Raw genomic sequence first — 288,358 nt, forward strand, 5'->3', positions numbered from 1 at the left:
CTCCTTTCTAGGGTGTTTTTTTTTTAAACAAAATAGACTACTGATTATCATAAGAAAAGGAACAGAATTGTGCATATTTGCCATCAAGTTGAATTCTTAAGGTCTCAACACTGAGATTCCCACTATTTATTATTCTTCTCAATGATATTTGCTGACATTTTGGGTAATTGTAACTTACATAGATGATATTAAAATTTATAAATAAATTTTATTTATTTAAAAATTTAATACTGAGAACTTAGTATTACATAGCAGTTTACACTGCTGTACAATTCTTTCTCTCTAAATCTTGAAAAATATTCCATGATTTATTTATTCTTTTAACAGTCATAAAAGAATGATAATATTTTCAATATTTTTAATACAATAACATAGTGCTTAATAATTAAAAACAATGCTATTTTACACAAGGAACTGAAATTATATTTCCATTTTATTGTAAATACTCCCTATATGCCTGCAATTATAATCAGTGCTTGAAGTGTAGATTGATGCACGTGGATGACATCCTAGTGTTTTCATAATGCCCCAAAAACCATCATGCTACTTCCAAATAACTCTACTTCCAAACAACTAATTTGAGCCAAGAAAGAACCACAGATGAAGTGGAAGTTCAACACTTGTGGACAAACCCATTCCATTAAATTTCCTATTCATCGGCTTTGCCTTTCAGAGCCTCCCTCCTCCACTTAACTTTTCAAACTCAAGAAATTTGCAAACCATTTTGTGTATTCTCCCCTTCACTCAACTTAACCTGAAAAAAAAACTGCAGGCATTCTGCTTATTTCTGCATCTTACAAGCATAAGCTACAAGGTACATAATTTATATACATCAGAATAGAATCTTTAATTGCAGTATAAGTATGAATTCAGCCATTTGAACTCATAAAGTATAAAAATGAACAAATAAATAAAGAATATCAAGCTTAATATTTATGAAAATTAAAAATTTATAAAAAAAATTTAAGATTAAACGTAAACTTTCACTTATTTGCAATTTCTGGAGAACAAATACTCTATGGATACATGGATATCACTTTCCAACAATGAGAGAAACAACAAGCTTCCTTTCATAAAAATTAAATTCATCTTCTGAAGATCATTCACAATGATTACTGAAACTCTAAACCTCATCTTTCATATTGATTCGATAATCCTGTTTAAAAAGTTTTAAATTTCTTTCTAACTTCTTCAAACATACAATAATCCAACAATGAAGTTTTAAAAACCTACAAAATGTAAATATAAAAACAGTGAAATAGCAATAATATTTTTATTTTATAATTGTAAAATGATAAAAAAACACACACAAAAAAATGCAACACAGTTAAAACTGATGGACAGATACTCAGTCATCAGTTGCAAAGAAGAAAAAGTAAAATCAAGAAGTGTACAACATTAACCCAGCAGTAGTGGCAAATAACTAGACATAATTTCAGCATTTCAGATGATTAAAAATTACAATTTTTTTCTACCTTCCTAAATACAGTCAAACTTTTCAGGAGAGCAGAGTCTGTGTGGTTCTAAATACTTAATGGTAAAAGAAAGTTGACAGTGGAAAGTGTGCTACACACACTGCATGATAGTGATAAGTGTGATAAGAATTTCTATATGCAAATTGAATGGGCAAGTTAGCTGAGTGCTCTGTTACTGGGGGTTTCAACTTAACATATTCATTGACTGACAAATTGACCTGAGGAGTAAATTAAATTTTCTAAATCAACTCGATGACTGCTATATGTGTCAATATGTTATAGAGAGTAAAAGGGGTAGGAATATTCTTGATCTGAATATTCTTGATCATCACCAGTGAACAGAACCATATCACATATGATAGTACTAGAACTGTTAGCAGCAAGTGACTATAGTGTCCTAAAGTGGATAACTTCAGTTGCCAAGGGTAAGAGCAAGAGCTTCAATTTTAAGAAAGAGAATTACTGTGGACTGAGAAAGTCCTTGGACTCAATCAAATCAGGATGAAATATATAAGATAAAAAATACAGTATAACTATGTGGTACTTTCAAGACATTCATCATAGAAGCTACTAGAGCATACGTTCCATTAATCTCCTTAATGGAATTAACCTCCTACTACAGCAGTTTCCAAACTGTGCACCACGGCACCCCAGAGCGGCACAGCAAACTCACAGGGACACCACAGGATATTTTAAATTTTGTCTGTCAACATCTGTCGGACAACCCACGAACTGCTAGCTTGAGGTAGTTCACAGTTTCAACATTACTTATTAAATTGTTTTGACCTAACTACTTAATAAACAGAACTGTTAGGTATTTCTTTTGGCCTAGGGGTGCCATGAACCAAGAAAGACTGGGAACCTGTGTCCTACTATATAAGGAGGATGCCAAGATCGACAAAAAATGATTTGCAAGTTTAATACAGCAAAAGCAGAAGACAAAAAGAGAGCTATTGGCAAAGAATGGTGACAAGGAATTTTATTCAAACTTAAATATGAAGAGGAAAAGATTAAACTGCACAGGTTGTTGTTGTTTGGTTTTTAGGAGCATCAGCAACTAAGGCCATATTGCTCCGGGATATGCGGTGGTCATTCCCTAACCTTTCCACATACTCCGTGTTTGGTGGCGACGGGCTCGAACCCCAGTCTAATCAAGAAGCGTGTGCTACGCACTGCTGCTCCTTCCCACCTGGCTACAGAGGCACCTAACTGCACAGGAGTGTGGCTCAACAGATACTTTGTACTGATCTTCACAGCAGAAAGCTCCTTCTTGGGTGGATGCTAACATACATGCCTACCTTAGCAGTACAATATATGATATTGACATTCAGTGGCAGTACAGCAAATTGCAAGAAGGATCAGATCATAATTGCAGGTAAGAAATTTTAAGCAATTTTAAGGGCACAAGCCAATTGTGTGTGTGTGGATTCAAATTTTAATCCCCCATTTGGCAAAGTCGAGCTAATCTGACTCTACCATTACTTGCAAAACCCCCTGAGATTAACCAACCAATTCTGCTTAGTGGCCAATTTAAATTTTCAAACAACTGCAAGTTTAATACAAATGAAATTTTTCCTATCCATATTTCATTTAAAATTTATAGACCAGAAAGTTGAAAATGGGATGTTGATTTCATTTGGCCTAATTATGGTATTAGCATTGGCAAATGATGAGAGGAAGCAAACGTATACAGCAGCAAACAGGAAAAAATAAAATAATAAAATAAACCCTACCTATCTCATCTGACCACATCACCACTAGCAATCTGTCTAATTCTTCCTTAAATTTATTCAAACTATTAACTTCCACATCAGATGGAAGCTTGTTCCAACAATCTATCTACCCTGCAGACATCCTTTTTCAATTTAAATTTGTCCTCTTATGTGTGTTGTTGTTGTCAGAGAAAAGAATAAGGTTGTCATCAGCATTTACTCTTTTTCAATTACTCTTTGTGTTCTATTTAGCAGCAGAACACAAAGATCAAGATTTGGAAATCTGTAAATGTCTTCACATTATTTTTGGGATGATGTTTTTAGAAACAGAAGAGGTGGATAACATTTTTTTTGTGTTTGAACTTAGGCAAGATTCAACTTAGTGATCTTTGAAGAAAGCTCTTCCAAATTCTTGAATCAGAAGGCTTGCTGATGGAATGAAGATAAAAAGATTACCAGTAATGTCCATAATGAAGAAACTGATCAATTTATGAGACATTTAAAACATTGTGTAAAGAACAAAAGAAGCTTAGAAAGTTTTTTTGAAGTCATTAGTCATTATAAACTTTGTAGAAATGCTGTGAATTTTCAAATTTTAACAACTAATTTGAACTCATGCATTTGCAATTTAATTTTGGACAAAATAAAATAGACTGCCCATTTGGTTTTTTCTATGGAGGAACTATACCAGAGTGTTTTTGTATTTTTTCAGGGATATTTTATCCTAATACCAGAATAGCCCACCCAAAGATCACTCCAAAATATCCCCCAAAGAAAATAATAAATAAAATTGGAGGTAATCAATGCAAATTTAAATTACAAACATTTCAAAGTTCAAAGTAGCCTTAAATATTAAAAAATTATTTAGATACTACAAATATAAATGAAGATTCCAACTATCATGTGGGGAAAAATGTCATCATTAAGTCCAAACTAGTGTGGTTGAATATCTTTCCATATCCATTTTTAATAAGTTCATATTAATGAAAAAAGCTGGTTCAAAAGGAATAAAAAATTACATTATTTATAAACAAAAAATATCACAATTTAATTATACTAAATTTAATCAACACAGTTATATAAAAAGTAAAAAGAAAATTTCAAAATTTGTATTTTTACATTTAAATTTGTACATTTAAAAAAAATTTATTTACAGTATCGTGTACAGGTAGTTCTCGACTTTACGAGTTAATTTGTTCCTAGTGCGCACTCGTAAAGCGAAAACTTGCAAAGCAAATTTTCGCTTTGCGAAAATTACAAATGTTAAAGAATGTTTATTCTTCGTCATCATCGACTAAATGCACACTCGTTGATCACTCATTATTGGCTCGGCACTCGTTGGTTTTTTGCACAAAGAGTCGTCTTCTTCAGAAATGTTTCAAGAGGCGTTTGTTTCCAAGATAATCTTCTCTATTAATTATAAATTTCACGATTGCATGCATAAGCATTTTTTAACAGCACACACACAAATTGCAACTAACACGATTCGCGTGGAGTAACAAGTTTACGAAGCTTAAAAAAAAAAGGAATGAAGAGAAGATTCTGAAAATTTATTTGTTTTTTATACCATTGAAGATTTCAGTAAAGGGGAAATACATTTCACCATAATAACATAAAAAACCACACAATTCCAGCTATCGGTATTTTCGCAAATGCAAGAAGATCGAGTTTACTATCATGTGTTCTGTTTATAATTGCTTGCAATAACAGAAAAACCCAATAAACTGGAAAGTGCAAATTGTTTTTATTGTTTCATGGTTGTGACCTCCAGAAATGTGCTTCAGAAAATTATCACAAAGGCATTTAAAATTGATTCTTATAACGGAACATATGATAACAATGATTGACAATGTAGTGCATTTTAATGATTTGAATTGGTAACTAATACAATTTACAAACCACGCTCGCAATCTTTTATATGGCTTTAAGGTCACGCTCGTGACCTTAAAAATGACATTTTAGAGACAAAAATAAATTAGTTATACAGCAAAAATTTCAACTTCTGAGATCTTGAAACGAATTACCAAAAAACAATGTGTTATTGGGTTCACGTTACGATATTTTAACAATACGATGGTGTCTCTGGAACTGATTAATATCGTAAAGTGGGGTACACTGTACAAAGGGTACTAGGAAAGTTTTGCAATATGACACAACAATGAATCACAGGAAGCTGCTTGTTGCTGCATGTTGAGACATGTTCATAGGTGCATAGTAGCCGCCGCGCCAAGTCGATGGGCTCAGTTATTCATTAGTAGTGAGAGTGTAAAGTGCTTGCGATGGCATCGTGGTCACGAAATGAGATAAGGACAGTTTTGCGGTATAATTTCGTGCGTGGGTTAACCATAGACCAGTGCTTAGAAGAAATGACTCTTGCACTAGATGATGATTGTCCACATCCTACAACGATATTCAGGTGGTATAGAGAATTCCAAAGGGGAAATTTCACTCTGGAGGATTCTGAGAGGCCGGGAAGGCCACGAATGTCAGTTACGGAGGAAAACGTTACTGCTGTGAGGAAAATGCTTGACGAAAACAGGCGAGTGACCTACCAACAGATAGAGGATACTTTGGGCCTAAATGCACCAGCAATTCATTCGATTCTGCAAGATCATTTGCACGTGAAGAAACTTTGTTCTCTCTGGGTGCCCCATCAACTGACTGAAGAGCAGATGACACGACGTGTGACTTGGTGCCGGGAGATGTTAAAAAAGTTTGATAAGGGACAATCTCGGTATGTGAACAACATCGTGACAGGTGACGAGACTTGGCTGTATTATTACGATCTGCCGACCAAGGCTCAAAACAAAGTTTGGGTCTTTGATGATGACGATACACCCGTAATTGTCAGAAAATCCCGATCTGTAAAGAAGAAAATGATAGCTGTATTTTTCAAATCGAGTGGAATTGTGGAACGTGTCGTTTTGGACACGCAGAAGACAGTCACAGCTAAGTGGTATACTGAACAATGCCTGCCTAAAGTCATTGGATCTATGAAGAACCTGCGGCCAAAGTCAAGAATGGACACCTGGTACGTCCAATAACGATAATGCTCCAGCTCACCGCGCCAAAGCCTGCACCGAATATTTGACCACGGCAGGACTGAAACTTCTCGAGCACCCTCCCTACAGTCCAGACCTTGCTCCCTGCGACTTTGCACTGTTCCCGCATGTGAAAATGAAGCTAAAAGGGAGGCGGTTTTCCAGTGATGAGGACCTTCTACGGGCTTGGGACAACGAGTGTGCTTTACTCCCTAGTGAAACTTGGCAGAACTGGTTTAAAGATTGGTTTCGGAGGATCGATAGGTGTATTGAATGTAGAGGAAATTACTTTGAAAAAATTAAATAAACAAAGCTGTATTGCAAAACTTTCCTAGTACCCTTTATATTGTATAGCTATGCATGTGGTTTGGAATGCGGTATTTATGAATGTTTAACATTAATTTTTTGTAATTAATATTCATATTTTCGATTTTGTTGATACTTGATACTTGGGAAAAAAAACTCGGAAACCCGGGAACTCGTAAAGCAAAAACTCATAAAGCGAGAACTGCCTGTATTCATATTGGTCAGAGGTTCCCAAGGGTAGAGTGCACTGCCCTGGGAGAGAGATATTATTTGCATGAAGTACTTTCTTAATGAAATATGGACTTTTTTTAATCCTTTACTTGTTTGGCACAGTGCAGTTATCACACAGTATGAAGAGTGGCCAATTCAAAACTCCAACCTTAGTATGACAGTTTCTAATCATGACTTTAATTTCATACCAATTGAGGCAAGAAAGCAAGTTATACGGTATCAGCCAAAAAAAAAAAAAAAAATACCTTCCCTTTTCACCCATCCATTTCCTTCACTCCAAAAGTTTGTCCAGTTCTTCCTTGAATTTATCTAAGCTATCAGCTTCCACAATGACTGATGGAAGTTTGTTCCAGCAATCAACCATCCGCTGGTTAAAGGCCAATTTGAGCAAATCTATTCTACAACTGTCTTTCCTCAATTTGAATTTATGACCCCTCAAGTGCACAATCTGAGCAAGAGAAAGAATCTCATCAGCATTGAGCTTGCTCAAACCATTCAAGACGTTATACACCTCAATCAGATCACCTCACAGGTGCCTAGTCTCCAGACATTGCAATTTGCAGAACTTAAGTCGTTCTTGGTAAGAGCAAGCCTCTGTTCCACCACCAATCTTGTAGCCCTTCTCTGTACTCATTCCAGCAGCTCTACATCCTTCCTAAAATGAGGCCTCCAGACCTGCATGCAGCACTCCAGGTGTGGCCTGACCATTGCCTTGTACAATGGGATAATCACCTCCCTGTTCCTGCTAGCAAAGTGCCTGTATATCACTGACAAGACCCCATGAGCTGCTCTGGCAACCTATCTGCATTGCTCAGAAAACTTCATACCTGACTGAGTAAGCACCCTCAGATCTTTTCATTCTCCACTACCCTGAGTATAGTACCACACAGCTGGTAGGTTACTGTGGGGTTACTGCTACCCATATGCAATACTTTGCATTTGTCAATGTTAAATTTCAGTTGCCACCTCTAAGCCCATCTGCTCAACTTTTCTGGATCCTGTTGCAGTAGTGTGTTGTCATTACTATCATTAAAAACCTTGCCAAACTTCGTATAATCTGCAAACTTGGACATTAAGTTTGACATACCTTCATTAATATCACTGATAAATATAGAAAACAATAATGGGCCCAACACCGAACCCTGGGGGACTCTACTAATAACATTACTTTGTCATACCAATTATATTGATATGACAAGTTATGTTTCAAGAGGCAACTGCATCCATCACACTAAACCACACATGAAACATTTTATTTAAGTCTTTGAGATTATTATTATTATTTTATTTTTTTAAATAAAAACTACAAATATGAAAGATATTAGAACCTATAATACTTAGTACAGAGCACATGCTGAGAGGACAGAAGATACCTACCTACTGACAGTACCTTGAACTGATTTGAATTTCTGTAGATTTAATTTTTTTGGAAATACATGTGAAGGAAGGTTGCTCCGGAAAAGCCAAAGTAAAAGGATTAAATCAAGAAAAGAAAAAGATAGTTCGGTGAGTTTGGATTTGGACAGTGAATGTATGTTGGCTGGTTGCAGCACATGTTCAGACTGGTTTGGAAGATCAGTGGGGGAATTACAAATACCAATTCAAGTATTGAAACATATGTTAATTTATAAAAATATGTATGTATAACCATAGTTGTATTTTATCAAATCAAATATAAAAAATTTCATTGGTTACAGGAGGAAGGAAATAAAATTTATGAACTATGTTAAGGGGGCACAAGGTATAAAAGTTTGGAAACCTGTGATATAGGTATTCCAGATGCATATAAATATGTTCATTCTTTGGATTTAACATCCTGTTATAAAAATTACATATATATAATCTTTACTGCAGCAGCTGTGACAAAACCTTGCAATAAACCCCATGCCACTGCTGTGGGCTTAACAACAGGAACAAATTAATTCAAAAATTAAACAAAACAGATAATGGAATAGATTCAGTCTACCAATTTAGGAAACAGTTAAAGTATATTAAAATACACCAATAGGATCATTTACCAGTACAGAATGCTTTAAACATTAGCAAATCTAACATTTTTCTGTTTGTGCATTTCTGTTCAGATATTTTATTAGATTTCAACTGATTTTGATTGCTTCAAGAAAGATACTATTGCATACTTTGCCTTCTTCAGAAATGTTGAATCAAACTTTTGTTCATAACAATGGCCTAACATCTCAAGACTTGGTTGTCAGGAGCACTAACAAAGCTTCACGCAAAAGAGACAATTTAAACTCACTTTTTTAACCTGGCTAAATATCCTTTCACAACTCAGCACTGTACATGAAGAATTGTTAAAATGCCAAAAGACAGCCAATGTTTATGTGCATGATCAAAACTCTCTCTCTCTTTTCCTTTTTTTCTTTTTTTCCAGTGGCAAAAATCAGTTGAAATTGTTTAAATCTATCTTTCTTTTTTGGCACTTCTTTCTAGATAATAGTAATTTCCACCAGGTATTCATTAAGATCCATTTTCAGCACACAAATTAATTCGATGATAAGAAGGGCCTTGTTTAATACCACAAGGCACTCAATCTCCTCTTTTAATATCCTTGCTACTCTAGTTTTTATGCCTACCATTACAGGTGGATTATGAACACCAAGTGCTAGACAGTTCTTTGAAGGAATTATACATGCTTTTAGGTTTTTCAAGTTGTCCAATGTTGTACCCTGTACAAGAGTTACCAACCAATTCTGGCATTGAGAGCAAGATGCTTTCAACTCAGACTTAACTGTAAGCAGTCAAAGAGAGTACACATTTCAAATGGCTCCACTATGCTAACTGATGGGGATTAACATCAGGTGTCTGATACACAAATTTTTGTTTTAAATTTCTTTAAATTTTATTTCAGTTAGTTTTAAATCTTATTTCAGTAGTTTTGTGAAATTAATTTCTATAAAAGTTTGTAAATTTAATCTTTAACATATCTAAAGTATTTCTGCTAATTTAAATTCCTTCCAGTAACTTCAGTAGCTTAATTTTTAATTTTACTAGTGGATAAAATTTTGGTATATAGTTTAATTTTTGTAATAGTTTGTTAATTTTCATTCGGTAATATATTGTAAATTTAAATTTTGTAATCTTTCTTAAGTTAAAATTTTATATAAATAATGGTTTACAAGTTTAAAGAAGTATTAATAAAAATTTGGCACTTTAATGAAAAAAATTTCTTCAGCTTTCAGACAATATTTTAACTAAGAACAGAGACATCTGTATGCATACCTCACTGCTTAGCTTTTTTAGATATTGTTCCAAATGCAGATATGACTGTTGGCTTTGTTCCTGTAGATGAAGGAACAGGAAATACACTTGGAGGATTTGCAATTAGTGTTGCTGGCTTTAGTGGCAAAAGGGACTGACCAGCTCCAACATCCCATTTACTTTTACGTTTCCCATTATCTGCAAAAAAATTATATTAATAATATTAACTGAAGAGTATTTACAGTTGCATATAGGCATATTAAATGAATAAAAATAGCTTTTTTGTAATAACTTAATTTATTGGTTACACTGGTGTTAATAAGCATTAACATTCATTTGTGCAATTCAATCACCTATTCTATTGTTTAACTCATAACAAGACTAAACAGTACATCTCATTTTATTTATTTATTTATTTTTTTAAGTAAACCCCAAACACGAGAGGTATAGAACCTATAGTACTTAGTACCATGCTTGGGTTGGAGGTTGAGAAGACGAAAGAAGATATTTGTTGACATTGGACTTGAAATTCTGCAGACTGTAATTTTCAGGAAATACGTATGAAGGAAGGTTGTTCCAGAAAACAGAAGTTGAATGGATAAACAAGGAAGATGAAAAGTTGGTTCTGTGAGTTTGAAGTTGGCTGGTGGCGGCACGTGTTCGGACTGTTTTGAAAGAGAGAGCGGGAATTATAGAAGCCAATTCAGAAGAACAGTGCCCATGGAAGTATCTGTAGAAGAGGCATACAGCAGAAACAGTAAGTCAATAAGACAGCGAGTGGAGAGACTCTGTTAGAGATCAATCATTAATTAACATAACTGCCCTCTTCTGAATGGATTCAAGAAGCTCAGAGAGGTTTTGGAGGCACCACCCCAGATGTGGAAACAATATTCCATGGCAGGGAAGATTTGCGATTTATACAGAGTGAGCAGCTGTTTAGAAGAAAAGTAACGCCAAGAGCGAAAGAGAAAACCAAGTTTTTTAGATGCAGAGGAAGCAATATTTGTAATGTGCTTGTGCCAAGAGAGATTAGAAGTCAGGGTAACCCCCAAAAGAGAGATATCATTTTACCTAGAAATTGAAGTGGCAAAAGGGACTGACCACAAATTTCAACAATTTCTCCTCCACTTTGCTCTCAGTTATTACAAAATCCTGCTACAATTTTATAACCTTCTGCCATTTTGAAACCTTAATAATTCCTCATGTGTGAATGTAGATGCAAAATACTCATTCAGTTTGTTTGCTATATGAGCAGGATTATCAATCGGATTCATCCCCTTCCTTTTAGAGTTTATATAAGTAAAGAAATCCTTGCTGTTTTTCTTAGCATCTTTTGCCAAAGATTTCTCGTAATCTGCCTTAGGCTTCTGAGTCGCATGATAATTTATATGCATCCCATGCATTTTTCTTCTCTGTTACGAATCTCATTAGTTCATTTGATAACCATTTAGGCCTAAATCTTGAAGAATATTTCTTAATAGGTATGAAACTTCTAGTAGCATCCACAATTAATTCCTTGAATGCTTCCCACTTAGAATTTACTGCTGGTAACATCGTCAGTTGATCCCACTGTACAGAATTTAAAAACTTTCTGAGACCACTTGCTTTCTTGCATCACATGCCACTACTACTACTAAAGATGAGCAGAGGAGCAAAAGAATTCTTTTTGCGAGATATAAGACAAACTGAGTTTTAGAAGGTTGAAATCAACTAAGTTGTCTTAGCCCCACTAGAGAATTACCTGAAGATCGGCATTTAAGGAATTGGTAGCAGATTTTCGAGAAGTTGAAGCTGATTGAACAGGGCAAGGTTTCTGAAAATGGAAAGTGGAATGCAATGTGCTATCATCGGCAAAACTATGGATAGGATTTTCAGTCAATGGAAGGTCATTAATAAATAAGAGGAAAAGAGTGGGGGAAAGAACTGAACCTTGGGGGACACCGGCATTAGTGGAGAAGTTAGAAGACAGAGAGCCATCTACCATCACCCTCAGTGAGTGATCAGAGAGAAAACTGGATAACCAATTACTAAAAACAGTTGGCAAACCATAAGATGGAAGCTTGTTTAGAAGAACGTTGTGCCAAACACGATCGAAAGCCTTTGAGATATCAAGAGCAACTACTTGTGTTTCACCGAACCTTTCCATTGAATTAGTCCATAAATGGGTAACATAAGCCAGAACATCACCAGTGGATCGACACTGACGGAATCCATACTGGCAATCGTTGATCAGATGGAAGGTTTCTAGGTAGTTTAAGAGTTGGTGGTTAATTGATTTCTCCATTACTTTAGAAAGAGTAGAAGTAATTGCAATGGGACGATAATTGGATGGGAGGGATTTGTCACCCTTTTTAGGAACTGGCTGGATATGAGCAAATTTCAAAGCAGAAGGAAAAACACCTTTGAAATAAGAAAGTGAAAAAAGGCGGCAAAGAATAGGAGTAAGTACAGGAGCACAGGTTTTGAGAACAAGTGGAGAAATACCATCGGGACTTGGAGCTTTCTTAGCATCAAGATTGTCAAAGTCAGAAGTAGAAAGGAATCACCAAGAAAGAGAAGAATGAGCTGGATATCATCATTCTTCTCTTTCTTGGTGATTCCTTTGTACTTCTGACACTATCTCTCTCTCAGGGTAACTCGGGGAATTTTTTGTTTTGGCTTGTGCAGCATAAGCCTCGGGCTTCCTTGCACCATATGGCTAATATTAATAATAATAATCCTTCTGACATCCTTTTGACAGAAGACCACAAGAGGCACTGAATGGAACGTGTTGCGAATGGTGGGAGGTGTTTTACCAAGATCATTAATATATGAGTTGAAAGAAAATGGGATGCTGGCAGGTCAGCTTTATCCTTGGCTAAGGTGACATCAGAACCATCTGGTTTGGACAGAGGTGGGAGCAAAGATGGGCAAAAGTTGCGGCCAATAGCTTTGGCAAGGGACCAGAATGCTTGGCTACCATTAGGGCAAGAAGCAAGTTTTCTACTCATAGCCTGTTCAAACTCTAGTTTGGACTGATTAATAACTGCTTTACAATTGTTGCAAGCTTTGGTGTAGGCAGAAAATGAAACTGAAGAATTAAAAACAAGCCAATTACAATATGCAACATTCTTCTCTTGAACAGCCTCAGCACATTTATTGTAAAACCAAGGTTTAGATAAAGAACGAGATTTTAAAGTGGAGCGTGGGATAAAGGATTCCATTCCTGCTAGAATAATTTCACTGATATGATCTGAGCAAACGCTGATATCAGAAGTTTTGAAACAGTAATCCGACCAAGGAAAAGAAGAAAAGAAATCTCGCAGGTCATCCCATTTTGCATTCTTGTAATGCCAAACAACATGAGGTTGGGAATAGCCATGAGATAAGGGCTCCATTGGAGAAGAGACAATCACCAAGTTGTGATCTGAAGTGCCTAAAGGACCTCTCACTTCAACCATGTACTTAGAAGGGTTGTTTGTGAGAAAAAAATCAAGCGTGTTGGCTGTATGATTAGGATTATCCAGTATTCTTGTAGGTAAATGAACAATCTGTGCAAGGTCATTAGTAAATGCAAAAGCCTCAGCATCTCAACCAGCTGGGTTGGTGTGACTAGAAAACGGAAGCCAGCTGAAGCTGTGACATTAAAATCAACAAGGAAAATTACCTCACTTTTAGGAAAGTTGGACTGGAGAAAGTCAAGTTTCAAGGAGAGGAAGTCAAAAAGCTCCAAGTGATTAGTGGAGTTGGGAGAACGGGAGAAACAACAGATGAATGAATTTTACACAATGGGGTAGAGAGATTTTAAGTCAGAGAAGATCAAAGAGAGAGGAGATTCTAAATTGCCAAGTCTCTGACAGGGAATATCAGAACGGACATATGCACAAGTACCACCTTTGAGGCGAAAGGAATCATACAGCGAATAATCTGGGCATCTGAGATGAGCAGTAGTTGAATCAACCGATAACTGAGATTCTGTCAGAAAAAGTACATGGGGTTTGGCAGACTGCAAGTGGAAATGGACATCATTAAGATTAGAATTGGGACCACATATATTTGTGAAATGAATTAGGAAGTGCTTGGGAGGGTTAGATCTTTTCGCAGATAAGCTTACTCTATTAGTTTTACAATTCATGATGTATTCATTAGTAAGAAAAAGTGGGTGGGACATGCCTGATGAAGTAATTAAATTTTTGGATATGGCATACACATGGTAAGAATATACCCAGATCCTTGACATAACGTGGCCTCGACAATGCTCCCCGCATACACACTACTCGGACTCCCTCCAGTCACTATCTGGCAGAGTAGAGGTAGCAAGATTATACACTAGCTGATCCGGAAACCTCCTAGAGAGTTACCAATAGGTTCAGACCGGTGTACTAACTAGTGGCCAGCCTGCGAACACCGTTTTAGAGCTGTATCCTCGAAATGTAAGGAATATTGGATCTCACCGCAATGTTCATCATAACCTCAAAAGTCGTCAATCATACTACATGATGGAAGAGATAGGGGAGGGTTGACCGGAACTTAGTTCTAGAGACTAAACATGGGTTGCACCACTTCAAGCCTCCAATAAGCAAAGTGGTGGTATTGCACCGGTTGATGAGAGTCATCTACCACCTAGTACTGCCTGGTGACATAGAGGGGAGGCATTCCTCCATGTGGTGTGGGCGCCACACCTCGACCCCTGCTTACGTTGATTCACACCTGGGTGGTCACCCACCATGTATTTGTGCATGGAGGTTATACCCAGGATTACTAACAATCCAACCATGGTGAAGGTGCAAGCAGAGGATATGGCTGTCACAGACCGTCCGGACTTTTCTGAAATTGGGTCCACTTGACTTGAGTGTCACCCGAATATCAGTTCCATCAGCGTTTTAGGCTCCCAGGTAGCAAGTGCAGCTTGTCTAGCATATCTGAGAGAATGTCTGTGACAACCTCAAGGACCCTTTATGAAAGAAGCTTGGAAATACTGAAATGTTCAACAAAACTATATCCCCCTCTATAAACAAAATTTTTGCTATATTTATTTATTTTGAATAAAATTATACCTGTGTATCACTGTGGGTTTTTAGTGACAAAAGGATCTCAAGACAAAGCCTCTCCCCACCCTGTCTCAAAGACGTTCCATTTCTGCTGCATGCCTTTTCTACAGTATGGGCACTCGTCTTCTGAATTGGCTTCTATAATTTCACCCCCTCTCTCTCTTCCAAATTAGTGTTTCCTGAAAATTATAATCCATAGAAATTCAAGTCTAATGTCAACAAGCATCTTCTTTCGTGTTGTCAACCTTCTAATACCATTTGTGTTTGGTTTTTGTTAAAAAAAAAACAAAAAACATTAGAAATCAGGCCAAAACACTGCCCAAAGGCAAATTTATAATAGGTAATCATCTGTTGCTTCTCAAATTTATATATACAAATCCCATTACCTACAGTTCATATATCCAGGGATTCAAGCTAATTCTCAACATCCCTGCTTTGATATAAAGGTTTCGTGTTTATCATAGTAATTAACAGTCATTAGCATTACATTAGCAGCAGGAAATGATGCAAGCTTCTTAAGTATCCACAAAAAAAAAAAAAAAACAGGACACCACATTCATTTCACCTATTCATTCCATCCACTAGTTTCTCTAGTTGTTCCTTGAATTTATTTAAACTATCAACTTCCAAAACAACAGATGGAAGTTTGTTCCAACAATCAACCACCCAGTGGCTAAAGGCACATCTATTTTGCAACTTCCCTTCCTCAATTTGAATTTTGCCCCCCTCATGTGCGTGGTCTGAGCAAGATGTAGAATCCAATCAGCACTGAGCTTGCTCAATCCATTTAAAACCTTAAACACCTCAATCAGATCACCTCACAGGTGCCTAGTCTCCAGACGCTGCAATTTTCAAAACTGAAGAATTTCTTGGTAAGAACATCCTGTTATTCTGCTTACCAATCTCGTTGCCCATCTCTGTACTTGTTCCAGCAGTTCCACATCCTTCCTAAAATGAGGCCTCCGGACCTGTATGCAGTACTCAAGATGTGGCCTGACTATTGCCTTATACAAGGGGATAATCACCTCTTTATCCCTGCAAAATTCATTGAAAAACCCCATGAGCTGTCCAGGCAGCCTCTCTCTTTCTGCATTGCTCAGAAAACTTCATATCTGACTGCACAATTATCCTCAGGTTTTTTTCATTTTACATTACCCTGAGTGTAGTATCACACAGTTGTTTGTTTGTTATTTGGTTTTTAGGAGCATTAGCAACTAAGGCCATATTGCTCCAGGGATATGCGGTGGTCATTCCCTGACCTTTCTGCATCCTGCGTATTTGGTGGTCAAGGGCTCGAACCCCAGTCTAATCAAGAAGCATGTGCTATGCACTGCTGCTCCTGCCCACCTGGCTACAGATGTACCCACACAGTTGGTATGTAACTCTGGGGTTACTGCTAGCATATGCATTACTTTGCATTTATCAATGTTACACTTCAACAGCCATTTTTCAGTTCATTTGCCTAACTTTTCAAGATCCTGTTGCAGTAGCATACTGTCATTACTACAATTAACCACCCTGCCAACCTTTGTATCATCTGCAAAATTGGACAATAAGCCTGATAAGCTTTCATAAATATCATTGATAAATACAGTAAACAACACTGGGTCCAACACCGAACCCTGGAGAACTTCACTAATAACATTAGTCCATGAAGAGCAAGGTTCATTGATTACCAGAGCATTGCTGCTATTGATTACCAAGTTGAGTGGGAGAAGACTCTTTGTCTTCTCCTTCTCAACTTTATCGATAACAGCAACATGCCCTTAATGCCACACTGCTCCAATTTGCACAGCAGAATTCCAAGTGCAACAGTATCAAAGTTTTCCTGAAATACAAGTATATAATATTAAAATTATTTTTTGCACCCAGTTCCTATCTGACTAGTCAAACAAGATTTCCCTTGAACAATCCTCATGAAGTATAATTGTGGCATTGTCTAGATCAGTGGTCATCAACCTGGTCCTTACTACCCACCAGTGGGCGATTCAAGCTTTCATGGTGGGTGGTGGGGGTTTTTGTCCATTGTTATAAATTTTGTTCCTCCGCCATTTATCGAATACATTGCTAACAACTTCGCGAGTTTGACTTTTTAAAATATGCTTTTTCAATTTACTTTTGAATTCCATCTCTAAACTTTGAATATAGATAATAATTCACCGGACACTTCTTGAAGTATACTCGTGGACGAGGGAGCAATAAATGAGCTCCGTAGCCAAAGGCACAAGTTTAGTGTGCATAATAAGGGCAGGGCTTACCACCAGTCATCACTCAGTCTTCGAACTTACCTCTTTCATGGTGGGGGGCAGTACATGGCTAGATCTGTGAGAGTAAACATGCATCCATGGCTTGAAACGAGTTGATAAATTGTGCAACAAATTGTGAACCCACATCTCAAAAAAAGAAATACGCTAATGGCTATTTACCAGAGTATCTGAAGATGGGTTTCATCGAATTTGTTACAAATAAACAGCTTCCAATGTGTTTACTATACCACAAGACATTATCCAATGAAGCAATGAAGCCAAGTCGATTGCGAGAACATCTTGCTACAAAGCATTCAAAAGATAAAGATAAGCCCACTGAATATTTTCAAGAAATGTATAAAATATTTCAAAATCGTTCAACAATAACTGCATTATTTAAGTCTAAGAAACAATATGCAAAGAACAAAGATGGATTAACTGCAGCTTATGGTATTCACAATTAATTGCAAAAAGTGGTAAAAGCCATAATATTGGAGAAACTTTGATAATACCCTCTATCAAAGAATTTATCTCAACAGTAATGCATCAGGATATACCTGAAGTTTTAAAAACATTGTCCCTTAGCGATAGCAAAGTAAAGTGACGCATTGACGAAATGGCAGTTAATGTTGAAAATAAACTTATAGTTATTCTCCAAAACTCTTCATTTTCCATACAGTTGGACGAGTCTACCATTGCAGATAATAATGCTCTATTGATGACATATGTATGGTACCTTGATGTAAACAATACACTGCAAGAAATGATACACCCTTGAACAACATTGTTGCATGCGCTACTGATGGAGCACCATCAATGGTAGGTTGCTATTCTGGATTTGTTGCTTATTTGAAGGAAGAAGTGCCAAATGTTTTGTGTATTCATTGTTTGGTGCACAGACAACATCTTGTAGGAAAACATTTAAGTACAAGTCTCCATTCATCATTAAGTATAATAATTAGAGCTGTAAATAAGATCAAATCTAATGCCAAAGATGATAGATTGTTTCAACAGCTGTGCCAAGACAATAATGAGCAATTTATTAGGTTACTTTTATACAGAAGTTCGATGGCTCTTAAAGGGTACATACTTGAAGCAAAGGGTACATCGTTTTGAAGCAGTATATGATAGTGTCATAGTTTTTTGAAAGTAATAATGCAGCTGGTCTCTGTCAACAATTAAAAACAGTAAAGAATGATGCCTTTTATTTGGCAGACATTTTCAAGAGATTTAATGAAATTAATTTGTAGCTTCAAGGAGCTAATATAACTCTTATCATTTGCAAAAATACTGTCATTATTTATCGATAAACTTGATCTTCTCCGTCATAATCTTTTGAAGAGAGAATTTCATCAGTTTCCCGAATTGTCATCTATAAAAGATGATGTAACTCCAGAGGAGATTGAAAGGTTCAGTAGCTACCTCAACGAACTTAAATTAGATATGGAAAAATGATTTACAGATATTTTGAACCTGAAAGTGTATGACTGGATGATAAAGCCTTTTACTGCAAATTTTGCTGAGGTTGATATAACTTGCAAGAAGAACTATTAGAACTTAAATATGATGAAGAGAGCAAACATAATTTCAATAGTGGTGGATACCAAAAACTCTGGCAAGATAAAAAAATGCCTGCGTTATATCCAAATATGTGGAAAATGATATTTAATTTATTGATACCTTTCCCTATCTCATATCTTGAAGAATCAGGCTTTAGTGCTGTTAATTATATTATCACCAAACAGAGAAACTGTCTGAATATCACCGAAACAGGAGACCTTCGTTTGTTCCTTATGAAAATCAAACCAGATATCAAATATTTAGTCTCACAGCATCAGCCTCAAGGATCTCATTAATTACGGGTAATTTCAATCAACTTTATTGTTTTCACATTTAACTTCCTTTTTCTTCAATTTAAGCAGTTCCCACACTAGTAGGCGCTGTATTGATGGAGATGCAGAAATTCATTAAATTTAAATTTTCTATGCATACATAAAGTATAAATAAAAAGATAAATTTAAGTACATATTTTTTACAAACCCTCCCCTCTAAAAATTACTTCGCACTTGCGCTAAATTGAGGTACTGTGGCACCAGTGGGCGGTAAGGAAATTTTACCATCAACAAAGATACAAAAGTGGGCGGTAGGTATTAAAAGGTTGATGACCCCTGGTCTAGATGATCCTGCATTACTTCTTTTACCAGTGACACCGTTATTTTCCCTGGAACAGAAATTAAACTAACAGGTCTGTAATTACTTGTGCCACCCTTTGATCCCCCTTTGTGATTGGGAATACATTTGCATATCTCCAGTCTGTAGGGACCTCTCCTGATTACAAGGATGCTCTCATAATTATGGCTAATGGTTTGCTTACTCCTTTGCTGTCTTCCTTAATATAACTGGATAGATCCCATCAACCCCATGTGCCTTTCTTGGGTTTAACTTTAACAATTTCTTTTCCACTTTCCCCTTAGTTATTATAAAATCATTTAGCTCCCCGTTAGGGTTAGATAAACTTCTGGCTTCTCCCTTCCCCAAAGAATTCCTCATGTGTGAATGTAGATGTAAAATACTCATTCAGTTTATCAACAACCTGAGCATGATTATCAACAGTCAAACAATCAATATCGAGATGATCAATTTGATTCATCCCCTTCCTTCTAGTGTTTACATAAGTAAAGAAGTCTCTGCTCTTTTTCTTTCCATCCTTTGCCAAAGATTTCTTGTAATTTGCCTTCACTTGCCAAACCTCCTTTGTGACTTGATTACAGACTAGTTTATATCAATCATAGGTGTCAACCAATAATTTATAAGCATCTCATGCACTTTCTTCTCTGCCACAAGTTTCATAAGTTCATCTGACATCCATTTAGGCCTATGCCTCGAAGAGTATTTCTTAGTTGGTATGAAAAGCCTAGCAGCGTCTATGATTAATTCCTTGAATGCTTCTAATTTAGAATTTGCTGATAGTAACATCATCAGTTGGTCCCACTCTATAGAATTCAAACACTGTCTGAGACCACTGTACTCACCTTTACGAAAGCAAAAACCTCCTCTTTTATCCTTGATGGTACTTACATCTTTAAGAAATCCCAAATCAATACACTGTGCCAAAAATCCCAAATCATTACTGCTGCCTAGTGGCTCTTTTATCTGCATATACTTAATGCATGAATAATTGCTGCTGATAACCAGATCAAGAGTTTGACTCCCTCTTATTGCCTCTCTAAAATGCTGCTGTAAAAAAAGTTATCCAATAAATCCACAATGTCTTGCTAGTTTTTGAGTGACCAACCCACAATTTCCAGTCAATATTTGGAAAGTTAAAATCCCCATTATAAGATATTCTGATTTACTGCCCCGCTCTATTTATTTCTCTGTACAGCTGTGCATTGTACTCATCAGAGTCATTAGGCCTATAACATACACCTACTTTCATTTTTTGCTTTCCCAGTGTTAGGTCACACAAACTGACTCAACATTGCACTGACTATCCATGTCAACTAGATTCACTGCCTTAAATTTTATGTGCTTCTTAACTAAGAGCATAACCTTTCCCACCCCTGCCATCCTGTCTGTCCTTTCTGTATACACTGTATTCCCCATATTCAAATTATGCATCCTTATATCTGAGTGACACCACGCCTATGAAATCGCAACAATGTCTGCATCTGATATCATGACCAATGCTTCAAATTAATCAAATTTATTTAATATACTCCTGGCTTTGGTTGTAAATGCAAGTATATGTGTATCTGTTCTTAATCTTAGTAACTGCCAACTAAAACAGCTGATATATTTACTTATTTCATGATGACTCCCAGCGGTTCTAGAAACACCCAGCACCTTGCTTTCAAGACTGCTGCTCATTCCAATGGAAGTAATGTAAGAATCACATTCACCTTTGCCTGCAGCTACTGTTAACCTATTAGTCTGTGTATCTCTCCAAGCTAGCAGTTTTCCGACCTACTTAACATTGCTTTGATAGAATCAGCAAATATTCTTTGCCCCTTTCTATTTAAGTGTATCCCATCTCTGTAGAAGCAGTCTCTACTGTTAACAAGCACAGACCATGCTGAAAAAATTCTACTCCATGAGCCTTGCACAATCTCTCCAGGGCCGAATTGATTGACAAGAATCTCATCATATACTCCCTCCTATCGTGTCTGGGCAGAATTGCAGACACTGTCAAATTTAACCCTAACTCACAACTTTTTTTCAACATTGCCCTCTAATATCCTTTTTTTAAGTAAGTCTGCAGATCACTTACTTAATGTCATTAGTGCCAACGTGTACAACAATATCACCTTTTGTGCCCTTAAAAGATGATATCTGCTCTAAAGAGTCACCAACTTTTGCCCCCTATCCTTTATGCATAATATATTTCTTGTTTCCCAGACAATAGAGTCACTGACAACAACTAGCTCCTGTGGAACAAGTGAAATCTGCCTTGGGGTTACTGCTGTATTCCCTGATGATCATGTGCAAGCTCTAGCATTGAGTTGGGAAGCTGAGAGCTTGATGGGGCCCTCCAATTTAATTCCTTTGAGAATATTCACCCTGTTCTTCATAATGGCTGTCATAATGGTCCACAACAATGCTGAGTTGGCACCTAATATCCTCACACTCTTTACATCAGGCACACACAAAAAAGACATTCCCCTTGGCAATGTCATGTACCATTCCTGATAACTTTGCAAACATCAAATAATCTGTACACCTTATAAGGCCACGATTTGTAAAGGACAACTGACCCCCACCTCAGTTCTCCCCAGAGCCACCGCACTCTGACTAGATATTGTTCCCTTTGCTTTGCTGCTCCAGTCTGAGGCATGATTTTGTTCAAATTCAATATAATTAAAAATACTACAGTAAAGTATTTTTTACTACATAAAAATAAAATAAACAACAAAAAAATAATAAAATAAATAAATAAATACACTAAATTATTTTAAAAAACTAAATACTACACTACATTAAAAATACTGCATTAACAAATATTTCTAATGCAGTAATAACACTATACACCGGTTATGCTATGAAGTTTACATTATTAGTTATATTAGTAAAAATTTCATTTAATTTGAGTATTCATCCAAATCGTAACTTTTAATCCTTTTAATTTTAATCGAGTTTTTAATCTTTTTAATTGTGATTTTAATAGTGATTTTAATTATTTATTATTGGAAGCAGTTTTAACTATTTATTCTGACACAATGTCTTCTCGCACTCATGGTCTTGCTGCGGTAGTTTTACATGTTTCAGGGTTAGGCTCTCGACTTTCGATTCTGTTGCGCATCGGATTTGGTCGTATCTCTATGAGCAAGGGAATTCATTAATTTGTTTTTTTCTTCTTTTTTAATCTTATTTTATTCATCACTGGGAGAGAATTGACTGGAAGCATTCCACGAAAAATATTGAGGTAATCTCTTACTTTTTTAATTATTAGATATATATAATTAAAATATGAATGTTCTTATTGATACACAAGTTACTCAGCAATAATACCACCATGCTACCAAGTTTGCATTATATGTATTTGGCTATACTGTTATGCTTGAAAGTTATAACTTAATTATAATATATAACAAAATTATCTAACTAACACCAACCTAAGTGATTCAAATTTTAGAACTACCTATTTACCACAATTAAAAAATTTCAATTCTCCTACCACTCACTCTATAACTATAACAATGGCAGCAAGATTCGAATAATACAAAGGTTCTACATATATTAAGTGTAACCACAAAAATAAAATAATGAGCATGACTAGGACTATAAAGCATTAAAGAATTTTCGTCTCCAAGAAATGATAATTTTTTGAAGAATTTTCCATTTTATTGACTAAATTGTCATATTAAAATATACTCTACTTATAGAGTATATTTTAATATGACAATTTAGTCAATAAAATGGAAAATTCTTCAAAAATTTATCATTTCTTGGAGCCGAAAATTCTTTAATGCCAGGCAAGACTTTCCTTTCACAAAACCCATGCTGTGATTCCTGTAGAATTTCATTCTTAAGATTTTCCTGAATTGTATCATTAATCACCAACTCCATTATCAAATTCTGTAGTCTGCAAATTCTTTAATTATTCATTTCACCCTTACCCTCTCTGTTATGAACGGGTGAGAGTTTCCACTTCTCCAGTTCAAAGGAATCAGAATTTAGTGATTATTGTAGTGGCATTCCCAATGACATGATGCAATTCGTCCACTCAAGGAGCCTTACTTTCCCAAAGCTTTGGTAATTTTTTTAATAAGTGTTTTCTCATAGATCATTATATCATTAATCCTACAGTGATATGACTCCTCTTTTCTGTTTCATCCTGGTTCAAGCATGTACCTGTTTCACCCTGGTTCAACTGTACAAATAGATGCAAAATCATCTCATCTAAAATAGCTGGATTGCCCATGATTTCACCAATATGTACCTATTCAGCTGTTAACTTCATATAGAAGGTATCAAAGACACTACTTTGGGTTTATAGAGATCAAAACGTCATATACTTGTGTCCACTTGGAGTACCAAAAGAATTTTTAATTTTCTCAGGTTTATATAATTTCCAAATATCTGAGTTAATGTTATGGGTTCCTGTATATTTGAAGAGGATTGAAGTGTGGTTTTTCTCTGTTTTAATAATATTTACATTTTACTATGACAGGGGTGGCCAACAAGTCGATTGCGATCTACCAGTCAATCATGGCTTTAATTTCGGTTGATAACGACGAATTTTAAATATATATAAAAACAGATTAGTCAAAATCTAAAACTTATTATTATGCGCCCCACTATATACGCTTATTACAAATCCACTGAACCACATAACTACTCTTGTCGCTGCGCAGTCCTAGGCTTGTCTAGTGAAAATGCACGCAATTACGTTGTGGAGAGCATAGTGTGTGTCGAATGCTTATTTAGCTTACTTAATATTAATAATTGGACAGTACTTATATGTTAATTTAATAACCTTTGATTTAAAATTAATACTATGAAAAAGAGCAAAAAGTATCATTTTCATCAAGAGTGGGAACTAGAATAGTTTTCTGTAATGATAAAAGAAAATGTTAGATTTGCAATGTTTCTGTGGCTCTACCCAAAAAAGGAAATTTAGAAAGGCACTTCAACACACTGATTAGTAGTATTTCTGCACATAAATATAAAATTTTTGGCAATGGCTAAAGATCTCAAAGAAAAAAAAATCCGATCATTTTGCAAATATGCAAGATCATTTGCAAAAATATCCTGTTTTTGAATTTAATAGTGAGAAATATGTTTCTGAAATTGAAAAAGTTGTGGATGATTTTGAAACCAGATTCAGTGATTTTAAAACAATTAAACACATTATTCAATATATTTCTTATCCATTTAATGTCGACTTAGATACAAAACAAATTGCAGAAAAAAATCGCTGAGATTTTTCAAATGGAGAAAATATTACTTGAAAATGAAATTATTACATTTTGAAACAATATGTTCCTAAAAAGCCAGATCATCAAAGACGACTTTTGGAAATATGTCTGCCGAGAAAAGTACCCAAATGTAAAAAAAAAAAAAAAATGCAGTGAACTTTTTAATTCCTGTTTTTGTTCCACATATCTATGTGAATCGGCCTTTTTGTATTTGAAACAAACGAAGATGAAGAATCGCTCTACTCTTACGGACTTGCATACAGAAGATTCTTTACGGTTGGCCTTATCACGGTATATCCCCGATTTTGAAAGCTTTTCAGATGACATGAAGACACAAACTTCACATAAATTAAAATTTTAAATACTTATGAATTTAAAATAAGAATTCTGAATTGTATTTAATTTTAAAATTTATAAACAATATTTTTCAATATGTGTTGATTAATTTTTTTAACCATGTGCAATGAAATTCCTGAGATGGTAGATCGTGGCACATTTTGAAGAAAAGAGTAGATCGCATCACAAATTAAGTTGGATGCCCCTGTAATATGATATGCTTGACTGTAAGTTAGCTACTATGATGATTGCAGCATGCAAGGATTATAAGAAAACCCTTTGGGAGAAAACTGAGTTGTGTCTGTGTGTGTGTGTGTGGGCCCAATCCATGCAATAGCTATTATTACTTTTTCATTCTTTCCTTTCTTTAGAAAAGATGAAATATTGCAATGGAATATCATTTTTTCAGTTCTTTTTATAATCTGCCTTTCTAATTTGCAACTGTACAAATTTTTTCCACTGCTAGAAATTGTGAAGATAGAAGTTTTGTAGACTATAAGTTGCAATAATGCATATATAGACACCTCAACATACACATATGTGTATGGTTCAGTATCATCAGTTATTGCATCATGTGGCTTGGGTGAAAAAAACAAACAAAAAAGTCAGTGGTTTTGCTAGTTTGTATGAGGACTGCAATGGAAAAGTATGAAAAATGAGTGTGGCTGTTGAATTGAGTGAAGTATTTTCTACAAGTGAAATAACTATTCATCTGTACTGCAATCAGCCTAATTGGTAAGAGAATTTAAGTGGAAGTGAGACATCTTTATCATCTCAGCACACAGATGAACTGCATCTGGGAGGTGTAGCACAAAACAGAATGTTTGCATGGCAATTTTTGTCAAAGGAAAATGACTGCAACTTTCTCTACCTTTCTAGATATAAGCATATTTTACTAGAACAGTTTTTGCAGAGTAATTTTTCCAAAAAGACCAGTAAGGTGCATCCGATCATCGCAATAATTTGTGTTATGGTTAGTGGTCACAATGCATCTCAGGTGTCACTCCAAAAAAAAAACATAAATAAATAACATACGTACAGTATACACAGTTATTGTAGGTGACTATGTATATTGCACATTCAAAAAAAGTTCCCAGAAATGCAAGCTGGTATTTAAATGGTTTGCACTACAGCTGTAAAGTTTATGGAGTATTGATGTTGACCTTAGTGCAAACACATGCCAACTGGAAACTGGCTCGACCATTTCACTTGTGTGTCATGGCTCACTGGTTGCGGAAAACGGCAGTTTACGAGTTCATAGCTCATTGATTGAAGAAAACAGCAGTTAATGAGTGGTTTAATTGGTTTAAAAATGGATAGGAAACACTGAGAGACGACCCTTACAGTGGACAGCCCTCAATGTCATGAAACAATGAAAATGTCACAAAAGTGAAGGAATTACACACAATCCTGAAGCAAGATTTAGGGATGCGACACATGTGCAGTTTGTTCCACTCTTCAGACGATCTCAAATGGACTGCAGGAAAACCATCGCAGATGATCCATTTTAAAAATCTATGCAGGATCTGAGCTTCCTAAGAATAGTAGTTACTGGAGATGAGAGTTGAGCATTCACCTACAAACTTGAGACCAAGTTGGAGTCATCTGAATGACCAACAAAAATGTCCTCATGGTCCAAGAAGTCTCACGTAATAAAATCTAATGTCAAAGTCAAGCTGATCTTTTTTTTGATGATGTGGGCATAGTATACTACGAATTTGTGAGGGAGAAGCATTGTTTAAGCTTAATATGTTGAGGTACTGAGACCTTAGCATGAGAATATAAGGGGAAGATGACCTCAAAAATGGAAGGATGGGTGGATCTTGCACCATGACAATGTGCCAAGTCACACGGCAATGGAAGTTCAGAAGTAAATTAGTCATGCAGCATCCTCCCTATTCCCCAAACTTGCAGCGACTGACTTCTGGCTGTTCCCCAAACTGAAAATGGGGCTTTGGGGTTGTTGCTTCGCTACAGTACATTATTTAAGGGATGGCCAACAAGTCATTAGCTGCTTTAATTTCGGTTGATCACAATGAATTTTAAATATATAGAAAAAATAGATTAGTCAAAATCTAAATATTATTATTATTATTATGTGCCCCACTGCATATGCACGCCTCCATAGCCAGGTGGGCAGGAGCAGCAGTGTGTATCACATGCTTCTTGATTAGACCGGGGTTAGAAACCGTGAGCCACCAAATACGGAGGATGCGGAAAGGTAAGGGAATGACCACCGCATATCCCCGGAGCAATATGGCCTTAGTTGCTAATGTTCCTAAAAACCAAATAACAGCAACTGCATATGCTTATTACATACACTCATATACTGCATATACTCTTGTTGCCACACAGCTGCTAGGTTTGTCTAATGAAAATTCGCATGTTACGTTATGGAGAGCATAATTTTTTGTGTTGAATTCTTATTTAGCTTGGTTAATATTAATAACTGAACAGTGCTTATACATTAATTTAATACCCTTTGATTTAAAATGAATATTACAAAAAAGGGTAAAAAAAATCATTTTCATCAAGAACTAAAATACTTTTTTTGTAATAATAAAAGAAATGTTTGATTTGCAATGCTTCTCTGGCTATACCCAAAAAAGGAAATTTAGAAAGGCACTTCAATGCACCCCATGGTAAATACCAATTGAATTTTCCACCTAATAGTGACTTTAGAAAAAAATAAATTAAAAGAACCAGATTATTTGCACAACAAAATTTCTTCATGACACCTACAATCTTCTTGCACTTACAATCTACAGCAGTAACTGTAGCATCATTTAAAGTGAGTCATCTTTCTTGCAAAAAAATGCAAACCATTTTCTGATGGTTAATTCAGCAAAGGTGCATTTTTAGAAATAACAGATTCTCTTTTTAAAAATTTTAAGAACAAAAATGAAATGAAAAGTGCAAATCAAGATCTGCAATTATCTCGAAATACTGTGATGCGACGCATCAAAAATATTAGTAAAAATGTACGCGAACAATTGCGTGCTCATATTGCTAATTGTGCGTCCATTTCTTTACAACTGGATGAATCTACAGACATCAGTGATACAGCTCAATTGCTTGTTTTTGTTCATATGGTTTTTGATGATTCTGCCACTAGAGAAGAACTGCTGTGTATGGTTTCGTTAAAAGAAAGATCTAGAGGTCTTGATATATTTAACGCATTCAAAAATTTTATTGAAAAAATTAAATTACCACCATTTAAGTTCATATCAATAACAACAGATGCAGCTAAAGCAATGACAGGGCATCTTAATGGATTCATCGCATTGTGTAAAAGGATGATGAATTCCCAGATTTTTTGAGTTACCACTGTACTATCCACCAACAAGTGTTAGCGAGAAAAAGATTAAATACTAAAAGTGTTATGGACATATTTGCATGATTGTCCTCTGATGGAATCATGAATTCCATCAGAGGACAATCTCTTCAACGGAGACTTTTCAAAATGCACTTCGATGAAAATGAACCAGATATGGTTCATTTTCAGAACTTACTCCAACTCAGCCACCTTACACACACGTGTGAGGTCGTTGAGTCGGAGTAAGTTTCTACAAGGATTTCGAAATTTGCTGAATAAAATTAAAAAATTTGTTGATCAAAGGGGAGATGATTATTAGTAGCTACAAGATATGGAGTGGTTGTGTGATTTGGCTTTTTTTTTGGCAGATTTTACCAGTAAATTAAGTGATCTGAATTTGGAATTACAAGGAAAAAATAAAAATGTGAGTGACATGATAACTAGTATTTCTGCATATAAATTTCAATTTTTGGCAATGGCTAAGGATCTCAAAGAAAAAAAATTCTATCATTTTGCAAATATGCAAGATCTTTGCAAAAATACCGTTTTTGAATTTAATAGTGAGAAATATGTTTCTGAAATTGAGAAAGTTGTGGATGATATTAGCATTAGAATTAGCAAAGGCATATGATGCAAGAAAGCAAGCTTATATAGCATCAGCAAAAAAAAAAAAAAAAAACATACCCTTCTCATTTCACCCAACCACTTGCTACAAACGTTTGTCAAGTTCTGCCTTGAATCTATTTAAGCTATCAACTTCTACAACAGATGGAAGTTCGTTCCAGCAGTCAACCACCCGCTGGCAAAAGGCAAACTTCCGGACATCTATCCTACAACCGTCTTTCCTCAATTTGAATTTATGCCCTCTCAGGCAATTATTCTGAGCAGGAGGAAGAATTCCATCAGCATTGAGCATGCTCAAACCATTCAAGACTTTATACACCTCAATCAGATCACCTCGCAAGTGCCTAGTCTGAAGACACTGTAATTTGCAAAACTTAAGCCTTTCTTCGTAAGAGCAACCCTTTGTTCCATTCACTAATCTTGTTGCCCTTCTCTGTACTCGTTCCAGCAGCTCTACATCCTTCTTGAAATGAGACCTCCAGACCTGTATACAATACTCAAGGTGCAGCCTGACCACTGCCTTATACAAGGGAATAATCACCTCCTTATCCCTGCTAGAAAAATTCCTGTTTATCATTGACAAGACACCATGAGCTACTCTTGCAGCCCGTTGGCACTGCTCAGAAAACTTCATATCTGCCTGCACAATTACCCCAGGTCCTTTTCATTCTCTACCACTATCAGTGATAGAGAATGAAAAGACCACAGAGTTGATACGTTACTTTGAGGTTATTGTTTCCCATATGTAGTACTTTACATTTGCCAATGTTCAACTTCATTTGCCACCTCTCAGCCCATCTGCTCAACCTTTCCAGATCCTGTTGCAGCAGCAGCATACTGTCAGTAGTGTCCTTAACAACCCTGGCAACCTTTGTATTGTCTGCAAACTTGGACATTAAGCTTGATATACCATCATCAATATCATTTGTAAATACAGAAAACAACAATTTACCCAACACTGAACCCTGAGGGACTCCATTAATAACATTAGTCCATGATGAGCAGTGTCCATTGATTACCACTCTCTGTCTTCTCCCCCTCAACCATCCCTTTATCCATAGCAGCAATTTGCCTCCAATGCCACACTGCTCCAATTTGTGCAGCAGTCTTCCATGTGCAACAGTATCAAAGGCTTTTCTAAGATCCAAATATATGATATCAAAGTTATTCTTTGCATCCAGTTCTTTTGTGACTACATCATAGTACCCAATCAAATTAGTTACACAAGACTTCCCCTTAACAAACCCATGCTGTGTCCGAGATGTAACTGAAGTCTTGTCTAGATGATCTTGCAATGCTTCTTTAACCAGTGCCTCCATTATTTTTCCTGGAACAGAAGTTAAACTAACAGGTCTGTAATTACCTGTCTCCCTTTGATCCTCCTTTGTGGACGGGAGTCACATTTGCACATCTCCAGTCCATGGGTACCTCCCCTGAGTCCAGTGAAGCTCTCATAATTATGGCTAAGGGTTTGCTTACTTCCTTTCCCACCTCCTTTAATATAACTGGATATATTATATCCACCCCAGGTGCCTTTCTTGTGTTTATCTTCAACAATTTCTCCTCCACTTTACTCTCAGTTATTAAAGATTATCAAGCTTACTGCTAGAGTTGAATACACCTCTGGCATTCCCCCTCCCTGAATAACTTCTCACGTGTGAATGTCGATGCAAAATATTCATTTAGTTTGTTAGTTTGAACCTGAGCAGGATCATCAACACTTGAACCATCGATATCAAGTGGACCAATCTGATTCATCCCCTTCCTTCTACAGTTTACATAAGTAAAGAACTCTTTGCTGTTTTTCTTTGCATCCTTTGCCAAAGATTTCTCATAATCTGCCTTTGCCTGCCTAACCTCCTTTGTAACTTGATTACAGACCAGCTTTTATCTATCATAGGCTTCCGTGTCACATGTTAATTTATATGTATCCCATGTATTTTTCTTCTCTGTCACATGTCTAATTAGTTTATCTGACATCCTAGGCCTAAATCTTGAACAATATTTCTTTGTTGGTATGAAAAGCTGGATGATATTAGCATAGCCTAGTAGCTTCCAAGATTAATTCTTTGAATGCTTTCCATTTTGAATTTGCTCTTGGTAACATATCATTTAGTTCCACTGTTTTTTTTTTTTGGTAGTTGTTGGCGCATCGGCTTCTTTGGCCATAGTGCACCTCCCAAAGTTTTTGCAGTACTTTGATCCAAGCCCGAGGCGGGATACGAACCCGCGACCTTTGGGTTGCCAGGCAGGCACTTTACCCACCTGGCTAGCCCGGTCGGCAAGTTCCACTGTACAGAATTTAAATACTGTCCCAGACAACTGTAGTCACCTTTACGTAAGCAAAAACCCTTCCCTTTACCTTTGATGGTAGTTATCTCTTTGAGTAAATCCCACTTCAGCACACTGTGATCACTGCCACCTAGTGGTTCCTTTATCTGCAGGTTCTTGATGCATGAAGAATCACTACTGATAATCAGATGAAAAGTATTACTCCCTCTAATTGCTTCCCGAACATGCTAATGTAGAAAACAATCATCCAATAAATCCACAAAAGTCTTGCTAGTGTGTGAGTGACCAAACCACAAATTCCAGTCAATATCCAGGAAATTAAAATCCTCCATTATAAGACACTCTAATTTAATAGCCCACTCTATTTCTCTGCACAATTGCTCATTATACTCATCAGATTGGTTAGGCCTATAACACACACCTACTCTCATTTTTGGTTTCCCAGTGCTTATGTTACACCAAACTGACTTGACACTGCACTGTCCAGCAATGTCATCTGGCTGTACTTCCTTGGATTTTATGTGTTTCTTAACCAATAGCATAACCCCTCCTCCCTTCCTATCCTGTCTATCCTTCCTGTACACATTGTACTCCCCAAATTCCAGTTCTGCACTGCTTATGTTTGTGTGACACCATGCCTCCGATATCCCAACAATATCTGCCTTTGATGTCTTGACTAGCACTTCAAGCTTATCAAATTTATTTAATTATGAGAGCTTCTTTGGACTCAGGGGAGGTACCCATAGACTGGAGATGTGCAAATGTAACCCCAATTCACAAAGGAGGATCAAAGGCTGACACAAGTAATTATAGACCTGTTAGTTTAACTTCTGTTCCAGGTAAATTAATGGAGGCACTGGTTAAAGAAGCACTGCAGGATCATCTAGACAAGAATTCAGTTATAGCTCAGATGCAGCATGGTTTTGTTAAGGGCAGGTCTTGCCTGACCAATTTGATTGGATACTATGATGTAGTCACAAAAGAACTGGATGCAGGGAATAACTCTGATATTATATATTTGGATCTTAGAAAGGCTTTTGATACTGTTGCACATGGAAGACTGCTGCACAAATTGGAGCAGCGTGGCATTGGAGGCAAATTGCTGCTATGGATAAGGGGATGGTTGAGTGGCAGAAGACAGAGAGTGGTAATCAATGGACACTGCTCAACGTGGACTAATGTTATTAGTGGAGTTCCTCAAGGTTCAGTGTTGGGTCCATTGTTGTTTTCGGTGTTTATGAATGATATTGATGATGGGATATCAAGTTTAATGTCTAAGTTTGCAGATGATACAAAGGTTGGCAGGGTCGTTAAGGACACTACTGACGCTATGCTGCTGCAACAGGATCTGGAAAGGTTGAACAGATGGGCTGAGAGGTGGCAAATGAAGTTTAACATTGACAAATGTAAAGTACTACATATGGGTAACAGTAACCCCAGAGCAATATATCAACTCTGCGGTACTACACTGACAGTGGTGGAGAATGAAAAGGACCTGGGGGTAATTGTGCAGGCAGATATGAAGTTCTCTGAGCAGTGCAGACGAGCTGCAAGAGTAGCTCATGGTGTCTTGTCAATGATATACAGGAATTTTTCTAGCAGGGATAAGGAGGTGATTATTCCCTTGTATAAGGCAATGGTTAGGCCACATCTTGAGTACTGTATACAGGTCTGGAGGCCTCATTTCAAGAAGGATGTAGAGCTGCTGGAACGGGTACAGAGAAGGGCAACAAGATTAGTAAATGGAACAAAGGGTTGCTCTTACGAAGAAAGGCTTAAGTTTTGCAAATTACAGAGTCTGGAGACTAGGCACCAGCGAGGTGATCTGATAGAGGTGTATAAGGCTTTGAATGGTTTGAGCATGCTCAATGCCAATGGGATTCTTCATCTTTCTCAGAATAATCACCTCAGAGGGCATAAATTCAAATTGAGGAAGGACGGATGTCGGATAGATGTGCGGAAATTTGCCTTTGGCCAGCGGGTGGTTGGTTGGTGGAACCGACTTCCATCACTTGTTGTTGAAGTTGATAGCCTAAACAAATTTAAAGCTCAACTGGACAGGTATTTCGAACGAACGGAGGGGTGAAATGGGAGAGGGTGTTTTTTTTTTTTTTTTTTGGCTGATGCTGAATAAGCTTGCTTTCTTGCATCATATGCCTCTACTAATGCTAATGCTACTCCTAGCATTGGTGTACATGCAAGTATACATGCACCTGTTTCTACTCTTAGTTACCCTAACACAGCCCATGTATTTACTTGTTCCACTATGACTCCCAGCAGTCCTGGTAATTCCTCATTGCCTTGCTTTCCAGGCTGCTGCTCAAATGCATTTCAATAGAAGTAGTGCAAGAATCACTTTTACCTCTGCCAGCGGCTACTGTTATTCCCACCAAGCTAGCAGTTTTCCGACCCACCTAACTCTGCCTCGATAGCATCAGCAAATATTCTTGCACCCTTTCTATTTAAGTGTATCCCATCCCTGTAGAAGCCGTCTCTCCTGTTAACAAGCCAGACCACATTAAAAAAAATTCCACCCCTTGAGCCTTCCCTCCAGGGCCCGAATTGATTGACAAGGCTCTTATCATGTGTTCCCTCCTATCCTGTCTGGGCAATCTCTACAGGAGAGATTGTAGAAGCAATCTCTCCTGTTAACAAGCACAGACCAGGCTGAGAAAAATTATATCCCTTGAGCCTTGCACAATCTCTCCAGAGCCGAATTGATAGATTCGGCTCTGGAGGCTCTCATCATATACTCCTCCTATCATGTCTGGGCAGAATTGCAGACACTTTCAAATTCAACTCTAACTCACGGCTTTTTTCAGCATTGTCTTTTACTTGTTAAGTAATTCTGCCGGTCTCCTACACTTAATATCATTAGTGTCAACGTGTACAACAATATCACCCATTGTGCCCTTAAAGGATGATATCTGCCCTACAACGTCATCCACCTTTGTCCCTTGCAGACATACCCTGGTCTTGTTCCATCTATCCTTTTTGCACAATATGTATATTTTGAAACCAGATTCAGTGATTTTAAAACAATTGAAGACATTGTTCAATATATTTCTTATCCATTTAATGTTGACTTAGATACAAAACAAATTGCAGAAAAAATCACTGAGATTTTTCCCATGGAGAAAATATTACTTGAAAATGAAATTATTACATTGCAAAATGATATTTTCCTAAAAGCCAGACCATCAGAAAAAGACTTTTGGAAATATGTTTGGCGAGAAAAGTAGCCAAATGTTAAAAAATGCAGTGAACCTTTAAATTCCTGTTTTGGTTCCAGATATCTATGTGAATCGGCCTTTTCGTATTTGAAACAAACAAAGATGAAGAATTGCTTTACTCTTACGGACTTGCATACAGAAGATTCTTTAAAGTTGCCCTTATCACAGTATATCCCTGATTTTGAAAGCTTGGCAAATGACATGAAGACACAAACTTCACATAAATTAAAAATTTAAATACGTATGAATTTAAAATAAGAATTCTGAATTGTATTTAATTTTAAAATTTATAAACAACATTTTTCACTACGTGTTCATTAACATTTTTAACCAAGTTCAATGAAATTCTTGAGATGGTAAATTGCAGCACATTTGAAGAAAAAAGTAGATCACATCACAAATTAAATTGGCCACCCCTGGTATATGACATCAAAGAAAAAGATGAAGTGGTCCTATGTAAGGTTAAAAAACACAATTTCAAAGAATGTTTTGAACCTTGGGAAGACTGATGGAGTAGGTAATTAGGTTAGTAAGCCGAACTGTTCACTCAATAAACTTTTATAGTAAAATTCGGGGAACTTTTTGAATGTACTGCATTTTTTTTTTTTTTTTTTTTTAAAGGTTTTGAAATAATTTTGAAAATTTGCACTTTTAAATGGTTTTAAACTTGGAAAATGAAAATCACTAATATACACATATACATATATTTATATTCTACTACTACTTCAATTTATCTAGAAAACTTTACCATGTGGCCACAAGTCACATATGTCTTGCAATTTTGTGAATGGAAGCAATATTTAGTAAAGATTTTAGGATAGAAATAAACAGCTCCCAATCTTGGTATCCTGATATCTCAGAGTGTTGAAATAAATAAGACGTTAAAAGTATACGAATGAAGAATACAAAGGTTGTACTCAGGTTTCCAGAGCACACCTTTCCATTGGTGCCAGTGAGAGCCACTTGGAAGCAATAGCTATATTGATAAGGAAAAGGTGGTACAGTAAACCCCCGCTATTCGCGGGGGTTACGTTTCTGAGAAATGCCGCGAATACCGAAAACGCGAATACTGAGTTATGGCTCCCATAGTAATAAAGGGGTTCCGTTCCAAAGTATGAAATATATAAGAAAAACTAGTCTAAAATTTTGTCTATTTATGTATTATATGTACCTTCATAATATGACTATGTACATAGACAGTACATAGTGAAATGCAAGCATATGGCATCGAAATGAAAATAAGAAACAATTAAATATTAAATGTAATATTTATTAGAAATTTCAAACAAATCTTTCAAACCAGCGTCTTTGCTAGCTAAAAACCTTATCCCGCCAGTGCTATCACCAGTTTCGCTAAAGCGTTGATAAGGAGTTTTGCGTTTTCACGAATGATGAGTGAATTTAACGGAATTTTATTTTGAGTTCGGTAAAGCTTTTTCCATTTTTTCTAATTTAACATCACGAGTTACAGAGCAAATTTTTGAAGCAATTAGCGCGTTTTCACGGACACTACGGCAGATTTTTTCTTCCGATTTCTTGATTGATCGTACCGTTGACTCATTGATTTTATAATGTTTTGCCACTGAGGAGACACTTTCATCATTAGAAATTTTATCTAATAACTCAATTTTATTCGCTAATGTCATCACCTTCTTTGATATTTTCACATTTCTCTTGTTTTTCGTAGTCATATTTTTGTAGGGGTTAGAAAGAACTTGTCCACAATAAAGTCACTTTCTTCCGTTAACACACTCGAAAAAGTCTGTTTTACACTACAAAACGGTAGATTTATCACTTTTTTAAGCATATCAATTTATAAATTGATAAATTTATTCAATTTATAAGCATATAAATTAAAAGCAAACGACGAAACCTTCCATAACAAGCGCATAACACATATTGAACAAGGATTAGCGAGAAACATTCACGCTCGCGATTTTGTCACGCCTCTCCCCCCACCCACCCACCCACTGAGCGCTGTTTTGACCGGGAAAGATAATTTTAGCCACGCCAATGTTTTTTTATGGCGGAAAATATTCACGGCGCTTTAAAATTCCCATTTTTTAGGTTTCATTTTATATTAAATCGGCGATCGTGAATACGCGAAACCGCGAATACAGATACCGCGAATAGCGGGGGTTTACTGTATAGGGATAAAGAATACCTTTATCTATATCTCAATAATTTGATAGGAAGTAAAGGCTAATTGTTAAGTAAACAGTTAGAGTGCAAGCCAAAGCTATGTAAGGCAAAAATTATCAAGAATAACATTTGTAGAAGTAATGCATATAAAAGCAAAAATAACCACTCCTGTGCAAAATCTTTCTCAAATTTTTAGGACTGTTAAAACATATACAAAGTAATAGGAAGTAAACAGCATAAGAAAAAAGAAGCAATAGTGGCAGCATTATGTGCAGCTTTCGCATAATAATAAGATGTGTAAATCAGAAAACATCCTGGAAACTGTCCATGAGGAGAGAGATAACTTACACATGCACACACGTATGTATATATATATAAATTATGATCCCTTAATTATGAGGATTATTTACATAAATGTCCACTACTCATGAAATTAGAACTGAACCAATATTTGTGCACAGCTGAGAATCCATCGTCTGATTCAACATAGGTACTCTCTATAGGTTCAACCACACACTCTTTGAGTAGACCAGGGTTCTAGCCTCATGAATGTTAAATGCGATCGATCTGTAAACCCACAGATTATGGTCTATTTCCCATGGCAGATTATGGTCTATTTCCCTCACCGTGAACAATTGAAGAAGCTTCCATCCTGCAGTAGACTGAAAATGGCTACAGTTTACCTTTTTTGGTAGTACTGTTTTACAAACAGCCTTTAGGGACCCCTTTGGCGAATTCAGGAAATTCTAAGAACAAGTTCATGCGAATGGTGAGAACTGGCTGTATCCTACCACTGGGTAAAGGGAAGGGTTTTTGCTTTTGTAAAGGTGACTACAGTGGTCTCAGACAGTTTTTAAATTCTATACAGTGCAATCAACTGTTGATGTTAAAAATTGCAAATTCAAAATGGCCTTCAAGGAATTAATCTTGGAAGCTACTAGGCATTTCATTCCAAAAAAGAAATACCGTTCAAGATTTAGACCTAAATGGAAGTCAGATGAACTAATGAGGCTCATGGCAGAGAAGAAAAATGCGTGGGATCCATATAAATTATCAGGTGACAGAGAAAGCTATGGCAGATATAAGCTAGTCTGTAAACAAGTCACAAAGGAGGTTAGGCAAGCGAAGGCTGATTACAAGAAATCCTTGGCAAAGAATGCAAAGAAAAACAACAAAGATGTCTTTACTTATGTAAACTCTAGAAGGAAGAGGATGAATCAGATTTGTCCACTTGATGTTGGCAGTTCGAATGTTGATGATTGTGCTCAGATAGCTGACAAACTGAATGAGTGTTTTGCATGCGTCTACATTCACACACGAGGAATTCTGTAAGGAAGAGGAGGACAGAGGTTTACTATACTCTAGGTTTACTATACAGGGAGTAAATGATTTTGAATAGTGGAGGAGAAATTGTTGAAGTTAAACATAAAAAAGGTGGCTGGGGAAGATAGAATCTACCCAGTTATACTGAAAAAGGCAGCGAGGGAAGTAAGCAAACCCTTAGCCATAATTATGAGAGCATCCTTAGATTCAGGGAAGGTTCCCGTGGACTGGGAAGTGCAAATGTATCCCCAATTCGCAAAGGGGGTCCAAAGGGTGACGCAAATAATTATAGACCTGTTAATTTAACTTCTGTTGTGGGGAAAATAATGGAGTCACTGGTTAAAGAATTGATAGAGGATCACCTAGAGAAGACTGCAGTAATAGTTCAGACACGGCAAGGGTTTGTTAAGGGAAATTTGTCTGACTAATTTCATTGGATGCTACGATGTGGTCACAAAGGAACTGGATACAAAAAATTATTTTGATATTTTCAAAAAATATATAATGAATATAAAATTAATAATTTTATGAAAAATAAAATTTTTCATATTAAAAAATATGAAAGTATAAAATGAATAATTTCAAAAATAAGTTCAGTTTGTTTTAGTGCATTGCATGGATTGTATTTGTTCTACTGCACAGCAAAAAGACAAATTTTGTTTTGTTATTTATTGTCAGGTGTGTCAAAATTTTTTTATAGTAAATATTTTTTTTTTTGTTTATAAATTGCGAAAATGATGGGTAACACAAAAGAGTTGTGCTTTCAATTGAACAAAAACTTCAACTTATTCAAAAGTTTAAAAACAGTGCATCGGTTAAATCTGTAATGAACCATTATAATGATGGTGACTAAACCATATGCAACATCGCAAAAAAAAATAAAATAAAGGGAAGCTATTAGATTTTGCAGGCACATCTGATAGCATTAAACGCATGGCTATCAGAAAAATGATGAAACAGTCTACAAACGAGAACCTCGACAAGGCAACGGTGTTGTGGTTCTAGTCTCCGGAGCAGTTTACTCAGCCAAGGCAAAATATATTTTCAACGGATTAAAATTGCAGGGCGATTTTAATGCATCTTCTGGGCAATTGAAATGGTTTAAAACAGAAGCATGACATTCGCCAGATTGCCATTCAAGGTGAAAAACTAAGTGTGATGCACTGGCCGCCCAAGAATTTACCGGTCAGTTTTAAAAATTTATTGAAACCAATGAACTTGTGGCGGAGCAAATTTACAATGCCGATGAAACAGGACTGTGATGGAAATATCTTCTGTCAAAAATTTTGGCTTACGAAACCAAGGTGTGAGTCCAGGTCCAGGACATAAAATGCAAAAGCAGATTAACAATTCTTTGCTGTGCTAATGCTGCCGGGGTCTCATTCTTTGAAACTCTGCGGAATTGGAAGGGCAAAAAAAAGCATGCTTTCTCAAGTATTTTAATATCAAATTTACCTGTTGATCACTACAATAATAAGTCAGCCTGGATAGACATAGAGCTATTTTCCTGTTGGTTTATAACTAAATTTGTGCCTTCAGTACGGCATCACTGGGGTTGCCACAGAAAGCTTTCCTGCTATTAGGCAACACAACACAACAAGTCATCCTAATGAGAAAATTCTAAAATCAGATGATGGAAATATTTTCCTCAAATATTTAACCCCCAATGTGACAGCTTTAATACAATCTATGGATCAAGGTGTCATCCAACAAATGAAAGCAATTTCTTCCGCAGAAATTTCTCTCAAGTTAGTAGAAGAAATTATTGTGATCTATTGATATTTTGAAAAAACCTGACTGTATTGGATGCAATTTGCAAAGTTTCAGCAGCATGGAAATCAATAAAAATCACAAACTGGAGTAAAATTTTACTGGGAAATGGTTGGTTGGTTGGTTGATAGGGTTTTATTGGCGCATCAGCAACTAAGGCTATAATGCGCCAAAAACTTGTTTTAAAAGTAAAATTTTCAGTGACCTAAAGAATTAGGTCGCTAGGTCCGGGTAAAAAGCAAGTATAGATTTTAAAATACAAATTTCAGTAAATAAAAATAAGATTTTTTTTTTTTTTTAAATATTAGTAAAAAGGTTTACTGATTTTAGAAAATTAAAAGTAGCAGACACATGGTCATTGTCAGATAAAATCTGACTGAGTGTATGGGGCTCAGTCAGATGATTAAAAGCGGTAAAACGAGCATTTCTAAAATTGGGACAATCACATAAAATATGTTCAATGGATAAAATGGTGTCGCATTGTTCGCACATAGGACAGTCACCTGCCCTCAGCAGAAAAGAATGTGTAAGATGACTGTGTCCTATGCGGAGACGAGCTAGAACAACTTCCTCCGTACGATTCCTGCGCAGACTAGACTGCCACGGTTCAATTACAGGCTTTATACGATTTAATTTATTCGCAGTCTGTCTATTCCACGAATCCTGCCATTGGGAATGCATCTTTTGATGTACTATTTGCCTGTAGTCTGTATAGGGGACTAACAGGCAGCGGGTATTATTGGGAATTGCTGATTTGGCTGCGGCGTCAGCCAAATCATTTCCCCTAATCCCAATGTGGCTGGGAATCCAGCAGAAGCGGATGTCATATTCGCGTTCATGGAGAACGTGAATCTTCTGCTGGATGCTAGACAGAACTGGATGAGGATTATACCTCACAGATATTAAAGCCTGTAACATGCTAAGAGAGTCGGAATATAAGATGAACCGTTGGTATTGGCATTTACTAATTTGATCCAAGGCTAACTCAATTGCGTGCAGCTCTGCAGTAAATATACTGCATTCAGAGGGAATCTGCTCTGATACAGTGCTGTCGGTAAAGACAGCAGCAGATCCCACATATAATTCCGACTTCAAACCGTCTGTGTAGACTGGCGCGAAGTCGGAATATTCAGTTCGGTGTGCTGAATGAAGCTGCAGGTAGACCGACGATGGAGTGTCCGACTTTCCCCAATTTCTAAGGGACAAGTCGCATGCCGGGACACGAGCATGCCAGGGTGGAAAGGGTTGCTTTGATGTTTGGGCAACCTTGTCTACCGTGATATTGAGTTCATTGAGTAGCTCTTGGACGCGAATACCAAAAGGACGATTGGCAGTCTTACGGGTTTTGTACAAGTTTTCCCATCGTGGCTCAAAAACGAAGGGCCACGTGGGATGGTCTGGCAGGGATTTCAGTTTTAAAGCGTACTTTAAAGACAACTGCTTACGTCGAAACGATAACGGTGGTTCGTTTGCTTCGACGTATAGACTCTGGACAGGAGATGTTCGAAAAGCTCCAGTAGCGATACGGATAGCCTGATGGTGGACAGGGTCCAGCCATCGGAGGACACTATCTCTAGCTGAGGAGTATACCTGGGACCCGTAGTCTAATTTGGGTCGTACAAGTGCACGGTAAACCCGTAGTAGGGTGCATCGATCTGCTCCCCAACGCGTTGAGGAGAGAGAGCGGAGAATATTGAGTCCCCTCGTGCATTTTGTACGAAGTTGACGAATATGTTCGAGAAAGGTCAACTTTTTATCGAACACAAGTCCCAAGAATTTTGTATCTGACACTACTGGAATAACATTTGGTCCGAGCCTTAATTCAGGTTCAGGATGAAGATTACGCTTGCGACAAAAGTGTACGCAAACGGTCTTCTCCGGCGAGAACCTGAAGCCATTAGCAAGTGCCCAGACATTCAGATTATCAATGGCTTTCTGCAGTTGTCTTTCAATAACCCTCATGTTGCACGACTGGCAAAAAATGCTAAAGTCATCAACATAGAGGGCACTGTTTACAGTTGGAGGAAGTTGTTCTGTGATGGAATTTATTTTGATGGCAAAAAGCGTGACACTTAATACTGATCCTTGTGGTACTCCCTCCTCTTGGCTAAAGGAGCGAGAGAGTGAGGATCCCACACGAACTTGGAAAGATCGATTGGCTAAAAACATTTGAATAAAAAGGGGGAGATGCCCTCTAAGGCCAAGGTTATGTAAATCTTTTAAAATGCCAAATCTCCAAGTTGTGTCATACGCTTTTTCCATGTCGAAGAACACCGACACCAAGTGTTCGCGTTTTAGGAAAGCATCCCGAATGGATGCTTCCAATCTAATAATATGGTCCAAAGTGGACCGGTTCCGTCGGAAGCCGCACTGGATGTTGGAGAGAAGGTCATTTGATTCTAAATACCATATTAAACGAGAATTGACCATTCTCTCCAGGATTTTGCACAAACAGCTAGTCAGAGCAATAGGACGATAATTGGTGGTGACCTTTGGATCCTTTCCTGGCTTAGGAAAGGCAACAACGATTGCCTTTCGCCAGGAGTCCGGAAACTGCCCTTCAGTAAAGATTCTGTTATACAGAAGGAGCAGACAATCCATAGATTTTGGTGGAAGATTTTTAATCATTTCATAATGGATGCCATCTGGTCCAACGGCACTTGCTTTGGAAAGAGCGAGGGCTCTTTCCAGTTCTTGAGTAGTGAAATCCCCGTTGTAGGGATAAATACTCTTAGATTTAAAGTTAAGTGCCTGTTTTTCGATTTTATATTTCAGGACCAGGAACTCTGGGGAGTACGAGGATGTTGTGGAGATGTTAGAGAATGTTTCCCCAAGAGCATTGGCTATTGCAGTTGGATCTGCAATAGCGCATCCATTATAATCTAGGATTGAAGAAGGGTGGGATGTATATTTTCCCTTCATTTTCCGGATTTTATCCCAGACTACCTTAGAGTTGGTAGACTGGTTAATGGATGATGTAAAACGGATCCACGATTCCTTTTGACTCTGACGACGGGTGTAGCGTGCTTTGGCTCGTGCACGTTTGAAGGCTATAAGGTTGTTCGTGGTAGGATATCGGCGAAATATCCCCCACGCTTTGTTTTGAGCCTTTTTTGCTGCTGTGCATTGTGAATTCCACCAAGGTTTGGGAAATGGTGGAAACCGGGCTGATGTTTTTGGAACTGTATTCGCAGCTGCTTGGACAATATTTTCTGTGATGTACTTAACTGCATCATTGATAGGCTCTTGACTGACTGTGCTAAGATCGAAATTTGCCTGTTGTTGGAAGGCAGTCCAGTCAGCCTGATCAATCTTCCACCGTGGTAACCTAAAAGGAAGACATGGTCTCCCACTGTGTAACAAGGTTATCACAGGGAAGTGATCGCTTCCGTATGGATTCTCCTCCACTTCCGAAGAGAGTGAAGGGAGTAGAGAAGGGGAGCAGATAGAGAGATCAATGGCAGAAAAAGTACGGGTAGGCATGTGGAAGAAGGTGTTTTTTCCAGTATTTAGAAGGGAAAGGTCATTGTCATTGAGCATACGCTCAATGACTCGTCCCCTTCCGTTGATGTTAGCACTACCCCACAGGGTGTTATGTCCGTTAAAATCCCCGAGAAGTAAGAAAGGGGGAGGCAGCTGCGTTAGAAGATCATCAAGGTCTGCCTGGGAGATGTCAGTTCCAGGCGGCAAATAAATGGAGCACACAGTTAATAAAAATCCCACTGAAAGGCGAATTGCGACAGCCTCTATGCTAGTTGTAATTAGCAAGGGCTTCACTGGGGTCTGGTTACCCACAAGGATAGCCACTCCCCCGTGTACAGAGCCATCCGCAATTCTATCCTTACGAAAAATTGTGGTGTTATGCATCGTGGGATCGTCATTTGCCTTTAGGTATGTCTCCTGCAAGCAAAAGCAAACCGGCTCGTGCTTTTGCAGGAGGGCCTTGATGTCATCAATGTTTCGCCGGAATCCACGACAATTCCATTGTAGAAATTTAGCCATTATTTTGGCTTGGTGGGTCCATCAGGCGGCTTCCGAGGTGCTGAGGGCTTACTTTTATCAGTCTTGGATTTGTCCTTTTTGGGGAAGAATGGACGCTGTCCCGTGTCCATTTCCTCCTCCGCGAAGAGTTCCAAGACTGACTCTTCGGGTACCTCCTTCTGCTCCACATCCATCTTTTCTTGGGTACTAGGGGGGACTTCCCCTTTCTTATTCTTTTCTTTCATAATTGTCTTTGATACTTGTGGAGCATTAGGAGGTACCGATATAGGAGTGGCAGCTGATTGGTCCTTCTGTGTAGGTTTTTGCGAACTTAAAAGATACCGCGCGATGGGAGTGAAAGACTCCTTTGGAGGAATGGTCATGTCCGTCTGAGTTCCGACGGAACATCTCCCTGCTACCTTCTGGGCATAGGTAGGTCTGTTGGTATTCAGGGGTTTGACCGATTTCCTTGCCTCCTGGTATGATATGTTAAGCTCTGCCTTCAGCCGTTGAATCTCTTTTTCTTCTTTCCACCTTTGGCATGCTCGTGAATAGGCCGGGTGTTCGCCTTCACAGTTAATACAGGTGGGTTTTGCGGCTGAACATGCTGTTGTTTCGTGGTCCTTTGCACCGCATCGAGCGCATGCAAGGACTCCACGGCAGGCCATTTGAGAATGTCCATACTTCTGGCATTTGAAACACCGTAAAGGGTTCGGAATGTATGGACGCACTGAACAGTTGATGTATCCAGCTTTAATCTCATCAGGAGGTTTAGGAGTGTTGAAAGTCAGGATAACGCTCCTGGTTTTAACTATTTTTCCATCCCTTCGCGCAGTGATTCTCTTTACGGCAATGACTCCCTGTGGTTTTAATTCGGAGCAGATTTCCTCCTCGTATACGTCGAGAAGGTCCCACTCCGAAATGACACCTCTAGATGAATTGAGTGTTCTGTGTGGTGTCACTGTTATAGGGATTCCTCCGATTGATGTTGTTCGGAGTAGGTGTTCAGATTGCCTCTCATTTGTAGTTTCAATTAAGAGGTCTCCAGAGCGGAGCCTCTTAACTGATTTGGGTGAACCTACTAACCCATCTAACCCTTTCTGTATAAAGAAAGGTGAATTTTTCCAATCGGTTTTTCATTGGTGGAGTGCATGATTAAAAACCGCGGGATAGGACCTGATGGTAATTCAGTCCGCTGCCTCTTTGAAGCAATATTGCTGTCAGTGTCTGTGTTTTCAGATAGGGACCGGGTTGGGGCCCCTGAAGAAGTAAGTTTATCAGGATTCATAGAGTTTTTTAAATTTTTCAGTGCCCGGGCTCCCCACCCACCACGGAGCCCAAAGGGACGCCCACTACCCGGCATGCAATAAATGCGCTCGGGAGTGGGACGCCAGGGCTACCCAGACACTATACCCGCACCGCCGCCAGCCTGAATCCTGTCCCTCGGACCATGAGGGTAGGGGCGTGGCATTGACACGGTTGACCCTCGCAGGCGAGCCTACTAGCCGATTGATCCTAGCCGGGCCTTCCAGGACCACCCGTCTTGTCGAAGCAGGGGCCAAAGTGGTGTATTGAAGCTGGGCCCCTCAACCACCAGGATCCCCCTTTCCGAATTTCCACGGGTCGCAGCGCACGGCAAACACGCCGGATTCCATTGATGTAAGCCCGGAACCTAGGCTGTGGGCGTTGGATCCCAGTGATGCTAGTCTGGAAGTCCAGCAGCGTCACTGGGAGGTCCCCTCACCACGTAACTGGGAAATGATAAAGGATTCCTAGGATTTGAAGAAAACTGCAAAGATCTGGTACCAGAAATGTTATGAAATTTGCCTCAAATTGAGGGGTGTGGGGAAGTCGATGAGCAATCAATTCACGATTGGCTTAATTCTGACAAAGATTTAGCTGGCCATGAAGTACTAAATGATGAAGAAATTTATGTAATGATAACACTACCACTAAATAATGATGGTGAACCTGAAGAAGAGGAAGAAGAGTTGATAGTCACAGAAAATTAGCCACAGTGCTGCTCTGAACCATGCAGAAGCACTTCTTGACTACCTGGAGAAGCAAGACAATAATGTTCTGTCGGAAAAAATGGTTTTAAGAAATATTCAAACTAGCATTCGTTAAAAAGCTGCAAAAGGAAAAAAACAATCTATACTTTCGTATTTTTCTATGTGAATTGATTTTCGCTTATCTCTCCAATTTTTTGTAAAATTAAAATATAAAATATTATGTTAAAAACAAAACATGTTTTAAAGATATCAATACACATTCTAAGTTAAAACAAAACTTGTAAAAAATTATTGTGAAAATTATTGTGCACCTCCGTTGGCAGCCTTTGGCGACCTACTCCAGCTTACATACAGGTGTGTGTTACCTATAGGTATGTTTTTATATTAAGGTTATTATTACATTAATATTATTATTTTATAATGTTATTATGACATTATAATAGTGTTATTATATAATAACTACGTTTTTATATAATAACATAGGTATAAAAACGTAGTTATATAATAATATCATACCTATGCAAGCACCATATTGGGCATGTGAGTGTCCAATATGATGCGTGGTAAGTTTTTTCATTTTTTAACTATCACCATATTTTTTAGGTACGTTGCTGAACATTGTTCAATATTTTTGGATTAACCAGGAAATCGATTATCAGGATTTTATTTTTACCATCTAGCCCGGAAAATCAAGAGACTACCGTATGTGTATATATATATGCTATATTTAAATGGCAAAATATCATAAATGACATTAAATGATTATTTTATCTTATCATGCAAAATTCAAAATATTATATTTATAAATGAAATTTATTGCTAAAAAGCACCTGTGCAAAAATCCAATTGACATCATGTCATACACTGTGAACCAATTGAAGTTGTATAGCTTATTTTTATAAATATATTATGAAAACGAATTTAAGTCATTTTAGCTATAATATCAAAAAAATGTGCATACTAAAAAAAAAATAATGTAGAGTCTACTGAAAGGATTAATCTCTCAAATTATATGTCTACCACCACAAGTTGCCCCATATTGTTGTGCTACTAATAAGTTACACATCTCTAAAATGAAAAGTATAATCACTTATTAGTAATTGTGTCCCCCCCCCCACACCAGACAGCCATTTTTGGTGCTTGTTGGGAGGCTAGGCACTTATTATTATTATTATTATTATTAGCCATATGGTGCAAGGAAGCCTGAGGCTTATGCTGCACCAGCCAAAAAATAAAAATAAAATTCCCAAGTTACCCTGAGAGAGAGAGAGAGAGAGAGAGAGAAATAGAAAGGAAATAGAATTATGACATTATAATAGTGTTATTATATAATAACTACGTTTTTATATAATAACATAGGTATAAAAACGTAGTTATATAATAATATCATACCTATGCAAGCACCATATTGGGCATGTGAGTGTCCAATATGATGCGTGGTAAGTTTTTTCATTTTTTAACTATCACCATATTTTTTAGGTACGTTGCTGAACATTGTTCAATATTTTTGGATTAACCAGGAAATCGATTATCAGGATTTTATTTTTACCATCTAGCCCAGAAAATCAAGAGACTACCGTATGTGTATATATATATATGCTATATTTAAATGGCAAAATATCATAAATGACATTAAATGATTATTTTATCTTATCATGCAAAATTCAAAATATTATATTTATAAATGAAATTTATTGCTAAAAAGCACCTGTGCAAAAATCCAATTGACATCATGTCATACACTGTGAACCAATTGAAGTTGTATAGCTTATTTTTATAAATATATTATGAAAACGAATTTAAGTCATTTTAGCTATAATATCAAAAAAATGTGCATACTAAAAAAAAAATAATGTAGAGTCTACTGAAAGGATTAATCTCTCAAATTATATGTCTACCACCACAAGTTGCCCCATATTGTTGTGCTACTAATAAGTTACACATCTCTAAAATGAAAAGTATAATCACTTATTAGTAATTGTGTCCCCCCCCACACCAGACAGCCATTTTTGGTGCTTGTTGGGAGGCTAGGCACTTATTATTATTATTATTATTATTAGCCATATGGTGCAAGGAAGCCTGAGGCTTATGCTGCACCAGCCAAAAAATAAAAATAAAATTCCCAAGTTACCCTGAGAGAGAGAGAGAGAAATAGAAAGGAATCAACAAGAAAGAGAAGAATGATGATATCCAGCTCAGGACCCTGGGTTTGCCAAGCCCATACTCACCAGATGTGAGCCCCTGACAACAATCTAGTGATGATTTAATTCACAATATGAAAGACAACAAAAAGTGTGAAATTGAAAGTTATTAAAGGAGCTAAATAATTTTCTGAGCTTGTCTATGAAGTTCACATTTTAGTAATAACAAAATTTACATCCATTTTTTAAAGGCACAGAGAAAAAAAATCAAAATCTAATGCTAGTGTAAATATTTCTACATGTAAATTAATATTTAATTATTGTATCCAATAGTATTGAATTTAATTATTCAATGGTTTTAAATTTAATTATTTTATTCAATATGTAATTTCTATTAATATTGAAATAATCATATTCAATGCTAAAGTGTAGAAGATATATATATTCAAATTGAACATATACAAGGGGGGGTATCAAAAAGTTCATACCCTCACCTAGATATCAGCAGAAAGATGTTATTTTTAATATAAGTTGCCTACATATTCAATAACTAACATGTGAAATTTCTTTCCTATAGGCGATCTTACACCAGAGGTGGAGCCCGGAATTTGAGGAAGGATGCTATGGTTGACAAAGTGGAGTATCGGGCATGATCAAGTTCCTGCATTTGCAGGGCAAGAAAGCTCAGGAAATTGATGAAGAAATGAAAGCTGTGTATGGGCTGTATGTGTGCTGAGTGACAGACGTGTGTCGATTCATTTCATTGCAAATGCAGTGGGAATAGCCGTGGGTCTGCTCACAGCATTTTACATGACCATCTGCACATGTCTAAGGCCTCCACATGACAGGTTCCATTCAGAACGGTAATTTTTTGGTTAATTTATATATTATTAAAAAAGTATTCAGCAATAGTATTGGCTTGAGTAAATACTTACAAACCATTAATATTGATGTAAAGAAAGAAATTGATCAAGCAAATTTGTTAAAAATAGTACAAGAAATGAGATCAGATGCTGACAAACAATTTCATCATCTTTTTTTTTTTTTTTTTTAGAAGTTCAAGGTTTATGTAAAAATTACCAAATAAGCTTGAAGGTACCACGAATTACAGGTCATCACACCAACCACTGTAATATACCGTTTGATAATGCAGATTTGTTTTACGCAGATGACCTTTTAAATAGCGATAACTTTGTTAATGAAAATATGTTAATTTCTGAATATAACCACTGGCAGAAGGAATGTGCTGAAATACTATGAGATACTGTGACTGCCATAGGATCCTTAGCAATATCTAATAAAGATATATATCCAAATATATATCAGTTACTGAAAATATTTGACACTTTACCGGCATTCACTGCAACAGTTGAAAGATCTAATTCAAACTTAAATCATTTAAAAAGTTATTTAAGAAACCATATAGGGGAGGAAAGGCTGGAAGGATTAGTTCTTTTGAATTTATATTATGACGTAATCATTAATCGCGAAAAGGTCATAGATCTTCTTAGAGAAAAAAAAAAAGGCATTTAAATATGAATATATAACTAGTTTACATTTCTAATACCTACTTAGATTTTGTTGAGCATAAAAGGCTTTTTTTTTATGTGTTTGAATATAAATGTATAGTTTTACATTGGTTTTGCCTATTTTCGTGAAGAGTATAAAATGTTTATTTATTTTTTATTGTTGATCCTTGAAATAAAGTTTGTGAAGACGTTTATTTTGTTGTTTTATTTATCTATGTTCAATTTGTTTTTAAAGCTAAATAAAAAGATATCTGTAAATTTAAAGACTATTAAATTTAAGGACTATTAAAAACCTATGTACAATTTTTCTCAGGATGTGGCCCCCGAGTGTATTTTCTGGTTATGCCACTGCCTCTACTAATGCTAATGTGGTAAATCTTATTTCTTATGAAAGGGATTTTATTAAAGCATGTCTGGTGAAAAGGTATGCTGGTAAAAATAATAGCTATTCCAAGAGAGAGTTTAAAGGGAAGATAAGTTAAGTTCGGTGAGTGAAAAATCTCAAAGGTTTGATTAACTGGAAATCATAAGTCAGTAAAAACTAATATAATTAGAGAAATTTAAAGAAACAAATAAAGTTGGTAATTTGTTATTTTGATAAAAGGTGTTACATTTTTCTATATATAAAGAAAGGGTTATAATTCCTAGACATACATAAAAATAACCTGATAAAGTTTTTATATTTGAATTCCATGGGGTCAGAAAATCTGTGGTGATAGCAAAACCTCAATGTGGTTGACACGTGACAAGGATTGTTGGATAAAACAAATAAACAGCACAAAAGGCACTGATATTTCAGTACCTAGCAGTAATACTAGTATGCAACTTATGATGGTAATTTACAATCTGAGAGATCTCTGCACCTTGTTTTTTTCACTGTGCAAATAAAAATTTTCACATTCTATAAAATGTAAAATTTAATAGGATTTAATAATCAGAGCATTTAGCTCACTGCAACATTTACAGATTCATATTTTTTGGCATCTCTCATCATGTGATGCTAAATTATCAATGAGTTATCATATGTCATACTAATGAGATGCACTTTCTCACACCAGTGCCAGTAAGCACCAAAACGTGTGTAACATTATACTTTCCTTTTAGAGAAGTATTTCTTACGAGTAGTGCAAAATGGGATAACTCATGGCAGTATCTTTACAGTTTGAAAAAATTACGCCCTTCATTAAATATTGCATCCTTTTTCTGCCTGTATTACTTAAATAACAGGTGTAAGATCCTATATAGCTAAAAAGCATAAATGTATTAAAAATTCATGACTTAATAGATTTATTAATTTTGTACAAATTTAAAGATCAGTCCTGCATGGATGTAATAATGTAATGAACCTGCATGGTTGTTGTTGTTTTTGGTTTTTAGGAACTAAGGACATATTGCTCCGGGAATATGCGGTGGTCATTCCCTGACCTTTCTGCATCCTCCGTATTTGGCGGTGACGGGCTCGAACCCCAGTCTAATCAAGAAGCGTGTGCTACGCACTGCTGCTCCTTCCCACCTAGCTACGGAGGCGCCGAACCTGCATGGATGTAATAATGTAATGAACCTGCATGGATGTAATAATGTAATGAACCTGCATGGATGTAATAATGTAATGAACAAAGGTTGCAATGAAAGTAAAGTAAAGCTTTTCATAAAATATACTGTACATTTCACAAATAAATAAATTTTGTACAAAAACTAAGCTAACATTTACCTACAGTACTTGTATCAGTTACTGTTTTCTTTGCTGTTCCTGATATAAATTCAACCTATAATAATAACAAAATAACACACTTAAAGAATAAAAACCAATGGACTTTTAATTTTCCTAAAAGCTTCGTGTAAACTGATTACAGATATTGATTTAAAATCAGGATACCTTACGTAACTTGGACAAAGTGTCTAAATATAATTAAAATCATAAAAATCTCCCTATGCAGCATTATGCAAAACTCATATTTAATAACAGCTTTAAATAAAGCTCTTATAAAGCATAAATATAATGCTACCCAACTAAACTGTTCGTTGGAGGGAAAAATCACATGTGATCTATCATTTTAGAAGTTCTATTTTGAAACTTTTTTTTTTAGTTTCTCTCAATTGTTCATACCCAAAGTATAAATATGATTAATGAAAAAATGCCTATCCATTAACCCATCAGTGATTAATAGATCACCATGACAAGTGAATTAGAAAATAATAGTCCTGCATTAATCAATATTTAGTGATTAAATACCTAATTTTATTTTTACCTTTCTAAATATATACATATTGTTACTGCAGTCACGTTTTTGCAGAGTAACTGAGCACAACAACCCCTCAGGTAACCATCCACCAAGTTTTGAATTATGTGTTTTTACTCTCCCACTAGTTCAATAAACATCTACAATGTTTATTCAATAAACATATACAACTTCAAAGGCAGATATTGTTGGGATAACAGAGATGTGGCATCACACAGATATAAAGAATGCAGAACTGGAATTTGGGGAGTACAGTGTGAACAGGAAGGATAGACAGGATAGGAAGGGAGGAGAGGTTATGTTATTGGATAAGAAACACAAAATCTAAGGAAGTACAGCCAGTCGACATTGCTGGACAGTGCAGTGTCAAGTCAGTTTTGGTGTGACATAAGCACTGAGAAACCAAAATTGAGAGTGGGAGTGTGTTATAGGCCTAATGACTCTGATGAGTATAATAAACAACTGTACAGAGAAATAGAGTGAGCCAGTAAATCAGAGTGTCTTAGTAAATTGATAAGAGGAGTTTACCTCAATATAGTACGTGGAACACTTCCGTATGATACCCTCCAGAAATTAAAACGGAAAAAACGAAAAAATCGACAACTTACCGGTACATTAAAGTAAAATATAAATAATTAAAGTGAAATATAAATAATTAAATAATCAATTTAACACAATTCAAAATCAATTCAAAACAATTAAAATTCAAATTAACGCAATTAAAAGAATCTAACGAAAATATTCAAAACGATTTTCCTTCCTATTAGGAAGGAAAATCGTTTTGAATATTTTCGTTAGATTCTTTTAATTGCGTTAATTTGAATTTTAATTGTTTTGAATTGATTTTGAATTGTGTTAAATTGATTATTTAATTATTTATATTTCACTTTAATTATTTATATTTTACTTTAATGTACCGGTAAGTTGTCGATTTTTTCGTTTTTTCCGTTTTAATTTCTGGAGGGTATCATACGGAAGTGTTCCACGTACTATATTGAGGTAAACTCCTCTTATCAATTTACTAATATTATTACCAACGTAGAACATATTGAGTAATACAGCTCTGATTTATACTATCAGAGTGTCTTATAATGGGGGATTTTAATTTCCCAGATAATGACTGGAATTTGTGGGTTGGTCACTCACACACTAGCAAGGCTTTTGTGGATTTATTGGATGACTGTTTTCTACAGCAGAATGTTCGGGAGGCAACTAGAGGGAGTAATACACTTGATCTGATTATCAGTAGTGATTCTTCATGCATTAAGAATCTGCAGATAAAGGAACCACTAGGTGGCAGTGATCACAGTGTGCTGAAGTGGAATTTACTCAAAGAGGCAACTCCCATAAGCAGTAAAGGGAGGGGTTTTTGCTTTCATAAAGGTGACTAAGGTGGTCTGAGACAGTATTTAAATTCTATACGGTGGCACCAACTGACATTTTGAATTTTCTGTTAATAACAGAAAATTCAAAATGGGAAGCATTCAAAGAATTAATCTTGGAAGCTGCTAGGCTTTTCATACCAACTAAGAAATACTCTTCAAGATTTAGGCCAAATGGATGTCAAATGAACTAATTAGACATGTGGCAGAGAAGAAAAATGCATGGGATACATATAAGTTAACAGGTGACATGGAAGCCTATGATAGATATAAGCTGGTCTGTAACCAAGTCACAAATGAGGTTAGGCAGGCAAAGGCAGATTACGAGAAATCTTTGGCAAAGAATGCAAAGAAAAACAGTACTTTACTTATGTAAACTCTAGAAGGAAGGGGATGAATCAGATTGGACCACTTGATATCGATGGTTCAACTATTGATGATTCTGGTCAGGTAGCTAACAGACTAAATTAATATTTTGCATCTACATTCACACATGAGGAGTTATTCAGGAAGGGGAATGCAAGAGGTGTATTAAACTATCAGTAAGCTAGATTGTTGTTGTTGTTATTATTTGGTTTTTAGGAGCATTAGCAACTAAGGTAGCTAGCTCATGGTGTCTTGTCAAAGATATACAGGAATTTTTTCTAGCAGGGATAAGGAGGTGATTATCCCCTTATATAAGGCAATGGTCAGGCCACACCTTGAGTACTGTATACAGGTCTGGAGGCCTCATTTTAAGAAGGCTGTAGAGATGTTGGAACAAGTACAGAGAAGGGAAATAAGATTAGTGAATGGAACAATGGGATGCTCTTATGAAGAAAGGCTTAGGTTTTTCAAATTAAAGTGTCTGGAGACTAGGCACCTGCGAGGTGATATGACTGAGGTGTACAAAGCCTTGAATGGTTTGAGCATGCTTAATGCTGATGGGATTGTTCCTCTTGCTCAGAATAATCTCCTGAGAGGGCATAAATTCAAATTGAGGAAAGACAGTTGTAGGATAGATGTGCGGAAGTTTGCCTTTAGTCAGCAGGTGATTGATTGCTGGAACAAACTTCCATCTGTCTTTGTAGAAGTTGATAGCTTAAATAGATTCAAGGAAGAACTAGACAAACATTTGGAGCGAGTGGATGGATGAAATGAGAAGGGTGTGTTTTTTTTGGCTGATGCTATATAAGCTTGCTTTCTTGTATCATGTGCCTTTGCTAATGCTAATGTATGTTATCTGACTCATTTTCAAAAGATTTATTACTGTTTTCACAAGAACACAAAACCTGATATTTGCTCTATAGGATGCAACGTGTATGCCAAATTTGAAATAAATTTTTGAAAAAATATATAGAAGTGAATAATAGTATCTAAGACTTATGCATACATACAGGAATTTAATTTTTTTAAAAGTATTTGTACACAAAATAAGCAAAATTACATGTGCACATTTAAAATTGAGAGTTTAACAGTCTTTTAAACTGGAAAATGGAAGTTAATAGATTCACATTTATATTTTAAAGCTTTTTTAAATTTTATCATAATTATTTTTTTTTAAATAATTAATTATTTTAAAAATTTTATTTTTTGCATTACAAAACATTTAACAGGTGACCCACTACCCTCTTTTTTTTTTTTCTCTAATTTTTGGATTCTGCCACCAACACCACTGGGTTAATTGTACATCACATGGACCATATATTTAATAACATTTTGTGAACATGTATCATTAGAAATGTTACTGCCATAAATCTGATATTTTACCAAAAAGTTTGCAACTCACTCAGAATTTTCTAAAGCTAGAAGTATCAGTTACACAAGCTAATACTTCAAAATTCAATTGGTCTACTATTTGATTTCTGACAGCAGTGAATAAATACAGTGGAACCTTGATCAACTGATCAGACATATTTAATTATCTAGTGTCCCCCCCCCCCGCCACCAAGCATTATTTCATCATTATTTCATTATTATTTTTTAGAAGCTAGCAGATAGCCAAATGTCAGCTTGCTGTAACAGATTTACTATAGTATTTATTTGCATTTATAAAATAAACATGGAATACCATGGAACCATGAATTGTGGGATTGATTTTGTTGAAACCGTGGCAAAGACAGACTGCTTTTCTACTCTGTATGGATCTTTTGATTATAAAATGCAAAATAAGCATGAGCATGTCATTTTATATTTATAGAAATTAGAACCAATATATGCAAAAGCAGTTTCAATATTAAAAAACAAAAACTAAAATCAGATTACTTCCTATAATTTAATTTTCTTATGTTCTTGTTTTAAAACATGTAAAATTAAGGCTAAGTCACCACATACATTTTTAAGTAACAGACATGGTGGGCAAACTGACAAAAAAGCTTACAAACAAAATTACAGATGTGAAACTACAAATTCTGAGACTTCCTTTGAGATACTTAAACGAGCCCATCCTAAGTTCTTTAACAACCATCACAAATCAACTGTCGAGCACTTGAATTTTTGGGCACCTCCATGGTGGCAGACCTGGTGGTATTACAGTTTTACCACTGCAAAACTGCTACAGGATTATGTAAAGCCATCGCAATATTTTGATGCACACGCCAAATTCCACTGCCAAATATACAAAAGAGCAAAGTAAAACTACTCATTGCATCCCTCAGAGCTAATTCCCAGATGCAGTGTCCTCCATTTAACACAGGTTAGATGGCCATCAGTTCAGGTCCTTCAAAACCAATAGATTATTTTTTGTTTACTGAACAAAAACTGCTACCAGGTTTCTCTCTGCTGAGAAGAATGGATGCCATTCTTTAAAAAAGCATGATCAAATAACACAGTATACTGTGGTGGTTGGGAGGGGACTCCTCACTTAGGTTGCGTGGAGTTACCACATTATCATTATTATTATATTGTCTCTTATCAGAATGTATTCTTTGGCCAGTTTGTTGTTTGTTCCATGAAAAACTTTTTTCAGTTTGAAAACTTTTTTTCCAGGCTGAAAAAATGTTTCAAACCATGAAACATTTTTTCAGCCTGGTCTGTACTTGTTAACAGGAGAGACTGCTTCTACAGGGATGGGATACACTTAAATAGAAAGGGTGCAAGAATGTTTGCTGATGCTATCGAGGCAATGTTAGGTGGGTCGGAAAACTGCTAGATTGGGGGGATACAAGGACTAATAGATTAACAGTAGCCACTGGCAGAGGTGAAAGTGATTCTTGCACTGCTTCTATTGGAATGAGCCGCAGCCTGGAAAATAAGATGCAGGATATTTCAGAGACTGCTGGGAATCATTGGGGTACAAGTAAACACATGGGTTGTGTTAGGGTAGCTAAGAAAAAGAACAGGTGCATGTATACTTGTGTGTACACCAATGCTAGGAGTTTAGTAAATAAATTTGATGAATTTGAGGTATTGCTCAAAACATCAAAGGCAGATATTGTGGGGATTTCAGAGACGTGGTGTCACACAGATATAAGAAATGCAGAACTGGAATTTGGGGAGTACAATGTCTACAGAAAGGATAGACAGGATAGGAAGGGAGGAGGGGTTATGCTATTAGTTAAAAAACACATAAAATCCAAGGGAGTGAAGCCAGTCGACATCGCTGGACAGTGCAGTGTCGAGTCAGTTTGGTGTGACATAAGCATTGGGAGATCAAAATTGAGAGTAGGAGTGTGCTATAGGCCTAATGACTCTGATGAGTATAATAAGAAACTGTTCGGAGAAATAGAGTGGGCCAGTAAATCAGAGAGTCTTATAATGGGGGATTTTAATTTCCCAGATATTGACTGGAATTCGGGGGCTGGTCACTCACACAGTAGCAAGGCTTTTGTGGATTTATTGGATGATTGTTTTCTACATCAGCATGTTCGGGAGGCAACTAGAGGGAGTAATACTCTTGATTTGATTATCAGTAGTGATTCTTCATGCATTAAGAATCTGCAGATAAATGAACCACTTGGTGGCAGTGATCACAGTGTGCTGAAGTGGGAGTTACTCAAAGAGGTAACTACCATTAGGGGTAAAGGGAAGGGGTATTGCTTTCGTAAAGGCGACTACAATGGACTGAGACAGTATTTAAATTCTATACAGTGGGATCAACTGATGATATTGCCAACAGCAAATTCAAAATGGGAAGCATTCAAAGAACTTATCGTGGAAGCTACTAGGCTTTACATACCAACTAAGAAATATTGTTCAAGGTTTAGGCCTAAATGGTTGTCAGATGAACTAATGAGGCATATGGCAGAGAAGAAAAATGCATGGGATACATACAAACTAACACGTGACACGGACGCCTATGATAGATACAAGTTGATCTGTAACCAAGTTACAAAGGAGGTTAGGCAGGCGAAGGCAGATTACGAGAGATCCTTGGCAAGGGATGCGAAGAAAAACAGCAAAGAGTTCTTTACTTATGTAAACTCTAGAAGGAAGGGGATGAATCAGATTGGTCCACTTGAGATCGATGGGTCAACTGTTGATGACCCTGCTCGGGTAGCTAACAAACTAAATGAATATTTTGCATCGACATTCACACATGAGGAGTTATTCAGCGAGGGGAATGCCAGAGGTGTATTCAATTCTAGCAGTAAGCTAGAGAATCTTGTAATAACTGAGAGCAAAGTGGAGGAGAAATTGTTGAAGATAAACACAAGAAAGGCACCTGGGGTGGATGGGATCTATCCAGTTATATTAAAGGAGGCAGCAAAGGAGGTAAGCAAACCCTTAGCCATAATTATGAGAGCTTCCTTGGACTCAGGGGAGGTACCCATTGACTGGAGATGTGCAAATGTGACCCCAATTCACAAAGGGGGATCAAAGGCTGACACAAGTAATTATAGACCTGTGAGTTTAACTTCTGTTCCCGGAAAATTAATGGAGGCACTGGTGAAAGAAGCACTGCAGGATCATCTAGACAAGACTTCAGTTATAGCTAGGACACAGCATGGTTTTGTTAAGGGGAAGTCTTGCCTGACCAATTTGATTGGATACTATGATGCAGTCACAAAAGAACTGGATGCAGGGAATAATTTTGATATTATATACTTGGATCTTAGAAAGGCTTTTGATACTGTTGCACATGGAAGACTGCTGCACAAATTGGAGCAGTGTGGCATTGGAGGCAAGTTGCTGCTATGGATAAAGGGGTGGTTGAGGGGGAGAAGACAGAGAGTGGTAATCAATGGACACTGCTCATCGTGGACTAATGTTATTAGTGGAGTCCCTCAGGGTTCAGTATTGGGGCCTTTATTGTTTTCTGTATTTATAAATGATATTGATGATGGTATATCAGGCTTAATGTCCAAGTTTGCAGACGATACGAAGGTTGGCAGGGTTGTCAAGGACACTACTGACACTATGCTGCTGCAACAGGATTTGGAAAGGTTGAGCAGATGGGCTTCGAGGTGGCAAATGAAGTTTAACATTGACAAATGTAAAGTACTACATATGGGAAACAGCAACCCCAGAGCAGCGTATCAACTCTGTGGTACTACACTGACAGTGGTAGAGAATGAAAGGGACCTGGGGGTGGTGGTGCAGGCAGATATGAAGTTCTCTGAGCAGTGCAGACGAGCTGCAAGAGTAGCTCATGGTGTATTGTCAATGATATATAGGAATTTTTCTAGCAGGGATAAGGAGGTGATTATTCCCTTGTATAAGGCAATGGTCAGGCCACACCTAGAGTACTGTATACAGGCCTGGAGGCCTCATTTCAGGAAGGATGTAGAGCTGCTGGAAAGAGTACAGAGAAGGGCAACTAGATTGGTGAATGGGACAAAGGGGTTCTCTTACGAAGAAAGGCTTGAGTTTTGCAAATTACAGTGTCTGGAAACTAGGCACCAGCGGGGTGATCTGATAGAGGTGTACAAAGCCTTGAATGGTTTGAGCATGCTCAATGCTGATGGGATTCTTCCTCTAGCTCAGAAAAATCACCTGAGAGGGCATAAATTCAAATTGAGGAAAGACAGATGTAGGATAGATGTGCGGAAATTTGCCTTTAGCCAGCGGGTGGTTGGTGGGTGGAACAGACTTCCATCCCTTGTCGTGGAAGTTGATAGCCTAAATAAGTTTAAGGCTCAGCTGGACAGGTATTTCGAACGAACAGAGGGGTGAAGTGGAAGTGGTTATTTTTATTTATTTATGTTACTTTTTTTTTTTTTTTTTTTTTTTTTTTTGGCTGATGCTGCATAAGCTTGCTTTCTTGCATCAAATGCCTCTACTAATGCTAATGCTAATGCTAATGCTAAAACCCAAGTCTCTGGGAGATAGTCACCCCCCCCAATCAGCAAGAGATATTCAAATTAATGTTGTCCTACCAGAAAAAAGGACATCAAATAGAAGTTCTCTTGCAAGTATCACACTGGATGTTAGCATTAGCATTAGTAGAAGCATATGATGCAAGAAGCAAGCTTATGCAGCATCAGCCAAAAAAAAAAAAAAAAACTTGCTCCCATTTCACCTCTCCGTTCGTTCCAAGTACCTGTCCAGCTCAGCCTTAAATTTATTTAGGCTATCAACTTCCACGACAAAGGATGGAAGTCTGTTCAACCAACCACCCACTGGCTAAAGGCAAACTTCCACACATCTATCCTACATCTGTCTTTCCTCAATTTGAATTTATGCCCTCTCAAATGATTATTCTGAGCAAGAGGAAGAATTCCATCAGCACTGAGCATGCTCAAACCATTCAAGGCTTTATACACCTCAATCAGATCACCTCACAGGTGCCTAGTCTCCAGACACTGTAATTTGCAAAATTTAAGCCTTTCTTCGTAAGAGTAACTCTTTGTTCCATTCACTAATCTTGTTGCCCTTCTCTGTACTCATTCCAACAGCTCTACATCCTTCTTAAAATGAGGCCTCCAGACCTGTATACAGTACTCAAGGTGTGGCCTGACCATTGCCTTATATAAGGCGATAATCACCTCCTTATCCCTGCTAGAAAAATTCTTGTATATCATTGACAAGACACTATGAGCTACTCTTGCAGACTGTCTGCACTGCTCAGAAAACTTCATATCTGCTGCACAATTACCCCCAGGTCCTTTTCATTCTCTACCACTGTCAGTGTAGTACTACAGAGTTGATACGTCACTCTGGGGTTGCTGCTTCCCATATGTAGTACTTTACATTTGTCAATGTTAAACTTCATTTGCCACCTCTCAGGCCATCTGCTCAACTTTTCTAGATCCTGTTGCAGCAGTGTACTGTCATTAGTGTCCTTAATAACCCTGCCAACCTTCGTATCGTCTGCAAACTTGATATACTTGGCAAACTTGGCATTAAGCTTGATATACCATCATCAATATCATTTATAAATACAGAAAACAACAACAATGGACCAAATACTGAACCCTGAGGGATTCCACTAATAATATTAGTCCACGATGAGCAGTGTCCATTGATTACCATTCTCTGTCTTCTCCCACTCTACCATCTATATTTATCCATAGCAGCAATTTGCCTCCAATGCCACACTACTCGAATTTGTGCAGCAGTCTTCCATGTGCAACAGTATGAAAAGCCTTTCTAAGATCCAAGTATATATAATATCAAAGTTATTCCCTGCATCCAGTTCTTTTGTGACTGCATCATAGTATCCAATCAAATTGGTCAGGCAAGACTTTCCCCTTAACAAAACGATGCTGTGTCCAAGCTATAACTGAAGTCTTGTCTAGATGATCCTGCAGTGCTTCTTTAACCAGTGCCTCCATTAATTTTCCTGGAACAGAAGTTAAACTAACAGATCTATAATTACTTGTGTTGCCCTTTGATCCTCCTTCGTGAATTGGGGTCACATTTGCACATCTCCAGTCCATGGGTACCTCCCCTGAGTCCAAAGGAGCTCTCATAATTATGGCTAAGTGTTTGTTTACCTACTTTGCTGCCTCCTTTAATATAACTCGATAGATCCTGTCCATCCCGGATGCCTTTTTTATGTTTATCTTCAACAATTTCTCCTCCACTTTCCTCTCAGTTATTACAAAATCATCCAGTTCACTGCCAGAGTTTAACTCACCTCTGGTATTCCCCTCCCCGAATAACTCCTCATGGGTGAATGTAGATGCAAAATACTCATTTAGTTTTGTTAGCCACCTGAGCAGGATCATCAACAGTTGAACCATGAATATCCAGTGGACCAATCTGTTTCATCCCTTTCCTTCTAGAGTTTACACAGGTAAAGAACTCTTTGTTGTGTTTCTTTACACCCTTTGCCAAGGATTTCTCATAATCTGCTTTTGCCTGCCTAATCTCCTTTGTGACTTGGTTACAGACCAGCTTGTATCTATCATAGGCTTCCATGTCACCCATTAATTTATATGTATCCCATGCATTTTTCTTCTCTGCCATATGTGTCATTAGTTCATCTGACATCCATTTAGGCCTAAACTTTGAACAATATTTCATCAGTTATTGGTATGTAAAGCCTAGTAGCTTCCAAGATAAATTCTTTGAATGCTTCCCATTTTGAATTTGCTGTTGGTAACATCATCAGTTGGTCCCACCATATGGAATTTAAATACTGTCTCAGAGCACCGTAGTCACCTTTACGAAAGCATAAACCCTTTCCTTTACCCCTGATGGTAGTTACCTCTCTGAGTAAATACCACTTCAGCACATTATGATCAGTGCCACCTAGTCACTAATGTAATGTCTCCCATATGACATCAAATGGAAGTTGCTTTTGCAAGTATTACACTGGATGTAATTACTGGTCTCCCATACTAGGAGAAAAAAAGGCCTAAATTCAAATCCCATCAAAGCGTATGGGCTTTTTTCACCATGTGACTGAGTTGGTATTAGCCACATGGTGCAATGAAGTCTGAGGCTTTTGCTGCACTAGCTAAAGCTAAAAAAAAAAAAAAAATACAAAAATAATAATAATAATGATAAAATGAAACAAACCACCTATTTGACTACCTCCTCAAGTAGATACCTATCCAATCAATCCAACTGATCTTTCAACAACTTCCTGGCTAATAGAAAACGTCCTACAATCTGTCTAACCTTCTTCCCTTGTAATGTGAATTTCTAGCCATTAGTAACAGAATCATTAATAACAGTGAAAATTTCATCTTCATTCATTCATGGTACCACATGAGAGGTTACTGTATAAGCTGGAACATATGGAAATCCCAGTAAAATTCCTTGTATGGGTTGCAGGGTGGCTCCAGAGCAAGTGACAGAGGGTTATGATTAATCGTTACTCCTTGGATTGGGTCAACCTAAGAAGTGATGTCGTTCAAATGCTTTGCTAAAATATAAGTAAACAATGGAGAAATTATTTACCCATATCCAGCTAATGAGTGACTCTATCAAAATAGCTTACCAAATAGGTTTAAAATGATTTTCCCTTTACAAAACCATGCTGTGTTTTCTTCAGAATTCCATTTCTATCCAATGTTCCTGCACTGCACTCTTGATCACTGAGTCCATGATTTTCCCTACCAGTGAAATCAGACTGGCTGGTCACTAGTCATCCAGTGGCAACTGATGACAAATCAACTTGTTTGGAATTTTTAACTTTTTATAAAACCAAAAATCTGAACAATGCAGGATCTAGTGAAGAATACAATCAATAATTATGAAATTAATTATGTCTTATATATACATAAAACACATTTTGACTTTTATACAGTTAACGTTTTCTTATATAAAAGATGATAATTATATCGGAACTAGAATGTTTTTCCCTGCAGCTTAATTTTTATTGATTTTTGCTTTAACCAAAAATAAAATTACAGGTTTTTTTTTTTGTGCATTGTTATATGGTATAAATTAGCATTTTTAATATTAGGAAGCCCTATAAAAGTCAGGACAGTAAAAATTACATAACCATGGTCTTAATGGGTCCCAGAAATGTCCGTATTTTTTTTTAAATTCATTTTGTCTGAATTTTCAGGGATGAAAATTCCCAAAAATCTGGTCATCCTAGTTATTACAATAAATGTGTTTATCCCAGCCTCTTGATTTCTTAAAAATATACGGACTTAAGACAAATTAACTCGTGACATTACCCAGTTCATTTGTCACAGATCAACACTGGGTTATGTATAAGCATGAGGGTTTTCAAATGCTCAGATACAGATAATGAGATAATCTTCTGAGTATTGACAGCATCATCTAATGAAAGGTATCATGTCAGACAGAACGTACCGAAGACCCAGTTATCATCATCAAACACTATCACTGATGATAAAAATCCCCTGATACCATTTATGAAAATCAGAAATAGCAGGGGGGGGTCTAACACATTACAATAGCACACCCCGAACATTGACCATTTATGATAACCCTCTACCCCTATCTTTTAGCCAGCCTGCAATCCAGAGTAGTATCTTACCAGTGAGATCCAACTTCTTCCACTTTATACATATGGAACAGTATCAAAAGCTTTACTCAAGTCTGGATATATAATTTAAAACTGTTATCTGCATTCAACTGTTTAATGACTACATCATAGTATTATACCAGAACGATCAGACATGATCATCCCTTGATAAACTCATTCCGGGATCTATTTAAGATAACAATCTTGCTAAGATGGTCCTGAATTGTATCCTAACCGATGGTGCTAAAGTGGAATTACCCAACTCCTTTTTAGTACCATCTTTGTGGACTAGGGAGTATTAGCACTTCTCCAGTGCAAAAGGATCTTCCAGGAGTTTAAGAATGCTTTTATTAGCATTCTAATGGTTTATTATACTCACATGCAGACTTTTAAATATAACTATGCGTGCATGCGTGCGTGCGTGGATAAGTAGAATGTAGTAAAGAGAGAGGGGAAACAAGCTGATGTAACCAGAAGTTGAAACTATGGAAAAAATTTGTATATACCTGAAAAATAATAATACATTAAAAGAAGTACTTAATGTTGTAAATCTGATGATTTTAACATCTTCTTCTTCTTCAAGGATCAACTGTCAAAGTCAAAGGAAAGACAACAAGAAGAAAGGCACCTGTTTCTGATGTGAAATATACATAACATATGGTTAAAACAATGAAACCATGTAGAAAATAGAATTAAGCACGTAGGGAAGCCAGGTTAAAAGTAGCATTAAGTAGGTGAAATGCTGACGTATATTTCATGGCTGACCTGACAGAGACAGAAAAAAGGAAAAGAAACCCAAGAAAGAGGAAAATAAAATGAAACAAAAACAAGAAAGGAAGGACAAAAAAAAAAAAACTTACTACAGTACCAAGCAGGAGTTGGAGTGTGGACGGTGGGGAGAGACCCAACACGTGCTGTGGAATGGTCTAAAAGGATTACCTGACACGATCTATGGATATTTATAGTACTAAGCAACCCCAAGTGGAGACAGTAAGTCAGTCAAGATTAAGATTACTAGTTGTGCTGGGAAGATTGGAATTAAACAAATGAAGTAGTATATCCCAGGACAGAGGAGAAATGATAAACTGCCAAAGTAGTGTAACGTAGTTGCCGAACTTTGCGAAAGGTGAAAAAAGTGAATTATAGCAGAAAAATAGCATCTCGATATTGCATTGGGTAAACTAATGGCTCACGAGAAATAAAAATATAGGGTGCTAGGACAGAGAAAAGAGATCGGAAGTAGAGGAAATATAGGTGTGCTAGGGCAGTCTGGGGTTGCGACTCCCGCTCTTATAGTAGGATCCTGAACATAGATCTGGGAGTATACTTCATGTGTTTACCATGTGCCACCAGGTGGGGAGGAATGGCTGACTGCTCAAACACTGGGAAGTCAATGTTTTCACTGGAAAGTGTATGTGACTATGCCACATAGCTCACAGTATAAAAAGCCAAATGGCTTCCTACGCTGGAGCGGTGTTAATTTGAATCTTGTCATGTTAGTCAAAGTGATAAAGTAGTTTTTTTTTTTTTTTTTTTTTGATAGTTGTTGGCGCATCGGCTTCTGTGGCCAAAGTGCACCTCCCAAGGTTTTTGCAGTACTTTGATCCAAACCAGAGGCGGGATTCGAACCCGTGACCTTTGGGTTGCCAGGCAGGCACCTTACCCACCTGGCTAGCCCGGTCGGCAATAAAGTAGCAGTTATGCACAATGTAGTAAAGATATCATGGGGTTTCAAAAGGAAATGATTGTGGGAGCTCGTGCATTGGGTGCTTCAATACTGGAAATGATATATCGTGTTGCAACCTCCTCCGGCCGAAATAACTGTAAAGGATTGCGCAAGATGGATGTTCATGGTGAGCGAAGGATGCAGCATGTTATATGGGCTCAATGGTAGGTCACATGCAACAGTTGACATCACAATACAATATGGGGAATGTAAAAACAATGCACCACACACTCAGATGGAGTTCCATAGCAGATGACTCAAGAGGCACCCACTCCTCACTGCTGATCATCATCGACAGCAAATGCTGTGGTGTTAGCAACATGTTGGTTGGACACTGGAGGACTGGAAATGAGTGTGCTGGTTAGATGATTCCAAATACCTGGTGCAACACGGTGACTTCCTTGTATGGCACAAGTAACACGAGCCCATGGACACACTGTATGGTGTCCACTATCCAGGAAGGTAGCGGTGGTTGCTTAATATTGGTTGTTTTGAGCATGTTTTGGTGGCAAGAACTAAGACCCCCTGTGCATATGGACCAACGTTTCACTGGTGAGGTCTACAGGTAGTTCTGACTAGACCAGGTGCATCCTGCCATGTTGCATTTTTTCCAGACAGAAATGGGATCTTCCAAGATGCATTGTGTCCAAACTGTGCATGAGTGGTTCAAGGAACACACTGAAAATATCACCCATCTTGATTGCCCTCCTTATTCCCCTGACCTCAAACCAAATGAACACCTGTGGAATGTTTTGAAATGAGAAGTGAGGCATGCAGATATGCAACTGTCATCTATTCTGACATTGTGGAAGGCCTTGCAGGCAGCTATGCTGGCTGCAAGACCTTCAGATATCTAGTGGAGTCAATGTCTAAGCGAATAGCAGCTTTTATCTGTGCAAATGGCAGCCCAACACAGTATTAAGCAAGTGGTCACAATTCAGTGATCACTCAGTGTACATATATATGAAGTTTATAAACAGAATGAATTGCAGGAAGAATTGAATAAGAATCAATTTACATTTTTAATGAAAATACAGAATCTTCAACAGAAAAAAAAAAAAAAAAACTGCGTGTGTACCCTGTGTGCAGCAAAGATGTTTTATGTGAAAACATCCTTGTCAAAAATCAGAACCGCTTTAAAAATCAAACAAATCTAGACCCGAAGACATGAACAGAGTCACGAAGCCAATGCTCAGCCCGTTGGCGATATACAGGGTGATTCACAACCAGTGCGACAAACTTGCAGGAGGTGTAGGGGACACAAAGACAAATCGGAATCACATAGCATCGCAGGGTCCGAAATGCCTTTGTCAACATTTTAAAAAATGATCAAGTATATTGCTTGTGATATTTGCGTTATATGCATTTATCCAGAGTCTAGTCATCAATCAGTAGAGTATTAGACATCGTGCATAATGGACAGTTTACTCGAACATTGTATCATAATTAATGTCTTGCAGTTACATTTTCGAAGAGTTAATAATGGCGGATAAAAATGAAAAAGCAACAACATCTGGACGCAGTGAAGACTATAAATGTAAGAAAAAGACTGAATTTGAAAATTAAATTAGATGTTTTGAAGTGAATCGATTCCGGTCAACGACAAGCGGATGTGTGCCATAATTTAGGACTGACAAGTTTAACTGCAAGAACAATTATAAAAAATTATAAAAAAATTATAATTGATTTTAGCAGCGCAAAAGACAGCTGTTCCACTGCAAGCAACTAGGGCTAGGCCGGCTATTAGGATTGAAATGGAGAGACTTCTAAATAATTTTATTGAAGATAATATCCATGCAGAATTCAGTTAAGTTAAATATTATAAAAAAATAAAAAAAGAGGGGGAGAGAGAGAGATTAGCCTATATTATGATCTGAAGAAAACTCACCTTAAAAAAAAAAAAAAAAATGTGGAACCATTTAAAACTAGTAAGGGTTGGTTGAATAGATTGAACAGGGAGAAGCCACAAGTGCAGATCAAGAGTCGAAACTTTCAAAAAAGAACTTGTTAAAATTAATGCAGAGGGTATTATGTGTTATACTTCTCAACAAGTTTTTAACATAGATGAAGCAGGACTTTTTTGGAAACGAATGCCTAAAAGAAGTTTCATATTGAAAGAAAAAAAAACACGCCAGGTTTCAAAGCGGCGAAGGATCGGTTGACTTTATAGTTGGGTGGTAACACTGCAGAGGATTTTAAATTAAAACCCCTTTTAGTTTACCAGGAAGAGGGCCAAAGTACAACCCAAAATCGACACATTTTTCATGATTAAATTAATTAAAATCAATTTAGATCAGTTAAATGCATGATTTTAATTGGAATTTTAAGTTTAATTTTGATACATAAGTAATTACCACATAATTATATACGTATGTAATGCAGAATATTTTATATCTATAAATACTGAATACTAAATATTTTGACCAACATTTGGGCATCTTTTCACTACCATTTACTATTGATCAGGAAATATCCTGTGGCACTGACTCAACTCACAAATACCTTATGGGAATGCGGCGCTCGCTTACCATGGATTCACTTAGCACACTGTTTTTCCATAACGAATTATTAGCATTAAGCAGGGGTCACCTATATCTAAAAAAAATTAATGATCCAAAACACCCCGGTCTCAATTTTTTCATATAACTGGGATTTTTGCTTTCATAATGGTGACTATGGAGATCTGAGACAGTATTTAAATCTCTACCTCATTGTGACAAATTCATCTGTTGTCTCTACCGTTCTCCCAACTCCACTAATCACTGGGAGCTCTTTGACTTCCTCTCTTTGCAACTTGAATTTCTCCAGTCCAACTTTCCTAACTGTGAGGTAATTTTCCTTGGTGATTTTAATGTTCACAACTCCAGCTGGCTTCCAGTTTCTAGTCACACCGATCCAGCTGGTCGAGATGCTGAAGTTTTACAATTACTAATGACCTTGCACAGATTGTTCATTTACCTACAAGAATACCGGACAATCCTAATCATAGCCAACACGCTTGATCTTTTTCTCACAAACAACCCTTCTAAGTACATGGTCGAAGTGAGAGGTCCTTTAGGCACTTCAGATCACAACTTGGTGATTGCCTCTTCTCCAATGGAGCCTTTATCTCATGACTATTCCCAACCTCGTGTTGGTTGGCATTACAAGAACGCAAAATGGGATGACCTGCGAGATTTCTTTTTTCTTTTCCTTGGTCGGATTACTGTTTCAAAATTTCTGATGTCAAAGTTTGCTCAGATCATGTCAGTGAAATTATTCTTGCAGGAATGGAATCCTTTATCCCACGCTCCACTTTAAAATCTCGTCCTTTATCTAAACCTTGGTTTTCCAATAAATGTGCTAAGGCTGTTCAAGAGAAGAATGTTGCATATCGTAATTGGCTTGTTTCTAATTCTTCAGTTTCATTTTCTGCCTACACCAAAGCTCGCAACAATTGCAAGGCGGTTATTAATCAGTCCAAACTAGAGTTTCAACAGGCTATGAGTAGAAAACTTGCTTCTTGCCCTAATGGTAGCCGAGCATTCTGGTCTCTTGCCAAAGCTACTGGCTGCAACTTTTGCCCATCTCTGCTCCTGCCTCTGTCCAAGCCAGATGGTTCTGTTGTCACTTCAGCCAAGGATAAAGCTGACCTGCTAGCATCCCATTTTTATTTCAACTCATGTATTAATGATCTTGGTAAAACACCTCCCACCATTCCCAAAAAGCTCCATTCAATGCCTCCTGTGGTCTTCCGTCAAAAGAATGTCAGAAGGATTTTTATGGATCTTGATGCCAAGAAAGCTCCAGGTCCCGATGGTATTTCTCCACTTGTTCTCAAAACCTACTCCCGATGGTATTTCTCCACTTGTTCTCAAAACTTACTCCTATTCTTTGCCGCCTTTTTTTGCTTTCTTATTCCAAAGGTGTTTTTCCTTCTGCTTGGAAATTTGCTCATATCCAGCCAGTTCCTAAAAAGGGTGACAAATCCCTGCCATCCAATTATCATCCCATTGCAATTACTTCTACTCTTTCTAAAGTAATGGAGAAATCAATTAACCGCCAACTCCTAAACTACCTAGAAACCTTCCGTCTGATCAATGATCACCAGTATGGATTCCGTCGGTGTCGATCCACTGGTGATATTCTGGCTTATGTTACCCATTTATAGACTAACTAAATGGAAAGGCTTTCGATCATGTTTGGCATAAAGGTCTTCTAAACGACCTTCCATCTTATGGTTTGCCAACTGTTTTTTGTAATTGTTATCCAGTTTTCTCTCTGATCACTCACTGAGGGTGATGGTAGATGTCTCTCTCTCTTTTATAACTTCTCCACCCTAGGTTCAGTTCTTTTGCCCACTCTTTTCCTCTTGTATATTATATTAATGACCTTCTTCCATTGACTGGAAATCCTATCCATAGTTTTGCCAATGATAGCACATTGCATTATACTTTCCATTTTGAGAAACCTTGCCCTGCTCAATCAGCTTTAACTTCCCGAAAATCTGCTGCCAATTCCTTAAATGCAGATCTTCAGATAATTCTCCAGCGGGGCAAAGACAACTTAGTTGATTTCAATTCTTCTAAAACTCAGTCTTGTCTTATATCTCAAAAAAAGGATTCTTCTGCTCCTATACTTATCTTTGGTGACACTCTGATTTTTAGGCAAAATGATATATCTCTTTTGAGGATTACCCTGACTTCTAATCTCTGGCACAAGCACATTACAAATATTGCTTCCTCTAAATCTAAAAAACTTGGTTTTCGCTTTTGCGCTTGGCGTTATTTTTCTTCTAAACAGCTGCTCACTCTGTATAAATTGCAAATCTGCCCTACCATGGAATATTGTTCACATATCTAGGATGGTGCCCCCAAAAGCTCTCTCAGGTTTCTTGATTCCATTCAGAAGAGGGCAGTTAGGTTAATTAATGATTCATCTATAACAGAGTCTCTCCACTCACTGTCTCATAGACATACTGTTTCTGCTGCATGCCTCTTCTAGCGAAATTTCCATGGGCACTGTTCTTCTGAATTGGCTTCTATAATTCCCGCTCTCTTTTTAAAAACAGTCCGAACACATGCAGCCACCAGCCAACATCCATTTAGAGTCCAACTTCGAAATCACAGAACCAACTTTTCATCTTCTTTGTTTATTCATTCAACTGCCGTTTTCTGGAACCAATTTCCTTCATACGTATTTCCTGAAAATTACAGTCTACAGAAGTTCAAGTCCAATATCAACAAATATCTTCTTTCATCTTCTCAACCTCCAACCCAAGCACAGTACTAAGTTAGGTTCTAATACCTCCGTGTTTGGAGTTTCCATAAAATAAAAAAAATACGGTGGGACCAACTGATTGATGTTACCAACAGCAAATTCAAAATGGGAAGCATTCAAAGAATTAATCTTGGAAGCTAATAGACTTCATACCAACAAAGAAATATTGTACAAGATTTAGGCCTAAATGGATGTCAGATGAACTAATTATACAGGTGACAGAAGAAAAACGCATGCGATACATATTAACAGGTGACATGAAGCCTATGATAGATATAAGCTTGTCTGTAACTAAGTCACAAAGGAGGTTAGGCAGGCAAAGGCAGATTACGAGAAATCGTTGGCAAAGGATGCAAAGAAAAACTGCAAAAGACTTCTTTACCTATGTTATGTGAACTCTAGAAGGAAGAGGATCAATCAGATTGGTCCCCTTGATATTGATGGTTCAAATGTTGATGATCCTTCTGAGGTAGCTAACAAACTAAATCAATATTTTGCATCTACATTCACACATGAGGAGTTATCCAGGGAGGGAATGACAGAGGTGTGTTAAACTCTGGCAGTAAGCTATATGATCTTGTCTTGTAATAACTGAGAGTAAAGTGGAGAATAAATTGTTGAAGATACACATAAGGCACCTGAGGTGGATGGAATCTATCCACTTATATTAAAGGAAGAGCAAAGAAAGTAAAGCAAACCCATACCCATAGTTATGAGAGCTTCCTTGGAATCAGGGGAGCTGCCCATGGACTGTAGATGTGCAAATGTAACCCCAATCCACAAAGGAGAATCAAAGGGCAATACAAAGATTCTAGGCACCTGTTAGTTTAACTTCTGTTCCAGAAAAATTAATGGAGGCACTGGTTAAGAAGCATTGCAGGATCATCTAGACAAGACTTCAGTCATAGCTCGGACACAGCACGGGTTTGTTAAGTGGAAGTCTTGCCTGACCAATCTGAATGGATACTATGATGTGGTTACAAAGGAACTGGATGCACAGAATAATTTCGATATCATATATTTGGATGTTAGAAAGGCTTGGAACACATGGAAGACTGCTGCACAAATTGGAGCAGTGTGGCATTGGAGACAAATTGCTGTTATGGATAAAGGAGAAGACAGTTGAGTGGTAATCAATGGACACTGCTCTTCGTGGACTAATGCTATTAGTGGAGTCCCCAGGGTTCAGTGTTGGGTCCATTGTTGTTTATCTATATTTATTAATGATACTAATGATGGTATATCAGGCTTAATGCCCAAGTTTGCAGACAATACGAAGGTTGGCAGAGTTGTTAATGACACTATGCTGCTGCAACAGGATCTAGAAAAGTTGAGCAGGTGAGCTGAGAGGTGGCAACTGAAGTTTAACATTGAAAAATGTAAAGTACTGCACATAGGAAGCAGTAACCCGAGAGTAAGGTATCAACCGTGTGGTACTATACTGACAGTGGCATAGAATGAAAAGGACCTGGGGGTAATTGTGCAGTCAGATATGAAGTTTTCTGAGCAGTGCAGACAGTCTGCAAGAGCAGCTCGTGGTATCATGTGAATGATATTCATGTATTTATCTAACATGGAAAAGGATGCGATTATTCCCTTATATAAGGCAATGGACAAATACTACCTTGAGTATTGTATACAGGTCTGGAGGCCACATATTAGGAAGGATGTAGAGTTTCTGAAACGAGTACAGAGATGGGCAACAAGATTAGTGAATGGAACAAAGAGTTGCTCTTAGGAAGAAAAGTTTAAGGTTTGCAAATTACAGTGTCTGGGAGACTAGGCACCTGCGAGGTGATCTGATTGTGTATAAGGCATTAAATGGTTTGAGAATGCTCAATGCCATTCAATTCCTCTTGCCAAAATTAATCACTTGAGAGGACATAAATTCAAATTGAGGAAAGACAGTTGCAGGATAGATGTGCTGAAGTTTGCCTTTAGTCAGTTTGCCTTTAGCCAGTTGATTGCTGGGACAAGCTTCCATCTGTCGTAGAAGTTGATAGCTTAAATAGATGCAAGGCAGAACTAGACATACATTTGGAAGGAGTGGATGGGTGAAATGAGAAGCGTGCTTTTTTCCTTCTGGCTGATTCTATATAAGCTTGCTTTCTTGCATCATGTGCCTTTAATGCTAATTCTACCATATATGACACTCATCACTGCTTAATGATCTCAGAATACAGTTTATGCTTGAGTAGTGACATTCTTCAGTCAAAAAGAGCATGTATGGAACCACTCTGAACTTGCACATTTGCTTTCTGATGTGTAACAGTGAATCCAGGATTCATCACTGGTCACAGTGTTCCGGTAAAGCAGCGATTTCCAAAGTGGGAGGTGCAGACTAGTGCAAAGGGAGGCGCGAAAAGTTTAACAGAAATGTAATTTTCATAACATAACATATATAAATAAAAAAATATATACATATAAATAAATTTTCATAACATAACATAACATTAAATTTTATAATCTAATTTTTAAAGAATTTACCGCCACCTATCTCACTCTAACTTCGATATAAACATGAAATAAACATTTGGAAAAAAATATATTATATTTTGCTGAAATGGATTGATGAATTATAATTGATATGATGTAATGTAATATATATAATTTAGTGCGTACTATGCATGACGTATATAGGTAGATTGCGTAGTATAGCATCAGCTGCATGGTTGAAAATATGGTTTCAGCGGTGTGCGATTGTGTTTTTTATTGTTTTTGGCGTGATTAGTTACTGATAATAATCATTAGTAATTTAGAAGTTATAGTTCTAAATTACTAACGTAATTCTGTAGTTCTAAATTACGTTAGTAATTTAGAACTACAGATGCTTATTATTTAATGTAGTATTAATAATTATTATATTAACATATTAAAAATAAAGAATTGCACAATTATAGATGCTTTACTTCAAGGGGAGGCACCAGGAAAATTTTACAGGTCAAGAGAGGCGTGGGCTCAGAAAGTTTGAGAACCGCTGCAGTAAGGCAACCCTTTGCACTCATACATTCTAAGCAGCATAGAACATACATAAATCGTCGTTCCTACAGTTCTTGTGTTAAGCTCTAAGGAACCTATAAAGTACATACTTTTTGAAAGTACAACATCTCTCTCTAACTCACTCGGTATTTACTGAACCAAAACTAGTCTTGAATGCTGTAATGAATCTTTAAATAGTAATACAACTGTTTCCTTATATGTTCTCCCACTGCTGCCGTGACTTCTAGTGCTTGTTACATGGGTAACAAGTCATGACACAATATGCTTGTCCTAGTCAAGGAGAATCCTCAACACTTTCAATACCATTTTTAAACTTATTCACCCACTTGTAGACTTGTTGGTGACTTGTGCACAATTAAACATATTGAGCCAATATTCTATGATAAATCTCGGGACATTTTAATCCTTCTGCATTCAAAAATTGGATTACAGATCAAATATACTTGGCACATGAATAGAGGAGCATATCAATAATACGACAGACGATTATCATCAGTTTTCGCATAATATGCAAAAACTGAGGATAAGCATTTTATGCTAGCTTTCATTTGAATGACATTTGTGCCACAACCTGACCTGTGTCTTTTTACTTTTTAGGGGAAGAACCAATTTTACTACTATTTTTATTCAATACTGATCATTCTTTGAAACAATAAAAATGAAAACTGAACTTGCTAAGGACCAAGCATCAGCATGGCTAATAATAATAAATAGTCCTTTTGAAAGTGTGCAGTACATAAAGGAGTGATAAGGTGAGAACCAACTTGATAATGGCATAGCTAACCCAATCGCAATGCTCATTCTTTAAAACTTGTAACATGTTTTAAAGTTATTTAAAAATTTACTATTAAAATATTTTGAATAAAAAGAGGCCTACAAATGCATTTCGAAGTAGGCTTCATGAGTTTCTGAGCTAGCTATATCTACATGAAGAGAATTTACAAAAAAATCCATTGTTTATACAGGATATATGTAAAATATGACTTAATGACTTCAAAGTGTTTACATTTCATAACTGCCACCAAAAAATTAACCATTACCATTTAATGATATGCAAAAGTTATTACTGAACAGTTATTAATTTTGTGTTATTATAGTATTTAATAAAAATAGAAGGTTATACAGTAGACTGTCGAAATAAAGATACCCCAAATAACAGTGTATTTAAGCTAATGGCACATTGAGATCGGATGTTTCATACAGTACTGATGCCTTGCAGTGCCGAAAAAAGAAAATGGCAAGTCACATGATTACTATGTTTGTTTACGTTCACCAATTTGAAAGTGAATTCTGTACTGATATCATGGATTATATCACAGTTTTATATTTATTTTAAATTAACCCCCCCCCCCCATGGTTCCTAAAGTTAATAAACCTCATACAAAGAAGAAAAGGAGAACAACATTAAAGCTTAGTGACAAACTTGATATAATCCAAACTATTGCATTAGGGTGACCTGGAAAGTTAATTCACATACCCATGTGTATTGTGTCTGTAAATTGTGTGTGTTCTCTGGTTGATTTGCCTGTTTTTCTGGATAAAAACTCCAGTTTCTGGGGGAAAAATTTTGCTATCTACACCTGAGACTGACTAACTAAGCCACGGAATGAAAAAAGCGAATGAAAGTTCCTTACGTCATCAACAGGATTCAAACTCAGGCCTTTTCCACCCAGTGTAGAGAGGATGGTGACGATATCACTGTGCTACCAGTGTAGACTAAACTTGATATAATAAAGAAAATAGAATGGAGCATATGCAGAAGTGTACTAATGGCAGAATATTTGAAATATTGGATCATCAACATGCTTATGTTTTTTATGTGCAGTTAATAAAATTGCATTCTTAATCTCTCTATTTCTCATTTAGTCTCATTATTTCTGCATTAAATATATTAAAAATAAAACTTTCTAGATTATGGAAAAATTGAAATAACAGCACATTGAATCCCTGAAGGTGCATTATTCTGAAAGTCTACTGTATTTAAGAGTTATACTGAAATTTTTGAAACAATTTAAATATTTCTTTATACACAAAGTCACTGCATTCCCCTGTAAATACATATAAATAAGAAAAAAAGTGAGGGGGAATGGAAACTGCTTTCATTAAAAGTCATCATCAGTGAGGGGTACCTTTACCTAGACAGCGAGAGTTTCAAACACAAGTAGGTACTAGAATTAAAGTAGGCCAACTTTAATTCTAGTACCTGTTACATCACAAGAAAAGTTTATCATATACTGTCAAGAATCCAGAGATGGGAAGTCAATTAGGATAATCTCTGTTATGATCAGATGACAGCTGTGCTTATCTGTGATTATCAGATTATAATATCAGACTATTACAAGACCATAGCTGTGCTCTGACTACATATTAAAAAAAAAACTGTTGCAGTACCTTTGTCCTCTCTTTCTTTTCCTTTTCTCTTTTGTCCATTTCTTCTTTTTGTCTCTTTGCTAAGCAAAAGACAATTAAGAATTAAATTTCTTTATTAACTGAAAATTCACATTTTAAATCTTGTTCTAAAAAATAATTACTGCAAAAATAATCCATGTTCTTTTGAATTTCAACTAGTTAAGTAGTTTCATTGTGATTTGCTTTGGCAAACCTTTCAAAAACAGATTGGTCCACTTGATATTGATGATTCAATTGTTGATGATCCTGTTCAGGTAGCTGACAAACTCAATGAGTATTTTGCATCTACATTCAAACATGAAAAGTTATTAAGGAAGCAAAATGCCAGAAGTTTATCAAACTGTAAAAGGGAACTAAGGGATTTTGTAATAACTGATAGCAAAGTGGAGGAGAAATTGTTGAGGTTAAACATAAAGGCAGCTGAAGTGGATGGGATCTATCCAGTTATATTAAAGGAAGCAGCAAAGGAAGTAAGCAATCTCTTAGCCATTATTATGAGAACATCCTTGGATGTCCCCCACAGACTGGAGATGTGCAAATGTATCCCCAATTAATATAACTGAATAGATCCCATCCATCTCGGCTGCCTTTATGTTTAACCTCAACAATTTCTCCTCCACTTTGCTATCGGCATGTTCGGCAGACAACTAGAGGGAGTAATACTCTTGATCTGATTATCAGTAGTGATTCTTCATGCATCAAGAATCTGCAGATAAAGGAACCACTAGGTGACAGTGATCAGTGTACTGATGTGGGATTTACTTAAAGATGTAACTACCATCAACGGTAAAGGGAATAGTTTTTATTTTTGCAAAGGTGACTACAGTGGTCTCAGACAGTTTTTAAATTCTATATAGTGGGATCAACTGATGATGTTTAAAACAAAAAATTCTAAATGGGGTTTTTTCATATCAACTAAGAAATATGGTACAAGATTTAGACCGAAATGGAGGTCAAATGAACTAATGAGGCTCATGGCAAAGAACAAAAATGTGTGGGATGCATATAAATTATCAGGTGACACAGAAGCCTATGGCAGATATAAGCTAGTTGGCAATCAAGTAACAAAGGAGGTTAGGCAAGTGAAGGCTGATTATGAGAAATCCCTCGCAAAGGATGCAAAGAAAAACAACAAAGACTTTTTTACTTATGTAAACTCTAGAAGGGATGAATCAGATTGGTCAACTTGATGTTCGTGGTTCGACTGTTGATGATCCTGCTCAGATAGCTGAAAAACTGAATGAGTATTCTGCATCTATATTCACACGAGGAATACTGTAAAGAAGAGGAGGGCAGAGGTTTACTAAACTCTAACAGGGAGCTAAATGATTTTGTAATAATGGAGAGCAAAGTGGAGGAGAAACTGTTGAAGTTAAAGATAAAAAAGACACTGGGGTGATAGAATATATCCAGTTATATTGAAGGAAACAGTGCGGGATGTTGCATCCTTGGCAAAAGATGCAAAGAAAAACAACAAAAACTTCATTACTTATGTAAACTCTAGAACAGGCCCGGGCAGCATGCGGTCCGCCGCATATTTTTGTGCGGCCCGCGAGCTTTAATTGTATTTTCGAAAAAAGTTTACTTATTTTATGCCTTTTGCGATGCCTTTTTGAAAAATAAATTTGTATATGTAATACATCATAGAATTTGTCGACTTGTAAATTGTTTTATCATCTCTGTATTGTTCAAATTGAGATAGAATTTGAAATTGTGCGCAAGCCAACATGCGCTTTTATAACGGCATAATTTGCGATTATAAACTAACCGTGCGAAACTACGGTAACAGACAACTGGTGATGATGACAACAGCTTTGCTGCAGTGGCAGAGTAATAGGACAGGACTGCTGACCGGCCGCAGTTCCAATCTGTTTTCTCTGACGGTCATCCCACAGTTAGTTTTTTTTCGTTATCTTCGGTTATCATCTTGGTGCCAGTAGCGATAAAAATAATATTTACGCCCTTTTAAAAATGAATAAAAAACGAAAAATTCAACAAGAGCATCGTGTCTTCAATGAAGAGTGGAACACAAAATATTTTTTTGCTAACAAAAATAACGAGACTGTCTTCATCTGCTGGGAGTGTCTCAGTGTTGAAAGAGTACAATATTAAAAGACACTTCACTACTAAACATTCCGAATATGGTGCCAATTTAACTCCGGAAGCGAGAAAGAAAGAATACTGTGCAGTTATTAATTTTCATACTTGGATGTACCTCTAATTTTGAAATTATTGAAGAGCTTCTTTCAATGGAATCTCTTAAAGATCAAACAATGGGAGCTGATATATTTGAAAAATGCTTAACAAGATATAATTTACAATGGAACAAAATGGTAAGTGTAACAACTGACGGAGCACCAAGTTTAACAGGTAAAAATGTTGGAGCGTTAAAGAAAATTCAGGATAAAATTTGTGAAAATTATCCTGATTATAATTTAATTACAATTCATTGTATTATACATCAACAAGTATTATGTAAAAATGTGTTAAAAGTTGAACATGTCACATCTTGTATTATTAATTAGTAAATTTAATACGATCGAGGGGGGCCTGAAACACAGACAATTCGTTAATTTTCTTCAAGGTATTGAATCTGAGTACACAGATATTCCTTATCATAGCCAAATTCGATGGCTTAGCTTAGGAAAAGTTCTTTGGCGAGTATGGGATCTTAAAGATGACATCGTTCTATTTTTAAAACTGAAAAATATTATGGACTTTCCCGAATTAACTGATAACTGGATTTGTGATTTTGCATTTACCCTGGACATCGTGACACACTTAAATTCTTTCAACACCGTGTTACAAAGAAAAAATGTATACGCCCATGATATGGTAAAAAGTTTGAATGGATTTCAATTAAAACTCCAGTTGTTCTTTCGACATTTATTGATTAACAAGGTAGACCACTTTCCAACCATGAAGTTGTTGAAGATTCCAGAAAATAAATTTGAAAATTATTGTGAAATTATCAACACTTTGAATGACGACTTTTCACAAAGATTTGGCGACTTCTGAAAAATTGAGACAAGTTTGGAAATAGTGCGCAACCCATTTTCAATAGAAATTGATAGTGCACCGAGTGAACTACAGCTTCAGATTATAGATCTGCAGTGTGATACCGATTTAAGGGAATTTCACCGTCGTGAGGAAATCTGTAAATTTTGCAATACTCTTAATTCAGACAAATTCGACAAACTTAAAGATTTTTCCCGAAAAATGTCGGTTATTTTTGGATCAATATGTGAACAAACATTTTCCATCATGAATCTAAATAAAAATTATTTACGATCAAGCATCACCGATGAACATTTACAAGCAGTTTTAAGAATCTCAACTACAAAATTAACACCCGAAATTAAAAAAATGTTAAAAGATGTAAAACAGTTCCATTCATCTCATTAAATTCTTGGTTGCTAGAGAATAATTTTTTATGTTTCTTCTTCATGATAACAAATAACATATATCTAAAAATAGTATTTTACGTGAGGCTGGCCTTCTTTTTGAATTCCTATTGTGGCCCTTCAGCCCAAAAGTTTGCCCAGGTCTGCTCTACAAGGAAGTGGATGAATCAGATCGGTCCACTTAACATAGATGGTTCGACTATTGATGTTCATGCTCAAGTAGCTGATAAACTGAATGAGTATTTTGCTTCTACATTCACACATAAGGAGTTATTCAATGAGGAGAATGACAGAAGTTTATCAAACTCTAACAGGGAGCTAAGTGATTTTGTAATAACCGAGAGCAAAGTGAAGGAGAAATTGTTGAAGTTAAACATAATAAAAGGCACCTGGGGTGGATGGAATCTATCCAGTTATACTGAAGGAGACAGCGAGGGAAGTTAGCAAAACCTTAACCATAACTATGAGCATCCTTAGATTCAGGGGAGGTCCCCATGGACTGCAGATATGCCAAATTCACAAAAGGGGCTCAAAGGGTGAAACAAATAATTATAGATCCGTTAGTTTAACTTCTGTTCTGGAGAAAATAATGGGATTACTGGTTACAGAATCATCCAAAGAAGACTGCAGTTATAGATCAGACACAGCATGAGTTTATTAAGAAGAAATCTCATCTGACCAATTTGATTGGATACTATGATGTGTCACAAAGGATGTGGATGCCAAAAATAATTTCAATATCATATACTTGGATTTCAGGAAAGCTTTTGCACATGGAAGACTGCTTTACGAATTGGAGCAGTATGGCATTAAGGGAAGTTGCTGCAATGGAAAAAGGGATGGTTAAGTGGGAGACAGCAGAGAATGGTAATAAATGGACACTACTCTATGTGGACTAATGTTATTGTGTGGAGTCCCCAGGGTTCGGTGCTGGGCCATTGTTGTTTGATGTATTTATCAATGATATCGATGAAGGTATATCAGGCTTAATGTCCAAGTATGCATCTGACACAAAGATTGGCAGGGTTGTTAATGACAGTATGCTACTGCAAGAAAGGTTAGACAGATGGACTGAGAAGTGACAACAGAAGTTTAACACTGACAAATGCAAAGTACTGCATATGGGTAGCAGTAACCCAAGAGAAACATACAAACTGGATGGTACTACACTTGGGGAGGTGGAGAATGAAAAAGACCTGGGGTTAATTGTGCAGTCAGATATGAAGTTCTCTGAGCAGTGCAGATTGGCTGCCAGAGCAGGTCACGGAGTTTTGTCAATGATATATACGAATTTCGCTAGTAGAGACAAGGAGGTGATTATCCCTTTCTATACGGCAATGGTCAGGCCACGCCTTGAGTACTGTCTACAGGTCTGGAGGTTTCATTTTAGGAAGGATGTAGAGTTGCTAGAATGAGTACAGAGAAGGGCAACAAGATTGGTGAGAGGGACAAAGGGGTGCTCTCCAAGAGAGGCTCAAGAGAGGCTTAAGTTCTGCAAGTTTCAGCATCTGGAGACTAGGCACTTGCGAGGTGATATGATTGAGGTGTATAAGGCCTTGAATGGTTTAAGCAGGCTAGATGCTGATGGGATACTTCTGCTTGCTCAGATTAAGAACCTGAAGGTGCATAGATTCAAATTGAGGAAAGATAGTTATAGAATAGATGTGTGGAAGTTTGCTTTAGCCAGCGAGTAGTTGATTGCTCGAACAGACTTCCATCTGTTGTTGTGGAAGTTTATAGCTTAAATAAATTTAAGGCTGAATTAGACAAACATTTGGAGCTGGGTGTAATGGGAATGTGGACATGTGTATATGTAAGGGCGGCACCTAGAATGTTTGTTCAACTCGTATCTCTGTGAAGAACAGTATCACTACAATTGGTGATAGTGTGTGTGACGTCGGTTTGTGTGTATTATGTGTGTGTTCTGTTCTGGCCGCTTGGCTACCCAGAAGCATCAGTCACCTGGACAAATGATTCTGGGTACTCGTCCACACCACAGGGAGGTGGGCCCAATAAAACACGTCCCGTCTCTAAAGAGACTCTGACTCACCTGGTGTTGTCAGCAGGTGGGCCAGGAACCTCTGGGGGCCCATTCCAGAGGCAAGAAAGAAGAAAGGGAAAAAAAAAAAAAAACCTACCCGTGGTGCAGGTTATAAAAAAAAATAATAATAATAATAAAAAAGCTAGTGGTGCGTGCAGGTAATATATTATAATAAAGGTAATACATTGTAATATATTATAATAATAAAGTGATATATTTATGAGAAATAAAAATAAAATAAAAATTGATAGTGTGGCAAATTGGGCAAAAAAAATGATAATAATAATATTAATAATAAAATAAAAATAATAAATAAAAATAAAAATAATAAAAATAAAAATAATAAAAATTAAAATAAATAAAATATATAGAGAAAAATAAATAAATAAAATAAAAAAAATAAATAAAAAAAAACTGATAATAATAAACAAAAATAAATAAAAATTTGAATTTAGCCTTCCCCTTCACAAGTGTGAAATCTAGGCTGTAGAACTGTTTGTCTGGTTTTGGTTGGCATTGGCATACATGGTCTTTCGCCTGGTAAAATTGCCAGATGCAAAGGCCTGCAGGGAGGAAAGATTGTCTGGAGTCTGGATTAGTTGATCCACATTGGTTGGGGAGAAGTTCAGAATGTCTCTCCGAAGTTGATCTCTGAGATCCTCATACAAGTCACAGTCAAAAAGAAGGTGGTACCAGTTTTCTTTACCTCCACAAAAGCATAGGTCGGTAGCGAGAAGCCCCAGTTGGTACAGCTTTTCATTCGGGGAGCCGTGGCTGGTCACCAAGAAGGACGTCTCAAGGCTGAGAGAGAACCAGGATCTTGCAGTTTTGGTCATCGCAAACTTTACCTCAGGGAGGAATCTTTTGGTTACTGTGCCTTGTGGCGACGTATTCCTCCTGGTTTGCCAGATTCACCAGTTGGCTGTAACATCTTGTTATTTCCCACTTATCATCTGCAGTGAGATTAAGCTCAATACCCAGAAGACAGGTTGGTATTTTCTTTCTGATTCTGAAGCAGAGCCCACGGAAGATCATAAACAAATCAATGGGAATGGTTTTTTTTTTGGCTGATGATATATAAGCTTGCTTTCTTGCATAATATTCCTCAACTAATGCTAATACTAAAAAATTAACAGTAGCCGCAGACAGAAGCGAAAGAGCGAAAATGATTGTTGCACCACTTCTACTGTAACGAGTAGCAGCCTAGTGAGCAAGCTGCTGGGGATTTCAAGAGCTGCTGGGAGTCATCATGGAACAAGTAAATACATGGGCTGTGCAGGTGCACGTATACTTGCATCTACACCAATGCTAGAAGTATAGTAAATAAATTTGATGAATTTGAAGTGCTGATCAAGACATCCAAGGCAGATATTCTTGGGATATCAGGGACATGGTGTCACACAGATATAAGCAGTGCAGAATTGGAATTTGGGGAGTACAATGTGTACAGAAAGGATAGACAGGGTAGGAGGGGAGGGAGGAGGAGTTATGCTGTTAGTTAAGAAACACAAAATCTAAGGAATTGCATCCAGTTGACATGGATGGACAGTGTAATGTTGAGTCTGTCTGATGTGACAAACACTGGGAAAGGGAAAATGAGAGTAGGAGTGTGTTATAGGCCTAATGACTCTGATGAGTACAACGAACAGTTGTGCAGAGAAATAGAGTGGGCCAGTAAATCAGAATGTCTTGTAATGGGGGATTTTAACTTTCCAAATATTGACTGGAACTTGTGGGTTGGTCACTCACACAGTAGCAAGACTTTTGTGGATTTATTGGAGGGTTGCTTTCTACAGCAACATGTTCGAGGGGCAACCAGAGGGAGTAATACTCTTGATCTGATTATCAGCGGCGATTAGCATTAGCATTAGTAGAGGCATATGATGCAAGAAAGCAAGCTTATTCAGCATCAGCCAAAAAAAAAAAAAAAACAAAAAAAAAACTGTCCAGTTGAGCTTTAAATTTGTTTAGGCTATCAACTTCAACAACAAGTGATGGAAGTCGGTTCCACCAACCAACCACCCGCTGGCCAAAGGCAAATTTCCGCACATCTATCCGACATCCGTCCTTCCTCAATTTGAATTTATGCCTTCTGAGGTGATTATTCTGAGCAAGATGAAGAATCCCAATGCATGAATAATCCCATTGGATTATTCATGCATTAAGAATTTGCAGATAAAGGAACCACTAGGTGACAGAGATCACAGCGTATCGATGTGGGATTTACTTAAAGATGTAACTACCATCAAGGGTAAAGGGAATGGTTTTTGTTTTCGTAAAAGTGACTACGGTGGTCTCAGACCGTTTTTCAATTCTATACAGTGGGATCAACTGATGATGTTACCAATGTCCAGGTCACACTTTGAGTACTGCATACAGGTCTGGAGGCCTCATTTTTGGAAGGATGTAGAGTTGCTAGAAGGAGTACAGAGAAGTGCAACAAGATTGGTGAGAAGAACAAAGGGGTGCTCTTACAAAGAAAGGCTTAAGTTCTGCAAGTTGCAGCATCTGGAGAGTAGGCACCTGTGAGGTGACCTGACTGAGGTGTATAGCCAGGCCTCTCATAACATGAGTTTGATTAACGCGTTTTTCAGTTACCACAATTTGAAAATATTATACCACTTTTTACTTTAGGTGATGCAAATTTCCAGTTCATGCAATCTTTTTTATGTGATAGTTGAAAAAGGCTTGAATCGTGTGCTAAGCATCTGATGGCCAATAAACAAGTGTTTGCTTGCTGCCCACATCAGTGTGTTCCATCAACCATTGGAAGTAGGTGTTACTTGTTTGTCTTCTGCCAATAATGCCATGTGCAGAAGTATTTAAAAATTCTAATTTTCTACCCCTGTTAATTATGGATAAAAGAAAGAGTGAAAAACAATGCGATTGCAATAAAAAAAAAACCGAAGTTATTACTTTAGCTGAAAATCTTGAACTTATTTACAGTGAGTCTACCAACTATCTTGAACCGTAAGGATAAATATAAAGCGAAAGGTAAAGTTTCATCAACTTCTTTTGTTTTACAAAATACCAGAAATGGAACTCCAATAATGATTGAAATGGAAAGTCTTCTATCAATTTGGATAGAAGATTGCAATCAAAAAAGAATTCCATTATCTAAGGACTATATTTAGAGCAAAGCAATTAACATTTTTACTAAGCTTAAAGAGAGAGAGACTGCAACGTTTGTTGCTAGTTCAGGGTGATTTTAACGTTTAAAAAATCAAGCGGGACTGCATAATATTAAAGTAACAGGGGAAGCTGCTAGTGCTGATGAAGATGTTGCAGCCAAATTTTCTGCAGAATTGCAAAAAATCATTCAGGATGGTGAATACAACAATCGGCAAATATTTAATATAGATGAAATGGGTCGATTTTGGAAATGGATGACAACTTAGAAAGGCTTTTGATACTGTTGCACATGGAAGACTGCTGCACAAATTGGAGCAGTGTGGCATTGGAGGTAAATTGCTGCTATGGATAAAGGGATGGTTGAGTGGGGGAAGACAGAGAGTGATAATCAATGGACACTGTTCTTTGTGGACTAATGTTATTAGTGGAGTCCCTCAGGGTTCAGTGTTTGGTCCATTGTTGTTTTCTGTATTTATTAATGATATTGATGATGGTATATCAGGCTCCACATGCTACAATTTGCAAAACTGAAGCCTTTGTTGGTAAGAGTACTCTTTTTTGTTCTCTTCATGAATCTCATTATTATTATCATTAGCCATATGGTGCAAGGAAGCCAGAGGCTTATGCTGCACCAGCCAAAAAAAAAAATTTCTGAGTTACCCAGAGAGAGAGAGAGAGAGAGAGAGAGAGAGAGAGAGAGAGAGAGAGAGAGAGAGAGAGAGAGAGAGAGAGAGAGAGAGAGAAAGATAAATAGAGAGAACAAGAGTCAGAAGTAGAAGGGAATCACTAAGAAAGAGAAGAATGATGATATCCAGCTCAGGACCCTGGGTGTGCCAAGCTCATATTCACCAAATGTGAGTCCCTGGTCACTGTTCTTCTCTGCTCCATTCCAAAAGATCCACATCCTTCCTAAAATGAGGCTTTATGACCTGAATGAATACCAAACAGTTGGTACTTTAATCTGGGATTACTGCTAACCATATGCAGTACCTTGCATTTGCAAATGCTAAACTTCACTTCCACTGCTGCTTCTCAGCTTATCTGCCTAATTTTTCTAGATATTATTACAGTAGCAGACCATGATTATTGTCATTAACCATGCTGCCACACTTACTATCATCTGTATATGCCTCTATCAATATAATTAATAAACAGAGAAAATAACAATGGGCTCAGCACTGAACCCCGGAGGAATCCATTAACAACATTTGTCCAAGAAGAGCAGTGGTCACTGATAACCACTCCATCTTCTCAAACTCAATCATCCCTTTATCCATATTTCTGTCTAGTTGGTCCACAATTACTTCTTTAACTAGTAACTCTATTATTTTCCCTGGAAGATAATTCAAGCTAACAGGTCTGTAAATACTCATGTCACCTTTTGAACCCCCTTTGTGAAATGGGGATACATTTGTCCATCACAAGTCCATAGGGCCCTCCCCTGAATCCAAGGATGCTCTAATAATTATGGCTAAAGGTTTGCTTACCTCTGTTTCTTTCTCCCTTAATGTAACTGGATGGATATTATCCACTCCAGATGCCTTTTTATGTTTAGCTTCAATTTTTCTTCCACTTACCTCTCAACAAAATCATTTAGCTCCCTGTTACAATTTGACACACTTCTGGCCAACAACAAATTCTAAATGGGAAGCATTCAGGGTAGAAATCTTAGAAGCTACACGGTTTTTTGTACAAACCAAGAAATACCATTCAAGGCTTAGACCCGCATGGATGTCAAATGAACTAATGAGACTAGTGACAGAGAAGAAAAATACATGGAATGCATATAAATTATCAGTGATTGAGAAACCTACAATAGAAAAAGCTATTACCTACATGTCTGAAAGATATGTTCAGGAACTACATCCTTCCAGATAGCAGTAATTTTCTTTGGACATATAAGTTTTCTTTTCTTTGAGTAAACAGTACTGTTAATGTGTCTTATAGTGCAACACCAGCAACAGGAAGAAGAAAATGTATAAGGTAGTGGGATTGTTTTCCCCGTCCCATTCTTTATTAGGACCAGAGCTGCTCTGGTCCTAATAAAATCTTGTTCTCTTTTGACTAGGGCTGCTAGTCAAGAGAGAACAAGAAAATTCTATATTTTAATAACTTTAAAGAATAAAATTTTTAATATTCATTTATATAAAGCTCCTTTCCAAACATCATACTGATATTTGGAAAGTGGCTTCTTATAAAAGTTGGAACTTACCAAGTTCTTCATAAAATGATTCTGGCCCCCAGCTATGCGGGTCATATGTTTCCTATAAAAAAAATAAATAAATAAATAAATTGATAGTTATCAGAATTTAAACTACATTATATTAGAGTGCAGCCTGATATATATCAATGGTAAATTTTTGTAAATAAATTTATCAATACAAGTGCGACTAAATATGTAATCACAGAATCTAAATGGTAATAAAAGAGGCAAAACTGGAAGTTTTATCATAAAGTTATCCAACTGTGAAACTTAAGTAAAAAAATTGATAGCTATTGCCTGGGTTTAATAATGTTTGGTTGCTCCTGATTTTGTAGATAATAATACTTTATTATTATATAATATATAATAATACTATAATAATACTTTCTACTTTCTATACTAATCACTCTCATAAAAAAAAAAAAAAAAAGAGAGATGAAGTTTTGCTCTTATAATATCATTTAGGTGCTATTCTAACTGAACTGTAATAGCCTTTGAACACATAACTGAACTGTAATAGCATATCTCACCCCTTGGATTGGGGTGAGGGGATGTTTGGGTGAGATAGACTAAATAAAAAAATATATATACATGCTGCATATATTGTATATAGACTAAATAAAAAATATATATACAACATGCTGTATATTTTTTATTTAATTAACAACCCATAAATGGTATTTTGCACGTGTTTTCAGTTTAACTGGCCATTTATTTATCAGGCCTGAGGTCCAGTCTCATAGGGGCCGGTTAATCGGGAGTGCACTGTATTTTAAATTTGATGAATAAGAAAGTTTGTCCATGATTCAAAGTTTGACTGGGTGGTTAAGGACAGTAGCCAGGATGTGCTACTACAACAAGCTCTGGGTAAACCAGACAGATGGGCTAAAATATGGCAATTGAGGTTTAATATAGATCAAATACTACCAAATGCAAGGTATGCATTTGGTAGTATTAGTATCACTAGTGGCAAATGATGAAAGAAAGCAAGCTTATAAAGCATGAGTCAAAAAAAAAAAATCCATTTCACCTATCCAACCACTCCAACAGTTTGTATAATACTTCCTTGAATTTATTCAAAATATCCACTTCCACATAAATAATAATCACAACAATGGATGGATGCTTGCTCCAGCAATGAACCACCTATTGGCTGAAGACAAAAAAAACCTTCTGCATATCTATTCTGTAACCATCCTCCCTCAATTAGAATTTATGCCCTCTCGTGTATATAGTCTGAGCAGCTGAAAGAATCCCATCAGTAACAAGTTTGTTCAAGCAATTTAAAGCATTAAACACCTCAGATCATCTTGCAGTACACAGTCTCAAGATGCTGCAAGATGACATAAAATGTAAGACAGTAAATCCAGTTGACATGGGTGAACAATGCAATGTTAAGTTAGCTTTGTGTGACATAAGCACTGGGAAAGAAAAAATGAGAGTAGGGGTGTGTTAAAGGCCTAATAACTCTGTTGAGTTCAATGAACAACTTTACAGAGAAATAGGGTGAGCCAGTAAATCAGAATGTCTTATAATGGGGGATTTTAACTTACCAGATATTGATTGGAACTTGTAGATTGGTCACTCACACATTAGCAAGGCTTTTGTGGATTTCTTGGATAACCGTTTTCTACAGTAGCACATCATTGAGGCAACAAGAGGAAGCAATACTCTTGATCTGGTTATCAGCGATGATTATTTATGTATTAAGAATCTGCAGATAAAGGGTAAAGGAAGGGGTTGTTGCTTTCGTAAAGGTGACTACAGTGGTCTTGAACAGTTTTTAAATTCTATACAGTGGGACCACCTGATGATATTACCAACAGAAAATACTAAATGGGAAGGATTCAAGGAATTAATCTTGGAAGCTACAAGGGGTTTCATATCAATTATGAAATATTGTTCAAGGTTTAGACCTAAATGGATGTCAAATGAAATAATGAGACTCGTGGCAGAGAACAAAAATGCACTGGATGCATATAAATTATCAGGCAACTCAGAAGCCTATGGTATACATAAGCTCGTCTGTAATGAAGTCACAAAGGTTAGGCAAGCAAAGGCAGATTATGAGAAATCCTTGACAAAGGATGCAAAGAAAAACAAAGGAACTAAATGATTTTGTAATAACTGAGAGCAAAGTGGAGGAGAAATTGTTGAAGTTAAACATAAGAAAGGCACCTGGAGTGGATGGGATATATCCAGTTATATTATAGGAGCCAGCAGAGGAAGGAAGCAAACCCTTAGCCATAATTATGAAAGCATCGTTGGACTCGGGGGAGGTCCCCATGGAATGGAGATGCCCAAATGTATCCCCAATTCACAAAGGGAGATCTAAGGGTGACACGAGTAATTACAGACATGTTAGTTTAAATTCTGTTGCAGGGAAAATAATGGGATTACTGGTTACAGAAGCAATGCATCCCCAGAGAAGACTGCAGTTATAGATCAGACACAGTATGGGTTTGTTAAGGGGAAGTCTTGTCTGACCAAGTGGCTATTACAATGTGATCACAAAGGCACCGGATGCAAAAAATAATTTTGATGTCATATACTTGGATTTCAGCAAATCTTTTGATACTGCTGTACAAATTGGAGCAGTATGGCATTAGGGGCAAATTGCAGCTATGGATAAAGGAAGGGATGGCTGAGTAGCAGAAGACAACGTAAATGCTCTTCGTGAACTAATGTTATTAGTAGGGTACCCCAGAACTTGTAGTTGGGCCCATTGTTGTTTTCTATATTTATCAATGGTATTGATGAAGGCATATTAGTCTTAATGTCCAAGTTTGCAGACAATACAGTAAGTCCCCGACATGTGTAAGAGATACGTTCCAGGACTTCTTGCATAAGTCGAGTTTTATGTAACTTAGGAATGACTAATAAAATATTGCTACTATATCCTAAAACCACATAATATACTCACAAGAATGAAGAAAAATAGTTATATTTTTAAATTAATTAGTTATATATTTTTTATATATTAGTTATATATTTTTAATTAGTTCAATTATCTGATGACAGTAGTGAAGTAGCTGGAGTGGCATGTAAGAAAAGAAAACATAAAAGGAAGAAAGAACACATGTTATTGTATTATAAAAATTGATATGCATTTCGTAGCTTTAGTTATTAGTTGACTTCATTGGTGCCGATCCCTTCACCGCTTTTCATATTCTGTCTTTGTTCTTTGTTATTATGTTCACCATTGACACTGAAAAATCTAACTTTTGCACAATACTTGTTAATGTTTGACCATTTTCATACATTCTTATTATTTAAATTTTCTGATGCAAATCGATTGCTTTCGTTTTCTTGGTAGATTTACTAGTACAAGGGATCCTCGTTATCTGAGGATAACTGGTTCCAGAAAATTCCACTCAAAACGGGGACCAAATTTTTTTAATGTTTATTATTTAAATAAATGAAACTAGGCATAATATTCTAAGATTCTATATCTATATAATATCAGTGCAGATACATCATAGACAACTCTTAAAGAAAAACTACGGTAGTATGGTGAAAGGCATCATTTCAACTGTATCTCATATAGTGCTCATCCTTCATGAGTTGCCCATTGGTGGGTGAAAAGCTGATGAAAAGCCAACTAGTTTTGAAACGATACCATCTGGGTGAGTGCCCACCAAGAATAAGTAACAAGTCTTCTCTATTAGTGAAGTGTTACTTATTCGAGATAGTGCAATACATGGTAACTTGTTGTGAAGGATGGGGAAGCGTTGCCTATTTGGAGAATTTGTAATTTAGTTCATTCAGTGAGTGGGAGTAACTATCCCTTTCTTCTTTCAACAGCATTTCTTTCTCGCCTACTATCACTTTCCTACACCTTTTTGCTTTCCTAAGTCGAATAGAAATAGTATGAGGATAACAGAGTACCTTATCCCTTATTATTCTCGGTAGGCACCGAGAATAAGTAACAAATCTTCTCTAAGTGAAGCATTACTTATTCCAGGTAGTGCAATACGTGGTAACTCGTTGTGAAGGATGAGCACAATATGAGGTTTTTTTTTTTATGTAAACCCCAAACACGAGAGGTACTGGAACCTACAGTACTTAGTACCGTGCTTGGGTTGGAGGTTGAGAAGACGAAAGAAGATATTTGTTGACATTGGACTTGAACTTCTGTAGACTGTAATTTTCAGAAAATACATATGAAGGAAGGTTGTTCCAGAAAACAGCAGTTGAATGAACAAACCAGGAAGATGAAAAGTTGGTTCTGTGAGTTTGAAGTTGGACAGTAAATGGATGTTGACTGGTGGCGGCACGTGTTCGGACTGTTTTGAAAGAGAGAGAGTGGGAATTATAGAAGCCAATTCAGAAGAACAGTGCCCATGGAAGTATCTGTAGAAGAGGCATGCAGCAGAAACAGTACATCTATGAGACAGTGAGTGGAGAGACTCTGTTAGAGATGAATTAATTAACCTAACTGCCCTCTTCTGAATGGAATCAAGAAGCCTGAGAGAGGTTTTGGGGGCACCACCCTAGATGTGGGAACAATATTCTATGGCAGGGCGGATTTGCGATTTATACAAAGTGAGCAGCTGTTTGGAAGAAAGGTAACGCCGAGAGCAAAAGAGAAAACAAAGTTTTTTAGAAGCAGAGGAAGCAATATTTGTAATGTGCTTGTGCCAAGAGAGATTAGAAATCAGGGTAATCCCCAAAAGAGATATATCATTTTGCCTAGAAATCGGAGTGTCACTAAAGGTAAGCATATGAGTAGAAGAATCCTTTTTGCGAGATATAAGACAAGACTTAATTTTAGAAGAGTTGAAATCCACTAAGTTGTCTTTGCCTCACTGGAGAATTACCTGAAGATCGGCATTTAAGGAATTGGTAGCAGATTTTCGGGAAGTTAAAGCTGATTGAGCAGGGCAAGGTTTCTCAAAATGGAAAGTGTAATGCAATGTGCTATCATTGGCAAAACTATGGATAGGATTTCCAGTCAATAGAAGGTCATTAATATACAAGAGGAAATGAGTGGGAGAAAGAACTGAACCTTGGGGCACACCGGCATTAGAGGAGAAGTTAGAAGACAGAGAGCCATCTACCATCACCCTCAGTGAGCAATCAGAGAGAAAACTGGATAACCAATTACTAAAAACAGTTGGCAAACCATAAGATGGAAGCTTGTTTATAAGACCTTTATGCCAAACACGATCAAAAGCCTTTGAAATGTCAAGAGCAACTACTTGTGTTTCACCGAACTTTTCCATTGAATTAGTCCATAAATGGGTAACATAAGACAGAATATCATCAGTGGATCGACACTGATGGAATCCATACTGGTGATCATTGATCAGACGGAAGGATTCCAGGCAGTTTAAGAGTTGGCAGTTAGTTAATTTCTCCATTACTTTAGAAAGAGTAGAAGTAATTGCAATGGGAAGATAATTGGATGGGAGGGATTTGTCACTCTTTTTAGGAACTGGCTGGATATGAGCAAATTTCCTAGCAGAAGGAAAAACACCTCTGGAATAAGAAAGTGAAAAAAGGCAGCAAAGAATAGGAGTAAGTTCAGGAACACAGATTTTGAGAACAAGTGGAGAAATACCATCGAGACCTGGAGCTTTCTTAGCATCAAGATTCGTCAAATTCCTTCTGACATCCTTTTGACGGAAGACCACAGGAGGCATTGAATAGAGCGTTTTGGGAATGGTGGGAGGTGTTTTACCAAGATCATTAATACATGAGTTGGAATAAAAATGGGATGCTAGCAGGTCAGCTTTATTCTTGGCTGAAATGACAACAGAACCATCTGATTTGGACAGAGGTGGGAGCAGAGATGGGCAAAAGTTGCAGCCAATAGCTTTGGCAAGAGACTAGAATGCTCGGCTACCATTAGGGCAAGAAGCAAATTTTATACTCTTAGCCTGTTCAAACTCTAGTTTGGACAGATTAATAACTGCTTTACAATTGTTGTGAGCTTTGGTGTAGGCAGAAAATGAAACTGAAGAATTAGAAACAAGCCAATTACGATATGCAATGTTCTTCTCTTGAACAGCTTTAGCACATTTATTGGAAAACCAAGGTTTAGATAAAGGATGAGATTTTAAAGTGGAGCATGGGATAAAGAATTCCATTGCTGCAAGAATAATTTCACTCTCACGATCTGAGCAAACGCTGACATCAGAAGTTTTGAAACAGCAATCCGACCAAGGAAAAGAAGAAAAGAAATCTCGCAAGTCATCCCATTTTGCATTTGTGTAATGCCAAACAACACGAGGTTGGGAATAGCCACGAGATAAAGGCTCCATTGGAGAAGAGACAATCACAAAGTTGTGATCTGAAGTGCCTAAGGGACCTCTCACTTCAACCGTGTACTTAGAAGGGTTGTTTGTGAGAAAAAGATCAAGCGTGTTGACTGTATGATTAGGATTGTGTGGTATTCTAGTAGGTCAATGAACAATCTGTGCAAGGTCATTAGTAATTGCAAATGCCTCAGCATCTCGACCAGTTGGGTCAGTGTGACTAGAAAACGGAAGCCAGCTGGAGTTGTGAACATTAAAATCACCAAGGAAAATTACCTCACTGTTTGGAAAGTTGGACTGGAGAAAGTCAAGTTGCAAAGAGAGGAAGTCAAAGAAATCCAAGTGATTAGTGGAGCTGGGAGAACGGTAGAGACAACAGATGAATGAATTTTACACAATGAGGTAGAGAGATTTTAAGCAGGAGAAGATCAAAGAAAGGAGATTCCAAATTGCCAAGTCTCTGACAGGGAATATCAGAACAGACATATCACAAGTACCACCTTTGAGGCGAAAGGAATCATACAGCGAATAATTTGGGCATCTGAGATGAGCAGTAGTTGAATCAACCGATAAATGAGATTCTGTCAGAAAAAGTACATGGGGTTTGGCAGACTGCAAGTGGAAATGGACTTTCATCATTGATATTAGAATTGAGACCACGTATATTTGTGAAATGAATTAGGAAGTGCTTGGGAGGTTTAGATCTGTTCACAGATAAGCTTGCTCTATTAGTTTGACAATTCATGGTGTATTCAATAGTAAGAAAAAGTGGGTGGGACATGCTGTATGAAGTAATGAAATTTACCCAGAATATACCCAGATCCTTGACATAACGTGGCCTCGACAATGCTCCCTGCATATACACTTCTCGGACTCCCTCCAGTCACTATCTGGCAGAGTAGAGGTAGCAAGATTATACACTAGCTGTTCCGGAAGCCTCCTAGAGAGTTACCAATAGGTTTGGTCGAGTACTAACTAGCGGCCGGCCTGCGAACACCGTTTTAGAGCTGTACCCTCGAAATGTAAGGATGTTTGGATCTTGCCATGGTGTTTATCATAACCTCAAAAGACATCAGTCATGCTGCATGATGGAAGAGATGGGGAAGGGTTGACCGGAACTTGGCTGTGGAGACTAAACATGGGTCTCCATACTTCAGACTAAACATGGGTCTCCACCACTTCAAGTCTCCAATAAGCAAAGTGATGGTATTGCACTGGTTGATGAGTGTCTCTATGAAATTAATGATGAACCTATAAATTCGCCTGAAGCTTCATACAAAATAACATTTTATTATATCATTCTAGAATCTAGATATGACAATATTACAAATAGAAGAGAAATTGAACAACTGTAGGTACATAATAATAGTTTTAATTTTTTATCGGACCTTTATTCATTTCCAACTCTAAATAAAGTAACCAAAATTAAACATTGTATGGACTTACAAACTAATTTGTCGGATCCTTCTTTAAAAAAAAAGTGACATCAATGCTATGGATTTGTGTGAAGAAATAGAAAATTTGTCAATTTTTATACAGTCAAACATGGAAGCATATGATGCGTTGCTTCAAACGATCTTCTTGCAATGTTTCTATTGCAATATGAATATTTATCATCCTACCTGTTTGGTAAAGGTGCACTCTCCACATACCATAACACAAGGAGAGTACACCTTTACCAAAATAAAAATAGTAAAGAACTATTTAAGATCAACAATGACACAAGAAAGGTTTACAAATTTGAGTCTCATTAGTGAAATGGATATTGTTTCCAGTTTCAATATTTCTGAAATTGTCAACGATTTTTCAATAAGAAAATCAAGAAGAATAAACATCATTTAGTTTTTTACAATGATATTATTGTATTCTTCTTTGTTATATAATTTATATGTATAAACATAATAGTTTTGTATGTATAGCCTTTACTTCATTGTTTCTTTTCTAATTAATTTATAATTTACCCTTTTTATTAGTTGTGATTATGTAAATTTCATTGTCTATAAATATAATTGTATTACTTTTGTTTATCAATTATAATTATATGAATATATATTAAATATATTCAAACAAAACATATCCACCAATGAGCCAAAACATTATGACCAGCAAGTCGTTATGCAAATCAAAGCAACTGCAGGTAACTACGGCACGTACGGGGACATGGTATAAAAAGTACCTGATACTGAGCTCCGTTAATCAATGTTACTCTTGTTCTTCTGATAAGACAGGCAGACTTAAGCAAGTTTGACAAAGCCCAAATTGTAATGGCCAGATGACTGGGTCAGAGCATATCCGAAATGGCATGGCTGGTGGGGTGCTCAAGGTCAACCGTGGTTAGTACCTAATGAAAGTAGTCTAAGGAGGGAAACCCACGAACCACCGGCGAGGTGTTGGATGACCACGGCTCATCAATTCTCAAGGTAAGGGAAGGCTCTCTTGGATGGTACGTGGCAACAGAAGAGCAACTGTGGCACAACTTGTCAGTAATTGGAATGCTGGTGATGGGAGTAATGTGTCACAACACACACAGTACATTGAACCCTGCTGAAAATGGGGCTGCGTATCAGCAGGCTGCCCAGAGTGTCCATGCTAAGCATGGTTCACCAGCGACAGCACCTACAATGGGTATGCAAGCATCGAAACTGGACCTTGAGTGATTGGAAGAAGGGTCATCTGGTTGAATGAATTACTGATTGATGTTTCCTCTTGCACCATGTGGACGGCTGGGTACATGTGCATCATTTACCTGGGGTGCCTGGATGCACCGTGGGACAAATACAAGCTGGTGGCGGCAGTGTCATGCCTTGGGCAATGTTCTGCTGGGATACCACAGGTCCAGTCATCCATGTGATGGGCACTCTAACATCTACCACCCACCTAAACATCATTGCTGATCAGGTACACCTTTCATCGGCAACAGTCTTTCCTTCTGGCAGTGCCATCTTTCAGCAGGATAATGCGCCATGCCAAACCACCCCGATTGTTCAAGATTGGTTCGCGGAACATGAGGAAGTCTTCCAGGTATTGACCTGACGTCAAAATTCTCCAGACATCAATCTCATTGAGCATCTGTGGTTTGCATTGGAACAGCAATTCCGATCTGTGGCATCTAAACCACGGACCTTACAGGAGTTAAAGGATCTGCTGGGTACGTGTTAGTACCAGATACAACAAAACATTTAGAAATCTTGTAGCGTCCATGCCTCGCTGGGTACGAGCTATTTTGGATGCATGTGGAGGACCAACATCATATTAGGTAGGTGGTTATTATGTTTAGGCTCATCGGTGTATATAAATAGTTTTGATATTTATAACAATAGGTAAATATTTATAACAATATTTATAACATATAAATATTGGAGACCCATATATATATATATATATATATATATATATATATAACAAAATATATAAATATTTTTGAGGAGGGGAGGCAACAAATTTCAATTGGCACCCGGGCACCCCATTCCCTAGGAATGCCCCTGCTCACTTCTCTAACAGCTTTAATTTCTAAGATGTCACAATGCATACTTTTCCATTGCTCATTCCACCAATTATCATATTAGTCATGATGATATGCTGTAAGTGAAGTTATCATACAAAAAAAAAACAGGGCAGAGATGAGCACTTAATGATATGATAGCGAATTCCCAGTTTTCTCTATCTCATGAGCACAATCAAGATATATAGGAACTGCTGGTTATGATATGCTTTAGTGCTAGTCAATTTTTTATCATCTATTAAATCATAGATTTTTCGACAAACAAAAAGCAAGAAAAACACTGACAGGCAGAAAATTGAGTATACTGAGTTATGCAAAGCCATTAGAAAGAGACTCAGAGAGGACATAAGAAGATTTAACACAAGAAAAGTAGAACAAGCATTAAGGGAAAACAAAGGATTTAAATCAGCAGCCATGAGCAGTAATACAGAAAGACAAATGATACTGAAACTGAAGAATAGCGATGGTGTACTTATAAACAGCAAAGAAAGCATAATTCAAATAGCAGAAGACTACTATAGAGAATTATACAAGGAGCAAGGGAATGATGCCAGCAGTAGGGAAGATGGATTGCAAAGTAGCAGCACATACGACATACCTGATATTCTTCCTGATGAGGTAGAACATGCATTGAAGAAAATGAAGAATTAGAAAGCCCCGGGGGGAAGATGAAGTTACTGTAGAGTTGTTAAAATTGGGAGGAAGAGACATAACACAAAAACTGGCAAGGCTCTCCACAAAGTGCATTAGAAAAGGTGTGATGCCTAAGCAGTGGAATAATGCAATCATAGTTTTGCTGCATAAGAAAGGAGATAAATCAGAAATTGGAAATTATAGACCAATTAGCTTGTTATCCCACATCTACAAGTTGTTCACAAGGGTCATTACTAACAGATTAGAAAGAATAGTTGCTCTTTCGGCATGCTCTTTCGGTTGATTCTACCGAAAGAGCATGCTGGCTTTAGGACAGGATTCTCAACTATGGATCACCTTCACGTAATATCACAGCTAAAAAGAGAGAAAGCAAATGAATATAAAATACCATTATGCCTGGCATTTGTGGATTATGAAAAGGCATTTGACTCCATACAGCAGAAGGCAATGTTTCGGGCACTGGAAAGATAAGGCACTGATACCCCATATATTATGATTTTGAAGAAAATATATGAGTGCTACCTCCTTTATTAGACTAGACAAAGACAGTAGGAAATTTAAAATTGAGAAAGGAGTTGACAAGGAGACACAATATCTCCAAAGCTGTTTACTGCTGCCCTTGAGGAAGCTTTCAGAAGATTAGACTGGTCGCAGAAATGAGTCAATGTGAACGTAGAGTACCTAAACCATTTACGATTTGCAGATGACATTGTGGTCATAAGCCACGATCCCACAGAATTAGAGGAAAAACTTAATCAGTTATACACAGCTAGTAAGGATTTTGGACTAAAGATGAATATGGCTAAAACAAAAGTAATGATGAACAAGTATGCCACGGAAAGGGAAATAATGATTGAAGGAGCAGTAATTGAAAAGGTGGAGTCATATACTTATCTGGGACAAGTTATTAGCTATAATAATGATAAATGGCTGGAAGTCAAGAGAAGAATAAATTTTGGATGGACAGCATTCAGGAAATATAGTCACATACTGAAGAGCAATATCCCAGTTTGTCTGAAACGTAAAATAATGAACCAATGTATACTCCCCACCATGACTTATGGAAGTGAAACTTGGGCACTCACCAAAAGAATGGAAGAGAAGCTGAGAACTACACAGCGAAGAATGGAACAAATCATATTGGGAATCAGACTGTTAGAAAAAAAGAGAAACACACGGATTAGGCAGCAAACTCAAGTAAAGGACATTCTTATCAAAACTAAAGAACTAAAATGGTCTTGGGCAGGACACATAGCTCGAAGACATGATGACAGATGGACTAAGAAAATAACAGAATGGTATCCAAGAGGAGCTAGAAGAAAACCTGGAAGACAAAGGTGGAGATGGATAGATGAAATTCATGAGTTTGTGGGAGTAAATGGATGGCCAGTGCTCAAAACAGAAGGAACTGGAAAGTTGCTGGAGAGGCTGTCATCCTGCAGTGGACTGAAATGGCTGATGATGGTTAAATCATCAAGGTCTGTAAAATTGATAGTTTACTATACCTCATTAGAGAACATGTGCATATATGGAAACAGACTTAAAGGGTATATTATTAAAATTAAGAAATCTTTCTTTAATGAATACTTACAGGTGGATAATTTGTACCAAGTTCATCAATTCCACAATAAGTAATCAGCTTTTCATATATGCTAGAAAGGTCATGACAAAATATGAAAAATAAAAGAAATTAGGTATTATGTAAATACTACAATATATTATTTTGCATTTTATATTTTACTACCAAGTACAAATAATATTAAATGATATAATCTACCCAACTGTATTAAAATCTTTCATGCTCTCTGTCTGTCTGCCTGTCTGTCTAATCGACTGAATGATGACTGATAACCAATCAATCTATATAACTAATTGGTTATCAGTCAATATTACATTGGCATAAACATTGCTGGATTTATATAATAGAGTACTTATACTTATCTAACAGAAGACTAAACATACTTTATATTTTATTGCCACAGAATGCAGTGTGTGTTTCTGTGTGTGTGCATCCACATAATTCAAGTCAACAACATCATACACGGATGGCATAAGGCTGGTAAAATAACCAAAGAAGTTTATTGGTCTCTTCATGCCTCAGGTTGTCGATTACCTCGGTTTTATGGCCTCCCAAAGACGCACAAGGTGGGCATTCCGTTGAGACCTACAGTATCATTTGTGGGTAGTCCCACTTATGCTTTATCTGGATTTTTAGCTGGAGTCATCTCTCCTATAGTGGGACGCTCCAGTTTAGTAATCAGGAACAGCAAGGAATTTGTGAACTTTATAAGAAGCCAATCTATAGGTGAAGACGAACTCATGATTTCGTTTGATGTGGTATCCTTGTTCACATGTATCCCCATTGAACATGGGGTGCACTGTGTAAGTTCGGCCTTGGAACGGGATGATTGCTTTAGTGCTAGATCTTCACTAAGCATTGATGATATTTGTAAAGGTGTTGAATTTTGCCTCGCAAGCACTACCATGGTGTTTCAAAAATTTATGTATAAGCAGGTCCATGGCACAGCCATGGGTTCCCCCCATCAGTGCCATTGTGGCCAATTTGGCGATGGAGGAACTGGAAACTAGGGTTTTTCATCAGTTGGATTTCCCCATGCGTGAGTGGAGGAGATATGTGGACGATACCTTCACTATTTTAAAAAAGGGAAAGGAAGATGAGGTGCTCAATTTACTCAACAGCTTTTCCACATTTATACAATTTACCTCGGAGGTGGAAGAAGCTGGGTCCCTCCCATTTCTGGATGTCTTGGTGAGCAGAGATGGATCTAGATTAAAAACAACGATCTATAGAAAGCCTATGTGCCGTGGCCAATTCGTTCATTATAGCTCAGCACAGGCTTGTCATCATAAGAACAGTGTAGCCAGGGCATTGTTGAACAGGGTGGGGACCCACCGTAAAGTGCAATTTACAACACAATTTACATTGGCAATTTAATTTAGTTTTGTATTAGTGTTAGTAATGGCCATATGGCGCAAGGAAGTCTATGCTGCAATAGCCAAAAAAAAAAAAAAAAAAAAAGAATAAAATAATATTAATAAAAAATTAAATAAAATAAATAATAAACAAAAAGGAAATAAAAAATCTGTGTGCTTCCCTCCTCCTGTAAATAACTATCCAGCTGACCTTTGAATTTCTCTAAACTGTCAGCCTTAACCACCCATGTAGGTAACTTATTCCAGTAATTCATAACTTGCTGGCCAACTTGAATATATGAATATATAACTTGAATTTATGGCCCCTGGTTCTAGAATTATTTATAATTGTGAAAATTTTGCCCGCGTTCATTTTACTTAAGCTTCTCAGAGCCTTAAACACCTCAATTAAGTCTCTTCTAAGGTGCCTAGTTGCCAAGTGGAGCAACCCACATATTCGAAGTCTTTCTTCATATGGACACCCTTCTGCCGATATCACCAAGAAGCTCAAGGTGCAGTCTCCATACACACGTATTTCAATACAGTAAGTCCCCAACATACTAAAAGTAACGTTCCAGGACTTCTTATGTAAGTTCAGTTTTATGTAACTCAAGAATGACTAATAAAATATCACTACTATATGTCCGATATGCCAAAATTACAAAAACCACATAATATCCTCAGAAGAATGATGATAAATAGTTATGCAGGGTGATTCAGGAGGAGTAGTTAATATTTTGAGAGGTTATAGTATTGATTATTCAGAGTAAAAAAGTTCACATAAACATGTGTCCAATTCTCAATGGATACAAAGATACAGCTGTTTGAAAATGGTACACACAAAGCCATTATAAGAGGCATTAAAGAACGATGAATGACTTGTTGTATTTATTGATTTTTTGAATGATACAAAACACAAATTATTGACAAATTATTGACAGTTCACAAAAAATGTTTGAAAATTCTACCACCAACATCAGTGCACTTTGCAACCCTTGTGTGTTGTTTTTCCGAGATCGTCTTGGCATTCCTTTATGAGGACAGCAGTATCCAAAATGTTTTTCTTTGTATACTGTGCTTTTCATTGATCCTCACAAACAAAAATCTAATGGAGTGAGGTCTAGAGACCTTGGTGGCCAATAAACAGGACCACCGTGGCCGTTCAGGGAAAGTTCGATTTAGATATTGTATCACCAGATGGGTATAATGTGCAGGCGTTCCATCATGCGGAAAGTACATACCAATCCTTGTAGACAAGGAAACATCCTCCAATAGTAGTGGAAGTTCATTTTGCAGAAATTCTAGGTAAATGGGTCCTGTAAGACGATTTTTGTAACACAACAGGCCCAATCAACTGATTGTCGATGATACCACACCACACCACATTTACAGAGAAGCAATGTTGAAAATTTATTTCTACAGTGGCATGTGGATTTCTGTCCAACCACCTATGACAGTTACGGATGTTGTTGATACTGTCATGGGTGAAAGTAGCTTCATTGCTGAACAGTATTAATGGAATTAATAGGCAACTAGCATTTACCCACTGACAAAATTCCAATCGCTGTGTGCCATCTCCTGGTTGAAGGTGTTGCAGCCACTGTATGTGAAATGGATACAAGCTGTTGTTGTTTTTGGGAGCATTAGTAACTAAGGCCATATTGCTCCGGGATATGCGGTGGTCATTCTCTGACCTTTCCGCATCTTCCGTATTTGGTGTTGAAGGGCTGGAACCCTGGTCTAATCAAGAAGTGTGTGCTACGCACTGCTGCTCCTTCCCACCTGGCTACGGAGGTGCCATGGATACAAGCAGTTAAGTTCACCATACTCTTGTCTGTGGAACACTAATATGCGTAAAAATTTTTCATCTGCTAATAGTAGGACTACATTCTACCGACTGAAGAATGTGTTCTATTTAATCCACATTTTGTTCATTTAAATGTTCAGAAGAATATGAGTACTGGGAACTATACTAGTTTCATGCAGTTTGGTGTAAATGCTCTTGAATCCGGTATTCTGCGGTTAGGAAACCATCGATGGTATTCTCTACAAGCAGTAGCACTTCCACCACAAAAACCATAGATAAACACCATATCAGCATATTCAGCAAATGTGAAGATGTGCGGCATTCTTAACATTTCTAACACCAAACAGAGGCAGGTTATAACTGCATCTTGGTCACTCTGATTTAGGGAGCTGTGCGTGCCAGTTTCAAACAGCTGTATCTCCATATCCAGTGAGATTTCAACACATTTACATGAACTTTTTTACTCAGAATAAATACTATAATATATATATATCAGAATAAATACTCTCAATACAAAATATTTACTATTCCTCCTAAATCAACCTGTATATTTTTCAATTAATTAGTTACACATATATTTTTTAATATATTAGTATGTATGAATAGATAGATATATATACACCGATGAGACAAAACATTATGACCACCTACTCAATATGATGTTGGTCCTCAATATGCAGCCAAAACAGCTCGTACCTGGCAAGGCATGGACGCTACAAGATTTCTAAATGTGTCTTGTGGTATCTGGTACCAAAACGTAACCAGAAAATCCTTTAACTCCTATAAGGTCCGTGGTTGAGACACCGCAGATTGGAGTTGCTGTTCCAACACAAACCACAGATGCTTGATGGGATTGATGTCCAGGGAATTTGGAGGCCAGAGCAATACCTGGAAGTCTTCCTCATGTTCCGTGAACCAGTTTCAAACAATCCGGGCAGTGTGGCATGGCGCATTATCCTGCTGAAAGAGGGCACCACCAGATGGGAAGAACGTTGCCATGAAAGGGTGTACCTGGTCAGCAATGATGTTTAAATGGGTGGTAGATGCCAGAGTGCCCAGCACATGGATGACTGGACCCAGGGTATCCTAGCTGAACATCGCCCAAAGCATGACACCGCCACCACCAGCTTGTTTTCTTCCCATGGTGCATCCAGCCGCCATCACTTCCCGAGGTAAACGACGCACACATACCCAGCCATCCACATGATGCAACAGGAAATGTGATTTATTGGACCAGACGACCTTCTTCCAAACACTCAAGGTCCAGTTTCGATGCTCGCATGCCCATTGTAGGCACTGCCGCCAGTGAACTGTGGTTAGCATGGGCACTCAGAGCGGTCTGCGGCTACACAGCCCCATTTCCAGCAGGGTTCGATATACTATGTGTCATGGCACATTACTCCCATCCATAGCCAAGTGGTCAGGAGCGGGAGTGCAGTAGCACACGCTCCTTGAGTAGACTGGGGTTCAAAGCCCTTGACTGCTAAATACGGTCGATCTGCCAACCTGCACTGGACCAGTGTGGCAGATTATGGTCCATTTCCCTCAACATGAATCCTTCCATCCTGCAGTTGGTTGATAATGGCTGCAGTTTACCTTTTTTTTTTTTTTTTACTCCCATCACCAGCATTCCAATTACTGGCTAACTGCACCACAGTCGCCCTTCTGTTGCCACGTACCATCCAGGAGAGCCTTCGCTCACCTCAAGCATCGATGAGCTGTGGTCATCCAACATGTCAACGGCAGTTCATGGGGTTTCTCTCCTCAGACCACTTTCGGTAGGTACTAACCTCGGCTGACCATGAGCATCCCACCAGCCATGCCATTTCCAAAATGCACTGACCCAGTCGTCTGGCCATTAAAATTTTGCCTTTGTAAAACTCGCTTAAGTCTGCTGCTTTTCCCATCTGAAGAACAAGAGTAACACTGATTAATGGAGCTCAGTGTCAGGTATTTTTTATACCGTGTCCCGACCTGCACATGTGCCATAGTTCACCTGCAGTTGCTTCGATTTGCATAACGACTTGCTGGTCATAATGTTTTGGCTCATCAGTGTATGTATGAATAGATGCGCAGGTGCATCTGTCATACTTGACTTATTTTTCATCAACTGAAACCTTTTTTCATCCACTGAAACTTTTATTTTAAAATTACATTTAATTTTTTTATATATCAGTTATATATATAGAAAAATAGTTGTATATTTTTAATTAGTTCAATTAAAAACTTTATATGGGGACAGCTTTTTTTTTTTTTTTTGATTTGGTAGTTGTTGGCGCATCGGCTTCTGTGGCCATATTGCACCTCCCAAGGTTTTTGCAGTACTTTGATCCAAGCCCGAGGCGGGAATCGAACCCGCGACCTTTGGGTTGCCGGGCAGGTACTCTACCCACTCGGCTAGCCCGGTATATGGGGACAGCGGTGAAGTAGCCGGAGTGGCACATAATTTAACCCCAGGGGCTCACATCTTGTGAGTATGGGTCCAAGTTAAAAACACCATATAATCCATTTAAAATTTGTTAATTTAACCCGATTTTCTAAAACTAATCTTGTATTCGGTTCTTATTAACCACTCACTGCCAAGAAGGAAGAGCAAAGTGCAGCTGATGCACAACAACCAACCCAAAACTAAACCAACAAGCAATAAACAGACTGGAAACCGAAGACAATTGCCAAATTCTACATTAAAATCTTTTTGACTAAACTTCTTTATAAGTGACCAGATTATTTCGGCTGAGATCCGTGCTCACAAGAAGTAAAGTAACACACTTAACAAAATCCACTCTCTTTTAAAATCGAATTCAATTAAAATAAGCAACATTCGACGAAATTATTTTTGTTAACCAATGCAAATAGAGTTATTCACACATGCGCATAAAGGTCCACGAGTCCGAAATAGTGAATGGTCTACGTACATTTATTGAATTTGAATTTAATTTCTTTTCTAGTGTTTTGGCTATTAAGAGTTTTATGTATTCATTTTGTATATTAATTACACTCACCTCATTAAAAAGAAAAACATGGTTCTTCTGGATGGTGTGAAAGGAAAGTTTAGAACACCTATCCTTTTCGGCCTCACAGATGCCTGGTGTTGTTGAATTCACGTAGAAAGATAATTCTAGGTAGAACCGATTTCAAAAGAGTTACATTCACCACATGCAATGTTATAGACTACATTAGTTCTTGCCATGTTATAGACTACATTAGTTCTTGACACGTTAGAGATTGAGGTAGTCTTCTTCATCTTCAGTATTGTCTAGAGTTATTCGTAGGCTGTGTATCACAGCCTATGATACTATTTAAAATTCCGTATTTTTAAAAATATTAATAAACTGCTTATACCACTGCTGTACACAAGGAACCTTAATAAAATATTTATGTGTAGTGTTTTTACTAAGTGAAACTGATTCAGATTTTTGTTTTGCCTGTCATTAAATGCTCCCAATTCTACTTAATGAATATCTCCTGTTCAAAAATCTTGAAGCAAATTCCCTTAGTTCATCATTAAGAGGTTCATGCATAGAACTATTCTGTATGCATTGTAGAATTGGTTGAAAATTATACCTCTTCTTCTAAAGTGAATTTAAGTCTTGTATGTATTTTGTTTAATATTTTCCTGTGAAATAACAAAGATATCGTCTAGGTATCTACCATAAAATGTTAAACTGGGAACATACGGATTTAAATATAATTGTTCAATATTGTTACAGTAAATTTCTGCAACTAGACCACTGACTCATTCCCATGGGAAGGCCAAAAATTTGTCTATAAATGTTAGATTGAAAATCAATATAATTGGCCTGAATAAGAATTCTGATTAAATGAAATATTTTGGTTTTTAGTAACTTCATTTTATTCAACATCATGGAATTACTGTTAATCAAATCCCATAATGTATCGAGCAAATATTCAACATCTACATTTGTATTCAATATCTACAATATTCAACATCTACATTATTTTAACAATTTATCATCATTATCTAACTTTTTGTCTTTTAATTTTTAAAAAGTGAATCTGAATTTTTTTATGCTGAATTTTAATATAAAACGTAAAGGTTTTATGATTTCATATAAATAAGATGCCAGAGATGCAAAGGCCAAATTTTTGTAAGAGACAATAGGTCTAATCAGATAAGCCATTCTGCACAACTTTATTTGTCCAAACAAAGTAGGTACATTATTGGTTCTTCCTTTAAAATTCTTTAGTGTTGCCATCGTAATATAGTATTTTTTCCTATATTCAGTTAAAGTGTTATTGTACTGTTTTATCAAGTTATCAAACGTTCTACTATTTTCCAATTTATAAGTAGCATTATCTGATATAATATTATTCAATTTCTCAATATAGTCCACCTCGTTTAAGACAACCACAGTGCCCCCTTTTTATCAGCTCTTTGTATTAAAAACTTTATAAACTTTATATAAAAACTTTATATAAACGAATACCATCGTTTTTTCTTAATTTTTGTAATTCGATTCTTTCTTCTTTTGATAATTTCGGGCCCTTTGATAACGTTACTAATCTGCTGTATTTTAGCATTTCTTAAACTATATTCAAATTCAATTACTGTTTCTTTTTTCGGAAGATGTATAGGTGGCAGATTATAATTAAGACCTTTGTTAAGAGAGATTTATTTGAACTGTAGATAAATTATACGAGGATAAATTTACAACACTAAGGTTCGAATTATTTTCCTGCATATCTATATTATTAAATATCATGTCGTTATGTGGTGTGGCTAATTCCATCATAAAATGTGGAGAGTTTCTAATACTACCTACCTCCCTATCTTCATTACGTGTCATGTTATTTCTGCTATAGAAGCGTGTGTTAATCCCCGTTGGTTCAACATACCTGGATTGTTAGCTGGGTAAACGATGTAAACGAGTGGATAATGGGAACTGAATACAAGATTAGTTTTAGAAAATAGGATTAAATTAGCAATATTTTAAATTTATTATATCACGTTTTTAACTTGAACCTTTTATATAATGTATTAACTGGATCAATCGAATGTGAGTGTTGGGTTGAAAAATTTTCCTAGAAAAACATAGAAGGAAGAAAAAATGCATGTTATTGTACTGTAAAAACTGATATGTATTTTGTAGCCTTGGTTATTAAAGTTGACTTCATTGGTGCAATCCCTTCACCACTTTTCGTATTCTTTCTTCTTTGTCCTTTTTTTATTGCGTTCACTGTTGCAACTGACAAATCTAAATTTCGCACTATACTTTTAATGTTTACTATTTTCATACATCCTTATTAGTTGTGCCCCTGTATCTGCTGATTCGGTATCCACTGATTCAGTTACCCGCGGTTAACAACGGAAAAAAAAAAACTCAGTACGTACTACTTGCAGGATGCTTCCCTTTATTTTTTACAATGTCAATTTTAAATCAAATAACTTCCCTTTATTTTTAACAATGTCGATTTTAAATCGAATAACTTCCCTTTATTTTTTACAATGTCGATTTTAAATCGAATAACTTTCCTTTATTTTTTAAAATGTAAAATTTAAATCAAATAACTTCCCTTTATTTTTTACAATGTCGTGTATGGTTTGATCACCAACATTATAATAGTTCTTTAGAGATTTAATGGCCACACCGTTTTCAAACTTTTGAATAATTTCAAGTTTTTGTTTAATTTGAAAGCACAATTTTTGCATTTGCCCATCATTTTTGCAATTTCTAAACAAAAAAAAAAAAAAAATAGTTACCATAAAAGACATCCCTCACATAAATAACAAAACAGAATTTGTCCTTTTCCGGTGCGACAGAACACAACAATCGACGCAACATAATAAATCAAACTAAACATCTGGTCTCTTTTTTTTTGTTTTGAGTGGTAGGTGTGAAGACAGCGGAGGTTGCAAGATAATAGGTACACTAATCTCCCAATGACAACTTATAATGCCGGTTCTTGTCACTTATTTACGACTTGCAAATTATCTGTTTATACCTATTCTAGTTATTACTTGAATTTTATGATTTCTGGTTGATTTTTCTTTCTTTTTTTTTAATTTGGAGTTTTAAGTTTAAAGTGTCCCAGTTAATCCAATCCCAGTAAATCAAGAGTCTGCTGTATTTTATTATTATCGTATTTAATGTTGGTAATGTCTTACTGTGTGTTTAATTTATCAATTAAACTTTATTATACATATGTACGTACAAGAAAATCATGTTATATATGGGGTCAGCAGGTGTTCGCTTATATCTGCAGTTTCAGCCATCCACGGTAGGTCTTGAAACGTATCCCCCGTAGATACGGGGGGGGGGGGGTTTCTTACTGTATTTTAATTTTCTGATCCAAATCTACTGCTTTCCTTATCTTGGTAGATCTACTACTTGTTGTTGTTGTTATTTGGTTTTTAGGAGCATTAGCAACTAAGGCCATATTGCTCCGGGGATATGCAGTGGTCATTCCCTGACCTTTCCGCATCCTCCGTATTTGGTGGTAACGGGCTTGAACCCCAGTCTAATCAAGAAGCATGTGCTACGCAGTGTTGCTCCTGCCCACCTGGCTACGGATGCACCAGATTTACTACTATCGCTGTCACTATTCTTTTAAGTGTGCGCCATGATAACAGACAAAATGAAATGAAATTTACAGGGTTAAGGCGAAAACACACTATTATCACCTCACACGAACTAACATTTTACTAAAGTACATATATCTGGAGGTCACTACCATAAAACTATAAAGACAATTTTCAGTTTCTGATTTATTTGGGCTTTTCTGTTAGTGAAATTCATTATAAACAAGTAGCAAGCTCGATCTTAATGCATTTGCGATAATACCAATAGCTGAAATTCTGTGGGTTTTTATGTTATTATGGTGAAATGTGACCCCTCCACTGAAATCTTGTCGTATTAAAAAACAAAAAAAAAAAATTTTTTTTTCACAATCTTCTCTTCATTCCTATTTTTTAAGCTTGTTACTCAGTATCTTACTTGTGCAATTTGTGTGTACAATTCATCATTACTGATTGCTTATTTATTTATTTATTTTTTTGCTGTTTTAAATTTTACAAACCTGAAAAAAAAAAAAAAAAATTACATAAGTCCGAAGTTACGTAAGTCGGGGACTTACTGTACATAGCTGTATATAATTTTCGGAAAAGAGGAAGCCAATCCTTAGACAGAATGGAATACTTTTAAGAGTGCCTCCCCCACCACCATCTTTTCACATCCTTTCCCTAACATTTGCAAGTAAAAATGCACACTGATCAACACAGAATGGATCTACAATACAGATGCTGTGTCCATCTCTTCTCTTGAGCTTTATACACTTCTTTATATTTTTCACATTTAAAAAAATTAACTTAGTGTAATATTGGTTTCAATAATATATATCTCAATCTTTAAGCCTGAAAACGGGATACAATAGGGAATTCAGAAATATTCAATCATTAAGTATTGTGTGGGAGTTCAAGTTATTTTAGGTAGAACTTTTCATACAATAAAATTTATTAAACAAATCAAAGTTTAATTATGTGTTATTCAGATTTATTAGCTCATGATGAACAGCCATGTTATGTCTTTTTCTCAACACAACTTTCAACTTCAGTTGCCAGACAAGCTGTACTTGCTAACTGGGAGTATAAAACATTGATGGAACTGATATTCGGGTCACACTCAAGTCAAGTGGACCCAATTTCGGTGAAGTCTGGATGGTCAGTAACAGTCAAATCCTCTGCTTGCACCTTCACGACAGTGGGACTATTAGTAATCCTAGATATGCTGTTGTTGTTTTTTTTTTTTTTTTTGGAGCATTAGCATCTAAGGCCATATTGCTCCAGGATATACGGTCATCATTCCCTGATCTTTCCACATCCTCTGTATTTGGTGGTGACGGGCTCGAACCCCGGTCTAATCAAGAAGCATGTGCTACGCACTGCTGCTCCTTCCCACCTGGCTACGGAGGCGCAATCCTAGATATAACCGCCATGCGCAAGCACACTGTGTGGGTGATCGCCCAGGTGTGAACCAACGTAAGCAGGGGTTGTGGTGTGGCACCCACACCACACGGAGAAATGCCACCCCTCTGTGTTACCAGGCAATACTAGGTGGTAGATGACTCTCATTAGCCAGTGCAATACCACCACGTTGCTTATTGGAGGCTGGAGGTATTGCAGAGGTAGCGGTGGTATTGCATCAACCGGTGCAATACCACCACTTTGCTTATTGGAGGCTTGAAGTGGTGCAACCCATGTTTAGTCTCTAGAACTAAGTTCCGGTCAACCCTCCCCTATCTCTTCCATCATGTAGTATGATTGACGACTTTTGAGGTTATGATGAACATCGCGGTGAGATCCAATATTCCTTACATTTCGAGGATAGAGCTCTAAAACAGTGTTCGCAGGCTGGCCACTAGTTAGTACACCGGTCTGAACCTATTGGTAACTCTCTAGGAGGTTTCCGGTTCAGCTGTTGTATAATCTTGCTACCTCTACTCTGCTAGAGGAAGTAGTGTGTATGTGGGGGGTATTGTCGAGGCCACGTTATGTCAAGGATCTGGGTATATTCTTATCATGTGCACGCCATATCCAAAAATTTCATTTCTTCATACAGCATGATCCCCCCACTCTTTCTTACTATTGAATACACCATGAATTGTAAAACTAATAGAGTAAGCTTATCTGCAAAAAGATCTAAACCTCCCAAACACTTCCTACTTCATTTCACAAATATATGTGGTCCAGTTCTAATCTCAACTATTTCCATTTCCACTTGCAGTCTGCCAAATCACATGTACTTTTTCTGACAGAATCTCAGTTATCGGTTGATTCAACTACTGCTCATCTCAGTTGCTCAAATTATTCACTGTATGATTCCTTTCACCTCAAAGGTGGTACTTGTGCATATATCTGTTTAAATATTCCCTGTCAGAGACTTGGTAATTTGGGCTCTCCTCTTTTCAGTCTTCTCTGGCTTAAAATCTCTCTACCTCATTCTGTCAAATTCATCTGCTGTCTCTACCGTTCTCCCAACTCCACTAATCACTTGGAGCTCTTTGACTTCCTCTCCTTGCAACTTGACTTTCTGCAGTCCAACTTTCCTAACAGTGAGGTAATTTTCCTTGGTAATCTTCACAACTCCAGCTGGCTTCCATTTTCAAGTCACATCGACCCAGCTGCTCGAGATGCTGAGGCTTTTGCAATTACTAATAACCACGCACAGATTGTTCATTTACCTACCAGAATACATGATACTCCTAACCATGAAAAGAAAAACAACTAAGAGTTCTTTACTTATGTAAACTCTAGAAGGAAGGGGATGAATCAGATTGGTCCACTTGATATCAATGGTTCAACTGTTGATGATCCTGCTTAGGTAGCTAACAAACTGGATGAATATTTTGCATTGGCATTCACACATGAGGAATTATTCAGCAAGGGGAATGCCAGAGGTGTATTCAACTCTGGCAGTAAGCGACATAATCTTGTAATAACTGAGAGTAAAGTGGAGGAGAAATTGTTGAATATAAACACAAGAAAGGCACCTGGGGTGGATGGGATCTATCCAGTTATATTAAAGGCGGTAGCAAAGGAAGTAAGCGAACCCTTAGCCATAATTAAGAGAGCTTCCTTGGACTCAGGGGAGGTACCCATAGACTGGAGATGTGCAAATGTGACCCTAATTCACAAAGGAGGATCAAAGGCTGACACAAGTAATTATAGACCTGTGAGTTTAACTTCTGTTCCAGGAAAATTGATGGAGGCACTGGTTAAAGAAGCACTGCAGGATCTTCTAGGCAAGACTTCAGTTATAGCTCGGACACAGCATGGTTTTGTTAAGGGGAAGTCTTGCCTGACCAATTTGATTGGACACTATGATACAGTCACAAAAGAACTGGATGCAGGGAATAACTTTGATATTATATACTTGAATCTTAGAAAGGCTTTTGATACTTTTGCACATGGAAGACTGCTGTACAAATTGGAGCAGTGTGGCATTGGAGGCAAATTGCTGCTATGGATAAAGGGGTGGTTGAGGGGGAGAAGACAGAGAGTGGTAATCAATGGACACTGCTCATTGTGGAGTAATGTTATTAGAGGAGTCCTTCGGGGTTCAGTGTTAGGTCCATTATTGTTTTCTGTATTTAAAAATAAAATTGATGATGGTATATCAAGTTTAATGTCCAAGTTTGCAGACGATACAAAGGTTGGCAGGGTTGTTAAGGATACTACTGATGCTATGCTGCTGCAAGAGGATCTGGAAAGGTTGAGCAGATGGGCTGAGAGGTGGCAAATGAAGTTTAACAATGACAAATGTAAAGTACTACATATGGGAAACAGCAATCCCAGAGCAACGTATCAACTCTGTAGTACTACATGACAGTGGTAGAGAATGAAAAGGACCTGGGGGTAATTGTGCAGGTAGATATGAACTTCTCTGAGCAGTGCAGACGGGCTGCAAGAGTAGCTCATGGTGTCTTGTCAATGATATACAGGAATTTTTCTAGCAGGGATAAGGAGGTAATTATTCCCTTGTATAAGGCAATGGTCAGGCCATACCTTGAGTACTGTATACAGGTCTGGAGGCCTCATTTCAAGAAGGATGTAGAGCTACTGGAACGAGTACAGAGAAGGGCAACAAGATTAGTGAATGGAACAATGGGTTGCTCTTACAAAGAAAGGCTTAAGTTTTGCAAATTACAGTGTCTGTAGAGTAGGCACCGGCGAGGTGATCTGATAGAGGTGTATAAAATCTTGAATGGTTTGAGCATGCTCAATGCTGATGGGATTCTTCATCTCGCTCAGAATAATCACCTGAGAGGGCATAAATTCAAATTGAGGAAAGACAGATGTAGGATAGATGTGTGGCAATTTGCCTTTAGCCAGCGGGTAGTTGGTTGGTGGAACAGACTTCCATCCCTTGTTGTGAAAGTTGATAGCCTAAATAAATTTAAGGCTCAGCTGGACAGGTATTTCAAACGAACGGAGGGGTAAAGTGGAAGTGGTTTTTTTTTTTTTTTTTTTTTTGTTTTTGTTTTTTTTTGGCTTATGCTGCATAAGCTTGCTTTCTTGTATCATATGCCTCTACTAATGCTAATACAGCCAACACACTTGAACATTTTTCACAAACAACTCTTCTAGGTACACAGTCGAAGTGAATAGTCCTTTAGGCACCTCAGATCAGAACTTGGTGATTGTCTCTTCTCCAGTGGAGTCTTTATCTCATGGCTATTCCCAACCTCGTGTCATTTTGCATTACAAAAATGAAAAATGGGATGATCTGCGAGATTTATTTTCTTCTTTTTCTAGGTCAGATTACTGTTTCAAAACTTCTGATGTCAACGTTTGCTCAGATCGTGTCAGTGTAATTATTCTTGTAGAAATGGAATCCTTTATTCTACACTTCACTTTAAAATCTCAAGCTTTATTTTCGTTTTCCAATAATTGTGCTAAGGCTGTTCAAGAGAAGCATGTTGCATATCGTAATTGGCACGTTTCGAATTCTACAGTTTCATTTTCTGCCTACATCAAAGCTCGCAACAATTGTAAAGCTGTTATTAATCAGTCCAAGCTAGATTTTGAACAGGCTAAAAGTAGAAAACTTGCTTCTTGCCCTAATGGTAGCCGAGCATTCTGGTCTCTTGCCAAAGCCATTGGCCGCAACTTTTGCCCACCTCTGTCAAAACCAGGTGGTTCTGTTGTCACTTTAGCCAAGGATAAAGCTGACCTGCTAGCATCCCATTTTTCTTCCAGCTCATGTATTAATGAACTTGGTAAAACACCTCCCACCATTCCCAACATGCTGCATTCAATGCCTCCTGTGGTCTTCTGTCAAAAGAATGTCAGAAGGATTTTAATAAATCCTGATCCTAAAAAAGCTCCAGGTCCTGATCATATTTCTTCACTTGCTCCTGAACTTACTCCTGTTCTTTGCCACCTTTTTTCACTTTCTTATTCCAAAGGTGTTTTTCCTTCAAAAATTGAAGGAAAAACACCTTATGAGCAAATTTCCATGGATATTTGCTCATATCCAGCCAGTTTCTAAAAAAGGGTGACAAATCCCTTCCATTCAATTATCGTCCCATTGCAATTACTTCTACTCTTTCTAAAGTAACGGAGAAATCAATTAACCAGCAACTCTTAAACTACTTAAAACCCTTCCGTGATCAAAGATTGCCAGTATGGATTCCGTCAGTGTCGATCCACTGGTGATGTTCTGACTCATGTTACCCATTTATGGAAAATTTAATGGAAAAATTCAGTGAAACACAAGCAGTTGCTCTTGACATCTCAAAGGCTTTCAATCATGTTTGGCATAAAGGTCTTCTGAACAAGCTCCATCTTATGGTTTTCCAACTGTTTTTTGTAATTGGTTATCCAGTTTTCTCTCTGATTGCTCACTGAGGGTAATGGTAGATGGCTCTCCTGTTTTCTAACTTCTGCACTAATGCTGGTGTCCTCCAAGGTTCAGTTCTTTCCCCCACACTCTTTTCCTCTTGTATATTAATGACCTTCTTCCATTGAATGGAAATCCTATCCACAGGTTTGCCAATGATAGCACATTGCATTCCACTTTCCATTTTGAGAAACCTTATCCTGCTCAATCAGCTTTAACTTCTTGAATATCCGCTACTAATTCCTTAAATGCCGATCTCCAGTGGAGCAAAGATAACTTAATTGATTTCAATCCTTCTAAAACTCAGTCTTGTCTTATATCTCACAAAAATGATTCTTCTGCTCCTATGCTTATCTTTGGTGACACTCCAATTTCTAAGAAAAATGATATATCTCTTTTGGGGATTACCCTGAATTCTAATCTCTTTTGGTGCAAGCATATTAAAAATATTGCTTCCTCTGCATCTAAAAAACTTGGTTTCCTCTTTTGCTCTTAGTGTTACTTTTCTTCCAAACAGCTGTTCACTCTGTACAAATCACAAATCCACCCTGCAATGGAATATTGTTCCCATATCTGGGTCAATGCCCCCAAAACCTCTCTCAGTCTTCTAGATTCCATTCAGAAGAGGGCAGTTAGGTTAATTAATGATTCATCTCTAACAGAGTCTCTCCACTCTCTGTATCACAGAAGTACTGTTTCTGCTGCATGCCTTTTCTACAGATACTTCCATGGGCACTGTTCTTCTGAATTGGCTTCTATAATTCCCGTTCTCTCTTTCAAAAACAGTCCAAACACATGTCGCCACCAGCCAACATCCATTTACAGTACAACTTAAAACTCACAGAACCAACTTTTCATCTTCCTCATTTATTCATTTCTAATACCTCTCATGTTTGGGATTTTCCTAAAAAAAAAAAAAAAGTTCATCTTAACTGGCTTTTTCACAACTTTTTGAAACTGGAGAGGAGATCGCTTTGAATTACTTAGTGAATGCTGTACAAAAGGAACTGAACTAAACTTCTATTTGTCAGATTTTAATATTAGTTATTGTAAATAATTTATTTAAATACTAATAAAAGAAACAATGGTAATACATTATACATTTTTTATATTTTTTGTGGCTAAAATTATTTACCTTGGGTTTCTGAAATCCTTTCTTCCCTGAATAGATGCATTCATATCTTTGCCTTCCAGCTTCTTCTGTAACAATTCTGCAATTTTTTCCTATGTATTAAGATAGACATTATTCTTATATAACTAATGTGGATTCTTAGAATTATGGCTTATATATTACCTCCCCAATTTCCATTGTTTTCAACAAAATTAAAACATTATATGTTAAATGTTTAAAACAATGCAACAAACAAAGAAAACCTGGCAATAATGGGTAAATTGTAAATATCCAGGATACTGTGATAAAAGTTTATATATGCCAAACTTTAATCATAGTACCCTGTGATAAAAGTGAAATGATTTCATACATTTTCAGACACAGGTCTTAAAAGGTCAGTGTAGTAGCTCTCCAGAGGAACTACACTGAATGAATAATTAAATTTAGCTGTGCTAGTGATAAATTGCAACATTTATATGCTTGCATGTATTTTATTAAAATATTTCTGAACTCATAACTTAAAAATATAACTGCATTTTTAGGAATTATGTCGTATACATGAACAATACTGAACAAAATACTTTACAAAATATTATAAAGCATTAACACATCAAGTCAGTTTATCTTTCCCACCCGTAAAACTATGAATGTTTACAAAAATATTTAGTCATGTATTAGCATCAAGATAATATAACATTAATAATATATCTTCAAGTGCCGAATAGTAGAATAGCACAGCATTAGTTTAGTTAATCAAATTAACCTAACACTTAGGAAAAACAAAAGAATTTTACTTCACATTCCTTTTACATCTAGTCAGGTGGCTCCATAGCCAGGTGGGCAGGAGCGGCAGTGCGTAGTCCACGCTTCTTGATTAGACCGGGGTTCGAGCCCATGACCACCAAATACAGAGGATGCGGAAAGGTCAGGGAATGACCACCGCATACCCCCAGAGCAATATGGCCTTAGTTGCTAATGCTCCTAAAAAACAAACAACAACAACATGTAGTGAGGTGGCTTTTATTTTCTGTTTCCTGAGTAGCTAGAACAGAATGCCACTAAGTACTCCCATCCTTAGTAATAGTAGTAGTAGTGGCATGTGATGCAAGAAAGCAGTGTATGAGCTTATGCAGCATCAGCCAAAAAAAAAAAATTCACGCAACCATTCCCCCTAAAGGATATTAGGTATGATGTTTCTGTCAGATGGAGAACAGTGTCACAATTAAATAAATAAATTTCATTTATTTCATTTATTTACTTCCTCTCCTGCACATTTGTAATGTGCAGGAGAGGAAGATATCCACCTTATGCTCTTGATTGGTTCCTGAATTTTGGGCCCTAAAGCAAATGAATGTATCAAGGATAATGATTCTGTATATAACAGTGTGGGAATATGTATCCACAGGAGGACTGAAATACTGCCAGATTATCTGGTTTTTCCCAACTCCCTCTGAATGCTTTACTGGGGTAAGTATCACTTAGAGACATACAAATTCTTGCAATGTTCCAAACACTTTTAGAGTGAACAGTAACTTACAATGGTTACAGTGTGTAATCACATTTATGACAAAAGTTCATTAGAAGGTCATGAAATTCTTTCTGTTTGAGTTGGTCAAATATTTGTGACTCACTGGAAATTATCAATGAATAGTGTAATACTAAGAAAAATTATTATGAAGGCAAAATTTGTTCTATGAGAAATACGTTATTGTATTAACATCAACATATTAGTTTAGCATCCTCTGGCTGCAAAATCACACAAAAGGACAAGAAAGTTTTCCCAGCTGCACAATAGTAGTGCTTGTAAACAATATTAGTGCAACTAGGTAGACTTTGTTGTCCTTTCATGTGATTTTGCAGCTAGCAGGTTTTAAATGCTAGGTAAACTCTAGGTCTTATTGCTCACAGCAGGGCAAATTTTGCCTAATATTACACTGGCAAAAGATTAATCTGCCACTTACTTAATCAGCTGTATCTGATTATAAATCAGTAAGTCTCAGTCCCCAGTTCTTTGCATTTTTCAAGTTGTCATACAAGTGTCTCACCTTAAATGAATGAGAGATTAATGTTTTGCTGGTGCCATTTATTTGAAAATAGCAATACAAAGGCAATGCTTTGTAAAGGTAAAATATATTCTGAAGTGAGCGATACGACCATTGCATTACCAAGGAAGTTTAAATCCCAGTAGCTGCAAAAACACTTCAAAAGACAAGATGGTTCTCCCTAATTGATATAATTTCAAAAAGAGCAAATAAAATTATTTTATAGATCTGAAGCCTAAATTTTAATATAGTTAATTTAAAAAATAAACTGTAAAGGTACATAAATCATTTTATGTATTTTTATTATTTTATTGTATAAAATAATACTTAGATGAATTATAGAATAAACAACAAAGAAAAGCAGAACATACATAAATTTGGTGTTACTTGAAAGGCTTCGTAAAACAAAACTGAGTAAATATAGTATGAAATCGTTATTACTGTACATTGGTTTCATTTCACACAGAGTTCATTCTCAAACAACCAGAAATTATGTTTGGTTCCTGAATATAAAAATTTACATTCAGATATATGAAACTAGATTATATATTTATCTAGCATTCCATTTTTGAAAGTCAATGAAGTTGATTATGATTTTGGATGATTTTATGTCTATAATGCCAAATGACAAAAGACTGATTCATCTTGTTAACTACTGTTTCCATTTGTACAGATTAAAACGTTGTTTCCTCCAATTACAGTATCTGGTTCTGGATTAATTCTTGTATGGCATAGAATAAATAAAATAAAATTATTTTATAGATCTGAAGCCTAAATTTTAATATAGTTAATTTAAAAAATAAACTGTAAAGGTACATAAATCATTTTATGTATTTTTATTATTTTATTGTATAAAATAATACTTAGATGAATTATAGAATAAACAACAAAGAAAAGCAGAACATACATAAATTTGGTGTTACTTGAAAGGCTTCGTAAAACAAAACTGAGTAAATATGGTATGAAATCGGTATTACTGTACATTGGTTTCATTTCACACAGAGTTCATTCTCAAACAACCAGAAGCTTCAAGTATTTCCATTGTAGATTTAATTCAAATTTGTACAATGCACATCCATCCACATATGCATTTAAGAATGTATGAAATAATTTTCTATTAATAAATTAATACAATTAATTAACAGAAATTTCTAATTAATTAAATTATCTAGACATATTACATAATAATATAATAAAGGCCCAGAATGAAGCAGAAGCACAATATTATATTATACATACTCAGCCAAAAGGAAAAGGGGGGAACAACAACTGCAGGACTGCAATTTAATTTAATTACTATTTATTTAAATTTCAAACAGCCAAAATCTGATGGTCAGTGATGACCATCAGATGAAAAGCATACTCAGTACAGTATGCTTTTTAACATAAGCATACTTAACATTTTTCTGTCTGTGGATTTCTCTTTGAATATTCTATTAAACATCAACTGATTTTAATTTCTTCAAAAGATTACACTGTTGCAGACCTTAACCCTCTTCAGAAATGCAGCAGAGTTTTGTTCATAATAATGGGCCCCCCCTGGTCTAGACTTGGCTGCTAGGAGCATTTCCAATGCTTCACCAAAAAGATGAGCTGAACTCTGTTTTTCTAGCTCACTGAATATTCTCTTGCATCAGCTGCCATGAGGAATTATGAAAATGCCATGCAAGATTTGTGATAATTTGTTATATTTCAGACTTCTGAATACTTGTCAGTTCCCCAGTCAAAGACCACTATAGGACCTCGGCAGATGAAATGCCTATGACTAAGTCAGAATCATCCTGGTTCAGTCTGCTATGGTAATCAATTTCCAAAATGAAAGTGGAATATTTGAAAATTGTTAATATAAAAAAAATTGCACGTAATATATTCAACATCTAAGTGCAATGACCTCAGTACATGGATGTGATGAAAAGTGAGGAGGTATGACATGGATTGAAAAGCTATGTTTGGATTTTGACACATATCTATTCAAACAAACATGAAGAAAAGCTACAGTTTAATATTCAGATAGCTTTGTTATTGATATTTTGGCAGGAACTTTGTAACTTTCGATTAGTAGCTTAAATTTAACTTCTCTATTGATTGCAGTTTTATCAACAGTTTCATTTCTGTAATATTTTGGTAATTAAAATTCTGTAATATATTGTAAATTTAAATTTTGTAATCTTTCTAAAGTTTAAATATTGCCATAATAATAGTTGCTACAAGATCCACATAATACAAAGTCCAAGGACGTTGTAACCCAGACAGAAATGCCTGTGGTCATTTCTAGTGTGAGTCATAAGTGAGTCATTTCTAGTGTGAGTCATAAGTTCATCATTTGTATAGCCTGTGTCATATTCTAAGGTCAGTCTAGTGAATAAACTTAGTTCAATTGATGATTCATTTCTTTGCACCTTAATTAAATTAACTCAAGGTTTGAGGGAACCTGCAAGACTCTGGGGAGGGGGATTTTTAATCAGCATGGCCCACACTTGTAGGTAAAAGGAATCTATTTTGTAGAGATGGTATTCATTTGAACTCAGGTGGTGCAAGAATTTTTGCCAGTATCATTGAAGACACCTTAAGGGTTCAGGGAACTGCTAGTTGGAGAGTAATATAGATCCTCGTTTATCTGATGATATTGGTCAAAGTAATGCTTGCACTCACTTCAAGAATTCTTGTCTATTGCCACAACAGTCGATGTTGGCAAGATGTTCTGAGGATAGCAAAGTTTCAAGTGAGCAAGTCAATAAAGATAGGGAAACTAGCAAAATCAACTTCAAGGGATGTGTCAGAGTAGTAACCTACAGAAAGAATACTTACTTAACAGTGTCTACAGTAATGTCAGGAGTGCTGTCAATAAAATGGCTTAATTTGAACTCCTCGTTAGGACAACTAATGCTGACATAATAGGGCTAACAGAAAAGTGGTGCCAACCGGAAATTGGGGATGAAAGGTTCCACTATGGTATGTATAATGTATTTAGGAAAGACAGGGAAGACAGGAGTAGTGGTCTCATGCTTCTTATCAAAAGCAGCCTGAGTGCAAAAAGAACTTTTGCCGAGTCTGAAGTTTCATCTGCCATCATAGAATCTGTGTGGTGTGAGTTAGTGAGGAAACAAAGGTATAATGAGAGAGGGAGTAATCTACAGACCAGAAGACTGAAGAATATGATGAGAGTCTGCACATGCACAGAGAATGAGTGAGCAAGTGCAAATGTCTTATTATGAGTGACTTTAATCTGCCCAAGACTGACTGAAATCAGTGGAAGGGAAACTCACCATGGGGAAAAAAAAAAAATTAAATTAAATAGATTATTATTTGTACCAGCATGTTAGAGAAAATACTAAGGGTGAGAATATTCTTGCCCTCATTATTAATCACATATTAGATGACATCACAGGACTTAAAATACAGGGACCATTGACAGGTAGTGATCATGCAGCCCTCAGTTGAAAGATGAAGAAAAGTATTGCAGTAGTTAAAGGTTGCTGTATTTTAAGGGTTCTAATTTCAGAAGAAGAGAACTTTGGGTTTAAAGTTCCAATATGGCATCTATTAATCTGGTGGATTGCAGAGTAAGGGCAAATACACTTGAATTAAGGAATACCTTTAAAGCAAAAATTACAGAAGCCATGAATGCATATATACCATTAAAAAATATTGCAGGAGGACACTGAAATGGATGAATAAAAAGTTGTCCGGTCATATAGAGCAAAAAAAGATAGCACTGGACAGTTACAGAACAATGAAAAGTACTGAAGCCTAAAACAGCTAGGAGCTGATTTGAGGAAAAGGCTGTGTATGAGAAAGCACCGGCTAAGAGAGCAAATGATGAGGACAATAATATTTCACGTATGTGAATACAAAGAAGAAAAAAGTGAATCAGATCAAGCCGTTGTACACTTGCTGTGGGAAAGGCTTAGACAACCCAGCTGATGTTGCGGATGAAGTGAACAGGTGCTTTGAATCTATCTATCTTTACTAAAGAGAGACCCTTCGTGCTGAGAAGAGGCTGCATGAATGAGGCTGATTCATATGAAATTAGTGATTTTGAAATTACTGTGATGTTCGAAAAACTTTCAAGCAAAAAGGCAAATAAGGCTCCTAGAGTTGATGGCATATACCCAGTAATTTTTAAGGAGGCCACCAAGGAATGTATTGAACCACTGAAGTTAATTATTATGGAAACTTTTGACTCGGAAGAGATTCCTTTGGATTAGAGAAGTGCTAATGTATCACCAATGCATAAAGGCAGTTCCAAGAGCGAAGTCAATTACAACAGACTGGTTAGTCTGACTTCAGTGGTAGGACATGTAAATGTTCCTGGATTGCACGCTAAGAAAAAATCATGTTTTAACTAAATTGGCTATCTTGACACAGTTACTCATGAGCTGGATGTAGGGAACAATTCTGACATAGTTTATTTGGATTTTAGCATGGCATTTGACTCAGTCCCTCATGAGAGATTACTGGATAGGCCGCAACATGATGGGATTACTGGAAAAATTCTAAGATGGAAGGCTGGGTGGATGCAGGGCAGAAGGCAGAATGTTGTGATTAATGGATATTCTTCATATTGATGTAAAGTCAGAAGTGGAGTACCCCCAAGGATTGGTTCTTGGACCACTGTTGTTTCTGGATTTCATAAACAATATTGACAAAGTGATAAGAAGGCGTTATGTTAAAATTTGCAGATGATGTAAAGATTGGTAGAGTAGTTAATGATAAGTACCAAGCAGTACTCATTCAGGTTACGATGATGCGATCTCCATTGCATCATCATAATCTCCATCAGGAAGGATCAGGCTTTGCCTGAAATATCTATTCATTCCTGGACAAGGCACATAGCTTCAAACTGGAAGGATTCCATGTACACTATTATTTCCTGAACCATACTTTGTTATCTCCTGATTGGTAATTTTTTTTCTAGTGCAGGAATTCATTCATGGCTTGATAGGGATGTAAAACTTCTTAGGGTGGAGGTTAATTGTCAGAAGGTTCTCAGTTTGTGCAATATGTCCACTGCTGGGGTTTTGTGAAACCCTCTTGGTTATCTGATTCTTGAAAATGTTAATCCATTCACTTTTCATTTTGATAGGGCTGCAATTTCTATAAACCTGTTCATAGAGTGTACATGGATTCCTTCCAGTTTGAAGCTATGAGCCTTGTCCAGGAATGAATGGATATTTCAGGCAAAGCATGATGCTTCCTGCATCAAACTAAATGCCCACCCCCAAGAAGTTTTACGTCTTCTTCAGTGATCTTTTCTAGTGTGGGAATTGATGTGATTATATCCTGTGTGTCACTGTTAGGAGAAGATTTCTCCTAACAGTGACATACAGGATATAATTGACTTCACTCATTTCGTTTTGCTGCCTTACTTAATTCAAGGTGCAGCACTGTTAAAAGAAGATTTAAATAAAATACCCATGATCATGAGCAATAACTTGAAAGTTAACTTCGGATTAGAAGTAACTAAACAGTTAATTAATTTGCTGCAAGAAACGTTCAATCTAACTCTAAACGCTAATCCCTCAATTTCAACTAAAGGTCAGGTACCTCAATCGACGCTGCTTTCCAGAGACATATCAAATTTTTTTCACATGTTCACATTACTTCCACGTTCACCAAATAAATATTGTTTAATGGGATGACAAGACTTGCCAATGACTGATTTTTAAAATAACTCCCCACACAATCTCATGCAACAATTGTGATACTCACCTGTAATGAATTTGAGCATCGTCCAGGTGGCTCTGGTGGAAGTTTTATTTCATCAGGATTTAAAAACTGAAGACTACGATGAAATGAAACTAAAAAAAAAAAAAAAAAAAAAGTTTACAATCATAAACAAATTAAGATACAATTTTAGCAACGAGCATTTAAATCACATAAAATTTATAGCTATCATATAATACCTATTCCATTTCAAATATATATAAAAAATCAGTTACTCTGATTTTGAAACATGATGGCACTAAGAATATGCACAAGTCAAACTCACAAAAAAGATCTTATTTAGACTAACATTTTTACAGGGGATTTTAAGTGGAGTAACGGTGTTACTACTTTTAATTTATCTTTTACTATTTATCACATTCAAAATATTATGCTTCAAGATATAGGCATCATAGTATTTTTCAAAATCATTATGCAATTCATATTCTAGAATATAATAGAGGAAACAAAGAAAAGGCTGTTCAATAAAGCAGCTTAATTATCTATTAGTGGGTTTCATGTGAGTAGAGCAAAATCATATTCAAGCTCCCCAGGCTACATATACACAGACATACAGTACAATGCATCTGTAGTCTCACAGAACTTGCACAATTAATTTCTAACTTGGCAGGAGAGTCTCAATGCCTGACAAACCCAAAAAAGGCTCAGGCATACCTGTCATATCTTACAGTGTGTTAGGTGCACTTCTCTAATAATAGATTCTCAGTCATTACATCCTCTAATTACACTAGCCAACAAGAAATATTTTTTTCATACCTCTGTAATGAAAAATATGCGATTCTGGAGGAAATAAATGTGCTGAATTCGATAATTACCATAAAAAAATTCTCTATCAAATCTACATCAAAAGATGGACCAACGTTTAACATTAAAATTTTTGTAGACTGTGCCACCTCGGCATAGTCTACAAAAATCCTCACCAAAAACATTAAGTGTGCTGTCTACAAATTATAAATTGTTGCATCAGAATTTGAACCTAAAAATCATAGGTAGAAGTCTGATTATGTTTATCACAAGAAAACCGAGGCCAGAAATTGGCCTCAGTTTAGATCTAATTCCAGAATAACGTCAACTGTGTAGTACCACACTCAGATTTGCAGAAAATGAAAAGGGCCCAAGGGTATTATGTGCAGTCAGATAAGCAGTTATATGAGCAGTGGAGAGAGGTTGCCAGGACAGCTCATGGGGTTTTTGTCAATGATATGCAGGATTTTTGCTAGCAGGGATAAGCACATGATTATCCCATTGTATAAGACAGTGGTCAGGCCACATCTCAAGTACTACAGGTCTAGAGACCTCATTTTAGGAAGGATGTAGAGCTGCTGGAACAGGTACAGAGAAAGGCAATGAGATTGGTGAATGGAACAAAGGGGTGCTCTTACCAAGAATGGCTTCAGTTCTAGAAATTGCAGAATCTGTAGACTAGGCACCTGAGAAGTGATCTGATTTAGATGTTTAAGGCTTTGAATGTCTTGAGCAAACTGAAGTGCTGATGGAATTCTTCCTCTTGTTCAGAAAATGCACACAAGGGGGATAAATTCAAACTAAGGATGGTAGCAGAATAGATGTACACAGGTTTACCTGGGTTGCAAGCTTCCATCCATTGTGGAAGTGGATAGTTTCAATAAATTCAAGAAAGAACTATTGGAGGGGATAAATAGGTGATATAGGATTTTTTTTTTTTTTTTTTTTTGTATGAATAGCTAGCCTATGCATCAGCCATAAAAATCTTACTTTCTTGCATCATTTGCCACTACTACTAATAATAATGATAACAATAAAAATAATAAGCAGAGGCTGCCTCCTAATCACTACATAGAAAGAGCAATATTGTTTAGCTGTAGAACATTTTTGCTTGTAATGTGCAATTTGATATTGTAATGTGCTGTTTGAATTTTATCTGTAATAAGCTTATGAAAGATTTTTTTCCTCACGCTGCCCCAGAAAGGGGAACAATATTCCATGATACAGTAGATTTGAGATTTGTACAGAGTTGTTTAAAAGAAAGATAGTACAGAAGAAAAAAACAAAAAGAAAATCCAGTTTTTTTATGGTTCCTTCTTCTTTCAGTCACATAGCTCCCTGAAGAGCTGTTGTGGCCACCAATAATTTCCTCCAACTGCATCAATCTTGTGCTCTACATGGGGCATTGAAAACTATCATGCTTTTGTAATTGGGTAACCAGTTTTTTCTTTGACCACCCACTGTGGGTGTAGTTTGACAGCTTTCGGTCTTCTGACTTCTCCACTAATGCTGGTGTTCCTTAAGGTTCAGTTCTTTCTCCCACTCTTTTCCTCTTGTATATTAATGACCTTCTTCCACTGACCAGAAATCCTATCCAAAATTCTGTTGATGATAGCACATTGCATTCCACATTTCAGTTTGAGAAACTTTGCCCTGGACAAACAGCTTCAACTTCTTGAATATCCACTACCATTTCCTTAAACACTGATCTCCAGGTAATTCACCAGTGGGGCAAAGCTAACTTGATTTCAATCCTTCTAAATCTCATTCCTGTCTTATATCTTGCAAAAAAGGATTCTTCTGCTTCTATGTTTATCTTCGATGACACTCAGATTTCTAGGCAAGAGCACATATCTCTACTAGGAATTAACCTCACTTCTAATCTCTGACATAAGCATATCACAAATATTGCTTCCTCTGCACCTAATAAACTGGGTTTTCTCTTTTGTACCTGGCATTACTTTTCTTCCAAACAGCTACTCACTCTGTACAAATCTCAGATCTGCCCTACAATGGAATATTGTTCCCACAATTGGAGTGGTGCTCTCAAAACCTCTCTCAGGCTTCCAGACTCCATTCAAAACAGGGCAGTTAATAACCATCTCTAACAAAGTCTCTCTATCTGTCTCATAGATGTTCTGTTTCTTCTGCATGCCTTTTCTACAGATACTTCGATGAATTTGCCATTTCTAACAAAGTCTCTCCACTATCTGTCTGTCTCAAAGATATTCTGTTTCTTCTGCATGTCTTTTCTACAGATACTTCAATGAGTTGTTCTCAACTAGCTTCTATAATCCCCAGCTCTCTCTCTTCCAAACCAGTCTAAACATGTGCTGCAATCGGTTAGCACTCTTTTACTGTCCAACTTTAAACTCACAGAACCAACTTTTCTTCTTCCTCATTTATTCTTTCAATTTCCATTTTCTGGAACAATCTGTCTTCATATGTATTTCCTGAAAATTACAATCTACAGAAATTCAAGTCTAATGTCAACAAATATATTCTTTCATCTTCTCAATCTTCAACCCCTTAACTGCTTCCCTCTTGAAAATTGGACCATTTTAGTGCTATCTATCTGAATGATCTGAGATTCTGTAGGTTGAAGGAGGGAAAGACGAGTATCACCATAAAACTAGTTTTTGGCTTCTTTTAATAAATTTTTGTTGAGAGAAAAATGTGGGACAAAACTGTTTGAGTGATCCTCAACTGTTTACTTCATAGTGACAGAAATCCAACACAAGATAAAAATTTTTAAATGGTATTCCAATATTTGTTATGAAAATGATTTAATATACACATATTTTGGTCTCACAAATATAATAACATAAAATATTGTCAGCTTACTTGGAGAATCAGGCCTTGTTCCCAAATCACTTGAACGCTTGCTATCTGGAGACTAGACAAAAAATAATAATAATTTATATCAAAATTTTATAACAGATAATATCAGATTCTTTAAAGATAATTTGCTGTGTCAGTGAGTGCATCATTATATAGTTAATACACAAATGAGACTGAACTTAACATCCTACAATAGCACTGCAATATTCAATTCATGCAATAACAATTTTGAATGGATTGAGCAAGCTCAATGCTGATGGGATTCTTCCTCTTGCTCAGGCCACAATGAAAGGGCACAAATTCAAATTGAGGAAGGACAATTGCAGAAGTTTGCCTTTAGCCAGCAGAGGATTGACTGCTGGAACAAACTTCCATCTGTTGTTGTGGAAGTTTAAAGCTTAAATCAATTCAAGGAAGAACTACACAAACTATTAGAGAGAATGAATAGGTGAAATGGGAGATGTTGGGGTTTTTTTTTTTTTTTTCTTTTGGCTGATGCTTGCATCATTTGCCACTGCTAATGTTCTTGTCTTGGCTTGGCTTCTAAAGGATGCATAGATACGTATCTTAATTCTTCAGCCAAGATTGAATTGGAGTGAGACCCAATTATTTATTAAGCACCATACACTATAAGTGGGTGAGCTTTTCTTGATAGATTTTAATTAGTGCACAACTTTATATTATAAAATGCTGTTCGGAATATATTAAGTATATCATTATATTTATATAATTTTAGATATTTTAGGATTGGTATTGGGCTAAGCTTAAGCGTTTAGTTTCAAAAGTAAGTGACTCATTGGTTAAGTTCACTTAACGAAGTCATCAGTATACTTCTGATTGAACTGGTTTTGGAGAACAAGTTAAAACTGAATTCTAGTTTTGCTGAATACAATAGTCTCTTACATTATCAAACATTTCTCTAATTTTAGATTAATTTTTAAGTAGGGCATTTTAAAGGTAAATTTTCAGCACCCTACTAATATATTTATTTTGATATTTTTATGAATTGAATTAGTACTGTACTGATTGCAAGATATATGTATAATTATTATTTCATTAATGATTAAACAAGGTTGAGTAAGCTTGCCACATCACATGACTGTATGACAGACAGAAATGGTTGTAGGCAGTTCCTGTGGGTCACGAGTTCAGTGATTGTTCAGTGCTCAGTTGTAATAACTGTTCCGAGGTTATTTTTCATAGACAATGTTAGTTCATCTGACAAATCTGTTCTATCCTTGATGTAAGGAGTGCATAAAACTTGGTGCATTATTGGATAAACCTGAGTCACTGAACAAAAAAAAAAAAAAGCCTAAAGGCAGAAATAAAACTTGCGACTCATCAAGGACTCGAATCTAATAACCTGCTTAGTAATGCATTCCCAATTCAGAGCTAAGTACAAAATGATGATAAAGAGCACACTGCTCTCTCCAGCTTAACAGTTTATTTAGGAATTCTACTGCCATGAAAATGGGAAATAATTTTTCTAATAAAGATGAGCAAAGTTCAATCAGGGTATATTTTTGCGGTCTAAAACTAATGACGTTATCAATTTGTCATTTGGGGAATAAAGAGAACATTATTATTCCTATGAGAACTAACAATAAGCTGGATAAATACAGTGAAACAATGCAAAGAGTTAGATCAGAAGGTTTTTTTCCTGTCTGATTCTGCCAAGTCATGATAGGGATAACTACATGCTAAAAGCCTTATGGATTAACTCGAGAACTGAGGAACTCTGCAAAGCTTTTGGGCCAATACTTTATATTTTTATCAGCATAGGACACCCTAATAAGCATTAGGTTGAACCATGCTGTTATTTCTGAACAGAAGTGCATTAAAAGGTTAACAGTGGCCGCAAGCAGAGGCAAAAGTGATTCTTGCACCGCTTCTATTAGAATGAGCAGCAGCCTGGAAAGCAAAACAATGGAGATTTCCAGGACTGCTGGGAGTCATAGTGGAATAAAGAAATACATGGGCTGTGTTAGGGTAACTAAGAGTAGAAACAGGTGCATGTATACTTGCATGTACACCAATGCTAGGAGTATAGTTAATAAATTCGATGAGCTTGAAGTGCTAGTCAAAACATCAAAGGCAAATATTCTTGGGATATCAGAGACATGGTGTCACACAGATATAAGCAGTGCAGAATTGGAATTTGGGGAGTACAATGTGTACAGAAAGGACAGACAAGACAGGAAGGGAGGAGGGATTATGCTTTTCATTAAGAAACACAAAATCTAAGGAAGTGCATCCAATTTATGTTGGTGGACAATGCAATGTTGAGTCTGTTTGGTGTGACAAACACTGGGAAATGAAAAATGAGAGTAGGTGTGTGTTATAGGCCTAATGAATCTGATGATTATAATGATCAGTTGTGTACAGAAATAGAGTGGGTCAGTAAATCAGAATGTCTTGTAATGAGGGATTTTAACTTTCCAGATATCAACTGGAACTTGTGGCTTGGTCACTCGAAAACTAGCAAGACTTTTGTGGATTTACTGGATGACTGTTTTCTACAGCAACATGTTCAAGAGGCAACTAGAGGGAGTAATACTCTTGATCTGATTATCAGCAGTAATTATTCATGCATTAAGAATTTGCAGATAAAGGAACCACTGGGTGGTAGTGATCACAATGTACAAACTACCATTAAGGCTAAAGGAAAGGGCTACTGCTTTCGTAAAGGTACAACAGGGGTCTAATTACAGGTGTCTCAGACAGTTTTTAAATCCTGTACAGTGGGATCAACTAATAATGATACCAACATTGAATTCTAAATGGGAAGCCTTCAGAGACTTAATTTTGGAGGCTATTAGGCTTTTCATTCCAACTAAGAAATACTGTTCAAGGTTTAGGCCTAAATGGATGTCAGATAAACTAATGAGGCTCATGGCAGAGAAGAAAAATGTATGGGATGCATAAAAAGTATCAGGTGACACAGAAGCCTATGGCAGATTATGAGAAATCCTTGGAAAAGGATGCAAAGAGTTCTTTGCTCATGTAAACTCTAGATGGAAAGGGATGAATCACACTGGACCACTTAACATAGATGGGTTGACTATTGATGATCGTGCTCAGATAGCTGATAAACTAAATGAGTATTTTGCATCTACATTCACACATGAGGAGTTATTCAATGAGGGGAGTGCCAGAAGTTTATCAAACTCTAACAAGGAGCTAAGTGATTTTGTAATAACTGAGAGCAAGTTGGATGAGAAATTGTTGAAGTTAAACATAAAAAAAGCACCTGGGGTGGATGGGATCGATCCAGTTATATTAAAAGAGGCAGCAAAGGAAGTAAGCAAACCCTTAGCCATAATTATGAGAGCTTCCTAGGACTCAGGGGAGGTTCATGGACTGGAGGTGTGCAAATGTATCACCAATTCACAAAGGGGATTCAAAAGGTGACAGAAATAACTATAGACCTGTTAGTTTAACTTGTGTTCTGGGGAAAATAATGGAATTACTGGTTAAAGCATTGCAGGATTATCTAGACAAGATTGCAGTAACAGTTAAGACACAGCATGGGTTTGTTAAAGGGAGGTCTTGTCTGACCAATTTGACTGGATACTATGATGTGGTCACAAAGGAACTGAATGCCAAAAATAATTCTGATATCATATACTTGGATTTCAGGAAAGCTTTTTATACTGTTGCACAGGGAAGAATGTCGTACAAATTGGAGAGATGTGGCATTTGGGGGTAAGTTGCTGCAATGGATAAAGGGATGGTTGAGTGGGAGACTATAGAGAGTGGTAATCAATGGACACTGCTCTTAGTGGTTAGTGGAGTTTCCCAGGGTTCGGTGTTGGGCCCATTGTTGTTTTTTATATATATCAATGATATTGATGAAGGTATATCAGGTTTAATGTCCAAGTTTGCAGATGATACAAAGGTTGGCAGGGTTGTTAATGACAGTAAAGACAGTATGCTACTCCAACTGGATCTAGATAAGTTGGGCAAATGGGCTGAGAAGTGACAACTGAAGTTTAACTTTGACAAATGCAAAGTACTGCATATGGGTAGCAATAACCAAAGAGAAATGTACCAATGGTGTGGTACTACACTCAGGGAAGTGGAAAGTGAAAAAGACCTGAGGGTAATTGTGCAGTTGAATATGAAGTTCACAGAGCAGTGCAGATGGGCTGCCAGGGCAGGTCATGGAGTCTTGTCAATGATATATAAGAATTTTGCTAGCAGGAACAGGGAGGTGATTATCCTGTTATACAAGGCAATGGTCAGGCCACACCTAGAGTAGTGTACAGGTCTGGACACCTCATTTTAGGAAGGATGTAGAGTTGCTAGAACGAGTACAAGGAAGGGCAACAAGATTGGTGAGGGGAACAAAGGGGTGCTCTTACCAAGAAAGGCTTAAGTTCTGCAATTTGCAGCGGCTGGAGAGTAGGCACCTGCAAGGTGATCTGATTGAGGTGTATTGGGCCTTGAATGGCTTGAGCAAGCTGAATGGTGATGGGATCCTTCCTTTTGCTCAGATTAAGAACCTGGGGGGGGGGGATACAGATTCAAATTGAGGAAAGACAGTTGTAGAATAGATGTGTGAAAATTTGCCTTTAGCCAGCGGGTAGTTGATTGGTGGAACAGACTTCCATCTTTTGTTGTGTAAGTTGATAGCCTAAATAAATTTAAGGCTGAGCTGAACAGACATTTGGAACGGATGGAGGGGGGTTTTTTTGGCTGATGCTGCATAAGCTTGGTTTCTTGCATCATATAATGCTAATCAGTGGAGAAGTCAGAAGATAAAGAGCCATCTACCATCACCCGCAGTGAGAAGTCAGATAAAAAACTAGATATCCAATTACAAAATGCAGTTGGCAACCCACAAGATGGAAGCTTATTTAGACGATTATGAGCATCTTCCATCTGATGGAAGCTTATTTAGAGTTACTTCGAATTTTTGGAAAAGTCACCTGCTATGTCAGAAGATGTGTTGCGCATTCGGTATTATTATTGTTGACTATAGATGTGACTTGTGTATATCAGAAAACTCCTTGCTTAGAAAAATATTGATCCAAGTGCAGTCTGCATTGATTCCTTTGTTTTTATTAAAATCATTAGGTACCATTTCAATAAGAAAACCTTTATTGAATTGCACTTTTCTGGAATCTGTCTTAAATGAGGATCCTAATGTTGCCAAAGTTAATGTAGCAACCAAGGCTTGTGCAGCCTGATGCCATATCTGATGATGTTATGCAGCTAAACTTAAGGTCATTTTTATGACTCTTGAAATTTACCTTAAGGTGTCTCAAAGACTAATCCATATGCCAATTCTGTTTTAGTATTAAAATTAATTAGCCATATAGGGCAAGGAAGTCAAAAATGTTTGCTAAACTAGCCAAAAAAATAAAATAACCTAATAACCTATGTGTTTCCTTCCTCGTCCAGGTAACTGTCTAGCTGACCTTTGAATTTTTCCCTAAGATATCAGCTTGAACTAATTAATTACTGGAATAAGAAACTTATTATAGTAATTAACAGCTTGCTAGCTAAAAGAAATCATCCTACAATCTAGTCTAAATCTTCTTCCCTGTAATTTAAATTTATAGCTTCTGATTCTGAAATCATTTATAACAGTGAAAATTTCTCCTTTGTTCATTCAATTAATTAATTTTATTCATTAAGTTCTCCTTCATTCATAACCCCTCCACAGGCCACCGTGGTGTGGTAATGTGGTGCCATCGTGGCGTGGTAGGCAGCCAGGCAAATGCCTAGGGCACCATTTGGATAGGGTCGCTTCGCCATTGTGTGGATTATTTAATTTTATGGGTAATCCATATGCCCTAGGCTAATGCTTGATTTGCCTAGGGGTCAAAAATATCTCATGACAGCACTGATAATATGCCTCAATGAGGTCCTCTTCTCTGGTTGCCAAGCTCTGCAGCACACATATTCAAATTCTTTCCTCATATGGGTACCATGTTGCAGATCTAGCCATGTGGAATGCCTACCTTTGGACTCTTTCACGCTCAACATCTATTTTTAGGTGTGGTCTCCATACTGTACAAAGTATGCCAAGTACAGCTACTCCCTGATTAATGTAAGGGTTGTGTTCCACAGAACTCTATGTAAGTCAGATTTTACATAATTCGGAATTTCCTTCATGCTTGTGTAGCACTTGCAACTATGCTCGCTGAATTGACTGAATCAAAAAATAAATGTTTGATGAACATGTGAATAGAATTATTTATTGTATTTATTCAATTTTTTATCTCGTGCGCAGAAAAAATTATAAAAGCGTGCAATTTAAAAAATTTAAAAATTATACAATTACAAAAAAAGGGAGGACACAGGCATAACATCAGTAAATTTTATCTCTTGAGCAACGTTGCCAGAATCGACATCTTCAACTGATAGGTACACCGCTGTGGCGGTTGAGGGCTGTGGAGATTTAGAAGGGGTCGGCCACTCAAAATTTATGAAAGAACATTAATGGATGACTGGACAATGGCTTTTTTTTCTTTTCATCGTAGATTTCTCTGTAGCAAGCAAGCATATCATTCACCCCTCTGTTAACTTTTAAGAATCGTTCATTGTCAGGATCCATCTTCTCAAACCTCGCCATTGCTGATGCAATTTCACGAAATGCCACTGCCATCTCTCTGGTGATGAAGCTCCTCATTTGGTTCATCTTGAGCTTCGTTAGCATTTTCTTCTTTCGTATTCACTGCCTGCAAATCAATAAGTTCTTAGTTAGATAATTCCTTCTCTTCTCTTCTTCCTCTATTAACTCCCCTATGTCTTTGGCAAAAACCTCCAACTGAAGTAGCTCTGCAACCTTTACAATCTTATCTGTAACTTCTTCATATGATTTGTCTTTTTCAAACTCTTCAAAGCCTTTTACGTGCCATGGGCATACTTTCTTCCATGCACCATTTAAACAACTTTTAGTAATTTCCACCCAGGCCTTATTAATATTTAAAATTAATGTTTTAAACAACTTTTTTTGCTTTTAATTTTATATATTTTACCAAATTTTATTCTTGTTATACAACATCTATTTTATTTTGTTTTAATGTTTTAACATATAGTTATACAATCAGTACGCATGTATTTTATTTTATTTTATCAAAATAAAGACATTTTACAGATTCGAGTCAGTGTTATTTAGTAGCATTACAGATGAATTAATGTTTAAAATGCCATGGTAAATATTGTAAGATTTACAAAAGTCTCTTAACGTTAAATTTTTCTCACTGTCTACTGCAGACAATGCCTGAGCAAATGTCGTGCGCAAATAGCATGCTTTTAAATTTGAAATAACACCCTGATCCATAGGTTGGATGAATGAAGTCATGTTTGGTGGTAGAAATATGACTCTCACATTCAAACTGAAATCATCTAGTTGCGTAGGATGTCCAGGAGTATTATCTAATGGAAGCAAAATCTTGAAAGGAACGTCATTGTCTTTTAGAATAATTTTCAACCTTGGGAATGAAGCAGCATTTAAACCAATACTCAAAGAAAGATATTGTTATCCATGCTCTCTGGTTCGATCAGAAATGCACAGGTTATGTGGCTTTATTGATGCCCTTAAATGCACGAGGATTTCCAGAATGGTACACAAGCAGTGGTATTAACCTGTAATCTCCCACTGCATTAGCCCCAAGCAGGAGCATGGACCTATCTTTTGAAGCCTTGAAACCTGGCATCATCTTTTCCTCTTTGGCGATGTATGTTCGATCCGGCATTTTTTTTCCAATGCAGAGCAGTCTTGTCAATGTTAAAAATTTGCTATATTGAATAGCCGCCTTCATTAATAATTTTTTCCAACACATCACAAAATTTCTCTGCAGCTGCAGAATCGGCACTGGCGACTTTACCGCATACTTTGATGTTTTGGAAACCAGCACAATGCTTGAACCTATTAAACCACCCGTTGCTTACCACAAACTTGGCTTGGGGTTTGCTGTACTTATCCTTAATACCTTCATAAATACTTCTTGCTTTTGCTTGAATGGCCATTGGATTCAACAGCTTCTGAATCTGATTTTCCATCCATATTATTAATAGCTGTTCCACCTTCAATATAGCACCTTAACACTGTTTTGTGATCATTGATCTTAAGTGCATTGATCCTTTGACATGTTCTTTTATACGCACACTGTCCTTTAAAATTGTATTCAATGTTGAAGCAGTGAGACCTAATTTCCTTGCAATAGATGACAAACTTTGTCTGCTTCATACTTATTAATCATTTTCATCTTCATTTCTAAATCAATTTTGTTTCGCTTCCTGGCACTGCCAGCACTTGCACTTTTCATTGGTCCCTTTCCCTTCATCATTGTAATACGTAAATAGGAATAAAGAGAAGTTTCTGAAAATTTGTTTTTTATATGATTGAAGATTTCGGTGAAGAGGAACACATTTTGCCATAATAAAGTAAAAACCCACACAATTCCAGTTATCGGGATTATCGCAAATGCAATAAGATTGAGTTTGCTACCCATTTATAATAGACTGCACTAACAGAAAAGCCCAATAAATCAGAAAGTGCAAATTGTTTTTGTTTTATGGTAGTGACCTCTAGAAATGTGTTTTAGAAAAATATTCCAAAAGCATTCAAAATTGATTCTTAGAATGGGAACATATGATAACAGTAAAAGTGTAGTGCAATTTCCATTATAAATATGACCTTTTAGAGAGATAAATAGCTTAGTAATATAGCGAAATTTTCAACTTCCAAGGACTTGGAATGAATTACAAAAAAAAAAAAAAAAATGTTATTGTGTTCACATTACGATATTTTTACGATACTTCCGTTTATTCCTACAGATTGAAAATACATTCCCATATTTTTTTCAGTTTGCACCGGCTGGCAAAAACTTACATAAAGTCGAATTTGTGTAAGTCAAGTAGTATTACGTAAGTCGGGGAGTTCCTGTACAGTCCAAAAAATTGACTATGCATCTAGATGATTTCAATTCGAATGTGAGAGTCATATTTCTACCACCAAACATGACTTCATTCATCAATTTCCCTCTACTGTTTTTATTTCATACTCACAAAGTGTATGTTATTTTGGTGTTGCTATTCCACACACATGTAAGATGCATTTTGTGCATTAGAGCATAGCTGCATACATTTTGTGCATTAGCTTTTCAATTTGGATATCTCAAGAAGAACGTTTTTGTGCTCAACTCTTGGCTGTTTTAGCTATTTTATGATTGACTCAGGATAAAGGAAATGAAAATTCCTCAAGATAGTCAGTGATCTGGGATATTCTGGGAGTTCTCAACAAGTTTCTACAAGAAACTAGTTTTCTAATTGTCATCAGATATTCAAGACTGTAAGTGCTTCATTTGCAGTCTATAACAGAATTAAATATCTCTTATGTGGAACAAAATGTTCACTTATCCACTTTTAGATAGTTTATACTTGTTCTACATGTTTTGACTTTAAATTATTATTTTCATCTTCAAAATAGCAATTTATGAGTGGGTTATATACATGTAATGAAAAAGGAAAAAATAAAAAAAACACTTCTTTGCTTACCCTTTCATCAGTAGGGTTTAAATCGGAATCAATACTATCATCTGATTCTGCCCTGAGTTCATCTTCCCAACCTTCGGCTGCTGTATATGACACAAGCTGGGAAACTTTCCCTTCTTTACTATTAAATCTATCTTCTGAAATAGAAATTTAAACAAATTCAATGGAATTTTTTTGATAAAATTTTTTTTCTGATTGATGAAAATATTTTGTACATAAATTTATATGACATGGAAAGCAAAAAAAATAATAATAAAATTAAAATAACAATAATAAAGAATCTAAATTTTTCAAAACAGTTAAATCTTTGTTGGGTGGGTGGTTAAGAAGGTGTTGTTGTGATTTTTTTTTTTTTTTAATGAATGTTTACTGTATGGTAAAATACGTGAGAGAGTCACTCATCCAATTATCCACAGCCACATAAGCCAGGGGTTAAAATGAGAGTTTACCACTGTGGTGTTGCTTATTCAACAGGTACTTTTTTTTTTTTTTTTATGAAAACCCCAAATGATAGGTATTAGAACCTATAGTACTTAATACCGTGCTTGGGTTGGAGGTTGAGAAGATGAAAGAAGATATTTATTGACATTAGACTTGAACTTCTGTAGACTGTAATTTTCAGAAAAGACATAAGAAGGAAGGTTGTTCCAGAAAACAGCAGTTGAATGAATAAACGAGGATGATGAAAAGTTGGTTCTGTGAGTTTGAAGTTGGACAGTAAATGGATGTTGGCTGGTGATGGCACATGTTCGGACTGTTTTGAAAGAGAGCAGGAATTATAGAAGCCAATTCAGAAGAACAGTGCCCATGGAAGTATCTGTAGAAAAGGCATGCAGCAGAAACAGTACGTCTATGAGACAGCGAGTGGAGAGACTCTGTTAGAAAGGAGTTAATGACTCCTTTCTAACAGAGTCATTAATTAACCTAACTGCCCTCTTCTGAATGGAATCTAGAACCCTGAGAGAGGTTTTGGGGGCATCACCCCAGATGTGGGAACAATATTCCATGGTTGGGTGGATTTGCGATTTGTACAGAGTGAACAGCTTTGGAAGAAAAGTAACACCGAGAGCGAAAGAGGAAACCAAGTTTTTTAGATGCAGAGGAAGCAATATTTGTAATGTGCTTGTACCAAGAGAGATTAGAAGTCAGGGTAATCTCCAAAAGAGATATATCATTTTGCCTAGAAATCGGAGTGTCACCAAAGATAAGCATAAGAGCAGAAGAATCCTTTTTGTGAGATATAAGACAATTTGGTTTTCAACTTCGATGAAAACCAAAGAGCTTTCTACAGGAGTACTGGACAAGACGGGAAAGATGGAAATGGACTACCCAAGCAGAAGTTCATTGGGGAGTTCTGGAGCAACATATGGAGCAGTGAAATAAAACATAATGGCCAAGCCTCCTGGAAAGAACTAAAGCGGAAGAAAACCAAGGACATACAAGAGATAAGAGAATGGGAGATTCAGGAGAAAGAAGCACAACAGTCAATCAGGAAGTCCCACAACCAACAAACCCCAAGAATAGACATCCAGAAAATACATTGCCAAGGAACCCAGACCCCAGAAACAATCCAGCACATCACTGTGGAATGGAGGATGATCACCAGGATGGAGTACACTCACAGGCACAACCAGGTTACCAGGATAATACATCAGAAGATAGTGCAAAAATACCAGTTGATCAAAAAAAAGTATACTGTATTACAAGTACGAACCTCAAGCCATACTAGAGACCCCCTACTCACAAACTATACCGGGACTGTGCCATAATAATAGACAAGACAATCCCACACAACAAACCAGACATAACCTCATTGACAAGAAGGAAAAGGATACCTACCTGATTGACACAGAACTGCCCAACACCAGCAACCTCCAGAAAACCTACAGGGAAAAAATCAGGGAGGTACACAGACCTAAACAGGAAGTCAAAGAAATATGAGATATGGAATAAGTAATGACTATCCTGATCACTGTGTCAACCAGCCTTATGATGCTAAAGAACCTCCATAAGAACCTAGCAGCAATAGGCCTCCCAGAGAACACCAACATGGAATTCAAGAAAGCCACAATAATAATAACCAGACATAACCAACTTCCTCATGTACTTGGTACCAGTACCTGTCACTGGGTGGAAAAAATTCCATAAAGGAGAAAGTTTTTTTTTTTAAATAATAATAATAATATAAGCAATATAAATAATAAGCTTAAAAAAATAAAATATGCATAAAACAAAAAGGAAAAAAAATTAAACTCAGTTACCTATGATTTTCTGCTCGCGAAAGTAACAATTTAGCTGACTTTTGAATTTAGCCAAGCTGTAGCCTCAACTACCTGCAGGGGTTAGTTATTCCAGTAATTAACAACTATTTTGCTAAAAGGAACTTTCTACAAACCAGTCTGAATCTCTTTTCCTGTGATTTGAATTTACAGCCCCTAGTTATGGAATCATAACAGCAAAAATTTTGCTTTTTGCTTTGCAAGGTAGTTTATTATGGCAAGATGACATAAGATAGGTGCCAACCTTTCAAAAAGCTGGAGATTGGGCATTTGTAGTCAGGAGGTCATCTGGCCAAAACAGTACAGGTTTTTTTTGCAAAAACAGGGTGGGGGGGGATTCTTCACAAAAAGAGGAATACACAGATTTTCCTGCAAAATGCAAGTTTTTTTTAAACACTCCACAACTACACTAGAAATTAAATCTCAGTGACAAAATACATTTTATAATAAAATACAATCTCAGGATTGCTTACCAATACACTAAAAGTAAACATAGGCTTACATCAATTGATTATGGCTGCTTCAAGAAAGCTATAGCAGACTATGGACACCTTCAGAAATGCTGATTCAAAGTTTTGTTCAAACTTGGCTGTCAAGAGCATTTCCTTTCCAAAACTACACCAAAAAGAGAAGATCTGAATTTAGTTTTTCCTTCATCAGGTTGAACATTTTGTGACGTTCAGCATTTCTATGAGAAATCATTAAATTAAAAGAATGATTCAGGTAATGTTATAGTTCATGTTTCTTTGTGCACTTGTTTGTTACTTGACCAAGGACCACTGTGCACCGATTATTTCTTCTTTCATAATGGTCTGGTAGATTCTCACACTGATATTAACAGAACTGATCTGCAAAATATCTATATCCTTACAATGATATTGAGTACTGTAAACTTTTAAATCAATGTTTTTAAAGTTGGTTCAAAAAAACTTGTTCTCTAAAAAAATGTTACTGGATGATGAACTGGTTCTCCAAATACAATTATATTTAAATTAACACTTTCAATACCCAAATTGGAAGCTTGCCATCTACAAATTCTGTTTGGAGCTAGCAAATTTTCATGTGCTGTAAGAAAACGCACTCTGTGCTTAAAAATTCACAACAGAAAGTTACCGTTCATCAAACTAATCTGAAATTTACTAAATTTATTCATGAGTCATACAGATTCTGCTATAAGCACATTAAATATTTGAAATTGTAACACCTTCGTTGGATGATATCAGCATACAAAATCACCTTAACGTACATTAAATTTCTATTGCATCAACTTGTTTTGACATACATGACATATTCTCTCTCACTAGTCTTTTATAATTCTGATTGAAAAGAAAGGTGAAGGTGGACATAACAATTTACTGACAGACTCATACCGTAAATTAACTGCAACACAAGTTGGGACATGAAATGGCATAATTTATTTTCTTTGAAACTAAATCTTTAATTATATTAGTTTCTAATACACTGTTAAGCTTTTGTATTAAATTTCTCAATTGAGAGATGGTATCATCCCTAAGCTGTATCACAGACATTACATTGAAAATGAAAACCTGCAAAAAAATTTGCCTTTTATATTTATATAAAGCTAACTGAAAAATTATAGCAATCTATTCTCAGATTTTTATCACAACTGTATGTGTTAATAAAATTGGTAAAAAAAATTTAATAATTTTTTTAAAATCCTGATTTTAACAGTTTTACTATTTCCTGTGAAAAGAAAATGATGGAGAAAAAGTGTTTTTGCAAAGAGAGAGAGACACTCTATGGTACTGGCTCTAGTACAATGGCAAGGGAGAGTTGGTAGCTTTGCAATGGAAGCAGTCACTAACCTTGTGTTCATTGATAAGCTCAACCAATTTATTCATAAAGTCCAAGGTATTAAAAATTCCAAAACATACCATAAACCATGAAACAGAATACTATAATTATCCATAAGTAAATTATAAATCCTTTTTGGTTTTTTTTTGGTTTTTTTTTTTATGAAAACCCCAACACGAAAGGTATCAAAACCTATAGTACTTAGTACCATGCATGGGTTGAAGGAGAAGTATGGGGGGAGGGGGATGCCGGAAACTTTGCTCTAGAGACTAAACATGGGTTTAATGGAATGTGAATTTCTTTGAGCAAGTAATAATATTTTCTTTACTTCAAAGATCCGACTATATAATTTTCAAGTCAAATGTAATAAAATATAAAGAATCCTCACTACTGTACTTACCATACGAATAAGGTGTAGGCTCTCTACTAGAGTTCCTTTCCTGTAGACTTATATCCATATCTATGTCAGAATCTTGTTCATTTTCAGAATCAGTGTAAGTAGCAGTCAAGGAAGCTAGTGCTGTTGCTTTATTAAAATCAGATGCCATGTTTTCGTTTTATAACCTATAATTAAAATGTCTTCATAACCAACATGCTTTAATAAACAGACAACAGTAACCATTAAAAACAGTGATTTTAACCTTCCAACGTTTGCCCACTTGATGTTCACAAAAACACTCATATGGTGTCTTTGTATACCTCTTTTTATTTAATTATAAAAAAAATTAATTTTAATGGTTACTGTGGTGACAGTAGCCATTAAAATTAATGGCAGAAAATTGGCAAAGAAGACACTTCATGGCAGACACTAAAATGACCTCCTTCAAGGCTACATAGTAATAGCAGTAATGACAAATGTTGCAAGAAAGCAAACTCATAGCATCAGCCAAAAAAAAAAAAAAAAAACTTACAGTTCATCCATCCATTACCCACCAAGAATTTGTCTAGTTCTTCTTTGAATTTATTTAACCCATTCATTTCCACAACAGATGGAAGCGTGTTTCAACAGTCAACTGCATGCTGGCTAAAGATAAACTTCCACATATCTATCCTGCAACCATCTCTCCTCAACTTGAATTTATGGCCCCCCCTCATGTGTAGTCTGAGTAAGTGAAAGAATGCCATTAACATTCCGCTTACTCAACCTATTCAAGGCTTTAAAGACTTTAATCAGATCTCTGTGGCAGGTGCCTAATCTCAGGATACTGCAATTTTCAGAACTGAAGCCTTCTAGATAAGAGCACCGTTTTGTTCCCTACACCAGTCTGGTTGCCCTTCTCTGCACCCATTCCAGCAGATTTTTTTCTTCCTAAAATGAGGCTTCCAGACTATTGCACTAAATTGAGGAAAGACAGTTGTAGAACAGATGTGTGGAAATTTGCCTTTAGCCAGCAGATAGTTGATTGATGGAACAGACCTCCAACTCTTGTTCTGGAAGTTGATAGCTTGAATAAATTTAAGGTTGGGCTAGACAGGCATTTGGAGTTAATGGATGGGTGAAATGGTTTTTTTTTGGCTGATGCTGCATAAGCTTGCTTTCTTGCATCGTATGACTCAACTAATGCCAATGTTTGATTACAAATACTTGTATTGTTACAATCATGCAAGTATGAGGGGGGTATCAAAAAGTTTGTACCCTGACCTAGATGACGTTTTTAATATAAGTTTTCTATATATTCAATAACTAACATGTAAAATTTCATTCCTATATGTGATAGTACACCAGAGGTAGGGCCAGAATCTGAAGAAGGACACTATGGTTGACAAAATGGAGTATCGAGCAGTGATCAAATTCCTGCATTTGCAGTCAAGAAACCTCAGGAAATTGACAAAGAAATGAAAGCTGTGGCCTAACCATGGCCTTACAGAAGGGGTTAATTACTTCCTTATCCCTGCTAACAAAGTATATCATTGACATACCTGTGAGACATCGAAAAATTCAAGGCAGAAGTAGACAAACATTTGGAGTTAATGGATGGGTGAAATGGGATTCTTTTTTTTTTTTTGGCTGATGCTATATAGGCTTGCTTTCTTGCATTATATGCCTGTACTAATGCTAAAGTGCAAAAACATGAATGATTATTCTCAATTTTAATCTTTAATTTTAAAATTTTGTGAACTATTAAACTCTGAATGCCACCCTCCCCTTGATTAGGCACCTTTGTGTATTGCAAATGTGCACCCGGCAACCCTGCGCACGATGGCATTATTAAGAAAAATAAAAGTTATAGGCAGCAAGCCCCGAGGGCAGTAAAATATATACTTTCTTAATTAAACGTTTGAAACTGCGCCATAAAAGGGGCGCAGTTTCAAACGTTCGCAAAAATTTTGTCCTTTGGTTGTTTTGTTTTTTTAACAGGACCGTTTCGATGGTTATACAGGCAGGTAAGCGTAACTCTAGGAATGATCTTCATTTAATCTGGAACAAAATATCTAAAAGTTCTAACTAATATCTCTATCTAAATATCTAACGATGTTTAGATAGAATTCTAAGTTCTACCTTGTTAATTTTCCAGTAAACACTAAATGCCCAACCACGTTTAGGGCGATTATATTAATATGAAAACAATAAAATCTCGAAAGTGTTATGTTATTAAAAATCAATTAAATGGGAATAAAATCATTATAAAAATGAATATTCACTCACTTAACTTATTATTTTTTAACGTATTATTTTAAATAACAACTCTTCGTTTCTTGATGCTTCGTTTAATCATCACGTTAACCAACAATGCCATCTTGAGGGATAAAGGGAAAACATACCTGGTGAGTACTCGTATTTTAGCATTAGCATTAGCATTAGCATTAGCATTAGTAGAGGCATTTGATGCAAGAAAGCAAGCTTATGCAGCATCAGCCAAAAAAAAAAAAAAAAAAGTAACATAAATAAATAAAAATAACCACTTCCACTTCACCCCTCTGTTCGTTCGAAATACCTGTCCAGCTGAGCCTTAAACTTATTTAGGCTATCAACTTCCACGACAAGGGATGGAAGTCTGTTCCACCCACCAACCACCCGCTGGCTAAAGGCAAATTTCCGCACATCTATCCTACATCTGTCTTTCCTCAATTTGAATTTATGCCCTCTCAGGTGATTTTTCTGAGCTAGAGGAAGAATCCCATCAGCATTGAGCATGCTCAAACCATTCAAGGCTTTGTACACCTCTATCAGATCACCCCGCTGGTGCCTAGTTTCCAGACACTGTAATTTGCAAAACTTAAGCCTTTCTTCGTAAGAGAACCCCTTTGTCCCATTCACCAATCTAGTTGCCCTTCTCTGTACTCGTTCCAGCAGCTCTACATCCTTCCTGAAATGAGGCCTCCAGGCCTGTATACAGTACTCTAGGTGTGGCCTGACCATTGCCTTATACAAGGGAATAATCACCTCCTTATCCCTGCTAGAAAAATTCCTATATATCATTGACAATACACCATGAGCTACTCTTGCAGCTCGTCTGCACTGCTCAGAGAACTTCATATCTGCCTGCACCACCACCCCCAGGTCCCTTTCATTCTCTACCACTGTCAGTGTAGTACCACAGAGTTGATACGTTGCTCTGGGGTTGCTGTTTCCCATATGTAGTACTTTACATTTGTCAATGTTAAACTTCATTTGCCACCTCGACGCCCATCTGCTCAACCTTTCCAAATCCTGTTGCAGCAGCATAGTGTCAGTAGTGTCCTTGACAACCCTGCCAACCTTCGTATCGTCTGCAAACTTGGACATTAAGCCTGATATACCATCATCAATATCATTTATAAATACAGAAAACAATAAAGGCCCCAATACTGAACCCTGAGGGACTCCACTAATAACATTAGTCCACGATGAGCAGTGTCCATTGATTACCACTCTCTGTCTTCTCCCCCTCAACCACCCCTTTATCCATAGCAGCAACTTGCCTCCAATGCCACACTGCTCCAATTTGTGCAGCAGTCTTCCATGTGCAACAGTATCAAAAGCCTTTCTAAGATTCAAGTATATAATATCAAAGTTATTCCCTGCATCCAGTTCTTTTGTGACTGCATCATAGTATCCAATCAAATTGGTCAGGCAAGACTTCCCCTTAACAAAACCATTCTGTGTCCTAGCTATAACTGAAGTCTTGTCTAGATGATCCTGCAGTGCTTCTTTCACCAGTGCCTCCATTAATTTTCCGGGAACGGAAGTTAAACTCACAGGTCTATAATTACTTGTGTCAGCCTTTGATCCCCCTTTGTGAATTGGGGTCACATTTGCACATCTCCAGTCAATGGGTACCTCCCCTGAGTCCAAGGAAGCTCTCATAATTATGGCTAAGGGTTTGCTTACCTCCTTTGCTGCCTCCTTTAATATAACTGGATAGATCCCATCCACCCCAGGTGCCTTTCTTGTGTTTATCTTCAACAATTTCTCCTCCACTTTGCTCTCAGTTATTACAAGATTCTCTAGCTTACTGCTAGAGTTGAATACACCTCTGGCATTCCCCTCGCTGAATAACTCCTCATGTGTGAATGTCGATGCAAAATATTCATTTAGTTTGTTAGCTACCCGAGCAGGGTCATCAACAGTTGACCCATCGATCTCAAGTGGACCAATCTGATTCATCCCCTTCCTTCTAGAGTTTACATAAGTAAAGAACTCTTTGCTGTTTTTCTTCGCATCCCTTGCCAAGGATCTCTCGTAATCTGCCTTCGCCTGCCTAACCTCCTTTGTAACTTGGTTACAGATCAACTTGTATCTATCATAGGCGTCCGTGTCACGTGTTAATTTGTATGTATCCCATGCATTTTCCTTCTCTGCCATATGCCTCATTAGTTCATCTGACAACCATTTAGGCCTAAACCTTGAACAATATTTCTTAGTTGGTATGTAAAGCCTAGTAGCTTCCACGATAAGTTCTTTGAATGCTTCCCATTTTGAATTTGCTGTTGGCAATATCATCAGTTGATCCCACTGTATAGAATTTAAATACTGTCTCAGTCCATTGTAGTCGCCTTTACGAAAGCAATACCCCTTCCCTTTACCCCTAATGGTAGTTACCTCTTTGAGTAACTCCCACTTCAGCACACTGTGATCACTGCCACCAAGTGGTTCATTTATCTGCAGATTCTTAATGCATGAAGAATCACTACTGATAATCAAATCAAGAGTATTACTCCCTCTAGTTGCCTCCCGAACATGCTGATGTAGAAAACAATCATCCAATAAATCCACAAAAGCCTTGCTACTGTGTGAGTGACCAGCCCCCAAATTCCAGTCAATATCTGGGAAATTAAAATCCCCCATTATAAGACTCTCTGATTTACTGGCCCACTCTATTTCTCCGAACAGTTTCTTATTATACTCATCAGAGTCATTAGGCCTATAGCACACTCCTACTCTCAATTTTGATCTCCCAATGCTTATGTCACACCAAACTGACTCGACACTGCACTGTCCAGCGATGTCGACTGGCTTCACTTCCTTGGATTTTATGTGTTTTTTAACTAATAGCATAACCCCTCCTCCCTTCCTATCCTGTCTATCCTTTCTGTAGACATTGTACTCCCCAAATTCCAGTTCTGCATTTCTTATATCTGTGTGACACCACGTCTCTGAAATCCCCACAATATCTGCCTTTGATGTTTTGAGCAATACCTCAAATTCATCAAATTTATTTACTAAACTCCTAGCATTGGTGTACACACAAGTATACATGCACCTGTTCTTTTTCTTAGCTACCCTAACACAACCCATGTGTTTACTTGTACCCCAATGATTCCCAGCAGTCTCTGAAATATCCTGCATCTTATTTTCCAGGCTGCGGCTCATTCCAATAGAAGCAGTGCAAGAATCACTTTCACCTCTGCCAGTGGCTACTGTTAATCTATTAGTCCTTGTATCCCCCCCAATCTAGCAGTTTTCCGACCCACCTAACATTGCCTCGATAGCATCAGCAAACATTCTTGCACCCTTTCTATTTAAGTGTATCCCATCCCTGTAGAAGCAGTCTCTCCTGTTAACAAGTACAGACCAGGCTGAAAAAAATTCTACCCCTTGAGCCCTGCACAATCTTTCCAGGGCCGAATTGATTGACAGGGCTCTCATCATATACTCCCTCCTATCGTGTCTGGGCAGAATTGCAGACACTTTCAATTTCAACCCTAATTCACGGCTTTTTTTCATCAGTGACCTGTACTTGTCAAGTAATTCCGCCGGTCTCCTACTCTTAATGTCATTAGTGCCAACGTGTACAACTATATCACCTTTTGTGCCCTTAAAAGATGATATCCGCTCTACAACGTCATCAACTTTTGCCCCTGGCAGACATACCCTGGTCCTATTCCACCTATGGATAATTTTTTTTCATGGATAATTTTTTCATTACATAAACCCAGTGGTTCCCAAACTGCGCTCCGCTGATCCCAAGCGATCCACAAACCTTTCCCAAGGGATATGTGGATAATTTCTGTAATGAATACTTTGAATTTTACTTATTTTTTAAAACAAAATCTAAATATTGTTAGAGACTGGATGTCGCAGACGACATGAGAATTCAGTTGTCTACGATAACTCCAAACTTTAAAGGACTTTGTGAGACAAAAAAAAAAAAAAAAAAAACCACCATTCATCACACTAACAGTCTATGAGGTACGATTGTACACAAGTTGTTTTTTTTTTTGTTTTATTGTGTTTTTCTAATGTAGTTCAACGAAAGTCAAACGAATGGTGTCAGTTTTGCAAATCGATTCACTAAAATTAAAGATATCGTACTGGTCATGCATTCTAATCAGACTACTAGTGAGTGTTCGGCACAGACTAGTGGTGGGAGCGTGAGAAGCGCCTCTGGCGAAATCCACGTTGACCTCAGCGATGATCTCAACAATACAAGTATTTTAATTGCAAATACTTGTATTGTTACAATGTTTTCACAACAATACAATTGCATGGGTTTGTTAAAGGGAGGTCTTCTCTGAGCAGTTTTATTGGATACTACACTGGTGTTCAAAACTTAAGGACCGGTGAGGTTTTCACCTGTCCGGTTCTTAGCAGTGGCCTGGTGTCACCTGAGAAAAGCATACCAAAGTAACCTCGTGAGGTACAGAAATGATGAAGGAAACAACACGGACAGAACAACGGAAACAAAACGGTACAGAGACTTTATTCAAAAATGGCAACATCGTCGGTTCCTCTGTCACCGCCATCTTCAGCTAGTGAACATTTTCTGGTGGGTGTGGATGTGCGCTAAGCGTCTCCCAAGAGCGTCCCATATATTTTCGATGGGATTTAGACCGTTGGTATTGGCAGGTCAATCCATACGAGCTATGTCCTCACTTTCCAAAAGTATGTCAACAGCTGCAATGCGATGGGGTGTGGAGTTATCATCAGGCTGCGCCTTGAGTACTGCGTACTGGTCTGGAGGCCTCATTTTAGGAAGGATGTAGATTTACTTGAGCGTGTACAGAGAAGGGCAGCAAGATTGGTGAGGGGAATGAAGGGATCTTCTTACCAAGAGAGGCTTAAGTTCTGCAAATTGCAACGTCTGGAGTCTAGGCACCTGCGAGGTGATCTGATTGAGGTGTATAAGGCCTTGAATGGGTTGAGCACACTGAATTCTGATGGGATCCTTCCACTTGTTCAGATTACGAACCTAAGGGGGCATAAATTCAAATTAAGAAAAGACAGATGTAGAATAGATGTGCAGAAATTTGCCTTTAGCCAGCGGGTGGTTAATTGCTGGAACAAACTTCCATCTGTCGTCATGGAAGTTGATAGGTTAAATAAATGTAAGGAGGAACTGGACAGGCATTTGGAGGGAATGGTGTGATTTATTTTTTTTATTATTTTTTTTTTTTTTTTTTGGCTGATGCTGCATAAGCTTTCTTGCTTTCTTGCTTTCTTGCACCACATGCCACTACTACTACTACTACTACTACTATAAACACGAACTCGGGGCCAATGACACCTCGGAACAGACATGCACATGGGGAAGGATTACCTCAGTACAGTAGTGTGCACCGGGTACAGTACCGCCTTCCAGTATCTGCAGTTGTGTACTTCCATCCACGATAACACCTCCCCAGACGGGAACACCTCGACCGCCATATCGATCTTTTTCAGTGATTTTTGCAGGGTAATACCGTGTGTCAAACTCTCTCCAGATTAGCTGATGTCCAGAATCGCTGCTGAGACTGAATCTACTCTCATCAGTAAAGATTACCTACCCCACTGCACTGCTGTCCAGTCCTTGTTGGATGCATCACTGTAAACGGTGTCTCCGATTGGTAGGCGTTAAAGGGACACAGCGTACTGGCCATCAGGCAAACAGTCCACCTTTGTGGAGTCGCCTGGTCACAGTACACCGCGATATCCTGCGTCCTGTGCAGCTGGTTTGCAATGGATCCCGCTGTCTGGTGTCAGTCACTCTCGGCCTGCAGGAGTATATAGCGGTCATCATTGGGCGTTGTTTTTCGTGGACGACCACCACTGGTGCGAGGAGTGTGGGTGATACCGAACTCTGCAGCTACACTCCTCGCACTTCGACCTTCCTCGAGCTTCCCAATTATTCGACCGTGGGCAAAGTCATCCAAATATTGTCTACTGGCCATTTCGTTGTCTGTAGCACTGAATGAAACCAATCGAATGTCTATAGCAATCGTGCTTTTATCTATTTATGTGAGCCCTCTAACCACGATTCAAATTTTTGCTTGTGCACCAACTTTTTACTGAACGGCCACAGTTGTGCAAATCGCACAGGCTGTTTCATTTGATTTTGTGTTTGTAACGTTTAGAAATAGTTTTGGTCGTTACATTTTGCACACTAGTGTATGATGTCGTCACAAAGGAACTGGATGAAAAAAATAATTCTGATATTATATACCTGGATTTCAGGAAAGCTTTCGATACTGTTGCACATCGAATACTGCTGTACAAATTGGAGCGGTATCGAATAAGGGCGAGTTGCTACAATGGATAAAGGGATGGTTCAGTGGTTGATGACAGAGAGTCGTAATCAATGGATACTGCTCTTCATGGACTTATGTTAATAGTGGAGTTCCCTAGGGTTTGGTGCTTGGCCAATTGCCGTTCTGTTAGGTATTCATCAATGATATTGAAGGTATATCAAGCTTAAAATGCAAGTTTTCAGATGTTACAAAGGTTGGCTGGGTTATTAACAAACAGTAAAGGCAGTAGGCTACTGCAATAGGAACTAGATAAGTTGGCAAATGGGCTGAGAAATGGCAGCTGAACTATTGTTGTGTTATGGTTGTGCAATGCTGCGAAAGATTCGACAATATCAAAAATTATGTGTTACAGAAGTCAAGCAAAGGCAACACCTGAGATTTGCACTTCGCTGTAAAGCTGCCCGGCTGATACCGCACGGTTTTAGGACAAAACTGCCATTTCAGGATCCAAGATTGACATGTACTGTAGTGACATAACAAAAGAAGGTGGTATATATGTTATTGAGGTATGTAGGACATACCTCAATAACAATTTAGAACTGGTGCATTGGGTATGGTTATATAGGATGGTGCCGGTTAAAGCGATGCGGGTTGCTGATACGTACAGACAGAGACAGGTTAATAGGTTTTATAGACTTAGGGAAGAGGTGGGGGAAGTGGATAGATGAATCAAGGTGACTTTATTCATAATCTTAATTAGTCGCAAGGTATTGACGGTGGCATAGAAGGAGGTTTTGAGTCTTGGTTCCGTGTACAGTTTGGTTCCGGACAGGATTCCCTTCGCAGAGGTGGCCATGGGGATTGAGAGGGCTATATCAGATCTGCTTGAAACTACTAATGAGATCCGGATGAAAATGATGTGTGTTCTAGGCACGTAGAAAATCGCCTAATCTAACATCGACGCAGAGGAGGGCGCTGCGAGAGCTATAGCGGGGTGAGAGTATCACGGTGTTGCCGGCAGACAAAGGTAGATCGACGGTGGTGTCAGACATGGAGGACTATCGGGGGAAGGTCCTTCATCTATTGAATGATACGTTCACTTATAAAGACGTGAATAGGAATCCTTTGGTGGGACTGGAACAGTCCAATAAGCTGGTACAGAAGTGATAAGATATCAGGCGGACAAGATATCAGGGGAAGTTTCTTGGAGGTTACGTGCGTCGGGCTGTAAATTACCGAGATTCTATAGTTTACCTAAAGTGCATAAGGTAAGTATACCGTTGAGGCTGATTGTATCGTTTGTGTGCAGCCCGACGCCCGCCCTTTCCAGATTTTTGGCGGGTTTGGTTTCTCCTATTTTGGGCCGGACTGGCTGGACAGTGAAGAATAGTCAGGAATTTATACAGTTTGCCCACGATCAGAACATTGAAGAAGAAGAAATTTTGATATTATTTGATGTGGTATTGTTATTCACATGCATTCCAGTGGATCATGTCCGAATTGTGTCCGAACGACCACAATTCGGACATGAACTTTGGATTGTGTCCGAACGGCCTTAATAGGACGAATTTGAGTGTACAGGACATATATGAAGGTGTTAGCTTGCACCACTATGCTATTTACAAGTGTGATGTATCAGCAGATCAGGGGTGTGGCTATGGGTTCACCTATTAGCGCAGTCATTGCTAATTTAGCGATAGAAGAATTTGAGGACAGGATGTTTCGTTCCTCTGGTCCGCTACCCCTGCGGGCGTGGAAGAGGTATGCGGACGATACGTTCGCTATACTACGTAGAGGACGTGGGCCAGAGGTTCTCAATTGGCTTAATAGTGGCTCCGCCTTTATAACGTTTACCTCCGAGGTCGAGCGGGGCGGCGCTCTGCCATTTTTGGATGTCTGGATTTACAGGGCGGGCCAACAATTAAAAACAAGAGTGTTCAGGAAGAAGATGTGCCGGACCCAGTATATTCATTTTGGTTCTGCCCAGACTGGAGGTCATAAGAAGAGTGTGGTCAGGGCTTTAATGAGCAGGGCTTGGTCAAACTGCTCTTCCTCAGAGGATAGGGAGGAAGAAATCAAACGGGTCACGGCCAACCTTATGAGATGTGGTTATCCCCGGAAAGTAATTGAAGATTGTTGTGGACATGGTACTTGGAGGGAGGAGGGGGTGCCTGTTTCCACCGCGTACATTCCCTACTATCCGGGCGTTTCGCAAACAATAGCCCGCACCTTACGGTCGTACCAATTACGTTGTGTGCAGCTTCCGGGTCGGAAACTGCGCACGGTGATGGCGGCGATTAAAGACCATGTTGTGGGAGTTGACAACAGCGGGGTTGTTTACAGAATTCAGTGTCCAGATTGTGGGGGATGTTACATAGTTGAGATTAAGCGCAGATTACGCGATAGACCGGGGAGCATAGTAGGGCGCTTAGATTGGCTAATGTCTCGGGGTCGGCCGTGGCGGAACATGGCTGGGAAATCGGGCATGGTATAACAGCTGAAGGAGCTGTAATTACAGATAAGGTAGAGGGTTTCTGGAACCGGAAGTGGCTGGAGAGCCTAAGGATTGTTCCTTGGGTGATCATACCTTGAAGAGGGATAAGGGCTGTAGGAGTAATAATGTTTCAGACCGTTATCCTGGATAGGGATGAGCGTTTTAATGTCGTACAGCCAGTGCCACTTCCGATGCTGATATACGGGAAACGGAGTATGCGCAGGTACCATAGTACATCCTGGGTCTGCTGGGAAGGCTTAGTACTTTATAATGAATTGTTGATGCAGCACTACTTATGTTGTGGATATATATCCACATCTGGATATATATATCCACACCTGGATATATATCCACAACATATATGGATCAGTTGTTCAAGGCATTAAACAACTGATCCATATATGGTAGAAATGTGTTACTATACATGGAAAGTACATAGAAAAGGATTAAAGTTCCTGTGAAGTTTCACTTTTCTAAGGCTATTATTTCTAGGTAAGGGTAGGAATTTTTTGATACCCCATCGTATTAAACATATTTACCAAAATTTCAGGAAAAGACTCAGCAAATTCTTTGATAGAATTGCTCTCTCCAACAAATCGATTACAGGGGTTTTGTTTATATTAATACAACCACAAATTAGCATTACCATTAGCATTAGTAGAGGCACACGATGCAAAAAAGCAAGCTTATGCAGCAGCAGCAGCCAAAAAAAAAAAAAAAAAAAAAAAACCCTCGCATTTCAACCCTCCATTCGTTCCAACTGCCTGTCCAACTCAGCCTTAAATTTATTTAGGCTATCGACTTCCACAGCAAAAGATGGGTCTGTTCCACCAATCAACTATCCTCTGGCTAAAAGTAAATTTCTACACATCTATTCTATAACTGTCTTTCCTCAATTTGAAACTGTGTCCCCCTCATATTCTTAATCGGAGCAAGAGAAAGAATCCCATTAGCATTCAGCTTGCTCAACCCATTCAAGGCCTTATACACCTCAATCAGATCACCTCACAGGTGCCTACTCTCCAGTGCTGCAATTTGCAGAACTTAAGCCTTTCTTGATAAGAGCACCCCTTTCTTCCCCTCACCAATCTTGTCGCTCTTCTTTGTACTCGTTCTAGCAATTCTATATGCTTCTAAAATGAGGCCTCCAGACCTGTACACAGTACCCTAGGTGTACAAAGCAATGGCCTGACCATTGCTTTGTATAACGGGATAATCACCTCCCTGTCCCTGCTAGCAAAATTCCTATATATCATTGACAAGACTCCATGACCTGCCCTGGCAGCCCGTCTGCACTTCTCAGCGAACTTCATATTTGACTGCACAATTACCCCAGGTCTTTTTCACTTTCCACTTCCCTGAGTGTAGTACCACACAGTTGGTACGTTTCTCTTCCGTTATTGCTACCCATATGCAGTACTTTGCATTTGTCAATGTTAAACTTCAGTTGCCACTTCTCACATTTTCCCAACTTATATAGTCCAGTTGGAGTAGCATTAGCATTAGTAGAGGCATTTGATGCAAGAAAGCAAGCTTATGCAGCATCAGCCAAAAAAAAAAAAAAACCCACTTCCACTTCACCCCTCTGTTCGTTCAAAATACCTGTCCAGCTGAGCGTTAAACTTATTTAGGCTATCAACCTCCACTACACCACTTTGTACAAGGGATGGAAATCTGTTCCACCAACCAACCACCCGCTGGCTAAAGGCAAATTTCCGCACGTCTATCCTACATCTGTCTTTCCTCAATTTGAATTTATGCCCTCTCAGGTGATTATTATGAGCTAGAGGAAGAATCCCATCAGCATTGAGCATGCTCAAACCATTCAAGGCTTTATACACCTCTATCAGATCACCTCGCTGGTGCCTAGTCTCCAGACACTGTAATTTGCAAAACTTAAGCCTTTCTTCGTAAGAGCACCCCTTTGTTCCATTCACTAATCTTGTTGCCCTTCTCTGTACTCGTTCCAGCAACTCTACATCCTTCTTGAAATGAGGCCTCCAGACCTGTATACAGTACTCTAGGTGTGGCCTGACCATTGCCTTATACAAGGGAATAATCACCTCCTTATCCCTGCTGGAAAAATTCCTGTATATCATTGACAATACTCCATGAGCTACTCTTGCAGCCCGTCTGCACTGCTCAGAGAACTTCATATCTGCCTGCACAACCACCCCCAAGTCCCTTTCATTCTCTACCACTGTCAGTGTAGTACCACAGAGTTGATACGTTACTCTGGGGTTGCTGTTTCCCATGTGTAGTACTTTACATTTGTCAATGTTAAACTTCATTTGCCATCTCTCAGCCCATCTGCTCAACCTTTCCAGATCCTGTTGCAGCAGCATAGTGTCAGTAGTGTCCTTAATAACCCTGCCAACCTTTGTATCGTCTGCAAACTTGGACATTAAGCTTGATATACCATCATCAATATCATTTATAAATACAGAAAACAATAATGGACCCAACACTGAGCCCTGAGGGACTCCAAGCATACTGTCTTTACTTTCGTTAACAACCCTGCCAACCTTTGTATCAACTGCAAACTTGGACATTAAACCTGATATACCTTATCAATATCATTGATAAATATACAAAACAACAATGGGCCCAACACCGAACTCTGGGGATTTAATTAGATTTGGGGATTTAACAAAATTGATTTAACTTCATTAACAGCAGATAGCTCAAACTCAGAAGATCCAATATATTGACAATTCTGCCTTCTAATTACGGCCTGTTGCTCAGTATCTTCAAAACAACTATTAGTTAAGAATAATTTGTTGGTAATTGTAATGATAGTGGAACACCAATCATTTGTTTTAATATCATTAGATATTACAGTACTAATCAAATTATTAACATTTAACTTATTACTAGTTATTGTAAACGTAGATCCCATGGGTCATTGTTACCAACAGTAAACACTAAATCTTTCCACGCCTTATACTTATGATCATAAACAGCCTTTTGATGCTCCCTTCTTTTAATTTTATATAATACCCTAAAAACTATAGCATCAGTATTACCCTTTCCCCTTAATCTTTGAAGTATCTTCCTTAAATGAAAAACCTCTTTCTCAATCTGCTCATATGAATAGACTGCCATAGAAAAGGATTAAAGTTCCTATTAAGTTTCAGCTTTCTAGGGCTAGTTACAATAATTCGCCTCTGGCGGAAACTGCAAAGACATCACTTCCGCGTCGCGTTTTTCGCGACCAATCAGATTTACTCGGTTGAGCTGCAGCCAAGGATGTTTCATATCAAAAAAAAAAAAAAAAAAAAAACACATTTGGTTGAAAAGCAATAACCTTAAGAAATAATTTCTTTTCAATTGAAACAATAACTGACACATTAAAACTAAGGGTCTAAAAAAAAAAACGAAAAAACAAGATTAGTTTTAACAACCTAATCATCTTACATCTGAACTTATATGTGAAGAAAATGTCCACATCATCAGTTGTAAATGAAAAAACAAAACAAAAAAGCATGTTTTTTTTTTTTTTGTTTTTGTTTCCTACAGTAAGGAAAACATTATTAACTTGAACCCCAATCATTTCCGTCAATGTTCTTTGCTTTTAAAATGATTCTTGTAATAGTCCAAATTTTCTTTCTCTGGGACGCGAACCCCGATCTGTTGTGATGGCTGTCGCGTGTTTATCCGCTGTGCTATAGGGATGTCTGCGTGGGTAGCACAGTGGTATCGTCACCATCCTCCCCACACCGGGTGTAAAAGGCCCAGGTTCCACTCCCGTCGATGACGCGAGAAACTTTAATGGTTTTTTTTTTTTTTTTTTTTAACTCCGTGGCTGATTTAGTCGATCTCAGAAGGGGATAGTAAGGATTCCCCCCCTAGAATCTGAGGTTTTTTTCGTCCAGCAAAACAGGCAAATCGGCCAGAGAACACACGAAATTTACAGACATAATACATACACGGGTATATGTAAGAAATTACGGGTCGCCCTAATACAATAATTTGAATTTGTGCTACATGGCTGTTGAATGAGTGTGTAAATGTGGTTATTATAGACAGACGTCTGTGATATCAAAAGTTTGAATTGTGAGATGTGGGCTGTGCTTTGCAGGGCCTGATTGCTTAGCAAAGATCGCTTGCGACGCTAATAATTTTATTTTTTTCTGATGGGAGGTACCTGTAAAAAACATATCTTTTTTTCCTTGTGTTAATACTATTAGAGATATACTAAGTTATTATTAGTAGGGTCCTCTTTGCTAATGAAAACCTGAAAGTAAAGCTTTTTTTTATTTTTAATTTTATATTATTTTTGTATTCCATATTGTTTGAGGACGCTCTAATATGTTTTCTTCTTTTTTTCCAATACGCTAGTCATGCGGTTGTGGCTCCATCTATCGGTCCAATTTGAAATCTGAATATGAAATTTTTTTTATTGCTAGAATATAAAGTTTTTGAACTTGTTTTATTTTCCTCTATGTTGAAATATAGTGATGTTGAAATATAGTGATTTTGGGAAATTCCTTATAAGGAATTTCCCAAAGTTGTTGAAGATTTTTAAAAACTATTGATTAGTTGTAAAAAGTTGTTAAAAAATTACAATAAAGAAGAATTTTTTAAGCCCATTGTTTCAAACGTCTCACTGGTAACTCCTCAAATAGGCCTCTGAGGTTGGGTATATTCATATTACGTTCTTAGCGTTTTTTCACCAACCTTTCATGGAGTAAAATAAGATTAAAATAAAACAAAACAAATCTTGATAACTATATTTACAATAACCTGTATTTACAAAATTAATATACGTATTACAATATTAAAAGTATTAAAACACAAGATTAAAATGCATTAAAATATACTAAGTTAAAAGCGATAAAATCCCGTAGCTTTCAAAGGCTCCAGCCTTCTTCTTCAGCAGTACTCTCTATTATTCAGTACACCTTTAAATATCAGCAGGGTAATGGTAGGCATCACATGTTTCCATTCTCACGTGTTCCATTCTCTTGCATTGTGGAACCGGAAGTGGCTCGAACGGAAGTCGTACGGAACCGTTCATCCTTTTTTAGGATAATAGTCTCTAAAAGGGGGTGAATTCGTACACCCCTATCCCTATTAATGTTGGTTGTAGAGCTGATCCGCAAACTCTCGAGCCACTTACGGTCCCAAAACCTATGCGCCCGATCGGTGATAGTGGCATCGTCTGGGGAGATCTGGTGCTGCTTCTCCCAAAAATGTTCGGCCACGGCGGACTTGTCATATTCCGCATTTCTTATTGCTTTTTTGTGTTCCCCCAGACGATCTTTGAGACGACGTTTTGTCTCCCCTACATAACATTCCCCACAATCCGGGCATCTAATATTATATACGACCCCACTAGCATCCTCTTTTTGAATGGGGTCCTTAACTTGAGACACAACTGTGCGCAGTCTTCGTCCCGGAAGCTGCACACAGCGTGTCTGATATTTTCTTAATACTCTAGTTATATAATCCGTCAAGCCCGGATAATAGGGAATGTATGCAGTAGATACTGGTATAAAAGATTCATCTCTCCTCTGATTTTCATTAATAAATTTATCTATAATCCTCTGGGGGTAACCACATTTAGTAAGATCCGCCGTGACACGTTCATACTCTGCTTTCCTATCATCGGAGTTACTGCAATGTGATTTCGCTCTATTAATTAGCGTTCTTATCACACTGTTCCTATGATGGCTGGTCAGGGCTAAATTATAATGCGTGTATTGCCCTTTACACATCGTTTTTCTAAAGACTTTTGTCTTTAACTGCTGGTCTTCCCTACAGACCAACACATCCAGGAACGGCAGAACTCCTCCATCTTCAACTTCCGATGTAAATTGTATGAATATTTTAATGCATTTTAATCTTGTGTTTTAATACTTTTAATATTGTAATACGTATATTAATTTTGTAAATACAGGTTATTGTAAATATAGTTATCAAGATTTGTTTTGTTTTATTTTAATCTTATTTTACTCCATGAAAGGTTGGTGAAAAAACGCTAAGAACGTAATATGTCTCACTGGTACTTCTCTATTTTTGGAATTAGTTGAAAATAAAATTGAGTTTGTCACTTTTATTTATTAATTATTATTATTATTTTTTTTCATACGCATGTGAATATTCTTAAAGTTCCTCTCTATTTTTAATGCTTGAAATTAAAAATGTGAACCTCCTTGCTTGGCTCCAACTGTGTGAAAGCTGTAAATGAAAGTTGTTTGTCACTCTTCTATTGCAGCATCGCACTGATGGTGTTTTTCCAAAGAGTACTAAGCCGTGTTGCCAATTTAGCGGTTTTCCCGCTAGATTTAGCGGAATTGCTTCAGGTTTGGCGGATTAAAATATGTAATAGCGGATAGCGGTTTTTTTAGCGGAATGAGTTTAAATGTAAAAATTTTAATTATGTTTAGCATTTTATATATTTTGGCAATGTAACATTTAAATTAAGAAATATTTATTTAACAATATAAATATTTCATAATTTAAATGTTTTATTGATATACATCGTAAACATAGTAGGGATATCTTATTTAATAGTTTTTTGTTGTTTTTTTTATAAAGCGAAGAATCGGTTTTATATTATTCAGGGATCCCCTGAGGGGAACCACAACAATTTCAACAAGTAGTTACACTCGCGGTCAAACGATATCACGGTTGGTTCATAGCTTCAAATTGTTGAATCAAATCTAAAAACGTGGAAAAAATTCTAATGAATTAGCCCCACCTTTTTTTGAAACCGCATCTGGAGAAACAAAATTATAGCGATGAACAACCTCATCATGGGTATAATTAATGTCTCGGTAGAGATCTTTATATGATCCTTCCATCCATCCATCACTGATGATCCTTGTATCTGACAATATTCTTTCTTATAATTGATAATAGAGTTGTTTTATCTCTATTTTCTACCGGAACTGAAAAAAACATCGTTTGGTAATTCTTTCGAATGCACCAAAAACCCATTGTGTTCCTCTAAGTCGTACTCTATTATTTTATTATTATTATTAGCTATACGGTGCAAAGAAGCCCGAGGCTTATGCTGCACCAGCCGAAAAAAAAAAAAATCCTGAATTATTGAGAGAAAGACAGAGAGAGAGAGAAGTAGAAGGGAATCACCAAGAAAGAGAAGAAATGATGATATCCAGCTCAGGACCCTGAGTATCCCAAGCCCATACTCACCAGATGTGAGTCCGTGGGGTTATTATATATTTTCTTTTGAAAAATGCTGATTCATCAATTTCAACTTCGATAAGTATTCCATTTTCTGAAATCCCCCTAGTTAACTATCTTAATCAATTATTGATAACAGTTTTTTTATTTTAAAATTTTTTTTATTGATATTTAAATCAAGAGCAATGCGATCTTGAGACCAATCTTAGGACAAGAAGTATAGAAATAATAAAATTTGAGATTACGCTAATGTACTATCATCAAAAAATGATTTATGTCTAATACTCTTTGTTTTGCGGCAAGGTTTCTTACAACGCCATCTAAACACATCAGTTTGATATTTACTTTGTTAGCCGCATTTAAGTTTGCAAACTTCACCAAAAGCTGTACTTCGCAAAATGTGATTTTTCGCCAACCAAGAAATCAAGTGATTAATATTGCCACTGCATAAATTCATCAACTCCGTTAAACGGTAGTTGTTATTTTTGACTTCTTCCTCAGAATAAACTGCATTTGACATGCAATTTGGAGGTTTTTGTCTGGACATAATGTAGGGTCTTAATTTTTTATGGCGCCCATTAATAGGATTTAACCCAAATAAAAATTTAAAAAGTTGGCGGGTTAAGTGTTAAAAATAGCGGATTTTGAGCATGCGGCTAGCGGGAAGTATTATTAAGAGTTGGTAACACTTATTTTTCTCTCTCAATAATAATACTAAGAAATTACAATGGCACAGACAAAATCTGCAAAAGAATAAAAAAAATATTTCTCTTTCTCAATAATAACAATACTAAGGAATCACAAAGGCACCCGACGTTGAAAATGCACTGTCGTCATTGGCATTCCACTGGACTTCATCTGCCTCATCTTCATATTCACCGACATCAATGATGTCAGGTCAATGTACATGGATCTCAACAATCGGCGTATGATGAAGTGACAGATACTACCGATGCCGACCGTGACATACTGGAGGAGGATATGTCGGCTTCATAAGATTCACCAGAAAGATACAAACTTGCAGGGGTTCAAACTTCCATCGATGTTTCCCCGGAACTACAGTCACCTTAATACACACAGCTATCATTCAGCGACCGAGATGAAGTGAGGGGATCGGTGCAAGGCGGAGTCGATCAAACGGGGGCTGAGGTCCGCATTTTTGAAAAATATGTAGAGGTTTCCCAATCAAAACACTCAAGGTCCTTCGCAATCTGCAAAATGTCTATGTCAATACCGGACCCCCAATTACCACAGAACTCAGAGTTGGCGCCACTAGTGCTGTCGACTTTAACACGATCGTTAAACTGAACAAGAAGATTGAATGTAATTTTTTTCTATAAAATTAAACTCTGAGGCTGGAAAAGAGTTCTGCACATTTATGAAAACATTCTTCAACTTGGACATATCATCATCAGATCTTTCGATAAATACTGAACTTAATGGAACAACTATAGAAGGTGTATTTAATTAAACTAAAATCTAACTAAAAAAAATTAACTAAAATCTCTTCAATGTAAAAATTATATATCCTACTTTAGTCATTACAGGCCAATGCTTTCAATAACCGATATAAAATTATTATTAATAAAATAAAGTATTGTTATATTATTATCCATGAATTTTATTAATATCTGAAAATTAAGATGTTTTTTAACGCCTGTCAATGACTTTTAAATGCAAAACACGTTTAATATGCTAGTGACAGGATACATTATGTACCTGGTGCAGAATTTTTAAAGGAATTTTCTTCTAAGAAGGTAAAAATTGTTAAAAATCTGATATATTATTATATACGATGATTCCCGCGCACGCAGGCACACACACACACACAATCACAAGATGCATTGCAGGATCATCTAGACAAGATTGTTAAGGGAAAGTCTTGTCTGACAAATTTGATAGGATATTATGATGTGGCTACAAAGGAACTGGATGCAAAAAATAATTTTGATATCATATACAGTGGATTCCGGTTATTCGGGCCACCGGTTAATCGGGGCAGCCGTTTATTTGGGGCAAATCTTAAAAAACAAAAACCAATCGAGAAAATAGCCAGGGTTTACTTCGCTTAATTGGGACAAAATGCCGTTTAATCGGGGCAGGAGACCTCAGCACTGGAGATTACCCCACGATTGTCTCCGACCGTACCACGTAGTTCGGTGGGATTTCTGGAGGTCACAACCATAAAACAATAAAAACAATTAGCAGTCACCTGTTTATTGGGCTTTTGTGTTAGTGCAATCTATCATAAACGGACAGTAAACTCGATCTTATTGAATTTGCGGTAATACCGACAGCTGGAATTCTGTGGGTTATTATGGCAAAATGTGTTTACACTTCCATGGAATCTTCAATCATATAAAAAAAATAATTTTCAGAATCTTCTCTTCATTCCTATTTTGAAAGCTTCGTAATTTGTTACTCCGTTCTCACTTGCGCGTGTTGTGTTACTTGCAATTTGTGTGTGCCGTGTTCTTTGTTATTGATTGCTTAACTTGTTACTGTTTTAAATTTTAACCCCCATCCACAAATGTCAGTGAACAGAAATGTCAACTAGTTTAGTTAGTATGTACATATTACAGTACGTATTAATTATTCCGATTATCACGTATATTCTTCCGATTTTCACGTATCATTAATTTTTTAATTGGTAAGGTAATAAAGAGTAAATCTGTGCTTAATATATCTTTACTTTTATAGCCTGTGGATAGTATTCCTCATATTTTCGCTAATTAGAATCGCTGTTTAATAGAATTAAAATTCAATTCACAAACGTGATCACAATGACCGGCGCTTACTACACATCGTATAGTGAACGGTACTTTACTGTGGTGAGTTCGTCGTAATGTGATTTGATTGTACAGTGAACTAATTGTAAAGGGGGGGGGGGGTAAATTGTATTTTTAACTATTTACGTGAAACTTCGGATAATTGGGGCAGCCGCTTAATCGGGCCAAAATGCACTAGCCCGATGTGTCCCAAATAACCGGAATCGACTGTATTTGGATTTCAGGAAAGCTTTTGACACTGTTGCCCATGAAAGACTATTGTACAAATTGGAATAGAATGGTATTAAGGGTAAGTTGCTACAATGGATAAAAGGATGGTTAAGTGGGAGAAGACAGAGGGTGGTAATCAATGGGTGCTGCTCTTCGTGCACTAATGTTATTAGTGGAGTCCCACAGGGTTCGGTGTTAGGTCCTCTGTTGTTTTGTATATTTATCAATGATATTGATGAAGGTATATCAGGCTTAGTGTCGAAGTTTGTAGATGATACAAAGGTTGGCAGGGTTGGTAATGACAGTAATGGCAGTGTGCTACTGCAACAGGATTTAGATAATTTGGGCAGATGGGCTAAGAAGTGGCAACTGATTTTTAACCTTGACAAATGCAAAGTACTGCATATGGGTAGAAGTAACCCCAGAGAAACGTACCAACTGTGTGGTACTACACTTAAGGTGGTAGAAAATGAAAAAGACCTGGGAGTAATTGTGCAGGCAGATATGAAGTTTTCTGAGCAATGCAGACAGGCTGCCGGGGAAGGTCATTGGGTTTTGTCAATGATATATAGGAATTTTGCTAGCAGGGAAAAGGAGGTGATTATCCCTCTGTATAAGGCAATGGTCAGGTCACGCCTTGAGTACTGCGTACTGGTCTGGAGGCCTCATTTTAGGAAGGATGTAGATTTACTTGAGCGTGTACAGAGAAGGGCAACAAGATTGGTGAGGGAAATGAAGGGATCCTCTTACCAAGAGAGGCTTGAGTTCTGCAAATTGCAACGTCTGGAGACTAGGCACCTGCGAGGTGATCTGATTGAGGTGTATAAGGCCTTGAATGGGTTGAGTACGCTGAATTCTGATGGGATCCTTCCACTTGTGCAGATTACGAACCTAAGGGGGCATAAATTCAAATTAAGAAAGGACAGATGTAGAATAGATGTGCGTAAATTTGCCTTTAGCCAGCGGGTGGTTAATTGCTGGAACAAACTTCCATCTGTCGTTGTGGAAGTTGATAGGTTGAATAAATTTAAGGAAGAACTGGACAGGCATTTGGAGGGAATGGTGTGATTTATTTTTTTTTATTATTTATTTTTTTTTTTTGGCTGATGCTGCATAAGCTCATACACTTGCTTTCTTGCATCACATGCCACTACTACTACTACTACGAAGACTACTACTACTACCTCATTGGCTAAATTTTCAGCTTTCCCTCCAAGCGGATTGGTTATATTGGGTTAACATTTGAATCTGCTTAGGATAAAAGTGATAATTTTGGTGTTGCTCTATTCATGTTACTCTTACGTTTTCCTCCATTACTTTTCCAATGTCGTGTAGTCGCAGTTCATGTTCGGCGTCGGATGATCGTGTTAAGACCCCCAATTACCGCAGATCTGAGTGCTGCGGTAATTGGGGATCTGGTAGTGATATAGACCTTTTGCAGATTGCGGAGGACATTGAGTGTTTTGATTGGGGAAACTACATATTTTCCAAAAATGCGGAGCTCAACCCCCGTTAGATTGACTCCTGCTTGCACCGATTCTCTCACTTCATCTCGGTCGCTGGATGATAGCTGCGTATTATGGTCACTGTAGTTCCGGGGAAACATCGATGGAAGTTTCAAATCCCGCAAGTTTGTATTTTTCCGGTGAATCTTATGAAGCCGACATATCCTCCTCCAGTATGTCACGGTCGGCATCAGTAATATCTCTCACTACATCATACGCCGATTGGGAGATCCATTTACACTGACCTGACATCATTGTTGTCGGTGAATATGAAGATGAGGCAGATGAAGTCCCGTGGAATGCCAATGACGACAGTGCATTTTCAAAGTCCGGTGCCTCGACTGTACCCATCATCTGGAGCGACCGGAGTGAAGATACTGTCACATCGGATGATGAGTACAAAATTCAACCTTATTTAGGTTAGTGTGTAAATGTTATTATTTAAAAAAAAACAACTACCCTTTTCAATAAAAATTATTCTTTTGCAAATTTTATCTGTGCCTTTGTGATTCCTTAGTATTATTATTGAGAGAGAAAAATAAGTTTTAATTGTTAGACTATTCATAATAGATATTAACGTGTTAGTGCATTTCGGAAAAAACACAATCAGTGCGAGGCTGCTATTGAAAAGTGACAAACACAACTTTTATTTACAGCTTTCAAACAGTTGGAGCCAAAGAGGAGCTTCACATTTTTAATTTCAGGCATTAACAGCAGAGAGGAACTTTAAGAATATTCACATGGATATACATTTGCGTATTAAAAAAAATAATAATAAGGGACAAACACAATTTTATTTTCAGCTAGTTCCAACAACAGAGAAATACCATCGATGCGTTTCAAACCATGGAGCATAAAAAATTCTTTTTTGTAAAAAAATTACCTTTTTAAAAAAATTACAGCTAATCAATACTTTTTAAAAATCTTAAACAATTTGGGAAATTACTTTTAACAATGTAAATCGCTATATTTAAACTTAGAGGGAAACAAAAACAAGTTCAAAAACTTTATATTCTAGCAATGAGAAAAATTTTTTTTTCATTTTCAGCTTGCAAAAGGTATCGATAGATGGAGCCACAACCTTGGCTAGCGTATTGGAAAGAAGAAGAAAAAATATTTTAGCATCCCCAAACAATATGGAATACAAAAAAAAAAAATAATAATAATAATAATAAAATAAAAACTGTTTACTTTCAGGTTTTCATCACCTCTACTAATAATAACTTAATATATCTCCAATAGCATTTACACTGGGGAAAAAAAGATACAGTACGTTTTTTACAGGTGCCTCCCTGTAATAAAAATATTATTAGCGTCACAAGCGATCTTAGCGCGGTATCGGGCTCTGCAAAGCAGAGCCCACATCCCACAATTCAAACTTTGACATCACAGACTTCTGTCTATAATAACCACATTTACACACTCATTCAACAGCCCTGCACCACAGTGGATAAACACCAGACAACCATCACAACAGATCAGGGTTCACGTCCCAGCAAAAGAAAATCGGAAATATTATACGAAAATACACGCAACACCATTTAGAGACTAACATAACAACTAAATTACGTTTTTTTACCACTCACTGCACGCGCCAATGATGTCACACCCCTTGGGCCAAGTCCCTACCACCTCACTTCAACGCCCCGGCTCACCAGACACAAATGACGTCACAAAGGGCGTCATAACGCTTGTTTATATCCCCGCTCGTTATTATGAATGCTCTTGCAAGAACCACTTTTTCTTGTCTTATTTTACTGGTGGTGGAGGCCCAGAGGAATGGTTGGGTTATAAATTCAATGTTTTTTTGTTGCTGTGTTACAGGGTCCAGTCTCATTATTATGACCACCTACCTAGTATCCAGAACATGCGCCTTTCGCAGCATGCACCGCAGCCAGCCACCGTGGGAGGAACTCAACAAGTCCACAGAAGGTTGCTACAGGTATCTGTGACCATGCAGACTGCAGAGCACCCCAGAGTCCCTGTATGTTCCTTGGTGGAGGCTCCATCTGCTTGATGTGTCGATCGAGGTGGTCCCATAGAGTTTCAATTGGGTTAAGATCTGGGGAATTTGGTGGTCAAGGGAGCAGCCTGAAGAGTTCGTCGTGCTCCTGAAACCACACGCGGACAATTCTGGAGACATGGCATGGCGCATTATCTTGCTGATAGATACCATCGCCCCCAGGGAACACGGTCAACATGTGCGAGTGTACCTGATCGGCTACGATCGATAGGTAACCATTTGCGTTCAGGGTGCCCTACAGAGGTATCAGCGGACCCAAGCCATGCCATGCCATGAAAACATTCTTCGGACCCGTTCTTTTTGATTGTGACTTGTACGAGAATCTCAGAGATAAGCTTCGGAGAGACATTCTGAACTTCTCCCCAACCAATGTGGATCAACTAATTCAGACTCCAGACAATCTTTCCTCCCTGCAGGCCTTTGCATCTGGCATTTGTACCCGGCAAAAGACCTTATATGCCAATGCCAACCAAAACCAGACAAACAATTCTACAGCCTAGATTTCACACTTGTGAAGGGGAAGACTAAATTCAAATTTTTATTTATTTATTTTAATTTATTATTATTATTTTTTTATGTATTTTATTTTTTATTTTATTTCTTTATTATTTTTTTTTAAATTATTATTTTTATTTTATTTCTCATACATAAATATATCACTTTATTATTATAATATATTACAATGGGGTAATAAAGGTAATATATTACCTTTATTATAATATATTACCTGCACGGACCACTAGCTTTTTATTATTTTTTATTTTTTTACAACCTGCACCACGGGTAGTTTTTTTTTTTTTTTTTTCTTTCTCCGCTCTTCCCTCTGGAATGGGCCCCCAGAGGTTCCTGGCCCACCTGCTGACAACACTAGGTGGGTCAGAGTGTCTTTAGAGACGGTACGTGTTTTATTGGGACTGGCCCACTTTCCCGTGGTGTGGACGAGTACCCAGAATCATTTGTCCAGGTGACTGATGCTTCTGGGTAGCCAAGCGGCCAGAACAGAACAACAGAACACAGGAATAATGCACACAAACCTACGTCACACATATCTGGCCCAATTGTAGTGATACTGTTCTTCACAGAGATACGAGGCGGAGTTGAACAAATGTTCTAGGTGCCGCCCTTACATATACACATGTCCACATTCAGACCATAACACCACAAGACTACAATACTGTCCCAAAGACCAAGAACGTCTCTTAGAAGGCAAGGAGACATGCATAGCCTTTTCTGAATATTCACAGGAACTATTCGCGAGACGCCGAACCCTGATACCCTAACAAGCGAACCAAGCAACCTAACCGAGAGGAACAGGAGAAACCCGACATTGGGATCTGGACAATAACAAATCTGATGCAAGAAACAACCACAAAAAAAAAAAGCTCAACTGACCTAACTACCAAAAAATGGCAGGTAGACTAAGACTACCCTTCTGGAGAAGAGAATCCCAACCACTTTTCAATTCTTTAGATTGGTTTGGTTTGGTTTGTTTGGATTTTTTTGGAGCATTAGCAACTAAGGCTATAATGCGCCCAATTCTTTAGAACCCATAATTATATAAAATATGTTAACTTATGTACATATATATGTATAACCCCAGGGGCTTACACCTGGCGAATATGGGTTTGGCACACCCAGAGTACTGAGCTGGATATTATTCTTCTCTTTTTTGGTGATTCCCTCCTACTTTTCTCTCTCTCTCTCTCAGGGTACTCAAATTTTTTTTTGGCTGGTGCAGCATAAACCTCAGGCTTCCTTGCACCATATAGCTAATAATAATAATAACAATAACAATAACATAATAATCATAATAAAAAGTATGCAAATGAAGCGATATAAGCAATAACATCCATCCGACTCAGAGTCAACAACGATATCGAACGACACACAAGACAATGTGATATATATTCCGTTCCCTCTGCACAGTCAGAGCGACTTATCTACCTTCTTAAATTCCACCTGCCATCCTTGTCACTTCAGAGAAGTAGGTGAAACGTGGCAATTACCTTTAATGGTCTTAACTAATTTTGCAACCATTCATAATCTGGAAACTGGTAGATATTTCACTCTTTCTAAGTACTCAATTGTGAACAGAATTTTTCATATTTCAATGCGGATTAACTGTAACCGGATTAGTGAGCGTTTACTGTATCTCAATTGTAATTCACTGTGTATACACTAAAATACTTCAATGCATAAAAACAGTTTAAACAGGAATAGGGAACACCGGGTATGTAAATAAACACAGCTGGTTTCCCCTGTGTATTAGAGTGTTTTTCAATAAAATTCTTAATACAAAGGGTACTAGGAAAGTTTTGCAATACAGCTTTGTTTATTTAATTTTTTCAAAGTAATTTCCTCTACATTCAATACACCTCTCCATCCTCCGAAACCAATCTTTAAACCAGTTCTGCCAAGTTTCACTAGGGAGTAAAGCACACTCGTTGTCTCAAGCCCGTAGAAGGTCCTCATCACTGGAAAACCGCCTCCCTTTTAGCTTCATTTTCACATGCGGGAACAGTGCAAAGTCACAGGGAGCAAGGTCTGGACTGTAGGGAGGGTGCTCGAGAAGGTTCAGTCCTATCGTGGTCAAATATTCGGTGCAGGCTTTGGCGCGGTGAGCTGGAGCATTATCGTGATGGAGGTACCAAGTGTCCATTCTTGACTTTGGCCGCAGGTTCTTCATAGATCCAATGACTTTAGGCAGGCATTGTTCAGTATACCACTTAGCTGTGACTGTCTTCTGCGTGTCCAAAACGACACGTTCCACAATTCCACTCGATTTGAAAAATACAGCTATCATTTTCTTCTTTACAGATCGGGATTTTCTGACAATTACGGGTGTGTCGTCATCATCAAAGACCCAAACTTTGTTTTGAGCCTTGGTCGGCAGATCGTAATAGTACAGCCAAGTCTCGTCACCTGTCACGATGTTGTTCACATACTGAGATTGTCCCTTATCAAACTTTTTTAACATTTCCCGGCACCAAGTCACACGTCGTGTCATCTGCTCTTCAGTCAGTTGATGCGGCACCCAGAGAGAACAAAGTTTCTTCACGTGCAAATGATCTTGCAGAATCGAACGAATTGCTGGTGCATTTAGGCCCAAAGTATCCTCTATCTGTTGGTAGGTCACTCGCCTGTTTTCGTCAAGCATTTTCCTCACAGCAGTAACGTTTTCCTCTGTAACTGACGTTCGTGGCCTTCCTGGCCTCTCAGAATCCTCCAGAGTGAAATTTCCCCTTTGGAATTCTCTATACCACCTGAATATCGTTGTACGATGTGGACAATCATCATCTAATGCAAGAGTCATTTCTTCTAAGCACTGGTCTATGGTTAAACCACGCACGAAATTATACCGCAAAACTGTCCTTATCTCATTTCGTGACCACGATGCCATCGCAAGCACTTTACACTCTCACTACTAATGAATGACTGAGCCCATCGACTTGGCGCGCCGGCTACTATGCACGTATGAACATGTCTCAACATGCAGCAACAAGCAGCTTCCTGTGATTCATTGTTGCGTCATATTGCAAAACTTTCCTAGTACCCTTTGTATATAATTATGTGGGTATAACTCTATTATTAATTTAATATTAAATTTGATTAATTATCGTATAATATATTTAAGTCCAGGACAAAAGTTCATTCTATGAAGACGAAATATGAAATTCGAAATCGGAAATGAGGTAGGATGAATGATCACGCCGTTCGTTACTCGTGAGATTTATTTTTAATTTCTACACATTTTAGAGAAACTATCTTATTTTCAAGATTCTTTACATTTTCTTCGATTTTGTTATGAATATTTTTCCACCTTTTCATTTCTTCAAGAAATTCAAACCGTCGCATTCTGTAGCGTCTCTCAATAACTTGCTGTGACAAATCCAAATCAGAAAGATATTTCCTTAAATTCTTCTCCTCAGCAGCGTTCCGAAATATCAAGGTGTGAGGTATTTCTGATTTAAGATCGCCATCACGTATAACAGTTCGAAGTCTGGCGTTCATATTCTTTTAACTTTAGATGATATTATACCTGTCACTGATTTTTAACCCCGTCAGAAAATCTTAATCGAATTTTAAATCACGTTGGCTGAGTCTGCTGAAAAGCTGCATGTTATAATATCATCTTGTCTCAATCAGTAAAAGAAACAATCGTAACTGGGGTTACACAGTGTTTTCACTCAGTAATTATTTCGAAATCATAACTGTCCAACATAGTACAACGTAAAGCAAGGGACGAAATCAAAACATGTGCTCTCTCTATTTGCAACAGTATTCGACAATTATACGAATCACTAAAATTACATACCTCAACAGCGACACTTAATATAGTGCACTACAAAGTTAAAATAATACTGAGTTTCGAAGAGGCAGAATAAAACATTTTCCTCTACTCACGACATGTCACGCATATAATATCTCCGTCTCTGTAACCATCACCGCTCTTCTTTCAAAGGACACTTTCCGTTATCGATTATCTCCTACCACTATCTTTAACTCCACTAACTTGGCAGGATGAGTGCGTATATCTGATGTGCTGCAAAGCAGTATTTTCCTATGACAGGGAGATATATAACGTACCAGGTACACCTCCACCTGAAATAAAACTACAGGAAGGCTTTCTCTGCAGAAATCTTTTGATGTATATCAAAATATTCTTCTCTACTATCGCCTCTCTCGACTCATAAGATAATATTACACATATAATTCTTATACCTCTGTAATTACCATCGCTTTTTACGAAACCAAACTATCGATCATATATATTGTCTCACCGTATCTGTCACTGTCTCTTTGCGCAACATTTCCAAATTATATGGGTAAACACCTTGATAATTTCTTAGCAACAGGTATTACTGTAGCAATGCTATGTTAATCAATTAACAAGGTCCGCCTTCGCTTTTTAACAAGGTCCAATTGTGCCTTCGCTGTCCATTTAATAATAAATAAATAAATTTTCTGTTTATACTCCGGTCAGAGGAGTTCACAAGATAGACAGAATAGAAGAAACAGCACCGTATTCGGCAGTCACGGGCTTAAGGACTAGTATTGGGAAGTCGCATCAAAGGACAGCAACGAAGGCTCGTTTGAAGATTTCTTGAAGAGCATCAACATCCTTGTCACTTCAGAGAAGTAGGTGAAACGTGGCAATAACCTTTAATGGTCTTAACTAGTTTTGCAACCATTCATAATCTGAAAACTGGTTCGTATAGGGACCGACCAAGATTGTGGTCAAAGGAGTACCTAAGATTTTCTGGCACCCGTGTCAAATATCAGAAATGCGCCTCTTATTTTCATTAATTTTTAATAAATCATTATTTAGCAATAACTAATTTAATTATTGTTAAATAATTATTTAGTTATTTAACAATAACTAAATAATAGTGTAACAAAATGTTAATAAGAACCATAAGAGAATCATACTTTAATATTGTTTGAATTAACTAATTATGTTTGAATTAGCCGATTATATTAACACGTCGTTGTGCATACGCTTATTTGTAACACAGCTGAATTTGAAACAAAGCGAAGTTTGTGAATAACACTTCATCATACATTTTTCTCATGTTATGAAATCCTGCTTACTTATTTTCAGTTGAGAACTGTCACCCCGGACGGCACAGTTTGAATGCTACTTGGCCACTTTTTCAGTGGGCGGGTAGGTTGCCAAGATATAACAGATTATTTACACCAGTGGTTTTCAACCTTCTTTTAATAACAGTACCCCTAAGTAATTTATTTCATTTTGCGGCAATCCTACCATACTGTACACCGTTTTATAATGAAACAGACATATAAATTTAAAAAAATAATAAGTTTAAGTAAAAAAAAAAATAACTTAAACCCAAATTATGTGGCACCCCTGGAATGTTGTTGCGGCACCCCAGTTGAAAACCACTGATTTACCCAATAGCAGAGATGTCAAAAAAGTGCACAACTACATAATAGTTGCATTTTTTTTTTTTTTTTTTTTTCAAAGACAGAAGCTTTATAGCCCTTAATACAGTGTCATCGAAAAAGGTGTCCGTGATTTCCCTTTTAATTATCTTCGGAAATACAGTATTTGATCGATTGCTGTGATCGTAGCAGCATACAGTGTGGCAACTCACTAAGTTTTATTTGACACCTCAACAATGACCTTGGCTGCGCAGTGAGTGTACGCAGAATGACTCCTACGCGCACCGCCTCAGTCAGTGTCAGTAAGATGGCCATGCAACAGAAAGCGAAGTGTGTATTGTGGTACGCTGAATTTAAATCTGTCATAACAGTGTTAAAATCTGTCATAACAACGTCAATACCCACATACGTTGGTATTGAAATTCAGCGTACCTATTGCACGGCCATCTTACTGATACTGAAAGGCGGTGTGCGTAGGAGTCATTCTGCGCACACTCACGGCGCAGCCAAGGTTGAGTGAGGTATCAAATAAAACTTAGTGAGTTACTACACTGTTTGCTGCTACGATCACAGCAATCGATCAAATATTTCCAAAGATAATTAAAAGAGAAATCGCGGACACCTTTTTCGACGACTCCGTATTTATTACATTATGATATTCCTGTGGCATCTCTCATACTGTGAAAATAAGTCACAATTATAACGACAGCTGTTATACCTCGGGTACCTGGGTAGCGATACTGAGTTGAGAATAAGTAACGACAGACTTCTCTAATGGAGGAATGTTACTTATTAGAGGTATAAGAACCAAGCAACTCCTTGTGAAGAATGTCACAATATGAAATGCTGTACAGTATAATGATTCCTATTCACAAAATTTTTGTTTCAAATTCAGCTGTATTACAATAATTACATGCACAATGGCGTCATTGTCAAAATTTTCAAAATTTCATTTCATTGTCAAAATTTTAATGTTTATTAACTAATTATAATATTAATTAAATCATTAGGTGCAAGTAAACTAGGCTTTCGCTGCTCAGCCAAAAAATAATAATGTTTTTCTAGTAAATATTTGGTCCCACTGCGCAGAATTTGAAAAATTTTACGCAGTGGGACCAAATGATGATACTACCAATAGAAAGTTCTAAAGGTGAAGCATTCAGGGGAATAAAACTATAGTCTGTAATCAAGTCAAAAAGGAAGTTAGGCACGGTAAAGCAAATTACAAGAATTCTCTGGCAAAAAATGCAAAGAAAAGCAGCAAAGATTGTTTTTGTTTTGTTTTTTTATGGAAACCTCAAACACGAAAGGTATTAGAACCAGTAGCGTAGCTACCCTTTTTCGGACCCGGAGACAAAGAACATGTTCGGGCCCCTACTTAATTAATGAAAATTGCAAAAAGAGGAGACAGCCAAAGACGCCGGGCCCCTAAAGGGCCCGGGCCCGGAAGTAATTGCTTTGCCTACCTACATGGTGGCTACGCCACTGATTAGAACCTATAGTTACTCAGTACCATGCGTGCATTGAAAGTTGAAAAAATGAAAGAAGATATTCTGTAGATTGCAATTTTTCAGAAAACATGTGAGAAAGGAGGTTGTTCCAAAAAACGGAAGTTGAAGGAATAAATGGGGAAGAAGAAAAGCTGAATCTGTGAGTTTGAAGTTGGACAGTAAAAGGATACTGACTAGTTGTTGCACGTGTTCGGACTGGTTTGGAGGAGAGAGCAGGAAAAAGCCAATACAGAAGAACAGTACCCAGGGAAGTATTTATAGAAAAGGCATGCAGCAGAAACAGAACATGGTGTTGTGGCTTTCCGGTGTGCGTTCAATCTTTGCTTATTTTGAAATTCTAGGCTGAGTTATTAGTTCCAACAAGCTTTGCTCCGGCTAGAGATTGTAACCGTTTTTGACACTGCGTTTCGAACGATAGAAATCAGACAGTAGGTAAGAAAGTGCAACCCGAGCTGAGGGTGACATTGATTAAGAGCCTCCCAAGGAAAAGTGGACGATGCTGGAAAGCAGCATTTCTGTGGATTAAGAGAAGGGCTTATCACGATTTTTTAAGTGGTTCCCCATGTTGCCATGGTGTGACTGGGAGTAAGAAGGCTATTGGTAAATGGCCTAACATGAAGGTTATTTCTGGCTGGCTGTCAAAGGTGAGGGTGTCTGTTGCACAGACACCCTCACCTTTGACAGCCTCTTGTTAGTGCCTCTAGCAGGGGCACAATTCTTAAGAGTCAGACACACTGCACAGTGGCGGCTCGTGACTCTGATGTTTGGGGGCTGCGTCTTAAAGTTATATTAAATTGCCTTTTATAATACATGTAGACGTACACAGCAATAATAATAATAAGCAAGTTAAAAATACTACAAAACATTAACTAGACATTTACCATTAACAGACTTGAACTTTTATTTAAAAACAAAATCCATTCTTCGGTTTTTATTTGTTGAAAATAGATTAATAACTTTTTCATTCAAGTTTGGTGCACTGTTGACCAAGCTTTTCTCTATTGAAAGCATTGCTTGAGCATTTAGCCTTTCCTGATTCATAGTGCTCCTTAAAAATGTTTTTATTCTTTTTAATGTCGAATGGCAGCGTTCGGACTCTGACGTAGTCATCGGAATGGTCAAAAGAATTTTTATGAGTTTTGTAAGTGCACCAAGAACTTCAGCTAGATTATTTTCTGAGATAAATTTCAGCGTCAGTTAATTTACAATAATTGTGTAGATCATGTCTGCTATAGAAAACTTGTAATTCCGTAATTTTTCTCTTTCAATCATGGGATATGCCTCAGTAGTCTCCCGTACCTCTTCCATGGGCATTTTCGTACGAAAAATAACAAATTTCTTGTTAAACAATTTAGCAGCAATTAATTGCTTTGTAAAAGAATATCTCTTATCTATGTCAACACTTATATAGTCGAATACTTTCTTCGCTTCAATCATGAGTGTTTTTGAAGAATTTTCACAGTACATTGAATTCCTGATCCTTAGAATGGCATTCTTAAAGTTTCCTATATATTCATTTATTTTAACTGGCTCAATTTCTCGAGATTGCATTTGATTATAAATAACTTCCACGTGAGGCATTATCTGATGGAGTTCTAACCAGAACTCGATTTTTTCATTACTCAAGATGTGCAAAATTCAAGTTGCTTCTGAAAGCGTCTTATCTGCGTTGGCTGTGGCTTGTAGTTCCTCCATGCACTTTTATAAGGATTAAAATTTTTCATAAACGTTGTTCACGGTGCGTATATTGAAGGGGAAGGTCGGGCAACACGGCTGTCCATATGCTTTCTGAGAACAGAGAGACGTTGTTGTGATCTCGAGAAAAATGTTGGTATCGACATGAGGTTCGAAAAGAATATTATTGAAATTCATTGAATAGCAGTGAATAAAATGTGCATTTTTGTACACTTCTTTTATTTTAGCCTAAACTCCCCCTTTCTTGCCTTTCATCACACTTGCGCCATCAAATGTCTAAGCAACCAGTTTTTGAGTATTTCCTTCGAGGATTATGTCTAACTGATCTAGAATGCACTTGGATATTCCGTCTGCCGTTTGGTTTTCCAGAGTGAAAAAAACCCAAAACCGTCTCAATTCAGTTCATATCTCAGAATAATCACCATTTGTATATGTTATGAAACATCTGTTGTGTCATCAGACATGACAGCTACGAATGAAGCTTCTTTAATTTCTCTTTTTATTTCATCCCGGAATATTTGCAGCAAACAGTCAAGAATGTCTATAGTTTTTGAAATGCCTTTAAATGTCGCATTACTTTCTGAATGGTTCTTTAAATTGGAATATAATGTACAGGCGAAATTTATTAATCCTCTGAATACTCCTGGATTTTTAGAATCGTCTTTTTCGTCATGTCTACGTAAAGGAATTTCAAACTGTCCACAAAATTTATTGCAGTCTATTATTTTAGATAATACCTCACGATTCTTGTTAACTTCTCTGTTATGTTTCCAGATCGAAAGTCTGTAGGCCTCACTAAGCTGTTCTTTAATATTTACGCTTTCTAAAAGCGATAGTGAAATCACATTATCAATATGTTTCTTCAAACTCGCATGTTTTAGAGTTTTTTTTTTTTCATTCTGTTTACGTTTGTAAAACCACTTTTTGTCCACGTTAAGTCACCTCCGAACAGTAAACATGGAAAACAAAACAATGCATTTTTAACTTCCCAACCACAAAGCCAACTTTTCCTTTGGTACCATTCAGTTTTAAAATTGCGAATATATTTCTTATTATTACTTATTCCCCACTGAGAAATTTTAATCTTTGGTGTGGGGCAGCCTTCTTTTTTCAATCGCATTTTTTTCTTGGAGAGATAATTGTGAAAAACTAAGTTGCTGGAGTTTATTCAGTCACGCGATTTACTTCTTGTAGATAAATGAACAATCTGTGCAAGGTCAATAGTAATTGCAAAAGCCTCAGCATCTCAACCAGCTGGGTCGTTGTGACAAGAAAACGGAAGCCAGCTGGAGTTGTGAACTTTAAAATCACGAAAGAAATTTACCTCACTGTTAGGAAAGTTGGACGGGAGAAAGTCAAGTTGCAAAGAGAGGAAGTCAAAGAGCTCCAAGTGATTAGTGGAGTTCGGAGAAAGGTAGAGACAACAGATGAATTTGACAGAATGAGGTAGAGAGATTTTAAGCCAGAGAAAATCGAAAAGAGGAGATTCCAAATTACCAAGTCTCTGACAGGGAATATCGGAACGGACATATGCACAAGTACCACCTTTGAGGCGAAAGGAATCATACAGGGATAATTTGGGCAACTGAGATGAGCAGTTGAATCAACCGATAATTGAGATTCTGTGAGAAAAAGTACATGGAGTTTGGCAGACTGCAAGTGGAAATGGACATTGTTGAGATTATAACTGAGACCACGTATATTTGTAAAATGAACTAGGAAGTGTTTTGGAGGTTTAGATCTTTTCGCAGATAAGCTTGCTCTATTAGTTTCTCAATTCATGGTGTATTCAATAGTAAGAAAAAGAGGGTGGGACATGCTGTATGAAGTAATGAAATTTTTGGATATGGCGTACACATGGTAAGAATATACCCAGATCCTTGACATAACGTGGCCTCGACAATGCCCCCCCCCCGCATTCACACTCGGACTCCCTCCAGTCACTATCTGGCAGAGGAGAGATAGCAAGATTATACAACAGCTGATTCGAAAGCCTCCTAAAGAGTTACTAATAGGTTCAGTCCAGTGTACTAACTAGCAGCAGGCCTGCGTACGCCGTTTTAACATGTACCCTCGAATTGTAAGGAATATTGGATATCGCCATGATGTCCATCGTAACTTCAAAAGTCATCAGTCATACTGCATGATGGAAGAGATGGGGAAGGGTTGACCAGAACTTAGCTCTGGAGACTAAACATGGATTCCACCACTTCAAGTCTCCAATAAGCAAAGTGGTGGTATTGCACCAGTTGATGAGTCATCTACCACCATGTATTTCCTGGTAACAGAGGGGCAGCATTCCTCCATGAGGTGTGGGCGCCACACCTCAACCCTTGTTTACGTTGGTTTACACCTAGGTGGTCACCCACAGTGTGCTTGTTAATGGGGATTATACCCAGGATTACTGACAGTCCCACTATCGTGAAGGTTCAAGCAGAGGATTTGGCTGTCACAGACCATCCGGACTTCGCCGAAATTGGGTTCACTTGACTTGAGTGTCACCTGAATATCAGTACCATCAGCGTTTTAGCAAGGTAGCAAGTACAGCCAGTCTGGCATACCTGAGAGAATGTCTGTAACAACCTCAAGGACCAAATGTAGGACTTGGGGAGCAAGAATTCAGCATTCGCTTGTGAAGAAATTTATGCTGTCTGCACAGACATTGTTTACTGAGGGATACGGGCTTGCAAAGTCTATTGAACTGATAATAATGCCAAACATGTTGGAATACTCAACAAAGTCAAATTTCTGAGATTTCTGGAATTCTGTTTGAGATTTCTGGAATCAACAATCATGCCAGTTCTCAGAAGAATTATGATAAGGATTTGAAAACGGAGAAAGTGAAATTTCAGAATGAAGTTATGAGGCTGTGGCAAGAACGTCGGACCAATTCTGAAGTGGGTCACATCACCTGCAATTATTTGCCAAATGTTTCTGTAATGGTGAATAGAGATTGGGCAGCATTTGGACAGTACCACTGTACAATAATAACAGGACATGGGGGATCAATCATCAGCTTGATTTAATGGAAAATCCGTACTGTTTTTGTGGAGAAATTGAGTGCTTATCATGTTTTGCGGGGATGTGAAGTTTACAATGATCTCCGAATGGAGATGATGCAGTAGTTTGACAGCAAGGGAAAAAACTGTAATGTTTTTATTACTACGTTGAGAGGTAAAGTTGTAAAGTTTGAAGTTGCTGTCATGGTTCTATTGTGTTTAAAATTAAAAATTGTTTGTGCTTAGTGGAAGTTCCGTTTCCTCTGAGTAGAGGCAGTAACCTCTGCCATGATATTCTGGTTTTTCAGGTGGTGGCACTAGGCTGAGATAACTAATATGTGATAGGCAAAAAGTTAATGCTGGAGGTATGTGGACAGTTATTATCTTATTGAGACATCGCATTATCCATATTCACCAAAACAGGACTGGGTTTACAACATTCAACATAATAATAGCTGTTACAATGTCCTCCCCAAATATGAGGGTTTTTGTGTCACACCTAATTCTCACCGAAACCACTGCACCAGGAGTTTCTGTGTGTGTGTGTGTGTGTGTGTGTGTGTGTGTGTGTGTGTGTGTGTGTGTGTGTGTGTGTGTGTGTGTGTCTCTCTCTCTCTCTATCTTCTCCCAGGCATCCTCTAACCCTCAATCAACTCAACTCACCAAAACATCTCAATGCTAAATATTTACAATAACAGTGAAAACATTGACAATGCTGAGTATAAAAGGCAAACAGTTCAACAGGGCTCAAGATTGCTGACCTGTTCCAGCAAACAATTGCAAACTGGACGAGGGGGTCATGTGGGACACAAAACCACTCCTAATCTGGGCAGAAATAGGTGACCTATTCTCCAAGAACATCAACATGTCTTCCCCAGCGGGAAGGCTAACTCAAATCCAATTTGTTTTGCAGAACATTCCAACCTCTAGTAGGCCAACTATCTATTCTCTCGAACTCCATCAGTTGGACATGAGCAATGTCTTATTTTATCAGCATTATTCTACAAATTTTAAAATTTTAATCAAAAACTTTTGAAAAATTTATATTTTTTATCTAAAAAAGTAATATCAAGTCTGCAGTTTGTTCATAAACTGTTATATCTTTTAATACTAAATCAAATTTCCTGAAATTTAATCTTTCATTTCTATAATCTTATCAATAATTAATTCCTATAATCTCCTATAATTTTTCTTAACATATTCTCACCTTTGGTTAAAATTGGGTGGCATTTGTGGCGTTCTGGTTTCAATTTCCTTTAGTGTAGCACCCTTGATTCCACATCCAGAAGGGATGTGGAATCAAGGGTGCTGCTTGGACCCTAGATAGGCTTGCTCGTTCATTCTTTTCAAATGCATCCAAAATTGCTGACTGTATAGCTAAATTAGGAAGTGCACAGGGAAGTTGCATAGCAACATAGCACTGGCCGCCATGATACAGAGGCATCGCTGCCAAAGATGGAACAAAGGGAAGAGGCGGTCTTCAGTAGGAGATATAGCCACCCTTAATGTTGATGCAGGCTTTACACTGCCTGTCCATACTTAGAACAATGTTGTTGATAAGTTCTTGCAGTAACACCGTCCATTCCTCTGTCAGCGCCATCTTCAGCTGGTGAACATTTTCTGGTGGGTGTGGACGTGCGCTAGGCGTCTCCCCAGAGCGTCCCATGTGTGTTCGATTGGATTTAGATCGGTTAGGGGGGAACAGGCAAGCCAATCAATACGAACAATGTGCTCACTTTCCAAAAGCATATCAACAGCTACAGTGCGATGGGGTGTGGCGTTATCATCCATAAACATGAATTCGGGGCCAGTGGCACCTTGGAACAGATGCACATGGGGAAGGATTACCTCAGTACAAGTAGCGCGCACTGGCTACAGTACCGCCTCCTAGTATCTGGAGTTGTGTACGTCCATACAAGATTACACCTCCCCAGACGAGAACACCTCGACCGCCATATCGTTCCCTTTCAGTGATGTTTGCTGAGTGATACCGTGTGCCAACCTCTCGCCAGATTAGTTGACGTACAGAATCGCTGCTGACACTGAATCTACTCTCATCAGTAAAGAGTATCTGAAGGTTTTTTTTTTTTTTTTTTGTGTTGTTGGCGCATCAGCTTCTGTGGCCTTCAGCATTATGCACCTCCCAAAGTTTTTTTTTTTGCATTTCTACTCTGATCCAAGCCCGAGGCAGGATTCGAACCTGCGACCTTTGGGTTAGTACCTTAAGTAAGGAATTTGTGGTTGTAACCTTTAGGAATAGTGCCTTAAGTTTTGCACACCAGTGTACTATGTTCCAATATTTTTTTCTTTGGTTTTAATTGTAGTTTATCTTAGCATTTTATTTATTCCTACTCATACAAACTGAAAACAAATAAAATGTTGAAAGATGCAGGGTTCATGGCAAGTGGGTTGTGGGTTGCAGGACCAGTTCCTTACCACAAATTGTGGTAGTTCGAATTTTCTGCAATAGAATTTAATTTTTGTTATCTGATTTACAGTTTTATTTTAACACTTAAATAATTAAATACAAATATCCACCAATCATTACATAATACTAATGAAATTCCTATTATATTTTTATAATAACATTGATAAATTCTGAGGAATATACGTAAAATGAACCCCATGTGGCTCACATCTGGTGAGTATGGGCTTGGCACACCCAGGGTCCTGAGCTAGATATCATCATTCTTCTCTTTCTTGGTGATTCCCTTCTGCTTTTCTCTCTCTCAGGGTAACTGAATTTTTTTTTTTTTTTTTTTTTTTGGCTGGCGCAACAAAAGCCTCAGGCTTCCTTGCACCATATGGCTAATGATAAGAATAAGAATATATGGGAAAACAATATGTAGAAAAATAGTATTAAAAATGGATATTTTCAAAAATCGATGTGAAACTACACTTTGTGACACACTAGTTTTAAACTTGGGGGATACGTAATACTTGAATGATGCCTACATGGCCATGAGCAGCACAATGTGAAGGAGTGAGCTACACGTTGGATGGACACTGCTGTGTCCATCTAACGTATTTGATCAACCGTACCTGTAAACCCCTGGCTTGGAGTTGTGAAGGATGTTGTATATGGCAATATGCTTTATGTATACAATAAAGAGTTCTTATATCTCACAAAATTTGAGTCAAAAACTGAGGAATAAATGAAATGAAATTTCGAAGACATTTGGCAGCTCACATCTTTATTACACTACAGTAAAGACAACACAGACTCATAATTATCTTCTTTCCTTCTTGCAAGAAATCCATACACAACTGATTTAAACGATGACCAAGCCTTTTTCACATTCGGTATCCTATAGCTTTGTTTCAAATATATCATTTTTGAGAGTTTTAAGTTGTGCTAGAAAGTACAAAGAATACGCACGTTTAATAATACTGTAGATTTTTCTCCTCTGAGTTTTTATTGTAAACCACCCACACACGTAGCAGTGGGTGATTCAGATACACTCTTTGCTTCTGCTTAAACATTTTAACAATACAATGCTAAGAAACACACAGGCCTTCGTGAGTAGCACAGTTAATATAATTACTGTCCTCCCCATACCAGTGGAAAAGACAAGTTTGAATTGTGTCAATGACGAGAGAAATTTTTATGGGCCTTTTTCACAATGCGGCTGAGTTAGTTTCAGGCGAGGGTGGAATTGTTTTTCTCCTGGAAACTTGGGTATTTTGACCGCAAAACAGAAAATTAACCACAGAACATATGCAATTTACAGAGACATATTATATAGTATGCACCAGAGCTGTAATTCTCAATACGTTCTATGTTGATATCAATAATTGTAAAATAATAAGAGAAGTTTACCTCAATATAGTAAGTAGAACACTTCCGTATGATACTCTCCAGAAATTAAAACGAAAAACTTATATTAGAGTAACAAATAATTTAAAAAATTTTAAAAATCAATTTAACATAATAATAAAACTCAATTTAACACAATTAAAAATCAATTTAATGCAATTAACGAAAAAATTGCAAAACGATTTTCCTTCCTGAAGCTGTCAACGCTTTTCGACCATATGTCGTGATCGCAGGAATGAAAATTACCGAATAGGGGCGGTTATGAAATTTAAATAGGGATTATTTGTCTTCGCACCTATGCGTAAAATCCCACGAATCGGAGATGAGATATGGCCAACGAACATCAACAGAATTTTCGTGTAATTTAATTACGGTTTCTGCAATTAATAGTCGCGTATAATTACGTTGAACACTAAGTATTTTGGCCTTGTTAAATAAAAAAGTATGTTTTCGTTAATGGCGTGAAAGGCTAATTCTGACGCTGCTGAACGAGAAGCACGAATTAACACGAATATTAACACGAAGGAAAAGGCGTCGAACCCTAGTAAGACGAGTCGCAATCACCGCAAGAAACGTTGTATACCAGGTCATTAATTTGTGCTGCGAACTAGGAAAGGACTGAGCGATTGTTCAGTATAGTGTGTAATTTCCGTATTGGCCGGATCACAATTTTAAATTCTGTATCTTTAAAGAATCTGTTAAGCTGTTTGTGCCACTGTTCAACATATGGGACAGAAATAAAGTATTTTTTGATATTACTATTGTTGGTTGGTGTAGTATTTTGTATCTTATCCTTACCTTGTACCATAATTCGGTTTATTGTAGCAAGGGGATAACCCCTGTTTAAGAATCTGCTGGTTAATATTTGTATTTCTGGGCCCAAAGCAGATTCCGTCGTTGAATATTAGTAGATATTTAGAAATTTATTAAAGTTAATCGATCTTTTGTAGGTGAACGGGTGATAGCTGTTATAATGTAGACGCATACTGGTGTTTGTAGGTTTTTGTAAATGTTAGATTGAATTTTATTCGACTCCCGAATAAGCATGAACTTTAGAAAATTTAATGACTTTGCATCCGTATCCTAGAAACGGATGCAAAGTAAATTTGCGTCTAGAATGAATATTAGTAAATGAATGTAAAATGTCTTGGATAGTACTACTATCAATAATAACTAGAACATCGTCTAAATACCTCCCATAGCATGTGATACGGAGTCGAAAAGGCGTCAAATGTACATGCTCAATCGTTGAGAAATAGATCTCCGATATTAAGGCGCTCAGGTTCAATCCCTTGGCAAACCAAAAATTTGTTTGTACACTTTGTCTCGAAAGGTGATATAGTTGGCCTCAACTAACAGTTTAATTAAGTGAAAAATTTCCTTAATAGGAAGCTTCGTATGATTAATCGGTATCGAGATATATTATTTAACATATCCCAAATAATATGTAATGTGTATTCAACGTTTACATTCGTATATAATGAGGTAACATCTAGTGAGAATAAATTGTCATTGCCGCCAAGTACAGTCCTTAAGGTGGTGGTGGTGGTAGTAGTAGTGGCATGTGATGCAAGAAAGCAAGTGTATGAGCTTATGCAGCATCAGCCAAAAAAAAAATCACACCATTCCCTCCAAATGCCGTCCAGTTCCTCCTTAAATTTATTCAACCTATCAACTTCCACAACGACAGATGGAAGTTTGTTCCAGCAATTAACCACCCGCTGGCTAAAGGCAAATTTCCGCACATCTGTCTTTTCTTAATTTGAATTTATGCCCCCTTAGGTCCGCAATCTGAACAAGTGGAAGGATCCCATCAGAATTCAGCGTGCTTAACCCGTTCAAGGCCTTAAACATCTCAATCAGATGACCGCGCAGGTGCCTACTCTCCAGCCACTGCAATTTACAGAACTTAAGCCTCTTGGTAAGAGGATCCCTTCATTCCCCTCACCAATCTTGTTGCACTTCTCTGCACACGCTCAAGCAAATCTACATCCTTCCTGAAGAATCCCATCAGCATTGAGCATGCTCAAACCATTCAAGGCTTTATACACCTCTATCAGATCACCTCGCCGGTGCCTAGTCTCCAGACACTGTAATTGTAATTTGCAAAACTTAAGCCTTTCATCATAAGAGCAACCCTTTGTTCCATTCACTAATATTGTTGTCCTTCTGTGTACTCGTTCCAGCAGCTCTACATCCTTCTTGAAATGAGACTTCAACCTTGTATACAGTACTTTACAAAACCTGGCAAATTTACTCAAGATGTGGCCTGACCATTGCCTTATACAAGGGAATAATCACATCCCTATCCCTGCTAGAAATTCCTGTATATCACTGACAAGACACCATGAGCTACTCTTGCAGCTGTCTGCACTGCTCAGAGAACTTCATATCTGCCTGCACAATTACCCCAGGTCTTTTCATTCTCTACCACTGTCAGTGTAGTACCACAGAGATGATACGTTGCTCTGGGGTTGCTGTTTCCCATATGTAGTACTTTATATTTGTCAATGTTAAACTTCATTTGCCACCTCTCAGCCCATCTGTTCAACCTTTCCAGATCCTTTTGCAGCAGCATAGCGTCAGTAGTGTCCTTAACAACCCTGCCAACCTTTGTATCGTCTGCAAACTTGGACATTAAGCTTGATATACCATCATCAATATTATTTATAAATACCGAAAACAATAATGGACCCAACACTGAACCCTGAGGGACTCCACTAATAATATTAGTCCACGATGAGCAGTGTCCATCGATTACCACTCTCTGTCTTCTCCCCCTCAACCACCCCTTTATCCATAGCAGCAATTTGCCTCCAATGCAACAGTGCCCAATTTGTGCAGCAGTTTTACATGTGCAACAGTATCAAAAGTCTTTCTAAGATCCAAGTATGTAATATCAAAGTTATTCCCTGCATCCAGCTCTTTTGTGACTGCATCATAGTATCCAATCAAATTGGTCAGGCAAGACTTCCCCTTAACAAAACCATGCTGTGTCTGAGCTATAACTGAAGTCTTGTCTAGATGATCGTGCACTGCTTCTTTAACCGTGCCTCCATTACGTTTCCTGGAACAGAAGTTAAACTCACAGGTCTATAATTACTTGTGTCAGCCTTTGATCCTCCTTTGTGAATTGGGGTCAAATTTGCACATCTGCAGTCTATGGGTACCTCCCCTGAGTCCAAGGAAGCTCTCATAATTATGGCTAAGGGTTTGTCATAATTATGAGATAAACACAAGATATGCCTTTCTTGTGTTTATTTTCAACAATTTCTCCTCCACTTTACTCTCAGTTATTACAAGATTATCTAGCTTACTGCCAGAGTTGAATACACCGCTGGTATTCCCCTCGCTGAATAACTCCTCATGTGTGAATGTCAATGCAAAATATTGATTTAGTTTGTTAGCTACTTGAGCAGGATCATCAACAGTTGAACCATCGATATCAAGTGGACCAATCTGATTCAACCCCTTCCTTCTAAAGTTTATATAAGTAAAGAACTCTTTGCTGTTTTTCTTTGCATCCTTTGCCAAAGATTTCTTATAATCTGCCTTTGCCTGCCTAACCTCCTTTGTGACTTGGTTACAGACCAGCTTATATCTATCTTATGCTCCTGTGTCACGTGTTAATTTATATGTATCCCATGCAGTTTTCTTCTCTGCCATGTATCTCATTAGTTCATCTGACATCCATTTAGGACTAAACCTTGAACAATATTTCTTAGTTGTTATGTAAAGCCTAGTAGCTTCCAAGAGAAGTTCTTTGAATGCTTCCCATTTTTAATTTGCTGTTGGTAACGTCATCAGTTGGTCCTACTGTATAGAATTTAAATACAGTCTCAGACCATCGTTGTCCCTTTACGAAAGCAATAACCCTTCCCTTTACTCCTGATGGTAATTACCTCTTTGAGTAAATCCCACTTCAGCACACTGTGATCGCTGCCACCTAGTGGTTCCTTTATCTGCAGATTCTTAATACATGAAGAATCACTACTGATAATCAAATCAAGTACATTACTCCCTCTAGTTGCCCCCGTGCATGCTGATGTCGAAAACAATCATCCAATAAATCCACAAAAGCCTTGCTAGTGTGCAAGTGACTAACCCACAAATTCCAGTCAATATCTGGGAAATTAAAATCCCCCATTACAAGACTCTCTGATTTACTGGCCCACTCTATTTCCCTGTACATTTTTTTATTATACTCATCAGAGTCATTAGGCCTATAGCACACTCCTACTCTCAATTTTGATCTCCCAATGGTTATGTCACACCAAACTGACTTGACACTGCACTGTCCAGCGATGTCAACTGGCTTCACTTCCTTGGATTTTATGTGTTTCTTAACTAATAGCATAACACCTCCTCCCTTTCTATCCTGTCTGTAGACGTTGTACTCCCCAAATTCCAATTCTGCATTCCTTATATCTGTGTGACACCACATCTCTGATATCCCAACAATATCCACCTTTGATGCTTTGAGCAATACCTCAAATTCATCAAATTTATTTACCAAACTCCTAGCATTGGTGTACATGCAAGTATACATGCATCTGTTCCTATTCTTAGCTACCCTAACACAACCCATTGCAGTACAAGTAAACATGTGTTTGTTTACTTGTACTGCAATGACTCCCAGCAGTCTCTGAAACATCCTGCATCTTGTTTTCCAGGCTTCTGCTCATTCCAATAGAAGCAGTGCAAGAATCACTTTCATCTCTGCCAGTGGCTACTGTTAATCTATTAGTCCTTGTATCCTCCCAAGCTAGCAGTTTTCCGACCCACCTAACACTGCCTTGATAGCATCAGCAAATATTCTTGCACCCTTTCTATTTAAGCGTATCCCATCCCTGTAGAAGCAGACTCTCCTGTTAACAAGTACAGAACAGGCAGAAAAAAATCCTACCCCTTGAGCCTTGCACACTTGCCACGACCGAATTGATCGACAAGGCTCTCATCATATACTCCCTCCTATCGTGTCTGGGCAGAATTTGTAGACACTTTCAAATTCAACCCTAATTCATGGCTTTTTTTCAACAGTGACCTGTACTTGTTACATAATTCTGCTGGTCTCCTACTCTTAATATCATTAGTGCCAACGTGTACAACTATATCACCTTTTGTGCTCTTAGAAGATGATATCCGCTCTACGTCATCAACCTTTGTCCCTGGCAGATATACCCTTGTCCTGTTCCACCTATCCTTTTTACAAAGCATGTTCCCCATTTCCCTGACAATAGAGTCACCAACAACTACTAGTTCCTGTGGGACCAGCGCATTCTGCCTTGGGGGTTGCCGCTGTGTTGCGTGATGACCAAGTGCAAGCTCTGGCGTTGATGTGGGCAGCTGAGAGCTTGATGGGCCCCTCAATTTAGATCCTTCGAGGGTATCCACCTATCCTTCAAGCTTTCATATAGGCCCATAACAACGCTGAGTTGTCGCCTGATTTCGTTACCCTCCTTGCATCGTGCACACACACACACAAAGACATCCCCCATGGCAATATCATGTCCCGTACCCGAGTGCTCCACAAACATCATGCAAGCAGTGCATTTTAAAAGGCTGTGATTCAGAGGGCAACTGCCCCCCCCCCCCCCCCTCAGTTCTCCTCTGAGCCACAACACTCCCATTAGCTTGAGCCTTTTGCTTTGCTGTTCTGGTCTGAGTCATGATTTAATATTAATATTTCAATTTCAGTACAAAAGTATAACCATAAACTTATATCCCAACACAGTTATAACTATATATATATATATATTTTTTTTCAGTATCAAGTTATGTATTAATTAATTATGCTACGTTTGTAATCTAAGTCGTTATATGTATTTAGTTAAAATTACAATTTAATTGACAATATTATATTATATACTATACTATACTTACTAACGCTATCTAGTTCGGGATATAACGTATCGTATAACAAAGGCGGCAAGTTACGAACGATAAATCTTCAGACACTTCAGTATTAATTAACTTCCAAATCTCGCTGTCTCAATTCAGAATAAACTAACGATCCTGACTATAAGGATTGTTAGTTTATATAGTAGCTTATATTCTATAAGCTACTTATAGAAAATAATTTGATGTAACAATTGGTCAATAAAGCAGCTAAATATGGCTAAAAAACGTCTCGTTCAGTGGAGCTGCAACTTGAAACACGTGAATTTGATACCCTTACCAATACCTTTATGCAATTACAAGGCCGAGTAAAGAATAAATTCGCCAGATTTATTGTTTACTCAAAACAACGCTATACAACTATATTGTCCAATAAATTTAATGAATCTGTTTGGTGTAGCATAAACACTGGGAAAGGGAAAACAAAAGTAGGAGTACGTTATAGTCCTAAAGACTCTGATGAGTACAATGAACAGTTGTGCAGAGAAATAGAATGGGTCAGTAAATCAGAATGTCTTGTAATGGAGGATTTTAACTTTCTAGATATTGACTGGAACTTGTGGATTGGTCACTTGCACACTAGCAAGACTTTGTGGATTTATTGGAGGACTGTTTTCTATGGCAACATGTTTGACAGGCAACCAGAGGGAGTAATACCCTTGATCTGATTATCATCAGTGATTATTCATGCATTAAGAATTTGTAAATAAAGGAACCACTACGTGACAGTGATCACAGTGTACTGATGTGGGATTTATTTAAAGATAATTATAATAATTAATTATAATTATTATTAGATATATGGTGCAAGGAAGCCTGAGGCTTATGCTGCACCGGCCAAAAAAAAAAAAAAAAAAAATTTCCATATTACCCTGAGAGAGAGAGAGAGAGAGAGAGAGAGAGAGAGAGAGAGAGAGAGAGAGAGAAGTAGAAAGGAATCACAAAGAAAGGGAATAATGATGATATTCAGCTCAGGGCCCTGGGTGTGCCAAGCCCATTCTCACCAGATGTGAGCCCCTACCATCAAGACTAAAGGGAGGGGTCTATGTTTTTGTAAAGGTGATTTCAGACAGTTTTTAAATTCTATACAGTGGCATCAACTGATGACATTACCAATGGTGAATTCTAAATGGGAAGCCTTCAGCGATTTAATCTTGAAGGCTGCTAGGCTTTTCATTAAAACTAAGAAATACTGTTTAAGGTTCAGGCCTAAATGGATGTTGTATGAATTAATGAAGCTTGTAGCAGAAAAGAAAAATGCATGGGATGCATATAAATTATCAGGTGAGACAGAAGCCTATGACAGATATAAGCTAGTCTGTAATCAAGTCACAAAGCAGGTTAGGCAGATTACAAGAAATCTTTGGCAAAGGATGCAAAGAAAAACAGCAAAGAGCTCTTTACTTATGTAAACTCTAGAAGGAAGGGGATGAATCAGATTGGTCACTTTACATAGATGGTTCAACTATTGATGATCCTGCTCAAGCAGATGATAAATTTAATGAGTATTTTGCATCTACATTCACGCATGAGGAGTTATTCAAGGAGGGGAATGCCAGAAGTTTATCAAACTCTAACAGGGAGATAAGTGATTTTTTAATAATTGAGAACAAAGTGGAGGAGAAATTGTTAAAGTTAAACATAAAAAAAAGGCACCTGGGGCAGATGGAATCTATCTAGTTATAACGAAGGAGGCAGCAAGGGAAGTAGGCAAACCCTTAGCCATAATTATGAGAGCATTCTTAGAGTCAGGGGAGGTCCCCATGGACTAGAGATGTGCAAATGTATCCCCAATTCACAAAGAGTGACACAAATAATTATAGACCTGTTAGTTTACTTCTATTCCAGAGAAAATAATGGAGTCACAAGTTAAGGAGGTGATACAGGATCACCTAGACAAGACAGCAGTAATAGTTCAGACACAGAATGGGTTTTTAAAGGGGAAGTCTTGTCTGATCAATTTGATTGGATACTATGATGTGGTCACAAAGGAACTGAATGCCAAAAATAATTCTGATATCATATACTCGAATTTCAGGAAAGCTTTTGATACCATTGCACATGGAAGACTGCTGTACAAATTGGAGCATTATGGCATTAAGGGCAAGTTGCTGCAATGGATAAAGGGATGGTTTAGTGGGAGACAGCAGAGCGTGGTAATAAAGGGACACTGCTCTACGTGGACTAATGTTATTAGCAGAGTTCCCCAGGGTTCAATGCTGGGCCTGTTGTTGTTTTGTGTATTTATCAGTGATATCGATGAAGGTATATCAGGCTTAATGTCCAAGTTTTCAGATGATACAAAGGTTGGCAGGGTTGTTAATGACAGTAAAGACAGTATGCTACAGCAACAGGATCTAGAAAAGTTAGGCAGATGGGCTGAGAAGTGGCAAATGAAATTTAACATTGGCAAATGCAAAGTATTCCATATGGGTAGCAGTAACCCAAGAGAAATGTACCAACTGTGTGGTACTACACTCAGGGAGGTGGAGAATGAAAAAGACCTGGGGGGTAATTGTGCAGTCAAATATGAAGTTCACTGAGAAGTGCAGACGGGTTGCCAGGGCAGGTAATGGAGTTTTGTCAATGGCATATAGGAATTTTGATAGCAGAGACAAGGTGATTATTCTGTTGTACAAGGCAATGGTCAGGCCACACCTAGAGTGCTATGTACAGGTCTGGAGGCCTTATTTTAGGAGGGATATAGAGTTGCTAGAATGAGTACAAAGAAGGGCAACAAGATCGGTAAGGGGAACAAAGGGGTGCACTTACAAAGAGAGGCTTAAGGTCTGCAAGTTGCAGCATCTGGAGACTAGGAACCTGATCAAGGTGATCTGATCAAGGTTTATAAAGCCTTGAGTGGTTTTAGCAGGCTCAATGCTGAGAATACTTCTGCTTGCTCAGATTAAGAACCTGAGGGAGCATAGATTCAAATTGAGGGAAAGACAGTTGTAGAATAGATGTTCTTTAGCCAGCAGGTAGATGATTGCTGGAACAGACTTCCATCTGTTGTTGTGGAAGTTGATAGCTTAAATAAATTTAAGGCTGAACTAGACAAACATTTTGAGTGACCGGATGGGTGAAATGGGAAGGCTTTTATTTTTTTTTGGTTATGCTGTATAAGCTTGCTTTCTTGCATCATATGCCTGAACTAATGCTAATACTAATGAAAGATAGCTACAATATGATTTAATCTGGAATTACTTTGATTATTGCCAATTGTAGCAACTGAAAATTATCCATTTTCAAAACCATCTGTATATCTTTTTTTTTTCTTCCATGCAATTTCATGAACAATGCCTGTTTTCTTTTTTTTATAGCAATATCACTATCAAGAAATATATTTCTAATTAACAAGCCACAGGGGATCACATAACTCAGGGAAAGATTATATGATCTATGAAAAAATTCAAATAAACATCTGGCATGTATCATCGTCACTATGGAATGCTCATCTATTTTTGCATTTCTTTCTATGCAGTGCATGCTCTCCATATGCTTATTTGCAAATGTCTGATTATATCATGTTTTCTGCCATTTGACACTGAAAAAAAATTGAAAATACAACAAGAAAATGTGCTACCATTTTCAAATTTTATAATACAGTGGATTCCGGTTATTTGGGCCACTGGTTAATGAGGGCAGCCGTTTATTTGGGGCAAATCTTAAAAAACAGAAACCAATCGAGAAAATAGCCAGGGTTTACTTTGCTTAATTGGGACAGCATGCCGTTTAATCGGGGCAGGAGACCGCAGTACTAGAGATTACCCTACGATTGTCTCCGACGGTACCACGTGGTTCGGTCGCAATTCTGGAGGTCACAACCATAAAACAATAAGCAGTCTCCCGTTTATTGGGCTTTTCTGTTAGTGAAATCTATCATAAACGGACAGTAAACTCGATCTTATTGAATTTGCAATAATACCGACAGCTGGAATTCTGTGGGTTATTATGGCGAAATGAGTTTACACTTCCACGAAATCTTCAATCATATAAAAAAATTAATTTTCAGATCTTCTCTTCATTCCTATTTTTAAAGCTTTGTAACTCGTTACTCCGTTCTCACTTGCACGTATTGTATTACTTGTAATTTGTGTGTGCCATGTTCTTTGTTATTGACTGCTTATCTTTTTACCGTTTTGTGCTTAATATATCTTTGCTTTTATAGCCTGTGGATAATATTCCTATTTTCGCTAATTAGAAATGCTGTTAAAATTCAAATTAAAATTCAATTCACAAACGTGATCACAACGACCGGCGCTTACTGCACATCGTATAGTGAACAGTACTTTACTATGCTGAGTTCGTCGTAATGTGATTTGATTGTACAGTGAACCAATTGTAAAGGGGGGGGGGGTACATTGTATTTTTAACTATTTACGTGAAACTTCGGATAATTGGGGCAGCCGCTTAATCGGGCCAAAATGCACTAGTTGCGATGTGTCCGAAATAACTGGAATGGACTGTATATTGAAAATTTTGCCTATATGCCTTCTAAAATTTTACATCATATTTCTTTGGTATCTAAAGATATTGTTAATTAGCTTCACACCATATTATCACACATTACATTTGTAATGTGCGATAATATGGACTAACAATGTAACTAGTAGACCTAATGATCAATTCATTAATGAAAATAAATAGAATTTTTTTTTATTATTTCAATTTTTTTTTTAAAACAATTCCAAATTTTAATGTAGGTTTATTTTCTTTTTTTTGAAAAAATAGAAATACAGAAACTCTTTGCAATCCACTATATTATGAGAGTGAGCCAGATGAGGAGTCAAACTAAGTAAAAAAGATGAATTCTCAACTGAAAACCTAGGGTGCTGGCAGCAGTGGACATGGCATCTGATCCCTCTTCCCATGGCAGTCAACTCCCATTCAATATCACTACTATATCCTGGTGAGCTATCATTACTGACAAGTAACCATTATTTTTTCCTTCCCAAATTGCCAGTCTGGTTTCCTTTGAGTTTAACATGGAGCCTGTATGTGCACAGGGAAAAAAATGTTTCTCTTTTCAAGTTCTTTATTTAGAGAAATAGGCTGGGAGTTCTGGATCTGGAGAATTGCATCTAAAGGAGTAAGGAATATAGACTACTTTTTATAACATCAAGCTAAATTCACATGAAATGGATTAAATTTTAAAATTCTGAATCCAGGAAAGCTTTTGTTTCACTCAGGCTGTATGTGATGAGAAACAGAGTTATCAGAATTATGCTTCTTATTAAAATAATAAATTTGATGTTACAGGAGGACCAGGTATACTTATTAAAATGCAAAATTAAATTTTCCTTATGATTGATTTAGACAATATAAGGAGGAGGAAGAAATTATACAGGATTTATTAACTGATTTAAATGACCACGGTTAACACAATGAATTTTTTTATATAATCAACTGCTTAAATGCATAAAAAAAATATATATATATAAAAAGTGTCTCTATCTTATTATCTCTTTTTCTTTCGAGGCATTTTGGTAGGTCTCAAATAGGGATTATCCATCATGTCAATATCACTGTTGCTGTCAGTTCTCTGTCCACTATGATCTTCCAAGCTGTGGGAACCAACTAATATGGGGGGGGGGGAGAGAGAGAGAGAGAGAGAGAGAGAGAGAGAGAGAGAGAGAGAGAGAGAGAGAGAGAGAGAGAGAGAGAGCTTATTAAATATAATTAATGTAATTTAAAACAAGATTATAACTGAAATTAAAATAAACTTTTTAAACATGCGCAATTCAAAAGAACAAATGTGTTTTGTTCAGAGTATTATTATTTTTTTCAATGAAAATGCATTAGCCAATTTGTTTTTATTTCGTGTAAAGGTCACATATATCAAAATAAGCCCTACACTGAGTGATTACAGCTGGAAGGTAATATTCTCTAAAGTTAAAATTCCTCATAACATTACTAGTAGCGGCAATTTCACTATCTTCTTGAGCCGACCAGGCTAGCCAGGTGGGTAAAGTGCCTGCCTGGCAACCTAAAGGTCACGGGTTCGAATCCAGCCTTGGGCTTGGATCAGAGTAAAATGCAAAAACTTTGGGAGGTGCATTATGGCCACAGAAGCCAATGCGCTAACAAAAAAAAAAAAAAACTACCTTCTTGAAGAATTATCATGTAATAATTATCAGTACCTTATGCTGACATACATAAGTTCTGAAGTTGGAAAAAACCTCATCTCACTCAAGCTGCTTCAGATAAGCATGATATCCCTATCACTTCTATCTTGCCATCCTTCCTAAATACATTATATATATACTGTGAAACTCATCCTCTATTTTTAGGTGACATTATATTTCCATTAGCACTCTTAGGCCAGCATTACATGTCTTAACCAGGAGTTCACATTCATTCATTTTACTAACACCACTGATATCACTGTAGACACAGTTACGACTACTTCTATATCCCTTGATATTATATCTAGCAATAGCTTCCCATTTATTTCAAATATCATTAACTTCAGCATTTCCTGCCCAAACCAGCTTCTGCAACCAGAAACAAAAACTTGTGAGATGTGAGTGCAAGCAATACTTTGATCATGTCATAAAATAAACATGTCTAGATTACCCCACCTCAACAATCAGTTCCGTAAAATCCTTAAGACCTCCTCAATGATACCCATAAAAAGCCTTGCATAACCTTTGCTCAAATGTATTCCATTTTAACAAAACAGATTCCTTCTACCTACTAGTGTGATCACATTGGTAAAAACTTTCACCCAAAAGCTCTGCAGAGTCCCTCTTCATCATCATCAGCCATTATCAATCCACTGCAGGATGAAGGCCTCTCCAGCAACTTACCAGTTCCTTCTGTTTTGTGCAATGGCCATCCATTTACTACCCACGAACTTGTGAATTTCATCTGTCCATCTCGGTTGTTGTCTACCAGGTTTTCTTTTAGCTTCTCTTGGGTACCATTCTGTTATTTTCTTAGTCCATCTGTAATCATGTCTTCGAGCTGTGTCCCGCCCAAGACCATTTCAGTTCTTTAGTTTTGATAAGAATGTCCTTTATTTGTGTTTGCTGACTAATCCATGTGTTTCTCTTCTCATCTAACAGTCTGATTCCTAAGTAGTTTTCAGCTTCTCTTCCATTCTTTTGCTGAGTGCCCAGGTTTCACTTCCATAAGTCATAGTGGGGAGTATAGATTGGTTCATTATTTTACGTTTCAGACAAATTGGGATATTGCTCCTCAGTATGTGACCATATTTCTTGAATGCTATCCATCATATCCATGCTATAATCCCCAAATTAGAATTTGTGGAGTACAATGTGTACAGAAAGAACAGACAGGGTATGAAGGGAGGAGGGGTTATGCTGTTAGTTAAGAAACACATAAAATCTAAGGAAGTGCATCCAGTTGACACGGGTAGACAGTGCAATGTTGAGGCTGTTTGGTGTAGCATAAACACTGGGAAAGGGAAAACAAAAGTAGGAGTACGTTATAGGCCTAATGACTCTGATGAGTACAATAAACAGTTGTGCAGAGAAATAGAATGGGTCAGTAAATCAGAATGTCTTGTAATGGGGGATTTTAACTTTCTAGATATTAACTGGAACTTGTGGTTTGGTCACTCGCACGCTAGCAAGACTTTTGTGGATTTATTTGTAGGATTGTTTTCTACAGCAACATGTTCGAGAGACAACCAGAGGGAGTAATACTCTTGATCTGATTATCAGCAATTATTATTCATGCATTAAGAATTTGCAGATAATGAAACCACTAGGTGACAGTGATCACAGTGTACTGATGTGGGATTTACTTAAAGATGTAACTACCATCAAGGATAAAGGGAAGGGTTTTTGTTTTCATAAAGGTGACTACAGTGGTCTCAGACGGTTTTTAAATTCTATACAATGGGATCAACTGATGATGTTACCAATGGTGAATTCTAAATGGGAAGCCTTCAGGGACTTAATCTTGGAGGCTACTAGGCTTTTCATACCAACTAAGAAATACTGTTCAAGGTTCAGGCCTAAATGGATGTTGGATGAGGCTCGTGGCAGAAAAGAAAAATGCATGTGATACATATAAATTAACAGGCGACACAGAAGCCTACTGCAGATATAAGCTAGTCCGTAATCGTCACATTGGAGGTTAGGCAGACGAAGGCAGATTACGAGAAATCTTTGGCAAAGGACACAAAGAAAAACAGCAGAGAGTTCTTTACTTACTTAAACTCTAGAAGGAAGGGGATGAATCAGATTGGTCCACTTAACATAGAGGGTTCGACTATTGATGATCCTGCTCAAGTAGCTGATAAACTGAATGAGTATTTTGCATCTACATTCACACACACATGAGGAGTTATTAAGGATTGAAAATGCCAGAAGGTAATCAAATCGTAGCAGGGTGCTTAATGATTTTGTAATAACTGAGAGCAAAGTGGAGGAGAAATTGTTGAAGTTAAGCATAAGGAAGGCACCTGGGGTGGACGGGACCTATCCAGTTATATTAAAGGATGCAGAAAAGGAAGTAGGGAAACCCTTAGCCATAATTATGATAGCATCCTTAGAGTCAGGGGAGGTCCCCATGGACTGGAGATGCACAAATGTATTCCCAATTCACAAAGGGGGAGTTCAAAGGGTGACACAAATAATTATAGACCTGTTAGTTTAACTTCTGTTCCGGGGAAAATAATGGAGTAACTGGTTAAGGAGGTGATACAGGATCACCTAAACAAGCAAGCAGTAATAGTTCAGACACAGCATGGGTCTGTAAAGGGGAAGTCTTTCCTGACCAATTTGATTGGATACTATGATGTGGTCAAAAATAAACTGATGGAAACATTCATAGGATGTTAAATAGCCATTCCAGATCCTGTACAACTCTGTCTATCATCCGCTAAACAAAATCACGATGGCATTTGATGGTCTTGTCATTCCAATTTGCGCAGATGTTTGATTTTTTAGGGAAACAGATGGATGCCTACCTTTAAGGCTCAACATACTGTGCTCCAGGTTATATTTCTATAGTACATAAGAGGTATGCAGACTCGTGGGCACTGTACTGGGACATGGAATGTCTTTAAGGATTGTCCTAATAGAGCTCAACCTCCTATTTGTATTAATTGTGGCCATTCTATTATGGTTAAATATTGTGTAAAATACATGAGTCAGTAGGAATTGTAAAGAGAAGAACTTATTATGGTTAGTAATGGTAATAAAAGTGAATTGTTAAAGAACGGGTCAAAGATCAATTAATGTTCTAGCTCAATTGCTTAAAAGATGGAAGACAAGAATACTGACCTGGTCCTTACACTTATCAAGGAAAGGTAAGCAGCTATCCACTGAGCTATAAAATTGTTCAGCATTCTGTTTGGTTGTCAGGCTTTCATTATCATTAGGAATAACAGGACCATAGTAACACTAGTAGATTTCTCATGTTCCTTGCATGTTGTTTGCACAGAGATTGTAAGTTCAACTGGAGTATTGTATATAGTAAGTGGTTACTGTCAAATGAGACACGATACTGAGATGATATTGTAGAATACACTTCAAAGGTTAAAAGGAAAGGATACAATACTAGGTGTGGACACAAATAATTCTATTTTGCAGCGGAGTGGTGAAACCCAATAGGAGAGGAACATTGAGGAATTCATAATGGCAAATTGATTATGTGTGAATGATGACGATCAGTGTATTTCATATAGTTGACTTTGGGAGCGTCGAATACTGATGTGACTATCAACTCCATCTTTGATAAGAAAATTTATGAACTGGAAGGAATTCATGGTCGACAAGTGACTACAGAAGTATAACCTTTGAGATTAAGAATATGTAAAATAAAATTGTTCCCTATTCTACTTTAAAAATATGCTATAAGTTCTCTGAATGAAGGTACAGCCACTCCCTAACTTACATAAGGGTTGCGTTCCATGGAAGTCTACGCAAGTCGAATTTTGCATAAGTCAGAATTTCCCTAAAGGTTTATGCAACACTCACAAACTCTGCACACTGAATTTGATTGAAGCAAAAAAGAAATGTTCGACAAACATGTAAATAGAATTATTTATTCAATTTTTGTTTATCTCATACACAGGAAATATTTCAAAAGTGTGCAATTACAAAAATTGTACTAAAGTACATCGGCGTGATGCTTGAACCTATTAAACCACCCATTGCTTGCCATGAACTTGGCTTGGGGTTCGCTGTACTTATCCTTAATATCTTCATAAATACTTCTTGCTTTTTCTTGAATGGCCATTAGACTCAGGTTGAATAACCTGAGTCTAATGAGTCTCAGACTCATTTCACTTGCTTCTGAATCTGATTTTCCATCCATATTATTAATAGTTTTTCCATCTTCAATATAGCACCTGAACTCTATTTTGTAATCACTGTTGATCTTAAATGCATTGATCCTTTAACATGTTCTTTTATATGTGCACTGTCCTTAAAGGACAGTGCACGTATAAAAGAACATGTTAAAGGATCAATGGTATTCACTGTTGAAGCAGCAAGACCTAATTTCCGTGCAATAGATGACAAACTTTGTCCTGCTTGTTACTTCTTAATCATTTTCATCTTCATTTCTAAATCAATTTTGTTTCATTTCCTAGCACTGCTGCCACTTACACTTTCCATTGGTCACTTTCCCTTCATTGTTGTAGTAAGTAAATAGGAATGAGAAAAAGATTCTGAAAATTTATTTATGTTTTTTATATGACTGAAGGTTTCAGTGAAGGGGAAACATTTCACCATAATAACATAAAAATCCACAGAATTCCAGTTATCGGTATTATCAAAAATGCAATAAGATCGAGTTTACTACCCATTTATAACAGATGTCATTAACAGAAAAGCCCAATAAACTGGAAAGTGCAAATTGTTTTTATTGTTTTATGATCATGACCTCCAAGAAATGTACTTTAGAAAAATATCATAAAGGCATTCAAAATTGATTCTCTTATAACGGAACATGTGATAATGATGAAAGTGTAGTGCATTCTCCGGCCAGACCCCATAGCCCTTCCTCTCAGTCAATAGTAGTGTTTGTAAATGTGTTGGCCACGTATTTTTTTTTTTACATCCTTTAGTTAAGTGATTTTTGTGTTGTGCTTATTTGACATAAATTTATATAAAACTAATACAATTTCCATTATAAAATGACCTTTTACAGAGTTAAATAGCTTAGGTATATAGCAAAAATTTCAACTTTTGATGTTTTGGAAATAATTACCAAAAAAAAAAAAAAAAATGTGTTATTGGGTTCACATTACGATATTTTCACAATACCTCCATTTATTCCTATAGGATGCAAAATACATTTCCATTTTTTTTTCAGTTTGCACTGGTCGGCAAAAACTTACGTAAAGTCGAATTTACGCAAAGTCGAGTATCACATAAGTTGGGGAGTGCTTGTATATATGAATCTATTATTGATTCCCAATTAAATCAGGAATGGCAGCTAACAAAGCCAAAATGATTCAAGGGATTTTATTGGATGCTTCTTTGGGTTCCATGTGTAGAGGCAATGTTATATTTGAAATGTGTCCTAGTGGCCTTCTTTGTTGAGAGCATCCAGGAAAGGAATTTTTGGCTAGATGTCAGTTTAGAAGTTTTAATATCCAAAGAAATAAAGATCCTTGAGGAAATCACACATAAAGGTGTAGTAAGTCAACTTGATGAAATTGGACGGATCTGAAACTGACAACTAGATTGGCTATATGAAGGAGTATTATTTCTGGAAATAATGGATAAAGCAGAAATAAATAATGAACAACAGGCCACAATGAGATAATAAAATAAAATGTCATTATCCTCATTTAATAGGTTACTATAAAAGCTGAAAATCTGGTAACTTCCTAGAATTTACCAAAATGCTTTAGTAAAAGTCAGAATTTTGGGCTTTCACTGCAAATTGGTAAATCCTAGGATTTCCTCAATTTTGGGCTTTTATATTAACAAATATAAATGAGGATAACATAGAAGAATTTATATATGTTCTGTATGAAACAGGAAATGGAAAAGCACCAGAAATTGATATGACAGAAACTGAAACAATTAAAAAGTTTGCAGGAAAAAAAGGGAGGTTCATTCATTTTATAATACATTTAATGGGGAATTGTCAGAGCTGGTTGAGCTTCCAGGGACTGATTTATTAACTTCATATGTGCTAGTGGCTGACAATGCATTTTCGCTTGTAACTCATCATGACACCAGATGTGCGAAAAGGATCTCCAAAGAAGAATATATAATTGTCAGTTGTCAAGAGAATATCGCATTGTGGAAAATGCATTTCGTTTGTCAGTGTCAGTGTTCAGAATATTTTGTAAGCCATTAGCAGTTAAAACTTCTATATTGTGCCTACTTGCATATTCTACGCAACTTTTTAAGAAGAAACTCTGCTTAAAGACAACTATACAACCCACCGGGAATATCAGACCAGGAAAACACAGACGAGGGCTAACTGATAGAATGTGCTCAGAGGAAAGTTATTGAGAATAACACCGGGGTGGATGAAAAATTTACAGAGAACACTGAGAAAACCTAGTAATGATGCTAAAATTATTCAAAATAATTTCATGAATTATTTTATGTCAAATGAAGGGCATTTTAAGACACTGTCATCATGTGTTTTTTCTTTTCTGGTCTTAGCTCACCTTCCTCCAGTATAAACAAACCAGCTAGTAAGTATTGTCTGCAGATGAGTCACTTTTTTTCTTATTCACTTTTGTATGTTCTCAGTAAAAATAAGACCTTAGGCTTTTAATTTTATTTAGAACCAGTTTTAAATCCACAGAATCTTAGATGACACGCTCTCCCTAACTGCTTTACAGTTTTATCAGCAGAATGCCAAAGAGCAGGGAATTTTCTGTCGTCTTCCACAAAATTTATAGTTTGTTCTGTACTCCACTCCACGATATCAAAATTCATGGATAGAACAAAACACTTGATCCTCAAAATTATTCTTGTTGACCTGAAGGCTAGTGTTGCACAATATGTTGTAAGGAGATTTCCAACCACAGTGGTAAATGCATGTCACTATTTGCACATGACAGTAAATTTTAAGAAAAAAAAAAAAAAAAAAAAAAACCTTGTCATAGTTTTAAATATACACTTTGTTTTAATTTTTTTAAAAAATTTAAATAATTTAAAAAGAAAATTAAAGAACTGGAAAGCCAGATTTGCTCCTGCCACTTCCTTGTGCTTGACTGATTTTCTGCAATCAAGTGCATGATATACATGAATCAGATCGCAAATAAAAGTCAACGATAAATCTGCAAATGAAATCGATAACACTGTATGCTGGTGTTTTATGCTGATATTTTAGTTTTTAGTATTGTGGACAGTAACAATGGCTGCATTCAGAATTGAAGTGCTGATGCTTTGTGGAATTTTCTTATCATAACAGCAGCCCATTAGTGACTGCTGTATTTGGCATGTCAATCTGTACTTGCACTAAAAAATGGCAAGAAGATGTAAAAATTAAAATAAGAATTCCACTTAAATGATCAGCTGCAGAGAACAAAGTCTACTAACAAAACTAAAATAACAGTCGACCAAACAACGTCTACTGAAAACTTGTAACCTGAACACCAGAAAATATTTACCCAACTAAAACAGCTCAAACTGAAACAATGACATTCAAGATCTGAAATCAAACCCAAAAATTAATTAAAATTAGAATCTACATCCCTCTAGAAGTAATTTTTCTGGCCCATAATGTTCATTTTTCTACAAACACATAGAACAAACATGTTTCTCAACAAAAGCCTATTGTTATGTGAGCCAGCACATATATAGAAAATGCCTAAAACTCAGATGTTTTTTTTTTTTAAATCAGGCATACTTCTCAAATTACAAAAAAATTAGGGGCACATATCAAAAGTACAAAATATACAGAAGGAATATTAAAAATTAAAAATGTGTAAATTTGCAAGGGAACATATATCACTTTGATAGCTACTGTAATTTTCAAGCTTTTTTAAATTTGGAACATACCGTGTTTTTTTTTTTTTTTTTTTTTTTAAATCTACCATTATTGGGGTTAAAGGAAAATTTAATGGAAAATTTCATTGTTCCATATGCCCAGTTATGTATCTTGGAGTGCTTCTCGATTACAAAAACATTTTTGACTCGTTAAATATCTGATGAAAGCCAAGGTAAATTTCACATACAGCCATCTATAATTATATGAAAAGACTGGGGAATTAAAGGGAAGGAATTGGACATGTTGCATAAATGTCTTTTTGTTCCTATTATGGTCTACATATATGTGTAGAGAGCTTGGGGCTATCAAGTCTCTAATGCAATATAAGGAGACACTTTATCTTGTTGCATTTTGCATTATTGGGGATGACTCAAGATAACAAAACTGTGTGGAACAATCCATTACATGTTACAGCAGAGGCTCTCCCTGTAGATTTGGTTACAGTGCAGAGGGCTCATGAATATGTAATGCTACAAAGGTCAATAACTGTATGGAACTGTTGGAAAATTGGATTTGTCCTAGAATTGATATATGGCAAGTCTGCATTGATGGATGAGGGATTTACGATTAGGGAGAAGATTTGCATGATTTGGCAAAATCAATGGGACAGTGCCAACCAGGCTAGCCAGGTGGGTAAAGTGCCTGCCTGGAAACCCAAAGGTTGCGGGTTCGAATCCCGCCTCGGGCTTGGATATTATGCTGGTGCCATACTCTCTGGTTGGACCTCATGGCCACGATACACGAAGGAAGCAGAAAAAAATCTGGTTCCTTCGTGTATTGCTCACATCATACAATAAAAAAAATAATAATAAAAAAAAAATGGCACAGTTCTGGTTAGGGCAGAGTCACCCATCATTTTATATGATAAATTTCTGTATAAAATGGTGGATTTAAACTAGTATAAAATTATGTACCCCAAAGTCAAATTCAATATCCATATTGTAGGGGACAGCAAAAACTATGAGAAGAGGAAGTTGCAAGAGTGCTCCTGTGATGACCTGAAAGTAGTTTGCTAATAGAGCTCTGGTTAAGCTGTGACAGGCCGAGCAAGCCAACAAACGATAACTAAATGCTTTCAAAACCAAGGAAACCAGGGAAAACCACCAGGTGGAATTCTATGGGTAACAGAAAAAGGACATGAGATTTGGAACACTGATCACTGTAACTCTAAATTGTAAAGTTTATCCACATTCAATAATTTTTCTGGGGGGGGGAGTGTTTGACCCCCATGCCATTTTAATAGTTTCTGAAGTCCTTGCTCATTCAATGGTTGTTGCTACTGAAATCATTTCTCTCTTGCCTAACTGCCTTTCATAGTGCCACTGAAAAGTAATGAAGGATATCACTTAATTGGATGAGCATATTTCATTGAAAAATTTCAAGCATTACTGGGATATTTGAAACACCCCAATTGACATCCCGGTTAACAGTGCTTAGAATAGTAATTAGAAAAAAGGAAAAAAATAATACTCTTACTGGTTTTGCATTTTGAATGACTTTTGTTGCTATCTTCTTCTTGATCAAAGGCTTGATCTTTTGGCATCAATGCATGTAAAAATGGGCTTGAAGTTGGTTTGCAAGCTATCACTGAAATAAAAAAAATTCAGCTATAATAAATTTTTTATTGTTATTAAAAGACACTTTATTATCATAAGTAAAAACTGCATAAAAACGTAGATAAAAACTTTGCAAACTCTGATATGAAAACGACATTGCATAATTCTTCAAGGTTTTGGTTTTTATGACGCATGGGCAACTAAGGCCATGAGTTGCCAATCTTCTTCAAGAAACAATACTGAAGTGGAAGAAGACCACAATATTTAAAACATGCAATTTTGTTTAAAAGAATATATTATGTTCACAGGAAAGTTACAGAAAAAAAGTAACTGTGCGCAAATGTGAACCTTTATCCCAAACAACAGGATGGTGATTTGAGATCTCATGTTTTGGAATCATATTGCCAGGCCTATTTGGAAAGAACTATTTTATTTCACTGTTATTGCACAAACTAGGTTTGTTTTTACAAATGGTGATTATTTTAAATGAAAGTCACAAAAACACAAGTAACTTTGAATAAAAATGGTAGAAACATGAAATTTACAAGTAACATTATTCTTCTCTGATTTTACTTAATTTATCACAAAAAACTAATTTTAAATTCATGATGTAGCTTTATTATTATATAATATAGCTTTATTTAAATTCATGGATATAGCTTTACTTATTTCTTCCAGAGCGTGTGTAGATTGTTTTAGATATTATCAAATCTTTAACAGCCTCAAAAAGAAATCTAATTTCTTTTGTGGGGTTGTGTGATAACAAAGATAGTGAGTGTTTTGGTCATATTCCTTTCAAAATTATGTAATCTACAAACAAAAGAGACAACATAGCAAGAGTAACTTAGGTTACTTTGCTGAAGCCATGCTTTAGCATTCTTCTTGATGAGATGCCTCAGGAATTCTGTGTACCAGTGAAAGGTTATGGATTTAGTGAAAGACAAAAACCAATAACCCTCTTGTGGCAGGGTTATTGATTTCATCAGGGATTTTAACTTTCCAGTTATTGACTGGAACTTATAGGATTGGTCACTCACACATCAAGACACATGTAAATTTATTGGATGACTGTTTTCTACAGCACCATATTAGAGAGGCAACAAGAGGAAGCAATACTCTTGAAGCAGTTATCAACAGCAGTTCTCGATGCATTAAGAATCTGTAGGTAAAAAATCCACTGGGAGGCAATGATCAGTGTACCAATGCACATTTTACTTTAAGACATAACCACTGTCAAGGGTTTTGGCTTCAATAAGGATGACCACAGTAGTCTCGGTTTTTAAATTCTATGCAGTAGGATCATATGATGATGTTGTTCCAAAACAATTTCTAAATAGGAAGCATTCAGGGAAGTAATCATATAAGCTACTGGGCTTTTCACACCAGCTAAGAAATAATGTTCAGGGCTTAGACCTAAATAGATATCTGATGAACTGATAAGGCAGGTGGCAGAATTTCTTATTCCCTCAACCTCTCCTCCTGTATGACTATGATAGATAGAAACTAGTCTATAATCAAGTCACACAGGAGGTTAGGAAAAGTAAGGCAGATTACAAGATGTTTCTAGCAAAGAAAAGCCACAAAGACTTCTTTACTGATATTAACAGTAGAAGTAAGGGTTGAATCAACTGGTACACTTGATACATTGATTTAATGGTTAATGATTTTGCACAGGTTGCTGACAAATTGAACTGGTATTTTGTATTTACAATAGCACATGAGGAATTCTTTAGGGAAGGGGATACTAAAAGTTTATCAAGCTCTAACAGGGAGCTAAATGATTTTGTGATAACTGAGAGGAAAGTGGAAGAGAAATTGTAGAATCTAAACAAAAAAGGTACCTGGGGTTGGTGGGATCTATCCAATTATATTAAAGAAGGTAAAGGAGCTCTTAGCCATAATTATGAAAACAAATGCGCAAATGTATTCCGAAATCACAAATGGGAGTCAGAAGGCTACATGAATGATTATAAACCTGTTATCTTCTGTACCTTTGTTGTTGTTTGGTTTTTAGGAGCATATTGCTCTGGGGATATTCGGTGGTCATTCCCTGACCTTTCCGCATCCTCCATATTTGGTGGTCACGGGTCGAACCCCGGTCTAATCAAGAAGCGCGTGCTACGCACTGCTACTCCTGTCCACCTGGCTACGGAGGTGCCAACTTCTGTACCAAGCAAAATAATGAAGTTACTGGTTAAAGAAATTATGCAGGACCAACTAGCCAGGAAAGCAATTATACTGCAGTTGTTTCTGTAGCAGGATTTTAGGAGCATAAGCGTCTAAGACCATACTGTTCCGTGTATATTGTCTATAGACTGCATGTGTCCTGAGGTTGATTTTCAGTTTTTTGGACGAAAAACCCAAGTTCCCCGAAAGAAAAACCATGCTACCTTGAGACTGACTGACTCGGCCACATTGTGAAAAAGGCCCATAAAAATTCCTCCCATCATCAACGAGACTCAAATTCGGGTGTTTTCTACTCGCTGTGGGGAGGATGGCGATTCTGCCAAATGTGCTACCATGAGGGCAAATTATACTGCAGTCGCAGCATGGATTTGTTAAGGGATGATAATTATCTGACCACTCTGATTGGATACTACGATGCAGTAACAAACTAGATGCGAAAAATAATTTTGATACCATACACTTCGATTTGAGGAAAGCTCTTGACACTGTTGCACATAAAAGACTGCTGTACAAACTGGAACAGTGTGGCATTAAGGGCACGTTACTGCTCTGGACAAAGAGATTAGTGAGAGATGACAGAGTTATTAATGGACACTGCTTGATAAAACTAATAGCAAAGCTTAACTGATGGTACTCGCCTAAAATAACCCACTTAGTTGTATGGTGTTTAAGGTGAAAGTTGTAGAAATTCAATTAAGTTGCATAGAATATAAAATTGTTGAAATATAAATAGCGTAGAAACTATTAAAACTGTAAATTAAAAGTTTGCTCAAAGGAGGAAGATGTGCACTGCTCCATCCCTTGGCTGTCCTATATAAAATTTGTTTAAACTGTGAAGAACTAATAAATAAAGCCAACAGTCATAATGGATGACTTTCATAATAACGTCTTCGGTTGGCAATAAGGAAGGAAAAAAGAGGTTGTGTACTTAAAGGGATCCTAAGTTCCCATGATGCATTTAAGGACACGTGGGAACTTGACATGTGCAAGGTTCCAAATGGGGGAAAGGTTTGTTAGGAGTTTCATATTTAAAACATCTAATGTGGTGTTACAGCCGTAATGCTGTAACCGAAGACGTTATTACGAAAGTCATCCATTAATGGCTTTGGTAGATGGCTATGTTAAAATGATGCTTTTGCACTAACCTATATGTTAGTCATTCTACCTCGTAGCACGAGGCCTTTCCCCTTAAATATTTTATTGGTATTATATAATAATATTTTTTAATATATATTTTATTTATGTAAATATTTAACATTTGGACATAATATTGCATCAAAATTGTATTCATTACCACATGTAAGGCCGGCTAAGGTAAAGAAAGCCAACACGAGAACGACGAGAAATGTCGGATAACTTACGTGGAAAATTAGTTTCCCAACACCGGACTCTAGCGCTGCTTGCTCGGTAAACAGATGGTAGGTGGTATCGGTCTGGAGCCAAAATTGAGAAGGATATATTGATTGGCAGGTAGGCGTGGCAAACAATGAAATGATTGGTGGTGGGCACGACAGAGGACAAGCTACTGTGTAGTCGTTGGTTGGCATTATAATGTGTATTTATGAATAAAGAACGGTGCATAATAGTTTGTAATGAACAGTAAACAGGTAATAGCAGCGATAAATCTTTTAAAGATGGAAGAAATTTGTAAGAAAAATAAAACGTTGGTTGATTTTTTGATGAAAACCAAATTAATAAAAGTTTCGTTCTGTTCATTTTTATGTTCTTCATTATTTTTTTTCTCATTATTAAAAGCAGATTTTTGGAGTTCATGAGTGTTTTTACTATACTGTTGATTTAGGTTTGGTTACGAAAAAAGAAAAAGGTTTCTTTATTTTTTGTTATATTTCGTAACCTGACCTTAAATGGTAGGTTTATATATATAGTGAATAGCTGTTGAGGTGTTGATTGACATTATGATACGTGTGTATCCGCATGAGTGTCTTTAAAAATAAAAGTACCGTAAGAAAAAATAATAAAAAATAATATTTTGTTAATAAACAATTTATGCTCTAGTTCACATGATTCTAAAGAAAAAAGGTTAGGTTATCCCTCCATTTCAGGAGGGGTTCAAGCTCCCATGGGATTCAAGTGGAGGTAACATGACCGTTTTTCATCATTAGGGCATATTATTGAACAAGAAAATAAAAATACAGTCATAAAAAAATTTATTTTTTTATGAATGTACTGTATTTCTAAATATGACTGTGATTCTAAAGAAAAAAGGTTAGGTTACCCCCTCCACTTCAGGAGGGGTTCAAGTGGAGGTAACCAGGCCACGCCTACCTATCAATCAATATATCGTTCTCGACTTTGCTCCAGACCGATAACACCTACCATCTGTTTACCAAGCAAGCAGTGCTAGAGTGCCGTATTGGGAAACTAATTTTCCACGTAAGTTATCCGACATTTCTCGTGTTGGCTTTCTTTACCTTCGCCCATTATTTTTGTCTTTTTCATGTTAATTTTGAACCAGTATTCTAAGAAAACTTCTTCCATTACTTCTATTGTGTTTTTCAACTCTTCTTTATTTTCCACTAGTGCTGATATATCGTCTGCAAAACGTATGAATTGCACCTGTACTCCTATGTTTATTTCTTTGGTTTTACACTTCACTTTCTCCATGTACAAGTTAAATAGTAATGGTGATAATGCACACCACTGTCTAACTCCTTTTCTTATCTTGGCTATTACTTCATTATTTTGAAATTCAATTTTAGTTGTTTGATTTTCATATCATTTTTTGATGGCTCTTTGATCTCTCCAATCAAACTGGGCCTTCTTCATGACTCTGAAAAGCTTCTCCCAGAGAAGCTAACATTGTCAGATGCTTTTTGTAGATCAATAAAAGCTGTGTGTGTGTGTGTGTGTGTGTGTGTGTGTGTGTGTGTGTTTTATTTACGATAATTCTTTGATCTACAGTTGTGCATATTGCTAAGATGGCTTCTCATGTTCCTCTTCAATTTCAAAAACCAAACTGATCTTTGCTTAAAAACTGTTCTGTTTTCAGTTTAATGTGTTTTATTATGTTCAAAAGTATTATGGATGCATGGCTAAATAGACTGATCATTCAGTAGTTTTCACACTCTGTTGCATTTTCTCTTTTTGGCAATGTCACTGTTCGGCTTTGAAAAAAGTCATCTACATCTTTTCCTTCTTCATAGACTGCTTTTATGATATTGAACATTTCTTTCCTTGTTTTGTCTCCTGCTTTTTTTTAGAAATTTAGCTGGAATTTTATCTGTCCCTATTGCTTTTACATTGGGGATCTCATTTAGAGCTCTTCTATATTCTAATCGGTCTGGCCCCAAACAGTCCTCCTTCACGTTCAGCCTCTTCACTTATTTGGTTCCCATCACAGAGGTCTTCCAGATACTCTTTCCAACTTATTACTATGTCTCTATTTCTAATCAGTAGTTTTCCCTCTTTATCTCTTATTGCTGTCTTTTGAATATTAGTAAAAGTAAAAATACAAGCAATAGAAAGACCTTAATGAGATACTTAAGATTGAATATTCTTGGCAAGCTTAACAATATCTAATTCCATGTTAATTACAGAAAAAAGTTAAGAAATCTGAGGCAGATGCACACTGTTAGGTCTTGACCCCAAGCTTGGATTTCACTAATTTCAATTTTGAAAATGTTTGTTCACAGATGTATGTGCTGCTGAAAATTGAGAACATACCAACAGAAAACTTTTTAAATTTACATATTCATCAGGGGGATTTGCATAAAATTCTAAAAGTGAATTCTCTTTAAACATAGTTTTCAATGTACCATTGGCATGCAAGTCAACTATTTGCAACTGATAAATTCCAGAAATTTCTTCTGGTGATACGTTGAAGTGGGTTTTGGAACAACTGGATTTCCTGGTAGTCATGAAAATCCTTGAATCTCTTTGCAAATCCCTCCTGTAAAAGGTTGAGGGCTTCATTGCTTTTTTTTTTTTATTGAAGTTAATGAGACATTTTTTCCAGCTAATATTAATTCATTATAAGATAGGAAATACTGAAAGTTTTTTCATTGAACTGTTTTATACGTATAGTTTTGCAAAAGAATGTGAAGCTTAGCTTCAAATGCTTTGACATCAGTATACATATCTGATATCAATTTTCCTTTCCCTTGCAATCCCATATTCAAAGTATTCAAATGTTCTGTAATATCTACCAAGAAAGACAAAAAAAAAAAAAAAAAATCCAATTTTGATCAGAAAATACTTTTTGGCACCCTCCCTTTTCAATCAGAAATGTGTCAATTTCATGACAAAGTTCAAAAAACCGTTTGAGGACAACCTCTGCTAAGCCACCTCATCTCAGAGAAAAAAAACTTTGACAGCGATGCAAGCCACGATTGCTGATAAAAATTTGCAGATGATATGACAATATTCATGACATCATCAAATTTAATAACTTTACTGTATAATACTTGCTGGTGAATAATGCAGTGGAGTTTCAAAGGAATTGTTCCACTATTTTTAAATACTTCCTGCTTAACGTTTTCACCTATTCCACCATTATTTCCCATCATATTTCTTGCTCCATCAGTTGTTACACTTTTCAGTTTGTTCCAACTCAAATTAAGGGATTTTACAGCTTGACACACTTCTAGAAATAGATTTTCCAATGTTGTAGTATCTTTTATATTTCTTAGTTCATAGTGCACATAACTCTTCCATAATCTCAAAGTTGTTATCAACACCTCTGATAAAAATTAAAAGTTGCACAATGTCTGTAGAATCATCCAAACCATTACTTTACTTTATTGCTCTCATTACTTTCATCCAGAGCCAAAGAAAAATATTAAAAATTTCTTGCTATTTCAGATAATGCATAAAAAAAAACCTCCACCCAAATCTTCCAATTGCCTCTTAATTATCAAAGCAGACAGGCTTTCATTTTGAAAACAGGTCAATTTGTCAGGACAAATTTCTTTAACTATTCTTACCAAGCATTCCTTAAAAAATTCACTATCATTAAATGGTAACTTGATTTGATTTCTTTTGTCATTAGCATTAGTAGGGTATATGATGTAAGAAAGCAAGCTTATATAGCATCAGCCCACCCCTCAGAAAAACACACCCTTCCCATTTCATTCACTCCAAATGTTTGTCTAGTTCTGCCTTGAACTTACTTAAGTTGCTGACCTCCACTACAACAGATGGAAGTTTGTTCCAACTATCAACCACCTGCCGGCTAAAGGCAAATTTCCACACTATTCTACAATTGTCTTTCCTCAATTTGAATTTATGCCCCTCTCAGGTGAGTAATCTGAGTAAGAGGAAGAATCCCATTAGCTTGCTCAATCCATCAAGGCCTTATACACCTCAATTAGATCACCTTGCAGTTGCCTAGTCTCCAGAAGCTGTAATCTGCAGACCTTAAGCCTTTCTTGGGAACACCAACCCTCTGTTCCGCAAACCAATCTCGTTGCTCTTCTTTTTACTTGTTCTAGCAGCTCTACATCTTTCCTAAAATGAGGCCTCCAGACCTGTCACATTTTTAAGTAATTTTTTTTGTGAGCAGATTGCCCTTTTTAAAGCATTTATTTCAATTTACTCACAAGTCTCTTTGCAATAAAAAGTAGTCTTTGTGGTGTGTATTATAATGTCTTCTGACATTACACATCTTCAAAGTTTTTATAGTCTCATGGCATATAAGACAAAATGCCTTTTCTAATTCAGAAATACAGAAGTAATTAGTTCACTTTTCATTGAACACACGCCCCTCATCTGTTATCTCTTTTTATTATCTCTTTCAAAGAGATAATAAAGACAATAAAATTATCTTATTATCCCTTTCTTTATTATTGTTCACATTTCCCATCAGAACTGGGGTCTAAACCATAACATTTTTTATACACTATACAATGCTGTTGTTTTACCAATTACCACTTATGCTGCTGCAACCTGGTTTTGACACACTAAACTGATCACAGTTCAGTCCAAGCTTGGTTCAATCCAGTGCAGTTTCCTGCTAGTACTAGTTAGGGCATGTAGAAATGTCTCTACCCCAGCCCTACAAGTTCTATCTGGTTCACTACCTTTAGACTTATATTTAACTTACCATGGACTTTCTTACTTCATTCGTAAAGGCCTCCCTGCAGAATTCAATGGAATTCAAATTGAAGTGTCCTCCAGTCCTAAACAAGAAAAACAACGAATTTTAAATATTCTTCATGACCGTTGGCAACTTTGCTGGTCTGATTCCCAAAAAGATTTAATTACAAAATTATTTATTTTTCCAGAAGTTACATTTGTTAATAAAAACACTCGTAAATGGTTTTCTCCCAGCATGTTTTCTAACTTTCTTTTAACAGGACATGGTTCCTTAAATTTTAAGCTTGCCTATTTCCATATTTCCAATTCCGAACTTTGTCTTTGCAGTTCTGTCAAGGATTCTACCCACGTTCTTTTCTTTTGCCCTAATTGCAATGAAATTCGATCAGAGTTACTGTCCGACACTGGTCCTGTTACTCCCAGTAAGGAATCTGTCTTCATTTCCTCTCCTACTTTCTTTCAGTCCTTTCAGAATTTCTTATGCTCTGACAGTAACTATTTTCTTAAAAGACAATAGTTACTGTCTGAATTATAAAAAACAAATTTTTCATTTATCAATCAATACCTATACTTAACTTTCTTGAATTCATTAATAATACCCATATTCTTTCAGAACTTTCACCAAGCTTCTACCCTAAATTTGTTAAATTATTAATTTTAAATATCCAAAAACTTACTTGTCGCTATCAGCCTGGTAGCACAAACTGTATAAGCTGTAACATTCATCTCAACTGTTTGCTTCCTATTTTTTTTTTTTTACCATGAAATTTGTCAAATTGTTTGATTCATGAAAATGAAAACAAATTGTTTTCATTTTCATGAATCAAATCAAACAAATTTTCATGAATCAAATTGTTTATTTGATTCATGAAAACATGAAAATTGTTTATTTGATTCTAATCACAACTTGAATGTTATAAAATCTCATGGACAGTAACATAATTTATGTCATTATCTTGTAAAATTTATTGTGTGAACACCTGTTCATGTCTTGAACTGATTGAACATTTATTAACCTTAATGGTTAACTCCCCTCTTTTTTTCTGAATATGTAATAAATTTCTTTGTACAATTTGAATATTTGTATAATTCTGTACATTTTTGTATATTTGTATAATTCTGTACATTTTTGTATATTTGTATAATTCTGTACATTTTTGTATATTTGTATCTCTATAATTTTGTAAATTTTCTGTATAATTTCTTTTTATGCTAACAGTTTGTATAACTATTTGTTTATGATTGTGTAATTTTCTTTATAATTCCTTTTCTTGCAAACAGTTAAGTGGTTAACTATTTCAAGTTATCGATCTCTAAATGGTTCCCCCATTTTTAAAGGAAATCTAACTGTAAACAAAATTTCCTTCAATTGGAATCCCTAATTTAACCTGAAATGGTTTCTTTCATGTTTAGTTCTGTTTTTCTACTTACAGGCATGTCCTCTATCACCACAGTGAAACACGGCAGAGTTGAACTGACGTTCCAGGTGCCGCCATTCATCAGACACATACTTTATACTTATATCTCTTTTTATTAAAATTAGCTGACACCATATCAATAATTTGTGCAAAAAAGAAATATATTAAAAAATTAGTATAGACAAAAAAAATTATTACAGTTATTATAGCATTATACTTTCTAAATATATATCAGTGGCAAATCCTAACCTAAGGTCTTAGGCACACGCACACACACAAGAATAAAAAATGCTAAAACAAATGCATTCCACATTCCCAGTCTCTTGGCTGTAGCACCAAACTGATGCTCCACTGACGGGTACATGGCATAGCAACCTAACATGGCAACACTGTGTTTTATGAATGTAATATCAGCAAAGTGCACACGCAGACTTCCTAAAATAGCATCTCCGGATGCTCAAACAAGAACAGAACACAAATCTGCAATTTTAGAGTAAAATGAATTATCATTTCATGATTTCATCTGTAAAGTAACACAATGTAATGAACAGCACATTTCTAACTTTAAATAAGGTATGCATGTTGAGGACCATTGTCATATGACGTATAAATTATCAAAAACCATTCACATTTAGAGCATTTTATTAACAAATGAGATTTAAATAATCTAGATATAACATATACCATGTTTCAGAATATACTAACACATCATTTTAGTATATAATCAATCACTCCTCTACCTAGAACCTAGAATGTCATCCATCACTTTGTTTCACAAGTGCCTATATATTTTGTGCAGAGTTGTGAGTGGCATTCACCAAAGTTGATATTTTTGCCATATCACATGGAGAAAGATTTTCTGAATTAAGCAGAATTTGATAACACCAGAATTCAAATTTGTAAATATTCTGAAAATCCTGAAGATACCTTAAGTTTCCTAAAAGCATGAAAGGAAATGTTTAAATTCCTTTTATACTTTTGTACCAGCTAAATGTTTAAGGCTCAGTTATGCTTGACTCTTGATAGTCCTCTGCATGCAGTTTGTGGATAAAGATAAATATTTCAGCGGTAACCCTATGCTGTTGTTTCATTTTTTTTTTAATAAAGATAAATATTTCAGCGGTAACCCTATGCTGTTGTTTCATGCTATCAATTGCTTCCTTTAAAGCTGAAATGCTCTCCACTGTTCAGCCAGTTGGTTTCCAAACCAACTGGCTGAACAGTGCAATTCATCAAAGTATAATTCAGAGAGGAAGTCTTAAATGAAACCTCGAATGTTTTCAGTGAAATCCAAATAGGTGATGTACTAAACACATCTAGCACTTTGATTTTCATTGTTATGTCTACAAAACTCTGATTGTTTTATCAGTCAGAGTTTTGTTTTTACTGTTCACTTCATTTTAGCAGTTTGAGCAAATTTTTAAGAATACTTAACTTTTACTGTTTATTTCTGTATGTGGGATCTTTGCTAAAAGTTTTCCAAACAGTACATTACTTTTTAAGTTTGTTAGAGGCTGTTTTATGTGCGAAATCAGGCATGATCCATTCTTGATATCTGAGCCAGATTTCCCTCTACACATGTTACGGCCAGTTTCCTGGCAGTCTGCAGCCCACTGTGCTCAATGGTAACTGAAAACTGATGTGTCAAATTTTTACCAATGGCATTATAGGATATCTAAATTAAAAAAGTTTAGCACTTTGGTTTGCTGGTACCATTGAGGTCCAGTGGGCTGCAAAACAGCTGTGTAATATGGCCATAATGCATGGAAGGAAAGTCAGCTCAACAGCAAGAACAAACATGCCCGACTTTCACAACTAAAACAGCTCCAACTGAGCGAGAGAGGAAAAAAAAGTCACACAAGCTGCCTTAAAATATTTTCGACTACTCACATAAAGAAACAAAAGTTAAAATCTAGGTTTTCACCAATGATTCTTATGCCATTAGTAAAAACACACACATCACTTGTGCAGGCTGCCAAAAAAAAATGCAGGGAAACAGTGGTAACATGTCCAAAGGGAAAATAAACAAGATAAAAATAATAAAGTGTACCTGGCATTTACAGGTAAAACAACTCCAACTGAAAACTAAAAAGTCATGTACTAAAAGGAATTCACTTAACAATGACCTCCCCCTCCAGTACAGAAACAAATGCTAAAAACGAAGTATCCTCTTTTGTCATTGTTAATACACTGATATCACTGCTGATGTGGGCTGCCAAAAAATCCTGTGAAATGCAGCCATAACACAGAAAAGGGGAAATACTGACATAGCAGATGTGGCAGGAGAATGAGTTCTGATGGCAGATAAAATTTTTTTGCACGTATAAATTCACATATTTGCTGAATGTAGTGGCATCTTTAATAAATAAAAAGATATGTCATTTACGGAATTAACATACCAGCCTATCAACTACGATTGACATTTACGCTTACAATACTAGCAACTCCCCAATGAGCACTTACCAAAACTTAATTTGCCAATGCATTTAGCAGCATCATTTATTCATATTTTACCACTTCGTCTCTACTTCCTCTGCTTACTTATAACTGATATCCTTTGATAATCCAGCACATATGATTGCACTGCTCTGCACAGATTTTGATATTTTCAAAATTCATGTTTCTGGGTGTACTTTTAGTGATAATTCTAAAAGCCTCAACTGTTTTTAACAATCCTGTACAGCTTTTTTACAAACAGTAAAAACTGTTTTCTTAATATACACATTCCACATATACATGACATACATACTACTTCATGACTGAGAGGTATAAATGTCAATATGTCTAGACATGTTTAGACCCGCAAGTCTGGTAGCTACACAAAACTGCACCCAGTTTTCTGGTGCAGTCATGCTAATTAGTATCTGCTTATGTGATTTTCATATTCTGTGCCTCTGACAACGGTAACTTGTGGTTGTGTGAATGATCCAAATATATTTTGTTACACTTTCAGTAACTACCATGTGGCAAAACAAAGGCAGTATATAACATCATATTTTAAAAATGCATATGCCGCATATTTTGGAATTAAATTAAGTGACCAAGATAAAAGTTGATCCCCCCCCCCAATATAAAAGTGTGCCATACATGTGTGGAGGGCTTGTGATTGTGGAAATGTAAAAAAGAAAGCCATGACATTTGCCATTCCCGTGGTGTGGAGAATCATATTAATGACTACTACTTTTGTTCTTCAAGTGTAGCAAGTTTATAATGTGAAGAAGAAGCAGAGCATTACATATCCAACAACAACATTACTTCAGCTAATGCACCGTGGATCCAAACTACCAGTACCACCTCCACCATTTGTTCTTGAACATATGCGCCATCAGATCCCAAACTTGACATTTGTGATTTAGAACAGTGCTTCTCAAACTATCTGTGGTGAAGGACCTTTTTCCAGATCCTTTTATTTCCAATTTTTATTTCACGGACTGGTACTTTTATAGAATACAAATCGTCGCAGAACGGCAACATACAAATCATTGCAGACCAGTGCCGGTCTGCAGACCACACTTTGAGTAGCACTGATCTAGAGGATGATATAAACTATAGTAACAAAAAAAATTCACAACTACAGACCACAGTTATTTACACAAAATGAATGTGACAATCTCAGAAGAGATTTAAAATCCCCCAAAGGGTCTGCTATATCAATGACATTTTTGCTTCAGAATCACGCAATATGCATGAGCATATTGCTTGATTCTGATGTGCACAATCAATTGCTTGATTGTGCACAAAAGTACATTTAAGTTATTTTTTAAAATTCATTTGCATAATTTGGTGTTGGCATCGAAGCATTCTACAAGTAATTATTATTGAGGTAATTCCTCTCATTCACTTGTTAATTGATTTATAATGTAGAACAAGGGTTGGCAACCTGCAGCTCACAAGCTGCATGCAGCTCTTTGAATATGTAACTGCGGCTCTTTAACTTTTAGCATACATGTATGACAAGCAATGTAATTCTTTGAGCAAATATTTTCGAACATGAACTATATTAAAAATAAATCAAGAAACTGTCTGAACAATGAGAGTTTCTCAGCATGTTTATAAATGAATATTACAGAATACTCGCTCAAGAAGTTCAGCAGAAAAAGTTACATTAATTTGTACCTAATTGGATGTTTTGTTTTTTCAGTATTAATAAATATTTCACCAAATATATATTTTTTTTTCAATAAAACACCTTCCCACTCTATTTCATTTCTTAAATCCCCCCCATCCCAGCTTGAGCTGAGGTGTGGCTCTTTGGAGTCATTTTCTTTTTTTTTTTTTTTTTTTTATTTATTTTTATTATTAGATCAAAAATGGATCTTCACTCAAAAAAGGTTGCCGATCCCTGAAGTAGAACATATTGAGCCTTGCTGCTTTTATATTTATTAACCAATAAGTTATATACTGTTCGAAATCTGATTGGTGATATATGCCACCAATGCATCCACAGTAAGTGATACGATTAGTTGATTCCCTAATAGTGCAGTCTGAACAAAGAATGAATTATTCCAATTTGCCTTTTTAAAATTCAATGCATTTCTCTTGATCCATTTGGCTTATTTGCATCCATATGGAGCAGATGATCAGGTAACAATCACTGCCACAAGGATCTTCTAATACAGTACATTCAAAATTGTAGTACAATGAAGAACTATGGCAAATCAATAGCTGATATACTGATCATTCAGCTCTGACTGTGAAATGGGCATATGGTGGCAGAGATAGACACCAAGATGATGATAATTCCTAAGGCTATGCAAACAACTACTATTTCAAAATCCAAAACATTAACATTCTTGTGGGAATGTTTATCCTTTTGAGGAGTTACTATCTTTCCATTTGATAAATACAGTCGATTCCAGTTATTTGGGACACATCGGGACTAGTGCATTTTGGCCCGATTAAGCGGCTGCCCCAATTATCCAAAGTTTCACGTAAATAGTTAAAAATACAATGGACCCCCGCTTTACAATTGGTTCACTGTACAATCAAATCACGTTATGATGGAATCTCACCATAGTAAAGTACCGGTCATTGTGATCACGTTTGTGAATTGAATTTTAATTCTATTAAACAGCGATTCTAATTAGCAAAAATAGGAGGAATATTATCCACAGGCTATAAAAGTAAAGATAAATTAAGCACAAATTTACCCTTTATTACCTTACCAATTAAAAAATTAAATGATACGTGAAATTCGGAAGAATATACGTGATAATCGGAATAATTAATATGTACTGTAATATGTACATACTAACTAGTTGACATTTCTGTTCACTGACATTTGTGGGTGGGGGTTAAAATTTAAAACAGTAAAAAGATAAGCAATCAATAACAAAAAACACGGCACACACAAATTGCAAGTAACACGATACGTGCAAGCGAGAACGGAGTAACTAGTTATGAAGCTTTAAAAATAGGAATCAAGAGAAGATTCTGAAAATTATTTTTTTATATGATTTAAGATTCTATGGAAGTGTACACACATTTCACCATAACAACTCACAGATTTCCAGCTGTCAGTATTATCGCAAATTCAATAAGATCGAGTTTACTATCAGTTTATGATAGTTTTCACTAACAGAAAAGCCCAATAAATGCTAATTGTTTTATGGTTGTGATCTCCAGAAATCCAACTGAACTACGTGGTACAGTCGGAGACAATCGTAGGGTAATCTTCAGTGCTGCAGTCTCCTGCCCCGATTAAACGGCATGTTGTCCCAATTAAGCGAAGTAAACCCTGGCTATTTTCTCGATTGGGTTTTGTTTTTTAAGATTTGTCCCAAATAAATGGCTGCCCCGATTAACCGTTGGCCCAAATAACCGGAATCCACTGTACTATAGTTTGGAATCCTCATTCCCTCTTATGCCTCTGCAGTTCCACTGAACAATATGTTATATTATTTATCTGTGCTGTTGTTATTTTGACCTGACTGTTTTTCAGATCCATGAAAACAGGATCTGTCTTGTGTTTTTCAATCTTTCCTGGGAAATACTACATAAGATAACTCCATGTTGTCATCAGAGTGTAAGTTGAAAACACTATCTTGCAATTCTGCAAAGTTATTGGTATTCATTTCATTACTATATACCTGCTTCTGCATAGACCTGATGGGTGTAACAGATTATACCCTCTTGTTCCATTATCAATGTTGGCAAAGAGTAGCCCTGGTCCAAGTCTTTTCACTCATGGTGACAAGTTCTTAGAGGATCTTGATTCAGTAGATACAATATTTTGTGCCCATTCTATGAATGGTGCCCATTCAATGGTATGTACAGGCTTGCAAATTTTGTTACTAGATAGTATGAATCAGAGCTGTAATACTCAATACATTCTACGTTGATATTAATATTTGTAAAATAAGAGGAGTTTACCTCAATATAGTACGTAGAACACTTCCGTATGATACTATTGAAAACTTACATTAGAGTAAAAAATAAATAATTAAAACCCAATTTAACACAATTCAAATCAATTAAAAATCAATTTAACGCAATTAAAAAGAATCTAACGAAAATATTCAAAACGATTTTTCGTTTTGAATATTTTCGTTAGATTTTTTATAATTAAAACCCATTATAATTATACCTCGATCAGCATGGTTTCGCATAACACGGAACAGTTTCGGTACCAATTATCAGTGCAATGCAGGGTATTACTGTATAACTACTTAGAATTTAGAAATGCAACGTTATAGCATAATACATATAAAATAAACTTCATAGGAGACAGGGAATTCATATAATGCAAACTTGATGGAATTCATATAACTTAAACATGCAGGATGGTTATAACTGTTCCCTTAGATATGTTACATTCCCTAGAGATTTGGCACACCTTTAAACATGTCATTCAGTACAAGGCATATTCCTTGCCTTGCAGCAACCACTCCAGAAATGTGCCAAGCTGTAGCTTGGCACATTTCTGGAGCATTTTCGAGAGACTCTCCACCCCACCCCACTTGAATTGTTTTGGCTAGAATTTCACCTGGTACTCTGAAGGCACATACACAGCTGCCATCCTTTCATGAATGGACTTTGACCAGTTTTCTTTGATGAGAAACTTGATGACCCCATTGATGATGCACTAATTTCAGCAAATCCATAATTTAATACAGGTGTCTTCCTTCTTTCTGTTACAGCAGCACAACCTAAAAACATAGTGGGATCAAAATCAGTATGATTCAAGTTGAGATATGCAGGAACATGATAAATCATGAATCACTGAACTACAACAATAAAGCTTTTTTCTCATCTTTCATGATGTTACAGTTTCATTAATAAAATTTTTGCAATATTTTTTATTTCAAATCCTTTTAATTGGCTATCAAGCTCAAATTGTTTATATACTGTGGGTAGATAATTCATTGAATTTCCCTGGTATATAATATTCAATAACGTAAACTTCATAGCATAACTGGTGCATAACATAGTGTTATTACTACATTAGGATATAAGTTTAGTGTAGTATTTTTAATTAAATTGAATTTAAACCGAAATCATAACTGACACCAGAGAAGTTAAGCAAAAGGCTCAAGATAGTGGGAGTTCTATGGCTCGGTGGAGAAATGAGGGGGGTGGTTGCCCTCTGAATCACAACCTCATGAAATGTCCTGCTTATTTGATGTTTATAAAGCTATCAGGAACAGGATATGATATTGTCAAGGGCAATATCATATCCTGTTCCTGTCTTGGTGTGTGCTCAATGTAAAGTATGAGAGGATGTTAGGTGCCAAATCAGTGTTGTTATCGGCCTTTATGAGAGCTTGAAGAATAGGGTGAACGACCTCGAAGGATTTAAGTGGGGGGTGCCTCAAGCTCTCAGCTGCCTACATCAATGCCAGAGCTTGCACTTGATCATCAGGCAAAACAGCAGTAATCCCCAAAGCAGAATGCTCAGGTCCCACATTAGGTAGTCGTTGTCAGTGATTGTATTGTCAGGGAAATAGAAAAATATATTGTGCAAAAAGGATAGGTGAAACAGGACCAGGGTATGTTTGCCAGGACTAAAGTTGATGACGTAAATTTTTTTTTTTTTTTTTGGCTGATGCTGCATAAGCTCATACACTTGCATCACATGCCACTACTATTACTACGTAATATATAATCTTTTAAGGGCACAACAGGTGATATTATTGAACACATGGCATTAATGACATTAAGATTAGGAGATCTGTGGACATAATTAAAAAAATACATGTCAATGTTGAAAAAAAGTCACGAGTTTAAACTTGAAAATGTCTGCAATTCTGCCCAGACACAATAGGTGGGAGTAGATAATGAGAGCCTTGTCAATCAATTTGACCCTTGGAGAGATTATGCAAGGCTCATGGAGTAGAATTTTTCTCAGAGTGGTCTATGCTTGTTAATAGGAGAGACTGCTTCTACAGGGATGGGATACACTTAAACAGAAAGTGTGTAGAAATATAGTATATGTATAGTGTTTCTTGTCTAATGGCACGAGGTTTCCCCTACAAACCACAAAATGATGCAGTACAAAATCTATAAATGGCAGAGATAGTGTATTTGTGTTAGTTTGTGGTTATGTTGGCCTGTTGTTTCTCCAGCTGCAAGGACCCCTAGTGCAACCCCACTTTTCTGTCCACTGCCTTAGAGAGAGACAGGTACAGCAGAAGAAAGACTCTGGTGGTGCCAAACCCTGGACTATGCCTGAGCTTGCATAGGAGGGCCCCAGTGTAAAAAAAAAAACTTCTAAAAAGGGAAGATGTGAAAGGGGTGGCAGTGGAGGGGGAGGGAGCATAGCAAGAAGGTTGGGGTGGATGACAGGAAGGCTCTGCACCAAGAAGTAGGAATTTAAAGGCACCCATGTGGAAGAAGCCCATCATCCACTAAGGGGAGGGACAGACAAGTAAAGGGTGTAAGGATATCTGCTGATACCATCGAGGTAGTATTAGGTGAGTCGGAAAAACTGCTGTTTTGGATACACAGACTAACAGATTAAGAATAGCCACAGAGTCATTCTTCCAATGCTTCTATTGGAATGAGTAGCAGCCTGGAAGGCAAGGTGTTGAGGATTTCAACGACTGCTGGAAGTCATCACTGAACAAGAAAATACATGGGCTGTGTTCGGGTAACTAAGAGCAAGAACAGGTGCATGTATACTTGCATGTACACCAATGCCAGGAGTATAGTAAATAAATTTGATGAATTTGAAGTGCAGGTCAAGACATATAATGCAGATATTGTTGGGATATCAGAGACATGGTGTCACACAGATATAAGAAAAGCAGAATTGGAATTTGGGGAGTACAATGTGCACAGAGGGGACAGAGAGAATAGGATGGTAGGAGTGGTTATGCTAGGAAATACATAAAATCTAATGCAGGACATCCAGTTGACATGGGTGGCCAGTGCAATGTTGAGTCAGTTTGGCATGACATAAACACCGGGAAAGCAAAAATGAGGGTAGACGTGTATGTTATAGGCCTAATGATTCTGATAAGTACAACGATAAAGAAAATTAGAATGTGCCAGTAAATCAGAATGTCCTATAATGGGGGATTTTCACTTTCCAGATATTGACCAACCCGCACGTTGACTGGAACTGGGTTAGAAACTCGCAAGAATTTGTGGACTTATTGGATAACTGTATTCTACAGCTGAATGTTAGAGAAGCAACCAGAACGAGCAATAGCCCTGAACGGATTATCAGCAGTGATTATTCATGCATTAAAAATTTGCCAATAAAAGAACCACTAGGTGGCAGTGATCACAGTGTACTGATGTGGAATTTACTTAAAGATGTAATTACCATCAGGGGTAAAGGGAAGAGTTTTTGTTTCCGTAAAGGTGACTATGGTGGTCTCATCCAGTTGTTAAATTCTATACAATGGGACCGACTGATAATGTTACCTAAAGCAAATTCTAAGTAGGAATGATTGTAAGAGGCTACTAAGCTTTTCATACCAATTAAGATATACTGTTCAAGGTTTAGGCTAAATGGATGTCATGAACTGAGATTAGTGGCAGAGAAGAAAAATGCACGGGATGCATGCAAATTATCAGGCGTCACAGAAACCTAAGTTAGATAAAAGCGAATATCTAATCAATTTGCAAAGGAGGTTAGCAAGCAAAGGCAGATTACGAGGAAACTTTGGCAAAAGGATGCAAAGAAAAAAAAAAAAAAAAAAAAAGAACGACTTCTTTACTTATATAAACTCTAGAAAGAAGGGGCTGAAACAGATTGGCCCACTTGATATTGATGGTTTAAATGTTGATGAACCTGCTCGGGTGGCCAACCAGCCACCAAACTGAATGAGTATCTTGCATCTACACTGGTATGCAAAACTTAAGGATCAACACTATTTCTAAAGGTTACAACCACAAAATCAAACGAAACAGACTGTGGCGATTTGCATAACTGTGGCCATTCAGTATAAAGTACATGGAAAAATTTGAATCGTAATGACAGGACTCACATAAACAGATAAAAGAAGCAGTTCAGCAGTTAGTGCAAATTACCGAATGGTAAGCAAGATTGTTACAGACGCTCGATTGGTTTCATACAGTGCTACAGACAACGAAATGGCCAGTAGACAAAATCTGGATGACTTTACCTGGGGTCGACTAATTGGGAAGTTCGAAGTGTGAGGAGTGTGGCTGCAGAGTTCGGCATCGCCCATAACATCATCTCACATGTGTGGTTGGCCTTCACGACAAGTACAGCTGTTCGAAGGAGCAGTGGTGGTCGTACACGAAAAACAACATCCAATGATGACCGCTATATACTCCTACAGGCCAAGAGGAACCGAAACCAGACAGCAGGATCCATTGCAAACCAGCTGCACAGGACATTGAAGTTTACTGTGGCCAGGCAACTCCAAAAAAGTGGACTGTTTGCCCGAAGGCCACAGTAAACTGTGTCCCTTTAACACCTGCCCATAGGAGACACCGTTTACAGTGGTGCATCAAACACAAGGACTGGACAGCAGTGCAATGGAGTAAGGTACTCTTTACTGATGAGAGTAGATTCAGTCTCAGTAGCGATTCTGGACTTCAGCTAATCTGGCAAGAGGTTGGCACATGGTATCACTCCGCGAACATCACTAAAAGGGATTGATATGGCCCCGAGTTCGTGTTTATGGATGATAACGCCACACCCCATTGCACTGCAGCTGTTGATATGCTTTTGGAAAGTGAGGACATTGTTCGTATGGATTTGCCTGCCCGTTCCACCGATCTAAATCCCATCGAACACATGGGATGCTCTGTGGCGACGCCTAGTGGCATGTCCACACCCACCAGAAAATGTTCACCAGCTGAAGATGGCACTGAAATAGGAATGGACGATGTTACTGCAAGAACTTATCAACAACATTGTTCTAAGTATGGACAGGCAGTGTAAAGCCTGCATCAACATTAAGGGTGGCTATATCTCCTACTGAAGACCGCCTCTTCCCTTTGTTCCATCTTTGGCAGCGATGCCTCTGTATCATGGCGGCCAGTGCTATGTTGCCATTTTTGAATAAAGTCTGTCTGTACTGTTTTGTTTTCGTTGCTGTGTTGGTTCCTTCATCATTTTTGTACCTCACAAGGTTCCTTTGGTATGCTTTTCCCATATCCAGGCCACTCCTACGAGAAGCTACAGGTGAAAACCTGACTGGTCCTTAAGTTTTGCACACCAGTATACTTTCACACATGAGGAATTCTGTAAGGAAGAGGAAGCCAGAAGTTTATCATACTCTAGCAGGGAGCTAAATAATTTTGTTATAACTGAGAGGAAAGTGGATGAGAAATTGTTGAAATTAAACATAAGATCTATTCAATGAAATGATGTGATCTATCCAGTTATATGAAGGGGGGCAGCAAATAAAGTAAGCAAACCCTTAGCCATAATTATGAGATCATCTTGGATTCAGGGGTGGTTCCCACAGACTGGAGATGTACAAATGTATCCCCAATTCACAAAGGGGGAATCAAAGGATAACAAGAGTAATTACAGTCCTGTTAGTTCTCTTAGAACTTCTGTTCTGGGGTCACTTGTTAAAGAAGCAATGTAGGATCATCTAGCCAAGACTGTAATTATAGTTCAGACACAGCATAGGCTGGTTAACGGTAAATCTTGTCTGACCAATTTGACTGGATACTATGATGTGGATACAAAGGAACAGGACACAAAAAATAATTTTGACATCATATACTTGGAATTCAGGAAAGCACATAAAAGACTGCTTGCAAATTGGAGCAGTATTGCATTAAGGGCAAGTTACTGCTATGGATAAAGGGATTGTTCAATGGGAGAAGGACAGAGAGTAGTAATCAATGGACACTGCTCTTTGTGGACTAATGTCCACGAAGAGCAGTGTCCACCGATTACTACTCTCTGTCTTTAAGTATGGACAGGCAGTGCAAAGTCTGCATTGACATTAGGGGTGGCCATATCTTCCCACTCTTAGTCCACGAAGAGCAGTGTCTATTGATTACTATCCCAACACCACAAAACCCAGGGTTCGGTGTTGGGCCCTATGTTGTTTAGTATATTTCTCAATGACATTGATGAAAGTATATTAGGCTTAATGTCCAAGTTTGCAGATGATACAAAAGTTGGCAGGGTTGTTAATGACAGTAAGTTGCTGCAACAGGATCTAGAAATGTTGGGCTGATAGGTGGCAACTGAAGTTTAACATTGACAAATGCAAAGTACTGCATATGGGCAACAGTAACCCCAGAAAAACATGCCAACTGTGTAGTACTACACTCAGGATAGCAGAGAATGAAAAAGACCCGCAGGTAATTGTGCAGTCAGATATGAAGTTTTCAGAGTAGCCCATGGGGTTTTGTCAATGATATACAGGAACTTTGCAATCAGGGATAAGGAGGTGATTATTCCTTTGTATATAGCAATGGTCAGGCAACAACTTGAGTACTGCATACAGGTCTGGAGGTGTAATTTTAGGAAAGATGTATAGCTGCTGGAACAAGAACAGAGAAGGGCAATGAGATTAGTTCAGGGAACAAATCGGTGCTCTTACCAAGAAAAGTTTAAGTTCTGTAAATTTCAGCATCTAGAGATTTCAGCATGCCACTACTACTACCTCACACATGCGAGGTAGTAGCAGTGGCATGTGATTCAAGAAAGCAAGTGTATGAGCTTATGCAGCATCAGCCTAGTCTTGGCGCATTATAGCCATAGTTGCTAATGCGCCAAAAAAACCCAAACAAACAAACAAACAAACAAACAAGCAGCATCAGCCAAAAAAAAAACACACTATTCCCTCCAAATGCCTGTCCAGTTCCTCCTTAAATTTATTTAACAACTTCCACAACGACAGATGGAAGTTTGTTCCAGCAATTAATCACCCGCTGGCTAAAGGCAAATTTCCACACCTCTATTCAACATCTGTCTTTTCTTAATTTGAATTTATGCCCCCTTAGGTTCGTAATCTGAACAAGTGGAAGGATCCCATCAGAATTCAGCGTGCTCAACCCAATCAAGGCCTTATACACCTCAATCAGATCACTGCACAGGTGCCTAGTCTCCAGCCACTGCGATTTGCAGAACTTAAGCTTCTCTTGGTAAGAGGATCCCTTCATTCCCCTCACCAATCTTGTTGCCATTCTCTGTACACGCTCAAGCAAATCTACATCCTTCCTAAAATGAGGCCTCTAGACCTGTATGCAGTACTCAAGGCGTGGCCTGACCATTGCCTTATACAGAGGGACAATCACCTCCTTTTCCCTGCTAGCAAAATTCCTATATATCATTAACAAAACCCCATGACCTGGCCTGGCAGCCTGTCTGCATTGCTCACAAAACTTCATATCTGACTGCACAATTACTCCCAGGTCTTTTTCATTTTCTACCACCTTAAGTGTAGTACCACACATTGGAACGTTCCTCTGGGGTTACTTCTACCCATATGCAGTACTTTGCATTTGTCCAGGTTAAACTTCAGTTGCCACTTCTTAGCCCATCTGCCCAAATTATGTAGATCCTGTTGAAGTAGCACACTGCCATTACTGTCATTAACAACACTGCCAACCTTTGTATCATCTGCAAACTTCGACACTAAGCCTGATATACCTTCATCAATATCATTGATAAATATACAAAACAACAGAGGACCCAACACCGAACCCTGTGGGACTCCACTAATAACATTAGTCCACAAAGAGCAGCACCCATTAATTACCACCCTCTGTCTTCTCCCACTCAACCATCCTTTTATCCATTGTAGCAACTTACCCTTAATACCATTGTGCTCCAATTTGTACAATAGTCTTCCATGCGCAACAGTGTCAAAAGCTTTCCTGAAATCCAAATATATGATATCAAAATTATTTGTTGCATCCAGTTCCTTTGTAACCACATCATAATATCCTATCAATGCTTCCACCAGTTGTGGAAGCATTGGAATCCACATATATATAGCAAAGGAAATCGACCTGAATAGATAGTAAACTTTATTTCCAAAATATTAGTTTTGTCCCTGGATGTTTTGTTCATGCTGTATACTATGTTATGCGATCATATAAGCTAAGAAAAATCAAAGTTACAGAACAACTTAACTACACTGAAGTAATACATTTGAAAGAGAATATATTTAAGATCTACATACAGGGAAAGAGATTAGTGTCATCTGGAAAAAGTGACTGTGTAGATCCTGTTTTTGCAACAAATCTTGTCAAGGCTCTTTCCACATCTCTTTTCTGACTAGCTGCCTTTTCTCTTATAGCTTCATATTCTGTTACTGGTTGTTTGTGAGTCTGAAAAATACAATGGCATTTCAAAACAATCTGATGCAATAATTAGTGTTAGTTTCAATATGATATTGAAACATTCACAGTATCAGTTTCAATTCGAATATATGTGCTAAAATGAGATAAGCTGATAAATTTGCAGCATTACCAAAATATAAAAATAATACAATGTAACATAGCTAGTTAACAGTTACCTTTTGTGATGTTATCTCTTAAAGAAATAAAACAGATTTAATTTTCATTTCACCTGATTCAAAAATATATGAGCAATCATATGTGCAATAACAACTTTACTATATATCTGAAATATTTAGATGTGCATAATGTGCATGATTTCAAACACATCATTTGAAAAATAACTGGACATCTGACAGCAGAATTTCTTTACAATATTCATTAAAATTAGTCTGGGCAAAAGGACAAACAGAAAGCAGTTAACCCATCAGAGGATATCTAATTTCAGTGGAGGGGTAAATCTTTATCTCAAAGTTTAATACTTATAGCATATCTTTATTATTTTTTTTTTTTATGAATAGTCTTCACTTTTTTTTTGTAACATATTCATAATGACAATAGTTTTTTTTCCTTCAACACCCTCACTGGTCACTTAATGTTGACTCACTCACTTAATTTCTCACACGTTGCTAACTTCTGAAATATACCGAAAACCCACTCAAAAAAAAGCAAACTGTCATCAACTTCAACTGGACCACAAGCAATTAACAGAAACATTAAATGGTTGTCACATTAAGTCACTGACCTAAGAAACATTACTGCTGTACAACTGTCAGGCCTAAAATCTAACAGTTTCTTGACTTTACTTAAGAGCAGCAAATATGTGAAAACATTTTCTGTTAGAAGAAAAACATATTAGGCCTGACATAGCTGAGTGGCCAATAGAAAAGATTACAATAGCACGTGCTCTTTGAGTGGACCACGGTTCAAGCCCATGACTCCTAAATACAATTAACGTTTGAACTGATGATTTATTGTAAACTCCACGTGCCATAAACAAGAACATATTAAGAGAGCCATAGCATATAATGGGGCTTCTATGTATAGCTTCATTTTCCCAAGACAGCAGTGTCTATAAAGTTTATTTAAATAAAGAAAACTAATTTCTCCTTTGTGCTTGTTGATTTACATTGACAAAATGTCCATTTGCATGCACAAATAGATCTAAACTACACGCAACTTAAAAAAAGAAAGCTAGGACACCCATTCTGTTATTTTTGCTATTACAATGTTGAGACACTTCAAACACTTTAAACAAGAAAAAAAAATTAAATATTCCACTATACTTTATTATTTTATACAACTGCTGCTGACATATATAAAATATGTAAGCTTTTGTTTTTATGCAAGACCATGACATTACAGCTTGCTTTCAGTCAGTGGAACAACAGGAAAAAGGATCCCAAAGTTAGAGTACAAAAGAACAAAGAGAGGGAGCAAATTTTGAACTCTGATTTTGTATTTCTTGAAAATAATTGGTGTTTGTTATTCATTTTAAAATGTTCAGTTATTATTTGTTTACCTGATATAGTAGGTGAAGCAGTTTTTTACCTGGCCTTCAAAACTGCTGAAAGTTAGCATTAGCATTGATATATGATGCAAGAAATCAAGCTTGCACAGCATCAGCCAAAAAAATAAACACTTCCCATTTCACATATCCAAAAACTCTGTCCAGTCCTTCCTTGAATTTATTTAAGCTAACAACTTCCAACAAACAACAGATTGAAGTTTGTTCCAGCAGTTTTTTTTTTTTTTTTTTTTTTGGGTAGTTGTTGGCGCATCGGCTTCTGTGGCCATAATGCACCTCCCAAGGTTTTTTTTTTTTTTGCAGTACTTTGATCCAAGCCCGAGGCGGGATTCGAACTTGCAACCTTTGGGTTGCCAGGCAGGCACTTTACCCACCCGGCTAGCCTGGTCGGCGTTCCAGCAGTGAACCACTTGCTGGCTAAAGGCAAATTTCTGCACATCTATTCTGCAACTGTCTTTCCTCAATTGGAATTTATGCTCCCTCAAGTGTGTAATCTGAGCAAGAGGAAGAATCCTATTGGCATTGAGCTTGTTCAAACCATTTAAGCATTATACATTGCAATCAGATCACCTCACAGGTGCTTAGTCTCCAGACATTGCAATTTGCAGACCTTAAGCCTTTCTGGTAAGAGCATGCCTTTGTTCCCTTCACCAATCTCGTTGCCCTTCTCAGTACTCCCTCCAGCAGCCCAACATCCTTCCTAAAATGAGACCACCAGACCTGTATGCATTACTCAAGTGTGGCATGACCACTGCATTATACAAAAGGATAATTACCTCCTTATAACTGCTAGCAAAGTTCCTGTATATCATTGATCCCATGAGCTGCTCTGGCAGCCTATCTCCATTGCTCTGAAAACTTCATATCTGAGTGCACAATTAACCCCACGTCTTTTTCATTCTCCACTACCCTGAATGTAGTACTGCACAGTTGGTACGTTACACTGGGGTTACAGCTACCTATATGCAGTACAGTCAGTCCTCGTATAGCACGATAGTTGTGTTCCTAGAAATCCTCGTGCAATGCAAAATCATGCAATATAAATAACAGGCCCTATGGGAAAAATAGGGTTAGTTGCCGACCACCCAAGATCGAACACACATTTGTAACCAAAACATTACCAAACACAATAAATAATCGTAATAAAATATTTATGTATTTTATTACGACTATTACGTAATAAAATATTGCTTCTATCGTAAGCAATCTTGTTTTTTTGTTTGATTTTCTATCCAAATAGATGACAGCTGTTCCATCTCTTCCAATTCTTTGTGTCTTGATCTAATGGATTTTAATTACACTTTGAGTTGTTCCTGCTATGAAAGTTGTTTTTATTTTCTCTGCATTCTTTCTAATTCTCGGCATTGCCTCATTTAGGTCAGTAGCACGTGCAATATCACATGGTCTTAATTTCGCTCAAAGTGTTTCAAAATTTCATATTTTTTCTCTATCAACAGAGGCGGACTGGCCATAACCCTTACCAGGGAAACCCCGGTGGGTTGGAGGCCAGAAGAGGATAGAGGCCAGTGTGATTTTGACCATACACGCTAGTATGAGGCTGCTAAAAATTTTCCCAGGTAAGAATTTTTGGCCAAGTCCATCTCTGTTTATCGATACCATATTGCTTTTCTTTTTCTCTCTGAATCTGTAGTGTCTTCAAGAGGACGCTTCCTTTTCACACCTTTTAAGTATTTTACTCATTTTTAGGGAATAAAGCACAACTACAAAATGAGGAGGCACGCTTGATACACATAAACAAAGCTGCACGTGTGTAGCAACTGAATAAACAACACCGTAAAGGCAGAGACACACTAACACCTCACTAGCTCACATTTTACTAAAGCATATTTCTGGGGGTTACTACCATAAAACAATAAAAACTATTTCCAGCTGCATTTCTGCTAGTGGAATCTGTTATAAACTGGTAGTAAACTTGATCTAACTGCATTTGCAATAATACTGATAGCTGAAATTGTGTGGGTTTTTACATTATTATGGCGAAAAGCATTTCCCCTTCACTGATATAAAAAACATAAATACATTTTCAGAATCTTCTCTTCATTCGTATTGTGTTGCGTTCAGTTGGGGTGATTCCACGTTCGACTGCCATTTCTTGTAAACACAAAGGCGAATCGTGCATAAGCGAATTCGGTTCGTGTTATATACGATATTGTTCCCCTATTTATAAATCATGTATGATCGAATTCGTGTAGTGTAAACATGTGTTATACGAGGACTGACTGTACTTTGAATTTGTCAATTTTAAACTTCAGTTGCTACCTCTCAGCATATCTGTCCAAATTTTCTAGATCCTGTTGCAGCAGTGGACTATCGTTACTGTCATTAACAACCCTGCCAACCTTTGTATCATCTGCAAACTTGGGCATTAAGCCTGATATACCTTCATCAATATCATTGATAAATATACAAAACAACAATGGGCCCAACACCAAACCCTCGGGGTCACCACTAATAACATTAGTCCACGAAGAGCAGTGCCATTGATTACCACTCTCTGTCTTCTCCCACAGCAGCATCTTGTCCTTAATGCCATACTGCTCCAATTCATATAGCAATCCTTTATATACTTTCCTGAAATCCAAATACAGTAAACCTCCGCTAATCCGGGTACAGTTAATCTGGATCGAAATATGAAAAATTCTGTTCACAGTTGAATACTTTGAAAGATATATGAAATTTAGGAAGGCAGATGAGTCACTCTGACTGCACAGAGAGAGAGAGAGAGAGAGAGAGAAAGAGAGAAAACATACATTACATTGTTGTGCGTGCTGTTCAGTATTATTGTTGACTCTGAGCTCGACAGATGTTATTGCATATATTGCTTCTTTTGCGTACTTCTTCCTATGTATATATGTACACATAAGTTAACGTATTTTATATAATTATCGGTTCTAATGAATTTAAAAGTGGAATAAAAAGAAAACACATTACTGTAACTATCATTAACAAGCTCAAAGTAATAGAACAACTTGAAAATAGTGTTCCTGGAAAAAATTGCTAAAGAATTTGGTATTGTCAACAGATTGTGTCAAATATTAAAAAAACAAAAAGAATCTATAAAGGCATTTCCTTTAAAATTCGAAGTGGGGAGTGATAAAAGTAGTGTATGAAATAGATAAACATTAAAAACCAAAAGAAGTGTTGCTGGAAGAAGCTGTATTTAAGTGGCATTCAGAGCAATCAAGTGGCATTTCCATGCGATGCCAACGCCACCTGATAAATGTATAAAAAGACAATACATTTATCCATCTATCAATGGATAAATGTATTGTCATTTAATAGTTATTAAATAAAGGCTCTACAGTGTTATATATTTTTTTATTTATTTTCATCAGCACTACAGGAGCGAGAGTGCATAGCACGCGTTCCTTGAGTGGACCAGGGTTCAAGCCCGTGACTACTAAATATGATAAATATTTGTATTGACGATTTATTGTAAACTCTACTGACTTGGTTGTCGTGCCGGAGTATAAATAGAAAATTTATTTTATTTATTTATTTAAAATTAAATGTTCTATTCATTAAATTATTTGTGTTCAAAGTTTTTTTTTTCTTTAAGGACTATATTTTGCTTCACTAAACCAGATTGTTACATAATCCAGATCACCTCTCCGCCAATTAATCCGGATTAGCAAAGATTTACTATATATGATATCAAAATTAATTTTTGTATCCTGTTCCTTTGTGTCCAACATTGTAATATCCAATCAAACTGTCAGACAATATTTCACCTTAAACAGGCCAGACTGTCTTACAATGGGAGATTTTAACTTCCCTGATACTGACTGCAGCGGTTGGTCACTTGCACAATAGCCAGGCTTTTGTGGATTTATTGGATGATTGTTTATGACAGCAGTATCTGATTATCAGCAGTGATTATTCGTGCATTAAGAATTTGCAGATAAAAGAACCACTAGGTGGCAGTGATCACAATGTACTAATGTGGGATTTACTTAAAGATATAACTACCATCAAGGGTAAAGGGAAGGGTTTTTGTAAAGGTGAATACAGTGGTCTCAGAAGTCTGCCTCATGTCTCGAATAATGAGATTCAAGCCAGAGAAGAAAAATGCATGGGATGCAAATAAATTATCAGGTGACACAGAAGCCTATGGTAGATAAAAGCTGGTCTGTAATCAAGTAACAAAGGAGATTAGGCAGGTGAAGGCAGATTATGAGAAATCTTTGGCAAAAGATGCAAAGAGTTCTTTACTTATGTAAACTCTAGAAGGAAGGGGATGAATCAGATTTCTCCACTTGATATCAATGGTTTGAGTGTTGATAATCCTGCTCAGGTAGCTGACAAACTGAATGAGCATTCTGCATCTACATTCACACGAGGAGTTATTCATGGAGGGGAATGCCAGAAGTTTATCAAACCCTGGCAGGGAGCTAAATGATTTTGTAATAACTGAGAGTAAAGTGGAGGAGAAATTATTGAAGATAACCATAAGAAAGGTACATGGGGTGGATGGCACCTATCCGGTTATATTAAAGGAGGTGGCAAAGGAAGTAAGCAAAACCTTAGCCATAATTATGAGAGCTCACTTGGTCCCTATGCAAATATGGCCCCAATTCACAAAGGATGACACGAGTAATTACAGACCTATTATTTTAATTTCTGGTCAGGGGAAATTAATGGAGGCACTGGATAAAGAAGCACTGCAGGTTTATCTAGACAAGACACTGCATGGGTTTTTTTTAGGGGGAAGTCTTTTCTGACCAATTTGATTGGATACTGTGATGATGTCAGAAAGGAACTGGAGACAAAAAATAATTTTGATATCACATACTTCAATTTTAGAAAAGCTTTTGATACTGTTGGACATGGAAGATGACTGTACAAATTGGAGCAGTATGGCATTAAGGGCAAGTTGCTGCTATGGATAAAGGGATGGTTGAGTGGGAGAAGACAGAGTGGTAATCAATAGACACTACTCTTTGTGGACTAATGTTATTAGTGGAGTCTCCCAGGGTTCGGCCCATTGTTGTTTTCTGTATTTATCAATGATATTGATAAAGGTATATCAGGCTTAAAGTCTAAGTTTGCAGACAATATGAAGGTTGGCAGCATTGTTAATGACAGTATGCTACTGCAACAGGATCTAGAAAAGTTGTGCAGATGGGCGAGAAGTGGCAACTGAAGTTTAACACTGACAAATGCAAAGTACTGCATTTGGGTAGCAGTATCCCCAGGGAAATATACCACCTGTGTGACATTCCCCCCAGGGCAGTGCAGAAATAAAAAATACCTGGGGTAATTGCGCAGTCAGATATGAAGCTTTCTGACCATTGCAGACAGGCAGCCAGAACAGGTCATGGGGTCTTGTCAATAATATACAGGAATTTTTCTAAAAGGGATAAGGAGGTGATTATCCCTTTGTATAAGGCAGTGGTCAGTCCACACCATGAACACTGTGTACAGGTCTAGAGACCTCATTTTAGATAGGATGTAGAAATGCTGGAATGAGTACAGAGAAGGGCAATGAGATTGGTGAGTGGAACAAAGGTTGCTCTTACCAATAAAGGATTCAGTTCTGCAACTTGCAGCGTCTGGTGACTGGATACCCACGAGGTGGTCTGATTGAGGTGTATAAGGCCTTGAATGGTTTGAGCAAGCTCAACACTGATGGGATTTTTCCACTTGCTCAGATTATGAACTTGAGGGAGGCATAAACTAAAATTGAGGAAAGACAGTTGTAGAATAGATGTGCAGCAATTTGCCTTTAACCAGCAGGTGGTTAATTGCTGGAACAAACTTCCATCTGTCTTTTTGGAAGAAGACAACTTAAATTCAAGTAGAACTAGAGAAACTTGTGAAATGAATGGATGGATGAAATGGGAAGGTATTATTCTTTTTTTGACTGATACTGTAAAAGCTTGCTTTCTTGTATCACATGCCTCTAAATGCTAATGCTAACTTCTTTATGGGTTCTTTATAACTTTTTTATGGGCTAACCTCTTTATATTGTTTTTATTATTTATCTGTATATTTATTGTTACCATGCACAGTTCATTTCTATTTATATATTTTAACTTTTATCCTATACATTTTTTTAGTTTTTATTTTATTTACCAATATATTTTAATAAAGCTTTATTTCTTACATTTCATTCATCATGGCAAGATTTATTCATATATACTTTCATTTTTTAATATGCAGCCTCATTAATTATTCTTAAAATGTTTTTTTTTTAGGATGCACCTTTGCCTCACTTTTATCTTACTTAACCCGAGGATAAACACAGTTACTTTACTGTAGTTGTCTTTTCAACACTACTGGCCATCCCTTTTCTTTTCAGTCCTTATGTTCCAAGCAGTTGATACATTGTAACAACCTTTTAGGGTAAAATTTTATAGGAAAACACTTTTTATACTGGTTCAAATGTTAGCAGCAGGTCATTTCATTTTTCCTCCTTTATAATAATGTCTCAGAGACTAACAAGCTAAGTTTTGAGCAATCGGTTGCATGCAAGTAACAACATGGTCATCTCGGTGTTGGCTTAGTTGGAGGGATTTCTTAACAAGTAATGATAAGGACTAATAAAATGGCTCTCAAGGGGCTTTTTTTCTTGGGTGAACGCGACATTAATCAAAGTATTCCAAAATCTAATAGATTCATTTTCTAGCACTTGGGAGCACATTATTAAAATATTATAATCAATCATTCCCTTCAAAAAAATTCGTTAAACAGAAATTTCGTTATAAAGAAATATGACCTTTTCAACAATGAAAAATAAATCAGAAATAAGTAGAAATTAATAACTTTTCTAACGTTTTCAAACAATTAATTTATTAATATATGCATAATAGGAAATGACTATTTACACGATGCACACAATACATTAGTACACTTTTAAGAATTATGTCATAAAATATTTAGTTATTTTTTGTTGTACACTGGATTCTACTGTATGCCATTCATAAAAATCTTCACATTTGTTTAAACATTCAAATATATTTTCCATTACATTTTCTTCCCACTGAAGACCTTGGTGCAAAGTTTCAAATACTGCCAAAATTTCTTCTTTGGAAAGTTTAATATTGCCCTCTTTTTCATCCAACTTATCATCGATATTGTCACTAGTTCTTTAAATATGCTTCAAAATGTTGGAGTCACTCAGATATTCAGCTACTATGACATCATTATCGACTCCTAAAAATTTGTCAAGAACAATTTCTCCATTGATCAAACCTCGTTTGGAACTTCTCAAGATTGCTCAATGTCTTGTAGTAGTTCATCCCTCTCATCGCTGTTAATTAAGGTTTCAGTAAAATCTGCTTTTGCAAAACAATTCTTAATCGTTGTTTCTGTCACATCTCGACTCCAAACTTTCTCCAAACTCCAACTCTGATATGCACATCTGCAATTCTATAACAGAAGTTTTATAGGTTGGTTGGTTTCTATTCTCAGTATAGTTATTTTCAGGTGCACCTTCGGTAGTGCATTTTCAAATCCTTGGCCCATTGGCTGCAATTTAAATGGGTATTTGGACAGAAGAAAACAAGCTTCACACTTGTAAGTTTTGAAATTACCTAGTGAAGGTGGGCAGGGAAGTTGTTGACAATCAACCCAACTTTTCTGTTTTCTTTTGTCATCTTTCTATCAAAATTTAAAATTCACTGATCAAAAATTTCACTTTTCATCCAGGATTTTTTGTTGTAGTCCAAGTCTAATGACTACTCCTTTGAAACTGTGGTTGTTTATTTTTGCTGTTACCAAAAGCTTCAGTTTTTCATTACCAGCCATATTTGCACCAACCAAGACTGTAATTCTCTCCTTACTATTTTTATCACCTAAACATTTATCACCTTTAAAAGCCAGTGTCTTGTTCAGCAAACATTTTAAAAATAGACACATTTCATCAACACTGAATATGGCTTTGGGTTCGTAATCCTTCATAATATTTTTCGAAACTGTTTCTTTCCAATGGATATAGTCTTCTTTGATTGCAACCCCACTTTCATCAGAAATAACTTTTTTGAGTAAGCTCTTTAAATTTGTCCCGCCAACTGGAACTGACTTGGAATGTTTTATGTCCCAGAAAAGATGTGTACTCCATAGCCTTTTCTTTTATTAATGGCCCTGATATGGCACATTTTGGTCTCAAATCAACTTCATCCATATCACACAGGCATAATTTTGCACGCTTCCGACTGGGTCCTGTTTCCTCAAACAGTTGTACCTACCATGGTTAACACACTATTTGGCAAGAATACCAAATTTTAAAGCAATATCTTTTTTTATTAATGCCCCGAACTACACTATTAAGCACTTCTACTTTTCACACTACACTCAAGGATTTCCTCTTAGACACTGTAAGGTTACATGCACAGCAATGGTTTCTTTGCCATTGCTGTTCCATTGCTGTGCAAAGGCCTCTCCCAAAACCTTCTATCTTTTTCTATCCCAAGCTGTGGTTGACCAATTTCCTCCTGCAGGGTTTTAAGGGCACCACTAAATTGTAGAATGTTTTACCCCTTAATGGAATTAATCTCTTTAGCTGCTAAAAGCTAAAGTGATTAATTCTTAATCCTTTTAGCTCTTAATTCATGCTTTATACAGCATCAGCTTTATTGCCTAAAGGCCAGAGGCATGAACAATGAGTATCCAGGTCTCTCGAAATCGGTTCGTTATACAGAAACTATTTTCAATGTAATGACCAAGAGAGGACCGACTGTACTTACTTTAGTATTAATCTTTTGAATTATAACAAAATAAAGCCAATTTCACAGGCATTTGGTATTTATTTTATTCTGACCACACGTGCTATGCAGTACATCAGATCATTCTCATAAGTTAATTGAATACAGAATACTTTTAGCAAGGCTTCATATATAATTATCTGCAGAGTAAACAAATATTGAAACTTAAAACTAAAGCTGCAGTAAGTAAACAGAATTTATACCACAGGACACAATTCTACATAAAATATATAGTTTTAATCATAACAAAATAGAATATATGTTTAACCAAATAAATAATGACAACAGCATCCATTCATCTATTAAATTTTTATAATCTAGTAACGGATATACACAAAATTCAACACTTACAGGTGTTCTTATGTAAGCATGGGGATCAGGGAAAGAAGGATAATGTTCAGGTATATGACTTGGCAGTGGCCGTCTGTCTCCTGCTTGAAGTATTTTTGGAGATGATGTACGAGCAGCTGAAGGTGCTAGTAAATAACAAATATAATTATAAAAATTAAAAGGACAAAATATGTTAACTCAAAAATATGTTAAATCAAATGCCTGTACTGACAACAACAAAAAATTCTCGTTCTTTTACATGAGGCTAAAAATGTCACAAGTAATATCACCTTTCCCACTATGTGATATATTATTGTCAACAAACTGCAAACAAACTTCCTTTTTCCGATTTCAAAGTACAAGGAATGCAACTACTGTAACCAGTCTTATTCCTAAATTCTCCACGAAAGTAAATTATGCAGCAAATGCCAGAATTGATTGATATTGGAAGTTTCCCTTCTGTTTACTACTTTTTATGATTGTGCACCTTCGTTCTGTCTGTGAAATCTGCAAATTATCCAGATGGATAATATATCAATGAATACCCAGCATAGTATTATACTGTTGCAATATGGACAAGTTGTCAGTGTCCACAGTGACATATTAATATTTAAAAGCATGTATACACAAAGCTTTCATTTGTACAATATTTCAAAATTCCATAGGAAGGAAGAAGAAAAAAAAAACCCTCTACTGTGGAAATTTAACTGCCAAGAGCCAACACATGTTTACTAAACTTATTCACAAAAGGATAAATTAGCATTAGAATAGGCATATGATACAAGAAAGCAAGCTTATACACCATCAGCCAAAAAATATAAAATAAAATAATAATAATTCTTCCCATTTCACCTATCCATTCGCTCCAAAACTTTGCCCAGTTCTTCCTTGAATTTATTTAAGCTATCAATTTCCACAACAGATGGAAGTTTGTTCCAGCAATCAACTACCCACTGGCTGAAGGCAAATTTCCACACATCTATTCTACAACTGTCTTTCCTTAATTTGAGTTTATGACCCCCCCCCCCCGCCCCTTAGGTTCGTAATCTGAGCAAGTGGAAGAATCCCATGAGAATTCAGCATGCTCAACCCATTTAAAGCTTATACACCTCAATCAAATAACCTTGCAGTTCCTAGTCTTCAGGCCCTACAATTTGCAGAACTTAAACCTTTCCTAGTAAGAGTTCCCTTTGTTCCTCTCACCAGTCTTGTTGCCCTTCTCTGTACTCATTCTGGCAACTACACATCCTTCCTAAAATAAGGTCTCAACACCTATACACAGTACTCAAGGTGTGACCTGACCACTGCCTTATACATAGGGATAATCACCTCCTTATCCGTGCTAGCAATATTCCTGTATATCATTGAAAAGACCCCATGACCTGTTCTGGCTGCATTTCTAAAATGCTCAGAAATGCTCAGGGCTGCTATTCATGGACTAATGTTATTAGTAGAGTCCCCCAGGTTTCGGTGTTAGGCCTACTGCTGCTTTGTATTCATCAATGATATTGATGAAGATATATCAGGCTTAATGTTGAGGTCTGCAGACGATACAAAGGTTGGTAGGGTTGTTAATGACAGTAATGGTAGTGTGCTACTGAAACAGGATCTAGAAAATTTGGGCAGATGGGCTGAGAAGTGGCAACTGAAGTTTAACATTGACAAATGCAAAGTACTGCATATGGACAGAAATAACACCAGAGAAATGTACCAAGTGTTTGGTACTACACTTAAGGTAGTGAAGAATGAAAGAGACCTGGGAGTAATTGTGCAGTCAGATATGAAGTTTTCTGAGCAATACAGACAGGCTGCCAGAGCAGGTCATGGGTTATTGTCAATTATATACAGGAATTTTGCTAGTAGGGAAAAGGAGGTGATTATTCTCCTTTTCCCTATTAGCATGGTGAAAAAGTGTGGTATTGAAGGAACAGAGCAGCATGCTTTTATAACAAAACGAGAAATAATGTCGGTTTATAAAATAAAAAAGAGACTTCTACAACAAAAACCTTTGTTAATGAGGCAAATGACTCTGGAAGAAATATTTTAAAAGGTCATTCAGCACAATGTCACCTCATCCCTGAAGGATCCAGTTCCTGGTCCCTCAACCACTTGTGATATTCCATCTCATGCATAGCACACGCTTCTTGATTAGACCGGGGTTCGAGCCCGTACCCACCAAATACGGAGGATGCGACGGGTCACTGAATGACCACCGCATATTCCCAGCCCGGATAAAGGGTGAAGGTTGGCGTCAGGAAGGGCATTCGCCCGTAAAAATTGCATGCCAAAACAATAAAAACGCTGGAAGGCAAGGATAATTAAAAAAAAAAAAAAAAAAGGTAAACAAAAAGGTAAACAAAAAGGAATTTTTTTTGCATGAAATATGAATTTGTAGCCTTTATATTTTTTGTTTGTTGCATTTATATTCTTTTGGAAGCAGAGACCATCATGTTTTTTTTTTTTTTGGCAAATAAAATTGTATTTTATTTCCACCTTACTTCAACTCCACCATGCCACGTATTCCAAATTCTGAAAAAATCTGAAATCTGAAACATTTCCGACCCCAAGCATTATCACGTGATATATTATTGTGGCTTTCTCAATTTCTAAAGCCATTTGAAATGGAGCTCAAGATATCTCACACTGTTTGTCAGCACCCAATTGCACACAGATTCCCAGTTCTACTGGAACATACAAGCCAACAATAGCAAATGGTCCTATGGTTATGAATCTCAGAATGAAGTATCAGAACGCTCAAAACACTTGTTGTTCACACTGCAGGCCTTTTGACAGGCTGTTCCCCCTTCCCCATTAATCCAAATGCTCAGGTGAACCAACAGTAGGGGGGTTGGGTATTCCACCTACAGAACCAGTCTATGACATCTGGGAAAAACACCTAAACTCAAATGGGAGAGAATTGTTACCTTCACAACCTCATGAATGACCATGCAATACACATCTATACCTGCTAACTCTGACTTTGAAAAGCTGAAGGTCACTTAACCATATGTGGGAGGAAAATGGAAGTTTTTTTTGGCCAAAACAGATAATGTTTTGAAAAATTTTGCCTAATTTTGACGCAACTGTCATATTAAATTGTACTCTATAAGTAGCTTTTATAGTCCTAGTCATGCTCATTATTTTATTTTTTAATTTAGCTAGAGATTTTGTAGGTTACTACTTAATATACATAGAAGCTTTGTATCATTCAAATCTTGCTGCCATTGTTATAGTTATACAGTGAGTGGTAGGAGAATTTGATTTTCATTGTGGTAAAAAAATAAATCTATTTTTACCACAATTTAAGTTGTTAATTTTTCCCACCGGTTCCCCAATATTTGTAATAGCATCCATTCTAATGTTATTACTTCCCTACATGTTAGAATTGCTACCACATGAAATAACTACAATATTGCTATTGCCAACCTTAAAAATTTTTTTCTTAAACTTATTGGCAATTCTGTTCCTTTATCTTATTTAGATTATCATTTTCATTAAGCGCTTAATATAATTAACCATAATTTTTTTTTTCAAAATCCATTAACTTACTATAGATTTCAAGGAGCCAATCTAAATTTCCACCTTTTGGCTTAATTTGTAACTTTATTTATTTCAAAAATTTTTTTTCAAATACTTCCACACTTTTTTTCCTAAATCTATTTGTCCCACATTATATCTGTTTATATCTCACTTTATCACCTTATTTAACATTTTTTACTCCAGACTTGTATATTTTCTATATAGCATACATTTAATAGTTTATGACTACATTTCGTATGATGTCTCTAGGCAATGTATGGATTTTTTTTTTTTTTTTTTTTTAGTTTCTACTTTTTTCTAGCTTTGACAAAATTTTTATCATTAGATGCTGCTGTTGCATAACTTTATATTTGTATCCCATTGTCATGCATTATTCGGTTTTGGTTTCATTTTTTTCCTGCGTACATTTGTGTTGCCACCTTTTCCTAACGTTTATTTGTTCACAAAATTTTATTTTAATTTATTTTGGTAACAAAAAATTTTATTCCCATTTTTATTTACATTTATGCTTTTTACCCTTTGGCTTGTGGTTTACATCCAAAATGAAGACACCTGTTGCTATTCTGCTTGCAATTCTGGCCATTGACACCTGACAAGAGGCGAGTTTTGTAAGTTATCTGGCAACATCCTTATTTTGCCAATTTTGTAATTATTTTATCAATTTTGGAATTATTTTTCTCTGATTATACTGTTTTTTAACACCAAAAACTATGGACCCCAGTACTCCAGGCCCATTTGTCACTATACTGTTTTTTGTTGTTACTTTCTAACCCCTTCCATCACTTTTTATCTCCCTAATTTTTTTTTTTTTTAACTTTATCGTCTATGCTCTGCATATGATTTTATGTATAAATCATAGCATACGATTTTTAAATGCCCTTTGTATTAATTTTTTAAGTCTCTTTTTCTTCTTTTGCTCTCGCGCTCTCTTTCTTTCTCTCTCTCTCTCTCTCTCCCCCCATATATATGTATCACTTCACAAATTTTGCATAACAATACACATGAAGCATGCATGGACTGTCTAAAGCTGACAATACTGCATTAAAACTACATTTAATGTATGAATTTTTTTTTTTACATACAAATTGTATGGGTTGTTGTTTGGTTTTTTTTTAGGAGCATTAGCAACTAAGGCCATATTGCTCCGGGATATGCGGTGGTCATTCCCTGACCTTTCCGCATCCTCCGTATTTGTTGGTGACGGGCTCGAACCCCGGTCTAATCAAGAAGCACGTGCTACGCACTGCTGCTCCTTCCCACCTGGCTACGGAAGCGCCACAAATTGTATGGGAAAAAAAAAAATAATAATAATAATTGTGGATTTCTATATGTCAAATTTTAAAGAAATTTGGGATGGCGACAAATCTTTCTAAATGAATCAAATATAAAATTTCATGAAAATCTGTCCAATGGAAATTGAGTTGTGGATGGATGGACAGAAGTGGTAAAGACTTCAAAAGGTGCTTATGCATATATACTAACATGGCTTAAAAAAGAAATGGGCACACATAGCAAGCAGTGATACTGTCCACCAATGCATCTCAGAAGGACACCTGCCAAACCTAAAACACTCAAACATGTTATCTGTAGTACATGATAGAAAAAAGGAATTTTTCAGAGCATGGACTATACAGACCACCCTCCCCCAACCAGGAAGACCTTATACATATAATATATAGCTGTCTTGTTTACAACCAACTTTGCTCAACAACTTGAGCAAAGTTCGTTATAAAAAAAAGTTACTTTTCTTTCCATAGCCCATAGGCTGTTTGGTGACCTAGTGAACTGCATCCAGCTGATCATTACACAGCATATGATGCAGAGGAGATAATAATACCTGTAGAATTTCACCGAGCTTCCGCAGAAGTTTGCATTGATGATCAACCCAACATTTCCACATACTCTCAAAAAAGGGATTCCAATAAAACAGATGAAAGAAAAAAAAAAAAAACTTCCATAAATCAAAAGTAAAGTTTTAGAGAATAATTTATACAGGAAATAAAGTTAAAATTAGCAGTTAAGGTTCAAGTAATCATGAATGAGACATGAATGAATAAACTTCAATCCATCGCTTTCAACCAGAGACGAAGGAGCACTGGCATCTTACTGTATTTCAGCCTGCTCTTCCCACTCAAGTGAGAAAAGCAGAATGAAGTACAGTGAGATGCTAGTGCACGTGTCTCAGTATATGGATTCCCATAAAAAAGGTAATTAAATAAGTTGTGAAGAGTTGAATAAGACAAAAGAACTTGCGTCAAATAAATGATATAAATGAATGGGGGAGGGGCGTAAGTTCAGCTTCATTTTATATATACAGGGTGATCCAAAAAGCAGTAAACAATTAAAGAATCGGTATTTCAGTGAATTTTTGACGTATGGTAGCGAGATTAGCGCAGAAATGCATAGAATTACTGGGTTTTTTCCGAAAGAATGTCAAAATTATTTCAAATATGTCCACTAGGTGGGGCCAGATTTGTAACACCACAAAGCGCCTCATTATAGTAAATATTCGATGTGGTGGCCTTTGTTGTCGAGCACTGTCTGAAGACGAGTAACACGTTATGGACAGCATGAAACAGCATTTCTGGAGGTATCATTGATACCTGTCATCGTATAGAGCCTTTTAGCATTGCCAATGATGGTGGGTGATCTCTGTAAACCCATGACTTCAGGTAGCCCCATAATCAAAAATCATCAGGTCTGGAGACCTTGGTGGCCATTCATGCTGAGAGTGACGGCTTATCACTCGATTCTTTCCAAACACTGAGAGTAACAGTTGTTTCATAGGAGAAGCAATATGGGGTAGTGCTCCATCCTGCATGAATGTCACAACATCCAAAGCTTGCCTTTCCCCCAGGCTAGGGATAACGCAGTTTCGTAACAGGTCAGCATAACGCTTACCTGTGATGTTTCAAAACCAGAGCCACTGATTTCCTGAAAGAAAAATGGCCCTATAACAAAAGAAGAGGTGAGTCCACACCACACCGTTACTTTTGACGGATGCAATGAAGTTTCCGTGTAAGTTTGAGGGTTTTCCGTCGCCCAAATTCTGCAATTGTGTGTGTGTGTGTGTTTACAGTGTCATTGAGAGTGAAATGGGCTTCATCCGTCCACAAAACATTTGACAGCCACTTGTCATGTTCTTCAATTCGCTGAAAGAACCATAATGCAAATGCTTCCCGCTTTGCAAAATCAGGACGCCTAAGTTCTTGACGGTGTTGATTTTGTACGGATACCTACGGAAGACTACTCTTAGTGCTCTCCACACACTCGCATATGGGACGCCAGTTTGACGTGAAACTTCACGAGAGCTTGCTTCTCCATGTGATGATGATGCCATTAGAGTATCCGTGTCTTCCTCAATTGCAGCCGCAGTTGTAGCACATGTTGATGGTCTTCCACTTTGTGGATGATCTTGTAACGAATCAGTTGTCTCAAATTTCTTAATCATAATCTTTAGTCCTACAACAGTCATAGGTCCTTTACCACGTTGCATACCCTTCAGCTGACGGAAAGATCGCAAAGCTGCAGTTGTAGATTCAGCATTAAAGTAATAACATTTCACCAACAGTGCTTTATCCGGTAATGATAACATGACCACTTAGCTTCTTTTCTTTTTCTTTCCCAAATGTTCAATAAACTGCTTAGTTATTGTTCTTGCAGTGCCTTTATTGCATTCACTTGCACGACAGCATTCATGGTACAGCGCCACATGGTGGGCATATTTGGAACTAATTTTGACATTTTTTTTCGGAAAAAAACCCACGTAATTCTATGCATTTCTGCGCTAATCTCATTACCATACGTCAAAAATTCACTGAAATACCAATTCTTTAATTGTTTACTGACTTTTGGATCACCTTGTATGTATATATAAATATATAAAAATAATGTGTGGTTTGTAAAATAAATAGTGTCTGTGAAAATGGAAATAAAAAAGTACACGGGGGTGCCTGAACTAAGAGAAGTTTAAGGGATAGTTGAAAGTGGAAGTGAAGTAGTGGTGAAACAGGTGAAAGAATTTGAAAAACCTAGTACAAAAATGAACTGGGATTTGTACAAAAAAAATGAAGGTAAAAAATAATAAATAGCAAATAAATAAATAAGTAAATAACACTGTATTCAGATATGGGAGGGCAATTTTAGCAAGCGGTCGAATCAGGGGATGGCAAATATGCAAAATCTAAATATAGTAAATGAAAATATGATATATAGCCAGGAAATTCATCAGGGGACTACTCCTCACCATATATCAGATACTGCATTTCCAAACTTGTCTGTAGTATTAGAAAAAGGGAGGAGCAAATATGCGACCTTTATCGTTTTACACTGCATAGGTGGTCCCTATGCAGTGTAAAAATTACCGTATTTCCCCATGTATAAGACGCACCTTAATTTTGGGGCCCGAAATTTGAAAAAAAAAAAAAAAAAAATGTATTACAAAGTTATTGAACTCAAGTTTTATTCATCATAAAATTCATACAACTCATCACTGTCAAAACTCCCATCCATTAGCTTGTCCTCATCTGTGTCTGATGACGAATCACTGTCTTCATATATTGCCTCGTCCTCAGTTCCATCTATGGCATTTGAAATTCCATACTTCTTAAATAACTTGACAACGATCTTAATCTTGATATTATCCCAGGATCTTTTCACCCAGGTACAAACTTCTCCTATAGTTGGTTTCTTCACTCTTCCTGATGGTGTCAAATTGTCGCCAGAAGACTTCGTCCATTGGTTCCATTCGTCTCTCATGGCAGCTGAGATGTCAAGCCTCCAGGTATGACGGCAAGTTTTGTTTTTTGCTCTGCAGCAATCTTCTTTGTATTTTTTGTTATGTGTGCCCTGAACTGATCAAGCACCAACAGGGCAGGTTTGCGTAAGGGCCCACCTGGTCTCCTGCTCCAAACTTTCTCAAACCAGATCTTTATCCCATCCTGATCCATCCAACCCTTGTCATGAATGTGGACAATCAATCCTCGAGGAATGTCTTCTTTTGGTATTGTTTTGCGTTTGAAAATCAGCATAGGAGGCAGCTTGGTTCCGTTGGCACAACAAGCTAGAACAACTGTATAATGGCTCTTTTCATGTCCACTTGTCTTCACAGTTACAGTTTTCACCCCCTTCTTATCAACAGTTCTGTTACTTGGGACATCAAATTGAAGGGGGACTTCAACCATATTTGCAATCTGTCCCAACTCAAGCTAATGTGTCTTCCGACATCGAATGACAAAATGATGAAATTCAAAGACCTTCTGCTCATAGCTTTCAGGCATCTTTTGGGCAAATCTGGTGCGTGTACGCATGCTTAGTCCATTCCGTTTCATGAACCTGAAGCACCAATTGTGTCCTCCTTTGAAATCAGCAACTTCTTTTTCATCAGCAATTCTTCTTGCCTCATGCTGAACCATCTTTGTGGACACAGGAATTCCAATTGCCCTTTGCTCCTCAATCCACATCTTCAATTTCCTCTCTAAATCAAGTCATTTTGCTGACTTTCCTCTAACAGCCTTCTTCTACCGTGGCGTTTTCAGTAGGGTTTCTTCTTCTTCCCGTAGCCAGTCTCGGATTGTTTTCTCAGTTGGAGGAGGACCAAACTTACGTTCAGCAGCATGATTTCCATTCACTTTTGCAAACGATCACTTTTAACTTGAATTCAGCACTGTACGAAAATCTTTTCTGAGCCACTTCTGGGCAGAACGTGGCAAAACGTAACCCAATATACCGGTAACAAGTGCGAAACAATGAGTGCAGAGACAACAGCGCGAAAACGCGGGAAATGCAAGTAAAAAAAAAATCTACAACCATTGTATAAGACGCACCCAGTTTTTATACCCCAAATTTTTCGAAAAAAGGTGTGTCTTATACATGGGGAAATATGGTAAGTTAATAATGTACTTCCAAGTAAATACAAATTTACATATTCTCATTTACTATATTCAGATTTTGCATATTTGCCATCCCCTGATTTAACCTCTTGCTAAAATTGCCCTCCCATATCTGAATACAGTGTTATTTACTTATTTCTTTGTTATTTATTATTTTTTACTTTTATTTTTTGTACAAATTTTTGTATATTTCTTGCTTCCTCAGTCCCAGTTCATTTTTGTACTAGGTTTTTCAAATTCTTTTACCTATTTAACCACTACTTCACTTCCACTTTCGACTATCCCTTAAACTTCACTTAGTTCAGGCACCGTGTGTACTTTTCATTTCCATTTTCACAGACACTATTTATTTTACAAACCTTAAACTTCACTTAGTTCAGGCACCGTGTGTACTTTTCATTTCCATTTTCACAGACACTTTATTTATTTTACAAACCACACATTATTTATATCCTTTTGCTTCCTTTAATGCTGCACTGCACATTTTGGAGCATTAGACATACAATAACTTTTGTTATTTTCCTTGTTCTGCATATTTTGCTTCTTTAAAGTTTTATATTACTACTATATATATATATTTGATAGTATAAAACAGAGCTAAAATGCTCAATACATTCTATGTTGTATTTCAATATTCGTAGAAGAAGAAGAGAAATTTACATCAATATGATACATAGAACACTTCTGTATGACACTCTCCAGAAATTAAAATGAATATAAAATTAACGCAAAATGATTACAGTAATAAAATCAAATGATTGATTTTATTTTATTACTGTAATGTGAATAGATTACAGTCTGATTGTAATCCGAATGCAGGTTACAGTAATAAAATAAATCAAATGATTGATTTTATTACTGTAATAATTTTGTGTTAATTTCTGGAGTGTCATACAGAAGTGTTCTACGTACCATATTGAGGTAAATTTCTCTTATTCTTACACACACACGTGTGTGTGTGTGTCCCCTATGAAAATAAAATGAAAATTTTTTCCACTACTGTTACCACCAAACTTCTTACTAAAAGCACAGCATTTTATATTAAAGTATTGTTTTTAAATATTTTTGGTTACTGAAAAATTTGTTCTCATTAATAAAATTTAAAAGGAAAATATATTACTTAAAAATAAACTTCAATAAAATTTATACCCGAACAGATACTTACGTGCCACCAGAGTAATTTTGTTTGGTCTTTTAGCATACTGAGATAAAGAATCAATATTCAAACCTGGCATAAATAGGACAAATATTAACATGTAGATGATATGAATATTACAAAAATATTAGTTTTATAAAATGGAAAATAAAAATTATAATTAGGGGAACTAATTCAAAGGGAATTAGTTATTCCAAATTTAGGCTTTAGAATAAAATGATAAAATAATTTATACTATCAAAATTATTATTTCATTTAATTACAACGAAACAACTTTATTTACAAGTACAGGTATTGAGAGGCACGATGTACACATGGATGAGTAATATGAAAATATATGGAAAAAATGAAAAAAAATTAGTGTCTTATAATGGGGGATTTTAACTTCCCAGATATGGACTGGAACTTGTGGATTGGTCACTCGCACACTAGCAAGGCTTTTGCAGATCTATTGGATGACTTTTCTATGGCAGCATGTTAGAGAGGCAACAAGAGGGAATAACACTATTGATCTGATTATCAGCAGTGATTATTCATGCATTAAGAATTTACAGATAAAGGAACCACTAGATGGCAGTGATTACAGTGTACTGATGTAGGATTTACTTAAAGATGTAACTACCATCAGGGTTAAAGGGAAGGGTTTTTGCTTTCGTAAAGGTAACTACAGTGGTCTCAGAGTATTTTTTAAGTTCTATACAGTGGGACCAACTGATGATGTTACCAACAGCAAATTCTAAACAGGAAGCATTCAAGGAAGTAATTTTGGAAGCTATTAGGCTTTTTGTTCCAACTAAGAAATACTGTTCTAGGTTTAGGCCCAAATGGATGTCAGATGACCTAATGAGACTCGTGCAGAGAAGAAAAATGCATGAGATGCACATAAATTGTCACGCGACACAGAAGCCTATGGTAGATACAAGCAAATCTGCAATAAAGTCATAAAGGAGTTAGGCAAGCAAAGGCAGATTATGAGAAATCTTTGGCAAACGAAGCAAAGAAAAACAGCACAGACTTTACTTATATAAACTCTAAATGGAAGGGGATGAATCAGATTGGTCCACTTTATTATTATTAGCCATACGGTGCAAGATTGATATCAATGGTTTGACTGTAGATGATCATTCTCATATAGCTGCCAAACTAAATGAATATTGTGCATCTACATTCACACAAGAGGAGTTATTCAAGGAGGAGAGGGCCAGATATTTATCAAACTGTAACAGGGAGTTAAATGATTAACTTTTAACTTCACTTAGTTAAAAGGGTTTAACTACACTAAGTGAAGTTAAACATAAAGGCATCTGGGGTAGATGGGATCTATCCAGTTATATTAAAGGAGGTGGCAAAGGAAGTAAGCAAAACCTTAGGAATAATTATGATAACATCCTTGGACTCAGGGGAAGTCCCCAAGGACTGGAGAAGTGCAAATGTATCTCCAATTCACAAAGGGGGATCAAAGGGTAACACGAGTAATTACAGACTTGTCAGTTTGACTTCTGTTCCAGGGAAAATAATGGAGTCACTGGTTAAAGAAGCATTGCAGGATCATCTAAACAAGATAGCAGTAATAATTCAGACATACTATGGGTTTTTTAAGGGGTCTGACAAACACTATATAATATCGGTGTAGATACACCATAGTTAACCCATAAATTTGAACTACGTATGTAGTGTAAAAGGCATCATTTTAATAGTATCTCATATTGTGGGTGCCTTCACAACAAGATAGCTGGAATTGCACTACTTCAAACAAATAATGCTTCTCTAGTAGAGAAGACTACTGTTATTTATATTCAGAGGATACCACCACCCAGACGATCGTTTCGAAACTAGCAGGCTTCATCATCAGTGGGCAGGCAGGCACCCTGGTAGTGCAACATGCCATCACAGTTGTGAAGTTATATCCATGTAAACAACAAGAAAGAAGCATAGAAGACAAAATGATCAAAGGCAGAAAACCTTTTCCTTTTCCTTCTACTTACGTTTTCCTTCTACTTGGAAATTTGCTCATATTCAGCCAGTTCCTAAAAAGGGTAACAAATCTCACCAATCCAATTGCCATCCCCTTGCACTTACTTCTATTCTTTCTAAAGTAATAGAGAAATCCATGAACCACCAAATCCTAAACTAACTAGAAACCTTCCATCTGATCACTGATTGCCAATATGGATTCTGTGAGTGTCGATCTATTGGTGATATACTGGTTTATGTTGCCCATCTATGGCCAAATTCAACGGCAAAGTCTAGTGAAACTAAAGCAGTTCCTCTTGACATTTCAAAGGTTGTTGATCATGTTTGGCATAAAAGACTTCTAAATAAGTTTAGAAGTCTTTTATGCCAAATCTGTCTTATTTTGTAACTGGGTATCCAGACCACTGGATACCCAGTTACAAAATCTGACCACTCACTGTGGGTCATGGTAAACAGCTGTCTTCTAATTTCTCCACTAATGCTGGTGTTCCCCAAGACTCAGTTCTTTCTCTCATTCTTTTCCTATTGTATATTAATGACCTTCTTCCATTGACTGGAAGCCCTATACACAGTTCTGATGATGAGAGCACATTGCATTCCACCTTCCAGTTGGAGAAACCTTGCTCTGCATAAATAGCTTCAACTTCTCAAATATCCACTACTGATTGCTTAAATGCTAATTTCCAGGTAATTCTCTAGTGGGGTAAAGATAACTTAGTTAATTTCAATCCTTCTAAAATTCAGTCCTGTCATATCTTGCAAAAAGGATTCATCTGCTCCTATGCGCATTTGTGATGATACTCAGATTTCTAGACAAGATCACATATCTCTATTAGTAATTACCCTGGCCTTTAATCTCTCTTGGCATATCTAAAAAAAAAAACTGGGTTTTCTTTCTCTTTTGGCATTACTTTTCTTCCAAACAGCTGTTCACTCTGTACAAATTGCAAATCTGCCTTACTATGGAATATAGATCCCACATCTACGGCGATGCCCCATAACCTCTCTCACACTTCTAGAGTCCATTCAAAAGAGGGCAGTTAAGTTAATTATTGACCCATCTCTTACAAATTCTGTCTACTATCTGTCTCATAGATATTCTGTTTCTGCTGCTTGCCTTTTCTATGCATATATTTCCAGGGGTTGTTCTCCTGAATTGGCTTCTATAATTTTTCCTCTCTCTCTCTCTCTCTCTCTCTCTCTCTCTCTCTCTCTCTCTCTCTCTCTCTCCCCCCCCCCCAATCAGTCAGTATCGTTTTACTGTCCAACTTCACACTTACAGAACAAACTCTTCTTCTTCTTCTTCCATTATCTGGAACAAATTCCCTTCACATGTATTTTCAAAAAATTACTATCTACAGAAATTCAAGTGTAATGTCAACAAGTATCTCCTTTCGGCTAAGGTAAAGAAAGCCTGCACGAGAAGCACGCAAAAGGTCAATGAAATTTACCGGTAAAAGTACTTTGCCGTAACAGCATTTGTATTGTTGCTCGCTCGGTAAACAGACAGTGGGTGTTATCGGTCTGGAGTAGAAGTTGAATCCCACGGGAGTTTAAACCCTCCCGAAATGGAGGAGGGTAACCTGACCTTTTTTCTTTAGAATCAATAATTGAATTAACTAAGTGAATCACGAACAGAGTCATATTGGAAGTTCTGGCGTCGTAAAAAATAATGAATATGTGGAATTTATTGTAGGATTTAATTTTGTGTAGATATGAAATCTAATTTAGAACAAGCAAATGGTATGAGGGTGAGGTATTAAATTGAGGAAGGGGAAAGGAAAAAGGAGTATTTTAAATAAATAAAGAAGAAAAATAGCGATAGAAGTAGGAACGTTCGTTTCACCTTCGTATTACACTGCAAAATGAGGGTGAACGCATTGTACTGCAAAACGAAAAGAAATTAGAAATAGACAGCAGAAAGATAAAAAGCATAGAAAAAGAAATTAAAATACACTAAGCTTGTTGGGGTTGTGAGACCCAACCTTAAAGTAAGGGCTTTGGCATTTGTAAGCATTAGTATAAAAGGGAGCTAATACCAAAAACTTGTATAGAAATATATGAGTCGAACATGCTGATAAAACGAATCTAAAATGAAAAGTGAACAAAGGCAAAGGAAGCCCACACAAGAAGCATGGCAAGCTTCGAAAAAGTTTAGCGGTGAAACTACGTTACAAACATTTTTTACAACGCCAGAACTTCCAATATGACTCTGTTTGTGATTCAATTAGTTAATTCAATTAGTGATTCTAAAGAAAAAAGGTCAGGTTACCCCCTCCACTTCAGGAGGGGGTCAATCTCCCGTGGGACTTAACTTCTACTCCAGACCGATAACACCCACCGTCTGTTTACTGAGCGAGCAACAATAAAAATGCCGTTACGACAAAGTACTTTTACCGGTAAATTTAATCGAACTTTTGCGTGCTTCTCCTTTCTTCTTCTTCTCAACCTTCACGCCACACACCATACTAAGTACTATAGGTTCTAATATCTTTCATGTTTAGGGTTTCATAAAAAAAAAAAAAAAAAAAAGGCAGGCAAGTTAAAAATGGGAATATCATTATTTTATTATTAGCCATATATTGTAAGGAAGCCTGAGGCTTATGCTGCAACAGCCAAAAAAAAAAAAAAAAATTCTGAATTATCCTGTGTGTGTGTGTGTGTGTGTGTGTGTGTGTGTGTGTGTGTGTGTGTGTGTGTGAGAGAGAGAGAGAGAGAGAGAGAGAGAGAGAGAGAGAGAGAGAGAGAGAGAGAGAGAGAGAGAGAGAGAGAGAGAGAGAGAACAAGAGTCAGAAATAGAAAGGAATCCAGAAAGAAAAGAATGATGATATTCAAGCTTGGGACACTGGGTGTGCCAAGCCTATACTCACCAGATGTGAGCCCCTTAGGAAAGAGAGAGCTCAATTTCATATGTTATGCCTTTATATTAATAGATAACAGAGCAGCAATGGCTCAATTTGCTTTATATTATTAATATAAAGCAATGGCTTTATATTAGTGTATGTACTGCCCTACTTCACATGTACATGATATTCACTGATATCCCCCTAGTAAAATAACAGCAGCAGGTGATTGCTTAATGGAATTTAGGCCTGGTGGAGCAGGTATATGCCAGGCAGCAATACAAAACATTGTTAAGAGAAGCCCTACAAAGAAGTGGGTAGCAACCACATGTATGAATGCCTTTAATTGTCTCCTGCAAACAAAGGCAAACTGGCTCCTATGGAGCAGGTCCTGGAAACTTCTATGAGCACTTCTGGAAGTTGATCAATAGATGAACTTCCAGAAGTGCTTATAGCACATATTTCTCAGCCTTGATTTATCTCTTCTTTTTTTTTGTGGAAGTATGGACACTGTTCTGTGCCCAATTCTTCTTCCACAAAGATGTCCAAGAATGAGCTGTCATGTACCTTCATCTCAACATACATTTTCTTCCACAGTTCATGCATTGCTGTGGAATTTCAATCCATGCAGACTTGATTAGCAAAGGGTGTCTCAAAATTTTGCCAGCAACTTTTCCATTATATTACTCCATGTGTAGGTGGAAGTAGCAGTGCACAACAATGTGCTTGATTTAATGATTTTGTTGTTGTCTCTAATGATGTGTAAGGTGCTTTCGCTTATATTCAGCACATCCCTTATCGTGGCAGTCACCTAACTACTTTCATAGAACTTTATCACATACAGTTTTTGATCCAATGTTATGGCCTTTCTGGCATGTTTTTCTGCACCGCCAGTAGCATTTTCACTTGCTGCATACTTAGAGGCCATTATTAATTTAACAAATTTGCAATATCAAACTAAAGTCACAATAAATGAAAAAAAAGTGATTTGTTTTTATGTCTATTTAGCACAAATAACAATGTCAAAATTCTGAAGGCAGGGAATATAGTATCCTTCATGGATATCATGTAACAGATGAGTAATCACCTCAGCTTGCTCTAGCTCAACCTGACTACAAGTTAGATGAACCTATAAAATCAAAATGTCTAAATACTGGGTTGCACGAGTTTGGATGTGCATAAGCAGAACTAGCGAATACAGAGAACTCACTGTATTACAAAAGTCTGTAGCTTTTTTTTTTTTTTTTTTTTTTTAAAATGTTGTGTGAAAGGCATGGGTAGGATTATATACAGCATACAAAAAAGTTACTTTTGTAAAAATTGTAAAGTAAAAACACAACTTCAGATAAAATTGAGCTTCAATTGTCACTTTATTATTATCTATTAGAATTCTATGTACACAAAAGAGTATAAAAATTAAAAAGAGAAAAGTCCAAATGAAACCTATGAATTAGTAAAACCAGTGTATGGTGATGAATGCTCTCTCTCTGTCTCCAGATGTCACATTCACTTCCAAGATGGCACCTCTGTAGCCAGGTGGGCAGGAGCAGTAGTGCGTAGCACACTCTTCTTGATTAGACTGGGGTTCGAGCCTGTGACCACCAAATACGGAGGATACGGAAAGGTCAGGGATTGACTATCGCATATCCCAGGAGCAATATGGCCTTAGTTGCTAATGCCCCTAAAAACCAAATAACAACAACAACAACTTCCAAGATGCCCCTTCCCATTCATGGAATTTTCAATAGTTTCTAGGATGGCCTTGGAGTTCTAGAAAACAAAGAATGATATGGAGGTCAACACTGATTCTAATCCATGAAAGAGTTGAAGAAGATTTGTTCGACCAGGTTATGTTGTTGATTAAGGGTTTAATGACACAAGGGCATCAATGGCCAAGATGTGTCTTTTCCAAGTTTTGATGTAAATCAAACTTTTTTTTTTTGTTTTTTTTTAGATTTGTTTGTCGAATCTGATTTGCCGAATAAAATTAAGCAATTCCTCTATATTCGCAGAATTGTCTAAGATCTGTTGAAGGGTAACTGGATTCTGGTTATTGCATGAACTCTGAAAACAAAGCAATCTGGAATTTCTGAATCGAGGGCATACCAAAAGAATGTGTTTTACGGAAAGCTGAACTTGGCATTGGACACAGAGTGGGGGATTTTTGTTTGCCAATAGATGAAAATGAGTAAGATGAGTATGGCCAATTCTCAGTCTGGCAAGTATTACTTCTTCTCTGCGACTCTCTCTGATGCTGGAATTCCATATTTCTGGATTAGGTTTTATTTCCTGCAGTTTATTGTTGACTTCGTTTTTCCATATTTGGGCCCATTCATTTTCACTTTCTCTAATAATGATTGGACTAAAATCAGTGTGTGGAACTATCATTGTTTTATTTGGCAGTTCTGATGCTGACTTAGCTGCAATGTCTGCTTTTTCATTGCCTTCTATTCCGCAGTGTCCTGGGATCCAGCAAAGAGTTATATCAGATTGTTTCTTTTGACAGAGGTTGATTAGAAAGTCAATTTCTTGTAGGAAAGGATGACGAGAATGTCGTTTACTCTGTATGGCTGAAATAGCACTGAGTGAATCCGAGTATATTAAGACAGAGAGGGACGACTGTCGACATATTTCACTTAATGCAAGCTGTATAGCATATAGTTCTGCAGATAGAATGCTGCACTCAACTGGAAGGGATTTTGAAATTACATGCGATGGGAGCACGGCTGCTGCACCTACACGTGATTGGGTCTTAGATCCATCCGTATAGATTATGAGTTTCCCAGTGTGTTGCGAAGTATAGTTGGCATACAACTGTCGGATATTACATAGTGGAATGGTATTTTTTGGCCACTGAGCGAAATAAAGATCAATGTTTATATGATGTCTATTCCATGGGGGTAAAGGCATATTTTCATTTTCCGCAATTTTATTGAGATCGAGTTTCCACTTTTTTATTATTTCTTGAAGACGAATCCCAGCAGGTCTGGGTTCATTAGGCTTAGATTCATAAAGTGTTGGCCATAAAGGTTGGTTGAGGTATACCCAACAAGGGTGAGTTGGAAAGCTTCTTATTTTGGCAGCGTATTGGCAGAGTAGGCGTTGTCTTCTAAGATAAAGTGGAGGGTCGTGTGCTTCTATATACAAGCTTTTTACAGGCGAGGTTCTGTAAGCGCCTAATGCTGATCGAAGGGCACTGTGTTGAATGGTGTTCACAGACCATAAGATGATTTTTTTAGCTGATGCATATACTATTGCTCCATAGTCTAACCGTGACCGGATTAGAGCACGATACAAATTCAGCAATGACTGTCTGTCAGCACCCCAAGATGTTGAGGATACTGCACGAAGGATGTTTAGTTTCTGGAGGCATGTAGTTCGTAGATAGGTCACATGTTTACGAAAATTTAATTTGGTGTCTAAATTCAGACCCAATAATCTTATGGAGTCTGTCATCGGTATTTCTCTGCCTTTCAGTTTTAATACAGGTTCCGGATGAAGCGATCGTAATTTACAGAAGTGTATTGCTGCTGTTTTCCCCTCGGTTAATTGATAGCCGTTGCTTTCTGTCCAAGTTTCAATTTTGTTTATTGCTATCTGTAGTTGTCTTTCAATGGTAGCCATGTTCGATGATTGACAGGAAATAGCAAGATCGTCTGCATACATATAAACTTCTACCGTGGATGGGATGTCTCTTATAATGCTACTGGTACGTAATGCAAAGAGTGTGGCACTTAAAATCGATCCCTGAGGTACTCCTTCTTGTGTGTGAATTTTGGACAGCTCATTCTGGAATCTTACTTGAAAGGTCCTGAGGTGAAGAAAATTCTGAATGAATCTAGGCAGGTTACCTCTAAGTCCAAGTTTGTATAAGTCTTGGAGGATATCTCCAGGTTGTATCGAATGCTTTGGTAATATCGAAAGTTATCATTACCATGTGCTGTTTTTTAAGAAAAGCATTTCAAATATGAGCTTCAACCTTGATGTGGACATCAGTTGTACACCTGTTACGGCGGAAACCAAATTGATTGCATGATATAGCATCTTGATCTTCAACAATCCAGACAAGTCTCTTGTGTACCATCTTTTCTATTATCTTTCCTAAACAGCTGGTCAAAGATATAGGACGATAACTATTGGGAGAGGAAGCATCTTTCCCAGCTTTCGCTATGGCTACCACAACTGACTGATGCCATGTATCAGGGTAAACATTCTCCTCAAAGATTCTATTGTAAAATTTCAGTAGAATAGATTTTGAGTTTGAGTTGAGGTGGCAAAGCATTATATAGAAAATGCCATCTGGTCCAGCAGAACTATTTCTAGAATTCTGGAGAGCTTCGTTAAGTTCATTTATAGTGAACAGAAGGCTATAAGAATGAGGTTGTTTTGTAACAAAGTTAATTTTATATTTTTCCATGGACGTTTTTTTGCATCTAAATGAGTCTTCATAAGATTGAGATGATGAAGTGACTGCAAATGTTTCCGCTAAAGCCTCTGCAATATCAGTTGGGGAAGAAATATCTATTCCTTTCCAGGTCAGGATTGGGGCTTTGGTTTGTTGACACTTTCCACTGAGGATACGGATCTTTCTCCAAATTATTCTGGGGTCAGTGTTTCTGCAGATGGTAGAACTGAATCGAATCCACGCATCCTGTTTACCTTTTCTATGAATTCGGCGTGCTTCAGCTTTCAGCCGTTTATAGTTTATAAGGTTCTCCATTGTAGCATTTCGGCGAAAAGTGTTCCAAGCTTTGTTTTGTTTCCTTTTGGCAAGATAGCAGTCCCTTGTCCACCAATTATTATACCTTTGTTTCGTAAGGTTAACTTTCGGTATTGCGCTGGTAGCAGCTCCAAGTAGTTGTTCTACTATATGTCTAGTGGCATTATTAATAGATGCAGTAAGAATCAAATGGTTATCAAATTGCACTGTTTTCGAAAATTTTTCCCAGTTAGCTCGGTGAAAATTCCATGTAATTTTTTGGTCAGATGTATAGTTTGTATCCATCTGTATTTTGCAAATTATAGGAAAGTGATCGCTGTTGTGAAGGTCAGTTAATACTGTCCAATCAAAGCTAGGATAAATGGACGAGGAACATATGGACAGATCCAGAGCAGAGCTAGAACCTGTAGGCAAGTGGATATAAGTATGCACACCGTTATTCAGTAGTGTTAAGTGATGGTTATCAAGTACAGTTTCGATCATCCTCCCTCTACGATCTATGTTCGGGGAACCCCACAAAGGATGATGAGCATTTAGATCACCTAGAAAGCATACAGGTTGGGGCAGTTGATTAAGTAAATTGTCAAGTTCTGCAATGGAACATGAAGCGTTTGGTGGAATATAAATGGAGATAAGAGTGAGATTAATTCCAAGAGCGATACGAACGGCTACTGCTTCTAGATTAGTGGAAAGCTGAACGGGTTTCGATAGTACATTATTACGAACTAATATTGCTACTCCTCCTCTTGCAGGAGAATCAGAACATCTGTCACGTCTATATAGTGTATACCGTGAGAAGTGTGGGCTATAATTTGATGATAAATAAGTTTCCTGTAGACAAATACATGCAGGATCATGCTGGTGCATTAGGTATTTTAATTCATCAAGATTGCTTCTTAGTCCTCTACAATTCCATTGAATAATTTTCTGCATTACTTGGGTTTAGGTTAGATGGATTGGTCTGATCGTTTGTTTTTCCCTCGATCCTGTTTATATTTTTTCTCGTTTTGAAAAGACTGGGCGAGTAATATCCATCTCATCATCAGCATGAAGCATGAGACAGGCATCATCATTGTCTAATTTCTCATCGATTTCCATGGTTCGTTCAGTTGGTTTATTTTGTGTACGATGAACATCTTTCTCCTTTGATAATGTGCCTGCGTTTAGAACGTCTTGTTGTGGCTTGGATGGCTTTGTATTAGTAGAATTTGATGGACTCTTTGTCTTTGTTGCTGTTAGTGTCTCACCATCCGCAAGGATGGATCTAGCCCATTGAATAAGAGATAATTTAGGAGGAATAGTAATATACGTCTGAGTAGAAAATTCTTTAGTGTTTTTGACTGCATTGGAATATGTTTTGGCAGGCATCACATTTAATATCTGTTTACGTGCCTCTTGGTAAGATACATTTTTCTCTACCTTGTACTTCATTATTTTCTTTCCCGTTTTCCATAATTCGCAAGTTCTAGAATATGCGGGGTGAGTACCCTGGCAATTGGGACACTTTGGTGTTGCAGCTGTACATTCAGTTTGGGAATGGTCTGATGAGCCACACAGGGGACAGATTGCTTTACCTTGGCATGCTGTTTGAGAATGGCCATACTTCTGGCATTTAAAGCATCTAAGTGGATTTGGTATATAGGGTCGGATCTTACAAGAAAGGTAGCCAGCTTTTACTGATTCTGGGAGATTCGGACTGCTGAAGGTAAGGATAACATTTCTTGTGGGTGTAAGGACACCATCTTGTTTGGTCATAATTCTCTTAGCTCCAACAACACGTTGTGCTTTAAGTTCTTCGGCAATTTCTTCCTCAGAAACATTAAGGAGGTCCCATTCCGAGATGACTCCCTTTGAGGTGTTTAAAGTTCTGTGAGGGGTTACCGAAATGGGAAGGCCTCCGAAGGTCGTTTGCTTCAGGAGTTGTCTAGAATGACTGGGATTAGAAGTCTCTATAAGAAGATCTCCTGAGCGAAGGCGTTTGACAATTTTGGGAGTACCTGCTACAGCCTCTATGCTTTTCTGCACAAGAAATGGCGATAAGCTACTAAGAGGTTTCGTTGATAACGAGTGTACAATTAGAAAAGCAGGTAGGTCATGTGAAGAATCATCTTTTTTGATTCTTTTTGCTTGAGATGACTCAAGTTCATGCGAGCACGTAGGCTCTACAGTTGGTGATATTAATGGATCCATATTTGCTCCTTTTCGCCCTGAGTATTAGATTAATACTCAGACTACCAGCCCCGCCACGTGGAGGCAGGAGCGGTGCCACCAGTGACCAAGTGATAAGAGATTAGTGGTTAGTGTGTTAGAGAAATTGGTTACATATATATAAATATAAAAGAAAGGTGTCTTTCCTTCCTTGATACTAAGCTTAGTTCTTTATTTAGAAAAAGCCAAAATTAAATAACTTGAAATAAAGAAGGTTTTAACAATCTCTACAATCTGTCGCTTAGAGAAAAGATGCTTTCAAATCACTTTGGAAATATCGCTATGATCACTCGCTTGGCACTCGGGGCCATTCGACCAGGTTAGATGTGAACAATGAGAACAGTAAACAAGTTTAGGATAATCTAGTTAGAATTAAAGTAAGAGTCTCAAGTTTTGAGAAAAAAAGGAGAGTTGATTACTACTACTAAATGTAGACTGTTTTCTGCATGGATTATCATGGAGTTTTGGCAAAGAATAAGACTATGGAGCTATCTCCCTAAGCCCACTGATTTATCTCACATGGACTACTCTCACTTTCCAAAATCAAAGCCTTACTGAAACAACAATAACAAATGGCAATGCTAGCAGCATTGCCATTTGTTATGAACTGCCCAGAACTTCGTGTAACAGTGTAAAATCACCCACTGATCTTTCACATTATCACATAATATTCACATAAACCTTGAGTTTTTTCTGCAAAAACAAAAAAGGGCATCAGCCAAAATTACTGCTACCCAACTGGTTGTTGTTGTTGTTGTGGTGTTTTCTGGCGCAAGAGCTACTTAGGCCATATTGCGCCTCCTAAATTAATTGAGTTACTTATGATAACTGCACGGTGGGCAGTTAGAAACGGTCATGCATTTTTATTTGTTTTATATACAAAAAGAATTCAGAGAGATTTGCTTCTTTACCTATTATGCTATTCAGAGAGAGAGGTTGCTGTAGATCTGAAATGAAACTAAAAGACATTCGTCGGGCATTGCTGAACAAGTTACATTCAAGGAGTATATGTTTTACTGTAAGTGGTTGCGAGCAGTGTGCACACTGAGGAGGATCATTTCCTGTAAGCAGATAGAGATGTGTGAGGTGAGTGTGACCTATACGAGTTCTGGCTAAGATTACTTCTTCTTTTCTATTTTTCCGAAGGCTAGAAGTCCATAATTGTGGTTCAGGTTTTATTTGGAATAGCTTGTTATTGGTTTGCATTTTCCACAGAAGTGTCCATTGTTCCATAGATGTTCTCCGTATGTTATGTCTATAATCAGGATATGGGACTAGGTTATTTGTTGAGGATATGATGGAAGGATACTTAGCAGCACTGTCTGCACATTCGTTTCCTGGAATACCACTGTGGCCAGGGATCCATGAAAAGATAACAGTTTTCTGATGCTCATAAAGACGCATCAGTTTATGTTTTATGAACTTTAATAAAGGATTTTTAGGTGGGGAAGTCCTTTTCAAAGCTAGAATAGCACTCCATGGATCAGTATATATGATACTTTTATTTATTGACATTAGCGAGATGTTTTCCAGAGCAAGCTTAATGGCATGGAGTTCAGCAGTGTAGCTGCTGCATTCGGTTGGAAGTGAAATTGAGACAGTTGTATTAGGGAAGACGGCAGCTGCACCCACTCGACTGTCAGACTTCGAACCATCAGTATAGATCTTGGTAAAGTGTGGGTACTTTTGTGAGTGAGCAACATGTAGTTGTTGGATGTTAATATCTGCTATAGAGCCTTTACCCCATTGCTCAAAGTATTCATCAGAAGAAAGGGTGAAGTTAGTCCACGGGGGATCTGGATCTTTTTTTTCTCTGATGATATTATCAAGCTGAATATTCCAGCTTTCTGTTAGATTCTGCAGTCTGATACCAGAAGGTCGAATTGTTCTAGGTTTATTTGTATAATGGGTTTTCAATTGAGGGTTATGCAACAGTGGCCAAACCGGATGAGTAGGCAGACTTTTAATTTTAGCTGAGTAGTTTATCAGCAACATCTTTCTTCTGATGCTAAGTGGAGGTTCGTGAGCCTCAACATAAAGACTTTGAACTGGTGATGTCCTATATGCACCTAGGGCTATCCTAAGAGAAGAATGTTGGATGGGTGCAAGACGGGCAAAGGTGCTCTCCCTAGCTGAGTCATAAACAGGTGCTCCGTAGTCTAACCGAGATCTAATTAGAGATTTATATAAGTGGAGCAGGGTATAACGATTGGCGCCCCAAGATGTACTGGAGATGACCCGGAGTATATTCATTTTCTTTGTGCAAGTGGTTCTTAGATACTTGATGTGCTCCTGGAAGTTTAACTTCTTATCAAAAATTAGCCCTACAAGGCGAATACTGTTCACAATTGGTAGTGGATGATCGGCCAAGTGCAACTCGGGTTCAGGATGCATTGCGCGTTTCGTGCAGAAATGTATAGCTGTAGATTTGTGGCTTGACAGTTTGTATCCATTTTGCGCAATCCATAATTCAATGTTATTAATGGATATTTGTAGATGCCTCTCAATATAGTTCATATTCTGGGAATGACAGGATATGGTAAGATCATCTGCATAGAGATACGAGTCAACGGTATTTGGAATGCTGTTTGTGATGTTGTTTATTCGTATTGCAAACAGAGTGGCACTAAGAACAGAGCCTTGTGGGACTCCTTCTTCTTGAATGTATGTTTGAGATAAAACCTGCCGGTACCTCACTTGGAAAGATCTGTGCTGAAGGAAGCTTTGAATAAAATATGGTAAATGGCCTCTCATATGAATGGAATGGAGATCTCTTAGGATACCGTAGCGCCACGTGGTATCAAAGGCCTTCTCTATATCAAGGCATATCATGACGAGATGTTGATTTCTGATGAATGCATTTCTTATGTTGGATTCGGCTTTGGTCATGAGGTCTAGGGAAGATCTATTCTTCCGAAAGCCAAACTGATTATTACTGATTATGTTTTCGGATTCAAGGTACCAGGTGAGTCGATGGTGAACCATTTTTTCCAAAGTCTTACTCAGGCAGCTGGTTAGAGAAATTGGTCTATAGTTGTTAGGAATCAAATGGTCTTTTCCAGGTTTAGGTATGGCTATTACATAAGAATGTCTCCAGGAAGTAGGGAATATATGTTCTGAGAATATTCTATTGTAAAAGTTTAGCAATGAAATTAGTGATTTCTGATTGAGGTGTTGAATCATTATATTGTAGATTCCATCAGGGCCAGGAGAGCTGTTTCTTGAGGTATATATAGATTCTTTCAGTTCAGATATTGTGAGTGGTTGGTTATAGGTAAAATGACATGCAGTTTTGAAGTCTAGTTTCCTTTTCTCAGCTTCAGCTTTGATTTTTTGAAAAGATGGTTGATATGCAGTTGAGGCGGACAACTCACAGAACACCGTTCCTAGGGCATTGGCAATTTCATCAACAGATGAGATCTCCTTTCCATTCCAATTAATAATAGGAGAAGGCAACTTATGATATTTACCATTTAGTTTCTTTATTTTTTCCCAGATTATTCGGGCATCAGTATCTTTGTTGATTGAGGAGGCAAATTTTATCCATGAGTCTTTTTTCGCCTTCCGCCGGATATAACGAGCTTTGGCTCTCAGTCTCTTGAAGTTAATAAGGTTGGCAGTGGTGGGATGTTTGCGGAAGGTGTTCCATGCTTTGTTTTTTTCTCTCTTCGCTTTATTACAATCGCCATTCCACCAGTGATTGGTATGCCGATGGTTTCTTATTTGAGACTGTGGGATGGCGGCTTTTGCTGCTGTTAGTATCTGCATTGTGATATGATCGGTGACAGTGTCAATAGCAGAAGACTCTATGGTGTCATCATCAAAAGATACATGACTAGTAAATTTCGTCCAGTTTGCTTTGGAAAATTTCCATTTTGTTTTTGTTTCAGTTTGTTTGGAATGGGTCGTTTGAATACTACAGATCAGCGGATAGTGGTCACTATTTAGAGGATTGTCATGTACTGCCCACTCTATAGTTGGGAAGAGGATCGGAGAGCAAATTGAGAGATCTATTGCACTGGTTGACCCAGTAGGAAAATGGATATATGTCGGTAAGCCATTATTCAGTAGTGTCAAATTTTCTCGGTCAAGTAACATTTCAATGAGTTCGCCACGTCCGTCTGAGACCAGAGATCCCCATAATGGATGATGCCCATTAAAATCTCCTAGTAAACAAACAGGAGGTGGTAATTGGGAAATTAGATTTAACAGTTGCTGAATTGTACATGATTGATTCGGCAGAAGATAAATTGAGGCTAGTGTCAGTGTGATACCGATTACTATATGGGTAGCAACAGCTTCTAATGGTGTTTGTAATGGAATGTGCCTGGAGGGGACTCCTGATTCCACTAGTATAGCTACTCCTCCATGGGGGCTGTTAGTTTCAGATCGATCTTTTCTGAAGATAGTATAGTTTTTTGACTGAAACGGATATTTTTGTTGTTAGATTTGTCTCTTGCAAGCATATGGCAGCAGGATTGTAACGGTTAATTAGTTCATAGATATCATCAATATTGCTGCGAAAACCTCTGCAATTCCATTGTATGATTTGTTCCATTATTTGGTTTTGTGAGCAGAAGAGGAGTCTGTTTGCTTTTTGTGAGAGGCTTGTTTATATCTCTCGTGTTTTGATTTTTCTTTTCTTGAAAAATTTGGGCGTCTTGAGTCATTGCCTTCTTCCATATCATCATCTGCATGTATTTCAAGCAGATCTTCTGAGTTGGTGGTATCATCGGTGTCCATGCTTGAGGGGTGAGATTGCTTCACCTCAACTGGATCTAATTTTTCCGCTGCTTGGCAATGTAGAAGTCTCTGGGATGGAACTGTCAGTGGCGTATTACTGCATTGATCGACTGCCTTTGATGTATGTTGGACCGAGAGGACTGATCGAGCCCAGTCTGAGATCGATGTATCTGGAGGGATGGACACTTCTGTCTGACATGCTATTGACTGGTGACTATAAGCAGCAGAGGCATAAGTGCATTTTGGATTATTTAATCTTATTTGTTTTCTTGCCTCTTGGTAGGAAACTTTATTTTCAACTTTATACTTTTGTATCTTTTTCCCCAACTTCCAGAGGTCGCAGTTTTTGGAGTATGCCGGATGGCTGCCCTTGCAATTTGGACACTGTGGGGTTGGTGCCTTACATTCTGTTTGTGTGTGAGTTTTACACCCACAGTTTGCACATGTTGTGTCTCCACGGCATGCTGTCTGGGAATGGCCAAATTTCTGGCATTTAAAACATCATAGGGGGTTCGGAATATATGGCCGAACGCGACAGTTTAAATATCCTGCCTTGACTGAAGCTGGTAGGTTTGGAGAACTGAAGGTTAGTATTATACTCCGGGTAGGAACTAAATTGCCATCTTTTTGGATCATGATCCTCTTTGCCTGAATGACTTTTTGTTCTTTAAGTTCCTGGGCTATCTCATCTTCAGGAACGTTTAATAGATCCCATTCAGTGATCACTCCCTTTGAAGAATTGAGGGTGTTATGTGGTGTGATTTGAACTGGGATTCCACTCAAAGATGTCAAACTTAATAATAGTTCTGAGTGTCTAGGATTGGTGGTCTCTATTAATAAATCTCCAGATTGGAGACGTTTCACCATTTTTGGTGAACCTGCGGCATGTTCGAGGCATCTCTGAATGATAAAGGGGGAGAGCTTGCCCACAGGTTGTGTTGACAGAGAATGTATTATCAGGAATGCTGGTAATTCCTGTCTGCCAATGTCTTTCTTCATTCTCTTCGATAGAGAGAAGTCATGGTCAGTGTCATGAATGTCATTTGCTTGAGAGCTCTTCGGCTCTAAGCATGGAAAGTCACTTGTTTCCATTTCTGCTCCTTTTAGCCCCGGGGGTTGTCTTATCCCCCGGATTACCGGCCCCGCCACGTGGAGGCAGGAGCGGTGCCACCAGTGACCAAGCGGTTGTTGAAGTAAATAAAGGGTTAGTAATGAATATATAGAATAATAAAGAAAGGTAGATTTCCTCTCTCGGTTCTTACTTTTGTCCTTTAAAGTACAGAACCTCTTCAAGTAAATAAAAGAACAGGTGACGCTAGAAAAGAATCGAAACTATAACACTTTGGAGATCACTATATATTCGCAGGAAGAAAATCGCTTGTCACTATCGCTTGGCACTCGGGGCCTACCCAACTGGAACACCCTGTATTTATTAATGCCAAGTACCTTAACTGCCATTATTATTTCACCAAGTTTATTTAGATATTGCTGTCATTTTGATTTTTCCTGTTAGTTTTCAAGTGTTCCATTTTTGTTCTTAAGACAAATTCTGTCAGCAGTTTCAATTGTTTGGTTGCACATAATTTCTAATTCTCTCTCTCTCTCTCTCTCTCATTTTTACCAAGCAAGGCCAAATGACCTCCAAATCAAGAAACTTCCTTATGTTATACTTCAATCATTTCTATTTTCAAAAAAAAAAAAAAAAAAAAAGAAACTTGAAATTTTTCATAAAATTCCACACTACTTATAAAGGTGTGGTAAATTATAATACAAATTATGAGGTGTCCCAATTTGGACTAAGAAATCTGGTCATCTTAATCTAAACACCTTCACAAACCAAACAGATACTTACCCATTTCCACAAGTGCGACAACTACATCACCAACTAATGGTTCAGTACGGCCACTTAATTCACAATAAGATCTGCTACTCCTTCCTAATTCTGTTAGACCTAGTTTCAGTAAGATTAATATTTCAAATTTTAAGTCAGAAATAGCCACATGAAAAGATATTTCAAAATAAAGAAAAATCAGATTTAAGTGAACTATCATAAAAGAGGTGCCTGGAAAGTAGAGACAGAAATGGAAATAGTAGGTAATGGACATTCACAATAGAAAGCATCATTTCCTTTAAAAGTAAAAAAGTGCATCAGTAAAATTTGGCAACAAACAGAGAAGTAAGAGGTGTAATGGACAATATGATGAACATTTCAGTGTGCAAAAGTAACTGTAATCTGTCAAATTTTAAACAATTCTTTGTAGAAAGAAACTGGCATCATATGCATAACATGGATAATATTGTCAACTATTTAAGACCAAAGTTGTTTTCCTGCAACTGTTTAAGACCAAAGTTGTTTTCCTGCACATAGCTAATCCTGAAGATCAATACTTCCTTTTCTGAATAAGTGCACCACCGATATTTATTTTGGTTGCGGTTCGCTATACACAACAAATCTACAATATTTTAGCAGAAGTGCTGCCTTTGCTATGCAACAACTGAATGGCACTTTGGACCTCAATAGTTATCCACAGGCGCCTTCGTAGCCAGGTGGGCAGGAGCGGCAGGGCGTAGCACACGCTTCTTGATTAGACCGGGGTTCGAGCCCGTGACCACCAAATACAGTGGATGTGGAAAGGTCAGGGAATGACCACTGCATATCCCCGGAGCAATATGCCCTTAGTTGCTAATGCTCCTAAAAACCAAATAACAACAACAGTTATCCACAAGTATTATCATCATGATTATAATCATGGCTGCTGTATTTATTTATATCAGCATAGAAAAGAATGCAGGACAGTTCTGATGGTTATTAGTGCATTGTTACTATATTTATACTGGCATTATATGCAAAAGAATGCACGTGGACTTATGATGGCTATTACTACATATACTATTTCCCCTTACCTTGTTAGGAAATGATGCTTTTGACTACTGACATTCATTTATAGCCATGCCTGTTTGTACTTTCTAATTTCTTTTCTAATTTACTTTCTAAATGTTCTGGTATTATACAAAATGATACTGTTATTCCAGTGTTATTCCAAAAAGAGAAAAACTTAAGTATCTATTAGAATTACATCATTGTGAATTTAGTATTCATTATGTTATTCACTTCCAAGATGGCACATTATTTTTTTATTACAAAAGTAATGCTATTAAAAAAATTCTTTGCAACACCATGTTTGTAAAAAAATTTTAATTTTTTTTCTTACATTTTAGCAACCCTGAGATTTGACCATAAATTAGTGAGTGTTTTTCGTTTTTAACAATACTGTACTGTTGTTTCTAGTGATGTATTTTTATATAATATAATGTCAGAATTAAGAATAAAATTTAAAAATCTCTCAATTGGAACTTTTTCTTGTCTTTCCTTTTTTTTTTTTTTTTTTTTTTTAGCTATATCAGGCAAATTTGAATGAAATTAAATCTTCATCACACATCACAGCTTGCAAACTCATATTTAGCTTTCATTAGGAGATAGTGTAATAAATAAAGTCTGGTGAACAAATAATCTATATTTGCTATATTTTATAAAATTGCTATTGTTGAGAATTTATAATGGATTTAGTTTAGTTTTATTTTCTGCAAGATCCAATGATTATTAATTTAAAACTAAAATTTTTCTTTGCCAAATCCAATTCAACACCAAGGCAATACTCCAACAACTTGGGTATGTCTGCCAGGGGCAAAGGTTGATGACGTTGTAGAGCAGGTATCTTTTAAGGGCACAAAAGGTGATATCGTTGAACACGTTGGCACTAATGATACTAAAAGTAGGAGATCGACGGAATTACTTAACAAGTACAGGTCAACGTTGAAAAAAAGCCATGAATTGGGGTGGGATTTAAAAGTGTCTGCAATTCTACTCAGACACGATAGGAACGAGTATATGATGAGAGCCTTGTTGATCAATTCGGCTCTCGAGAGATTGTGTAAGGCTCAAGGGGTACAATTTTTCTCAGCCTGGTCTGTGCTTGATAGCAGGAGAGACTGCTTCTACGGGGATGGGATACACTTAAATAGAAAGGGTACAAGAATATTTGCTGACACTATCGAGCCAGCGTTAGGTGGGTCGGAAAATTGCTAGCTTGGGGGGAATACACGGACTAATAGATTAACAGTAGCCGCTGGCAGAGGTGAAAGTGATTCTTGCACTGCTTCTCTTGGAATGAGCAGCAGCCTGTAAAACAAGGTTGGGCGGAATTTCAGAGACTGCTGGGAGTCATCGCACAATTGAATACATGGCTGTGTTGGGTAGCTAAGAATAACAACTGGTGCATGTATACTTGCGTGTACACCAATGCTAGGAGTTTAGTAAATAAATTTGATGAATTTGAGGTATTGGTCAAAACACCAAAGGCAGATATTGTTGGAATATCAGAGATGTAGGGTCACACAGATATAAGGAATACACAAATGAAATTTGGGGAGTACAATGTGTACAGAAAGGATATGAAGGGAGGAGGAGCTATGCTATTAGTTAAGAAACACAAAATCTAAGGAAGTACAGCCAGTTGACAGGGCTGGACAGTGCAGTGTCAAGTCAGTTTGGTGTGACAGAAGGACTGGGAAATCAAAACTGAGAATAGGAGTGCATTATAGGCCTAATGACTCTGATAAGTATAATAAGCAACTGTACAGGGAAATAGAGGGGGCCAGTAAATCAGAGAGTCTTATAATGGTGGATTTTAATTTCCCAGATATTGACTGGAATTTGTGGGTTGGTCACTCACACACTAGCAAGAATTTTGTGAATTTATTGGATGATTGTTTTCTATAGCAACATATTCAGGAAGCAACTAGAGGGAGTAATACTCTTGATCTGATTATCAGTGGTGATTCTTCATGCATTAAGAATCTGCAGATAAAGGAACCACTAGGTGACAGTGATAACAGTGTGATGAAGTGGGATTTACTCAAAGAAGTAACTACCACCAGGGGTAAAGGGAAGGGTTTTTGCTTTCGTAAAGGCGACTACGGAGGTCTGAGACAGTATTTAAATTCTATACGGTGGGACCAACTGATGATGTTACCAACAGCAAATTCAAAATGGGAAGCATTCAAAGAATTAATCTTGGAAGCTACTAGGCTTTTCATACCAACTATGAAATATTTTTCAGGGTTTAGGCCTAAATGGATGTCAGATGAAATGATGACATGTGGCAGAGAAGAAAAATGCATGGGATACATATAAATTAATGGGTGACACGGAAGCCTATGATATATATAAGCTGGTCTGTAGCCAAGTCACTTAGGCAGGCAAAGGCAGATTACAAGAAATCTTTGGCAAAGGATGCAAAGAAAAACAGCAAAGAGTTCTTTACTTATGTAAACTCTAAAAGAGGGGATGAATCAGATTGGTCCACTGGACATCGATGGTTTAACTGTTGATGATCCTGCTCAGGTAGCTAACAAACTAAATGAGTATTTTGCATCTACATTCACACATGAGGAGTTATTCAGGGAGGTAAATTCCAGCGGTGAATTAAACTCGGGCAGTGAGATAGATGATTTTGTAATAACTGAGAGCAAAGTGGAGGAGAAATTGTTGAAGATAAACATAAGAAAGGCATCTGGGGTGGATGGGATCTATCCAGTTATATTAAAGGAGGCAGCAAAGGAAGAAAGCAAACACTTAGCTGTAATTATGAGAGCTTCCTTGGACTCAGGGGCGGTGCCCATGGACCGCAAATTTGACCCAATTCACAAAGGAGGATCAAAGGGCATCAAGTAATTACAGACCTGTCAGTTTAACTTCTGATCCAGGGAAATTAATAGAGGCACTGGTTAAAGAAGCACTGCAGGATCATCTAGACTAGACTTCAGTTAAAGCTCGAACACAACATGGTTTTGTTAAGGGGAAGTCGTGTCTGACCAATTTGATTGGATACTATGATGTGGTCACAAAGGAACTGGATGCAGGGAATAAATTTGATATCATATATTTGGATCTTAGAAAGGCTTTTGATACTGTTGCACATGGAAGACTGCTGCACAAATTGGAGCAGTGTAGAACTGGAGGCAAACTGCTGCTATGGATAACGGGATGGTTGAGGGGGAGAAGATAGAGTTGTAATCAATGGACACTGGTCTTCGTGGACTAATGTTATTAGTCCATGAAGTCCATTGTCGTTTTTTGTATTTATAATGATATTGATGATGGTATATCAGACATAATGTCCAAGTTTGCAGACGATACAAAGGTCGGCAGGGTTGTTAATGACAATACGCTGCTGCCACAGGATCTAGAAAAGTTGAGCGGATGGGCTGAGAGGTCGCAACTGAAGTTTAACACTGACAAATGTAAAGTACTGCATATGGGAACCAGTAACCCCAGAGTAACGTATCAACTGGGTGGTACTACACTGACAGTGGTAGAGAATGAAAAGGACCTGGGGGGTAATTGTGCAGGTAGATATAAAGTTTTCTGAGCAGTGCAGACGGTCTGCAAGAGTAGATCATGGTGTCTTGTCAATGATATACAGGAATTTTTCTGGTAGGGATGAGGTGATTTTCCCTTTGTATAAGGCAATGGTAAGACCACACCTTGAGTACTGTATACAGATCTGGAAGCCTCATTTTAAGAAGGATGTAGAGCTGTTGGAACAAGTACAGAGAAGGGCAACAAGATTAGTGAATGGAACAAAGGGTTACTCTTATGAAGAAATGCTTAAGTTTTGCAAATTACAGTGTCTGGAGACTAGGCACCTGTGAGGTGATCTGATTGAGGTGTATAAAGTGGTTTCAGCATGAAATATATAAAGCCTTGAATGGTTTCAGCTGCTGAGAATAATCAATTGAGAGGGCATAAATTCAAATTGAGGAAAGACAGTTGGAGGATAGATGTGCAGAAGTTTGCCTTTAGTCATCATGTAGTCGATTGCGGGAACAAACTTCCATCTGTCGCTGTAGAAGTTGATAGCTTAAATAGATTCAAGGCAGAACTAGACAAACATTTGGAGCGAGTGGATGGGTGAAATTAGATTTGTTGTTTTTTTTGCTGATGCGATATAAGCTTGCTTTCTAGCATCCTGTGCCTTTACTAATGCTAACTTAAGGTAATACACATTCTTTTTATTAATCATTCACTTGGAAGTCTCACTTTCAATGTAATCAAAGGAAGTCTCGCTTTCAATGTAGCCAAATGAGCAGTGTGGCTGTTATACATGATGCATGTTCAAATCCATGTAATATTTCAAAATAGGCAATTATTGTAAATACTGTAATAGTATTTAATTAAACTGTAACAATAATATGTTGAATATGATATAATTATTGTACCTAGACCTGACGTAGACTTTTCAGAGCATAACTAAAAAATATATTTTTCATTCTTAATGTCACAAATACAATTCTCAGAAATCAAGATACTAACTAAAATAAGTGTTTGGGTAACTAACTAAAATATTGTATTACTAACTAAAATAACAACTGCAAGGGTATGGCACAATCAGTGTAGAAAATCCCAAGTCGCTGGCCAATAAGTTGAACAAAATCTCTAAATCTCTATTTTCACAAAGACATATTTTAAAGGAGTATGGGGAAGAGTAACTGAAAGGCTCTGGAGGAAAATTATAAAGTTTAAAAGAAGGCAGTGCAAGAAGTTGATATTATCTATCTGATTATACTAAACGATGTGTCTAAGAAGGTCGCTAAACTCTTAACTAGACAACAAGACAGACCTAGAACTAGGCAAGGGGTGCTCTTACGAAGAGAGGCTTAAATTTTGCAAATTACAGTGTCTGGAGACTAGGCACCAGCGAGGTGATCTGATAGAGGTGTATAAAGCCTTGAATGGTTTGAGCATGCTCAATGCTGATGGGATTCTTCCTCTTGCTCAGAATAATCACCTGAGAGGGCATAAATTCAAATTGAGGAAAGACAGATGGAGGATAGACGTGCGGAAATTTGCCTTTAGCCAGCGGATGGTTGGTTGGTGGAACAGACTTCCATCCCTTGTCGTGGAAGTTGATAGCCTAAATAAGTTTAAGGCTCAGCTGGACAGGTATTTCGAACGAACAGAAGGGTGAAGTGGAAGTGGTTATTTTTATTTATTTTTTTTTTTGGCTGATGCTGCATAAGCTTGCTTTCTTGCATCAAATGCCTCTACTAATGCTAATGCTAACTATAACAGAGGCATCTTCAGAAACAAAAATGAAGTTTCCATCTGGAAAAATACGACAAGTTGGGAGGAGGAGGGGGTGCATTCAAGAATGAGATGGTGAACTATAAACCTTAAGTCCTTTGGCAGAAAGAAAGAATTATGGAATTGATAATTACCAATGCAGTGCACAGTGAGATCAACAATCATGGCATTATAAGAGAGTCACTACATGGTTTTGCTATAATTTATTTAGATATTAGAAAAACTTATAGTACAGTCCCATGGCAATGTCTTGTGTAAAAGTTGGAAAAATGGAATAAGCAACTGCTTATCTACTTTGTCTTCTACCACTTAACCATCTCCTTATCCAGTGCAGCAAATGGGATAAGTTTCTGCACTGGATAAGGAGATGATTAATGGGAAATATTCTGAATGGACCAGTGTTATGACTGAGGTTACTCAGGGTTCAGTCGTATGGCCCTTGTTTTTTTTTCTTAATACTGATAATGGCATTATCAGAATTAAGAAATTACGAATTAGAAAGTTACGATGGACATCACGGCGAGATCCAATCTTCCTTACATTTCGAGGGTATAACTTAAAACGGCATTCGCAGGCCAGCCGCTAGTTATTACACCAGACTGAACCCATTGGTAACTCTTTAGGCGGCTTCCGGATCAGCTGGTGTATAATCTTGCTACCTCTACTCTGCAAGATAGTGACTGGAGGGAGTCTGAGTAGTGTGTACGCAGGGGACATTGTCGAGGCCATGTTATGTCAAGGATCTGGGTATATTCTTACCATGTGTAAGCCATATCAAAAATTTTATTACTTCATACAGAATGTCCCCCCACACTTTTCTTACTACTGAATACATCATGAATTATCAAACTAATTTTAAGTAAGCTTATCTGCAAAAAGATCTAAACCTCCCAAACACTGCCTAGTTCATTTCACAAATATACGTGGTCTCAGTTCTAATCTCAACGATGTCCATTTCCACTTGCAGTCTGCCAAACCTCATGTACTTTTTTTGACAGAATTTCAGTTATCAGTTGATTCAACTACTGCTCATCTCACTTGTCCAAATTATTCGCTGTATTATTTTCTTTCTCCTCAAAAGGTGGTACTTGTGCATATATCCATTCCGATATTCTCTGTCAGAGACTTGGTAATTTGGAATCTCCTCTTTTCGATCTTCTCTGGTTGGTTTGATGGGATTTTATTGGCACAAGGGCAACTAAGGCCAAATTGTGCCTGTCACAGTAATTCTGCAAATGATATATATATATATATATATATATATATTTTTTTTTTTTTTTTTTTTCCCAGTCATATGTCAGATAAGTTCATATAAATGAATTTGTTTTAAAAAATTAAATAAATCGTGTAAATTTGCGTCATCACTGAGAATATGATTCATCTGTAATGAATTGTTTTGAGTTAAAACAGATTTAAAATTTGTTTGTCGAGCAGCATGATTGTAGGGACACTCGAGGAGGATCTTCTCTGTCTTAAAATCTCTCTACCTCATACTGTCAAATTCATCTGTTATCTCTACTGTTCTCCCAACTCCACTAATCACTTGGAGCTCTTTGACTTCCTCTCTTTGCAACTTGACTTTCTCCAGTCCAACTTTCCTAACAGTGAGGTAATTTTCCTTGGTGATTTTAATGTTCACAACTCCAGCTGGCTTCCATTTTCCAGTCACACAGACCCAGCTCATCGAGATGCTGAAGCTTCTGCAATTACTAATGACCTTGCAGATTATTCATTTACCTACAAGAATACCGGACAATCCTAACCATACAGCCAACATGCTTGATCTTTTTTCTCACAAACAATCCTTCTAACTATGCACTCGAAGTGAGTGGTCCTTTAGGCACCTCAGATCACAAATTGGTGATTGTCTCTTCCCAACCTCGTGTTGTTTGGCATTACAAGAATGCAAAATGGTATGACCTGCAAGACTTCTTTTCTTCTTTTCCTTGGTCAGATTACTGTTTCAAAACTTCTGATTTCAACGTTTTCTCAGATCATGTCAGTAAAATTATTCTTGTAGGAATGGAATCCTTTATCCCACAGTCCACTTTAAAATCTCATCCTTTATCTAAACCTTGGTTTTCCAATAAATGTGCTAAGGCTGTTCAAGAGAAGAATGTTGCATATTTTAATTGGCTTGTTTCCAATTCTTCAGTTTCATTTTCTGCCTACACCAAAGCTCGCAATATTTGTAAAGCAGTTATTAATCAGTCCAAACTAGATTTTGAACACCCTAGGTGTAGAAAACTTGCTTCTTGCTCTAGAGGTAGCCGAGCATTCTGGTCTCTTGCCAAAGCTATTGGCCGCAACTTTTGCCCATCTCTGCCAAAACCTGATGGTTCTGTTGTCACTTCAGTCAAGGATAAAGCTGACCTGCTAGCATCCCATTTTTCTTCCAACTCATGTATTAATGATCTTGGTAAAACACCTCCCATTATTCCCAACATTCTCCATTCAATGCCTGCTGTGGTCTTCCATCAAAGAATGTCAGAAGGATTTTGACGAATCTTGATGATAAGAAAGCTCCAGGTCCTGATGGTATTTCTCCACTTGTTCTCAAAATCTGTGATCGTGAACTTAGTCCTGTTCTCAAAATCTGTGCTCCTGAACTTAGTCCTGTCCTTTGCCACCTTTTTTCACTTTCTTATTCCAAAGGTGGTTTTTCTTCTGCTTGGAAATTTGCTCATATCCAGCCAGTTCCTAAAAAGGGTGACATCTCCTTCCCATCCAATTATCGTCCAATTGCAATTACTTCTACTCTTTCTAAAGTAATAGAGAAATCAATTAACTGCCAACTTTTAACTACCTAGAAACCTTCTGTCTGATTAACAATTGCCAGTATGGATTCCGTCAGTGTCGATCCACTGGTGATATTCTGGCTTATGTTACCCATTTATGGACAAATTCAATGGAAACGTTTGGTGAAACACAAGCAGTTGCTCTTGACATCTCAAAAGCTTTTGATCGTGTTTGGCATAAAGGTCTTCTAAACAACTTTCCATCTTATGGCTTGCCAACTGTTTTTTGTAATTGGTTGTCCAGTTTTATCTCTGACAGCTCACTGGGGATGATGGTAGATGGCTTTCCATCTTCTAACTTCTCCACTAATGCTGGTGTTCCCCAAAGGTTCAGTTCTTTCCCCCACTCTTTTCCTGTTGCATATTAGTGACCTTCTTCCATTGACCGGAAATCCTATCCATAGTTTTGCTGACGATAGCACATTGCATTCCACTTTCCATTTTGAGAAACCTTGCCCTGCTCAATCACCTTCAACTTCTTGAATATCTGCTACCAATTCCTTAAATGCCAATCTCCAGGTAATTCTCCAGTGGGGCAAAGATAACTTAGTTGATTTCAATCCTTCTAAAACTCAGTCTTGTCTTATATCTCGCAAAAAGGATTCTTCTGCTGCTATGCTTATCTTTGGTGACACTCCAATTTCTAGGCAAGATGATATATCTCTTTTGGGGATTACCCTGACTTCTAATGTGTCTTGGCACAAGCACATTACAAATATTGCTTCCTCTGCATCTAAAAAACTTGGTTTTCTCTTTCGCTCTCGGCTTTACTTTTCTTCCAAACAGCTGTTCACTCTGTACAAATTAGGGCTCAAAATACCGATCAAAATCTTAATACCGGTATTTTGGTATTTTTAATTTATGAAACTGGGATACCGGTATTTGAAAAAAAAAAACATTTTTCATAATAAATTTTGATGAAAATTAGGTGCAATAAAATAAGGAAAAAACAAGTAATTACTTGAATTCACGTTTTAGATCAAACTTTTATTACAATATTAAATAATCTAGCAAAAATTATTAAACATACAACTTGACTCTAGAAAACATAAAAATAAGTATCCACACTACCTGTCCGAATAAAAACTGCAGCCATTATTAGCCACTGCAGGATGGAAGCCTCCTCAACAATTCATGTTGAGGGAAATGGACCATAATCTGCCACGCTGGTCCAGTGCGGGTAGGCAGATTGACCATATTTAGCAGTCAGGGGCTTGAATCCTGGTCTACTCAAGGAGCGTGTGCTAAGACTCTCCTGCTCCTGACCACTAGGCTACGGAGGCCTCTCGTCTGAATAAAGTGAGCTCTTAAGAAACTCAAAAGTGTTATCGTTTAAACCGGATCTCATTTTGGTACATATTTAATTAACGGCAGAAAACGTCCTTTTGGATTCTGTGCTTGTTGTTGCTTTGTACTGAGATAGTCGTAGACGATTTGCAGTTTAACCCCCCCTTATTCCCTCATCCTCAAAAAACCTTATTTCTTTTTTGACTTTTTATGGCAATATATCCATATTAACAAAAGAAAAGGACTGACGGTTAAGCTTGGTGAGGAAACCAAATCTAAGTTGTGGGGGGGGTTATTTATTTATTTATTAATTAATTTTTATTTCCCTCTACCTTAGTATTGCCATCAGTGGCCATTGTTATGATTTTCGTACAGCAGCTCACCTCAAGCACTAAGCTCCACAAGCTACCTGACTGCATTAAAAAATGAGAATTTCCAAGAGCTGAGGGATATCCCCCCCTCACACACAAGTGTATATATATATATATATTTATACCCCTAACCATACAGCCAACACGCTCGATCTTTTTTCTCACAAACAATCCTTCTAACTATGCACTCGAAGTGAGTGGTCCTTTAGGCACCTCAGATCACAAATTGGTGATTGTCTCTTCCCAACCTCGTGTTGTTTGGCATTACAAGATGCTTGATGCTGGACTTCCTATGGGAAGTCCAGCATCAAGCATAATCGCAAACCTTTATCTACATTATACAGAAAGAGAATTCCAAGATAACCTACTTATATACAGATAAGTAGATGATATATTGTTTTTAATTGTCCACATTTTGTCCAGGATTACAGTAAATTATATCCAGTAGAACTTGTATTAGAAAAAACTAATAGTTCCGATACTATAGCAAATTACTTGGATCTTCATATAGAAATATTCCATAATAATAATAATATAGACGTAAACGTATATAATAAAAGAGATGCATTTAATTTTAACGTAGTCAGCCTTACAAACTGGAGATCTAATATATCAAAATCAGTGCATGCTAATATAATTTTATCGCATGTCTAAGGATTGCTTACATCTGCAATAGTAATAAAAATTGTTCAGCGGGCTTAACAGCGTTGTACAGCAAGTTGATCAATAATAATTTCCCTATCGCTTACCTGAAATATCACTTCAGGAAAGCGATAAGCATAATTAATTTCAAAAATTTGTTTTCTGAACCTATTGTTTCAATATAATTTTCAATATAATTGTCATATTTAGTGCCATGTATATATGTACATAGGATACACTTTGCATTCTTGGTGTCTTACGGCGTAGAAAACTTGTACCCACCGCCTTGCAAATTACAGTGTATCATTTTTTTTTTTTTTTTTTTTTAATATATAGTTAAATTCATTTAAATTTACTTAAGTTCACGCTGAGATAACATGCAAATTCAGCTCAGGGTCCTACTATAGGAATGGGTTTGCGATCCCAGGCATACCCGAGCCACAACTTATATCTTGTAATGTCTTTAAACTGTCCTACACTCTTTATTTTTATTTCTCCAAAATTATTAGGGCAATCCGAGGACGTAGGAGAAACTATTTCTTATCTATACCACTATTTTTCGCCTTTGTGGAGTTCAGGTTCTATTATTCCTACTCCTTTAGTTTTTCTTCTTACTATCTGCATGTTTCTTTATGCGTTAATTTAATTATTTATTTATTTTTACCGTATCCATCACATGGGGGCACCACATATTATTTTGACGACTATTACATTATGTCCTAGATACGGTCAATATGTAGTATGTATTATATATTTAATCTTATTTTAATCATTAAATTACGTTCTCTGTCGGGTCAACGATGATTAATATATGCTTACATTTATTTTTTACTTATATTTCTTAACTTTGATTCTAATATTTCTAAATTTTCTTAACTTTTATCATCATTCGATTTATTTATATTAGATTTATATTTGGCCTATACTGGTTTATATTTGGTTTAGATTTAAATTACTTAGCATATATTGATCATCACAGAAACAGAGAACCTCTTGTCGTTTTTTGCCTTCATTCTGGGTGGTTGGCCCCAGTTGAAGTCATCTATCATCCTTAATATTCTAATAGACATTATGGGTGTATTGCATGATTGCTTGCAACTGCATTGACTCATAAATATTAGTTACAGTTATTGTCGTTTTAACTTTCTTTCTTTATTTTTTATCAATAATTATAAATATATATTATATATCATATATATATTATATGTGAGCTGTCAGTTTCTGAAGAGCAATGACACAAATATAAAACAAAAATCATTTATCATACAAAACTACTTACAATACATAACTGGTATTCATTTACATCTAATATATTAATTTTTCTCATTTAATTTGTTAATAGATGCTATCATTTCCATAAAATTTCTCTCAATTAACAATCTTGACTCTCTCTACAGCTTCAAATGCTAAACTAATTCAATCTTAATCACTTCCTCATATTTCTCTTAATCACTAATATCAATTCTCTTCACAACAGCAATCCATAAGTTGCTAACATAATGCTAACAATTCCATGTAATCCCTCTCTCTCTCTCTCTCTCTCTCTCTCTCTCTCTTAAATTAGCAATATCAATTTTGTTTACAAATTCAACCAATAAACCAATTCAATACTGAACAATTCCTTATTTCTCATGTTTCTTCAACTTCAACCTTACTCTAAAATAATCTTCCACTTTATCTAAGTACCATTTCCAAAACAACAGAGTTCAGAGGACTTACCTTCCTTCTCTTTCACAGTGGGAGTCTTTGTGCAGGTTCCTTCCACAGAGTGTGGTGATCGATCTCTCTCTCTCTCTCTCTCTCTCTCTCTCTCTCTCTCTCTCTCTCTCTCTCTCTCTCTCTCTCTCCAGTTGAACTCTGCATCTCTGCTGTATAGCTCTTCCAGTACTGTCTTATTTCAGGATTTCGAGAACAGACTTCTCCAGAAGATTCAGACTTCTGTTAATACTGACGGAAATTACCACAGCAGTAGTAGAAACCAGGGCACTACCTGACTGGCTTGTTATTCAACTTCCAGATTAACTTCTAGCACAGGAACATGCCCGGTGGAACCCTTCACTATATACCTGGACACTTCCAGAACTGGACCCAAACTGAACCCAGAACTACCACTGGAAATCTGCAACCCCTCCGAACAACCACAAACCCCTCTTTTGGTGAAAGCACCTTATTTATTTCCTTCTCATTTATTTATTGAATTGATTGCAAGTTACAATCGCCCCTTGTACTACTTTGTTATGCGTAAGCTTATGTGCAAACCCCAGAGGGGTTTGCACACATTTACGTATCTCCCCCTATCTAATTTAAACCTGACCCAATCACGGTGTTATTCTTTTTTCACATACAACGAAATATTTTCATCTTTTACCTCAAGATCACCTGTTCACAATGCCTTTGAACTGCTCCATGTCGACATCTTTTCCCAAAATGCACTAATCCTCAAGTAGTGGTGTAATAGAGGGATTAAACTATTGTTCAGAAGCTTTTAATTTTAACCCTTACGCACCTGCCATACCACTCTTCACCATATTCCTTAGTTGCCCTACCAGGCCTACTGCCACTAATGGAATTATTTCCATAATGATGTTTTCGTTATTCTTCAGGTGCTTTACTTCCACACACACACTATACTTACTAAGAGAAATATATTTGTAAGATTTTATGTCTTACAGTTTCATGACGTTTTCAGGTTTCCGTTGCATTTGTACTGTATATAACTATCCCTCATTTGCAAATTTAGCAGTACTAATGATTTATTGTTGTCGATTTTATAACCTTTATGTGAATAAATCATAAACAATTGTTTTGTAAATTAGTACTGAAAAACCGGTATTTTTGTATCAATACCAGGATTTGAATACTAGAAAAAAAATTACCGGGATCCCAGAATCTCGGTATTGTAAGCCCTAGTACAAATCGCAAATTTGCCCTACCATGGAATATTGTTCCTACATCTGGGGTGGTGCCCCAAAACCTCTCTCAGGCTTCTATATTCCATTCAGAAGAGGCAGTTAGGTTAATTGATTGACTCATCTCTAACAGAGTCTCTCCACTCGTCTCATAGACATACTGTTTCTGCTGCATGCCTTTTCTACAGATACTTCCATGGGCACTATTCTTCTGAACTGGCCTGGCTTCTATAATTCCCTATCTCTCTTTCAAAACAGTGCGAACACGTGCCGCCAAATGTCAACAAATATTTTCTTTTGTCTTCTCAACCTCCAACCCAAGCACGGTACTAAGTACTATAGGTTCTAATACCTCTTGTGTTTGGGGTTTTCATAAAAAAAAAAAAAAAAACTAACTTAGTAGGCTATTTTGACACAGTTACTCATGAGCTGGATTTAGGGAATAATTTTGACATAGTTTATTTGGATTTTAGCAAAGCATTTGATTCCTCACGAGAGGCTATTGACAGGTTGGGATTACTTGTAAGATTTTAAGATTGATTGCTGGGCAGAAGGCAGAGGTTTGTAATTAATGGATGGTCTTCAGGTTGGTGTAACTTCAGGAATTCCGTCCTTCAAGGATTGGTTCTTGGACCACTGTTTCTCATTTTGATAAATGACATCGACAAAAGGATAGAAGGCGTGATGTCAAAATTTGCAGATGACAAAGATTGGCAGAGTCGTTAATGATCAGTGCCAAGCAGTGCTCCTTCAGGATGACCAGGAGAGGCTTTAAAGATGATCAGAAAAGTGGCAGCTATGTTTTAATGCTGCTAAATGCAAGGTCTTACACTTGGGGAAAAGCAACCCACAAATAAATTATGCACTTGGTGGGGTTGAATTAAAAACAGTGGAGGAGGAAAGAGATCAGGGAGTTACAATCAGGCATATACGCAGTTTTTTGAACAGTGTAAACAGGCAGCCAGGAAAGCCCATTGTCCTATCGATGATTTACTGAATGCTATTCTGTAGAGATAGAAATAATAGTCCCACTATATAAGGCAATTGGAATACTATGTTCAAGTATGGAGACCTCATATCTGAAAAAAGACACTGAGCTTCTTGAAAGGGTCCAAAGACGGCATCTCAAATGGTGAGATCGGCAGAAGATGAATGACTGCATGAGGAAAAACTCTGATTATATGGGCTACAGAGCTTGACAACCAGGCACCTCAGAGGTGACCTGATTGAGGTTTATATGGCTCTGAGAGGGAATAGTAAAATGAATGAAGGTGAAATTCTCACTGTTATAAAGAATTCCAGAACTATAGCCAGTGAGTCGTTGATTGTTGGAACAGGTTGCCCTTGCAGGTAGTTGAGGCTGACAGTTTGAATAAATTCAAAGGCCAACTGGATGTATTTTCTTATCTTCTTGGTTGCTTGTTTTTTTTTTGGCTGCAGCAAAAGCCTGTGACTTCCTTCCTTCCTTCATCAATTACTGAAAGAAGTTGCCCCCACAGATAGTTGAGGCTGACAGTTTGAATAAATCAAAAGGTAAACTGGATAGTTACATAACTGAGGAGGGAAGTACATAATTTGTTTTGTATTTTCTTAACTACTCTTTCTTTGTTTATTTATTTAGTTTTTATTATTTTTTTTTTACTGAAGGGATTGAGTAACATAAGTAAGGAAGGTCTGTTTTCCCTCAGGGTTGAGACACAAATCAAGGCACACAGGTATAACAGATAATACAGTGTTCTCCCCAGAAAATTTTCAACCCAGGTGGCATTATGAAGTAGCTGAGTGGGGAAGGGTAATACTTTGCAATATTATAAAATTTTCTGTTATTTATAAATATGACTTAAGCAATCCAGAGCAAAAATTAATTGCATAATTTAACATTATATGCTCCTGTCGCATTGATCTCAATCGCATAGTATGTTTGAATTGATATTGATCGAGATCTGTAGCATACAGTACCGTGAGAATCACTTAAATTTTACCCGGGAGGTCAGTTAAATTCACTGAGTGGTGTGCCCATTCGATAGGTCCTGGGAAGAACACTGAGATGATTGGATCTCATGAATTTCACCTATGGGCAGTGGGCTGGTTGTCAACCAGTGGAATAAGTTGTCTTCCAATGTGTTGGAGGCAGTGACTCAGGCTAAGTTTAAGGCAGAATTAAACAATTACCTTGTGGGAAGAGTATGGAATGAAGATTCTGTTTTAAATAAATAAAACAACAATATTATTATTTTATTTATTTATTTCTGGTTGATGCAGAAAAATTTTCTTCCTTGCATCACTTGGCCTTACTAATACATAAAGAGAAAGTCCATCACAAAATTATTGCATTGCATGACATTTTTAGGTTCCACACCTGAACATGGATATTTATTGGAGACTGTTTTGAAGAGTTTCTTAACACTGATATAAAATTTGAATTCACAGTGTTAAGTAGTTAAATGGAATAGGTCAGTTTCACTATCCCACATTAAATTACAAATATGTCAAAATTAAAATAATGAAAAAACAAAATACATAAAGTACAATACATAAATAAAGTACAAATAAAAAACCAAGCTACTTACAACTCTGAAGCATTTCTACTAAAGTTTCCAGAGCTAATCTTTCTGCTGTAGTGAAACCCACCTCATAGCACACTGAACCAACGGCTACAAAAAGTGCCTTTCGACGGGCATTACTTATCACAAGGTCTGCCATAATAAACTTTCTGAAAAAAAATGCCCAAAAAAATTTTTGAATATCATTTATTACTACTTATACTTATTTCATTCTTACAAAATGAATTAGATAAATCTAGTTGCTACATTTATTATACAAATTAAAGGGCCCAATGCAACTTAAAGATAAACCAAAGAGGATTCAGACTTCAAATTTAGCTTATAATGAGAGAGTATCATACAGACACTACTGTTCCCAAAGGTGACAAATACTGAAAGAAGCTTACTAACAATTTAAATTTTATGTTTACCGTGTGAACTTTCCATCACTGCCGCTAGAGGCGCTCTCCCTGATCGCTACTGAGCAGACTCTATGTGCCAGTACTTGTTGAGCTAATGTTGCGTGAAGTTTTTAGCTGTGTGTCACTGATAATTGTTTTGAAGCAAGTATTATGTCAGATGTACAGATTGAACAGCAATGTGTGATCCATTACTGTGTCAGCCAAGGCTTAAATGCATCAGAAAAGATTAAAGAGACGAAGGAAGCATATGGTAATAATGAGTATCTTGGTAGGACAGACATAAATAAATGACACAAGCAATTCAGTGAAAGCCATGAGTCTGTTGCAGATGACCCAAGGCCTGGCCAGCTTTCCTCCTCAATGACTCCTGAGCAAATTGCAAAATCCCAAAGAAATCTTGGATAAAGACAGGTGAATTACACTTCGTGAATTAGCTGTTAGAATGTCTATTTCATATGGTAGTGCTCACAATATTGTGAAAGATCACATGAAAATGTTGCAAATCTGTGCCTGCTGAATTCCACACAATTTGACTTCAGAACAAAAACAGCAAAGAGTAGACTTGTGCAAAGGAATGATTGATCATTTTGAAACACAGGGTCAAACTTCTTATATCAAATAGTGATGTGATGAAACTTGGATTTTTCACTATGATCAAGAGACAAAACAACAATCGAGAGAGCGAACATGGGACACATCCAGATTCACCAAGACCTAAGAAATTTTTAGCTTCTTGTTCAGCTGACAAACAAATGGTTCTTATGTTTTTTGTCATAATAGGCATTCTCGTTATACATTTTGTGCCTCATGGAACAACTATGAATAAGGAAGCATATTGAATAATGCCCTGGGGTTCTCAGAGTCAAACTGTGCCGCGTCATTCGTAAGAAACATCAAGAACTTTCTGGTGTGAGGTGGTTTCCCATCAAGACAATTCCAGGCCTCACGTGGGTAATATTGTCGGATATGAAAGGCAAGCATTTCGTGTCCAGCAACAATGCTCACAGAACCACAATGGAAGCACTTTGCAGTCTTCTGAAAAATGGCTTGCAAGAAGCATTTAATGTGTGGGTATGACGGTGGCGAAAGTGTGTAAAGTTCAAGGGAGAGTATTTCAAGAAGGAGAAACCCACAGAAGATTCAGATGATGACAATTAAGAAAAGATCTTGCACTAGTCCGTGAATTAAATGATCACCCCTCGTAATAAAGTGTACAATTTCTTCTCCTCTCCACACACATGGAAATGCATGGATTGCATTTCCAGTGTTCTGTATTTTTACTTTCAAATCTTAAAGCAATACAGTATGTGTATTCCTTATAAGTGAATAAATAATTTAACCTTTTAAATATTTCTAAGCTCTGATTTCAATGTATTAACATGTGCCTTAATGCAAATATGCATCCAATAAATGAGCACTGTAAAAAGAAAGGCATGTGAAATTAGCAAACTGAGCAATATCAGCATGCTGAATGAATCATGGGCTACTGCATTACAGCTGAAATTTTGCTTAGCATCAATTGCACTATCCACTATAAAAGTTGTATACTTGATTCACAGTTTCCCACATTCTTTGCTTATGCTGAAGTTATTTTATCTAGTTTAGCATTTTCCACAATGAAAAAAGGAAAAAAATTTTTTGAAGGTTATGCTTGCTAAATTTTAATTCTTCAGCTTGTGAAAAACAAAATATTCTCCTCAGTGTACATCTACAGATAAAATTTTAAGTAAAAAGTGTTTTGCTATAATATTTTAGCCTAAAGGTTGTTATAATGAATCCACTGCCTTGGACATCATGACTTAAAAAGGAGAATGGGATGGACAGCATGCTGAAGCTGATAACATTGAATCAGTCCTTTATAATATGTCACTGATACTGAAATAAAATTCTATTCAAATGATGCAGATTCTAAATTTTATTCAAATGATGCAGATTCTAAATTTTATTCAAATGATGCAGATTCTAAATTTTATTCAAATACATCTGCTGATGTTAGAACACTACAAATGACAGATGTTGCCATTATTTGGAATGATGATTCTTCAGGGGGGGGGGATATTCATGTGTTGTTGTGGCGGATCCCAGGGTTTCCCCCATAAGCCGTTATTGTACTTCTTGCGTTGAAGCTTATGCCAACAGCTGCCATTCGTATGTAGTGTGTTGGACGTGTAAGTGTTATGATGTATTCTGTTGTTATGTTATTGGCCGGTGCCTGGCTCTTAGCAGGTAAGAAGTAGTAACGCCTGGTCACTACGTCCAACCCCCCATCCCCGCCACGTGGAGGCGGCCAGGATCAACTATCTCCTGCTGAGCAAGCCCAGGGCATAACACCTGAGAGTGCCCGAAAGAAGAAGGAAGTGGAAAAGGAAGAATACAGAGGGAGAAGTTTGGGATCTGGGGAGGTAAATGGATAGAATAGAGGAGAATCAACAGAGGAACTCTCCAATAATTAGAAGTGAGAAGAAGTAAAGCAAGAATAAAGTAGGAAGAAGTGGACTAACTTCTCTAACCATGGGAACCTATCCCGTGGAAAATCCCATCCTAGGAACTAGGATCAGCAAAACATCTTAATTTACAGTTTGCCTAACCCCTTGTAGGCAGAACGTCTTCAGTTGTTGAAGAAATAACTGATCTTCTAACAAAAAACACAGTGAAAGCAAATTCCACGAATTCTGAAAAGCTCCACAGAAAGACACTATGTGCAATATGTACAATATCCTCTTCTTCAGGAACACAGCAGAATATACACTATGTACAGATACGTCAAATGTAATGCCATAACCTGGCCCAATAAAGTTCCAAATCCTAGATGAGATCACATTAGGCAGGTTTCAAAATTATGATGTTTTAAAAAGTTCTTGCCTAAATACGAGCTCTAAGAGAGCCCAAAAAGTCTAAGATAATCATCCAAGATAGTTAATAACAGAGTTACTAGGAAATGTCTCTAATATGAAATATCATAGTGGTATTCACTCACAAAGAAATATTAATTCCAAAAACTCTAAAACACTAAAGGCCAGATAGTATCTCGATGAGTAGAGCAAAATTCCTTATACAGTAAATACCTATTCTGCTGAAAACAGTTCCACATCAAGAACAAGTCTATTATAAAATACAGGAAAGTGTAGCACTTAATGATACTAATCAGTTGCAACTATAGAATCCAATCAAAAATGAGAGATATTTCTTTCCTAATCCAATGAAGGATCCAAGAAATTACAGGAACAGTAAAACTATGACCTAATTTCGGTTCTTCTTTTAAATGCACAAGAAGCAAACACATTCAAAGCATTAAAAGTTGTCTGAGATTCAACCAGAATTTTATTGTTGCTGGAGTCAAAGTTAGGAACTACACTAAGTAGGTCACATCGAGGATGGTTATAATAATGACATTGATGAAGAATATGGTTAACAGTTTCTTCCTGGCCACACAAACAAGATGTTGTTGGTGAAAGTCCCAGTTTGTGAAGTTTAGTATTTATACTTCCGTGGCCAGTTAATATAAACATATCATATAAGCCTGGTGAAAACCACTTTAACTCCTACTTTTTAATTTCCCTTGCTACAGGCAGAAAGTCCCTTGTGACTGCACCAATATCAGATGAAGACCACTCCTGCTGCCATTTTGCAATAAAAATTTGCCTTAACCTTGTCTTCTCAGTCTTAATGGGAGCACGTAGATCTAATTGGATATCATCATAGGTCAATGGTATTTTCTTCATAAGGTGATACTTAAGGTAGTGGTACTGAACTTCAAAATGGACAGGTAGTTTCCCAAGCAAAACCTGAAGAGCCAAGGTGGAGGTAGTTCGACAAGCTCCTGACATGGTCAGGAGGACAGCCCTCTGTGCTTGTAACAGTTGCTTTACTACAGCATCTTTATTGGCTCTAAAGCCTCATGCACCAGCTCCATAAGAAATTATCGACAAAAACACACAATTATAGTGAAGTCGTAAGGTTTGACTTCTAAGACCCCAATCTTGTCTTGTTATCTGTTTAATTTGGCTCAGGAACAATTTAGCCTTTTCTTTAACATACTGAACACGTGGTAGAAAACTGAGAGCATCATCAATATAAATGCCTAAATATTTGGTCTTCGATAAGTATTTAATGGCTTGTTCCCTATATTTAATAACTGGAGGTCTTCCATGGTCAAGCTTTCCCTTAAGCAACATCTGAGATGTTTTTGCAATAGAAACCTGCAATTTATGTGTTGAAGACCAGTTGAAGAGTTCCAACAGAACAGCATTTGATGATTCTTCACAGATAAAATTCATTTACTAAAAAGCAATTCCTACTTGTTCTAAGAGAAGTGCTCCAAGGCACACATTATTATTATTAGCCATATGGTGCAAGGAAGCCCGAGGCTTATGCTGCATCAGCCAGAAAAAAAAAAATTTCTGAATTACCAGAGAGAGAAGTAGAAGGGAATCACCAAGAAAGAGAAGAATGATGAGATCCAGCTGGGGACCCTGGGTGTGCCAAGCTCATACTCACCAGATGTGAGCCCCTAAACATTGTGATGGCTTACTCTTACAGCATAAAAATAAAGATTTTATAACTGGAATTTTGTAGAATTATTATAATTTGTTAGCTGGCACTGTTGTCAAAATTTAAAAGTTTCAAAATTTAAAGGTTTCAGGAAAAGATTTTTTGATTTCCTGTAGAATAATATTTACATATTTTCCAGGTGGAAAGAGGAGAGGAACAGTTCACCAGTTACTCTTCTCTTCTCTGACTCCCCTGCTCCCTTT

The 288,358-nt window shown here is 37.1% G+C and overlaps 3 protein-coding genes across 6 annotated transcripts in view; 1 reads left to right on the forward strand and 2 right to left on the reverse strand.

Moving 5' to 3' along the window:
- Positions 1–395: 395 nt before the first annotated feature.
- On the reverse strand, positions 396–142,802 carry LOC150078566 (SAP30-binding protein). 2 transcript variants are annotated; one of them, XM_090385462.1, is made up of 12 exons: positions 142,718–142,802; positions 140,471–140,634; positions 135,980–136,113; positions 126,470–126,521; positions 122,867–122,955; positions 115,137–115,225; positions 98,493–98,553; positions 86,495–86,546; positions 75,688–75,746; positions 51,089–51,143; positions 10,006–10,182; positions 396–1,229 (listed from the first exon to the last, which is right to left on the reverse strand). In XM_090385462.1, exons 2-11 carry the CDS (start codon positions 140,616–140,618, stop codon positions 10,007–10,009), a joined length of 915 nt encoding a protein of 304 aa, XP_090241588.1. In that variant the 5' UTR covers positions 140,619–140,634; positions 142,718–142,802; the 3' UTR covers positions 396–1,229; position 10,006. The 2 variants fall into 2 exon arrangements, with proteins under 2 accessions (XP_090241588.1, XP_090241589.1); XM_090385463.1 differs by lacking the exons at positions 396–1,229; positions 51,089–51,143 and having other exon boundaries at positions 10,014–10,182.
- A 7,748-nt stretch (positions 142,803–150,550) lies between these two features.
- On the forward strand, positions 150,551–151,432 carry LOC150078567 (uncharacterized). The gene has a single exon (XM_090384613.1). The coding sequence runs from the start codon at positions 150,551–150,553 to the stop codon at positions 151,430–151,432; it is 882 nt and encodes a 293-aa protein (XP_090240739.1).
- Positions 151,433–192,384: 40,952 nt separating this feature from the next.
- The window catches only part of Taf8 (TBP-associated factor 8), a 99,544-nt gene continuing 3,570 nt past the window's right edge, over positions 192,385–288,358 (reverse strand). For 2 of the 3 annotated variants that reach the window (XM_090384640.1, XM_090384639.1), the window contains exons 2-8: positions 283,210–283,352; positions 266,339–266,437; positions 248,008–248,070; positions 237,433–237,557; positions 226,671–226,818; positions 202,356–202,466; positions 192,385–192,512 (exon numbers count right to left, since the gene is read on the reverse strand). In XM_090384640.1, the coding sequence (XP_090240766.1) occupies positions 192,394–192,512; positions 202,356–202,466; positions 226,671–226,818; positions 237,433–237,557; positions 248,008–248,070; positions 266,339–266,437; positions 283,210–283,342 (798 nt within the window). In that variant the 5' untranslated portion in view covers positions 283,343–283,352 and the 3' untranslated portion in view covers positions 192,385–192,393. The remainder of the gene's footprint in view (positions 192,513–202,355; positions 202,467–226,670; positions 226,819–237,432; positions 237,558–248,007; positions 248,071–266,338; positions 266,438–283,209; positions 283,353–288,358) is intronic. The other variant, XM_090384641.1, reaches the window with a different exon arrangement.

This window comes from Mastigoproctus giganteus, chromosome 11 (assembly GCF_048544385.1).
Source record: "Mastigoproctus giganteus isolate SK-2022 chromosome 11, ASM4854438v1, whole genome shotgun sequence".
In the NCBI taxonomy this organism is placed as follows: domain Eukaryota; kingdom Metazoa; phylum Arthropoda; class Arachnida; order Uropygi; family Thelyphonidae; genus Mastigoproctus; species Mastigoproctus giganteus.

Bases quoted from the DNA above. Each gene is read 5' to 3' on its own strand.
- LOC150078567 (XM_090384613.1), top strand. From the start codon at position 150,551: ATGCTATTTACAAGTGTGATGTATCAGCAGATCAGGGGTGTGGCTATG.
- LOC150078566 (XM_090385462.1), bottom strand. From the start codon at position 140,618: ATGGCATCTGATTTTAATAAAGCAACAGCACTAGCTTCCTTGACTGCT. The intron at 122,956-126,469 runs GTAAGCTGACAA...TTTTTTTTTTAG, and splicing joins AACAAGGCCTGATTCTCCAA to TTTCATTTCATCGTAGTCTT. The intron at 98,554-115,136 runs GTAAATAATTTT...TGACCTTTCTAG, and splicing joins AAGGATTTCAGAAACCCAAG to CATATATGAAAAGCTGATTA.